Source organism: Aulostomus chinensis, chromosome 14 (assembly GCF_037954235.1).
Source record: "Aulostomus chinensis isolate RoL2024-O1b breed Wild chromosome 14, RoL_Achi_v1.0, whole genome shotgun sequence".
In the NCBI taxonomy this organism is placed as follows: domain Eukaryota; kingdom Metazoa; phylum Chordata; class Actinopteri; order Syngnathiformes; family Aulostomidae; genus Aulostomus; species Aulostomus chinensis.
Window position 1 is genome coordinate 3,083,515 of NC_141333.1, and position 288,358 is coordinate 3,371,872.

The following is a 288,358-nucleotide window of genomic DNA, read 5'->3' on the forward strand; positions in this document are numbered from 1 at the left end:
GAGGGGCCAAAAGTGAGAACCACTGACATCCCAGTTGAATCATTTCCTCGATGTGACTTTGCTGCTACTAAAGGTATAAAAATTCAACTTCCTCTCTCGGCCATTGTGAAGCAGTCACAGTTTTGGTGGCGGACACCTCCTGCTGCAGCTGACCTGCTGTATTACAGATGGTCGTTGTTATGCTTGGATGGAGATAAAAATGTCAGGGGTTACTATAGAGAAGGAAGCAGCATTAGGAGGTGTTCATATGCAGCAGGCCTGCGGGCCAGCTGTCCCCCACCTGACTCTGGTTCCACTCCGCCCCGATGACATCTGAATACACAAAGTAGATATTCAACCACATCTCGTACTTCATCGCACAGCCAGTGTTTTACATCTTAATGACAAGTGATGAGATAACCAGCGTTATCGCCGTTATCAATGTGATGAGGACATTACCAATAACTATATCTCGTTCTGTGAGATGGGCCGAGCTCCAGCCGGCCAGCAGCTTTGCTGCCATGTATTCCCTGAAGTTGATGGCTTGTGCAAACAGTTGCTGAGGTAATAATTAAGTTTTATAGCTCTCTGTTACGTTAATGCTGTCCTCGTCTCTTTGTGCTTCCTGTTTGCTAGAAAGCTCTCCCCATTCACACGGTGGAGGACAGACGGACAGCTTGAACAGACGCATGCTGTCATTGTGAGTCCTTTATGACAGCGAGCAGAGTTGAACACAGTTCCCAACAAGCATGAGTGCAGCAGGCCATAAAATGTGTCATTGTCATTTTAGATCAGATAAAGTAGGCTATAAAAATTAAATGTGCACCCTGACATTTCATGGGCTGAGCACACTGTATATTGTGTTTCCGTGTCAGTGGGCTAATTGAAGTACTGCTGGTGCAGGATTATTACGATATGAGTGTGTGGATCTGCTACATTCAATGAAAACAAACAAACAAAAAAAAACCCATCTTATTTTTCAAATAATTTAGTTTATTTACTTTTATATAAAAAGAAAGTTGTGATATAAATATTAAAACATTATATTGCACATTATTTTAGTTTATTTTGTAAAAAAAAATGCAACAAATACAGGCAAATAAATACAAATAAATACAAAATCATAAAGTATGCCTTTTCACAAACAGTGTACAACTTAGACAGAAGAACATTGCACATAACAACCACAAATGTTTGCCTAAAGACAAATAAAAGTGCTTTTCTCAGTTCTTGTGCCCTCCTGTGTGATTGTCTGCAGACTTGAGCATCCTGAACGCCACCCGTGTTCTCCCTACGTCCCACTTAAGGCATCAACCTCCAGTTTTCCCTGTTTTCCTCTGCCTGTGTCTTCCTTCCTCCGTGTAGGGAGAGAGCCTACAGAGTAGGACCTCCTACGTGCTGCTCTCACGACAGTCTCGGTGCTTGCTTGCTTCCAGCGGCGGACGGTGACTTTTTCACACGTTTTTCTCCTGCTGAGGCTGTTTGGCGGCCTTGGCGCTGGGTTTGGCTTGGCTGACGAGATCTCTGTAGGCCGGCGAGCGCAGGAATCGAGGGTAGCAGTCTTTGGCCATTAGCATGTAGATCTTGTGCTGGGCCTGGTCGAAGCAGGAGGGTGACGGGGAAAGCATGTTGGCTTTGGTGATGTCACGAGTTTCATGGTCAATGTTAATCTGGAAAATGGGACAAGTACATAGATTAGTCTGTGAAACGATCACTGACAAAAATGTGCATGATATTATCTAAACTGGTGCGTGGTTTTTTTCACAGTAAATCCATAGCAATCACCCTGATCAAAGATTCTAAGATGAGTTTTTCTATACCTCCCGCGGAGCTTCACTGCCGATGAATTCGTCATAGATCTTCTGGGCTTTTGCAGGTAATTTGGCAAGAGATTTAGTATTCCTGTAATCCTCGCAAGCAAAGTAGAACGCAATGTTCTCCTCGCTGAATTCAGATAACAGGAAGGCTGTGAAGGCACACAGTCCATCTGAAGGAAGAGAGGAAGAGAAACGTGATTAGAAATGGTAGAAAATGGTCCTGCAGGGGATGCACGTAGCAGCAGAATGCATCCATAGAACTGTTCCTGCTTTTTAAACAAATGCAATTGAGTGAATATTGGATTTACTCACATTTGCTGGACAGGAGTTTTTCAAAGGACTCTTTCCACTTCAGGCATTCCTCCATGGTTGGCCTAGAAATAGATGGGACAGGATTAGATTTAACCTACAATTCAAAATGCTGAAACACGGTTATTGAAGTTGCAATGATTGAGGGATGCTTACTTGTTTTTCCCTATTTTGTAGCAGGATGAACTCCAGTATGGCTTTTGCAAAATGCTTCCCAGCCTTGCTTTCAGTTCCTTGGCCCTGTAACAACAGAATATGCTGGTTAGATATATTTTTCACACAAGACCTTGAATGCATCTTCCCTGACCAGTGCACAGCAATCAAAAGCAGCTGGATGAATTCATTATGAATAGCATAAAATATCTCCTCAAAATCAATCAAAACAAGGCTGTGCTGGTGGAGATGTCCTGGAAATCCACGTCCCCCAACATCAGCCGGTTCTTTCGGAAGCTTCATGTACCTTTCCAAGCAGCAGGTGGGCAGCGATGCTAGTCCTTTACACATGGCAGCGGGTTGTCGCTGGCAGGGGACGCGTCTCAGCAGGCTGATGGTTAAGTATCCGTTCAAGAGAGCTCAGTAGGGAAAGAGATTGTCTGTATGTCTGAATCCAGCCGGAGCGCAGACTTTATAGTCCTGCCAGCCCCTGCCTCTAACGTGTCATCAGCCCTCACAGCCAACCAGAGACAGAGCAGGAGAGAGAGATGATGAAGTCAGGATATGCAAGGACAAGGCTGGGAAATTACTGTCAAATGATATCCTATGCTATATTTTTCTTCAATGTCCCTGAAAACAACACACAGTGTATCTCGTACAGTTTTGTTTTCTCTCGTCCCTTAAAAACCACTTGTTTGCACAGGTGAAACTGCAAAAACACCCACTCAGTGTGTAGTATGAGAGGCTGTTTATGGGTTGAGTCAATCTGCCAGGAAGACACAAAATCACACGTGCACTGGAAATGTGTCGAGTTTAAGCTTCTCACTGTTTGCTTTCCTCACTGATATTTCATGTGTTCAATAATCTTGTGTCATCTTTTATTTATCATCGGTGACGGAAAGGTAAAGTTTTACCTCCAGCAAGGAAGTAAGTGATACGATTTGTCGTTTGTTTGGATGTTCTGGGGTTGTGTGTCTGCACGTCCATCCAAGTCTTAGTAACGTGATTTCTCTGGAACGGTTTCATTAATTTAGGCTCCGCTGAGGCACAAAAATGACCTAAGAAGCTTCTTGCTCTGACAAACCCATCACGATGTGCACAAACAGGATGTTTTATTTCTAGTTTTTCGCTTGTCTGTTTCATAGCAAGATTGTATAAAACTCTTCTGAGAAACCTGAGGTTGTCCTCAGGATGATATAATTAGGTGACGAAACAACAAGTTCCAGTCATGTCAAATGGCTCATCCCCTCTTCCCCTGGTCGATGCACAAAGGCGGACATAACTGAAGAAATGTTCATAAATGTAATTTCTCTCAGCAACTTTATGGTCCTGATAAACGTGTTCATTCCAAGGAATGATGGGAATGTAAAGCCCTACTCCAATTAATTATATCACTGGAGGCAGACAGGATGTACAGCGGACTGCCTGACACAATAAAGGTGAGGGGCCGTTCCCCGTATGGCGAGCAGCAGGTTGCTTATCTAGGATTTGTTAGTCCTATAATTCAGATTAAAGGGTCATTAGATAATAAAAGAGTTTATGGGACACACGCAAAGCTTTGTCACTGGTCTGACACATTTCCACAGCAAAGATGGGATATCTGATTAAAACATAATGTAAAACAAAATTGTCATATGGAATTTTATTTCATTTTTCATACTATTTCTCTTTGATTGTCAATATGGGGATGAGAGCCAGCGCTGACGCAGGAACACGAGCATTAAAGGGCATCAAAGCTGGACTTCCACAATGACAGTGGAAACATTGTGCTGCCGCCACTTAGCTTATGTAAGTTAATAGCCAGCGGCGCTTTCAAGGAATTGAGGCCCAGCGTGATAGATGAAATCAGCCGCAAATTCATTCCTCCATTAAACAGAAGTCTGTTGCCTAACACTTTCCTAAACAATATTTCTTACATTCCACTACAATGAAGAAATGAATGTTATTTTGCAGCAACATACCAAACTCTAAAATGCATTCGCGTCTAAAATAGGTTAGATTGGCATATTTTGGATGGCCAGTTTGCTGTTTGTTGAGCAGGGATCTTCCACACACGCTGGCAGGTTTGAGGCCAGTCTGGTTGAGCTGGAAACCCTCTGCTTCCAGTCATCGAGTGCTCAACTGGGTCAACTAACCCTAACCCTAACTGTTTGCTCCCCATATTCCTCCTTTAATCTGGTTTCTATCAAAAACTGAACCCAACCTGAACTACTAAAGTAGCAGGGGAAGGGACATGTTCACACGAGTCTGTTTGGAAGGCGTGACTAAATGGACATGTATTAAATCAGGTATAAGAAAGTAAATGAAGCACTGTAAAACGCCTGCGTTACACCAGCCTGGCTGAGCTTTGTGTACTGAGACCTTGTAGCACCGATTAGGTTGAGTCACCTGTCATGGATCATTGTTCGAGGAGAGATTTAATTACTCCATTTGTTGCCAGGAACGCACAAAGGTTTGCCCACCTAGCCTGAGGAAACCCATCCACCTACTCATATGCATAATAGTGTGATGTCAGCACACACTTTCGAGCACTTGTACCACCACCATAATAAAGAACAACCGGAAGCTAGCAGTTAATACAAAGGAGTTGAAAGAAGCTGAAGAGCAGAGGGTTTTTCTGAAGGCCAGGGATTCACTGTCCTTGAGACCGGCTGATGCAACTCATACAGACACAAACAACTCAACTCGTTCCTCATTTCTGTGCCACTGATGTAACCAAACGGTGAAAGGGTGGGTCAGTCAACAGCGTCATCTGATCCAGCTAACCGTGTCTTGTTTGTCGGTCAACGTCTGCATACGAACGGCACTCAGAGAGCAAATGCCTCCTCTGAATGAAACTTCGAGCATGCGGCGAATCCATTCACAGGCACATGTGGTAAATGAACGCTTCCGTGAGGTGTTCAAGAGCAGTTTGTCTCTAAAGCTCTTAGACGGTGGCGATGGAGTGAGAAACAATCAACAAGCTCGACGTGATTCATCCTCTTCATTGTCGCTGAAACTTCCTGTCTTTGATGAATGGAATGAGGCTTGTAATGTTTGCAAGAATCGCTACAAACTCAGAACTCTGACTCTTTTATTCTATCCACATGCTTTTTTTTCTCGATTTTTTTTTTCATGCTCTTATTTAAGATTTCTATCGACGTGCAAAGCAGTGACTATCAAAAACAAGATCTCTCCCTCTGGCCGGAGGACAAATGAAGCAACCAACCTCTGCTGGAAGGCCTGTCGTCCCTCTTCCTGTTGTCAAGAAAGTACAAGTTTCTTATTAATGTAGCAGTCATGCTAACAAAGGAAAAACACTCTGCCTTGATCCTGAGTGCCATTCTGTGTTCAAAGTACTCTAAAATAAGATAGGCATTTACAGACTCGCTCACATTTGCCGTGACAGGAGGAAGAGGAAGAGCAAGAGGAGGAAGAGGTCAAAGGGCATGTAGGCTCCAGCTACAGACCCACTGACCCTGCACCCAGTGCCTGAGGATGTAGCGCAGGTGTTTAGTCTTTACTGTGAATAAAGGTTGTGTTTGAGACACCAGTATTTGTTTTCATTATGATCGTAGTCATGACAACCAAGCCACAACATTTCCCCTAACAAAGTGAGGCTTTAGCCTAAAGCTAACCAGACTGTAATGGATGTGTTTTCATACGAGGGAACGTGACTGTGGGGAACGTGTTGGATGTGACACAAACATCGAACATGTTAGCTCTTAGCTCTGGTTTTGCTCCCTGTTGCAACCTTTCTGGAGCCCATTTGAGCAGCTTCAGCTCAACAAAGAAGACTTTGCAGGGCGCTGAGGTGGTTCATGGTCATAATTTGATAATGGATCACGATAAGAAACAATGCTATGCACAGATGTGACTGCAGGTGAGAACATGTGATTTCTCAGAAAACCTTGTTTGGTGAATGGAAACCTTTAAGGAACAGAGACTCTCTTTGTATGAGGAGCAATAAAGTGATTGTTGCCTCTCATACGTTCCTCCACACAGACGTACTGTTGTTCTCCAGATTGTATAGTAGCTTTCCACCGGACTCACGTTTGCTGGGTTCTCTCACACAGGTGACCACTAAAGAGAAACGCACAGACATAGGACGTCTCACTCTCCCTTGATCCAAGAATGTAGGTCAGTCAGTTTCAGAGACTTAAAGACTTTAACAGTGTTTTTCATTTTAGAAAACACTGAGAGAGAATGCCAGTACCTCCAAGAGAGAAGTACCTCGGGTAAACAGGGTATTTAACATGGGAGGGCACGTTGTTGGATTTTTTTTTGCTGATTTTTTTTTTTTTTACAACTGATTTGGCTGCTATTGGATAATAACAGAATATAACATGATCTGAAAAAGAAGTTTGCATGGTGTTGACATTTTGTATTCGGAAAAAAAAACAACCTCATGTAAATATTGTGAATTTGACAATATGACGCTCCTCTTTCCCTCCAAAAAAGCCCATCATTCATGAACTGTTTCATCATCACATGATGAGCAAAGGAAGAGAAACTTGAGTGAAAGCGGGCCAATACACATGTCAGCTTTACTGACATATTAAAAAAAAATCAAGGGCGTCTCTCTGTATCATGATGATGTGCTGATGTCATTGCATGTCCTTATTTTGATTTTCTCCACTGATTTGCGACGGTTCTGAGACGCACAAACTTGAGTGAATGAGAAATTGTGAGATTTGATGGATTTATACAAGCGTGGTCGACTCAGGAACGAGACTAGAGGCTGTCAATCTGCCCCTGCAACTAACTAACTACCAAGAGTATGTTCAATACTGCAGTACTTTAGCGAAACTTTGAAAGTTCACATAGGCACATTTCATTTGACTTACAAACCGTTTTCATTGGTTTTTACAAATCTAAAACCGAGACTGTAAAGGACATGATGCATGTCTTCACTCTCAGCCATTTTGTTACATTCATCCCTGGTTTTGACTGGATTATCTTTGAAGGAGGGGCAGCACGGTCACGGTCTGTCACAGTTTAAAGAATGAATCGAGCTGCTCAGTAGCCGGGCAGCAACACCAGCATCTTGTGTTCTGAAAAGCCTCCTGGCCATCTTTTTCACATTACAACGCATTTTTATTTAAGAAATAGGGTGGCCTTATCTCTGACATAAGTTTTCAATGAGCATCTTGTTACTGAGGATGTAGTCATCTGTACGGGAAGAAATGACACCAAAAATGTATCGGTGGGTAGAATTGTTTCAGTCAAATCATGAGACAAATACAAACCATTTACTGCACTCCCGTCCTGCACTCGCTCTCAGGCCAAGCGCCGGAAACTTGGAGATCTGATATGAAAAGCACTTTTACATCGGCTCAACTCATCCTGCCTTAGCTTGCTAGTGAGTCTGCTTAACAAGAGCTTGGCGGTTAGCGTCTGCAGCAGTTCAATGTCCTGAACTGGGTCACATGCTGTAGATGATGGCACTGAAAAAGATGCAGAGAGCGCCTTCTATGTGAAAAGAGTCCAGATCTATCTGACCGCTTGCATTAACTGATGCAGAAGAAACCGTGTCAGCTGAGGAGCACTGAGATGTCGACAGGTGAACTGAATTGTGAGGACAGAGAAGATGTGCCGCTCCACTGGCTGGCTGATCTCCAGCCCGTGGCAATGCTGAATAGCAGCAAAAGCAAAGAACGCTTGATAAAGTGACATTTGTCTGGATGTATGAGTTCCAAATGAAAAGTCACATCTCACACTTCTGGACCTGCTTCACTACATTTGGAGCAGAACAGAGGCGGAGGCCAGTCAGGGACACCTGTGTGTCCGGGCCTTGTGTTACCTCAACCTACAATCCTTTCCATATTATCTTTATTCAAACTAAGCCCTTTTGCCCTATAATTCCTGAAATTGGACATTCTTGTCATCTCAGGCTCTATTTCAGGTTTTCAGTTTCATTTGGGCTCAGCTGTGGTGAATAGAAAGCTCATCTATAACTCAGCATGCTCCTTTCGCAATTCACGCTAAAATGAGGTGGAAGGATTGGGATTAGCCATTCTGTGGAGGATGCGCTGATGTCACCCTCCCTCCGGGAAGTATTGAGAGAGAAAATGACATATAAATCAAATGAGGGTTCTCGATACCTCACTTAAACCCCGGGCTTGGAAACAGAGCAGCCTAGGACAGAAACACCATCCACAGGCAGGTTATGTGTTTATGAGTTCCATCCTGATGAGGATTTGTGATTCGTATCTTTCCCTCTGAGGTGGACAGCCTTCCATTTACATAGAAAGTAGGAAGTGGTGGACACTCCTCTTATCTTTAACAAATGATTGATGAGGCCTTATGGACAAGAATGCTTTCAGCTTCATAAATAAAGTCTGTAGAAAACCTGGTCCAATTGGGAAGGACAGCATCCATCCCATGTTGATTTATTTTATTTGACCAATTAAAATATGGTAAGCAGCAGTGAATGCAGTCATAAAACCCATCAGGGTGTTGCTGAAGGGGTTACGTTCCTCAGAGCTTGGCAGGAGAGGAAGTCCTGTATGAGCTTGTCACATTCATACTCGAAATAAACCAAACAAAATCATCAGTTACACTGTCATAAAAGTAACAGATCATTAAAATTGATTGACCAGAAAAGCAGTAAAATTAATTTGTAGGACGCACATGTCACCAGAAACCTTCTCCTGCTTTCCTGGTTGTTTCTCTATTTGAATGTCTATTTTTGCTGATGCTCTGTAATAAACAGCCCCCCCTTCACTACTTAGGTAGCAGTAAAATGCCTCATGATTTCACATTGGTATGCATTCTTTGTACTGCCTCAGGGTTGTACAGCTCGGGACAGGGTCACCATGGCGATCAGTCTCCTTTCTACGCTCTCTGTTGCTAAGGGAAACAGCAGAATGCTGAATGCTACATGCTAACCGTCTCTTCTTAACACGGCCGTCTTCGGGTCTGCTTCCTGGCTGAGGAGACTGGCACCGCAGCCTGACGTTTCTCTTCAAATGGACTCCGCTCCAACCGTTGTGGGCTGCTGTAGCACCAACTCAACCTCATGTTGCCCTTGATGGAGATCCTCAGAACACTGAATCAGCACCACGTTGTCATTCAGGGGGAAGTTCTCTTCTAACTTCTTGTACTACGATGGAGGCTGACTAATCTATTGTGTTCTGGAAGACAATTTAACTCTCCGCTTGCTGCAACGAGGAGGACAAACCTCATTGTTTCCACATGAAGCATTCACCAGCTGTTAAATTAACTTTGCTTTGTGCTCCCGATCGCAAATCACTTCACAATACAGACGGTAGACATGAAGCTGCCGAACACACACACACACACACACACACACACACACACACACACACACACACACACACACACACACACACACACACACACACACACACAGACCAGCTGTCCTGATGACACACCAGTTAAACACACAAGTTTTCTTTATGTGAGAACTTCTGTCCATGTGCTGATGCGTATGTTCAGTCAATAACCCTAATGGAGACCAAAGGGGATCCCGTCAGCTCTGGTATGACTTTACACCGGCAGAAGCGACCACTCTCAGATCTGTCGGGCCTCTTATCTGCTTGTTGGGGAAGTTCAAATGTAAAAAGCCCAACATCCTCAGGTCATTGCCGCTGGAAGGCTCTGTAATGTTTCCCGCCACTACGTTTGCTTGTTTGTTTGTTTTTTTTCCTGAAGGTCCCTGTGACTCAGAAGACTGGAGGAGTGCAGCTGAAAGCCCGTTTGATGAATGAGTGTAAGGCAACGTTTAAAAGACAAGATGAATTGCCGGAAAATCCCTGCCATCGGAGCTGCAGAAATAGAAATGAATGTTTCAAACGGGAAACCAAACAAAGGGGCCAGATGATTGATTCAGCTTATTTTGGATGTTGTGAGCTGTGTGCAGGCCTTTTGATGCAGCCTGTGCCGTTTGATTTTCATGATGAGTGTTATAAGTTACATAGAATCACTCTCACGTTCTTATTCATCTTTCAGCATAGAAAAAAAGCACACTTAATGCCTCCTTGAACTGATTTGATTTTTATGGTTTGGGTGCAGAAACCTTTCTAGAGCTTAACCTCAGGGTTTTATCTTGAAATATTGTTTTTTCCACTGAGGAGAGCTCTCGTGTGGGAACTGCAAACAGCCTCTTATAGCCATGCAAAGCATCATGGGTAGATTTGCTAACAGTAGAGCTGAGGACAACAAGGACTGTTTTCAATGTGAAAAACGTTCGAGGACGGGGTCACAATCACAGCGGCTATTTGAAATGGCTTCCAGGAAGTCCTCAACACAGCACGGCGGCGATCTCACATTCAGTAATAGAAGGCTTTGATGTTGCACATGAGATCCCAATATTAATAACGTCAGCATGCTTAGACACGCTCATACATGACATTCCTTCAAGACCTCTGTTCCACCAACTCCAAGCAGAACGCAGGTGACAGGATGGGAGGAACGTTGTTACAGGACAAATGAGGATCATTGACCTACTTTGCGATAGACCTCACTTTTTTCTTTTTTCTTTTTACAATTTTGCACCACAGAAGCACTATATATTTTTAGGGATTTGTGTCCTCGAAAGTGGTTATAATAATGTGTTTATATAATCATTTTTAGTTATGCAACCTTCTCCAAATACTGGAAATATCTAGATTAAACCTAAGATCATAAATGTTGAGTGGGTTATCAGATTTTACAATATCTGTAATTGTGAGCTTGTAACTTCCAAATTTAGAACAGAGAGCCGGGCTATTTGTGAGTCCTGTGTCCTGTGTGGAACCTCCTGTTTCTCATCTGTTGGATGGCGCTCCGGGGAGCAGGGGAGCAGCCTGTCGCCGGCCTGGCCAGATGCTCGCTGTGCCTGTTAAACAATAACCACTGGAGTGTGTTCCCCCGTCGTCAACATGATGATCAGCAAGTGCTCCCAGGGGCCTGCTTGGACCGAGGTCAGCTGAGCCTTCAACATGCTAACTGTCCTGGGATTTAGGCTGATCATCATTTCGGTGGTCTTCATTGCATAATAATGCTCCGTTACTTTGGTGATTTCTGCTACTAAGAGCAGCTGCCAGGACTTTTCCACTTCTTTATGTAGCCGCTTCCATTTTAAAATGACCTTCATAGGCAGCAGGACCACGTCTACACGGTCAAAACGGATCAAATCCTACTTGTGATAAAAAAGCAACAGAAGCTCAGATGTGACGTGTTACCTGACACCGCACGTGACTCGGGAGAACGGTTATTAATGTTGCGCCTTTCACCATTGCTGAACTCTGTTGTCTCTGTATTTTCACTTTTGCTTCACGTTGGAGGTTGCAAGAGATTGTTTCTCTCTTTAGTGATGTAAGCTGGTTACAGCGCCAGCTTTTTTTATTCTGTGTTATTTCCTCAGTGCACCTCAGCTCTGAGGGTTGTGGAGGTTTGACTGAAGGTGGATCAAGACTCGCTCAGCATTTGCCTGATCCCACCTGTCTGGACCGGTTGGAGCTCAGAGAATCTTCTCCCAGAGTCACGGGCACTGTGACTGCCACCACGACTGAGTCACTGGTGATGAAGCAAAGGAAAATAAGCTTGCCTACTTGTTTTGTCTAGATTAGACATGTGATAGCAGCATGATACCAATTATCTGATCATCAGAAATACCACTGAATCCATTCATTGACTCCCTGACAAGAACTGGACCACAAATGACAGACATACCACAAAGCACACGGACAACACGAAGAACCAGGCAGAGACTTCACTTGATTAAAAGCGGTGGACTTTTAATCCGGTACCGTTTTTCTCGACCCATTGCCGGGTCTGCGGGGCGTCAAAAAGGTCAAAGTTCATAGTGATATGAATTCGAGGCCAATATTTCAGTGACAAAAAAAAGTCTATTGGAAACTGTAAAAATAAAAGACTTACATTTATATTTTTCAGTGTCAAGAATTTCATTTACAGGAAGGCACTGTCTCCCTTTCATCAATGCTATCTCACCCGCTGGCTCCCTTTGAGTTCTCGGCAATCGCTGCTCCTTCCCCTTCACATGATGACGAGTGTGTATTCAAGCTTTCCAGTTCATATTTACATTCAGTATTTCACGGCAATCGGCACCAACAATGTCAGCCAGTTGTGCTTTATGGGGAAGCAGTTGAGCACACTCAATGAAATCCTATGCAAGCTCATGTGCTGCAGCGTGTCACCTGTCGGTGAATGGGATCTGCTGCTCCAATAGGAGGCACAAATGTCACCGACACGTACATTTGGAGGGTGTTTGTGTCAGCACATGGGCTCCTTAGATGTCCTCGAACCTGAGGAGATGCACTGATTCAAACAGTGCAATGACAAACCTTTTAAAAGCTTCTATTAGAGGGAGAGAGAGAGAGAGAGTCATGAATAATTTACCACCACAAAAGCATCTCTCCCAGTTGTACTGGTCTGTGACCAGCGGAACCGGCTCCAGAGAAATCCCAGATAATCATTAACTCTGCCGCTGACCGGCCTTGTTCTTGCTGCTGTAGCCAAGCGGCGAGCTGCGAAACGTCACCTCTGCCACACAACAACAGCGCTGATATTTGACTCTTGTCAACATGACTTACACACCGTATGAATGTCCCTGCTGCCTAGGAGATCATAACAAACAGTCAGTAATGTCAATATCAGGAGGTGGCAGCTCCTGTTATTCAACAGACTGCTGTGTGTTACTAGAAATCAGACGTAACTCACAAATGGGCAATACAATGGTAACTGGCTTTGACTGATAGAGCAGCCAGAGATAAACAGAGATAGCTCCTCAAATGACATCATGCAATTGCTGCTCACTGGCAACATTAAAACAATAACGCCATGATTAATACTTACTTTTCATTTGGAGCTACGTATTTAAAAAGGTCTCATGAAATGAAAAATACATTTTCACAGTTTTAATCCTCTTGGTTAATTGTTTATTATCCCTGGAAAGAAGCCAGATAAAAAAAAACCCACCAAAATTCTTCTTGTCTCTTCTTGTGAATAGAATCATTTCACACATTTGTTGTCTCATCCTGCACTCATCTGCTTGTACTGATTTTGTACCCAATGAAAATGCTTGTAATGCCCCTCCCCCATCACACACTGCAGCCCCCCAAATTCTCCTGAATTCCACACAACGCCAGCAAAATAACTCCCACCCTAATTTTTTTGTCCATTTGGTCTGATTAAACTTGGAATGTCCAGACGTGCTGCAGCTTTTCATCATTCATTCACATTCACAGCATCAACTGCGATGTCAGAGTAACCCAACATTTAATACTTTGTTTTTTGTGATATGTTGTTTTTGCAGACAGTCAACCTGCACTGCTGCTGTTGTTTGTGTCTGAGCCAAACAACCCAGCAATCAACTGTCCTTCCCATTCCTGCCTGAGATCCATATTCATGGCAGCGCTGCACCATGGGTATTGTGTTTACTATTGATTAGGAGATGGGAGCGGTTCAGAGCGATGGAAACAGGGATACGGAGAGAGCAGTCAGGGATGATTGATTGATTTGATCTCCGTGTCATGCATATTCAGCCTCTTTTTCTTTGTTTAGGGTCAGTCAAGAAGGAAACTGCAGCCCGCTGCTGCACAATGAAGATGAAAATGTGTCTTTTCCTTCCTGGTAAGAATGTAAACATGATTGCAGCCATTGCTGATCACCACACCATGATAAACATCGATTCCCAGAAATAAATTCCTTCACCGGTTTAGCCTCCCTCTTCTTTCAAATTTCATTACTGTAATTTCGACTTTCATAACCGCGGATGCGAGTCATCATCACTGTGCGTGCTTGATGCTTGGCTTCTAATCACATCCGCGCTGAGATCTGTGCGTCCATCCGCTGTGTTTGCCATCTCCTGGCCCAGACAGGCTTATGTTGTGTCTACCGAGCAGGCTTCTGACCCACATGCACACTGTCCTTCATTCCCTTACACGACTGCAACAACAGGAGAAGTTAATGGATGTCATAGCGGTGGCTGCATCCCACCCGTGGCCCAGATACGACTCATGAATGCTGGTTTTCTTGGGAATGATGCTGCTGCAGTGTAGGAATGGGGTCATAAATGTTTGATTTTCATTCTGTTTATAGTCGTTCATGGAGAAGAGTAGTCCGCCCCTGCAGGCTAGAGTTATAGGTGTGCTCTGTGTGACTCACCAGGGATAAATCAGCTTCACCATCTGACCTACTTGATGAAATATACATTTATAGATGTTGAGAGAGGGTTTCTTTCCTTTTACAAGCAGTTGTCTTTCATCACAAGCCACAGCGTGATTGCGCACAAACTACCAGGCCAATTGTCATGAAACTTGGTAGAGCCGTCCATCATGGGCCAGGGAAGCCGAAACAGGAGTCATTCAAATCAGCTGGGAATTTGGAAAGTTTCAGTCTGGGAATGTGCTACTTTCTTCTCAAGCTCATTCGCATAACGATGACAGAGGCAGAAAATCTGCTCTAATTCAGCCTTCATAATAGAGAAAAGCATCAAATAACCGGGTCCTCACCTCAAAGGGCTCATCATTTCCACAGCTTTCTTTCACTTACAGTATTGACAGGAGCTGCTACCAATCTTAGCTTACCAATTAGCTGCACGACAAGAGGAAACAATAACTGCAGTCACCTGCATTAATGGGTAAATTAACAATGGAGTGATTCATTTGTGGGCCTTGTGACGCTGACACCTGTTGTTTGTGTTTTCCCAGCACGGGTGAGACTTTTCCACCCTGCTGACCATTATTTTCCTCTTTTGTTGAGTGACAGGGCATTTTATTGAAAAAATCTTTGCAGGTATTGACGAAGAGAGTGTCGATATTCAGCTGCAGATTTCATTCTTCCCACTTTTTTTGTTTTGAGAATTTCTCTCCTCTTCTGTCAAAAGTAGACAAATGAATCTTCTTGCACACAATCGACCTAAGTTAGATCTCCCTGGATAAGATCATTGCAATCAAGTTTTATCCACTGTTTAATTAGAAAAACAAAAAGGTGAGATGAAAAATGAACATGTGTGCTTTGCTTTGTCGTTAATGAGTCTGACATGCGGGCAGCAACAGTGGCAGTGACTCTGGGAGAATATTCTCTGAGCTCTTGCTGGTCCAGACAGGCCCAGATCAGGCAGGTAGACCTGACAGTTGCTTCTTTTTTGGGTGAACGTGACCTCCAGCGCCCTCAGGGCTTCTAACACACGTTTGCGTCATGACCCTCTTGACTTCCCCCTGGTTTCAGCTGTGTTATTAAAAATGCCTTTTCATGGTCTTACATCTTTGGTTGAATCACAAGAAGATAATCACACAAATAGATGCAGAGGTTTTTTTAATCGCAAAATATAGGGTTACATTCATGTGGAACAGTATTTTGTCGTAGTCCAGACAGTTTGGCTTCTAATACAGCACACATGCACTAACGGAAATATTCGTTTCCTCTGAAATCTTTTTAAACCACTTTTTTTTAAAAAGGAGTGCAAATTGGAAGGAGCACATTTCAAAACACTGTCATGTCAACGTCACAGCATAGACTTTGTTGTTTTGTTGTCATTTTCATTACACACTGTACATGTAAGAGAATATCTATATAGTTAATCTGATTATTGCATCATGCTGAGAAGAACTGTAACAATTTGCACAACATTCTATTTGAACAGACATTGTGGGGTTGGGCTGTTGCTTTCAGGAATGAGAGTGTTAGCTTCCACAGTTCACACTGAATCGCTCAGCGTGCGTCCTTATAAAACAATCAGCACATCAGAAGAATTGTTTGCAATGTCTTATAGGGTGAAAAGTTCCTGAACTCTCGTCTTATTATCTTCTTATATTTCAAGGTCGGGATTCATGTGCTCAAGCAACCGGAGCTTCCTCAAGAGGGTGAACAGTCGCTGTTAAGCTTCTGATGTTCAAGCCTTTACATCCCCAGTAACCTGAAAGCAAATATCAACCCAACCCCTTTGTGTACTTCACAATTACTGTCACATAAAATACCTGCAAGAGATTACAATACACAGGATCATGTAGCTATATCAATCTCTAGGTGCAATTCAGTTTGGCACAGTTTGATATTAAGTGTTACTTCATCGTTCATCGTAAACACACAAAAATACCACAACAGTTCTAGTTAGCTATTTCACAAAGAACTGGACACAAGCAAAGGTTGTGCTAGGTGATACAGTGCTAACTGTAATTATCACGGTAATTCTATTTTTTTGGGGGGGGGGGGTGAAACTATGATCAGGCGGCACGGTGGAGCAGTGGTCAGCACTGTGGCCTCACAGCATGAAGGTTCCGGGTTGGAGCCCTGGCTGGAGCACAGCGTCTTTGTGTGGAGTCTGCATGTTCTCCCTGTACCTGCGTGGGTTCTCTCTGGTACTCCAGCTTCCTCCACAGTCCAAAGACATCAAGAGGGACCAGGTTAATCCAGACTCTAAATTGACTGTAGGCGTGGCTGGGAGAGCCAATGGTTGTCTGTCTATATGTGTTGGCCCTGCCATGGACTGGTGACCTGTCCAGGGTGAACCCGCCTCTCGCCCGAAGGCTGCTGGGATAGGCTCCACCCCCACCACCCTTAACAGGATGAAGCGAAAGAAAATGGATGGATGGATGGATGGAAAATATGATCATTTATTCAAATTTCAAACTACAACAATGACTGGGATAAATATCGTTAGCACGTGATATGGTCCTTTTTATTGGGATGGTATCTTCAGTTTTATCACCCAGCACGAAGAAGAGGTAAATCAGTCTCCCCCCCTGTACAGTGTAGTCCTTCAAGACTCATCTTATCTAGAGGGTTGCATGCATGGAGCTGGTGCAGACGAAGGGAACAGTCAGACATGTCACCCCATCCTTGCAGATTCACAGTATTCATAGATGATGTCATAGGGTTGATGATGTAGGTCCGCGTTTGTGTCCCTGGAGGTCACACAGATCTCCGCTGGCCTTGTGCGTGCGTCCTGTTGACAATGTCCTGGTACATCTTGGACCTGAGGAATCGTGGGTAGGAGTCTTTCTCCATGAGCGAGTAGATCTTAGCTTGGACCTCATTAAGGCTGGTGGGGGAGGGATCCTCCAGGCTCTGCTTGGTCTTCTCCCTGGTGCGATAGTCAATGTTTATCTGCAGGCGGAGACAGAGAAAACATGCACGCGTTCAAACACGGGTCAGTGAGCGTTGGTGTTATGATGGACATGTTTTGAGTTTTTTGGATCGGCACCCATTAGAAAGACTCAGGCACGCTGCTTCTCTGTTCTGGGATCTGGGTAACAATCCAATGAAATCTCGACAGAAAGAGTAAAAATTAAAGCTACAAGCAGCGTTGTTAGGGCCTGCAGCCGCGTCGTTGACACCGGCCCCAATCCAGCGGTGTATTGGTCGAGTGTGTAGGCCTTGTAGTTTAGGAGTTAGAAGCCTGAGTCTGATCAGAGAGTGAGAGCAGAGCTGAGAGCTGGCCCTTTAAGAACCCCTCCCCCGCTGCTCTGTCTTTGATCTGTGCTAGAGTGAGAGCAGAGCTGAGAACTGGCCCTTTAAGAACCCCTCCCCCGCTGCTCTGTCTTTGATCTGTGCTAGAGTGGAGAGCAGAGCTGAGAGCTGGCCCTTTAAGAACCCCTCCCCCACTGCTCTGTCTTTGATCTGTGCTAGAGTGGAGAGCAGAGCTGAGAGCTGGCCCTTTAAGAACCCCTCCCCCGCTGCTCTGTCTTTGATCTGTGCTAGAGTGGAGAGAGAGGAGGAGCAACAGAATTGGAGTGTGGAAAAGCTGAATAAGTCGGGATACGTTGGTCAAGAGTGACTCATAAGACCATATTTTTGTAGGGATTTTTGTCAGGAATGCAGTGGTGTGTTTTGTAAAGCTGTGGGATGTATGGTGTAGACGTGAGAAGCGTTTGTTTGACAGTAGGTACCCTGAGAGGACACGGTCTCCCCATAAACTTCCATTGTAAGCGTGAAACATGTCTCCCCCACTTTGACGGCTTATAAAATCCAAACCGAGAAATTCATATAAAAACCTTTAACAACTTTTAATCAGCACAGTTGGGAGAGTAATGTGTGAAAGTTTGGAAGCCATAGCATTAATGGCCTAGGAGGAGATAGATTTTGTTCGGGGAGTAAAAAAAGTCCTGATTTTGACCGTTTTGTCCAATTTGTAGACATTCTGTTGTAGACAGGTGAGGGGTCAGAGTGTGGGAATGTAGCGTCTTGATGAGACGAGTCCAACGGTGTTGGTCCCATGTTTGTGGGACATTCGTGGGAGGAGTTATAGTGCTCTAAATTATAAAAAAACTATCTTTTTGGTGTGTGGCTCCCTAGGTGGCGCTATAGACTTTTGTGGGGTTTTTCTTTTTGATTAGTGAATGTTGAGACAGACCGGACAATTGTGCCAAATTTCAGCGAATTTCATGCATGTTCAGGGGGTGAAATTAGATTATGCGCATATTTCGCGTGCTCATTGACAGCAAGAACAGTATAATACCAGGTTTTGAATGGTGTGTATGAGAAAAGTGGCTCCGGGCCGTCTGGCTGAGCTGCCTCATGGGTTGGGGGGGCTGGGACACTGTTGAGTGTGTGTTTGTGTTTTTTTTAGTGTTTTTAGTGCTGCTAATGTGTTGCTCTGCCGTGTGAACATAATAGGGTCTTCGCCTGAAGTACCTTCAGGCTCAGGCCCTGATAAGACCTCAGGAACAAATGGTGGGACAAAACTTGAGATGATGCAACAAAGCATGTCACTAAGATGTTGGACATTAGTTGTGTACTACAGCCATCAATGCAGTTTGCTCTTACCCAGGACTGAGGGTTCCCCAAATTATTATTAAATTATGCTGAGGATGTAACAAAGGCATAAAAATGCCATGCAGTTTTTTTCAGTTTGGGGTCAAAAGTTTGGTAAAATGAATAACTGGAAGTTGAGTCCTGTCGAGAGGTTCCGGTGGTGCCAGAACCTCGGTTGTCTCAACATAAAGTCAAGGAATTTTGGTTTAAATGCCTCTGATAAAGTCTAGAGGTTAAACAAGCATAACTTTATCATAAAGTACATCAGGATTCCTGCTCTCGTTAATATTTCAGCCTTTATGTGTCTTAATAAAAGTGACCGCTAACAAGTGACAGGGCGAAACGACAGATGTTGAAAAATCCCACGGGCTTCTGGTCAAGGGAACCTATGGACGGAGATGTTCACCTTCAAAGTGCATCAAATTCATATTCCATATACCAGAAAGGGGAATTACTGGTCAGCTTAAATTATTTTTGGGACCTCATGCATTACTAGTCAGGATTTTGGAATGTATCAAATTATTAGAAGTGTTAACTGAAGTTGGGCGCTGGTGGGATCAGAATACGTCCCCGGAGATTTCATGTTTATTCTGTCCATTTGCCCAGGCAAGGCAGAAAGACGAGGAAGACGACACAGAGGAGCCAGGGAGTTAATTGGCGTTTTTCTCAACATGAAAGGCAACAGCGAGGTTTATGATCTTGGTCTGCGGCGAAACTATACCCAGAGAGACTTCCCCCCACAGACACAACCAACCCGGGTTGCCCACACAAACCTCTCGTGGTGCCTGAACATCAATGAACTCCCTGAAGATCTTGTTTGCTTTTGACACGAGCTTGGTTGAGCTCTTGATTTTTTTGTAGTCCTCGCAGGCCATCCAAAACTCAATATTCTCATCACTGAACTCAGTCTTCAGAAATGTCCGGAAGGCAGCCAGTCCATCTGAAAGGGAGGAGGTAGAAACAACAACAAAAACAGTAACTGATATTGCAGCGTGGCACCTGCTTCCGGAGAGCGGCTGAGAACTCCCTCTTTTATTCCTCCAAACCTCTCCGTTTCATCCTGTCATCATACCCTTCATCCTATGCTGATATATTTTTCACTCTTGTTCCCAGAATTGGGAAACGGCTCTCGTAATTAGAACACAAACAAATCCTCCCACAAAGGAGTTTTTTTTTTTTTTTCCTCGTCTCTCTTCATTAGTCAAGATAAGTGATCAATTAATGTGCAGCTCGGTGATGATAACACAGAGGAAGGAAAGAAGGGGCATGTTTTTCTTTGGGCTTGTGTCATGTTGACATGTCCGCTCCTCTCAGTGCTGCTGTTTACTTCATACAGCTGCTGCCGCAGAGGACGGTCCATCTGTGCATATGCAGTACTGGTACTCATGATACAGCAGATACACATCCTCCTGAGTACATGTAACGTGCAGTTTTACATGTACATGAGGGAACGCACAAGCTGCTGTTTGGAGCTGGTGAAGCTTTCACAGATCCCCTTCAGTCCAACTTTATAAAGAATACTTTGTTTTCTGAATGATGCTTAAACGTTGAGTGCTGAACCGAGGAAAAAAAAGACACCTGTTTAGTTCGTTTTTTAGAGTATAAATACAGTTCTTCATCTTATCTATAGACTTACGTCTGGATTCAAGCCGACATCATGGAATATGAGTCGTCTCAATTCAGATTCTGGAAGAAGTTGAAGTTTTTTAAAGACTGTCTAACCTTGACTGCAGTGTTTATTAACCCGACCCATAATCCGTCTCACACACTCACCTAATGCTGTTGCACAAAACCTAATCCAGCCCTCAGACACTTGCTAAGGGCCTCTGACACTTCACAAGCATGACGTCTTTACTGCACCCTGTTACAAATCAGCATCATTATTAGACTATTTTTGCTGGATGACTTAAAAAAACAAACTACTGATATAACAGGTAAACTGATGAAACATCGCAATATGTCTGCAACTGGCTTATTAAATGTGCAGTTGTACTACTGTTCTGGTTATTCTCTTGCTGGTTTGTGACACTATTTAAATAATCCCTGCATCATTGTGATACTCTCCTTGTTTCAATGTGATTTAACACGTTTAATCTGAGTTCTTAAACTGTAAATTCCAGATTAAAATTTCAATTTTCTGTTGAGTTACAGATGTTTCTTTTCAAATTAAAAAATAGGGCTGTTTATGTGCATACAGTCCCTTAAAAAAAAAAAAAAAACATAGAATTATCTGACCTGGTTTATGTAAGACTGGTCCGCCTTAACAGTGCTTTATTTGTAGAGGAGAGTGGGCTCGGGGTCTGGATGCTCAATAGGTGGTTGAGGAGGTTTGGATGAAAGCGTTTGGAGCCGCGAGCTGACAGCAGGGAAAGCAGAACAATAGAGGCCATAAAGACGGCAAACAGGCAGAAGCTCCAGTGAGATTATGTACGGAAATTAGCCGCACTGGAAGACATGTCCCCCTTAAATTACTGGCAGCCACAGTTGCCAGCATTATATGGTTGTTCTACAGTACACCTACCATAACCTCCAACAGCAGTATATTAATGTAAAAATATTATGGTAGTGTACTGTAGAGAATATGATGATAATTTTTGAATTCTGTATTTTTACAGTAATTTGTTCCAGTGCACTGTGTGTTCCCGTTAAATCTTACAGTAGCCTGCTGTTCATGTCTTTTATAGATTTGGGCTCCAAAAGCATAAATCCTCAAAGTGTTTTACCGTATTTAGAATTCTGCTGTATTTTTTGCGGCCATGATGTACAGTGCTCATACCGGAGGAGGAGTTCAGGTCGAGTTCAATAAACGTGGCTGAGAAACTCAAAGTGCAGCTGGTGAACCAGGATGACCTGATGGCGTCCGACCAGAGACCCCAGCTCGAATACATCACAACAATTAGAAGAAGCTCGTAGTAATCAGGACACCGCAGGCCAGCTAAATTTGTTTGCACGACGCTCTGGACAGCAACCTCAGATAAAAACTGTTGCCCTGATATAATTTACTTGAAAAGCACAGCACTGCGGCGCTTTAGCCTCACACAATGTTCTTGTGCCGGTACGACAACAGCAGCCGGTGTGTGTGTGCAGGTCGCTACTCGGTTACCTCAAGTTGCAAAATTTTGTTCATGCTGCAAGCAAGACGAGGGATTAAGTTAGGAGCGGTGCTTGTTCCCTTGCCTCAGTGTTTAGACTAAGACTGTCAGTCTCGTCATAATACAACAGCATATGTGCACTTCTGTTACCATGGTTACGCCTCACTCTCATCATCATTCAACAGCATTTTGGTCAGTGTTGATAAAATGGACAAGGAGAACTCAAAAGGAAAACCACAGATGAGAAAGCTGTTGAATGATGGAAGCGACGCAGACGAAGAGAGAATCATTGCTCTCTCTCGTATTCGGTGGGTTTTTATTTTTGGAAAAGAAAATGTATCTTGATTTCGTTTGTTCACAGTACATGTTTGTGTGTGTGTGTGTGTGTGGGGGGGGGGGGGCTGTTTACACCTCATGTTCTGCATGCCCTGCTGTGGTATTTGACCCTCCAGATGAACACTGAGGCAGGCGTCATCGTGCCGGTTGTTAGGGTGGGAACAACTCATTTATACACTGATGTGGCCATTTTTCCTTTGTCGTCTTCAAATTTACGTTTGCTGCTTGACAGGGATGGCGTTTGCTAACGTGTTTGTTATGTGAGGCTTAGAGGTGAAGCAGAAGGAAGTCTCAACCAGCTGTAAACGGGAATATGTGACACACTTGTGTCAACACCTGCGTTCTTTTTAGCTGCCCAGATGGTCCGGTGGTCAGTTGTGCCGCCTACCAACAGGGGGAGCTGGTTCTTCTCCCGCTTGTCCATACAGACACTGTTGGCTGTGAGTGAGAAGCTGGATCAGGATACACATCCTGGTCGCTGTACTAGCACCTCAGGTGGAGGTGGATGGGGGATAGCAACCAGCTACGCCCACCTGGTGAGACTCTTTACCCTCAGGTAAAGAGGCAACCAACGACTTCACACATGTGGTTGGTGTGACAGAATGGGCGGAGCCACGAGTAGAACAGTTTGGTAGTGATTTTGTGATGTACAAAAAAGGAGGAGAAGGCAAAAATAATGGATGAACAAATCAATTCTTCTCTGATTCTTGGACACAGTAGCAGTAGTCCAATCAAATGGCGACTGAGCTTCAGGCCAACAGCCTTTGGTTCATTTCAGTTTTAAGGAACGCCACGGTACGGTTCCCCAGAGACCTTTGAGCAACTTAGGGAGTAATTAGAAATCAAAGAGTTTATGAGGTCTGAAGGAAATTCTCCCAGTTCCTGCAGCCTTTTATATTCTAAAACCTCCTTCAATGAAAGTGAGAGTGCAACCTCAGTCTGAGTGGTTTGATGCAGCCGAGCGCTGCCCCCCCCCCGCCCCCCCCCCCCCCAGCACACCGAAGGTTGATGGCACAAATGACTCTATGGAGGCAGGTCTAAGTGTGATAAACAATTCCTTTCGCTAAATCAAATTACCAGTGTGAATGCAATATCCTATCAAGGGTACATCCAGTACTGTGTTCCTATTTAACTGTGTGTGCCTGTGTGTGTGTGTGTGTGTGTGTGTGTGTGTGTGTGTTGTACATGTTCACCTCTTTGATGCTCGGTCAACTGAAACAAGATACGCAGGTGTATCACTCTCCCTCCGCCTGAGGAACAATCTTTTCCTGGCTGTGTAACAATCCATGCTTTCAGTGGGCAACATCGGTTTTGCAACAGTTACGTGTCAAACCAATGTGTTTCATATTTCTTAAATCTATTAAATATTTCTTAATTCTCATGTGAGTGCAGGATATTCAAAGCTGCGATGCCTAACTACGGTTTTGTTGATGGCGCTGGGGTGACAGAGATAAAAGTGGTGCACCGAAGATTGAAGCTTTGAAAAACTCCCTGTTGCTGAAGATGTTTGTTCCTCAAAATCTCACAGCATTACTGAACTTAAAGGATATAAATGTGCACTGAAATAGAATAAGACTGTCCCTTACATTCAAAAGTAATTGATGCAGGATTTAGCTGCCAGCTTTCAGGTTGCTTGAGGTACTTTTAGATGTTTAGTGTGGAGGGATGTCCTGTATGTGACTGGTTCTGCTCCAGTGTGTGTTTGGTCTGAAGGGAAGGTCACAGGCAAGTACGTGACTCATGATGCAGTAAGCAGTCACCACAGTGCAGAAATGACATGAGCTGCTTTGGAGGAGGAAAGTGGCCTGTGCAGAAATTAATATAGAAACAGGAAGGGTATATTTTGCATGTTTGTACTTCTAACCCCCCGCAAGAATTACAACATGTCCACTTACATTTGTGAGAGAGGAGGTGATCAAATGACTCGGACCATCGAACAACCTCCTCGGTCGATAGTCTGACGATGAGAAAGCCAAAGAAAACAGCGCATCAGTGCGACGTGAACCAACCACCGACTGAGCTCTCATGCATTTTACTGTTAGATCGTACGAAGACACATTGGGCGACAATTCAAAAGCACTGTTACTAATCTAAAATCACCATTACCACAGAGAGAAAGAAATCTCAACGCGACATATTTATATTTTCAAGATTTTCATGTGATTATGTGTTTAAAGACCTTGTAAGGTTACTTTGAAGAGATTGCAACAAATTTGCATAATCATTTACATATGCATGTCTAAATGTGACTCGAGTGATGTAAATAGGGACTAATGGGCCTAATGGCTGACCTAATTTGTACAATCACTGGTGTGAATAAATAATTGAGAGGCATTTAAATTCAGTTCAGTCACACTGACACATTTCACTCCTTCTCCGTGGCATTTACTGTTTCCTTCTCCAGTACAACAATCTTCATGTTTGCTGATGAACAGAAGATATACGTTGACAAAACAATAAAAAAAATGAAATTGCATAAAAATGGCGTGAAATGTGATGTTTGTTGTGCCACATGTTCAAAATGTCCGGATGTCGAATCACACACCTTCTTCTGCAGGAGTTGCCGGCAATGAACAATAAAATCATGCAAATTACCGCAACAGTAAATCCTAATTCTCAAAACGTAGCCTAATCCTGTCACTCACAGGCGGCATTTTGATGACTGAAAATTTAAATGAATTTTATTTAAATACAGCATTTTTTTTAATTATATTCAAATCTTGATGATGATAAATCATGAATAGCCATTCATTTCCTATTTTCCTATTTCCAAACACAGCATGCGGTCCCTTCACAGATGAAAACATCAGAGTTTTCGGAGACTCACTTCAAACACCTGGCTGTGGTTTCATGGGCGGGAGGCAGGAACTCGGAGAAGTCGCTGTATGAGTCGGATTTGTTGGACAGACAGCCTAGTCTGGTCTTCATGGTGCAGAACCTGCAGAGGAACAAGCAATGTTTGCACCTCAGTATCTGGCCCTTTAAGCCGTATAGGAAACCCTCCATATTTGATCTGTGGTCAGGATAAAAATATGACATTCAAAAACAGTGATGAGCAGTGAAAAGTGCAAGTCACATTTTTTGGTACATGACTATTGATCTGCCAGCGAAGGAATAAACCCCAAGCCAGTGCAAAAGAAAAGTGTTCTCTTCCATCTGGAAAGATAGCAGGACTTCACACTTGCAAACTGCAATGCAAACACCTCGGTGGGTGTGCGCCAAAGAACATCTAGAGATATAAATAGCCAGGACGTTGGAGTAATGTGGGTGAGAGGGTCGAACAACAATGGATTCTGGCACCTGCAGCTGTTAAATCACCATTTCTGAACATAACTTTCATTCATGAAGTGAGAGGAGTCAGAACAGGGCAGTAGGTCGGCTGAAACGGAGCCGATCTCAGGAGGTTCTGTTCCAGGCAAACGTGTTCTGCAGCACGAGAATTGACTTTTCTGCATCAAGAAATAACTTTTCAAGAGAGGATAATGAAGAAAAAAAAATCTGATTTTCTTTTGTTTTTGTTTTCTGACGTTGTCCTGAGAATATTTCATGCAATGTTCTGGTAACTGTTTTTTTCTTTTTCATAGATATAGGATCATGTGCTCGAACATCGTCCCAAAAATCTTGGTTGAAGCAACAGATTATTGATCAAATCTTGTTCAGCATCCCTAAAATACATTCTCAACGTGTTACGCTTCAGTTGTTTGGTCTCACCAAACATTTCATCATACACAGGAACATTATTCGAGTGATGAATATCATCAAGACGTTCTAATATGCCAGATTGAAACATTTTCTCTGACCTGCTCGTTGGGTTTCCTGTTCTGCTACTGATCAATAATCAAACTAATCCCTACGCCAGGATTCTGCTCAGCTCCAGCTCTGAAGATCAAAGGGATTCAAATGCACTAGAAAGTTCGTTCTGTGTGATTTCTTTTTTTTTTTTTTATTCTCAACCGAGACTTGGACTGAAATGAACCACACGGCCATCTTTTAACAGGCTGTGTTCTGCCTCTGGGACACGAGGGTTAAACCAGATGGGCCGCGGCTCTCAACAGGCTTCATCAGAGGCCAAGCGCTTCTGTAAAGGTTCCTGCCGTTCCTCACGGGCAGGAGCAGAGACGTTGTACGGAGACAGGAACCGCATCGACACATTCGGCAAAACAAAACAAATCATGCTTCTTTGGATTGATTCCCTGCTCACATATTCATCACTCAGCTGAATATTTCAAGTGTTGGAGTTGCTTGGAAGGCAACTTTAAATTAGAACCGTCGTTTACATGAATCTCTTCTGGCTTTTGTCTCGCACTGAGGTGGAAGTCTTCAGAATGACGGCCATGAAGTTCAAGAATATGATTAATTTCAGCGTCAAATATTAGTTTGCTCTCTCCTGGATGGTGGGAGTGCTGAGGCAAAGCCGAATCAGTGGACTGCTTTGCTGTTTGGACCTTTGGGAACAATCGGGAACATTGTATGAAACGTTCTATTTATTATACAACTGAAAGCCATTTACTGGAATTAATGCGCTGCGTCGTCCTCCTTCCACCCCTGACAGCTTCTACTGACGAGTGCACATGAGAGAGAGCTTTTGCATTTGGTATAAAATCTGAATATTTTCTTCTCATGGATATTGGATGTGTGGTTTGATTTACCCTCAAAATAGATTTGTGTGTGTGTGTGTGTGTGGGTGTGTGTGTGTGTGTGTGGTTGGGGGGGGGGTACACAACAGTGGCTGGAGCAGCAGTCGTTTGGGCTGATCTGGTCTTCATCAAGGATGCTGTCTGGTAGACGAGACCTTGCTCTTTTGCTCCATAAACAACGGCGTTCTGTATTCGATGTTACGTATCAAATGGATGCGCTGGGCTGGAAGGACGGTTTGCGTGTCATCTATGTGAGTCATAATCTCAGCAGGCGCTTCATTTATTAATGAAGGGATATTTTCAGCGAGGAAGGCAAAAATAATAACGCCGAGATATTTTAAGTGCAGCGCACAATAAAAATATGACTTCACTCAATTTCACTAGAGGTCACCTTTCATGCCAGGTGTGTCTATGATGTTACGAAAGCAGCTGGAGAGGCTAAAAATGGAGAGGAGGCACCGAATTCTGGGACCAATCAGGTGATTGAAAAGGCCTTTTCATCGCATATCAGTCCAGATATATGAGGATTTAGCGTTAATCCTACTAGTGTCAGGTACTCTCCTGAGGCTGCCGTAATTGGAACTGAATGAAAACAGGTGTATATATAAAGCCAGCGTGGGATGAGGTCGGGTGGGTGGAGCAACAAAGAGCACTTCTCTTTTTAATGGGTCTCTCCTGCTCAGCTTATGAGTCAAGATGGTTTCTGACTCACATTGTTTTGACACATTATCAGACTTTGTTCATTTCCTGTTTTTCAACTACTTCAAAAACCCCACTCTTATTCACACAGATATTGTTCTCATGAAAACTGAAAACAGAGTTCAGGATCTTGCCCCAGGGCGCCTGAGATGGTGGCGAGCGATGAGGGAGGGGCAAGCGCTTGGTCACTTCCATCCATCCGGGATTGAACCAGTGACAAGCTCCGCTAACTGCTAAGCTACCAAGTGTTCAGTGGCTTGGTAATCTTGGATGGAAGCGATTGAGGCACCAATGGGAGCGAAGCACACAGCTGGCTGGACCAGTAACATTTTTAGTCACAAGAAAATGAAAAGTGAATCTCGTTTTCGATATTTTCACGTTTTCATTTGAACTGCTCACATTTTAGTTGTGGACTTTGTTTCTTCAGTTTGACTTGTGGGTTCAGTATTTTCAGTGCATCTCTTGTCAAACGCCTGTTTTACTTCCTGCCTGGCTCCGCTTCTGGAGCGCTGAGCTGCACTGATGTGTTCCATCTGTGTCCCCTCAGCTTCCTGCCCTCCTGTGCGTAAATGCTTCGGTCCACTGAGAGCGGGAACTTTTCCCAACTCCCTCTTGATAAAGTAAAGTGGAAGACTGATGTCGTGTTTGAGTCAACCTGTAAACAATGAGCATAACCGGTTTGCAAGTCCTCACAAAACCAGGTTCAGTGGTTACGTATCAACACCAGCTCAATACCTGGTAAGGCACACAAACCAGATGTCTCGGGCCAAGGGACGACGAGGTTACGCTGTTGCCAAGGTCGCACTCGCACCACTCACACAGCAGCTGGAGCACTTAGGGTGTCTGATTAGTGACATGAGAGGCTTCCTATCAGAGTTAATTAACAGCCTGCTGTCTCTCTCCTGTAGACATCCGATGAGAAGGGCAATGTCAACAAATCTACTTGATGCCTGCCTTAACTGACGGACCGGTTTGATAAAAAGACCATCCTTTCTGTGGTCAGGACTACGGTACAATTAATCAGCTTTCAGAAGCACGACAGAGGAGTTCGGCCAAAAAAAAAAAAAAAAAAAAGATTCGAACAACACCTCGCCTTGGTTTCCTGCAAAATATAGCTGATAAAACCTGGTGTCAGACATGAGTCAGAGGGAAGGGATGGATGGATGTGCACACTGAACAACTACAGGAACATTGTGTTGTTTTCCTGTCATATTCCTGGTATTTCAACAGCAGTTAACTTATAATTCCATTTTCTTCTGAATCTCTCCATTGTTGTCAAGTCCTGGGTGACGCTTTTTAAACGTCCCCTCCTTTAAGATCCAATTAGGCTCTGTACTGTACAATCAGGTGGAGTCATAGCACATAGAACACAACAGACTTCATGGAAAATGTGTGTGTGCGTCATAATATCCCTGTCACATTGCAATCAGTTATTTTATCAGTTTAGAGAACAACAAGATTCATCTTTCATTCATCATTCCTCTAGTCCTGGTTTAGCTGGCACCAGAATGAAAACTGCATATGAGTTGTGCATAACTTGTATAGATACTGCGTCAGTTTACCCTGTAATACTTTTACAATGAAACACCTGCTCACTTCTCATCATCTACGCATCAGAATTTCTTTTTGCACGATCAATTAGGCACTGGTGTCCAGGCAGAGGCCACGTGTGAGGTTGAGGAGGAGAAACCCTGACTTCCATCCATCCATCAACAATGATTGCTCACTTTTGTCCTCGCTCCTTTTCTCTGCTCGGCTCTGACAAATCTGAATCTCTCTTGATGTTGTGTGCTACATTCTTCATCTGCAGTGTGGTGCAGACACGTGCTGCTGCTGCTGCTGAGCTATTTATAACAACTCCTGACAAATCCATGTAGTCAGGAGGAAGCAGTGCATGTACTATTCAGCCATGCAGCAAAGGCCGACTCCTGGAGGAGAGATGCTAAAAACAGCAACAGCAATCTAAAGTCGCAGATATACAGAAGCATGCCTCATGAATCTGAAAGTACAGGCAACATCCGCTAGACCTCCTCCTCCTCCTCCTCCTCCTCAGGGCCGGTGGATTAAGAAGTAAAAATCTAGATCATGAAGTTGTGAGTGTGAACATTTTCTTTGATGTTACTTAACTTGGTGCAATGCAGGTTTTGGGATGCCCCTCTGTGTCCTTATTTCTGGATGCTGACTATGTGTGCAGCACTGGATGACAAATCCTGCAAAGGAATTTTCTTGCAATAATGAATAGATTGTTTGATGTGGAGGATGAGAAAGCATCCAGAGGTTTTAAGGACATCTGGATTTTCATCATGGTTTACTTTGATGGAATTGGTGGGCAGCACAGTGATGCTATACGCTGTCACTATGTATGCGCCGATGAGCATCGGCACATATCTGCTGCTGTGATGCTGACGATGACGCTGAAGGTAAAAAGATCAGGCGTGACAGGCTAAAAATAACCCATTTAGATCTAAAAACTCCTGGAAGCTTTTCTAAATAACCTCCAATGGGATTTCCTGACAAACTTCAAGTCAACATCCAGTAAAACCTTGTTTTCTCTGCCTCGCTGGCGGATAGCAACACAAAGTAAAAAAAAAGAAAGAAAGAGGAAATGGTAGCCTCTTGGCTTCCAGGTAAACCGATGTGCCTTCGCTCTACTGTTTGTTACGTTTTTCAAAAAAAGAATATCAACAAACCACGACCCTGCATCAGGTCTCAAAGCAAGAAGCGTGTCAAGCAATAAATGGCGTGAGGAGCTAAAAATCCACTAAATTGAGGGTGAAATAGGGTGAAATTTCCATGCCACTCTCTCAGGCTACTCTGACTTGCTTTTCAGATGCATCCTGGCGAACAGAAACCGACTGATTTGTACTGAGGCCGGGTCATTGTGAGGGACAAAGCATTCTGGGGTTTAGGGTGCTTTTTTGTTTTTGTTCTTTGTTGTCGGAGCCCAGTGAACGCAGGGGGCACTCCAGATGGTTTGCTCCACAATGTTTAACAGATGGAGGGTTCTGCTTGCAACTGCAGGTGGGACATGAGATGTGGGGGGGGGGATGGTGGTCTAAAGCTGCATTGGTGTGTGTCTGATAATTTTCTTAAGTTCTCACTGCAGGGGTTTGTGCAGGTGCACTGATCGCTTGTGTCGCTGGACATTTGTAAGATTATGCTTGAAAAAATGTGAATCGCTTCTTGTCAGTCTCCTCGGGTGGGAGATTGTGCCCCCCCCCCCCCGACCTAATTACACTGATGTACTGTGAGTCAGACGACTAGTTAGCTGTGGTGACTGAGCAGAAAGTCAGTTAGGCAAGTTCATCCACTTCCTCTCCAACTCTAAATCCAAGCTGTCAGATTTGGGGCTTTGAGTCACAAGCGCACCACTGTGGTCTTGCGCTTGTGTGGTTGCGTTTGTGTACTTGTGTGCAGGCTGCCCTGAGAGCGGAAGCCTCACTTCACACAGAACTATCTGTCACTTCAGATGGTGTGTAGCCACGATTAGCCACAACAGAAGAAGAAGCAACTGTGGCTGTTTATTTCTGTCCTAACAGCCTGTGTTGTGCTTGCAATCCTAGGTGGGTTTCAAGGAAGGACCATAACACTCGCTGATGAGCCGCTAAGCTGCTGCTCTCACCAAGAGACGCCAGTAGCTACGCTGCATTCTGAGTGAGCAGAAAGAATGAGAGATGATAATAACACGAGTTGAATATCTTCATTTCCAAATTTAGCCTGCAAAAGGTTTAAAAAAGGAGTAGATTGATTGTGTTGCTGTGGGGACATTAGTTAGTTCTCTTTACACAGTAAACGCTGTCACGTTGTGTCAGAGAGCAGCTAGAAAACACTCCGGATATTCTGCATCACAGACAGTATATATGAGAGAAAGCTAAACGCCGGGAGGCCGGATGGATAAATGATGCATCTGCACAAAATATGCATGATTTCCCACACAAACTGAGATTTACACAAGAAGAATGTGAGGCAAAGATAAAGCAACTCATGCATAATTCAGACCAAGCACGTTTTCCTCCGGCGTGGGTGAAGCTGATATAAAAAAAAAATAAAAATGACAGACTTAGTTGAAATAACAAAAACACTCTTTTAGCCAATTTTCAGTGCGTGTGTGTGTGTGTGTGTGTGTGTGTATACAGTGTACATCTGTGTATTTTGCACAAGGATTATTAAAAAATGAACAACAAAAGTGATTTGTTTTGAAAGAAAAACATATTTCTTTACTTTTCTTTAAAAATTATATTTTATAACATTTAGTTATAATATAATAAAAGAAAATGTGATTGGAAATTCTGGCACTTTGGATTTTCCTGTTTGGATCCTAATTAAAGTCGCAAGCAGCCTTGAGTGGACCCTCACACTCTAGTGCACGTTGCAGTGTGTGTGTGTGTGTGTGTGTGTGTGTGTGTGTGTGTGTGTTCTGCAGAGTGAGACCTGATGGTATTTGGATTATTGTGGTGTAAATACCCCGTCCTGCATCCACTAGATGGCGCTCGAGAACACACACTTATACTGCTGTACATCACGTGAAGACAGCGCTGTCATTCTGACGTCCATATTCCCTCTAATGAGTGGCTAAAATACACTCACTAGATGGACATGAACATGTTAAAAAACAAACAAACAAACAAACAAAGGTGTGGTTTCCTGTTGTCACCAGGTGGCGCCGTGACTAATCTGCCCCATATTGTGAAGGGGTCTTCTCTGGTCCCTTCTACTTCCGCTAATTCGGTGAAAATCAGTCTAATTTGAACCCCTGTGCTCTGAACCCCTGGATAGCACTTAGTGTGAGCAATGGTCTTTGTATCAGTGAGTCGCGGTGCTTTGTGTGAGCCGTGTTCCGTAACTCCAGTCCCTCGGCCCTGTGTGGCCTCTTGTGATGCTCACTCCAAGAGTCTAATAGGTCAGCGAGGGACAGCGCTGCCTGGGGCTCCTCAGCACACAACGCTCTGCTACTGTTTTCAAAGGTACGCCCATGTACGCTTAGATTAATGTCATCCGCCAGCCGCGCAGACACTCCTCTATCCATTTATTTCAACTTAATCTGTATCCAGTTCGCACGCTTCAGCAGCTCATGAATGAATCTCCATGATAAAAGAAAAACACTTTCCTCCTTACAGGGATGTTGCACGTGACCCAGCTGTAAAGCTTGTTTAGTCACCTGAAAACATGTGACGGCAGCGAACACAACCGTGAGAGTGGATCGGTATGTTGGCTCGGATGAACGCTGCCAGTGTTGCGGGTCATATTTTTATTGATTTTTTTTTTACATTCATCTCATCCTGATTTTAGAAAATCCAACTCACTTTTAACACACGACAAAAAGGGTCATCATTACGTGGACAAATACCCGCACTATTGTGTAAACTCAGAGAGATGTACTAACTTTTCATTTGCAAAAAAGATACGTTTATTTATTTCAGAAATTCTTCATTGCTTATTCTTTTTAATAATGTCTAAGTAAGAATAAATAATGACACATTACACATAATTGCATTATAAAGAACGCTTCCTTTATATTAAAAAATAAATCTTTCATTTCCACAAATTGGTTCTTCAAGACGGGGAGCCTTTTTTTCAAACCCTCCGTTTAGTCTTACAGGCAGGAAGCGACTCCTTGCTCCTGACATCTAGTGGGTATTTATTTGCTGGCAGTCACCCGGGTTTGCAAAGACTTCAGAAGTTGGTATGCAAAACAAATTTGCGCATCATTTTCAGACTAATTAAGGTGCCCTGTGACAGATGAGGAGTTATTGAGGTTATCACAGTAATCAGTTTGGCGAGTTCAAGCTTTGCTTCTGCCTTTCTGTCATCAGATTTGGGTCTGGAGTCACAAGGGCATAACTGTGGTCTTGCACTTGTGCATGCACCCTGGCCTGAGAGAGGAAGCCTGACTCCCAGGGGACGGATCTGTCAGCTCGGCTGGTGTGTCGTCGCCATCATCGTCACCGCTCTGAGGTTTATTTCAGTCCTCCTTGCTTCTGTTTTGGCTGGTCGCCTCAGGTAGGCTTGAGGAGCAGCAGGCCCTCGCGGTCGCCTGCCTGAACATCTCGGTTCATCTCAACAAGGTTTCTACGATCATTGATCTGTTCTTTGGGTCCTCAGCTGCTCAGCTGTACTGCCGCTGTGGACACAGCAAGTTGCACAACAAATACATGTGGGTTTTTATTCCCCCACAAACTGGTGACTCCCTCAGATGATAGCTTTGCTGTAGCCTAACGTCAGTAAATGCAGGTGTTACAGTGGAATGTGGCTCTCTTGCATGATAACTCAACTGTATCCGCTACATCTGGCTGCTTCCACATTGTCTGTAAAACTGCTGGAGCCCTGTTCTGATTCCGTCTCCTGAGGCCAGTGGAACCAGGGTGCAGATTTCGATAATCCAAGGGGCTCAAAATTAACTTAAACAATCAGTGAGTCTTTGCTTTGACCCATCAGACAATAAATATAATTGTTGGGTCAAAACAAACAGATTAATATCAATATAGCAATGCAAAATTCAACTTCAGTTCTGTTCATAACAGCAGAAATAAACTCAAAGAGAGAACTCAATGTCTTGAGTCTGATTATTGACCCTGTGGCCGTAGCGTCCGTGGGCACTGAGTGGACTCCACCCAGCAGGCTGCTGTCCCAGTTATGCTGACTCAGCACAGAAGTACCAATGATAAATCTAAACTGGGTCAAAACTGTCAGAACAGAGTTTTTTTTTTTTTTGCTCCTTTGTTCCACACAGCTCAAATAACTAGCTAGCTCATCAGCACCCAAGGGCGCGTTCATCCACTCTGGTACTCCCTGTAAGTGGTGTCATTTGTAAAAGTCTGATGCCTGGCCAGAGGATTTGCACATTCCTGACTGGGCATGTCAGACATGGAAGTTATAATCCCCAACACTGAGAGAGGCATTCAGTGGATGTTTGCCCGCCTGGCTGCGCGTCTCAGAGTTTTGCTTTAACTATCTGGTTAGTTCCTGAAGTCGACCATGATTGATGCTTCAGCCCTGAATAGATTAGAAAGTCTTTATTGTGCAGAACACAGTGAGACAAAGAGGGCTCCCTGTGACGAGAGAATTGAGAAGGAAAACAGAAGAATTAGAAGTTGGGCACAAACCTAATCAGCTCTTCACTGTCACGACATTGCGTGAGTCCTTAAATCCCGTTTAGTCACCTGTGATGTAACTTGGCTTACAGACTCTCACTCACCTTAGGCGTAAACAAAAGGCAAAGGAAAGAAAAGGCTTCAGAGTAGTTTTTGAGTCACGGCTGTGTCAGATTCCACTCCAGTGAATCTGCCTGTCACTGGCAGGATGTGGCTATTTCAGGCACAGGGATGCCAGCGGTGCTCGGGATGACAAGGGCTGGTTTGTATGTAGCCTTTTGCTTTGGTGATAAAATTAGAGTTTGCCATCTCCTGTAGGCTAAACCGGAATATGATGGGATGGGACTGGACTGAATGAGCTTTTGTACAGTCCCCCTGAGCTTGTTTGGGCTCGAGTCAAAGTATTTTATGGTTTAGATGGTGCTCTTCATCATCGGCTATATTAAGCTGTCAAGCTAAGGTTGTCTTCCGGCGTCATCTGGTTTGTCAGTCCTGTGGTTGATTTAAATGATGTTTCAGCCAAAATCATGTCAACTGCTTCTTAAGTACGCAGCGGAGGAAGCGCTGAATTCAAGAAGAGGTTTTGGCTCTTCTGCGGGAATTCTTGGTGACTCCAGAATTCTGACGACTCCAGCTTCACGCCCGTTGTTGCACCAGCAGGCGCAGTCAGGTGAAGTCCACTTCACTGACCACAACTCTGCCACTTTCTCAAATTAAAAAGAGTTGTTGAATTGTTGAACACGACTGTAAAGAGAAGGCGGCTTCTTTCTGGACGACGTGTTTGAGAGCTTCTAAACAGGCGCTGTATGAGTATCAGATAACTTTTTTGTTTAATTCACCAAGGTGCCATGCAGGATTTGAAAAAAATCGCCATGATGCCACGTCAATTAACAGCAACAACTTGATGAACAGATCACACTACTTTCATGAAATGTTGCTTAAAAAAAGAGTGATGGCTGTGTCCTGCTTGTAGACATTCCTACTTTCCGCGCTGCATAAACACATCTAACCATTTAACTTGCCTGCTTTGTGTAACAAGCCCTGCGAGGCAGGTGCATTACCTCCCATTGTTCTTTAATCTAGGCCTGTAAACCAGGATGCCTTGGCACTTTGCTCCTTTCAGCTTTAGCTGCTCGTCTCTTATCGCTCATTCTGCCTTCAACCATTTATGTAATCAGTTTGTTCCAGGGATTTATTTTGCATTGCATAAAGCAGCTGCATGCCTAGAGACCTCGACTAAAAGCATTTCCCTTGAGAAGGATTTGAAAATGTGTTGGCATGCAGCGAGCACTGCCTTGTACTGTGGAGCAACAGAGGTGCCCTTGCTAACTTACTTGAAAGCTGCATACTGATGCACATCATGAGAGTCACTGATCTGCAAAACAATCCACAGAATAATCTGCAGGCCTTTAATTAAGATCGATTTGACTGGCATTTTTTTCTCGGCATCCATGTCTGCGAGCACTGAGACAGTGAGCTCATTATATTTTATTAGATTTAATTTCTCCCAAACGAAGCAAATGTCTGCACAGCCTGCTCTGTGCAATATCAAAGTCATAAATGTTGCAGGAATGTTTTTGTTTGTTTGTTTTTACTATATTTTTTTGTTTTCTTATTAATTCAAATGAGTTTTTTTTTTTCAACCTTGATTAAGTTTGTTTGATTTTACAAATACACACGTTTCAAAATGATCAATAACGTGTGCATTTTGCGTGGTTCTCATGATTACTTCATTTCTTCTATTTTCATATGCATGAGCAAAATACACTGCAGGAGTTCACTAAGATTGAACACTGACCTGTAAAAGTAAAAAGCATTCAACGCACAACTCGAGGTTCCATTTATAGCTGTGAAACTTTTGAGTTTCCTTCAGGGAACAAAAGTCAGCCCCCTCACACACGGGTGAGTCTCAGTGCTCGGCCGCTGAAGAAGCCCCAGAGCCGTGCGCTCATCTCAGACTCCGTCTACGCTGCTCTCAGTTACCGGGATGTCAGTTTCCTCCCCAATGCACAAAACAAACCCAATTGACATGGAAATCAAAACTGTGACCCAGCAACCAAAATGAAAATGGATTCAAGAGCTTGTTGAACCACTGCAGCCGTGTCCGTGGCGTGTGTGTACTGCACACTCCTGCACATGTATACACACAGTACCAACAAGCTGAAACACAAGTACTTTTGCCCGCCATCCTCTCAGTTCTATGGATGCTGTGAATGCTGCTGCCGCGTATTCCTCACACAGAGGAAGGGGAAGGTGAGATCAGCTCTTTAGACCAGGACTCACACACAGGTTCTGTCGGAATGAGCCTCCAGCATCATAGACAACTACACACTGATTGATCGACACACTGATTGACTGAAGACAAACTGCGGTTGAAATCTGATTCGTGGCGCATTGTTTGCGATTGTATTGCTGTTGAGGTGATAACACAACGCGGGGCGCATCAGTGTAGGAGCTGAGCCAGGACAAGTGCATGTTGGGACATTTTACTGTTTGACAGATATCAGTACCAGATTGAAACTGGGGCAGTTCCAGACACACCAGGATGTCTGGTCAATAACCAGACTGGCTTCTCTCAGGTTAGAAAAAAAAAAATCTGCTGTATCTGCACCTCCAAAGCTCATTAATGAACACTTCACTAGATGAAACGTGTTCATCAGTAAGCTTCCGAGGTGTTAGGCTAAGCTTGACTGCAGGCGGTAGCTTCATCTAAACTGTACTGACATGAGAGGTATTGACCTTCTCATCAATGTTACATAAACTATTCATAAGGGTGAGAGAGCCGATGGTCGTGGAACAGTTGCAAAATGACACGCAGTGGATGAGCCGATCAGAGTCTTTCAAATTAACAACTGGTCCTTTTTATTCTGGGACCCAGAACAGCGGTGAGTGTTGAAGTGCGGTTGTATTTAATGCAGCCGGGGAACTTGGCTTGGATGTAAGTATGTAAAACAATTTGAAATTGGGTGAAAAGACAGTTTAATTTCAGGGTCAACAGCAGACAAAATAGGACGCTGACAAGTAGAAGCTTGGAGCGTTTGCCTGTTACGGATCAACTTCAGCCTGAGTTGGCACTTTTTCCTCTTCAAAGCCCCTCTCCATCTTTGATAGCTGATGAGTGACATTTGCCGGGCTGAAAAGCTCTCACAGTTATCAGTGTCAGTGAGGGACAGGTGGGTGGGGGGACGGGGGACGGGATGGGACTGATTTTCAGTTCTGCTCGGAGGAAATTATACTGAAAGTATTCATGAATAAAGTCTAACAACAACAGTTTAGACATGCCGCCAGAGACGGTGTTTATGGACAAATTAGCGAGGCTGCAACAGTTTCATCAGTGTGTCCAGTATCAGCCACACAGACACTAAATCACTCCCTCATTCAGCAGAAAGCCTCCCTTCAAACCTGCAGGTAATAATCAGCCATTAAGAGGGACAGTATAATACCTGGAGCTCCACAGCAGAGTTACATAACACTGTCATCCGACACATGAATATGCATCCTTACCTTGAGTCTGTTGTGTGCGAGAGCGGCTGAAATGTTTCTCTCCTCCTTTAAAAAAAAAAAAAAAAAATCACTGCCTCTCCCAATCGTGTGTTTTGGCAGCCTCCACCTTGCCAGTGCTGGTGTGTATTTGTATGATTCTGTACAGCTGAGGACGGATGATATCTAGTATTTCAAATGCCAGCGAGTGGGAGCCACACACGGCATGCTCATTGGTGTGAAATCATGGCGGGGGGGGGGGGTGAAGCAAGGATGGATAGAGGGAGAGGCAGAGGGAGTGGAATAAGAGAAAGCTGTGGGGTTGTGGTGGTGGTGGTGTGTGTGTGTGTGTGTGTGTGTGTGGGTGGGGGGGGGTCTTTGTTTGCACATGAAAATCTCCAAGGTCGACTGGAGCGCATCTGTGGAAGTGCTGTTCACTCTGTTAAGGAAGGGACGGGAACGTTGGAGATGGCAGGGCGTCAGGAGGAGGACGCCGCCGGAAGCTCCTGTCACGTTCACACTTGGGGAAAATACACATGAACTTTCAATTCATGTCACTATTGAAACTATTTCTGTAGAAACTGTTACTTGACAATTTTGAAGTGTAATCTACATAAAATGCCAGATATTTGACATTCCAGCCTTTGAAATGCAGAAGTTTGCAGATGTGTAATCATGATCTCAATGGTTTATCTGGGGTTTTTGATTCCTTGTTGGATAAAAAAACCAAATTGTCAGAACATGGTGGACTGGGGCGTACTTGAGTGCTCATACTGGTTTCTGTTTCACATAGATCAGGATCTGTTTGTTGGTTTGTCCAGAGGGAATCCTCCCCATCTTCTCTGATGAAATCAGACATGAGTACCAGCAACATTCACGCTTCTCGTCTCAAGCATTTGTTGGCTCACTGCAGCCAATCAGGAAAGTAGTTTCTGTGTCGGATTTTTTGTAATTTTTAATTATTGTGGATGGAAAGAAGAAACAATTCTGTGAGTAAAAAGGAGTTTTTGTATCTGCTGACACATTCAGTGCACGCGACTCCCAGGAAATTAGCGTCCAGTCTTGCTGGAACCTCCTCCCAATGCTGCCACGTTGGTCCAGCATGCATTGCACAACTCGATCTGCAGTCTGTTCAGGTCGGCCGGTAGAGTTCTGTTCCATCGTTAACTTCTGGTTGCTCAGGCCTGATTTACAGAGAGAGTCACTGGGGTGAGTACAGATGAGTGTAGACCCACCTGTGGTACTACTGGGCAAAAAGAGGCTGACAGCAAATACCATCAGACGACCAGTCACTAATGTGACAAGCGTCACTCGTGTTGTGTAATGTTCTCTACAAAAAGCAACCGTCTTCACGGGGAACCTTCACAGCTCACAAACAAACGGCTCTTGCGTGATTTCTTGAAAAAGGTACAATGGCGTTTTCCTCTGTTAATGTCACGCATCTGTGGCAAACAGCACTGCAGCGGGAGAATCCCTGTCGTTCAAAGCCCATTTCGAAGGCAGCGGTGAAAGGCGGTCACCCACACAGTTGCAGGGATGCTCCACCTTCACGACAGAAGCGTCTGTGGATGAGTGATTGGAAATGTGGAAAACATGTTACATCATCAAGTGCTTTCTTTCACATTTTCGTCATGACGTGTCCGATGACCCAGTTCTGCAGGACATGTTTTTAATGTCACCGATTACATCTGGAAGACTGGGAGATGCAGCGGATCATTTTATAGTAATTTCTTGCGTCATTTTGACCCGCCTCTCCATCTTCACCTCACTCCTTCCATTTATAAGTCTAGAGCCGTGTTTGAAAATGGAGGGCAGGCAGGACTTAAAGTAAATGAGGTTTACAAAAAAACAATTTAAAACAGGACACTGGTACATGTAAGGTTCCAACCACAACCACCCAGACAACAAAACTTAAATAGACTCAGCTAAAGACCAAACAAGGAACAGGTGGCGCACATGAGGGCAGGGAAGGAGCTGATAGGGTGAGAGACACCAGGAGCAGGACTGGGACTGACGAGGACTGATTAACTGACAAGACACAGGTGAGGCAGAAAGAAGGTGGGAAACTAACACACAGGAAGAACTACCAAAATAAAAACCTGGTGCAAACTAAAAAAAAATCCCAAACTAGAAGTCCAGAACTGAAAATGAGACACAGTCGTGATGAAAGCCTGTCACAAACCATAACTCAGAGATATTAATCTAATATTGAATGACAAAGCATCCACACACAAAATCCAGCACCCCAGTCATGAGTGAGCGATGTGGAGTTCACCGCTGTCTGATCAAGATGGTGGTGTGAATGCTTGCAGTATTTGTCCTTTGAAGAAACAGCCGTACAAACAACGTTTCGGCACGCTGACTTCTGATAGGCTGAGTTCCCTCCACATCTGATCTTGTATTATATAAAGTCATTACGACACGTCACGAGGGACCGGTTTCGCCAAAGGTTCATCTCCTCTGAAACATCCTTCCTCTCTGGTGGAGCAGTCTTGTGTTGGAGACATTCAGCCCTCACAATAGTGCAGACGGCATTGTGTGATGGACTTGCTGCCGTGCACCCACACCCACCCACACCCACACAGACCGTCACGTACTTACCGCTGTTCAGCAGGAGTAGCGTCACACTCTGAGATGCTAGCAGGTCACCGAGGGCTTGACTCTCTCAAGAAGTCTCAGCAAAGCCATTGAACCTTACAGGGCAGTCCGAGGGAAGCTTCAGAAACACGAGTGCAACTACAGTACTAATTGCTGCGAAAAATCATGTCATGTGGACATAAAGATTGTATACAGTTCATAATCAAAAAGATGGAGCCATCTGTAACCACCTAGCGAGGTGATGAAGTCATTACAACGGTGATTCATGTGTGCTTAGCGTGGCTTGGGGACCTGCCCAGATGGATCATATGTTTGAGAGAATGCGTGTCTCATCCCTCTCCTGGTCACACGGTGACACTCGTGCCCCCCCCCCCCCCCCCCACGTGTCTGACGTGATATTGACACATGACCTTCCTATTCATTGTGTTGTGGAATATTTTGGAATTGCACTTTGATTCAGGGAACAATGTCATGTGTTCAGTTTACTGAAGCAGTGTTGAATGCATACATGCATTGTTTGATGGAGAGGGAACGGCGCTGAGGGAAGTCCCCGACGCCAAACGCCAGCAGCTCTCCGGTTCGCTAATCATCTCCTACCAGGATGTTTGCCCTCATGTGTCAGGCCTCAATGCCAGCGCAGAGATAACTTCGACTCCCTTCAGTCACCTGACTCACACAATGGATGCACTTTTATTTTGATCAAAGCCGCTATGAGACGAGCACAACCCGACCCAGAGGATGCAGTGTTGATGCTTTGGGGTTCAGATCAGCCGTGATGTAAACATGACTCATGGGTAGAGGTGCTAGTGTGCCTGCTCACAAACACAGGAAACACACCTGTGTAGGCCAGGCACGGTTACGCTAACCACGCAAAATCAGTGCCAAAGCACTGATGTGTGTCACATGGGGACTCAGAAACTGACAACACACACACACACAGACATGAGGCAAGACGACACAGCAAGGAAACAAACAGAACGTGGCAAAGGGAAAAGAGTCGCTGTCACGTGTTTAGCAGGTCAGTCCTCGCGTTACGATAGGAGGCCATGACACGGGAAGAAGGGACGCCAGAGCAAAGATGACATGAAACCCACCAGCATCACAAGTAAATAAATTCCCCCAAATAATCAAGAAATAAAAGAGCACACAAAGGTACAGGAGACTCTGGCAAAAGAGAACGGGCGGGGGGGGGGGGGGGGGCAACAGCAGACACACTACACTCAGAACTAGACAGAAAGCAACCTCAGAGACCAGGAACTAGTCTGCTGCTGGTCACCAGTGAGTGTCTCTCGTTGTCTCTGCCCTTGGTCACTCTTATCACCTCCCCTCCTAACTGGGGGGGAGGGGCAGAGAGAGAACAGGACTCAAGACAATGAAGGTACACGTAATATGCATGCTAATTTTGGTGTGAAATTGTATAAAAGTTCCTGTGTTTACGTGCAATATTCTGTTTTACACACACACACACACACACACAAACACACAGGAGTCCTGGTACACAGACAACCCAACAAACAACATCTCTGTATGTGTTAGTTTCCACTCCCACTTGGTTTACCAGGCATCTGCATCTTCCCCTCTGTGGCGCCTCGAGGAATCCGTCAGCAGTCGTTTCCTTGAATGTCCCAACTGTCAGACTTCAAGTCCTCTGGCCTCTACTGGCCATTTCCTCCAACACCTGAAGTTAATTTGTCTAATTTATAGCGGCGTCCACTCCACAACAATTCCTGGAATTGTGCCTCTCGTGGAGACTCATCAGGCCTTTTCAAAGACGACATTTTGACCTGCCGTAGTTGGAATAGGTGGATTTGTCAATCAATAAAATCAATTCTGACCAAACGCCATTTCAGCAGTTCAAACTCCTGACGTTGGGGTATTTGTCACTGTCATGGCTCAGTGGGTCGGAGGTACTCTTAATGTCGTTTGCAGCATCTGCGGTTTGATCATGAATGTCATGCAATCATATCATGCAATTTAATCTGTGGTGCACATGCCACTGATGTTTGACATGTGAAGCGCTCCAACTTCAGTGCGCCTACCTGGAAATATTACCCAGGAATGTCTTCTACATCCTCCTTATAGATCCCTTTATAACCTAACATTTAAGGAATCAAATCAAGTCAAGTACAGTCATTTCTTGTTAGCAGTCACGTTTCCTGGAATGAATGCATCAAATTGAGAGGGCGGGGCCGAGTGGTGGGGGCATCAGACGTGCCCGCATGTTGCGGCTGACATCATTAGAAAACACTGACCACTGAAGACCCACAGAGGGAAAAGGGGACTCTTCCATGTCTGGGCCGACGTGCCAGTGGTGGAGGTGGCAGACCTCCCCCAGAGGTCTGGGACTGTCCTGTGCGTTTGTGTCGATGAGAGCAGCGTCGAATGAGGCCCGTCTTGTTTTTACCAGGGTCAGTAGATCTGAAGGAGAGTCAGTGTTTCTATAAATCGCTGTTTAAAAAAAAAAGAAAAAAAAGAAGGAAATGTGATCTGCAATTTTTGTTTTCCATTGGGATTTTTGGTGAGTTGCGCAAAGAACACACGATGCCAAGTAAAATGTGTCCAAGATCCTTCTTCTGACGTCATACGGTCTTAAATGCTGTTGTAGAACATGTCAGCGCCTCTGCCTGCTGCTTAAAATTGTCTTTTTTTTTCTTTTTTTCAAATGACCAGGCAAACGCCACACCAGCAAACTGAAAAATAGAAGGATGTGTTGAAATGAGTGATAAACGCTGGTCTGAGGTGACTTCATTTTACATTTGAGTGAACCTGATAATATGAGAACAGTTGTGATTAGATGTTTTTTAATTATGTTGCTTTTTCACTTAAAACATCTAATGAGTCGCAATGACAGCACCAGAGAGAACCCAGGGACGTGTCATCAGCTCGATGGGAGTGATTAGCATGAGCCGCACACACAATATGCCAGCTCATTTGAGCTAACGGCTGCTCCAGTCATCCATCTTGGAAGCTTGATAAGCTTACTGTGCTAATCATGAATTATGGGTCAGAAGTGACGAGACGAGCATCATCTGACCACCTATTGATCCTTTCCCCTCTGACTGGCTGCATGGTGCTCATGAAGGACGGCACAAATGGCTAATGAGCTAATTCTTACAAACGTGCAGATTTAGAGCTTCAGGCTTAAAAAGAATCCAGCTATCAACTGATTTTAATGGAGTCATTTTTCCAAGTTTAGTGTTTATATTCAGGGAAATGTACACCTGTTTACTCATACAAAGCAGGCTCAGAGGCTGTGGGCCTCCAGGCCTCAGAAACACGTTGCTATGCTTCATCATTTTGCTGTGGAACCTCCAACATGGAGGTGGCACAGTGGCCAACACCGCTGCCTCACAAGTCCCAGCTGTCCCAAAAGAATCAGTCGTCCTGTTGGTGTTCCTGACTACGCTGCTGGCAGAAGATGAGGAGTTGGTATCGTGGCGATGCTGCTGTCTGCTCTGTAGAGGACGGGTCACGTGCAGGGGACAGGGGTTGATCCAGACTTCTGCTTCTAAATCTAGAGACGATCACTGGGCCGGCCGTCTGTCAACAGCCTCACCGGAAAAAACTGCCATCAAAACTTGGGGGAGAGTTTGGAGCACAGGCCCAGATGTGAATGTTATCTCCCCCCCCCCCCCCCCCCCCCCCAAATACAATAGAATAAACCAATTAAACAGTGATTTATTTGGCTGGGAAAAAGCAACGCCCCCACAGCTGAGTGACTTGCCTCACACACTGGACTTGAACGAGTCACAACTTCACTTTCATTGATGAAAAAACAAATGTAGGTCAAACTGAACAAAGGCACCAGAACTCAGAGGAGAGAAGTCTGCAGTCTTTGACAAGAGTTATTATTTGATCCTCTTATGACCCATTTTTGATGTTTTCTTTTTAGAATATTTGAAATGTAGTGGTTGGCAGATGGAGGATCGATTTGTCAGTCAGGGAGGCACGACGGTCTGATTTTTGATAAAAATCAAACATTTTCTATTTGTTGAGTCCTCAGGAAAAACTACGTGCCTGTAAAAGTCATGCTGTTGTTAATGAATGGGAAGTAAAAGCCTGTTTGTAATGGGAGGTTTTTAAAAAAAACCAAAACAAAACCTTTTGTATTTGGACCCAAGCACAAACACGGTTTATCTGAGAAAAAAAAATACACGCATTCAAAACTGCTTATTTGACCACTGATAAAATGCCACTGCACTGAAGTGTCAGTTGCTGTGAGAGATTATCAACAAGCGCCTGATTTCTATTTACTTTCAGAAGGAAACCTCCCGAAGGAGGGTTGTGTAACTGGGTTGAGTTCAACACACCACGGAAGTGTAACCAACTGCAGTAAACAGATATTGCCCTCCAGTGGCCACAGATGAGTATTGCATGACCAGTATTTTACCAGACCACTTTTTAAAGAACAATAATTATTATATTAACTCATGCACACACACACACACACACTGATCTCAGTGCGGACTGTTGTGAAGAACACTTGTATGTCTTCCGTGGGGCAGCGAGATCCTCACGCCTGCCGGGTCACCGGCAGGTTGGTTTCTCTCTCTGGTTTGCTGCCTGCCGGCTGGAACACTCGGAGGGCGATGTACACACCTCTGACGGTGAAAGGCAGGGAGATGACAACAAAGTACGAGGCGTAGACGAGGTACTGAAACAGAGGTGGTTATTTGGACTGTGGGTGTGTATTTTCCCTTTATTCGATGTTTTTATTCTCATGAGATCCTTATTTAATTTAAATATTCAAAGGCTGTTCTTTCATTTTTCTATTCATGTTCAGTAATTTCAGATTTCACAGTTTTCCCTCTCTGAATTTTTGTGTCTGTCCCACTGTTTACCTGGGAGGTGATGGTGAGCCTCAGGGACTTGGTATTAATGACGACAGCGGTGAGAACACTCTGGAGAACTGTCCCCACGAAGCTGTTCATACCAAACACCAAGCCGTAGCGCTCCCTGCTCAGCAACCTGGCGATCTGAAACCTGGGAGGCGAGAGATCTTATAATCAATAGGAGGTGTTAATTGAGCGGCCTACAACAAAGACAGGTTGCTATGGAAACAAGATAAACCACATGAGAAAACTTCTTTTCAACAACATGTATGACTCTGGGTCATGAGCCGGAGTCCTGCCTCTCGCGTTCATCTCAGCGGTGATAAATAAAGTTTTATTCAAGTCATTAGTCAATGTGACATCGGCGTGTCCTCCTCATTGTCTCCTCAGAAACAACGCATCATGCCTGTCGCGTGATGTGGGCGTTCATGCTTACGTGCAGATGGTAATGAGCTGCATGTAAAGTGTTTTGAAGAGGATGTAGCATGTGTAACTGATCCAGATGTTATGGGCCAGGTCCATGAGGAATAAGGCCCCAGCGATCAGGACTGTGAAGCCCCCCAGGACCAGTTCCCCCCATACAGACCACTCCAGAGACATGTGACCCACAGCAACAGCGGCTGCTGCCCCTGAAAGAGGAAAATAATCCCAGAGTGAATTCACACTGGATGGTGAAACTCAGGCATGAAGACAAGCACGCCATAACTGTGTAACGTGTTCCCGCTGAACCGGACAACGACCAGACACTCGCCTGAGCATTCATCAGCTACGCCTTCAGTTAAATCAGAGCGCCGCCATTTCCTAACATCCGCCGTTCACAGACAACAAAAGACGATTTGTGTGCAGCCACGAAACATAAAATACTACAACAGATACAAAATATGTCATTAAAGGAACGTGCCAACTTTTTGTTTTGTTTTGAAAAACACTCACTGTCCATCATGTTTACAGTCAGACAAGAAGATAGAGGCCTTCTCTCCTCTCTGGTACCCCCCCCCCCCCCCCGACTGCTAGTTAGCTTAGCTGCAATGAAAGCAAGCATGAAATTATACATGTGACTTCAAGCAGGTGCCATGTCTTACTCAGATTCTTCTGCTTTCCACCACATGGTGGCGCAGTTCATCCCTGATATGTCATTGCTCCTTCCACCACATGTGAAGGACTAATATCCTCATCCACTGTTAAACCCACATCGTCGTCGCTCTTACTGGTTTCATCTCATCGGTATTCACTGGTTCCTCTCCAGATAATTTCCCTTCACCGCTCACATGATTGGTCATTATTGTAATTACTGATATTAGAAAAAAAGCATTGATTGTGCATCGTGTCACTGTAAATAAGGAAACCACTGACTTCTGAGGCGCAGATGCATCAGCAGCGATTTGAATCCTTCGTCTACTGCAGTATCAGCAGCCTTTCTCAGTAAATGTGTACATTCACTTTGATTCTCATCCAGTCCGAGTCAATTAGCACGATTAGTCCAATATGAACACCATCTAAGCCGCTCAGTGTATTTAAGACGAACCTAATCAATCCCCCTGACTCTGATTAGCACAGGGGGGTCAAACGCTCACAGAATAATCAGACGAGTCTCCACGGGGGTTTATTTGCTCCTCCCATCATGGATGAGGATCAACGATGCAGCCGCTAACACGGCATGGGTTCATCTTGAATCACAAATAACTGATCACCTCTCACTCTAAGACTTAACCTGCTTTCTGTATGTGACTGCAGATGAAAGCTAAACTTGCACTTATCAAAGCTGAAGTCCACTGGCAGCAGGGGCCCAGCCGTCTGGCTGAAAGTGATTTGCTCCAGACTCAGCTGACACCTGTCAAGGTGCTCCCATATAGTTCAGAAGGCTACATACAATGATTTGTGCATATTCCTATGAATTGCCAACAATAGGTAATGTCAGTGGGGACCTTCTGCATAGCTGAGCGCTGCTTTCGTGTGGCTAACGTTTTTCTAACCCCGAAACAAACGAAAAGAAGAAAACAGAGGGCTTTTATGGTGAAAGTGATGTTTTCACTCTGTTTCCTGACGGTTTGAGTTCCAGCGCTCTGCGAAGTTCATCAACTCACTGAAAGAACAATAGTACACATGCAGGTGGCCAAAATGTCCGGCTTGTGTTGCTGCTCCTCAGCTCTGCGACAGTTAGTCATCACTGTGAAGGAGAGCTCTCCAAAGACTCCTGGGGCAGGCCTGTGGGTACCCCCACCATGGGCGCCTCACCACTGCCACCTAGAGGAAAATTGTGCTGTTACAGGACGAGACAAAGTGGCACTAGCCTGCTCGGGTGGTTGGCTAATTTCCAGAAAGGAGCGAAGGGGAGAAAATTAGCGTAACAATGACGATTTTCAGGATCTGCTCAGAAGACTGCAGATAAACTTGCTCCACATGAGGTTTCTCTCTCTGCTGACACTGAATACAGCCTCAGAGGAGACAGCAATTTGGTTTTTTTGGTGTTTATACAGGATAAAAAAATACTTGAAAATTGTAAAAGATGGAGTTTAGTCCGATTTTCTTATTGTCACCCCTACACGGAAAGTTCAAATGCTTTAATTTCCTCCAAAGTAAAATGTTTGCAGTGTGTTTCTCCTGCGCTGATGTGTGTGTCATAAGTAAAAATATCTGAACTTTTTTTTTTTTTTTTAGCTGTAGTGCATGGCCTAAATCTAAATGGAAATATGCAGTATGTAGTTTCATACTAAATTAAAGAGGAAACCTTGGAGAACCCTGACCTGAGGATGAGGTTGAGATGAGAGTTCTTCCTGAATTAAATACTGTCGATTTTTGATGTGCAAATGAGTTGTAATCACGCTTTAAAATCACAGTTTAATACTGTAGATGGGTCAAGGTGCCCAGCTCCGCCTCCTCCTCGGAACAAAGCTGAGCATTACTCACTTCGCTCTGTACACACATTTGGTTTTATCTCAATACAAATGAGCTCCCAAAAATGTTGCTTTCAAAGCTCCAGGACATACCGCTATTAATGTTAATGCTGTGTATGAAAATAGTAAATTATGTTGCACTCCAGCCCCATATTTTATCATCCCAGTAATCCATATTCATATTTTCCCTATCAGTTTCCACCAGGTTTTTCCTCTGGGATGTTCCAAGTGCAGAATAGAGAAAAATGCGACAGAAACCTTTGGGGGAATAGCAGACACGGCCCCTACAGCTTGACTGCATGTTGGGTGTCGCTGTTACAAGTGAAAGGCATACAGCTGGATGTGGTTTACACAAAGTAATTGCCTTTGGTTTCGGGGGAATACAGGAATGTATCAGTACTATAATCAATAAAAGAGCACTGGCTGGATGGCAGCAGCTGCTATGGCCATCTGGGGATGAGAGCAGGCAATTAAATAGTCTAATTAATGCTGCTCCCATTGTCTGCTGTGCTTTGGGAGTTGTGGAATGCTGATAGATATAGGGATAGGGATTGTTTATTCGTCATCTATGTTTTGTTTTTTTTGAGTAAGGAGATTAGAACATAGTGGTTATTGGCTAAAATAAACAGTTTTGGACTGAGCAACTCCAGCTCCTCCAACAACAGTAAGCCTGAGTCGTTGCTGCATTCACAGTTTATCTGCTAAGCAAATCAAACACAGAGGCAAACTATGAAGCCGCTTCTACCCTCAGGGGTACTTGGTTTTTTTTGTTGTTGTTGCTGTAAGAAATATTTTCATGGCATCGGCCAATCATTTTTGAATGTAATGCACTCAACCTTAAACATCGTTGCCTCCTTCAAATAATGGCCTTGGTCAATTTTTTTTTTTAAGTTGTTCAGAAAACACACACACAAAAAAAACCTGGAGACAAAACATCATGAGTTGATTTGAGCAACAACAAAAAAAAAAGTCAAAAAATGACAGGCATTTACTTTAAGAAGGCGACGCCATGTGGGTTTTACTTGAATTCAAATAATCCATATGATTACATTTGAGTAATATTTCCTCTCAGTGTTGCTGAACAGCTTTCCCTCATCTCAAGGTCTAAGGATTTTTTTTTTTACATTCTTGGTATGCGCCTTTGAAAAAGCTCAGCTCATGACCCCACAAATGCACCTTTCCCATTCTATCCTGCAGTTCTGTGTATTTGACTGTAACCACTCTGTCCTCCTGTATGAGAGTTTAAAGTTTGAAGTGATGTGAAAATCAGTTTTCTGGCCCGCGACTGTTCCATTGAATCTAAACATCAGCGGTTCTCCTCCAGTTCCACGTCAGTGCCAACCGGCCCAAAATCATTTTCTACAGGAACCAAAGGTGCATCTTTCCACATTCCTCATTTCTCCACATGGCAGTCGGAGGCACCGGACCGGAGGACGCGATGCAAACTCAAGCACCAAGTCGTCGCCATCCGGCGGGATAAATTTGTGCTTTGCGGTGCGACAGTGCGATGACGGTCTGGTTATCTTTGGAAGCAGGCCAGCTGCTGGGACAACCAGACTGACGGGGCTGTTAAAATTGACGAGGGGGCAAATCTTCCCACGTGTTTGAGCATCGTGTCCAACATGCTGGGGAGGAACGTTTGGGAAGGTCGCCAGGTTGGTGGTGGGATTTAGGAAATGATTTCGATTTTTTTTCCATATTTTCTGCTGATAAGTCCAAACTTTTCTTTGAACTAAGGAAGCAAGAAAAAAAAAATGTACAAGTTCTTGGCTAATTAAGAGAATTGTATTTCAAATCCAAACTGTCTGTTTATTCCCCAGCAGTGGTGAAGCCAGTATTAACGTGTCCTTGTACAACTTCAGGAATCAAAGACACGACTTCTAAAGAGATTCAAATGAATGGAAAAAAAGAGCCTAACAAAACAATAACCAAAAATATCAGGGTCATTAAATGAAAGAGAGGATTTTGTCTGTCTCTCCCTTTGACTAAATCTTCTTAACTGTCTTCACTCCTTGGACTGTCAACATGGAAGAAATAAATTTGAATTAAAAGTTCTGTTTCCAACTATGAAAAGCAAGCGGAGCTGAAGTGAAGTGTCTGTCTCCTCCTCTTCTAAAGGGGACAACATGACCCGCAGCTAATAGCCTAAACGTGTCTGTCTCACACATCTGGAGGAACCGCGCTACCTTTCAGAACCCCGTTTGAATGTTTGTGCGGTGAGAAACAGGGTCAGGTAACGGGCTTCAAATATTTGGTGAGGCAGAACTTCAGTGTGTCGTTATTGTCTGGATTATATTTTTGTTGTTTTTGCTTTTTTTCCCTCCGTAGTGTTCATGAATATATTGAAAGGTTGGGTTTGGGGATCATAATTGAGGGGATAAAAGCTCCTCTTCCCCTCTTGTGGTGCAAAACTTCATTTCTTAGGGCGATTAATAAAATTTATTTTCTTGCTGTTGTTTTTTTTTCACTTTTACTCAAGATGGGGATATTACTCTATGAAAAAGTGACATATTTCCTTTGAAACGGGTCATCTGATCACATTGTGACGTCCTGTAAACAACGCTAATGGCTGCCCCCTGCTCTGGGTCAGGGCGCTAGCATCTCCACAAGGGCCTTAAACTGACACACACACCCTAAAATACAGCATGAAGCTGCCATGGTGTCTCAGCTCCTGCGCCAGGCAGTGCAACTCCCCTTCTCCTCCTCTGCTTTGTCAGATGAGATGTCCCCAGAACCCCTTCCTTCCTATCACTGAACAAATGTTGCAGCGTATTCTCAGGCAACTCTTGGCACCTTTATTCATCACACCAGGTGTGGAAAGGCCTTCAAGCCAATGAATCGAGCGTGCTTGAGTTCCCCACTGTGGTTTACCTGACAGCGTGCTGATGGCCTCTACTCCTCCATTGTAGGCGGTGAAGTTGTGTGGCTGCTTATAGTCCCAGAGGAGCTGCACGTAGCCAGTCACCTGGTAGAAACCACACCTCCCAGTGGCGGACCATATACAGAAGAAGAGCACAGCCACGGACGAGTAGCACTTCTTACAGTCCAACAAGAACCTCCTCAGCACTGCTGGTCCCGGGTCGTTTCTCTCTTCCCTCTCCTGTTCTGAAGATATATCCTCAAGTAATAAACTCCTCTCAGGCATAGGCAGGAAAAATGAAGTTATCAGTGCAATGGAGAGGGAGATCAGCGTCACCACGCCTAAGCAGTACAAGGAGACCCCACCCAGAGAGACCAGCAGCTGAGCCACCAGGGCACCCACAGCGTAGCCCAAAAGTATGGCCCCTCTGACATAGCTGGTCACTCTCTGATAGTGGCTGGGCTGGACCACGCGGTAAATATAGGAGAAGTAGGCCACATCTGCTGCCATGGCAATGCTATAGCTGAAGAAAGCCAACTGAGAACAGCGGACCCCTGAGCCGACCAGTATCAGCAGAAACGCTGCCACATAGGTGAGTCCTTGGAGCACGATGACCGGCTTGTACCTGAGCACGTCCGTCACCAGGAGGACCGGGACAAGGAGGAACACGGTGGAGTACGCCCACACTGGATACACCTGTCGAGTCACCTGAATACACAGGAAGGCAAACAGAGGATGCAATTTGTTCCACCAGTCAGTAACGTTGGACGCTTGTGAGAGTTTGGACAATGAGAGAAGCTTTCAGGGCTGTTTCTGCTGAGACCAAAGTGAGGAGGCATGAAAGCGCTCTTTGTCTGCAAACTTGGACAATGATTCTAACTTGCTCGTCTAAAAAGCCACTCGTCATGCTTGCTGTCAGCAGCTGGAGTGTACCTGTCCTGTGTAAACAGACACTTGAGCATCGCATCGCAGAGGTGTAAGGATGCTGGGTAGCGAGGTTTTCGACTGGAGAGGCTCTTCACCACGGCTCCCTCCAGCCTCTATTCTTGTCGTGGCGTGTAAACATGACACGTCTGCTGATGTTAGTCTGGTGTCTGCTTACATCAGTTTGCTCCAGTTAAACATTATTCTTTCATGTATTGATAGAAGATTCTAACATGTTACTGAATAATGAAAGAAAGATGCAATAAATATTGCAATATCCTTCCTCTAAGATAAAATGTTAAATGACTAATTTAAAAAGGTTGCTTTACTTCAAAGGGCCAATCCATAGACCTATTTTCTTTTTTCCCTCCGTGCGTCTCATCGGGGACAGAAGGATGTCAGTTAATGAGTCAAACCTTCCTTTTCTGTTCAATATTTCACTTCAAATTAAGATGCAGCTATTTGACCCTCAAATTACGGTTAAATTTCATTTGGATATTCATTCTTCCATGGCAGGGATTCTCATGTCCTCACGGTAACCTGTGAAAACTGGGTTGCCATGGCGACCATGTTTCCACAGCTTACGTTTACATGTTTGTCAAAGGTCATTTTGAGACTTCAACTTCTTTGCACAGTTTCAGCTCCTCTCTCGAAGACGCTACAAGGACAAGAGTGCTCATGAGGAGTTTTTGTATCGCAACGAGTTCTTGAGGAAGCGGAGCTCAGTCTGTCAGCAAACCGGGACTACAACTGTTGACAACATTTTTCAGATTTTGGCGACAAAAACGAGTAAATCAAGCGGACTGGCGGAGAGCACGTAGCCTCACCGTCTTTGTGGCTGATGCCATCTCGAGGCCTGAGTAAATGTGGACAGATGGACAGATGAAGTCCCCGCCACCATGGTCTAATTTGTAAAAATAGAAACGTTTCCAAGTCCAGTGTCACAGAAAGCCATTTCTTGCGATGCTAAATGGAATGTAACAGGTTGCTCCTCGGCTCACACGACACTCCTCCACTAAGTTTGCTGAAATTAAGTTTCATTCTTGTGGAATCCTGCACAAACAACACCAAAATGGAGGTGAATTGACTAAAGCTAATATGCACGTTCATTAAAAACTAAATCAAACGGACCCACTAAAAAGAAAAACAAAACAAACCCCTGAGGAGACACGATGAGGATCACCATCAACAAACAAGGTCAACTTTCATGAGATTAAAGAGTCTGGTTTTTCTCTGATTAAAGCTAAAATGATTGTGGTCGATTAAATAAGAACAAGATTATGACAAAACTGACGAGGACGACTGACTCGGGACAAAGCCTAAACACCAATATTAGCAACAGAGAGAAATGGAGGCGGTCCAGCTGTGGCTTTGGTGTAAACACAAACTTATTTATTCTATTATTCATGTTATGGATATGAAAACAAAACCACAGAGCAAATCTAATAGCCTACGCCTCGCATCACCATTTCATAATACCTGACCTGCTCGGTGGTGAGATTCTTGTAAGTTCCTGTGAGAAACTCTGTCAGGAAAGGCTCTATGGGCCTCATCATGGAGCAGAAACCATAGATGCATAGCAGCACAGTTGGGCCCACCCAACCGGCATGACAGGGCCCATAATGGCCTCCCCAGCACGGCCCAATGCCACACTCCCCGCTGCAGCGAAAAGCCATCGTTCCTCTTCAGCTCCCCGGGGACGTCTCTCCGTCCGGTAGGAGTGCAGTCTAATTTGAGCAGTTTAATCTGGTGAGATATGGACGCTTCAGATAAGGCCAAGGTGAGACTGAAAGTGAAGACCGAGTCACATGTTCGGCTATTGTTGTTTCTCACCTCTGAAGTTTTCCTGGCGAGACGGGAAAAAATGGGAGGGTGCGAGTGAAGACACATTAAGATGAAATATGAGGTAGGGAGGCCCTGGGGCTCCAGCAGGTTATAATAAATACTGTCTCCACTGCTGTCTTTGTACAAAACACCCTCATTCCTGTGGATATTGAGGAAGGGGAGAAGTCAAGCAGAGGAATATGTATGAAGGTGAGCGTGCTCCTGCACCGAGTGTCAACACTGGGGGCTTTCTTGCTTTTTGCCACCATTAAAGGAGTCAGATGTGACTGATGCGTACTGAGTAATCATGAAGTTCTGATGCGGGACAGAAGAAGTGCTGGAATCGGATGCTGACACAGACGTTCACACGTCGCCTGACTCCACTCATCGATCAGATGTCAGGACGCTGGCGCCGATCCAAACAGTGATCCAGATTCTGTTCCACGGCTTCAACGGGACCACGAACCTGCTGTAACATAACATTAGACACATGCCCATCCACAAAACATCGATTACATTTATATTCATTGCTCTTGTGGATACTCTTTTCTTTCAAAAATAAGTGCTGCATTGTTGTGCTGAAGCCTCATGATGGAACCAAACAAAAGAGCTCTGCTATCAGAAGCAGCATCGGCAGATATGCATCCGATCGTAACGGGAAAAAATGTGCTGCGTCTGTATTGATCATCAGAATTACCAGGATGCATGAAGCATTTGATCAAAATAAAGACAACCACACACATCCACCAATTTCACTCAGCTCCAAATCCGATTTCTCCCGTTTCCAATTACGCCATCCTTGCTCTTCTCATCAAGATAACATTTTGTCTCCGTGACGGTCGTAATTTCCTAACTTTAGAGTCAGCTCTGGACTTTGCTGGCTCCACACTGAAATCTTAATACTTACAGGAAGAGAAATCAGCGAGGCAATCCCTTCCTGCTCTGGGAATTACTGTAGTCTGAAATTCAAAATATACAGCAGCAAATCATGACTCACCAGCGGGGCGTCAACACAAAGCTCTGCCTCAGCTCAAACTGTCAGACTGTCTCCATGACTTAATTCTCAACAAGGTCACAAGCAAAAAATATTATTCAAGTGAATATATTTAGCTCTCCCACTGTAAGGTTGCCAGCTTTACAGTGTGAGATGCTCAGTCGCCGGAGGGAGCAGTCACAGAAACCTTTACACTGTCCAAACACTACTTGACCACTATTCTGCTGATGAATGCTCCCAGTAGGACTGCTGCTACTGGTGAAACTGGGCACCAGGTCAGATCATAGAAGGCGCCTATGTTTTCATTTACATAATGAGCGTCCAGGGAACCCGAGTGTGTTCTTACTCAAACATCTGTTCTTAGATTTGATGTTTTCTACACACTTTTCCATAAGGTGTAGGTGTGCTACAGTCAGCAGGAAGCAGAGTGGAAGCGCTCCAAACTCAGGTGATTATGACTGAAGTTGTGTGGATCATCTCGCTCAGATCTGGACAGCGTGTGGAGGAAGGTCAAGTCAGTGGATCACATCCAACAGCAGGACGCCAAAATGAATGATCAGCTGGTCGAGAGCCAAACGCTGGGGGAATACCGGACCAACCAGATGACCTAAGTGCCACACACTGCAACTTAGATTGTGTTTTTCCATCTTTGTTTTCATCATTTATCCTCTTTTCAGTCTCATGAGATTCCTTTGTTTCTCATCCGTCGTGGTGTCCGTTCAGATTCACTTCCTGGCTTGTGTGCGAGGACTTGGCCCCACCCCGATGTGCTGCACCTGCGTCTCATTGTCTCCCCTCCTGGTTGTCTGGGAGTCTTCCTCCTGGTTGGGTGCTTTGTCCTGTGCTCAGTGTCGTTTTGCACCTTCGCCCTCGCTGACCAAAAGTCAGACCTGATTAAAGCTTTCGTTTTCACGTATCAGGCTGAAGACACACGTGTGTGTGTGTGTGTGTGTGGTTGCACGCCTGATGATTCCTCTCAAGATGGCAAAGTAGAAGACTGCTCCAAAATTTCAGCTGCAAAAGCATTTTTTCATTTGATTTCTGAGAGCTGACATTAGCAAACTAATAATTATGATTTCATGGATTCCTAAAAAAAACAATACCTAATAAAATAAAACCTTATTTTGAGAAACATCAATGACATAATTACTTGGTGGAGGTAAAAATCCAACATGAATTGTCAAACCTACATTTGCAGCAAACAAGAAAACATGCATAACCCAACTGAAACAAAACCATGTGACCTACGGTGACAGCAGTAACTAAATGTATGCAGTGTTATGTTTCCCACCACCTCACAAACCTCAGCACTGAAGGAGGCTGGAGAAGCAGTGCAGCCGCGATGGCATGCCGAAAGTGGAATGCAGTCAACATTTTATTGGTGACCCAATAAAAGCAGAGCCTTGATCTATTTTGGGTTGTGACCCCGAGGTTTGGAGAGGCAGCATTGGATGGATTTAGGTGCCTGGGTAGATCAGCTCTCAGCTCCTTAGCTTATGGAGTAAATGGATTGTATTTATATCGCACCTTTCCAGTCTGCTGACCACTCAAAACACTTAATAACACATTCACTCTCCCAGCGACGGCGGGGGCATCAGGAACCGTTAAGAGGTTCCGTGTCTTGCTTACACTTTGACACAACTTCTGGAGGGGCGGAGAATCGAATCGGGAACCTTTCGATAACCAGATGACCCTCCTCCTGGGCCACAGCCCTCCTAGTCGGATGGAGATGGCTGCGATTTGCAAGCCAAAAAACAAGCATAAACTGAGGAGGAGAAACCGTCCCTGTTGGACTCAGGAAAGAAGCTTTGTTCACAAACTGCGGTAACTTTGTCCCGTTGTGCCTCTATGTTCTGACCAGTCTCCTGGGGGAGGTGAGGCCTGCACTGGCTTCTGTTCAGGTGTGAGATGCCGGTGCTCTTGTACAAACCCCGTCAGCAGTGACAAGAACTCTATACCAACTTGTTTCTGTGCATAAAGCTACAATTACAAAGGCCCTTTCAGTGAGACAGACGAGAACAGAACAGCCCAACGACTGAGCCAGACTTAGACACATTTAACTATGAAAATTATGGACGCACACAAATGAATATGGTCACTTGGGTAAATCCAGCATATTCCTTCAAGACAAAAATGTCCTGAAAATCCTGATCCAATCAAACGTTAAAGGAAGTGTCCCTGCCAAGCTCGTGACATCATATCTCCCACCCATTCCCAGGACTCTTAATCATGTCTGACCTGCAGACGTATTCCTGTTACTTTGCCAGTGATGGACCTCGTTCTTAATTCGATGGAGCCCATCAGCTCACTCTAGTTTTAGCACCTCGATGATCAAAAGTCCTTTTGCCCTCTTTTCCATCCGTCTCTTCGTAGAGAGGGACAGTCTTCAGATAGCTTAGCGATACCTCGATGTGAGTAAACTGTCAACTGCATGCTGTGCACAGTTGGGCCTAGTAGAGCCCAGCTTCTTGCAGGAGATCAAAAGTTTCAGGCTCCTGTTCTGCTCCATATCTCCTGTACCAGCTCGAACTAAAAAGTCTTAGAAGAAACTGTAGTGAGTTTGATTTTGGTGCGAGCCTGCAGTGAGTTTGGCACTTTGTTGAGGAAGCTATGAAACGCCTCAGTTGACCCTGCAGGGAACAAAGACGTGCATGTCGAGCTCAACTCTGAACAAGAACTGTAACGGCAAAGCCAAAATGAGAAGCTCTTGCAAAAAATCTTTTGTCAAAAAAAAAAAAGAAAAGAAGAGTTTTATGCCTCAACATATTTTGTTCTCAACAGCATTGCACTTTCGTGATTTAATTTCCTGTATATGCCCTCACTTAGTATTTCAATTAACCTATTTATCCTTTCTTCCTCCTCGCGTCTGAGCTGCTGCATCTGACACGTTCAAAGGCAACTCGGATGCATTGATTCCTAACACTTCACACACCAAACACTTCTTCCCACAATCTCTGTTTTCCTCGGTGGTAAATCAGGAGTCTGCTGCAGTCAGGAGCCTGACTTTGAAACAAACAGAGAGGAGTGTGTATATGTTAGAGGCGAGTGTGTTTAGTGAAGTGTTTGCAAGGCTAAGATAAGCATATGTGTGCAGCGGTCCGGCTGCATAACAACTCCTACTGTGTGCAGCTGATAAGACATGGAAGTTTGATGTGGTTTTTCTTCTTCCTCCCTCCATTGTGATTCATTTTGATTCCATTGGACAATAAATTGGACTGAGACGAAAAGTTTCAGGTTGTCGGACAATGAACATAAACACAGTGTAATCCAGGAGGCAGGGGTTGGTCCCTCGTACAAACTCTGATGAGACGAAACCTAACAGTGGAAATAAACAATAAATGAAGTTGAAAAAGTAAATTCAGAAACTTCTATACTGTCTCTCCAAATAAAAAAAAAAAAAAATCTGTTTACTGTTCACATAATGTATCCCACATTTAACCAGGAGATCAGTTCTCTTTAGCACGTGAGACCTAGAGAATTAAAAAAAAAATCAATTAAAAACAAACATGGAAATGGTAATGACACGGCCAGAAAAATCAAAGTAAAATAACTGAAAATTTGCATGGCAACATTGCTATTAACATTATGATGGTCGTAAAAAAACCCATGGAAAAATCAGGTGATTGCATGGACATCACTGATCACTTGAGCATTTCACTCAGAATGCCCTTACGGAACAAAGACACTGGAAAAAGTTAAATAAAAGGCTTAGATATCAACAAATTTCAAGCGTATAATTCTGAGCATCTGTGCATGTGATGAAAAATCAAGGAGTTATAAATTCCACCAAAATCGGCATATTTTATTCCTTTTGTTTCTTGAAATTCACATATTTACAGGAATTTCCATAAAAAAAGTTTTCAACACTTTGCAGAACTTCAAAACAAGAAAATATTCCCACAAACGTATGAGCTGAACTTCCATGGGACGTTGATAAACTGAGTGAGCAACAGCTCGAAGACATTCCACTGGACTGAGCTGTGCTGACTCAGCTCAGAAGTATTCCAATGACTGCACCTACAGGAAGATTGTTCTCAGTGTTGTGGGATGAAGGAATTCAGATCTTTGGAAGTGAGGCTGACCACGTCGTCCGAGGGCCTTGAGGACGTGTCTGCTCTCCAAGCTCTGGGAACAGAAAGAATGTCTGCTCAACACTAGATGGAGCTCCCGCGTCATGGTGCCGCCGCACTGTCGCTCCTCATATCTGTGCTGCAGGGTGCCCATGACACATTACTGACAATTCTGACAATGGCCAACATGTGAGAGCTGCAGGAAGAGCAGCAAGTGATTGACATGCTGATGGACAGACACACAGCCAAAACCTCAAAACCAGCTGTCCTCGCCAAGCAGCCATCTGCCACTTTCTGTCTAATTGGATGATAAGATTGGAATGTGCAGGCTTGATTGCTAAATATTTTGTCCCCATATGTTTTGAATTGTCTTTTGGACTTTTTAGTGTTGTAGCAAAAGTCTTGGCAGCTCTGGCAGAACAAGCAGACACAGTCAATAGATCAAGGCTGCCGCTGACTGCAGCTCTGATCTATTGACAAGTGTGAGTTGAAGATATAAATCGGCCTACAGAATCACATAAAGAGCCGCATTGTTGGATTACAGCTAAGCCTCTCTGACATTTTGCTCACTCACCCATGAGGAAACATTCCCTGACATTAAAAAATATTGTGAGTATCCAGGATTTTTCGAGGAACAAGGCTGTAACCACCGAGATTTTTGACAGATGTGGTGGGTGCTCGGATAATGTGATTAATATCAAGTGAGAAAATTTTCTCACATTAGAAATAAATGAACGAAAGAGGAAATTTCCTTCTTTCAATCATTAAAACATGAAAAATATCCTGCCCCATCATATACACCATTCTGGTGCTGCACCATCTTTGGTCAATTAAAATATTTCTGTTCTGAGTACTCTCACTTTCCTATAAAGGAAACGCTGCTGCAGAAATGTCCAGCTAATTACTGACAAGGAACCGTCAGGCAATCGGTAATAGATGTGATATTACCTTTGGGGACACAGCACGTCTCTCAGGACGGAGGAAAAAAGAAAGAAAGAGCAACGAGACGGAAGAAAGTCCAAGAATACAAATGTCATTGAATATCAATACAGCAAAGACAGTGTAAAGCTCACGAGAGGCTGCTTCCAATCAACACTTCACATTTTAGCCAAGTGGACCTGCGCTTGTCAGCTTTCCTGTGACATTTAAATCAGGAAACAAGGAGGTTTCTCACTGGTTAATCACACAAATGACAGTCAAAGCTCTGCCTGTGACGGGTCGACGGGGAAACCGGGACCGTCCTGCATCACAGCCATTTTCTGATACAATGTTACGTGCCAGTAGTGTAGTTCATTAGCACGTTAGCTTGTGCTGACTTTCAAAATCATAAAACAGTAATCATGCAACTCTGGTTTACATTTTACTGACCCAAAAAGCAGTTTAAAAATGTAAAAAAAACAAACATCTGATTTTTCCACAGTGGAACCAAAGTCAACGCCAACTCTCGGGTTAGCCCGCAAGCTACGTCATCCCTGCGGCACTCTGTCACCAGCCACGTTAAATATTTGAAATCCTGAAAGAGAAGACAAGAGAAGAACGAGACCCCAGCTGAGAGTCATTCAGCCGGAGCGCCAAGCCTCTAATGAACAGATTTAAATGAGCCGGCGTCCTTGTACGAGCTTCCGTCTGCCTGAGTTCCAACACAGACAGAAAATCCTTACACATCAGCATCTTCGCCGTTTCCATTTTGTATTTCCTCCCACAGTTGCACTTGTTTCCCACTAACTTCAAACACAGAGGTAGAAAGTTAACCTCTTCAGTCTTTAGAGTGAGTCTGCGCCTAACTTCTGTATCCAGTTGATGCCAGAATGTCAGAGAAGTTCAACTGATTTTGGGGTCGAAGGTCACGGAATGTTTAGCTGATGGAAAACACAGTGAAAAGGTCACTGAATACTTCTCTGTAGACCGAGATGATTTGTTCCCCTCTATGGCCCCTCCAGGGCTCTGCAGATATGTAAGCAGGATTTCTTTCATCAAATGGAAACTCCATTAGTGAGCAGGCTCAAGAGGACTTCAAAAGGAAAGACAAAGTTTGCAATTTTTGCTTCAATTCCCACTGGTCCAACAAAAGGTCACAGATGAATTAATACCACTTTAACAAGTCCTAAACTCATAAATTAATTGAAAAAAACACACTCAGTATGACACACCCGCACCGGAATATTAGAAGCTATGCATTAGACCTCATTACGGCTAGTTAAGAGACGATGGAAGGTCTGTGGCACCAATCAATCAAGGTCACTGTGAAGATGATGCCATGCCATTGCTGGAGGGCTCTTAAACTGATGAGTATAAGCCGCCTCTGGTGCGTGCTGGAGGACTAATGCTCCCTTCATGGAGCTGCCCTCCTTCCCTCCCTCACAGACGAGTCCTGTTCTGACAGAGAGAGCCGCAGGATGAGGAAGGACATAAAAGCTGACATATTAGCACCCTCCCCACATTGTGTCAGAGTTGTCCTCTTTTGCCCTGATCCAATATCCAGAACCTCTTGTTCTCCTTTTCGCTCTCACTGTCTGGTTCCTAGTGGTGAGGAAACGGTCTTTCATCATCTCCCAGTGTGTATCTATGCATGTGGGCAAACGCATTTTTGGAATATCCTCTTTCTCTTTACTTCTATTCAGTTCCTTCCATTTTTTCCATCCTTCGCTGTAGTCATTTTCCTCTTCATTCACCTAGTGCCTCGGTGCAGGATCCAGATTGGTGGGTGTAATTGTTGCAGGGGAGGAAGAGGAGGAGGAGGAGGAGGAGGAAAAGAAGCATCGTGGAGGAGAAGGATTAGATTAACAGTTTTTCAGTGTGGTTCCTCTTTTTTTCCCCTGTTGTCTTCTGATTCCGAGCATCACTCAGCTTTCTCTCTGACAGCCTTCATCCAGATCCTTAAGGATGCAACCACAATTAACAAATCACTCTGCTTCAGAGATGGCTTTTATTTTTGGCTCCGATGTGAACAGGAAACGGTGCGTGGTGTGAGAGATTAGAGAGCCGTTGAAGCTCAGACAGACTTAAAATCCCAGTCGGGCCGATGATAAATGGTCAGCTGATCATTTCAGACAAGCAGTGAGATAAATGAAGAGATACATTTGTTGAGACGAAAACCGAGCAACGCATGAATCATTCTGTGACCTTTTCGTGCACGTTAAAACGGAACTGATCCTAACAAAACCGGATATCTTGAGACGCGCAAATTAATTAACAACTGTTAATTTTAACCTTTTGGCAGTGTGCCACTTTGTGTCTTTTCTATTAGTCTGCGTTGCGATTTGCAGCTGGTCTAATCCCCACCTGAAACCTCACGCGTTCATGGGGAAATTAAAGAAAAAGAGAGTAAAGCAGTATTTTAGGCAGCTGACACGATGTTGCACTCGGTGTTTGATAAAGACATTAATTATTCTAATGAAAGCACTTTAAGGTCAAACTGACCTACCGGCAGAGACATTTGGTACTGAAAGTCATACGGTATGTTAATTAATACATTCATATGAGGGAGGTGGTGCGCCAAATGTTACTTCCTAATGACCTTGCTGATCCAGTTAATCTCATGTTGGTGCTCTCTCTTAATGAGATTGCCTCATTATAAATTAGTACTGTGCTATCAGCCATGAAAAAATAGAAAACACTCAATTATATTTTACGAGTTGTAGTCCATAACTATGATTTCTCTATCAGCTGATGCCGTAACCATAGCAACCGTTCACCGCTGCGGGGGTTCTTCAAAGAAACTAAACATTGTGATTTATTAAATAAAAGAAAAGTGAGCTGGTAAAAGTAATAGCTTTTTTCCCCACAGTTGTTCTCTGACAGATAAGAAAAGCAGAAGAGTTTAATACGTGTATGTAAAACACACTTTTTTTAAATCTGTCTTTCCTGAGTTTTGATGTTTTATTTTCTTTGAAATTTAAATGTTTTTCCGTCCTCGTCCCCCCCCCCCCCATCATTGTGTTGGTTTTTATCTGTTTTCCTCTGCTGATTTTATGACTCGTTAAGATTTTCCTGCCTTGTGAAGCACATTTGGATTTTTAAAAGTGCTCTATGAATAAAATCATTATTATTGCCATCATGCGATTACACCTTCACGCCTCCATTAAAGAGACTCACAGATCACCTTAAACCTCACGCTCTGCCTCGTCTCGGACTCGTCTCCACTTGTGAACATCTGCTCTGCTGTCAACACAGAAGGTCTCTTGGCAAAGAGGGAGAAAGTACAACTGAACTTTGTGAACTTGTTAAATGTTAGTTTGAACTTTTGCACCACTTACAGCAGCGCGGACAGACCCAGACACTGCTCTCTTCCACCGCCACTTTTCTATCTTTTCTAATTAATTCTCTATGGATCTTCACACCTGCAGGGGCCAGACTCTGCTCTCTTGTCTCTAGTAACAGGAGACAGTTATGGATGTTCACTTATACAAAAAAGGACCGTCTTGAGTCACAGGGACGGTGGACCCGATCAGGAGCCTGATGCTCAGTGTAAAAGACCGTTTTCATGGAGGGTTCATTTGTTTTAGTCCAGAGTTCGACTGTCCCTGCTACTTTTAGCCCCACTGGTCTGCTTGCAGAATTCTTTCCTGTAACGCTGTTATTTTGACTTACACTCAGGTCCTTCTTTCAACAGAGAGCTATTTTCACCACTGTTTGTGCTTGAAAGTGGGCCTGTGTTGGTAGGCGGAGCCATGTGATGACCTTTTTACAACCAAAACGAATTAAAGCGCAACTCGCGTCATTGATACCTCATGTCTCGCCAGCATTTTGAGTGACATGAGATGTGATTCCTTTGGGAAGATAAATAGACAGTCAGTCTGACAGATGAAATACAACAACTGTAGCTGACACATTAGTTTCTCTGAATGTTAAGAGAAGCTTGCGTTGTTATTTAGGGCAACAGAGCAGAGAAAATCGTCTGAGCAGCTCTGACTTGTCTGAATGTCGGATTCTTTGATATCATTCCGATGGAATATACAAACATGTTGCTGCTTTAAAAAAAAGGCTAACCCCGAGCCCACCTCTGCGAACGTTCGTGCACGTGCTCCTTCTTTTTCATTTACCTGTTTCCTGCTAAGTCCATCCATTTCCGACTGCTTATCCTGTTAAGGGTCGTAGGGGGGTGGAGCCTATCCCAGCAGCCTCCGGGCGAGAGGCTCACCTTGGACGGGTCACCAGTCCATCGCAGGGCCAACACATATAGACGGACAACCATTCACACTCCCTGGTCCTGCTAAGTCAACCGCCACAAAGGAAGAAAGAAAACATGCTGGTTAGGTTGTCTGGAGACTCTAAATTGCCCATAGGTGAGAGTGTGAGTGGTTGTGCGTGGCCCTGAACCTGTCCAGGGTGGACCTCACCTCTCACCCAATGACAGCTGGGACAGGCTCCACCCCCCCCACAACCCTAAAACACGATAAGCAGTTGATGACGGATGGATGGACGGATGGATGGACAGAGAAGCTGCTTCTCCAACACCTTTCCCCTCAATGGGAGAGAATAGGTTTGGAAGAAAATCAAGAGTACAAAAATGAATAATTTATTCAGTGACACATGATGTGGCTAATGATTAAAAGCCACACTAATAATGAATAAATGACAGAGACATCACTCATTTGTGGAGGAAAAAAAATAACAAGCAGCACAATAAAACATGAGCGCTGCGCTGGAACATGCAAGTGTGCATCAGGACACTTTTTTGCATTCAGTTTCTTCGCTTTGTGCAGGAATTGGTTGAAAATGTAGATGCGTGCTTGGGGAGGCTGGTGTGTTGCCATCTCAGAACACGGCCTGTGCAACTTTTTTCTCTGCAATAGCCTTTTTTTAAGATAGTAGCTGCCCTGTTAGTTGGCCTGAAAGTAAAGAGAAATGATTTTTGGGTTTAAGAGGTGCACCTAAGGTGCCTTGTGAAGCAACTGGATTCGTGAGATCACAAGATCCTGAGGGAGTGAATCAGTGCAGTGGCTGTTTGGCTCTGAGTGCAAAGCTCCAAAAATAGAAAATCAATTTGTTGTTGGTTTTATTTGTGGTGGTTCGCCTCAAATAAATGACTGTATGGGAAACACTTAAACACCCACAACACTTGGTTACTCTTTGAGAACCGATTGGTTTTCCTTCTTGAAAAAAAGGTCAATGTTAATTCTCTTCTGTGGATACAAATCTCCAGTTGTCTCAGCCCTTCATGAATATTGAACCCACCTCATGCACCCACTACATCAGCTTCCCCACCCTGAAAATTGCTTACAGAGAGCACATGACTTCCTTGGAATGAAAAACTGCCACTTTTGCACTCTCCTATTAACAGAAACAAAAAGTTTGGCATCACAGCCAGTTCAAATGCTGTTATCACTCCCATTTTCCTGCTAAAAATGTCTGTGAAAAGACATGACTTCATCTCCTGTGGGGGTGTGGATGCTTTTCTGACTGCGCCAGGCCAGTGTTCGTATGACTAATTTTATAGGTAAGCCTCTCTCAGATTTAGACTGTGCCCTAAATTTCATACCCTTAAACTGTTGGATAAAGATGCCACCTTGGCTGCTCCCTTTTGGCGGCCAGTTGTTTCTGATAGAGAGCCTGAGAGCCGAGCCAGGAGAGCAGAGAGTGGCGTCTGATCCGCCAGCTCTCTGTTCCCTCATCCAGGGAGAACAGCCTGATACATAAAGGAAAAGCCAGAAAAACAAAAACTAACAAAAAGACATTTATAATTAGCGAGTCAATCAGTCTTCACCTTTCTCCAGCATCCTTCTTGCATCAGCTTGCCAAGACCAGACCCGCACAAATACACACACACACACACACACACACACACACACACACACACACACACACACACACACACACACACACACACACTATGCCCACCCCCCTACTTTAAGAATCATCTAGATTCATTGCTCTGGTTTGTAATTGCCTCACAAGCCTGGTTACTGAGAGTCAGTCTATTAGGAGAGCAGCAGAGTGGAACATAACATTTTCAGTTTCAATTAGGTCTATGAAGGTCTACGTACACTGCATACGGGGGGAGGTTTGGTCCCCTCGGACTTGTGACGCAGCAGTGGTCAAAGCTGAGCTGACTGATTGCGCTGCATATGGCGGTAAGATTTGTCAGCTTTAAGTAAATTAGTCTGTGCTCATTGGAATGTGAAGATAAGTTTGGAAGGAGCATTGTGTGTGTGTGTGTGTGTGTGTGTGAAAGAGAGAGGCAATAAGCTAAAAAGAGGAAATTCCATCAGACTGAACTAAATGAATTACATTCAAACTCATGAGACTACATTACCTTGGGTTTTAGCTCACTGAGGTGCGGAAATCCCCAAATACTAAGACCTTCCATCATGAGAAGTGCCTCTGATACTCAAATTAATACTTTCCTGTGTAAGCAGTCTCAAAGACGTGGACGTTGAGGGTGTGATTTACGTCTGCTGCTGAAGTGGCCATGTTTTGTGTCCACTTTTCACGATGGCAACTGCGTTCATGAATGAATAAATCATTGAAGACATTTAGTTCTCAGGATGAACCAATCACATCAGTGAAGCGATGAAGCAAACCAGCACTGGCTCAAACACACCACAATCAATAGCAGTGCCTCAAGGTCACATTATTCTCGTCATGCACGTTCCAATGGTGCGACTGTAGCTTTTAAAGCAGACAGTTAGTTTCTACGTCATGGGATTTGAAGTTTCCAATTAAAAATGTCTTTCTTTTATTGTAACCACAAGCAGGGCCGCGCTGGAAGCACAATTCCGCAGGCAGGCCTCGCTCCTGTGCTCTGGCAGGGCAGGTACACTAACTCGCAGTCAATAGCACACCATTAAAGAGGAACCACACACACACACACACACACACACACAGAATAATAACTAAGACGACACCTTCAGAACAAATAACTCACTTGCAGCTCACCGACAGAGGATTTATAGCGTATTTATAGGTATTCAAGGCAACAGCACATTGAAAAATAGAAAAATTAACTGATCGAAAACTTTTAACAACCCGTGATATTAAACGAGTAACCCTGAAAGCAACTGACGAGCTGAAACTAGGTTCAGGGTGAAGAGCCTTCATCTCACTGACTCTGCCCTGTTGGGCCACTTTCACAGCAGGTTTTTGCAGAACTCGTGTGACAGTAAGATCACCACAGAGGCGCAGTCCTGCACACGAGAGAGACTCAGTCTGGTGTTCGACCTCACAGGGTTCAGGGCGGCACCTCCATGCAACAAACATGAGGGTTCGCATTACAAAAATTCAAAGACTTCTTCTTAAGTGTCTATTAGCAGGTGGCACACCAGCATATATGAGAACTACTGCCACCAACTGGGCATAAAACACATTTTACATGTGACTTCATCATTATGTCATGGCCTCTATTTTGTAAAAGGACGCACTGGATGTTTATTCGTTCACAACGTTTCTGGATGATTGTCAGGTAGTTTCAGGGCCAATCGAATCATTGTGTTTGTTGTGTTATTGTTGTTATTTTTGTCATATCTGTCCCTCATGTTGTATCTAAACTTTTTCATAAACATACATCAATACTGTGGTTACATTGCACAGATATTATCCTGCAATGCAATGAATTACTATACTGGAATGCAATTAATTGAGGTTTAGAAAAAAGCTATTCAGTATCATGCAACCATTTTAATGAACACGCTTCCCTCTTCCCCCTGCAGAGACCGTATCCTCTTAGGTTCCTGTACTAATGAATCCTTCTCTGAAATTAGAGGTGCTTGCATAAACTTTTATAGACTTCCAAGACAGATGCTCTGATTAAATCTGAGGTTCTAACAGCCCTCAGTGCTCAGAAGGTTTCTGCTCCCCCCTTTTGACATAGTGCACCCTCAGGCCTACAACCTTCGTATCTGTGCCATCCTCTCTGCTGCCAGTTAACTAACTTTGCAGTCTCTAAGCTCCCTGGCTTTCCCTCACCTTTCAGACCCTCTTAGACAGTTGAGTGCTCCCCGAGACTTTTGGCTGTCGATCTAGTTCAGTCTCCCATCCTACAAACACGATGTATCAGCCCACAGCAGTGTTCTAAACCACCATAATCACTCCCAACCAAAGTGAAAGTTGAGACAGTAATCCTCAGTGGTTCACTGTTGCCACCTGTGACTTCTTCAAACTTTTCTGTGATTTCAACATATATCACATTTGCATGTGTTGGAGGGCGCAGCGCAAAGCTCGAACCATAAATTCTAGCACCCAGAAATGATTGGAATCAGTCAATTATGGAGCCACCAACCAACATTAAAAGAGAACAAATGTTTAGCATTCGGTCATTGACAAACATGCCACCAAGCCGCACTTCCATCAAAAGGAAAAAATGAATAGTATTTGCACGGCTGTAATAAAATCTGTAGTGCAGGCAGCTACGCTATAGAAGATCACCAACCCCGACCCTCATGGGACGTTGGATCCGTGCTGCAGGATTTGGTGAAGAAGTCCCAGTTTGGTGAATTTTGATGTGACAAACAAATCTCATCATCTGCTTACTTGTTTGTTAATCAGAGGAATTCACAAAAATGACTAATTTTAAAATGTGTCCTTCTCAACTAAAACCTGCACTCTTAAATTAGCTTAGCTTCAAATTGTTTTTTTAGTCGTACGATTGCACAAGCTTATGTTGGGATCGCAACTTGATTAAATGTGTAGAGATAATTTGGATACAAGTGTAAAAGTTCCGTTTTGGACAGGAGTCCAACAAAAAAGGTGTGTGTGTGAGATTTACACCAAGGAAGACAGGGTGTAAAAAAATGTCAAGACATACAAATGTCAAAACAAAAGTGACAGCCGATCTTAACATAAAGAAAACAAGCAAAACTGGTGCTTAAATATCGTTTCCACTAATGTGCAATCTGCTGTTAATTCCACTAGAAAACAGATGTGTGCTTTCTCCCTGCAGTTTTCATAATTACATGGAATACATGTGGTCTCTGTTGCGAATCTCCTCCCATGGTTTTGCAAAAACTCCCCGTTTTCCCTCGCCCATGAATGCATATGCATGAGAGGAGGAAGCCTGTTCTCCTGCTCCTGCAGCAGGCAGGATCAAGGCTGTTTGTACATACATGCCATATTTGTGGGTGCGCACGGCAACAAATACATATCTTTAAGGGTGGGTATGCGTTAGAGAATGTGTGTGTGTGTGTGTGTGTGAGAGTGAGAGAGAGAGAGAGAGAGAGAGAGAGAGAGAGAGAGAGAGAGAGAGAGAGAGAGAGAGAGAGAGAGAGAGAGAGAGAGATGAAAACATATTCCCATAGAAAAGACTGACATTAATGCAGGTGCCTGGTAAATAGAGAGTCTCAAAGGACTCCAAGGGTGCGAGCGAGGGATGCCCCTGAGCTGCCACCAGCTCGATAGCCGGCAAGGTTACTCGACGCAGAAGGTAAGAAACACCGCTCTTTCAGGGTTATAGTTTAAATGTTCCCAAAGAAGTCAGGCTGCGGCCCAACAGTGCTACTTTATGTGTTAGCATCATGGGATCATCAACAATCCCATTTGTGGATTGTATGACTGAGGTATAAATAAACACTGATAATCGTCTTGATTTGTAGAATCTTAATCAACTGAGGTCCATTTGTATGAATATTCACGTCAAGTTCAACAAATGCCGCTTGTCATTTGGTTCTACCACACGATGTACTCCATCTGAACGCTGTTACAGTAACTTGAATGAGCTAAACATTTCTTTGATAACAGACCCTTTCAAAAAATACCATTACAATACCACAATAGGGAACGTGAGCCGTACCTTTCATGTCACAGCACTCCAGTGTGAGTGTTTCTCAGTGAAATCGCCTTTTAACCCCATCAAAACACTGTTAACTTCATTTTTAGGAGGTCGCTGTGGCAGGGCATAACTGAAATGTGGAGTTTTTAAAAAGTATAGGATATTAGTCAAGGTCAGAAAGGGTGTTACACGCCATAGCAAAATCGGATTACTTAAAAATGACTTTGGCTTTGATTTAATGTTCACACCTGGGAGTAAAGGACGTGATCATTATGAAATATTCACTATTTTACAATTTAAGTGTCAGTTTCATGGAGCCTTAAATATTTTTTTTGTCCTGTCTTCTGTGAATAACTTTAATAATTCCAGTCCATCCCTTCTTTCCCTGTCCCCCTCCTGTCCCGCAATAATCCCAGTTTTCCAGCTGCTTTCCTCCCTGCTCACCTGTTTCCCATTCCCTGGTTATCACTGGTTATCCCTTCTCTATTGATACCGGCTTTCTCTTTGTCTTCTGTTTGATTGATCATAATCTCTTAATCTCCCTTTCCTGTTTGTGAGTCTTTATGTTCATTTATTAGATCTTCACTGCTTGAATCAAGGCTGCACTCCTCTTTTATGACAACATTGTGTTACTTTTCTATCCATCATCTCGTACTGTGTGACAGGTACTGACTTTACTGGAGTGACACCAGGCGCCAGCAACCACAACAAGCTCTTAGTTTGTGAATTTGTGTGATAAGCCAGGCCAGTGAGGACGCGTGGCCGTCTCAGCCCCAGCAAACCAGACAGGACAGAACAAGCCATTTTCTTCAACACTCTCTGGTTTAACTCCCTATTTTCACACTAGTCAGCCTGGAATTGCTCTGTCTCTCTCTATGAGCGGCATTCTGATGACACGGTGGACAGCGAAGCTCTAGTCAAGGAGGGGGAACTGTGGCTGGGGCAGGACTGGGGAGGCTCGGAAGGACAAATTAGAGATGTGGCTGGTGAAATCTCTAGCTCTCTGTATGGGTTTGTTCAGTGTTGGTCAGCCTGCAGACATATACTCTCTCCTCCTGAGGCCTGTGCTGTGACACTGGTACCTTCAGGGTATCCGTTCAGCAGCTAGCTGCGCAGCAGAGATCAGCTCATTAAGTCCTATCAGGTTTTCACAACCTAGCTACGTACACATGAAATGCACGGCCAGCCTGTCGCACCAGCTACAGACCTGTCGAAGTTCACGTGTAGCCTGGATCTGAGCTAAGAGGTAGAGCACAACCGACATCAGAAGAGCTGCACCAGGTTAAAAACAAGGTCTTCTCTACAGAGTGGGGAGTTTTCCACTGTTTGAAACTCCAGCCTGCGGCAAACACCTATACTCAATAAATTTCATGACAGGCTGAGCAATTGATTATAAGTCAATTAAAATCACAATATGACCTACTACAATTTGCAGCACAGTAATAAATCGCTAATAAATTGCTAATAAAGCTGACAAGGTTCACTGTTTGGCCACAGGAATTTAAGAATATCAGTTTCTGTGAGAACATTTAAATATTTTTGCTCTTATGATAGCGAAGACACAGATTTGGTATCAATTTACTTTCAACTTAGCATGTCATGTGGATCTTAAACGAAGAGGCTGGGGAACAGTCAGAGAACCGGTTCATCAGTCAGAGAACCGGTTCATCAGTCAGAGAACCGGTTCATCGGTCAAGAAAAGACAGGAAAAATGATCAGCTGACTGCAAGTAACATCTGTTCCATTATTAAGACCTAAGAAGAACAATCCTGCGTTCTATTCACTGAATGAGCGGCTTTGATATACGGTCCATATTAGCATCATGGTTTCATCTGCAACCCCAGCGATGGTAAAGAGTCAGGAGTGAAGAATAAATAGAACAACACTTCAGAGCGATAAGTGCCCTCTCGGTGAAATCTGATAAGGTCATCAAGTATGAGGCTTTAGTGCCTTAATCAGTCTTTGTATCGGGCTTAAATCACTACATGCAGGCCTGTGGCTGGAACAATGAAATGGCTTTAAAATTGATGGCAGCCGACGGGGGGAAAAAAAAAAAAGAGAGAAAAGAATCCAGGGAGACCGGAGGGGGCTCTCCTCCACTTCATCAGAGGTGCTGGCCCTGAAATAATCAGGGTCACCCCTTTGATGGAAGGGGTGGAAGGGGGAGTAACATCCGACCCTGGTGGACCTGACAGCTCCCAATAAGTCACTGTTAAAATACGAGGTTTCCATTAAAACATTATCTAGTATTGTGGGAGAAATTACATAAGGTGCTGTCTTCACAGACGATGGGAAGACTGATGATGCTGCCACCTGCCACTCTTCCACATCAGAGTCCCAGACCGCTGCAACTGTGAAAGCAAGTGGACATCCACGCTAGCGTGTCTGGTTGTTGATCATGATTAAATAAATGATTTGAACATCTTAATGTGAAGTGGAGGCCCAAGATAGCACTGTCCCGAATACTCAGAGGGCTTTACCAAAGAGGTCATGTGACCAGCCGCATCAGTTTGACTGTTTGCAGGATAACTCATAGATATTGACAGATTTTGATGAGCTCTGGCAAGATGATGGAATCTAGTTAAAAAGATATCTACGTCTCTAGAGACAACATATAACCAACAAAGAGCAGTGCAATTTCCCCCAAGCATTGGTAACCAAAGAGTTGGTTTCTCAGAGTGAAAACCTTGAAAAATGGCCAATTCTTTGTTTAATTCTTGACAAAATAATGTATTACTGCCTCTCTCCACTGAATCAGGAAGTTGCTGGCAGGCAGGAGGGCCTCTCTCCTTCTTTATTGAGGCTAGCCTGTGTAGCACAAAACAAATTGGCAAACCAGATCCAGGGTCACTCTGAACCCACCTTGGTACCTGAAGCAGGCTTTCAGGATTACAATTATAATTTCTATCCTTGCCCTTTTTTCATAAGGGCCACACTGAATGTAATGTGTGGTCCTGCATTTGGTCAGTATTACCAAGAGCTGGCATGTTCCTCCTGTCACCTAGCAGCCATCCACTGAGAAATGAATGCTGCCTGGAACTTCTAAATGCATTTCAAATAACCAGGAGCCATGAACTGACCCAGGCCACTTTGCATCCATCTACTATTGGTCACAAGTCGCATGCAAAAGCGTTTGGTCTAAGGGTTAAAAGGGAAAACAAACTCCACTAACATCAAAAGTCGCATCAATGTTGCATCATAACTACCGTGTGATTATATCCACAAGTGTCATCATCGAGAGACTCTCAGTGTTCATGCAGGCAAAGTGTCAGCATGACCAGGGTCTTTATTTCTCCTTCACCTGAGCATGATTGCCTTCTACATAATCATCTTTGTTCTGGGTGAATGGTCGTGGGTGCAATCAAAAGCATGATCACTCTGGGGAGTCTTATGAAAAGAGACAGTAGTAGCAGTTAAGATACAAAGAGTCTGATTCTGGGAACATCAACCCATCAAAGACCAGTGTCAGATAAAAAAAGCCACTTTGTGATGTTTAACATGTTCCTGTTCTTTTCCTCCTACAGACTTCAGTGTAAATTTGCCTGTTGGGCGCCGATGTATACACCCCGCAGGAGTGTATAGGGGTGCAAATTTGACCAGTTGCACAGGCAAATGCAGCTAAAGGAGCAGAAAAGATAAGCTATTTCCTGACTGACAATCAATATCTTTCCTACAGATGCTTTTCAGGGAAAGCAAAATGACTGAGTCCATCTCTGAAATGGTGCCAATCAAAGACCCTCCCTCTGCTGAGGGCATGTTTTCCAAGAGACTGATTGATCTGTAGAAAGTACTTTTAAAGCTCTTATCTGTCACAAATATAACCTGCAGCTCAAGTTACCAAGGTGATGGTGCAATATGAACCATTACCATGACACTGAAACCCAGGGTTAACATACCTTGCAAACCCCACGTCTCAGGGCAGGCCTCTGGGCAACCAGGAACCCGTTGACATGTGGCTCATTCATCTCCTGTTGTTTGTGTCAAGCAGGACCAGGCCTGGATCAAAAGCTGGTGTTCGGCTGGGTCTCAGAGGTAGACATGACCTTCCCTCAACCCTCCTGCCTAAAAGGTCACAGGCTGCACTTTAGCTCATCAAGTGTACCATCTCTCACATTCCCCCAGGTCTTGTTCACTACTGCGGGATCACAGGGTCAAAGAACCTGTCGTTCATTAAAGTTCAGACTCCTCAGATGTCCTGAGGGCTAAATTGTTGAGAGCACACTGGCAGGTATTAGCGAAGGCAGTGAACCTGATGCTATAAAATGATGCAGGTACTGAGCTACAAATACCTCCCAGTATTGAGATGCGACTGTAACTTTCCAGTGTTGTGTTATAGCCTGGAGTTGCGCTGTATAGTCAAACATATGTGGGGTGTCTGATACTTGACACTGCGGTTCGATATGTTGATTTGCGTTGAGGTCGTGGCACTCTGCAGGCCAGTCCTTGTCATTTAACCCAGGTATTTTAAGCAGCTTCAACAACTTCAAACAGACAACTTTTGCATGAGAGCATTCTTGTATTAAAACAGAAAATTACCCTTTTCAGGGCTTTGGTACAAGCTGGAAGAATGCAGTTGTCTAAAATCACTATTATCTTATGCATAATTTCTTTGTTTTTGTCTAAAGTCCCTCCAGGCAAAATCATTTTTTCTCTTCTGTACTTGAGAGTGTGAGCCTCACTGTGTAGAATCTGTGCCCAGGTTGACAGTGGAAGGATGTTTCATTGATCAAAGTTCATTCGTTGATCAAACAGTGAAAGAGGATTAATGACGAGGGAGACATCTAGTGTTCAGCACAAAAACAAGAAACGGTGGCAGATCAAATGTCTGCACGTTTGAACAGACAGGCGAGATGGCCCAAGTCGTTTGGTCCTTGGCCTTCACGCCTCGTTTCCACATACAGATGTCTGCTGCTCGCTGTGGTGCGAGGGTAAATGTGTGTGTTTTCCAACTGCTAGATGAGTGGAGTATCTGCCTCAAGTACCTGAGCGTTAGCCTCAGGTACCTCAGCATTAGCTGTAGCCTTTTTAATTTAGCTCACTTGTAGCATGTTAGCTTGTTTCAGCAAGCAAACTGTCCTCTGTCCATCTAAATTCTGCAGCACATGTTCTGGCCACCCTGGGGGCCGAGAATAAATGCAACCACAGCAGAGATCAGGGAGGTTACATCGGGACAGGAGTGGCCTTACAAGTGTATTAACAGATTTAGGAGCCCCAAATGTCTGAGTAAAAAACGAGGTGTGAGGGTGTGAAAACCATTAATGAACATTTCCAAATCTATAATTACATTGGTTTTGATCATGAATACAACCTATAATATCAAAAAGGTTCTTTCAGGATATTTTATGCTCACTAAATTTGAAACCCACTACACAATGTACTAGTAGCTGCACCTACTCCAAACAGGTATAAAAGATTCAGTAATCTACTGGACGACCCAGGCTAAGAGTCTGCATCGGTGAGTTGAATAATACGCAAGCTCTCATAAATAATAGCTGACCAATCGTCAATGGATCTTCATGCAGGCAGACTTGAGAGGGAGTTAATCTCTGCTTCTTTTCCCTTTTATCTCATCAGCAAAGCTGAGGCAGACAGACTTAAAGAAGAAACTTAAGAGCCTGTGGCTCTTCCATGTAAATGAATTACTCTTCAGGGGCGGAAAGACAGTCACAGTGCTGCAGGGAAGAAAACAGTTTGATCAAGAGATTACGTATTCCCGCTCTTCCAGGAATCGAATGGTTATTTGCTTGTGTTGTGTTAATTGATTGCTTGCTTCGGACGGATTGGCTCAGCGGTCTTCAGCTGTCGACTCTGGCTTGGTAAAGCTGGATTTCCATCAGTCATTTTCTCGTATTTGTACCAACACGTGGCAACATGTATCGCCAAAGTCAAGCTCGTGCTGTCACACAGCCCGTGGTAGGTAAAAAAACCACGAGACCCCGGTAAAACTTAGGTTGCTTTATTGTTATGTTGACTCAAGATTCAAACGTCCTCATGAACGGGTTTCTCAGGAGTAACGTCATGTCCACAGTGTGTTCGTACAGTTTGGGAAAGTGGGATCATTTTGCTCGGTTTGGTGTTTAAGATTAGAAGGTTTAGATTGAGTTTAGGATATAAGGGTTGGGGTTAGGCACTTATTTTTTTGTATTGTCAGAGTTTGGGTACGGTGCTAGTAAATGCACAAGGCCAAAGCTTGTCGTGCCAAAATGTGCGCGCGAGAATCGCTACAATACATACACAACTCACTGAGCAGCAGGCTGGTTCCATATTTCTGCTGGAATTTTCTAGTTGGAAATGTCGTCCACACTGAAAACTGACAGCTGAATCAACAAAATGGTGTCATTGTGAGGGACTACAGCGAACACACTGATGTCCACGTGAGCAGTCTTTGTGTGAGGTCACAACAGAAAAACTGCCTTCATCTTTTCACCACAACACTGAGCCCTTTCTCTACTTGCAGGCAAGTTCATTGAAAACCATGAATCCGGTTTATGGAATCGTGGGAAAAATAAAACACATTAATTTCATCACAAATGTAATCAAATGAGAGCGAGGAGTATTGTGTGAAAAACAAAAAACAAAAACAAAACCTTAAAATGCTCCAGTGTCCCATTCATGCTTAATATCATCATCTTTCATCAATGCACTCGCACAGAAGGCAACACAAACATAGAAAATACACATAAAAATCAAACACATGCTGAACAGCCAAAGCATTAAAACCACTTGCACGAGTGAAATACGGCCCCGTCACAAGGATTCTAATGTTCAGTTTACTGTGTTGAGTCGGTTGGATTTCGGAGTTTATATATTTACAGCCGTTTTAGAGGCTGTAGCTTTTTGATGCTGTTGAACCCTACTTGGTTAGACTGAGCGGTGTATCTATAATTGTGTCCATCCTATTAAAAATGAATTAAGGTGACAAAATATTCAGAACTGCGCCCAGTAAAAGCCAGTATAGTTCACCACATATTACAACCCCAAAAAGAAAGAAATGAAAAACTCAAGAGATGCAATAAAAAATTGAATGTTTCCATCTGTACGAAGGAGGGATTTATTGCAGGGCTGTTGCATTATACTCAATATGAAGCCTGTCCATGCTTTAATGCTTTGGCTGATCAATGTAAATCATCAGTATCATTTTTTTCCATACCGCATCAGTAAAGTTTCTTCTTGAGCATGACAACATATACATGCTCATTATTGTATTCTGGATCCATACAGAGTTTACATGAGGCTTTAACTCATTTAGACATGCTTGCATGTTGTATGCAGAGGACAGACAGCAGTCAGATTATATGCAATAACACAAAGTAATGAATAATTGATTTCTGGCTCTTGGGTGAGGAAAAGAAGAGGTTGCCAGGGCAACCAGAAAAGCACCACACACACACACACAATCAGTGATAAGACTAATTTACTCCTACACTGGTCTCTGGATGCTGCCTCTACATGGACAACTTTAATTGTTAAACTTACTGTAGCACGCACACGCACACGCACACACACACACACACACACACACACACACACACACACACACACACACACACACACACACACCTTCTTCGGTGACAGGGCGAACTGCCAGAATATGCCACAGATATGAGTATACGCTCTTTGTCTGCTGCCGTTTCACTGGCGGTGTACATGGTCTGGACTCACACTGCCATCAAAATATGATACGTCAGTAAGCATTTTAATTAGAGTGCCCATATTTCCATAATCACAGGGTGATTGGCTGGCATGAGAATACAGTGAGTGAAATTATGGGCTGTTAAACTGCAAAGTGGATGAAGGCTGGGCTCTCGGCTGCCTGTCATTTTTGATTGTCTATTTATATCAGGATCCAACAAAATCCTCAGTTTCAGCAGTAGACATTCACTCTGGTCCAGGAATGTCGACCTTATTACAGCTGCGTGACATGTAACCAGGGCTTTGGTGTGAACTTGGAACGCTTACGGCAGCTGTTGATGTTCTAAAACCAGGGATAAGTCAGCCATATGAGGGACGAGGAGAGAGCTAATCACTAATAAATTTCAAAATGTAAACAATTGATCAATGTTCATTAGCCTGCTAACAATGTCGTGAACATGATTAAAGTTAATTTGGTGTGATTGAGCTCATCAAGTTCCACCCTGGATAATGATAGTGTTGGGTCCCTGTGCTAATTTTGCAAGCTGATTTACAACTTACCCTCTGCTACTCTACTTTTTTTGGCAGAGGAGGTGTGAAAACCTGCCTGATGTCGGTCCTCTCTTGCTGTAAGCGGTCGGCTGGCACCCCTAACAATGTATCACAACAAGACCATTTCATTTATTAGGCTTGCAGGGGTGATGCTGGGAGTTGCTCTTAACGGTCATGAGAGCTACTGCTCTGCAAACAACTTTGCTTTTTTTGGGGGGGGGGGGGGGGGGGGGGGGTATTTTGTAGCCCGTACAGTGTTTAGCCTCAGCTAATGCTGGGTATGGACCTCATGATAGAGTGTGTCATACAAAAGAAGTGGAACTGTAAAACAAACCGTCCAACACACTGTGAGGCAAGTTCAGCAGATCCATTTTAGTTGCATTTCTTCACACCAACAGTGTTTGAAACCAAATCAAACGATTACTCAATCTGATTGGGGAATTCAGAGCCAACGCACACGCAGAAGCTGTGAGCCGAAAAGTCACAGTTGCAGTTATTCTCGTCGTTCTCACACCCTCTTCAGAGCTCACTGATGAGTTGGGCTCTTAATTAGTGCTGTTTAAAAAAAACAAAACAACATAAAAACATTTTCGATCGTCAGCTACAACAGGCTTTTGTTTTGCAGTGACTGCTCCACTTGGATCTGATGGGTTTAGAAGCGACTGGATGGATACAGATGACTGGTCGGCCTCCATTCACATTTTTTTCTGATTAAAAAAGCCTCCCTCAATGCTCCTGGTTCCTTTGATGCTTTTCAGGTATAAAAAAAAAAGTGTCTGAATGATGCAATCCTGAGTTGCTCCTTCCCCTGTCATAAAAAACAGGCTTATATTTAGATTAAAGTGGGACCTTGCAGATATCTGTGTATGAAGAGGGTTGAGATGGCAGAGTCGCTGGAGTGTTTTTCTTTTCTCTGTCTCTATCTTCTTATCTCCCTCCATTGCTGTGTTCATTAATCAGTCCTCTATTAAACAAAAGCAGCTCCCAGCACTGCCTAAAAGGTGCATAGATAATCTTGACATGAAGACAGAGTGTTTACCCTCTACCTCTGCATCGCTTTCTGCATGGTAATGGGGGTGGGAAAGCTCTTTGCGGTATATAAAGACTGATTGAAAAAACACAAAACTGTTCAATGGTCTTTGAGCTATTGTGCAACAGAAAGGCAAACATCTGCTGCCAAGTGCAGATAGAAGTGACATGCATAGACAAAATGACTGGTGAGGTGAATTATCCGCAGCAGAGAGCCTGGAATTTAATTATCGGAGGTTGACACTGACGTTTTTAAGGACACGGGTAATTTCGAGGGCCATTGTCTAACTACTCGAAGGAAAAGCGACGCAGCAGAGCTGGGCAATCATATATCCCACAGCAGAGAAATTGGGCCAGGATGTACTTTCTTTGAACAACAGACAATTTAGAAGTTATGGTTTACTAGTCTATAGCTGAGGCACTCAGAGGGAAAAAAGTAATAGCGTGTAAAGGTTCGATGTGTATAACAATGACAATGGGGCGTTGAACTGGAAAGGAGCCCTTAATAGGTTCTCGGCTGCCCCGGGGACCGCACTCTCGTCTTATTGGTTATCCATTCACAAGACAGCGACGCATTCTCCTCACCGCCAATCAGCCAATTACAGGCTCCATAACAGGAGACCTGCTGGCAGCAAGGAGGACTTTACAAGCCCTGCATCTGAGGCAGGGGAGACGACCCTGTCACGAATCATAACTATGATGAATACAGCCATAGGTTTATGGCAATGCCACTGTTGCTGGTAATTCGAGGTGGGTGTGAAATGGTCATTCATGGGGACCAGGCAGTATGAACCCGTTTGAGGCCTGTGAAAACTATGTAAAATAGTGAAAGATGATGAGAAGGGCAGGGTGAGAAGTGTTAATCCAGACGTGGTGAACATTTATGGGCGTTAGAGAGAAGGGGGCAGAGCTAATGTTGCTTCTGACCGGCAGCTAATGAAGCCAGTTATGAGGGGGACACTGGTTTGGAATTGTGCAGAAGGGCAGAGAATATTTTGCTACCTCTGCTTTGATAGAGTGGCACACCTCCATTTTATTCTGCAATTATTAATCTGTCCATTTCAACAAGGTCTAAGCAGATTCAGATGAGATTCCGCCGGCCTGGCGAGAGTCCAAATGTCTCTAAGTGCTACTAAGCGCCGATGACTCTCCAGCACATTATCTCCCCCACCAATGATGCTGATCATTTAGCTCTCGATGCATTTTAATGTCTGAGCTGCAGCCGGTCCTGACATTAAAGCATTTAGAGATGAGAGCAACAGCGACAATCACACAACATAAAGCATGTGTTGTTGGATGTTTGCTGCACACTTTAGATGACATCTGATGGAACTAAGTCGGAACATTTATAGCTCCTATAACGACCCAACTCCTTTGAACACATTAAGAAATTTGTCGGTGCTTGATATTAAAAGTCCAAGTCACTCATCTTCTACGTTCCTTTGACTGTGCTAACATTCTGAGATGTTTGGGTACCAGCATGTCGTGAAACCAGAATTCTTCAGCAAAAGAACAGGTAGAAAAAGTTGGTTTTACCTTCATAACAAGGTTTCTGATTGGCTATGTTCAGGCACACAAGTAAAAATGTACAACTAAAAAAAACTGTGTGACAAACGTCATCATCCTCAGAGGGGGATCATGTTGGCTTTATGTGGACATCTGCAAGTGCATGAGTGGTGATGTGTCCACGTGTGCAGACACCCTGGCCGGAAAACCAAAATGGAGATTTTTGGGATGATAATAGGTTAGACTCCTTCCCGCAGATGCAAAAAAAAAAAAAAAAGCTGTTGGATTCCTTTTCCATCTGCAAGTCAAGACCGTGAGAGAACTGCTGACTTTGAAATGCAAGAGCAATGTTGGTTTCTCTACCTCAGCCGTTCGTTGCACATTTTACAGTTACATGCATAAAAGCCACCGTGACTGTAAATGCTTCAGCTTTGAGTGGCGACAGGACTGAGGCCGTCCACGGCTGTCTTACCACACAACCGCAGGTCAAACCCCCATGTGACCCACATCTGACCCAAGTCAGGCCCGGCTCATCCCATTCGGGTCACGCCCGGCCCTCACAGCATGAGCCACTGCTGGAACTGAGTCACAGGAGCCAAACTCATCACAGATTAGCCAGGAGCAGTTTAACAGCTCTGCACACTCTCTGTCCTCATTCACACTCATTAACATATTGACGCCTTGTATTCATCGTTGAGGGGAAGCTTTAGTTTTCCTCTCGTGTGTGATTGCACTTAGTGTTTTACATATAAAATGTATTATTATTGTCATCTTAAGATGCTGGGGAGGAATTGTTTAAAATTATAATGTTTTGTACCAAGTACCACAAAATATACTTTTATCAAAGACACAAGAGTGACCGACAGGGCCACAGTAGTTGTCTCGTGGATGGGTTTACATCCACTTAATGGGAGTCTCAGGTGGACGCTAAAGTGCCTTGCACACCAGTGGCAGAAACAGAGGGACGAGGCAAACCATCAGTATTTGACATCCTGGAAAGAGAATTGGCTGATCTGGAATGTGTAATTTTAATTTCTGTTAAAAGAATTACCTGCCTCATTTAGGTGAGTTTCTCACCTGTTGAGTATGCCTGAGGAACAGAACAAATCAACCCCCCATGGATGTATGTTTGTGAGAAGTGAATCACAGTTTTTACAAAAACTTGTAACACTACTGTATTTCTGCATGACCTGCTTTCTTGTGATGCGTTCAATTGAGGATTTAACAGACAACTACAAGCAGATTAAACAGTAGCTGAACACGCAAATGCTTCCCTGTACAATTCTTTGATTGGAAACTCAGAAAACCATTCTTGTCCTTAGCCGTATGTTCTCATTAGCGGTTAGAAGAAACCACCCACAGGGATTTCATTACATTTAAGTGCTGGTTAGCTAACCGTGCTCCTTTGAAGGTATTAGCAGGATGACGGTATCTGTGCGTATGAGATCAATGATGGTATACAGTAGCCTGCCTCCCTTCATACATAATTCAGATCAACGTGCGAGATATAAGGCATTAGCGTCTTCGTTCTGAGACACAAAAAACCTCCACTACAAGCTGCATACGCTGACATACACATGCAGGCTCTGTTTGTCTCTTGCTGACTTAATTACTTGAGTCATCCACAAATTTGGATGAACAACATTATTTTGGCAAATGTCCTAATTGTTACAGTATGCTGGCGATTATATTGCTCTCGACCGTAGTAACGGTGGGCTAGTTCCTTCTAAATGTTGTTGAGGTATATTGGAAAAACTCTTTCAGGGCCTCAGCAAGTCTGACAAATTTAGATGTGTATCACCCAGCAACAGCACTGTGACCGTAGGAAAATATTCAAGGTAGTGAAAGACAGAGGGAGGGGAGTACACAGGACAGCCAAATCTTCCCGGTGACTCCATCGTCTACAGATATCATTCATTCCAGTCAAGTGTGCAGCCTTTACCAAAACACCATCTGTCAACAGATGACACTTTGACATCTGTAATTGTACATGCTGCACGTAGCGACGACATGTCGTCTGCTTCAGGCTGGGGACAATGCCTTCCTATGGTCACATTTGCTTTTAACAGTTTTCAATACAGTCGGGAAACAGAGTTGCAGAGAGATGGAGGCTGCAGATTGTTCCTCTATCAGCAGAGCAGCTGGGCTGTAGCTACTGGCCACTGTGAATAGAGCCGATCAGAGATACACAGGACGTCTGTTGACACATTTAGACTTGTAGCTCTTATCAGTCTCAGCGCAATGCTGCAAGATAACAGGTATCACGCTTACGGAATGAGCCACATTATTCTATACATTGCAAAAGGATCTGGGATAAGAGTATTTCAGATAGAATTCAATGAAACAAAAGCCTGCCACACAATGAACAAACACAACCAAAACAGCTGTTGTCCTTTTGATCAGCTAAAGTGTGGAATCACTGAGAGCAGGTATGTAGTACTAAACGTTTCCTGTCACTGAATATTTACCACCAGCACGGAGATAATGACTTCACCTGGGTTCATTTACCTGCCTCTTAGCAAGCTTATACGAAAGACCGATTCGCACTGAACTTGGTGGAGTGACGAAAACAAGTCTGTTAGGTGATGATATTGTTTGTTTAAAAAAAAAAAGAAGAAGAAGGGGGAATTCAAGGCCAACTAGGTTGGTAAACAGTAGCAATAAGTACTTTTTCACAGCCAGGAAATACTATCACATAAATATGAGATATAGAGAAATTGCTCTCTGCCACAGAAACTATTTTACTGGATTAAAATACTCAATAGAGGAATCCAAAAGTTCAACATGTCTCCTCCGGTCTGTCCACTTTTAAACACTTTGCTGATTATTGATCATGTGTCACAATAAAATGGCTGAATATTTACCTGGGATAGCCACCACGTGTTTCCTTGACGGCTTTGTCATTTTAATGTATGATGGTGCTCACAATTCTAAGAATATAATACCTCTGCACTAATTGAATGAGTCCTCCTTTAAAGGGGACAGGAGCTGTTTCTGAGCCACTTCAAGCCTCTTTCTGTCCTTGTGTGTCCTCACATTTTTACATTCAATTTCCTGCATTCTAGGGTCATAATTAGAGTGGCCACAAGAGGGCATCTGTCACTCATTGGTGAGTGTTTTTGCCATGTGCATTTAGGACCTTGTCATTTTTCTAGATAGGATAAGTGATTCTTATGGTAACGAAACCAAGTCCATTGAAAACAGGCGTGTAAAGAGTAGTGCCAGAATCATGACACGCCACTGAAGATGTCGTCATACTGGTTTAGTTCATCGGTTTTCAGATCCTCTTAGTCAGAAATGGAAATTCACATTTCATCTTTTGTCTTTTTAAAATTCTATTGATGGATGTGCTGATATGATATTGGTCCGATACGGACATGTATACAAATATAATCACATCTGATCCATAAACACAATTTCCTGTATAAAAGCTCAAGTAACCTTTGAGTGAGATGCTGCAAAGAGGGAGATGTCAGGAAGAGGGAGATGGGAGACGGGTGTCCTGTCAAGTGCTGCATAACCAGGTTGCATGTGTTTCTTTCTTTACTGAAGTAGGGAACAAAAGTGGAATATGTTTATATATGTTTCACGTGAACAAATGTCACTTCTTTCTTCTTTTTTTTTTTTAGATGAAGCTACAAATGCTTTATAAGTGCTTAGTTGCAGGGAGAAAAGACTTTCTGGGATTGGCATCAAATCAGCAGATACCCGAGGCTGTGGGATCACAGCATCACTAATTTAAGTTAGGAGAGAAGGCGTGTTGTTCACAAAGTTAGACCCAGTTTACACACAAACTTTTAAGTTGTATTAATACTATTGATTGGAGCAGAAAAAAAATCTCCTGAGCTGTTTGATTGCAGATGTCTCCTGCCGACATGGCACATCGAAGTGATTGGACTGCCTGTCATTTTTTTTTATGCTCTCCATTTGGCTGGAGTCGTCATTTTGAAAGTTTTTGCATTCATTTGTTTCCCTCTTCTATCCACCTTTGTTTGTCATGCAGGTAAAACACAGGGCATCATGTCTGTCTCCTGGAAGCGTGACACTTGCCTTCATGAATTGTCATAACAACATGGGCGCTGCCGTCATCGTCAGACTGCTAACAGGAGATGGGACGCCTCATGCAGCAGGATTCCTCCATTATCTTCATGCTGAGCAGAACCTGGGACTGCCTCAGGTCTGGACGAAGATAAAAAGTGACTTTTGGGGTTTTGCTCTTCAAGGGGCACATGAAAGACTTCAACGTTAATTAGGTAAAAAGCAAACAAGAGAATAAAAGAGACAGAATTAAAGCCAGATTGCAGTTCTACATGTGAAACAGGATATGAGCACATAATCAGGCTCATTTATCATTTAGAACTACATTGGTAGCAGATAAAATCTCTCACTTGTGCTCCATCTGCTAACACCAATGTATTTAAATTTATGCTCTTGAATTAATCTTTTCTCTCGACAACTCTTCACATTTTTCCTATCACCGCTCGTCACCAGCTGACGGTGAGCGATGCTCCCCCCCCTCTGTATTCATCCAGCTCTCCTTTTTTCGGAGCGAGACATGCCTCCTCTTTCGCCATCAGGCCAGAAACCCTTTGATGTGTCACTTCACATCTCAACCTCAACGCTGTGAAATCTCAATTTTCCGATAAGAGCAACCTCAATTTGGCAGGAGATACTATTAATAGATCTGACAGAGATAGAGCTGCACAAGTTGCAATAATTCATAGCAAGTGCTTGGAGACCAATGCAGCTTTTTGTGAAGTAAAAGAAGTTCTTCCCCATGTTGATGTGCATGATAAAGACACGGTGAGTGTAGATTTGAAATGATGCTGGGCAGCACATTTATTTTGGCAGCGTATTAGACACGGGTTCAGCATGGACCAGCTTCCTGTTCCTCATACCTCCTGAGGGTTGGAGCTCTTTTAATATCTCAAGTCAACCTACTTTGTGATTCTTAGATATTATTCCCTCCACACAGCAGTCAAGAGGAAAAACGTAGTAATAGCAGCAGCCGTTGCCTGGGGGTGTGCAAATGCACAGTTAGACACAGCAGTGTTGACTCTGAAAACACAGTTAACTAAATCACCCATTAGCTTTCCAAAATCGGGATGAAGTAACACAACAAAACACTCCAAGGAACGAACAACTAGAAGATACAAGGGCATGTTTTGATCAACACATTCAAAAAGCATAATCTTCCGGGGAATTTATTATTTAAGATGACTTGCACTCTAGCACCCCATGGTCCTTAACAGTTTGATACAACGTGTGGAGCGTGATCAAGGTCAGCAACAGCTTCCTCCACAGGAAACTGTTCTGTAAAATTTGGGTCCACAACATGGGGCCAGGACTGCGTCTCTGATGTGCAGTTTCTTATCGCTGTGCGTGCAAGAGTGCAGCTCTACCTTACACTTTTTAGATCTAGAATGAAAGTGGAAGACAATCGGGTTTGAAGCTGAGAGGGGCGTCAGTCACGCTGGCTGCTCCCTCCCACCGCGCCTCATCACCTGTCTGTGGAGTCAAAATAACTTCTTTAAATTTGGAACCAATTTATTCTGATGACAATAAATAGGAATGACAAAGTAATAGACCTGTCACCCTTGCAGTTGATATAACAGTTAACACTAACAGTGTGTGTGCGTTTATGTGTGTGTGTGTGTGAGTGTGTGTGTAGCTCAGATAATACAACAAGCTAGCAGAATTGCTTGCCTGAAAAACAATACTAGTTATCTTTAACTTATTAGTTATAAATAATTAAATAAAGTTATTTCACTTAGTTACTAAGTTCTTTTTGTCGGGAACTGATCCAGGATCTGACAAGCAGACAAAAAAAGGAAAATACATTTCCAATTTCCTCGTTTAATGTGGACATGAGAACGAGTCGACACTCATTCAGCTGATGAATTGTCACGTCCTGAATATTAGCACGCCTCCACAATAAAATTAATTGAGTTAATTTAGTGGCATCTTGCATAAGACAGGCGGCTGTTTAGGAGCCATGTTATCACTGTAATATGTCCAACATGGAACACGAACAACCGCTTATGAAATAAATCTCACACAGAAAGCGTCGCCATGGCAGAGGGGTTAAATATTCATTTTGTGATGGGTTTCTAGAAACATGCAGTTGTTCCAGCATTCTTATGAACTTGTAGCTTGTAAAAATACACTCTGTCCCCATCAGGTAGGAGGGTGGTGTGATTCAGGACTACTTCATACGGTTTTCAGCCCAGCAAAAGGAGTTTTATATCATTTCATGAACAAGAACTGCAACCTAGACTTTGATCCCTTGTTGACCTAAAACACCCACAAAGGCATGTATAATACATGTGAGAGCACTACTTTCATCCCACTTTTGGTAATCTTCACATCACTGCTGACCATTTTCCAGGAAAGTAGATCATACTTGGGAATTTCTGAAGCGATTTACCTTCAGTATTTTGCAGAGACCCTGCAGTGAAGGAAGCAAAGTTGTCTGCACAACTATAGTGTACTTCTACTCCTACTCTCACCAAACCTAGTTCCTTTGTCCAGTCCAGTTGATTAAATAAAACACGAGGGGTTTCTTTCATATGAGGCACATTGGGTATAGAGCGTCATTTGTTACCAAAAGCAGAATTTGAGTTAAGTTTGTTTTTGATATTAGAGAACATGAAGTAAATTTACTTATTAGTGTGTTGATGAAAGGCAAAACTTGCTTGAGAGGAGTTAAAAGAAGAAAATATGTTTGAATAATTGCAGAGTACAGAGAGATGTAAATGTGTGTACGTGATTCTGCCTGATTCATAATCCCTAAATCAAGTTCCTTCCATGCAGTTAATTTTCAGATCATTTTAAATTCGAGGCAATTCAATTGATATGCTTAGCACTCACACTGCTAACACACACATGAAATTTCACTTTGGGTGAGATGTACCCATGCAAATTGAAGTGATTTACACATATTAATGGTTTAATCCAGAATTGTGTTGATAACTTCGTCATGTTGTTCAAATTAGTAGATGCCAGATGGTGCAAAATAAATGAATAAAATCAAGCATGGAGTGCTGGTGATGTTCATGGCTTGTTACGTCTGGGTTAAGTGATGGAGAAGTCTGTACATTTTGATTTGCATCAAATGCATTTGTCATAGCTAAACAGCACTACGCTGCAGATGGTAGCATTTTAGTACCAAAACATTAATTGTAAAATGAATGTGACGCTAATATTTTTTAATTAGAAAAGTGCTAAAATGTCTCCTGTCTTTGCAAAACAATTTCTGCAAGCGTTCTCATGGGAGGAAAGTTAGGGCACTTTTTGAAAAATACCCAGTTGGTCTCAAATTTAGTGCTTTAACAAGTGTGGGACAACAACAATGATTAAGCCTTGAAAATATGTCTTGAAACTTTCAACCCAAAGACATGCTTGTACTTCGTGAAATGGCAGGACGCAGCAGCGTGGGAAGAGCTGCCAAACAGACGGATCTTCCACCGCATCCTTGAAGAACAACCCAGTCTCTAAAGATTAGGTCAAATACCACCACGGCATTTTTATCTTCAAATTAAAATACCTGAGTTTAAAGATATGGATATTGGTAAGATTACATCCTAACTTACAGGGCAATTTCAGAGGGGTAATGTCCATGGGACGTTATAGATTCCCAAACTATCTTTCACTGTGCCCCTGAGGACTGTTGATGACTGAGGGTCATCGTTTCCATACAAATGAATTATTTTGATTTTAGGCAGTTCTTGAAATGTGTTTTATTTGCTAATGATGCTGCAGTTCTCTTGTGCCTCCATATGGCTTTGGGAGGTCTTATCAAATCAAGAATAAAACATAATCAGGAAAAGTCCCATTGTTGGATGGACCGTCCTTAAAGACATCTTCTGGCAGTGTACAGTCACCTGAAACCAGAAGTTGCTGTGTTCGCTGTGCTCTGCTCGTTGCAGCACCGCGTTCCTCAACTTAATGAACCAACCAAGCACTCTTCTTTCTCACCTGTCACATTTGAAGGTTTCTAGAATTTTCTGGGAAAAATACTGCTGCAAGAGGAATGAAAGTTTTTCTGGTGCTAATAATTCATTTCGCAGGGGAGTGTGAATCCTTGGCATGTACAGCAATTATTAAAAACATAATAAAAAACTCTGCCGAGCAAACATAAGAGGGTCTTCGCCTGAAGTGCCTTCAGGCTCAGGCCCTAACAAAATGACATGGACAGGCAACAGCAGAAAGACATGAGTGTGATGCTGTTTTGCAATTGGAAATTGTCAATGAGGGACAATTTTTAGGAGAGAAGTTGCCCGTTTTCTTTTGGAAAGACGATTTAAGTTCCCGGGCAAAGTTCTCCTACTTGCTTATGTGGTTGGTGCTAGAAAGAGCAATGAACCAAAAACACCACCAGCAGTCACGCACGCCCCAGAAAAACCATAGGATCATTTCAAGAACTGATACTGAGCCAGAGTTTTGTATTTGCCATGGAAGGGACGTGAAGATTAGCGTTCCCTATCACGAGCGCCTCTGGTGTGGGAAGGTTCGTGGCTGTTGAACAACTGCCGGGACAGACTGAACGAAACCGTAATTTTCTTCTTTGAAGTTTTCTCAACTGACAGACCTGCCAACCCTGATTTTACATTAAAATCACTCACTCTCCAAATAAAGGCATCTCTTAGGTTGAGGCTTGTCCTACATTTGCTTTTTCCCCCCGTCCATTGAAAACTTTTAATGACCTTCCACAGCGAGAGAGAAAGAGCAACGTGCTGACAGACTGACCTTTCATCTCTTCCTGTACACCACTTGCTCTCCACCTTTCCCATCAACATTTCATCCCTTCACTCTGAAACAATGTTCACAGCCAACATGGTCACGGCCAACATCCGCGATACTGTGAGAATACGACTGTAAACCTCTGCAGTCCCAACATCACATAAGGGGGGTGATCTCATTTATGCATGATGCTCTTGTATGAGATTTACAGTAGTGACAGGTATTCGCTTTGAGACGAGGGTGTTTTTGCATTTTTAATAGAGCAAGGAAAATATAGGCTTGAGTGTTGCATTGTTGGTGCATTCTGGGAAAAAATACAGGGGGAAAAAAAAAGACAAAAACAAGGAGAAAGAGAGGAGAGGTGACTCTGCCCCGGGGCAGCGTCATATTACCTCCTCAGTGTGATGCTGAATTCAAAACACTGCTCTCTCATTCCAGCCAGGGAACCGTGGCGCTATTATGTTGCGAACAGAAACATGCCGTCTTCATGTTTCAATTTACCACTGAACCCTAAAAATTGCCTCGGCAGCAGGAACTGACCCAGAAATGTCAAATGACTCCAGTGCAGTGTCCTAAGATGGGAGGAAATTATGCAAGGAACAAACCTGCTTGCAGAGGTGATCAACCACAAATGATTCTATTCCGATTCACAAAGCAGCGACTAATTTGAGGGAGTGACACCAATTTCCCACAGGCTAACCCGCGTGCCTTTTTTTTCCTCTATTTACTATTAAACACCAAAGACAAGGCAGGTTTATATAGCACTATCCAGATACGAGGCAAATCAAATTGCTTTCCAGAGGCATAGAAAAACATTTAAAAGAAGGCATTAAGAAGACATTAAAATTGCATTTAAAGACAATAAAAATGAAAAACAAAAAACAGGGACATAGAAATACGAAAATAGGACATTAAAAAGACATTAAAATTCCATTTAAAAGACAGTTAAAAACAAAAAAAGCAAAATAAAGCAAAATAAATTGTGAAAGATTAAAAAGAATTGATGTATTTCATTAATTAGAAAGCTGCAGTGAACAGGCTTTGATTTAAATGAGGTGACAGTTCTAGCAGATCTACTCAGTGTTCCACTGAGGAGCCTCGCAACTAAAAACTAAATCACAAGGTAAGCGCACCCTTTCATCCATGTTTGGTTCTGGCGAGGAGGTAAGACGGCAACCTTGCCATGACATCATCGTGGCCATCCACTGCATTTATATAATCTCAGACATGCAGCCACTTATCTACTTATGCAAACACAAGCTTTTAGTGGTTCAGTTAAACATCGGCAAAGTTGTTCATTTCCTCTAATCGGGAACAATTTACTTGCCAAAAGAATCAATAATTGGTTTCCAATTGAGCGTTCCTATAATGTCCCTTTGTTTTGTAGCGCCTGCTTTGCGTCTCTTGCACACAGCAAACAGCTGTAAAGCTGCCACAGCCTGATGTGAAGTTTGGGAGTAAGACAGGCGCTTGCTGTTAATACTGTTCTGACATCTGCCTCAATCCGCCCTGCATATTGCCTCTTGTGGCTTTATTATTCGTGTCTGCATGCAGCACATCCTTGATATTTTCTCTCTGTGTTTGCTTTCAGAGGCTCCCTTTTGTTGTCTTGAGTACATTTCTGATGGTTTCAAACCACTCCAAGGCTCATTTGATAACAAAACACCTGTAACTGATGCATACACAAGTACATCTAGCATTGCATAAAACACATGATTACAATTAAAGGCAGATGTTAACAAAATGGATCAGTGGATCACAAATCAAATTTAATGAAGACTCCTGTGACTGGTGGCTCTAACATTTTTCCTTATTATCTAAAAACAGGATTTCCCAAAACCACTCCAAAATTGTAAGGACTTGGGTTTAATTTGCATTATCCGGATATTTCTTATGAGGGAATTACGATACATTTTTATAATTTTAAACCCCTATAATTGTTTTAGAGCTAAATGAGGATCAGATTTATGGCTATTTCCATACTACCCACTTGGCATACATAGTAGTGAACTATGGGTACGTCATCTTTAAAAATAGACAAGCGTGACAAAACAAGACATTGGGGATCATTTAAAAGCAGCCGTGGATGAAAGGAGTGGGCTTTGCTTTTACTGGCATGAATTTATGTGATTACAGGATCACAACTTGGTGTGGACTGTATTATGCAATGAGTCCTTGTTGCATAGAAGGTGAAGGACGAGTGTAAAATAATGTAGTCCAGGCCTGGTCAAACACGGTTCAAGCATTTTCATAATAAATGAGTTGGTGTGACAGGATTAAATGTATAATTAGAACTGGAGGAAGCAGGCGCGGTTATTGCCTTGTGACCTCAACTGTGAGCGCCAAAAAAAAAAAAAAAAAAAGAAAAGACAAGAAAAAAAGAAAAGAAAAGAAAGAAGCAAAAATAGGACAATGAGGAAGTTAAGATTCACGGCCTGTCCACCCTAGCAGGATGCAGAGGATGAGCTGCGGTTTAAAGGCCTGCCTAATGAATCCAGGCTCCACGATGCCAACTGTGGTCTCCTGCCGTGTTGTCATTTGATTGTGTTGAGCTATTAAGGCTCTCTTTGCTCGTAATGGGACTTCTTTATCCATTGTAATATTATTTAAATGAGAGTCCAATGACACACTCCTTCAGGGTAGAAAAATCCACCAAGGCTCCAGATTAGTTCAAGGGCCCATGGGAAATGGGCTGGCTAAATAGAGAGCTGTTAAGGTTTTAATTTCTATACTTTCTGTAAAGAAGAGAGCAGACCTGTTACAGCAGAGGAGAATCTTAATATAGAAATATAATGAGATTTGTGAGAGTTGTAACGATGTATTGTCTGCGTTGCTTGCAAAAAGAAAAAGAAAATCAATTTGGAAAGAAAGTATTTGTCATCCTTATTTGTGTTTTGTAGGTTTCTATATCAGAAAGAAAAATAACAAGAGCAAGTATGCAAAAGACATTTGCTGTTAAATCCTATGCACTCTAACAGAGACGCCTTCAAGTGATGCCAAATTTGCTGACACCTCCCTGGCGGGGGCGATCCGTCTCTGTTGTACTTTAGATGAAGAAGTTTACTGTTTGCCAAAACAACTCCATCAATGCAGCATTGACAGATCGCATTGAAATGGAGTCAATTCCTGAATAGAGATTACTTGCATTTTTGTCTCTCATTTGTAATAAAATACATTTGATCACTAGGAATGTACTTGGCTGTGATGGACTGGTGACCCGTCCAGGGTGGCCCCCCGCCTCTCGCTCAAGGTCAGCTGGGATAGGCTCCTTCCCCCCCCCCCCAACCCTTCACAGATAAGTGGTATCGACGATGGATGGATGGATGGGATGTAATCTGAAAGCTTTTGTTTGGATCAAACATTTAAAATAATGCACACTGACATGCGCCTGCACTGTTCTGCACACATCTTAGCAGAAACTGGTCCTGAAGTCATATCGGTGTCAGAAGTTGAAAATGGAGAGTTTAACGAGCAAACATATTAGGGCCTGAGCCTGAAGTACCTTCAGGCTCAGGCCCTAATAAAACCCCTCGAACGCACACCTCACTGTATCAGAGGCGACAGAAGAGCAATGCTGTGCTGCTTCTTCCACACACAAATATCAAAATCCCCCCAAATCAGTGAGTGCTAATGATCCTGTGTCCATGTGAGGGACAGGATGAAGATCAGGGAGCGCACAGACGAGGAAGCTCAGCTGGGGAGAGACAAGTCAAGAGGACTGAGAGGAGGACAACAGGAGTGCTGACTGCTCAGAGGATTTCATTCTCCACCTGCTACACCTTCTGTCCGTGTGAGACTGGAACTTCCAGTGTTTTAACACTCCTCATGAGGGAAAACCTCCTCATCAAGGAGTGCTTTATGTCAAGAGTTCACCTATTCTACATAAAGGTTAGAGGCAAGGACGCAACGGGTGTGAGTCGTTTGCCTTATTCCTCATTATAAGACTGCCATCAAGAGAGGGCTCTGGGGGGCAGAAATATGGCTGATGATTGCATATATTAACTGACGCTGCGCTTGTGGCTGCACAGCTGGCTGGCATAACTCACAAGGGTCTCAGTCAATGCCAACGCAAAACAGACAACGCCAATCAACCTGCTGCCTCCGGATGCTTCTCTGTGTGCAGTATCTCAAGCCCAGGATAGAGCTGCTGGCAGGAAATAGTTTTTTTGAAGAGAACTGTTTGTACTTGAAAAGTAATAATTTGCTTTCTCTTTTAAGCAAGGAACAGTATCTTCCATGAAAACCCAGTATGTAATATTTTTCTATGGGATAATCAAACATATTAGTCATACAGGGATATATTAATAACTCACTAGAAGGCATTGAAATGGAACAAACAATATCGGTGAGATATGTTGCCCAGTATAGATGCAATGCATTTGGGAGAATTAGATTTCAAGCACAGAAACTCCATGGAATAAAGTGTGTGAGAAGCCCTGCACAAATAATGTCTTTCCAGCGAGGAAAAAACATCAACGTTTTCATCGTGTCTTTGAAAGGAATCAGCAAATGAGCGCATAAAAGGAAGGAACCAGAAAGAGGACACAAACACTGGACAAAAGCGGCGCTCTCGAAGGCCCTGACGGAGGAACACGCTCGCTCTGTCCTTCTCTGCTGAGGTCTATAATCCTGAACAGATGAGGGTTTACGCAAGAGAAAGACAGGCTGTGGGTTCTAACCTGAATAAATATGCAAGACAATATACGGCTGAATGTTTAAGTTAATATTAGATGAGACATGATTGTTAGGGGCGCTGCGGTTGGAGAACAGTGCACGGTTCTCTGCTAAACTGAAATCAATTCAGTCCCGACAGGTTCGGGGGGAGGGGGTTCCTCTGAGCTCCTATTCTTGGCTAGAACCAACGACAACTCTGAAAGTAGAAATGAGTGTGTGACATGTTGAGATCGTGTCACATCACCATGAAACACAAACACACATTATGCACTTATCAGCAAATAAATTACGACACAGGTCAAGCACTGCGGGGACGACCAGTACTTATCAGTGACCCACGACAGATGCGTGGTGAGATCCTGTGGCCATCAGGCCGTCTGCGGGCTTCGACTGAGCCCACTGCAGGCACTACTTAACATGTTGAACACCAGTTAATCGGTTTAAGATTTGGAGAGATTAGAGGGTTTTTTTTTATCATACCTGGGACTGATAAAGTTGATCTGTTCATAGCAAAGGAGAGTGTGACATAGTGTCAGCGCCACACAGAGATCAGCGTCAGCCTCAAAGGTTTCAGTCATGCAGTCAGAATCAATATTTTTTTGGGGGGGGGGGGTCATTTTCATTCACACGACTGTACAAAGATCACTCAGATTTGGCTGGAAGGTTGTCTCAAAACAATCAGAAATACTAACAATCACAAATGACACACACATGGAACACTAGCAAATCTCTACAGCGTCACTCTTGGATGCCACCACGATGAGTGCCTGTTGACCTTTGACCCCCATGTTATTGTCACATCATCCTTGTGTCTACTACTCTTCCATTCTTCTTTTTTTTTTGTATTTCAGAGGCATTTCTCATGTGTTGAAGAAATCCTTTTTTTTTTTTTTAAAACGACCTGAAATGAGAATAGAATCTTTTAGTGGAGAACGCAGGCTCAATGTGAAGAAGGGCAATAAAAAGCATTGAACTATGACCATTTATTTGCTGTCAGTCTTGGCATGGTTATGAATCATAACTCAGCTGAGACTACTTGTGGAACTTTTCTCTATCTGGACCTCTTTGAAACTTAATTGAAGACCCCCGGTATGGAGGCACTGAAGTACTTTTGAAACACGTTAGATACTGTTTCTGGCCCGTTCATCAGCTGTCTGGATATTACCAGACTAATGAAATCCAGTCATGTGACCATACATTGTGGTTATATAACCAGACAGTTCGCCCCAGCGTTGATTCAACCAAGATTTGTTAAACAAAAACGATGACCGATGTTAAGGGGAGATTATGTTTCCCAGCACAGTGATTGATTTTCAAATTTCTCTGAGAGAGCAGAAACTTTTTCCGTCACATTTAACCACATGATAACTTTTGATGAAGTGTAACTTCCTTGTTCAAATGGGTTGAGATCGGCTGACTACAGAGGCCACGGAATATAATTGACATAATTTCCAGGATCAGATAATTGATTGACCTCTTTGCTCGGTCTTGAAACACGTGCATTTCTTCCTCCACACATTTAGTCAGGTTTTTCCTTTGTGTTAATGTGTTCAGTAAGAACGTTAAAGTCTTACTACATTTCACCAACATGAACACACCATGAAAATGTTCTGAATGCTCTCCTAAATAACTCCTTCAAACCTAACACATTTTTATGGTTGATGAGCTCATCTTTACCGCTGAGGTTATGCGTTTGGTGGTGTTTTCCGGTTTGACCGTCATCAGAACTCTACAAAAATGACATATCTGATTACCAGGCAAGAACGAATTCAACTTCAGGGCAGATTAATCATAGCGCCTCCTGGTGGCAACAGGACATGCATGTTTTCTTTACAACCTGATGTCCTCTTCCTGGTGTGTCGGGCAAATTTATTGCAAATCTGGTCAGAAGCATTTAAAGCTTGGTGAGGAGTTCATGAGAAGATTTTTTTTTTTTTTTGCCAAACAACGGTGAGTCGGCCGGTTTTGATATGTCACTAGAACACCACACTGTAGTAACTGGACTCCACGTGGTCAGATTTTTTCCAAACACTTGATGAGCTTCCTTACGTGTAAAAAAAACCAAACAAAAAAAACAACATTTGATTTAAATAAAAAATTATAGATTCGTCTTCATTTGAAGTACAGCAAAATAATATATAATAGAACTATATATTTAAAGGAACTTCCATACCTATTGTACTGTTTCCCACCGTTATCTTTTTTAAAGCAGCAGAAACGTGCAAAAACTAACCTCAAAGTCTCAAGTACTTTTCTCCACTCACTTGAAGTGGATTTTTAATGTCTACAATGGGAAATGTACCATCTAATTTTAATGAAATGCTGAAGTAGACAAACTGCAACTCCTGCGACTCACCAGCTGTTCGCGCGGTCGTTGTCTTGACAGTTATGTCCAAAATTTGTGTTTGCGTCCAAAGACTCAGCAGCTAACTGTGTGTCGAGTTTTCTCCTTCTATGCTGCCTGTTACAGCCATGTTCTGGTTGCCTGTATTGCCAGCTTTGAAATGCGAAAATACGCACTGTGTAACCAGAATCATTTGCTTCAACAACTTGATGGAAAACGCTGTAATTCACATTTCTTCTTCTGTGTCATTTCTAAATTTTGCTTTAAATTCACTTGTCACTTCATGAAAAATGGATTGTAAGAGCTTCCTAGTTCGTGATGTTTCATTTTCTCAGGGGTCGGTTATTCTTGTATTTATCTGCAGCAGTGCTACACTTGACAATGTTCCTTGTTTACTGTGATTACTGGCCTATCTGTCAGTGACTCTGCTCAGCTTTACCTCCCGCATCACTGACCTGCCCATCATCTTGTGAACTTCCTCTTGGGTGCTGTTTCTATTTTGTATTATTTTCTAAAGCTACATATCATTCAAAAATGTCAGTTCAGGTGTGAGATCGGGGCCCCGCAGCATGCTGCAATTCTCCCTGTCTTTCAGACATTGTTGTCAAACTTCAAGTGGCCATGTCTGTCGAGGCCATGTCTGTCGATCTGCCTTTCTATGCTTTTCTTGATCGAGCAATTAAGAGAAGAAATGCCTGTCGCTTCCGAGCTGTCTGGTCAATGGGGTCTGGACAGATTTGAGCAGACAGTATGTTGACACTGATGACTGCAGCAGAGTATGGCTCGCAGAGGAGAAATGCCACCTAATTCACAGTCATGACCTGAGCTCACAGAGACCACGGGGGCTGGAGGACTGTCATAGCCACCCAAGCACACAGTATCTTCACATAATGAGCAATGGTGGGTTGCTTGTCGCCAAACTGGCGAATATTTCTGGCCTGGTCCCCAAACTGAGTTAGAGTGGTGACGGGGCCTCGGGGTACTGGATGAATGCCTGAGCAGCTGTCATCGCCGCACATATTGGAATTTTTTTTCCGGTAGAGGCAGAGGAAGACATGTGAAGCTGGACGTACGAGATCTCCTCGTAACTCAGGACTGACTTTCCGACCTAACAGAAGTATCTTAATTTGAAAGCATTTCTCATTAAAATATTAAATACATCTTATTTGATTTGTGAAAAAACAGTTAATTTTTCTGTGAAATTAAGCGTTTTGCTTATTCTTAGTGGGACCCAGTGTTGAAGACAAAGACGGACAAAGGACAAAAGGCAATATATCGAAACATTCCATCACATTTGAGGTGTTTCTAATCCATTCAAATTAGTTAAACAATGCATAATCGGAAAAAAGTGTCTCAAAAGGGGTTGTAATTAGTCACTAAATTAATCATAGGTGTGTTTTGGGTAAAGCTTTAATAAAACCAATCATAGTTTCTTCGACTAATCCCTTCAAGTGTTGGGTGCTATTTAGACAGCAGATTCAGGAAGGTAAAGAAATTAAATGTTTCTACTCATTTTTCATTTGGATTATTTCAGAAGTTAAATGTTTTATTTTGTTTCAAATTTCTGTAGTCTCTTTTCCTAAAAGGGATATTTTGCATTTATTCAAGAGTTTGTATGAGGTGGCCATGTATGAGGTTCAGTGTGGGTCAGCGTGGCATCCCTGCGGCGCCGTCGCTGAGAATGGAGTCCTCAGCAATTTGCATTTTATCCACCAAACAAACGACCATCTAACAAAAATCAATACCCATTTACATGGCCACTATACTTGTAATATGTGGTACTTTTCGCCATCAGATATCTCTCTCCTTTGTTAGATTCAGCTGTTTGAACTGAAGGTGTTGTTGCAGCGTAAGCGTGTGCTGCGTGCAAATACAATGGCGTGGCTGCAAGTTGAAAACTCTTCTCTGAAAATTAGCCAGGGTGGATGAACTGGCATGTTTACTCAATTATGTATAATTTAGAACTGTCCCTGTAATTTTAAAACCTATAAATTATCAAGCTAATTTTAAAAAGTAGCACCCAACTCCAACTGCAGCATCATTTCAAGATTGTGTAACTGCTGCATTGTAACATTTGGTGTCAACCCTATCTCGATCACAAACATCTCAATACATTCTTTGCAGGAACATTACTCCAAAGGAACATCTACAATTACTGACAGCAAGCACTCTAATCCTCAAGTAAATTGTGAAACAACTATACATCAGTGTCAAACACAATAAAGGCATCACCTGGAAAATGGCATTGCCATTTCCACAGAATCTGTGACCTTTGGGGAATGTAGCTGAAAAACACAGATCATTGATGACCGTTACACTCCGACTGATCCTGTCACTGTGTCTAGAGATTAAATAATCAATGACATTATGCTGCTGTGCCTGATGCGTAAATGTGCCCAACGTCTCTCCTAATGGTAGACCCACTCACTGTTTATCCAGAAGGGAGGTCGCAGCAGAGACAAAAGCATGCGCTTCAGTCAGTCCAGGCAGATCAAGGACTGAGAAACGCAGTTTTCACTACGATAAACACTGCTGCTTTTGGCCAGAGAGGCCGCCAAAGTCAGCACTAACTAAACGGTGTGACTCGTCCGCTTTATAATTATTTATCCTCACGTATTTCTCCACCTTCTCTTCCTCTGGTCTGAGCTTGTAAATGTAACATTTATTTATTTGAAGTACACATACGATAGAGCATCACCACCGGCGCACACGTAGAAATCCTCACAGCTGTGTAAACTGTGTTCATTAGACACTTGCTAAAAAAACCAAAATGCTAATGCTGAGGTTAGCAAACAAGTGGACCATGAGCTCACCAGCATCCCTCCGTGTTAGCTTGCTACTGTCTTTGAAGGATGTTTTTTTTAAAGATGAGTATTTTGCGCCACTGGTTGCCACCACGCACACATTTGCTAAACCAGGAAAACAACATAATAAGGGGGATTTGCGTGATGACGCTTTGAGAAATGGGAGAAACTGCGAGAGACTTGGACATGTGACCAAAGATATGAGACTTGCAACTGGCGAGCGTCTCTGACATCAACGCTATTGAAAGTGTAGCGTTCTTCACACGTCTGTTCATGCAGAAAGCTCTCTAATTACTGTGATCCCTACCAACAAACATATTATACTCCTCATTGTATGAATATGCAGTTTTAAACCGTATCAATAGTGAGGGCCTCTCCCTTGCTGTCATGGAAAATAAGGAGATCAGCTGTGGGATCAGCTGTGGCCGTAGGATGTTGTCTGTTAATAGGAGCATTAACTTCAGGGGGCATCAATCCACAACAGAAAGAAAATAATCCAAATGGAAGTGTAGGAAAAATTATGATTAGTCCACATATGGTAATTATAATAAAAAATGCTAATTTAAAAAGTAAATACATATCTTATCATGACAATAAAAACACAACTTTAACAACACAATCCCCTCAGTGCCGACTGTAATCCCCAAAGGAAACAAATCCATGCGATAAATGTCATTTGACATTATGCTCTGATTAAAATTGATGCTTCCTGTAGGTTAATCTGTCGTTATGTAATATTTCTGGAATGTTGTCTTTCCAGACTGTGGACTGTAGACCCATTAAATCTTTTTTTGGGGGGGGAGAGAGATACCCCTTTAATTTTTTTTTTACATATCAAGCAGAGCCCTTTTTCCACATAAATTAGCTCCACATTCTCAGTCAGCCCTTTAGCACCTGTCGTCCAAAATCCTGGGTGGGATGAATGTGAGAAAGCCAAGAAGTGAAACGGGTTTCAAAGAGGGAAGAATGGAGGGGTTTCAGGTGTGGAAAATATCAATTCAATTGTCTACTTACTCGTTGCTTAAATTGTCAGACATGAGCTTCCACCTGCTGGAGAATAGTGTGCTAATTAGAATAGCAGGAAGATCATTTGAGGTATTGAATATTTATTAAAGTCTATTTATGCACATTCACTCACCAGTTGATTAGGTATATGCAATAGATACAATCCAAGAGACCTGTCAATAAATCTGCCTTCATGAGAATCATGAGCCAAGTCTTTGCTGAATCCGGTAGCTGATTTATTTCATGGAGGCTGCTATCTGTGCTGCCATTGAACAACACTAGGCTGCATTAGAGAAGGAGGACAAAACGTGTTATTAAGTGATGCTCTTATGAAAAAGAAGGAGGAAGTTGGAGTAAAAGGGGGTGGGGGGCTGTAGGAAAATGCACAATATTTATGAAGCACTGTCAGGTTAATGCCATGCAACATTTATTGATGCAGTAATGTTTAATTTAGCATACGCTCCCGTAATAAGCCATTAGGTGCTGTACTATGATTCAGAGGTTGATGGTGCCATTATGACACTCAGATGCCCTTGAGTATCTCACTGACACTGTGGCATTTACCTACAAGCAGAAGATAAAAATAAATCAAATTTCAGATTTATTTACGCTAAAATCAGTTGTGTGGGCTATCAAAGGACATGAGATGAAGAAAAATCTTTTGAGGGCACGTTGTCAAGTTTTCCAAATTTCAGTGGGGAATGGGACTGGATTAGCTTTGATAATGGATGTCATAAAGGCGTTGCCATTTTCATAAATCTGTCACATTTCCAAAGGGTAGAAATGATAAAGGCAGCAAGTGAATGACAACAGAATCTTCTCAGTCTACCTCCTCTGAGAAGCACAAGGACATTTTTTCTTGCGAGACTTTCGATTTGAGGAGAACAACAAATAGAAGAATCCCCAAACCTCTGAGGTCATCACCTCAGTGTCGACTCATGGAAGTTTGACCTTGGAGATAAAACCAGTGGACTCTTCCAGTTATTGGGTGACATTGTGTACGAACAGGTGTTCTTTTGTCCTCTATAAGGGTCAAAATGCGGATGTATCCTGCTCCAGTGTTTCTCAAACTCTGGGCTGGGGCCCACGGTTGGCCTCATCGCTCTCTAATGGTCTGCAAAATGCTTTTGAGTTGAAGGAAGGGAAATACATTTCATCGTTAAGTAGAAGAATGCAGAATGAACGCAATGTGAATGCGAAGCTGCAAACTGCTGAAATAATGTGAGAGATTTAAAAAGCAGAATGAAATTATTAAAATGTCAAGTTTATCAGGGGAATCAAAGGGGCTTTAAGTACACGCACTTGACCAATTTCACCCAAAACATTTTTCCCATCATGATGAAAACAACACTGACAGACAGAAAATGAATACATGAATAAAATTTGTCTGAAGGTTGCAAACTGTGAGAGGAAATTAAGTGAGTTTAAGTTAAATTTCCGGGGCTGTCTCCTAGAGGGGGTGATGTCACACACTGAAACACAAGATGAATGAGCCGGAAATTTTAGAATTCTTCTCCATTGACATCCATGTTTCTTTTATATACATATATATACATACACATATATATATACATACATACATACATACATACATACATACATACACACATACATACACACACACATACATACATACATATATATATAGATAGTTGGATTAGAATGAAACAGATTAGCCAAACTAATTTGGGATCTTTCTTCTTTTTTTAAATGGGCCCTGGCTCATTTTCAGGTAGGTGGGCCTCGATGTAGAAAAGGTTGTCGACGCTTGTCCTGCTGAGCGGTTATTATTGAAGATGTTCCAGGAAAACGTACCCCAGAGAATTTATTTTGCTTCTGCTGGGTGTCAGTGATTTACATAGGGATTATACAATAGATCATCACATCAAACAGCGATAAATCACTGAAATAACGTATGGAAAACAGAGCAATTAGCTGGATATCATGGATGAACATACTGAAATGTGTCACTCTCTCTCATCTGCAGTGCAGAGCACGCAGTAATGCCTTCTTTGGAGTGAGTTGACCCGCAGCTATTTCGAGAAGGACTTTTAAAGTTTGTTTCATCATTATTTCCAATGGCTGTCATCGCAACAGCTCAATCACCGTGTGAGAAGAGGACTTCTCAGGGTCACATTGTTATCATCGATTTTCTCACCGATGACATGGCAATAAACAGAGAGAGCACATTTCTGTGCCGACAAGCCACCATCGTTTGTTATTTTGTTTCCTGGGCTTCCTCCATAAACAACCACATTGCTGGGCTGATCGCGTCTCCCTGTTATTAAAATGTAGAATCCATCTTCATAATGATTCATTATACATCTGCCACAGTGGCAGCAAGAAAAGAAATAATGTTGCTTGATTTACCCCACTAGCATACTCCATTACATTGTAGCCTGGTAAATTAGCACAGAGCTGGACTAAAGAGTGCAAAACAGGTGAGCTGTGAGAATGCTCAAACTGTAAAATTGCCCCATTATAGAAGTTGCATCAGAGGGACATTATAAACAACCCCTGCCAGGGGATTTATTAGTACTGAGCAAATCCGTTGAGTGTAGTAGCAGGGCGATGTCCTTTCTCGCTCTTCTAAAAAGCCATTAGTACTCTGAGTAGCTGAGAAAAGGGATGGAACGAAGAAAAGCGGAGAGGGTGACACATAAATGATTGCAATGGGAATTAAATAAAAGAAAATTATGTTCTGAACTTTGAATATGAACTTTAAAAACGTCTCATATGTAACACAAGGGTTCACTTTCAATTTTGTTTAATAAATTACACACCCTTGGATTGGTTGGTCTGGCTCAGGGCTGCATTCATAAAGGTTTGTCTAATGGAATACAAATTCTACTGGGTCTGTACTCCTGAGCAATAAATCAGGGGGGGTTCATTTGCAGGTACATTATTATTTTAAAAATCATATACATAACACTAATGTCAAGTTCTAAGTGGATAACATCGTCAGATGACAATATATTCAGAATGTTTTCCCAGAGATACTGTGAGATATCCTGTGATTGGTGTAGCCCAAGTTCGCTTTCAAATGCAGTTAATTCTTCATTCCATTTATCAGGCCTGTCACTGCTTGATTTTGACAAATGATGCACTACGCTCTCTGTATCTGCAGTTAAGATGCTGGGACAGCCATTTGACTCGTTTTCACTTATAAAGGTTATATTTTCTCCGTGGCAAAAAAAAAAGATGTTAAACAAGCTCATAGACCCTTCGCAATTTTGAGGATAATGACCTCAGACATTTTCACAATAGAAATATGAACAAATGTACACGTCAGGCAAAATTAAGGCAATAAATACAAACAGTGCAACACTCAGATTTCGTTGCATTCTGAAACACAGCCTCTTCTCCCAGAAGAAGCTGATTAGGACGGATTTATGTGAATCTTTCTCCAGCTATACATCTACACCGACCTACCTACCTACCAACATGGAGCCAGGGAGCTAAAATGCTAGTACAGGTAGTACTACTACATTTATTACAACAGCATTTGGCGCTTCTGTGTCTCCTTAAGGAATCAGTCGTCAATGCCCCCCCAGCAATGAAATGAAATATGCGTTCACCCCTTTCTCTATTGCAAAATAAACGCTCCCAAAACTTGGACCACAATTAATTAAGAAAAAGACACTCAACATGCAAATGCAAGGCCTACATATGTAAACACCCATTATGCTAATATTTTGCTCAGGAAGACAAGCAACTCTTAATGGGATAAGTAACATGGTTGCCTGGCTCACTGCATCATAATGTATGATTCATAATGACCTAAAGTGACTTGGAACCTCTATCTTCTCTGACAGCTAAGACGGCCGCTGTGGCGTATCCCAGGGAAAGACAATGACCCCGGTAACTTCAACACAGATTGTCAACGCACACTTCCAAGGTCGACTGAAGCAACAGCAAAGGTTATTCCACTGCATTTAGCCACTGACTACTTTGCGTCTCACACAAGCCTGCGGCTTCTTGCAGCACAAGCCCGCCCTGCTAAATTCCTTTGAACTCTTTCCCATGCACTGCCTGACATTTGTTATTCTATCTGAGAATTTAATGCTATTTCCCTTTTTTTTATTTTTTTTGTAGCGCAAGTGTCTCATGTAGATTAGAAAGAACACAGACTAACAAAAACCTAAAAGCTACTCAAGTCTAAAATAAGGACAAATTCCTCATCACTTCAAACCATTGCGCTGTCACTTTGACAGGCCATAATACTTATTAAGCTGACAATGTCATGATGACTTGAGCCTCAAAGAGAAAAACATTTCACAAGGATACGGGCCAGAGTTCTGGCATTGGTCAAAGCAGTCATAGAGATAGTGAGCAAGCCTCTCCTGACCTTGTGAAGGGTTACAAGAGAGGAGGAGGTGATAATGTTGTTGTGCTTGCTGCTGTAACAGGATGATACCCTAACTCCACACTGTCTGCAATATGCACCCATCTCTGGTAAATTTCATCTCTTTATCCCTCGGAGTGGGAGCGGCCCAGAATGCTTCCCCTGTGAGGGAAAAAGGAGCAGGAGTAGGCCCCCCGTGTGCGTAGATGAGTGCTTGGAAGTTTTTGTCTTATGTTGATCGAGTGAGACAATTTGGCATGTGCCTCCCATCAGAACTGATGGATTCCAGAATAGGCTTTGTGAGGATGCCATCAGCTGACACCGAGCAGAAAAACAAGAACATTGCATCATCTCCTCCATCACTCAAAAGCATTTGAACCTCTTAAATCATATGGCATTGCACCAAATTGGACTGACAACCACAAGAAAATTGCAAGCTGAGTTTTAAATGGATTAACAAGGATGAAAACTGCCCTTTCCTGCTACAACCCTCAATCAGGCAAGTTTGGGATGGTGTTGAATCTAAAATTCAAACCAAGAGACGTGATTTGCTGAATACTGTAGCCCACCACATTTGAATTTGAACACTATTTTTTAATAGATTTTTCAAAGTTAGCACGTTCAACACTCCCAGAGAAATAAAAATTCAATTCTGATTTTTGGAGCGTAATTCAAAAGGACGGGCGAGAAATCTATTTTCCAATTTACTGTATAACAAGTCCATATGCAAAACCCTTCACACAGTGTATGCTTTGGGCTGAAGACACCGAGTTATTAAGGGTTTTGGAATAATTTGGTTCCAGATTTCTTGCAAACTAGATTTCCAACAGTTTGGGTTTTCATTGTTGAAACCTGGATTTTCAAAATTTTACAACTGTCGCTACTTCAGACAGGCTTTGTAATGTGGCGCATGCAGAGCACCACAAGTGTGGTGACATGACCTGACCTCATCCCCTGACAGGCGTATGGGGTCTGCCATCAAGACCATTCATCATCTCTATCTGGATCTGGGCCTCCCCTACCAGGCCTGTAGACCTGGAAGGTCACTGTGACGCTGTAACTCCTGGACGAGCCTAAAAAGCCCGTCTTTCCCCGAGGGTTTCATGAACTCAACCTGTTCCCTTGTTTCTGCTCTTCTCTGAAGAGAGAGTAATGCCTGGGCTTTCCTCGGATTAACGGAGATATTATCCATCCAAGATACATCCTGTCAGTGGAAAGAAGCTAGGAAAACTACTTGCTTCCATTTCTGTGCGCAAAACACCCTGAATGGATTATGGCAGATACGTCAGCACCCACAGACGTCGACAGCACTTCTTTTTTTTCTTCCCAGGTAAAAAGCACTGGCAGAACACTGGGAGCTCATTGGATAGCATCACCCATTTGTTTCATAGCCCTCATAAATTTGTTTGAATGAGCTTAACATGGGCGATGTCTGGCCCGCCACCACTCTGATGTAGAGCAAAGGGGATACAGGTGCATGACTCCATCCTTTAGAGACAATATGGTGAGAATTATATCTAAAGGGGAAAAAGAAACATCTAAAGTGAGGATTCAAAAAAAAAAAAAAAAACTTGTTCGCGAATTTGAGATGGTCTTTGTGCATCATGCTGTTTCTACAAAGAGTAAAATCTACAAAATAATACAACAAAATCCCTTTCTGGAAACACAGCCAATCAGAACCACTGCGCATCCGTCTACAGCGAGCTGTGGCCTCTCATAGGATTGGCTGCCTGAAAACAAGCGATAGTGACTAGATTCAAAGGGGCTGTAACAAAAGGGCAGCAAGACGATAAAATGTTACCTGTGAAATGCAACATCATCAATCCACAGGCCTTTATAGGAGGCAGTGCTCTGGAGGTAGAGCAGCTGTCCTGTAATCAGTCAGTTACTGGTTTGAACCCGCAGAGATAGGATGAAATGTCCTCAGACAGGACATAAGTCATGTTTCCATCTAATCGTCAATGAATTCTAAGCGAACTTCAAAAATGTTGCTGATTGAAATGTATTTTTTTGGGGGGGGAATGAGCCACACAATGCGTATGAGGGAATGTAACACAAGGCTGAAATGGAGAAAAAGGAGTATCAGCGTTGTGTTTTTTTCTTCTTTTTCTCATGGCTCCATAATTGAACAGTGCATCTAACAGATGAATTATGCTGCATGGGCCCAACACAAGACGTTTCACTGGATCTACTAACACTTAATTGTTTCGTACCTTACAGGGCTGCATGGTGTATCTGAACATGTTCTAAAATTCATACAACAGGCCTGTGGTCAAAGTACTGACAGATTTAATTCAACGCTTTCATAAAAACCTCTCCCATCCTTGTGAGGGATCTGTCGGTGTCTGAAATGGCTGTGTGCATTTGCCATTGTCTCCCTCGTGTGTGTGGGTGTTGGGAGATAATGTGTCAGCATTGCTGCCTCCACTCTGACCCCCTCTGGACAGGTTTAAAGGTCACATACTCCAGGTCACATTCACCTACACCGCTCAAGTCCATTGCTTCATTAGACTGAACTTGTCATGTCAGCTGCCATCGCCCAAAGCACCGCACGAGCTCCAAACCTACAGTATATCCCTTCAACTGCCTCCCTCACCGCACGACACTAAACACACCTGCCACTACTGTCATCCTGGGTGGAATAAAATGAGCATATTTATCTTATCAGCTGAGTTGATCTCATGTGTGTGCTATACTCAATTTCAACGTGTCTCTTTTCCTTCAGAGTGACAAATGACTTGGAAAATTCTCACATCAGAATTGCTGAAAGCTCTCACGTTGCTATCCTCCTCGGTGTGTCAGAACTGAACAAAACAGCATGAAGAGATGCTACATCAAAAAAAAAAAAAAAAAAAAAAGCCAGGGGTTTAGGTTGTCACAGAATTGTGACATTTTCTGTAGAGCATCATTATGATAATGAATGTTAGCTCCCCATCAGCAGAATCTCACTGGCATCATTCCCTTTAATGTATTTCTCTGAAGGTAACGATCTCTGACAGTCTTATTTATTGCATTGCATAGCAGGGTTATTTCTGGATGTAACTTAAAAAAGAACTCTTCAGAGGATATTTGTGCAAATCTATATCAAAGCAACTTCCCGCAATGTATTATTGGGTGTTGTGTTCAAAGTAATGTCTACCTATGTTGCCTTGCGTTGGTCCTTGAATATTCATGATTGTTTTCTGATTGTTTTTAGGATTTATCATTGCTCAGTCAAACAAAAAAACAGATGCAATTGTGCACAATACATTTAGAATGAGCTGAACAGCCTACTTAAATCTGCCATGAAATAAAGTATTCATTCACTGATTGCATATCTCCTCATACATTGAATTATTATGCACCACTGCACCTTAACAACCCTGTAATGATCCAAATCCACTGCAATCTTATGGCAGTGATGCATGACAATATTATCATTTAAAAAGCCTGTTGAGCCTCCGTGCACTCGTCTCGGCCAAGAACAAATGATAGTGACTCATCTCTGGAGGTAAAGGAATTCATCCAATTCACACTTGGAGGTTTTTAACAAAAGCTGCTTGCAGCAATTACAAATTCGTTCAAGGGAAATTATTAAATGACTTTCATTTAGTGGGGTTTTAAAAAGTGCAAAGCTGCCTTCCACTGAGACCAGCTTGTTAAAGACTCTGGCTTGCTTGTGGATCCTAAAATGCATTCACATCTGCATGAGCGCGAGCGCGCACACACGCACACACACACAAACACACACACCTAACCCCCTGTCGATCTCCTTGGCTCCAGTTGGCTATAGTTCCCATAGTAACACATATATAAGACAACAGGCATTATTGTGTCTATTTTCCCTTGATCAAGATATTGACAGAGCAGGGGCTAACAGGAATTTTTGTATCTTAGCAACACTTTACTCCACCTCAAAAGAAGTTACAAGTTGTCGAAACTAAAAATCGAAACTAATCGGTTATCGTGCTCACCTACTTGGATGCTCCATTCTGGCTGCTATTTTTCTCTAACCATCTTGTAAAATTTTCCGCCGTGTTGGCAGAGTTGAGACCAAGAATGTATGCGGAAGAAAATAAAAGAAGGGCATTGCAGAGCTGTGCACTGATTGCCCAGGTTTGGGTTTCTTCACGTTAAGAGCATCCGGGTTGTTAAAGTGCAGCTGGGGCTGAAAAATGAGAGTCCTGAGAGATGGTGTCAGGGGCTGCACCTGCACACCCAGCCTGAATAATGCACTCAGACCACAAGGACACCTGCCTTGGCCTGTACATCTGTGGCACTGAAGGCACGTGTGCACACACACACACACACACACACACACACACACACACTAGTTGGCTTGCACAAACATAACATAAACATGCACCTCATGTGCAAGCAACTACACACAAGCACTGTCAAGATTCCTTGGGTACTTCAAAGACCACAATGCAAATTCTTCACCTTGAAGCTTTTACTCCATATGACTGCTCACTGGTTGCTGACTGTTAAAAATGCACTACAGTGTGGTGGCTTGATACGATGCCCCGAGTTAGCTTTGATTTGCGCAAATAAGTTGCACACAACTCATGCATAAAATACCCCAGGAAGCTAAACATCAAGTACTGTACATAGAAACTACTATTGCATTTATTAGACTGCAAGGAGTTGGGTCAAGGGGTTTAGTTTTGACTTCCTCCCTTACTCAAACCGATAAATGTTGATCTTTCTGGAAAAAAAGGACGTTTTTCAAATGTCAGAAACCTGGCTTATTTGGTCTTTTGAAAATTATGTATTGCAGCTGAATGAGGCAGAAATTATTGTCTATTTCTGGATTGAATAATATATCAGAATAAAACCTGACAACTAGAATACTCAACAGCTGAAGTGCAAATATGCACTTCCATGCTGAGACAAATTGAATGCCTTTGAGTGAAATTGAAGGACAAAATTACAAAACATCTGTTAGGAACACAGCAAAACATCCTCATCCCTTGGCTGCACGTTGCCGAGTTGGATTCATCAGTCAGTATCCATATCAAACTCATCCTACTGCGTGAGGGAGCTGGTTCAGGGAATGAACAGAGTTTATTTGATCAGAAAAGACCCTGGGTATTTGGCAGGTGTCCACACTGATGTTCCTGGCAATGAACAGTCTTTATTGTAATGCTGTTGAGATGTAGAACCAAAAAAAACAAAACAAGCTTATTTTACTCATTTTGTCTTGTGCTGGTAAAGAAGAAACAAACTGCACAGACAATATCCCCAAAGCAATCACAGCTTCAATAATTGATAGTTTTTGCTGTTGAGCAGTCATCAGATGGTTGTCAGGCTTTAAGCAAAGGCTGAGTGAGTGGCAAGAGTATCTTTCATGCCTTCTGTGCTGAAAATTTGAAAGCAGTTGCATGTGAGATGTGAAAATGTGAAAAGGCGATAGTGTGGTTCTTGTTAGGAAACTTGTGAGTGATATTTCAAGGTGAAACAAGCAGAGAAAGAAAGAACAGGCAGAATAGAAGTGTGTGCCACTTTTGCATATCTCTTTACTTAGGGGTTCTGACGTCTTTGGCTGGAGCTTTGCACAGCCCGACTCATCAATACTGGATGAGAGTGAGATCTCTCCACGGCGCAGGAGCTGTCAGTCTGAGCTGGAACATGCTTCTACTGCCAACAGACAAGGGACACTTACCTTTCTGAATCACCTGTGTTTCACTGTTCTACCACTAATTCAATATCCTTCACTCAAAGCAAATGTGATGCGTCGTGTGTTACTGTGGAGGGGAGAACAAATGAACAGAGGCACTTCATTCTCTTGTAGAAGGAGGGATTAGTGAGGGTTTCTCTTTCGGATTCACTTTTATGACAACATGATCACTTACATGCTGGAGACTGACCAACAACCAAAAAACAAAAACAAAAGTATGACTTAATAATTCAATTTGAATCAAATTAATTACCAACACCTTAAAGCTAAAAATTCATCTAAATATTTTAAAAATAAATATTTGAAATTCTGAGAAATACAGCAGTTGGTTTCTTAGCGAGGTAAGTGAACATAACGTCCTTATCGTCACACAAGTTTTTATCAATTTGTAGTTAATGAACGTGTTTAACCATGAGCTTAATCTAGTTATTACAATGTAACATTTAAGAAGCATTAATTTTAAACCAAAACCATAATTAGGGGTTTTATGCAGCTTTAAAACATTATTTCTAAACTGGATTACTTCTTTAAATCTGACATATTTCAGAGACTTGTCAACCCTGAAGTTGTTTTATCAGGGATGAAAATAAGTGACATGCACCTTCTGTCTGGTCTCCAGGCAGGTGGTCTGAAGCATCCAAACAGTGGTCACAACAGTTGGGAACATCCGCATCCAGCGGGCCTAGAACGTCCACATAAAATGGTTTCCCACCCTTTTACCCCTCCATGTTATGCTAACACAGAAGAGATTTTCTCATTTAATTCTCAGCAGGAAAGATTCCAAAAGTGTTGAAAACAAAAACAGAACACCATAAGGTCCAGGAGGACCTCTTATGGTCAGGTCACTAATACTTGAGTTCTCCACATTCAATTCCATCCCGTGCTGAGGCAACAAGGTAACCGATTGAATAAATGAATAACACCAATCCGCCAGGGGAGAAGCGGTCCCACCACGCACTGCTGCCCTAAGAGCATGTGGTTTCTGGTTGGCTGAGCTGATGAGTTTCAGTTCAACACCCTGTTCTACCGGAGGCCAACTACCCTGCTGTGACAGAGAAAGCATGCGTATGCGCATGCTTCCACCCTCAGGTGGGTGTCAAGAAAGTCAACCTGGAATTTCGTGTGACAATTGGAACCGGCGTATAGGTATGAGAGACATCATGGCGACAACATCTGCCGTGTACCATGGAGCACCTAATTTGAAATGCACCAGAAAAATGTAAAACACAGGCAGAATCAGCCACACATGATGTTTGCACAGCCCAAATCTCGCGGCAATGCTTTGATAAATGATGAGAACTAGTCAATTCTTTGCTGTTGCAGTAAAACCGAGAACCCATACAAACATCTTTTAATCCATTTTTCCATGTAAATATAGATTACATATGAGTACATTGTGGATTTTAATAATTTTCTGAGAAATTACTGCAGGCATCCCAAGAGGTTGACATCTACAACTGTCTATATCATAGTGGTTTTTTTGTTGTTGTTTTTTTTTTTAAGATATTCACCTCCCACAAGAATTTGTTCCAGTGTGTTGTATGTGGCTACTTTAACTCAAGTGGATCGATCAAAACATGTCTCTCAATTTCATGTCATGATGTGCAAGGTTGACTTGTTTAAAATAGATTGGGCTTGTGGAGACATGCTAGCTTGTGGGCTTCTACAAAAGTTAATCTTTTGTGAATTCTGTATGTAAGTAATGGGACAAGACAACTCTGGACAAAGTTTGAGACAAAAGGGACAGGTGTACATTTGGAGAAGTAGAGGGATGTCTCCGCAGAGAAAAAGGGTGGAACTAATAAGGAGAGACAAAGGAATCCTTCAGGTTGCGTCTTTCTATTTCAGCACACAGGGCGAGATGACGTTTGAGTGAGCAAGGGCCAAAGCCAACATAGCAAGACACAATTAAAGTCTTATAAATTAGGGCATAGTTAGCAGCACAGGTATGTCAACTTGACCCAGGATGTGGGCTGCGAGGGACATATCGAGGATACTGCGGCTACGTGTTGGAAGCAGACTAATGGGAAGCGATTTGGGGTTGGCCCAAGATATAATTACAGTCCCCACCTCTCCTGTTCAATGAGGCCTGGGGCCTCCTGGGAGAGGCCTATTTCAGTCAGGTAATGGAGAGCCCATGCCAAGGAGCGGATGATCAAATTGTCTGCAGCAATCTGCTTTTTTGCTCTCCTGATTGTCCCCGAAGACATAAAGAGCTGACCCAAGGATTTTTTTTTTTAACTTTCTATCAGAGCCAAGCCAGCAGTAGAAGAAAAGCCCTCCCTGAGTATCACCGTTACTGTATGTTGCAGGCGGTGTGTGTTTTTGTGTATGCTAGAGATGGTAGCCAAAGCTCACTGTGATTTATGTGTTGTCACACTAACACGACCATAATGAAGCTGTTCTTGCAAACACAGGTTTGGGTTCTGAGGTCCCTGCTCAGCTGCTGGGGGGAGAGAAGAATACATGCATAACCAATACGGAGCATGACAGATTGGTGAGAGCAAGAGTGAACTGGAATGCATCTAATAATCATGAAATAACCATGTGCAATTTATGTGGATCCTCTTAAGGTTTGTACTCTGTACTAAGAAGTCACTTTCCTAAAATTGGTTTCCACCTTCATCAGCTGTTTGCAGAGCCACCTACAGTGCACCACTGACGCATTCAATATGCATTATCTATTAGCCTCTGCTCTCCTAAGTCTCCATGCAGTATGAAACTACAAACTACATTCCATTTGCTTTACAGCAATGCTTTGATGGTTTCAGGGTTTAAAACCAAACACACTTCAACAACTGTACCAACCTGAGAAAAAGTTCAGCGCTGTTGCCAGTTCCCTCATCTCAAACATTTTTTATTTTTCTGGTGAAAGCTTGAAATAAGATTCTAGGGTTCACACTGGCTTAAAATATTGTTTGTATGTCATGAAATAAGTTGGTTAACATCCTACTTGTGAATTTTGAAGCATTTCATGTGTTGTTAAAAGAGCTGTCGTAAACGTCACTGCCAAGTTGGTCGCAGACATGAAATATTACCTAAGCTTTGTTCCTTTGATGATAGTATTTATTTTACAAACATAAAAGCAGCATGCATGGAATATTATTGTGTGAAATAAAGCATGTAAGGTTAAAAGTTATGTTAGCCACTGAGCTTATTTTCAAAAACGCAGCGTAAAAAAACCCACTGGCTTTTCGTCTGGCTTGGTCGCTTATTTGTAACCAACGAACCAAGTGCTTCTGTAACCAAACCAAAACCCACAGCAAATTACTTATTCAGCTGTAACGGTTACAAATCCTGACAAATAACTAAACCAGAAAGCGAGGTGAACGTTACAGTCGTGCTACCGTCTCATTAAGAGGAGACACGGTAAACAAGAATGAGTAAAGCAAAGTTAAAAAGTCATTATAATGCTTTTTGTGGGTAGGACGAGGCACTTGTCTGTTTGATATGGAGGGTGCTGGGGTTCTGCTGATAGACTTTGACTGTGCAGAGGAAGTTTGAGTGCAGCTTGCAGCTGCAGGTGTTGTTCACTCTCCAGCAGTGGCACCATGGCGTCTCTGGATGTGGGGTTGGGAGATTAGTGACTTTCTGCCGTTCGCCACATTTTGCACAACTGTTTTGCAAGCAACATGAACCACATTTCTTTGTAAAACTTGATCTTATTCCACACTCGCACTTGAGGAACATATGGTGGTGCCGCGTCAATTTCTTTACTGTCTGTCAACTTTTGAGGAATTGAAGAGCAGAGAAATCAGTCGGCGGGAGGGAGCATTTGTTTTGTTTATGCGAGGGAGCAGACGTCATGTCATTCACAGAGAGACAGGCAGGGGAGAGGAAATGGAACAAAGTAACAGCAAGGGCAGTTTGTTCCTGCCACTGTGCGGCATCCAGATGTATCCATACGCTAAGTGCCTGTCTTCAGAACAGTCTGAGCATGCTGAGAAATAATCCGCCATTACTCCGAGGCCGTCTCTGCTCCTCAGCCACTTTTGCGTTCTTCACACATTAACTGGTGTTAATGTGTCAAAAAATTTGCTTCGATGTTAGGAAACTTGCATCACCAATAAGTGATGCAGACATTAGCCTGAGGAGTCACACCAATCACACACAACTCTACCAACTGAGCCCATGTGTGATTAGACCAGATAATTTTCCATGAAACCAGAGCGTGAGTGTGTTGTTCAAGATTTAATAATGCTACTGGCAAAAAAGCAAACAGAAGTTGCAGAGGAAGGGTCATTCTCATGTTTATGACCAAATTATGAACCGACTTTTGTAGCTGCAGCATATTTTTTACAGAGTTGTCAACCCTCATCTAAACCAGAGTATTTCTAGTGGATGAGAACACGTCTGACACAGATAATCTGCTTTTGTTGCGCTATTGTGTGAAAGGTCAACTCTGAACAATGTCTGGACCCGATTCTCCAGACATTAGCCTGAGCCAAAATCAAAGCAAACTGTGAGATGAATCCTTTTGGATTAAAGATGTAAGTTTAGAGAAGATGTGATGTCTATTTTGAGAAACACACTCTGGCTCTCTCTTTATTTTATCCATCAGGGTTTAAAATGAGCAAGTGACAATGCTGTATATCTTTTAGGCCCTGATTAGGAGGAGGAAATGACAACAAGGATGACTTCTCTGCCCTCCCACAGTGCTGCATGTTTCAAAGCCTTTTACCAGGAAAATACGATAGAGCTATGTAGATAAATCCATGCCAAGCAACAATCACATTGTTCAGTATAATTAAACTTTGCCATCCCTGGTGGATCATGAAGGGGACTTCAGTTAGCGAGAACATGTCACCAGCTCCCTGCGGGTTGTTTGTATTGTCAGCGATGGTTTATCAATACCCTACATTTTAATCTTTCTTCCTGCAGCCCTCTGGGGTCCCAGGGCCTTTCTACATCGTCCTTTACCAAGTGGCATTACAACATGAGGGAATGACTTCTGGTGTGGGGAGTGATTGTCTTTAAGTCCCCATGGAAATTAACCTCAATGCCAATGTTTGCTTCCTATATTCGCTTTACAGACTTTTTAATGAAATCATAAAGAGGAACCCTTTAAATTTAGCAATTATCCATAAAACTTTAATGTTCTCAATGACTCATGCCTGCCATTTTTGGTATTGTGGTCGAGTAATTGGCCCATCAGAGGTATGAGGTCATCACTGATGTAAGGCTATAAGTGACAACATAGGTAAAATAATGTAGCGTGTTATTTTATTTTGATCACAAACTCAACTAGGTCATTTGTGCTTCCGTATTAGAATGAAGCAGCCATTCTGAGGCATTTCATCATCATCATGAAGTCTTTTCCTCAGGATGATGCTCAACACTCGAGGTCAGCGAGAGGTGAATGTCTCTTTATCTTCAACGTATAAAAGAATGGACCATGTGTCCCTGTTGGCCCTGAGCTCTATAGGGTTCAGTCCTCTATACCTTGGAAATGCTCCATGGCCATGGGTCCCCTTTCATTCATCATCGCCCCTATAATGTCTGGAAGAAATATGCTGCAGTGAGTATCATCATTCATGGATGTCATATGACAACACTCCCACTTGTTCTTAAGCCATAAAGTTCCTGTAATTTTCTGCAAGACCCCCATCAGCAGAGGATTCTGGCTGTTAGGTCTGTTTGAATAAAAAGCCAATAAGGAGATAGTTTGGGAAAATACTGGGATGAATTTAGAATTCTGCTTTCAGCTTTCATATTCTGGGAGGGAAAAAAAAAAAAGAAAAACTTGTAACGGAAAAGAAATTATATTTATTTCTGTAACCTCATGTAACAAAAGTGCGAAAACCAGATTAAACTGTCAGGAAGCAAACTTCCAGGCCACAGATATGAGGAAAGGTCAAGAAGCCACAGATTTCAAAAAATCAAGACGAAATAAATAAGGTGTAGTCACAATTTCCTTTTCAAATGATCAAACTAAGGCACAGAATGTTGATGCTGACGGCATAATAGCATTCATCACTGCAGTATCCTGCCATTGGACTCGAACAGTCTCCAGGATTTACGATTTAAAATACGTCGCTGACAAAAGTTAAACACTTGATCCTTCTCATTTAACCCATCTTACCAGCAAAGTTCATCAGAAATCTCTCTGATAGTTTTGCAGATATCCTCCTAACAAATAACGGCACCCAGCAGAGGTCACGTTACCTCCATGCATGCTGCATTCACATGATGCGCAACTATCAGAAAAATGAGTTCCCAGCTTTGAAAATTCAGAACAACTCTGCAAGTCAGGGATAATTTTTAAAAGATATTTTGACATTAATGAACCATGGTGGATAAAAATGAGTTGGTTTGGTTCCTGGCAAGTAATTTCTACGACTAAATGTATTGAATTTCATTTACCATGTATGATATGGCATTATTAGTCCATGGTTAATTAAATCTGAAACGAAATTAATACTTTTACATTTATCCAAATGGTTAAATGCTGTCTTTGTAGAATGCCTGTGAGCTAAATTAGCTACATTATTTTACCATCATCTATTTTTTTTTTTTTTTAGTAACAACATTCTATCACTTCACAACATCACATGAATAAATTATGTCCATTTTAAATAGCATGGAACCATCTTTATAACTGATTCTGAACATCCATTCTCCGCCTCTGCATTTATATAAACACTGTCCAGAATGTAACACTGATGCATCCTTGACCTGGGCAATCATCTGAAACCTTGCACCTGTGAAGGTTGGTGATGATATATTCATCATATGAAGACATTTGCTGTTAGCTCTATCACCTCCTGATGCTGTGTATCTCAGGTAATGAGCACTATGTAGGTGGAAATTGACGGATGTGATAATTAGCTTGGCATACTCAAATTGCGGCCTGCGTTGATGAATTTAAGTGTCACCCAGTTGACTGGCCAAAGTTCTCCAAGAACGGGATCAAATATCATCTCAGATGTGTCAGATAATAAATTAACATTAAACCACTTTTCAGTGAGGCGTTCCTCCGAATCCACTAATTTTGCTTAGTGCATCAGTGCTCACGTCTCCGTTTTAATGATGTGTCTTTGCACATCTGTCACACACTGACACATCGTAACATTTCCAGGTGCTGCTGTCATCAAATCTACCCGAACCAATGTCTATTTTTATCTTCTGTTTGAAAAGAGATATTTTTCATGGTACAGTGTCAGCTCTTTTCCGTCCTTTATCAAGGGTCCTCCATCAACCCACCTGAGGTTATCCGTTCCAGTTTTGGTCACGGAATTTTGAGAGTGAGGGTCAGTCAGGATTAGCTTACTGCAGCTTTAAATCTAAAACTGAATGCTGGTCCACTCTCAGAACTGCTGCAGAGGCTCTTAATGCTTTTGGCATGATTTATTAGCCATGGTTGTGCCAAACAAGGTGATCATGTTGGCCGACTAGTCTGTATGCCTCTTTCGCTGCTTGAAAGAATGCATTATTTGTCTTTTTAATAGATTCAATCAGCCCATTTCCATGTTAATGCTGCTATATTCCTACAGCCTACTTCATACTGTATGAGCATAAATTTGCAGGACAGCCTGCAAGTGAAATGTTGCATCATCCATTTTCAAAACGGGTCTACAGGGGACGCTTAAATTACAGGTCAAAACACCAAGATGTTTAGTCACTAATGGTGTGAATGATTTGTCAGGGACAATGTGTTTACTTCCTGCCTCATTTATATTTACAAAAGAGAAGAAATGATTCAGTGCTGACATAATTTGATGAACAACCACTTAAAGGACGTCAGCTGCGAGTGAGATATCTTTGGCACACAAAACCCACGCTAACTTTCCTCACTTGGAAAACTATTAATCACACTGTCAGGGAAATGGACGTCCTTTCTGCTGCTGCAGTTCAAGCTGAACTTCAGTGATTGCTTAGGAGTTTCAGTCTCATTAGTGAGTCTTATTCATCGGTCATGTTGTAAGCATGATTTTATTTTTTATCTACATTAACTTTTATCATTATAGCTGGTGCTCAAGTGCAAGAGCTGTTTTATTTCTCACCTGCGACTGGGGTTGTTTTCACCTGATGTAGGCCATTTGAGAGTGAGTGAAGCAACTCTAATTATAACCCTAACAGCAAGCAGAGCTCAAGCAATGTTCAGTGTTCATTGTTCTCAACTCACTCGATGTGCCTGAATAAACCTGAGTCTACTGTCTGTCAAATTAAAGATCCCTGATGTGAAAAATTATGCTAATTTGTTAAGTCTGGTGCCTTTCATGCAAACTTGCAAGTGTAGGGTGCACGCCATACAATGATAATGTATGTATGCAATAAAAGAATATGACTTCACACAGCACATCTATGAATGACGTGCATGTTCTGAGAAAATTGTCTTGGCAGTCTGACTGCATCATGTCAATAGTCCAAGGCAAGCGTCACTGCCTGAGGCAAGAATAACTGATGACTTTCTTCATTATCTTGCATGTAAGAATTGTGTGACCGCCCAACAGATCAATGATGGCAACAGTCTTTAAATATCACTACATAATGCATTCAAATCAAATAAACATGTCCCGTTCAAGCATGGTATTTATTTGAACTGCCATTACCATTATAGACTTTTCTTCAGGGTGTATTTATCCGATATTATGTGTAGATGTCCTCTAGGCAACATCCAAGTTATTATAGTCCTATCTGATCTGTTTGATGTTTGGTGCAAAAGTCATTTTGCTGTTTAAGTCCCAAACATACTGGTATCCTTAAATGAGGTTCCCTGTAAAAATGCAAGTGTATTCATTATTGACCAAAAAAATCCACTCTGCAATCAAATTTGCTCGTGCTTTTTCCATGTTTCCTGTAGGAAGGAGGAACTAGAGAAGGACTTGTTGTAGCAGCGAGCACAGATAGCTTCCACCCTGAACGTGCGTTACACCCTGACTCTGCTCGTCTCAACTTGTGACCTCATCTAAATGAGACGGAAGAGGAATTACAGCACAGTTTGTACCACAGTGGCTTTCTTTCTGGATTTAGCTGACCAAGTTGAAGACAGTACTCCACAGGAGCTTATCTTTGTACTCAAAGCTAGATTTGCTGCCAGAGGCTTTGAAGAAATAAGCACTGAGAAACTCCCAAAAGACCCACCTGCATATGCCCCAGAGTCCCTTCAAAAGATCATGGCTGTTTTAGGTCAAGAAAAACGGCAGTTGAACTCCATGGATATAAAAGCAGCCTTTTTGCAAGGTAAAGGGTAAAAACAAAATGTTTCCATTCGGGCTCCCCAAGAAGCTCGGAGCACAGGAACACTGTTAAAATTGAAGAGGTGTGTTCATGGACTGGCAGATGCTCCTCTGGTTTGGCACAATGCAGTGAAAGACACCACCCAGAAGGTGTGAGCTACTGTGTCAAAAGTTGCTCCAGCAGTGTTCTACTGACATCCAGTACAAAGAAAGCCCCTGAAAAGCACTGTGCGAACCTGTTCGTAAGAAAAATGAAGCAGAAGAATGGCCAGAAGACTTAAGAACTTGGGGCAGGACAGCTCCCTAAAACATGTGCAGTTCAGCAATTTCTCAGAGGGAATTTTCCAGCTGGAAGCACTCACTGTAGACACTTCATCCTACTGATGGGAAAAATGATTGAAGATTTTAAACTGTATGCTGGCAATCAAAGAAAATTAAAAGAAAAGTGAACAGCACTCCAGCAGGAGAGTTTGGCATTTGCAGATAGCACTGACACTTGTTCATAGCAACACTGTACTCAGATGATTGTACATGTAAAATTTCTCCATTGTGCATGTAACAGGCGATCACTCTCTCCTTGATGCTGTCAAGTCCATCTAGTCAGCCACAGAAAAGAGACTGCAAATCCACAGTTTCAAAGCGCTCACCTGTTCTGGGAACATCCAGCAGAACATGTGGTCAGCTCCCAAGGAGCAGCTTGCCAACATCTAGACAAAGACAGGAACATCTGCACTGGTTTTGCTGAGCGCTCTCAGTGAAGGTGTACGGCACCATCTATCCATCCATTTTCTATACCGCATATCCATGAAGGATAATTAAGTCCATTAAGGAGCCTATCCCAGCTGACATTGGGAGAGAGGCAGGGCCACAGGTGCAATTAGGGGCTCAGCATCTCACTCAAGCATACTTGGACATGGTCACCGGGGGAAGGATCGAACCAAAGAACCTTTGGTTGCTAAGCAGCCTCTCTACCTCTGAGCCATGCCGCCAGTGGTGTACGGCACCTCAAAGGCAAAATGAACTGGACAACAAAGACTTTTCTACCAGTAAACTTTGGCCAGGAGAACTGTAATATTTAACGTGCATCTGTTAAAAGGCAAAAATAGTTATCTGCATTTTTCACCACAGGAAAAGGGGAGTTTAAGTATTGTTGTTGCTTATTACGCACACGTAAAAAAGTACCATTGTCATTGTGCTTACGTTTAAAAGTTAATGACAACAAAGTGAACCTTGTAGTTACTGAACCAACACGATCAGCCAGAAAACTAAACAGATGACCTGACCAAGACTCCCAAGAGCAATTAAAACCCTACTAATGAAGGTGCCGATGGCGTAAATCAAAAACTGAGAGCAGGGCTGGGACCAATCAACTGACTGGACACAGGCGAAAAACAGACAGGAAATAAAAGCGACACACAAACTCGTAACTACAGCATAAAATATGAGGTGACAAGTGGGTCCAACATGAGAAGTTCTCGAAAGGAGCTGTGGTGGTGGAGAATCTTACTATAACTGTATGGAAGCGTAATTGGCGGGGACCAGATACTTACTGGCGCTGGATTATTTCTGACGTTAATTCTTCCAAATACTTCCTTCATCTTACTTATTGTCACTGGAAAACACCTACATGTGCATTTGTGCTTTTTGTACAGAAATCTGTATCAACCAATGTGTTTCCCCTTTTATAGTATCTGACACAGATCTTGGTTTTAATTCAAGATGATCCCAGTAAACAATAAAATGGGAAATTACTCACCATCGGGGAATCCAACTGCAGTCTTCCACATGACAGGTGGAGATGCTGTCCACGATATTAATGAGGAAGGTGCTGTTGAGGGTTGAGATAAAGAGAGTCCTGCCAACAAAAAAAGACAAAAAAATGTTTGTGCAGTTAAATAATTCATATTGTACTTTACCGCAAAGAAGGACACAGCATCTGAAAATCCACACAAGTCGGGCAGTACACAAAAGTCTGGAGCGAACAATTATAGATTGACAATGGGCTTCACAATTGGAACATAAGGGACTTAAATCAATGTAGCAACTTGAGATGGCCATTTTAACTATTAATGTTCAGTAGAATTAATTTGCAGTTATTAACCAGTGAACAAGTACCATAAAAAATAAGACAATAAACCACACTTACAACATTTGTTCAATTAGAATGCTGTCCATTCAGGTGTGACATCACACCCGCGTCCAATGAGTGTCTGAACCACTGAAAATATAAACATATGAATTTGTTTTTCAAATGCAAGGTTGTATTTGATGTTTTGAAGGATTGACACCCACCGTCACATCATCACCAACCTGCAGCAAACAGAGGAACTTTAAAGGCTTTGAGCCTTGATAACCACCGCCGTGGAAGCCAAGACCTCCCATTTAGGAACATTTTAATGAGGTCTTATCATGCGAGGTGGTAAATAACCTGCTCTGAAGTCCTAATACATACACAGATCAAGAAAACAAAGCCACAGACTGAACCCTCCTATAGTGGACAAATTATGTTGAGATGAACTTTTGACAGATGGTCTCATTATTTTTTTACTCATAAATTGTTAAATTATCATTATGTATGTGTAGCTGACTTTCTAGCTAGGTGATCGTCCAGCACCATCAGCTGAGGCTAAGCTAGCTTTAGCAACAGGTGTAAATAAAACAGCCCATAGCTAAGAGCCTGTTAGCACGATTCTGGAGCACCCAGACAAACAACACAGTCCCCAAAGAAATCTTTTACAGCTGCAGTCAATTACAACACTAAAAAGAAGAAGAAGGGAAAAAAAAAAGCTCCTTTACCTAGTTGTCTTACCAGCCAGGTGCTCACCGCACAGCCACGCCATAAAATTCTCCCACGGTTTGGTTTTCTAATCAATCAGCTGCGCGCTTCCATGTTCACACCGGAAACACTTCAAAATAAAAGATTCAACAACGCGTACTCGATGAAATAAATCCTGCAGGACGTAATTTGCCTTCAAGAAATATTTTACAACAGCAAGTTTCATGAAGTGACTGAATGGCTCACTCTAAATTACCATACAGCTGTGAGCCCTAAGTGCTCTACACTGACATTAAACATAAGACACAGTACAAGAAAAACAGAGTAACAGTTGGACAGCAGCATTGTAATGATCTGATTTTAACATGATAAGATAATTTCTTGTACATTATGTTTTTAGTACATTGGAATTGACATACGGATACAAATATCTGTACCTAAACGCAGTCATTTTTACTTGTACATAAACTGACCAGTTTTGTCCACCACTTTAGACATCGTTTATATAAAAGATAATCAGATTATTATTATTATTGTTATTGTTATTGTTATTGTTATTATTATTACTTGTATTATTATTGTTATTATTATTATTATAATTATTATTATACCTTGGAATTTATTTCAGCATCTAACTGTCTCATAATACTACTACTACTGCTACTAATAATAATAATAATATTAATAATAATACATTACATATATTTTCTCTGTAAAATATGATCCAGTTTAACAGTACTGATGTGTTTGTGCAGTAGTCAGTGAGGAAACTGAAGATGATTGACAGGTGGATGTCATTTATCACATTTTGCTTTGTAGGGATGAATTTTTACAGGAGGAATATTTTTCTGCAATCATCAATAAGTAGGTGCATATGACTGAAATGTTGCACTGGGCACCGAAGGCATTTTCCAGGCATTAGCTTGACTTTTAAAGGGCACATTAGTAAGACCTCGGATGATGTGGCATCATGTGCACAGGTGTGTACAGGTGCACATTCCAATGTGAAATTGATGCCTCACCTCAGGGGCTCCCGCTGCTCCTGTAGACGGTCAAGGCTTTCAGTTCGTTATAGCTTCCATCCAAATCTTGTATTCTAAATAATATACAAAAGCCCATATGTTTACTGAATGTCTGAAACATTCCCACAGCAGACGATGTGTTCTTTTCGTCCTGAGCTAGATCAATGCAGCTTCGTTGATTATTTAACTGTCTGAGAAGATCTGGAGTTTTCTAGCAAATTTTTCACTATATTTCTACTTTTAAGTTTAAAGGGGCAGCCTTCAGTGATTGTCAACTTCTCTGTGCATGAACTAACATCCCTGCAGCATATATCATCAGACGTGTAAACAATAAAGCTATTTTACAAGCATTTAGGAAGTTATTGGGTCAGAGGAAACACTCCAGAAAAAAGCGATTCCACTTTTACATTCAGAAGTATTTTTGAGACAAGAGACACATGCGTTGTTTCCTCCTCTGAAAGTTGTTTCTCCAACTCCCCCCTCTTTTAAGGGGAATGAGGAATGACACTGATTGTTTTCATTCTCTTTACGTGCGAAGCACACCAAATATTAATTTTTAAAAATTGGAACCCTTCTGTGCTGTGTGCCTGGCTTTATGTGCTTCCTGTCGTTCATTTGAACAGACTGGACAGAGAACCCGAAAAGAAATAGAATGCAAAAAATAGATGTCTAAAGTAAACAATCACTTCAGTAAAGAAATGTTTGAACTGAAGTCATTTTCCATGGGTCAAGTGCATTCGTGTTCCTGCTGCTCCTTTATATCTAAATCTAACAGATGTGGTGTTACTGCCACCATTTTCTGCACCATTCTAATGATACTCTGACCTTAATGGCTCACAAATGGTGGGTAATTACTGGGGCAGACTTGTTGAACAAAATGTACACAATTCCATTAGAGTGCGAGTCCTGCCACCAGCTCATTTCTGGAATACACAATCCATCACTCTGAGATGATTGGACATGTGCTGGTTACATGTGGCTGACAGTTCAGTGACTGAAAGGTTGCTGGCTGGAAAACCAATTAGATGCTGAAATAAATTGCAAGGTATGATGATTATGGTGATTTTTGTCAGTGAAACATCTTCAGAAGAATACCAGTGGTCGATGCATGTTATGTTATCTGTATAAGTTATGCATGATGTGTGTGTGTGTGTGTGTGTGTGTGTTTTGTTTTTTTTTTGACCATTTGCTTGACTACTCAGAGGCAGCACACTGCTAGCATCACCTCCAAGAATCTGGAATATGGACTTACTGTCACCTCTTATATCAAATCATGTGAGCTACAAATAAGACAAGTGAACCACAACAGCAAGAGCAAGAAAACTGACAAGTGTTTCAGAGAAACAGGGTCATGAATTATTACCTCGCAGGAATAAAAGCTATGGAAATGCGTTGATAAATATGTAAGTGAACCCTGAAACTGTGACAGCCAAAGTAAACATTTTACAAAACTGGATTTAATTGTGTTTTTTCATGCATTGCACTTAGTAAGTTGTGCTTATGCCTCTCACAGTGGACATAAAAAAGTGTGTATTACTATTTGACGAAGTGCAATAATCTGATTAAATTATAGAAGACCTTCTTACTCATAAGAACAGATATGTGTAAGTGTATTGATTATATATAATGATGGATTTCTTCAATTTAGGCATCTCAGTAAGCAAGTGAGGACGCATAGAAAATAAAAACCCTGGAAATGGACCATCCAAATGAAATACTGCTCTCATTTGTGTTATTGGCTGTGCTGTTCCGGCTGCGTCAAAGGAGATATTTGAAACATGACATATAAAAATAAACTCAAGACTGCAATGATCAAATGTGTTCTGAAATCCTCCAGTAATTTGAGTAATTTTTTAGGAGACTCTCGATCCTGATAAAGCGCTCAGATAACCCGTTGTGTATCATCTGAACTGATTTGCATCAAGAGTCCTCGAAGACAAGGGGAAGCATTCTGCATATGATTTCCATGCTTCAGTTTTCATCAAGAACACATCCAGTGGGCTCAAAGATGATGCGGCTCAAACACTCAGCTGAAGAGAAGAACACAGGATGAACATCCGCGCTGGCTCATAAATTGCCAGGCTTTTTAGCACAAGACAGAAGCAAACAGCACTTCACCTTTGTCAGCGTTTTCTTTTCTTCCTGATGCATTTAGCCATTCTCTTATGGAAAAAAGTTTGCGGGTACGGTCGACTTTGTCTTTCTTCCTGCTCACATGCTGACAGGGTCTTTGAATGTGTATCCTCGGAAGACAGATCTCTCTAGTTGAGGGGTGTTTTGTCGACTTTACAACAGAACAGCTCTACCCACCAGAGACCCTCAAACAGATACAAATCACTTCGACATGTCCTTCTTTCCCCCTTTTTCATACTTCATATCGACATTTTCAGAAATGGCCGACGCTGCATGTGACATTATGGATTCCAATAACCAGTGATGACTGTGAATAAAAGGTCACAGTCAAACTTTATCATTTCAATCAAAATAAGATGACATCTACAGTCCTTAGCTTCAGTTACTCAAATTTGTTTTTTTCCTTGAAAATTGAATGCTGCATTTGCACACTTTTCAGCATTCTGAATGTTTTTTTTTTTTGTGTTGCAGAACCCAATTTGAATCCACCAAATCTAGCAGAAAATATTTCTTGATCACATCAGTGCAGCCGCAGCAGTAATGTGGAAATCATTGTAATGGCTTGAACCAGCAAAAGGGTTTTTAATGGAAAAAATCCCAGCTGTGTGCAGAGCAGACCTCACCACTGAGTTTGCTTGAAGTGCTCCAGGCTTGCTTAGTCCAATTGTGTTTTTTATGTCACCTCCTCAGGTCCTCTGGACTGTTGAACAAACCTCTCAGTAAATGTTTCGTATGTAATCATTTAAGCCCACATGTAGGCTGAGAATCACGCTTTCCCGTGCATTTGCTATCTCTTTTCTGTTTCAAACACACTGATGTTTTTTTTTTTCATGTTTCAATTATTCACGCAAAACATTAAACGTGACTATACGGTAAAAGCAGGAAAAAAGGCAAACACGTTTCTGTCAGAGTCACTGTGCTGTCTTTCGAAAAAGACCAGATCAAAGGGTTCAGATTTCACTCATTACATCAAAAACAGATTTTCTGAATCATAGATGGATATGAGGAAGATGAAAACCACTTCACATGGACTTAAGCGATGTGATTAAAAACTGTCCGGAAAAAAATACTGTTAGAACCTGCAGGTTCAGGAGCGGTCTTTGGGATCCAGGATCTACAATTTGATCCAGTTTGCCTCCAAGCGAGTCCCTCGCAGAAGTCTTGACCTTCAGGTCTCCAGCGAGTGCCAAGTTACTGCGGTGAAGCAAGTAAAGTCAAAACGCTGCTGCAAGAGAAGTTAAGTCTTATGAGATTTGGATGATCTGCACCAGTACGAGACGGTTCACTGGAGCTGATCACAGGAGCAGCCAAAGCCAGCAGCTGCCAGTTCATACTGGTTCACCAACTAGTGGCCTGTTTCACATTTGTTTACTTTTTGATGGTTTAGCTTTGATAGATGAAACATCAGATAGAATTTTTGATAAATAAAATCTTCAAAGAATCTTAAAAATTGTCAATAATGTGACAGTCAGAAGTTGTTGTGATTTCAGTCTCTCATTATGTAAAATGCTGCTGTCACAAAAGAAGAATCTAATTTAGCTTGATTAAAATATCACTGTGAAAGAAGAATACAGGAACGCCAGACGTTCAACCAAAGAAAATAAGAAAAAACTACAAACCCTCTTTTTTTAAACTACCTTTTTGGTCATTTCAGTAAATTTCCTCTTTGGCAATATGAATAGATATAAATAAATATTGCATGAGAATGGAGCGTTGTGACTGTAAACCAGAAGGAACGTGAATCCAGTGAAGGTGGGAGGTACGAGACCCAGATAAATGGCTCATCTGAATAACTTCAGGCATGTTTGTCTGCACTGCAATATGAGAGTTGGCTTTGGTAATTAGCATTTGTAAAGAGGTAAAGAGGAAGACATAATTAGTACACTCCTTTTATGATATTAGAAAAACAGGTTGTCTTAACTCGGGTTCAAGAGGTTAGCGGATTTCATGATTACAGAGAGACAAAGGTGGGAAAAAAACTCCTCTAGTTTGGTTTATTTATTTATTTTTTTTCCTGTTCCTGTAAGGAAATTGACAGGTTATCGGTGAAGGTCTTCTGACCAATTTACTGTGAGGTGGACATCACACGCGTCACAGCTCTTTTTATTTTGCTTGATCTTTCATAACTTCTGCCTGAGTTACTAATTATGAAAAGCTGGCTCGTTCCATCAGGATGCTTGCGTGTAGCTGAGGTTCATTCAACACTGATGAAGAGAAAAATCCCAGCCAGGCAGATAAAATACTAACACATGGCTAATTTCTAAACCGAAGACATCATCTTTATTTTAATGCATCTGCTGGCATTCTCTCCTTCTGCTCCCAGTAGACTCGAATACAGATCTTGCATTTGCATTCTGCATCTGATTTTGAGCAACTTGTTTCTTGTCAGATGCAAAAATGTTATTGCCTATCAATTTCATTAGCAATAAAGTGGATGACCTTGATGAAGTATGAAGTATTCATCAACCAGAAAAGCAAAATGAATTACTTTTCTTCAATTTAGGACCCTTTCCAGGATTTTTTCATCATAAGCTGCACAACAACAAAGCAAATAAGCATAGACACGCTGTCAGAGCATTCATTTTCTTGTCATCTCCGATCCCCTGCAGGGAGCTCAGGAGGAGCCGCAGCAATTAATGACTTTTTTGGTCATTTAGACGAAGACGCCGCTGAATTTATGTTGCTCAGTGAGTTTGAGCGAGTGTGTCTCCACGTGCCGTAGCCTATTACTGGTTATATGAGAAAATAAAGTGTAATAGCACAGTGACAGCAAGGCTCAGCATTATATGTCACAGTCAATTAAAATTTTCCTGTAGAGTGGGAAACTGCTTATAGAGAGCACCGCATAACTGGCTTGATCCAGGTGGTGGTAACAATAAAGGAAATAGCTAAAAACATTTATTTAAGTGCTGTAGTTGAGATGTAATTTTGAGGTACTTGACCTTTGCATGACTGTCATTTCTGTTAAATTATACATTTAATTTATGCATACAGTTGAGAGGGCGAGATAATATAGTCGATATACAGGGCCTACATGGACCGGGCTGAGAGCAGAGGAGTTGCCATCGCTTGTGCGTTTGGTTCGTCCGTACGTCCCATTGTTGCCCGTGAAGCATCTCTGCAGTTTCTTTGAGTTTGGCTCAAACATCAAGCGGGCCTTAAAGATGATCTGCGAGGATGTTGGTGGTCAAAGCTCAAGGCCATGGCCTCCTCACATCTGGAACGCTTTGAGGGAATTTCTCCAAATTTGTCACAAACGTCCACTTGGACAAAAGGATGACCTGAAAAGATTTTGTTGGTCAAAGTAGTATTCTAGCAGTTAAATGAAGTGGTTTAGTGTGGTAGCTAATTATCTTCACCTTGTTTTACACAATTACACCAGCCTACTGACTCCATCTGCACCGTACTTTTAGTAAATCTTCTTTTTGAGGCACTTTTCATTGTTAGTTAAATGTCTTTTTCCTCGTTGGTGATTACAATTTGATTTTATGTATAAGTTGATTGTACATGATGTAAGGTGTACTCGACAGTCATGGAAGGTGCCATTAATGATAATAATAATAATAATAATCATCATCGTCAACACAATGTTTTAATGACTGATAACTGAGCTCGCGCTGATTACAAGTCATTAGAACGCTCTTACAATACATAGCAACAACAGCGGCATTTTGTTTTCTCAAGGACTATAATTATTCTCAGTCAATGTGGTGGGATTGGAGAGAAATTCAGTACATTAAATCTACATCTAAAATTCATTTCTATGTGAATAGTAATGAATTATATATATATTTCATCCATAACTTGCCGTGTCAAGATGTCTTACAAACCACACCACGAATTACAGAATTAATTACAATGTTTTAAAACAAAAGGTACAATTTAAGAGTAAAAGGTTAAAAAAGAAAAAAAAAACAAAAGCAGGTTTGTATTTAAAATACAGCAGCTACAGAGAGAACTGCAGTCAGGTTTTATATTCCTGAGGCAGAGGAATCAGAATAAGAGACTGAACTGTGGCTCTGCTGCACCGCGTTAAGAAGGGGTGGGGATATTTTATTTATACAGTGTACTGTTGGAAAGTATCAGCGTATATAGAGACAAAGATAAAACAAATTATTAACCCTCAAATTACTCACAAGATGCCATAAATACATGGATCAGACAGTGTATCGATATTCCAAAAGATAGTAGTCTCTGAACTTGGCCTTCGTCGTCCCTCGAGCTGGCACAGGCAGCACAGGCAGCTTGTTACAAGAAAGATGAATCAGCTCCTGGTCCCTTTACCTGGGAGGGGGAGTGATGATATGCTAACTTCATTGTAACTGAATTATGTGAAATACAGCAGCCAAGGTTCCAGGATTACCAGTCTGCATCGTCCAGTCGATAATTTACAATACTCTTAACCTCACTTGATTGCCTTCCAAATCCCCCTACGACAAAAATGTCCTTTGTGGTTCATTTCCAGTTATTTCCCATGTAAGTCGGTATGTATTAGTGATGACGGGGAAAATAAACTTACTATTAATTAATCATGTTTAGTTTGTTTGCTTGATTTTTTTCTTTGGTGGATTGTTGCTGCCGACGGATTCATTCAATGAGAGCTCGTATCATCTGGCTGGATTACTGTTTGTGTAAATAGATTACAGTGGGAAAGAGAGAGAGAGAGAGAGAGAGAGAGAGATGAGACGAATGATGCTCTACATTCAACATTAACGCTAAGACATTCATGTGATCGTGTTCGTGGCCCACAGTATGTGGTGTGTTTGCTGCATCCTATCTGTCAGCAGGATTATAAAACAGCTATGGAGCTGAATTTCAGCAGACCCGGCGGACGGGTGCAGCACATCTCAGGTAGAACCTGACATTTTGCAGCAAATCTCTTTAATAGTTTTTTGTTTGGTTTGTTTTCTTACATTTAGTTTGCTAAGGTTGTCTCGGCTGGTTTCCAAGGCAATGGATTAGTAACTTTTGTACAATTTAAAGAATTACAAGCACTTTGAAGCAAAATCACAATGTTCCAGCTTCAGAGGGAGGTTGATGATGAAGACGCCTGGATGGAGAGTCAAGCAGTGGCAACTCTGTTCAAACTCTGGTGAAGAAAATACACTGAATCTTTGCTAAATTAAGTGAGCTGAAGACACTATGTACATTTATACAAAATGTCTGTTTTGCCACTACCACCTACAGCTGGATAACAACTGTCTCCTGTCGAAGAATAAACAGGAAGTTCCTCGCAAAAATAATTTGTACAGTAACCTTGGTGGGTATGAATAACATTTGTAGGAGTTGGCCATCACGCATACAGCACATCCTGGTGTTTCTGAAACAAGTGCCGACAAAGTCAGCAACTTATTTCATCCTTGAACTGCCTCATGTCTCTTAGTTCCCCCCTGCTGCTGGCTGTGGACTGGAAATGAAAAATATAAAAATTTTGGAGGCCATTACTTCCAAGTCATTAGTTGAAGGTGGGTGGACTGTGCGGTCTCGTGAAATCATCTGTGCTGCTCTTCAGGTCCGTCCCCTTCCAGGGGAAGCAGACGACTCTGCTCTAATAGGAATTAGAGTGAATATGCACAAGAGGGAAAGGGGAAGCCATTAAAACGGTCAATTACAGGGAGCAATATTACAATACATTATGACTTTGTGCAAGTAAGAAAATATGTGCAGGTGCTTGCTTCGTTTTAGGTAGAACAAAGTGGATCCTTTTCCTCCAAAGAAAAGATCAAACTAATCAGAGGTTGTCCTGGCATACTACAAACCAGGATTCAAGTGAGTCTTATTGAGTGCATGAGTTCATTCACAAGTATTTCATGGGTAAAACCTCTATTTTTCTTTTATTTGTGTTGCTGCTGATCACACAATTAACACCACGCTTTTTCAAAACTGGCCGAGTAACACAGGAGGGTATTGCTTCTGTTTCAAGTCACGTTCACAAGACCTGTTGTTTGTTTTTTTGCACTTTAATTTACTTTAATTCAAGATACGGAAAATTATTTTACTGACAACTATAATCATTTTGAACAAGGAAAATGTGAGGTTCACACGTTTAAAACTTGAATGAGCGGCACGTAAACCCGTTGTATAAGTTAACCTTGGTGTGTGTCAGCGGCGTGTGGTGAGTCACGGTACTCGAACACTGGAGTGTTTATAAGCTCAGTGTGAAGCACTTCAGTTTGAATGCTCCTCGTCAGTTAATACCAATGCTGAAGAATGATTAGGTGACAAAGTTGTGACATTATGTGAAATCGTGAATCTTGATGGTCAATTAAACTGTTTATCTCTGCCAACAATAAAACCCACCAAGCCTGGTGGGGGCCGACACTGAGCCGATGTGTGTGTGTGTGTGTGCTGCGTTGTTCTCACTGGGCTATACTGGTACTCTGTTGTTTGGGGACATCATTTGTTCCATACACACCAGTCTACTTGAGCCCCAGAGTCCTGCTGATCCCAAAACTCACTGGACCAGGCAGAACTTCCGTGGTTCACCGCGTCACTCCGGGTGCTTGCTTCTCTTAGCGGCTGCAGTCTCCTGTGGTCATCCGAGCAGCTGCTTCTTTTAGTCACTCTTCCCTTCCTTCCCCATTCACTGTTACACCTACATTCACCTCATTCCTGCTCCAGCCTGCTGCCGTCTCTCACACTTGCCCCCCACCAGCCCCCCCCCCCCCCTTACTGAGCTGCCTCCATATTTCTTTATTTGTTTGGGAGGACTGTTCATCCTCACAGCCGCAGTCATCCATTCTGACACTGTCTCAAAACAAGCTTTACTCACAGCTGCAAGCAGGACTCCAGCTACGATCTCCTGCTGCAGTGTTGCATTTGTGTCATTCATCCCCTCTACCGTGTGCCCACTAACTCACTAAATATACAGGAGCTGCCATCTGATTATTTAACGTATTGTCGTTCCGTTGGATGACCTGACAGCCACTCAAACACCAATAGACTATTTTCTTGGGGCGTTTGGGTCACGTGCATTTACCGACAGCCATTGTTGTTATGGAAATAGTCTGTGAGTAGAAGAACATTCCACAAAAATCCCACCTCAGGCATGTTTTTATTTATTTACTTGATAAGGACTTGCATATTCATGACCATCCGTTTTTATCAGTTGCTGTTGGTGCGCCTGAGTTCACAAAGATGCCCATTTAGTCCCCATCAGAGAATTTAAAACAAGTAGTAAATACACTTCTGCACTCAATAAACACATGATATGAAAAGAAAATTCAAATGTTTAACCTCAAATTTTGGAATCGACTGTTTGCCAGAAAAGAAAGGAAGTCCCAATCACTATGGGTTTTTTTTGTTGTAGTTTTTTTTTTTTAATGTCACACTTGCCCATCATTTGACCACATCGCCACAGACCATGTTGGACAGGATACGTGTGCGTCACTGCAAGCTTATAGTAAACATTCATAATGTGTAATATATCCGTCGCTGGAGGGTTTTCAGACTGAGCAGAATTTGTAAATTTTACAGAAATTACTAATAAGAATGAAAACTAGCATCTACATGGAAAAAAAAAACCCTAAAATGAGCAAATACATAAGAGAGACTTTCACAATCTTATTTACCTTCAATTTACAGTTCCATGACGTTTGCATGGTCCTCTACAAATCATGAATATACTCTGCCGCCCAGTCTGTACAAATGCAACAATAAAGACTTCAAGTCACCACAGCAGGATGTAAATCCTCCGTCCCCAAAGTATTCATTTAAAGCCTCATCAATTCAGCATTTCCATGAAAGCAGCCAGCCAGCGTATCACGCTGTGCATTGTGGTAGAGGGGAGACAGTACAGTGGCAGGTCGCCATTGTTTTTTCTTTCCTAATTGTGGTTTGCTGACTCATACATAGAATCTAGTTGGGCCATGATTTTGTTTTTTAAGGAAATCAATGTTGTGGGTGTGGGTAAGAAGCTGTCAAAGGTCTTTCTAATGGGGAAAAAAGAAATAAGTGTATTTGAGGTACAATACAATGTTAAAGGGATGCACCAACTTTTTCAGAAACACTCCTCCTGTCCATTCTCTCCAGAGCCTGACATGATCCTCTTCCCTCCTCTGTCTCAGCATTAATGACTGAATGCTAGTTACCTGAGCACCATGAATGGTGGTGGGAGGAAATTGTTTGCATGCCTTCGAAAAGTTATTAAATGCATCAAAAACAGTGTTGGACAAAAGGCTGTGCATAATTCGATCAGGAAACCATTTCTGTGGGCCCTTTCATTTAATGATTTCAGCTAAATTGTAACTTTGACCTTAAACGAGGTGTTCATTGATGACAAGAATGCTACTGCTAGTCTTGGCCGACGTTGAAAGAAATAATGAAGAGGATTACTTCTTACTCAAGATACCAAACCTTGGTTTCGTTCTTTGTTTTTTTTTTGTGCTGACTTCAAAGTCAAGTCAGTTTTATTTCTATTGCGCCAAATCACAACAAAGGTTATCTCATGACACTTTACAAGTAGAGCAGGTCCAGCACCACGCTCCCTCGGTGACAGGGGGATGCTCATTGTGCTAAGCTAACGAGGTTGATCAGCTGGCTGATGTCTGTCTATAGCTCTCTCAGGTACATCGCTCTCTGTCTGTGGTTCTCTCAGGAGAAAAGGGTATTTATCGTCTTGACTGGCAAACAAGCAAATTTAACTAGAAGTCGGCGTCCTCCTTTGTTTTCACCTAAAACAAACATTCCAGTCACAACGCTGCAATCAAACATTCATGGGAGGCTGAGGAGATGACATGTGGTGTTTTTTTTATCATCAACCGTGAACACTTTAAAGGAAGCTGGGCTTGAGAGAGGACTTCTCAGATCTTCCGGGTACCCCTCCAGCTAAAAGGCTCCCTTAAGATGATTGCCTCTTTAAACTGTATCATCTTTCTGATGATTAGTCAGTGAGATTTCATGTTTAAATATGAGCAACACCGCCGTGACAAATACCTGGATTAGATTATTTAAAATGAGAAGTGTTTATGTACACTTGAGGTGCTCAGGCAGGTGTGAATGTACGCTTCAGTGAGGTTCATGGGAGTCCAGTGTCTGCATTGTGATAGAGGAAGACAGGAGAGATGGGTTTGGGCCCTGCAGGGCTTGATTTCCTTAAGGCATCTCCACATCTCTCATCTCTGTTGTTGCAAAATCCCAGAGGAAGAGCGCGAGCAGTCGGCTGCACAGATGCAAAAGCATAAGGATGAATACAATAATTGCATCCATTAACATGTTTGTAACAAAAATCCTATTGAACTCAATGGTAGGCTGATGGAAGTGATTCAATTCCAAAGGCATGCACTTGAAGGAGTGCTTCTCTTTTGTTTAAAGAATGTGAAGGTAGGGGGGGATATTCTTCAAACGCTGTTGCTGAATCTGTCAGTATTTGAGAGTCAGCACAGCAGCACTCTCTTGGAGAGGGAAATAATTGGCTGTACTATGCAAAGGCATACGTGTCAGTCTTCCTAGGTGCAGCCATGGATGTGATAAAGCTTATGAATAGTGTTTCTTCCAACACTTTGTATAGGTGTAGATTTAGATGTGAAAAATATCGTCTGTAATTGAAAAGCTACCCTCCTACTTTTTACATTTCATCTCAAAAACTGGCATTTTCAACCGCAGCTTGTTTGTGCTGTTGCTGCGATTAACAATTCTGTTACGTTAATTACCCGAGATCATTTGCCTCCGAGATGACTCCAGAGAACAATTCCCGGGGAACAGTTGAGATGTCGAGGACAGGTTATTCTGATGGCAGTTGGAGAATCGCTTCCTGTGAAGCTTTGACTTCAGAGGAGAAAAGAAGGAGAATGTTTGATTACATTCAGCAGCACAGAATGTGCGTGCATGCACATGCAGTATTTCTACCACCCATTTTGCTGTAAGATGCAAAAGACAAACAGTAAAGAAGACAGGTTCCAAAATGTAACTTTCCATTTTCTTACGACAGCAACTTAACATAGGAATTCAGCCGTCCTGCTCTGTCTTCCTGTGGATACCATCTTGAGCACACATCTACACATTAACAACAAAAATGCAAGAACCAAGTGTATTGAAGCACAAATGAAGAAGTGGCCCCAGAGGCATCACTAAGTGCAGAATTTACTATTTTTCAGCATAGTTCCCATCACTCCTCAGTGATGCATTCTCACATAAGAGCCCCCGGTGGCTTTCCACAGCTTGTCATATATGGACAATACCCACAGCAGTGGCAGGAGAGGAAAAGACTAATAAGGTGACAAAATACAGAGCCAATAATTTTCTTGAGGGAAAATTGCTGCCACCGTGTTTTCGTATGGAAAAGAAAATGTGCTGCTACTTCAGACCTGAACATCTCTCTCTCCCCCCTCTCCCTCTGGCCCCCTCCTCAGAGTATTTCAGTGATTATTGCTGCCAGAGCGGTTGGATTTCTCCAGTCTTTTTACGAAGAGTAATGTCACTGTGATATGCTTTCTATTTGCAGTTAATACATATTGATTGGGGGAAAATGCTGGTGCAGTAATATTCATCTTAACAAATGTCTTTTTAGAGTGGTTTGTTTCAGGTAGTAAATCAGGATTCCCACCTGTACAGAAACTGGTAAAGGGGGGGGGGGGGCTTTAAGGTTTTAACAAACCTACAGGTGTATCTATGTTTTTTTTTCCTTGTTTTATTTGAAAAAATGTTTATATATATATTGGCGGTTGATGCTGCAATTAAAATGACAATTTCCCATTAATTTAGTCTAATGTTAAAAATTCAAGTAAGAAAAGTTATTGGACGACCATAATTAATGGTAACTCACCTGACACATGGAGGTTAAAACTTGACTTATGACTCGCAAATGTGTGATTTACTCCCACTACTAATGGAAACTGAGGGGTGACGCTGACAGTTCGTCAACAAATGATTTTGACTGTCATTGGGAATAAAATTTTAATTGATATGTTTGACCTGAAAGGAATATATCATAACAAACATTAGAAGCCCTCTTTAAAGCCTGTTAAATTCTGCCACTCAAAGTTAAAGCTGTTGTTAAAAATAGAACATTTTAATTGCTTCATCTTGATCGACGATGTCAATTAAGAACCCTCGGGGGAGCGTATTGTTTTGAAATGTGTTCATTGGAGCAAAACTGATGCGTCGGCCAACAGATAGAAGTTACGGATCCTTTTTTGTCTCTTGTCATGAGTCACTCCATTGTGCTAATGAACCTGTTTTCGCTCTCAACTCCCCATCCACAGGAGAATCACTTCTAAAAACTGCACCCTCTTATCTGCACTTCATGGACTTCAACCTGCAGCTGTCAGTCAGATTCCAAACATTCCCCGACTTGGCATAGAAAACAAAATGCCTGTAAATGTATGATTAAGAGGAATCTGGTTCCAAAAGACATGCTATACTTAGGCAGACTTTGGGGAGCTCCTCTCTAAAGGCTGTCTGAAACACCTGCACAGCTTACGGCGCCATCCATTAGATATAAGCTAGTCTCAGATGGCCTATTCTCAATTGTACGAGATCATTAGTTTTGCTTGAGCCTCTATCACTACTGTTACCTCACCAGGGACCCCCGACTGCAATCCCGAGCATCACCTCCCCCTTTATGTGCTCACTCTATGTATCACTTTTCTTCTCCCTCTAATGCCCTGCCATCCATTTCTTCACTGCCACCAACATTGTCTCCATTCTGTAGCTTCACTTTTTAAAAAATCATTTTAGTTTTGACATCGTCAGCTTTGTTTTGTTATATTTCCATACTCAATCCTCTACTCAATTTCCCCCTCTCCTCACTCTCCATTCACTCTGTCCATTTGTTCTCCACTCTGTCTCCCCCTCCTCCTTTTTTTTCCTTCTCCAACCCATCCACTATTTTCTCCTGTCCTCTCCGCCTTGCTAAACAGAACTGCACACTATACCTCTTCTGCTTCTATACGGGGTAGCTAGGCTGTCAGCCCCGAGCCTTAGTTAATCACTCAGGCAGCCAGGCAGTCGGTAGCTCGCTGCTAGCTCCCTGGACACTAATAGCAAGACAAGCAGAGAGCAGAAGTGGGGAGGGGGAGCGGTGGGCTCATTAGGAATACAGGTATTTAAGGAAATGGTCCATTGCAAATCAAAAGATAATTTGTCTCCCGCTCGACTTTTTGTTACATCTACGGGCTATTTAGCGTGTGTACTGGTTGGTTTGTGCTGTTGGGCTGGGCTGTTGACATCATCCATTTGAAGCCTGATAAATACTCTCCGTGTTCCGATGGCATATTTTACCCTCAGATGAGAGGTTCGGTTTGCTACCCGGCGGCATTTTTAATGCTGACTCCATGTTCCCGCTGCTCCAATGGGAAGGGTAAAATATGACCCCCATTTGCACAATGACATTACTTCAGATGGAAAAAAAAAAGGTTGCTGTCAGGCCTCAGAAGTAATCAATGCATATCAAAAAACCCGTCATTACACATTTTGGGTTTGCGTGGACAAATTAATACAAAGGTGAATAAGAAATTAGTTTTTTGCAAGACATACAGAGTGCATGACAACCTTTTTATACCTGAACTGGGTTAGAGTCTGAGGTGGTAATGGGAGGCCTCTCGAACACGGGTGTTTCTTTCCCCGACCATAAGTTGATAACTGTTCATATCCATCAGCTCCACGAAGGGGTTTACTCCCTCATGTCCCTACCTCCTTTACAAGCAGTGATGAGATTGCTGGAGTGCATGTTGGAGGAATCAGAGACAGTGCAGACTGCTTAGTCACAGCAGAGGGCTGGCAGCAGACACAATCTAGGCTGCCTTTCTGCAGCTTGAAATGATACTGAAGCATGGAGACGTGAACGTACTCATAAAAATATCTACTTGAGCAAAAAATTTAAAAAATGTAATAAAAACACACACACAGACATATAGTACTTTCAAGCAAGCTCTCAGCAGGTAAAATGTGAAGAGAATTATTAGTGAGTTACACATTCGGTGTCTAAAATATCAACTTTTAAGTTATGGCGTCAGCCGTAGTGTCAGAGAGAGGCATTGTCATCCATCTGTCTGTTCCACAGATGCAACATCTCAAGATCACCTACAGGGAATGTCTTCAGGGTTGGTACAAATGTCAACTGGGACTCAACAATAAACTGAAACCATTTTGCTGACAAAAGGTCAAAGGTCACTATCACTTCACATGAACACAGTTTTTAAGGAATACATTTTTGCACTTTTTTTTTTTAACATCCACCAAAATTTTAATTTTGAACTGAGCAGATTTTGGTGGTTAAGGGCAAAGGTCAAAGCTCACTGCCCGCTGACATGTTGTTGAGATTTGGCAAAAATTTCCACTGGTATTCAAAGATGAACTGGAAACACGTTGGTGGTTGAAGGTCAGGGTCACTGGGCCAGCCGCACCTTGCAGTGGAACATGAACGATGCAGGATTCCCAGTAAATGTAACACTTGGTAGTTTGTACTGTGCAGACCAGCCGCTCCTACAAGTGTGGCTGACAGAGTTATTTTAAACACACGTTTAGTTCCTCCATACTGCTGCAATATTAAATGATTTAGAAGTTGCCCGTGTAGAGGGCAGCTACCTGACTTTTTTACAATCCCTTGATGTAGGGAACGCACTCCTCCAGCGCTGGCCAAAAAAACACTGGCTCCCTATTTGTTACAGAATTCAATTTAAGATTCTATTGATTAGTTTTTAATCTCTACATGGTCTGACTGCTCCGAGAATCAAATGTTACAAACAGCACAGACCAGGCTTAAAACAACGGGGATGTTTTTACTGTTTAGCTCCAAAGAAGTAGAACACACTTCCCTTCAGTATCAAGTCAGCTGAGCGACTGCCTGAGTTTATAAACCCTTCTGCAAAATCCAGCTGCACAGATGCACAATTGATTTTTACTTTATGACATGATTATGTTGCTTTGTCTATCTGGTTTTGATGTTCTTTAAAAATGTACTTACTATAAGTGTTATAGTTTTTGCAGGATCTTGTAAATGTATTTATCCTGTACTACCCCTGCTAATTATACTTCTTCCAATAATAATGATGTTATTCTTATAGTTATTATTATTATTAACAGTCTATCGATGACTGGAGCTCATGGATCATGTTCAAAAGTCTATTTTTCATGAAGGCAAAAAATGACCCTGCAACACTTATTCAAAGTGATTCTAAAACAATGATGATAATAATAATAATCACAAAAACTTGATCATAATATACATCGTAGTTGTGACAACATCCATTTCTCACACTGTCCCATCAAACCAACAGTATAACTGATGCAGTCACAGCAGGAACTGTAGAACATTTCCGTTATCAATTAACAGGACAAAAAAAGATTTGCTTGACTAAAAAAATACTGCAGTGCACAATGAGCCAGAGGAAGTGAACCTGTCACCATGTTGACATCCCTGCTATTAGAGGAACATTCTCAGGTGCAGTGGCTGGCAGTCTCCAGTGTTTACCAGGGAGCGTCATTAGCCTGACATCTTACAGCCTTAAAATGTCATATATCTACAGTAATGAACTGTGAGAGTGTGCACTATTCCCAAACTTCACCGCTGCAGCACCCACATTAATCCAAATGCTCAAACTCTGCAACTTGAGTCCCTCCACTCATTAACCGTGGCAGATATCAAGATAGGAATAATGAGGAAGTGCCCGCAAGTCAGGACATATATTTAAGAAATAGAAATAGCAGGGGAGAGAGAGAGAGAGAGAGAGAGAGAGAGAGAGAGAGAGAGAGAGAGAGAGAGAGAGAGAGAATAAATTCTGTCATAAATGGAAAAATACCCCTGAGAAATAGTCCGGGCTCAGATGACAAACAGCATGTATTCAGATTGTTTGGGGATGGAGACAGCCTCTTTTCCTACTGCTGGAGACATAATCACAAGAATGCACAACTCATCTATATTTGAATATATTGTACCATAAAGACTACTTTTACACACAGCCGGTGTTTTTAAAGACAGCTGTAGACGCTCACTGCAGTTGATTTATAGAGAAACAGAGATTTTGAATAAAACAGCATTGTGGAGCATGTTCTCATACAATGTAGATGTGCTGAGACGGAGACAATAGGGCTTCCATCGCACCGAAGACACTTTGATACGCATCTCCAAACATGTCCACGGTACATCCTGGTACATTTTAAAAGTCAACAGTCTTCCTACAATAAACATAACAGTGTGATTCCTTGAGACAATAGAATCAACACAACAAACTATAAAACAATATCTATGTTTCTAGTGGATATTAATTCTGGTAAAAGAAAGAAAATGGACATTTCCAGTCATGTTAATGGTGATTCTGATTTGTAGTTCCATTAGAATCTGTAAGCAAGAACCTGGTGATTAAAAGCTGTCAGTTGCATGTCTGTGTTGTGTGACGCACGTCGTGATTGAGGAGGATACCGATGCCGCATTTTACCCTCAAACTGCAGAGTTGTCACGGCCTCTCTGGATGTGGGTCAGGAGATCAGTGCTGTTGTGTGTCATTGCTTTTTCTTTTTTTTTTCGAGACATTTTGCAGCAACGTCTGCATTTTGTCCCATGAAACCTGAACTTAATCCACACTGTCAAATCTCCACTTCCTGCCAACTTTTGAGGAAAGGAAGAGAAACGGGAGGTGCAGAGGGAGAAAAGCACGAAAGAGGGACACCAAGCGCTTCCTGATGCTAATAATCGAACGTCGGCACTCATACTGAGATCTGTTCATACATTTACCACATTGATGCATCAGAGATGCAGGGCGTCTGAGTCGAGCTGTATCATACACATTGTTTCGCACCCCCGTGACACTGAGTATACTGCAAATAGTAGAACTTATCGTGTAAATGTGGCACTTGGGCAAAGCTTGCTAGTATATTCTCTCGAGGATTCACGCACAATCAAGTACCCCAACAGAGAGGGACTTTTCTCTGAAGTCGAACAAAAATTCACCGATTTGACTTTTGCTTCACTGTGACTTCATGTATCTTCCTACTGAAGAGTGATATTGCTCTTATTCAACACTTTAGGATTCCTTATCATAAATTGTAAAACTGAATCGGGACATTTTTTGCAGTTGTCTTGCCAGCAGAACTGGGTGCTTTTAAGAGAGTTAGCAGGATGTTTTTTTTGCCGTTTTTAACTGCTGACAAAAACATATCGTGAATGTTTCATGAGAATATGTTGCTTGAGTAACATTTACTCTACCAAAGCTTTTGCTTATCCTATAATACTGGAGTCACTGAACGTTTCAGGAGGGGAGTTTTGTGGCTGAGTTCAAATGTATGGCCTGCACCAAAATTATACTGTGTCTCTTCCCTCCCTGAATATAAATCTTTGCTAAAGAGAATACAATAGCATCAGTGGAGGGCCGGTTCAGCGGCAGCCCTATGTGAATGTGATTAACTGCTTTACATCATAAATAATCACCTCAAACTTTCCAAGTTGGCTGCTTCTTCTTATTACACATCCCTCCATCAACAAATGAGGTTATCTTGATACAAAATCGTGCCAAAGCATTACTGGGCAGATATTGACTGAATATTATTTTGAGAGCATCACAATATACTGCAACTCATTACACTTGTCTGCTATCAAGATAAATAGTCATGCTGCTCATTTCTTGATAAATAGAAAAGCCAAGTGGATCAATCCATGACTCAGTGATTTATCACCTTGTGTCCATCTTGGGCTACAAATTTAAATGGACTGTGTCACCTCTCAAGGAGCTTTAAATCTCGGTTCGTCCAAGCAGAATTTGGTGTCACTTATGGGCCTTTTACTTTCAAGTTTAGGGAGAATAAGGCTGTGCAAGCAAAGCATGGCCTCTTAGTGACATTTACAAGAGGAATATTTCTGCAACCCAGCTGAAATCGTTCTGATTGGATATCACAATTGAATCGTTTGCATGGCTGCTAAATGAAGACGTTTGTTTCATCAGAATATAATTTTTGATCTGCGCAAAGTGGTTCAGCCCACTGTGAACAACAAACCTGGGTAAGAATATTCCACAAGGAGAAATATGTAACATTTGTTAATTGTTAAGATTGAATTTAATGTTACCAGCAATGCTGCTATTCCCAGGACAGGAATTATCCTCCATACCAACATCCAGGCTGGAGCAAGCAATGTTTGTTCTCCTATAAAGTTCATTCACAGCACAGTAAAATTGAGAACAGGCTTGGTTTACATGGGTGTTTTTCTCCTGTAATCACTTTGTTGGACTGCACCACCTCTCTCAGCCCTGAGTGGACATTCATTCCAATCAGGCAGGATCAGACCAGACTATTCGGTCAGAGGTGGTCACATGACATGCTTTTGTTTGGATTTCAATTATTCCATTTCGAATAATTGCCCTTTCTGAAAATTATATCAGGGGCATGTAAAAGCCTATTGATCAGAAACTTAAAGGGACGACGCGGGTACACAGTCTCAGCTACGTGTCTCTATGCTCTCACATAAACATGTCAGACTTTTGTCAGATTCTCAGATATCAACCTTGTGTCAGCCCTTCATTAAGATGGCACACTGATGTGCAGTGTGTATAAAAGGTATAATTTGAATAATTGTAACTGTTAATGCGGGTGCACTAGAAAAATAAATAGATGACTGGTTGCCCGAAAATGATTTTATACAGGAGATGCTAGGATGTTATTATGCCGTGCATGACACACGATTAAATGGTCGAATGAAAAACTATCAATTAGACTAATGGAAGGTATCCTGAGTTTCCTTTGAGCAGTGGAGGAAACTTGAAAAGTAACCACACACAGTGACTCTTTGATAGTTGCACTGCGTATGTTTGTCATTATGATGACAAGATTCAATTGTATTTAAAGGCACATGCGATGAGAACAAGGACAAGTCCACACTGCTAGCATTTTCACCCCTAGAAGTCTGGAATAGGGGTCGTACTATTGTTTGGATTGTAAAGGTATGAATGATCTGCTTCCTACATGACAATTTTTATGGGTGTGCTCATGACACCCCTGCATGACATCCCTCCCCCGGTTGTCATCCACCAGTAGATGTTTGCACACTTCCAGTCACCACAGTGCTGATCAAGGTCATCTGTTCAGGTTGGAACAAACTGTCGGTCATGTGGTCCAAAATGTGGTCTGAGGCACCTTTCACTCCTGCTACTATGGCTCAGTCCAAACTGAACGTTACCTAATCAGCTGCGTGAAGAATTCATATTTAAGAAGCAATCTTGCCGATTCTTGTAAAACTGTGGATGAAGAAGAGTGTCTGACTTTAAAACTAACTTTCACTTTTGAGAGTGTCTGAGGAAGACGGTGTGTTCTTTTGAGGCTTGATTTTGTCATAATTAGTGAAATAAAGGTTTTCAAAAATGAAAGTTGTAGGAAATGGCTTGAATTTTGTATTCATTAGTGTGGTTTTACACGATAAATAAATACCTCTGGAATATGCACAGTATGACGCTGAGACAGCCACACTGGCGTTTAACCCCGTCAGATGCATTTACTGTATATTGGTATTTGAAGAAAAAACAATAAAGGAAGGCAACACTGTATACTGCTCTCATAAAAGTTCATTTATTACCTTCCTTTAACATTAAAATATAAATGACACGAGAGTTTGTTACAATTAAACAGGTGCAGGTGTTCTTCATTTGCAGAAGTTGATAGACCCCACGCCAGGACCTTGGGGGAAAGAGAAGAAGAAACGTTCACATTTCAAAAATAATCTTTTATCAGAAAGCAATGTCATAGGGGAAATAACCCCTAAATCCTGATTCTACACTGTGATTCTACACTGCTATTTTTACTTTGACCAGTATAACCTGACATGCCGTTACTGTCGATGATTCATGTTGTACCTCAGTCTACGCTGTGGCTCTGCATCTTCTTATTTGCTGCTCTGCTTCCTGTGAGTCACCTGGTTAGATGTCTGATCACTCACAAAGAAACATGCTGAGATGATTTAAATGCAATATCACAAAGACACGTCTTTAGCTCCTCTACAAAGTCTCCATTAGATGAGCAACACCAGCGGTCCGTCATGCCATTTTTAATACCTGTTATCCAGGGGACTTGGAAAAATAGTCAGCACCCACAAAGAACATGATAAAACTGGAGAGTGTATCTGCCAGGGACCGGAGTTCATTCAGTCCATTTTATTGTGAACGACAGGAACTACTTATGTAAACCATTTCTATATCCAATCTAGACTCCAATCAGTTTATCTCCCAGCTGCTTCTCACTCTGACAACTTGTTCCTTTCATCTCCTTGACACTCAATCTCCTGCGTCTCATGTGGCTGGAGGAAAAAGACTGAAATCCAGGCTGCGCTCATCAGTTAGCTTGTTTTGATCACTGCACTGATTATTGTGATTTGCAGAAGAAATGCCTCTCTGAAAGTGGCACTGAGTAAAATGCACTGCACAGAGAGAGTGAGAGAGTTCTTTAGTGTTAGAGACATTTCAAAATTGCTGTATAATAATGTAAACTTGTTTGCTGCCCATACATGGTGATGAACCACGATGATGAGCAGAATGCATCTGCTACGCTTGTTTTTTCCAACTAAAGGAACAAGAGTCTTTCTGGACAGTCATAGCATTTGTCCTCAGTCTCATTTCATCATCCCAAGAGCGTTCGGTTGCAGCCAGGCAGTATGTGTCACATTACGTAGTCCATTAGCTGCCGTCAGACAAAAAGAAAGCAAAAGTTTTTCGTAAAAGTCTTTAGCAACAATAAATAATAGAGACAGTGAATGTGAGATAGAGGAGGCAGAAAGATGTGCAGCAACAGGAAATACAGTGACTTGGGCAAGAGGTAATTACCGGTTGAGTGAGCAGAGAGCTGCAATTGCTTGTGCCTTGTTTTCATCCTTTGGTTTGGGCAGAGAATGAAGATTTTTCCAACACTGTCTCCAGTCAGTTTTTTTTCTTCTTTTGAAACATTTGTATGGTAAATTTGAAAAGTCATGGACATTTATTTCTGCATAATCCCATAAATGTCCATCAACTGGAGTAACCCGTGCTCACGCGTCCGTCCTCCGTGCCATGGCTGTGAGATTGAGGTCAGCGGGGGACAGAAAGGACAGGTTCAAGAATGAATAACTAATCAAATAACAGCTGTAAAATATCTTAACAAGTTCTCATTAAATACATCAAGCTTTGAACTGAAAATATACAGCAGTCTCACTAAAATCTCCAGATCTTGTCATAGACCCGGTTTCAGATCCAGGGTCCAGAGGTGTCCTAGCTTTTGTAATGTGGCTGTACAGTATGTGAGTTATTGCGCTTTACTTTTACCAAGTATAACAAAAGTCTGCAAAGATAAACCCGCACCTCCATGCTGAAGTCAACTGTTGTCATTGATTTAATGTAAATAAAAAGATTTTTAGAAAAGTTGAACATAAACATAGCAAGTTGGTATCACCTTGTGTTTACTTTTTTGCAGGAGAACAGAGAGTATTCCAACTTCTAACACATAGAACATTTCAGCCTTTTTTCCTTCGTCTATTCAAGAGTATGAGGAAAACTTGCTATTTTGTAATTTGTAATTCACTTTCAGTTCTTCTAAACCAGTGAATTGGCAGGATCCTCTGCATTCTGAGAAGTAAATCCATGGTACACAATGCATTCACCCAAAGCGCTCAAACCTTGCTCATTAAATGCCACCACAGCTTCGTTGGCCTCTCAGAGCTGAGCTGTAGTGGGGCATTCGCTTTGATTGCTGCCTGGCCTGCAGTGAAGATGCAGACCTACACACAGGGCTTCAGTGGGCAGGTGCAAAAAAGAAAAAAGAAAAAAGAAAAAAAAGAGCCTGATAATTGGCTGGCGAGTGTGGCGAGGCCTCCGGAGGGGCTGGGCTGTAGATCCTGAGGAAGACACACAAAATGAGCTACTGCATCAAAAATTGAGGCTGGTAACCTCCATGCACGTCTGGCCGATTTTTCAAATGAGCATTTCTCAGCCCCAGAGGAAACCATGGCGCTCCTGCTATCATAAGCAATTGGAATAGAAATGGCCACAAAATGCTTTTTTCTGGCATGCATAACTGGGTTGGACAAGAGGGAAAGCTGTGATGTTCAAAGACTGGCGGATGAGAGAGCAGGAAGAGACGTGTTTTATTTTATAACAAAATTAGGTTAGCATATTTTGGTTACTGTAGTTGCTCTCGTATGCCTCATATTTCCCTCTTCCTGTTCTTTAAAGAACAAGAGGAGACCAGAGGAATACTGAGTCTTAATAAGAGCTGTAAGGGCTGCATCATGTATCCTGCTGCTGCTGACGGAGCTTTGAAAACAAGGGAGTGAAATAGCTGCTTTTAGATCAGAGCTCTTTTAAAACTACTTGTATTACCACGTCTTGAATAAAATGGAGCTATAAAAACAAGCGGCATGTCATCTTGAACTTATGTAATTTAACAAGGAAAGCAGACCAATCAGGGGTGCGCTTCACTCAAAATTGAGAGGCACATACTTGTACCTGCTCAAGTTAGGAATCCACCTGGAGATGGAATGAGGCTACAGCATCGTGTCAGCAGAAGTAATCACAGTAATGAAGTTGACGTCTGTGTTTAGAAGGACAGATGCTGGCTCGTTTACACATCAGGGTTCTGTGGCGGGCAGCTGGAATGCCTGATAAACTCACTCACAGGGGTGAAAGCTGCACCCTCCAAAATAGCAACTATTCAGAGGAACACCCCAAAGCCAATGCTAATGCAAATCTCCCACACTAAAATGCAAATCACCGGCAAGAGGACAGCTCCCCTGCACCACAGGGAAAAAGCACTGCAAAAGGAAGTTTGTAAACCACGCGTATCAAAACTGTCACTGCTCCTGACTGGGAGTCGTCTCTTCCTGTTTTATTGCCTTTGTTTGGTTTCCCGCTCTCTTTAATGACCTCCCTGACCCTGATGTAGCTCACCTGTGTCACTCTTTGGTTCACGGTCGTATGTGTCCCATGTGATGAGATCTATTGTGTTTCCTCCACCAATCATATTTTGATCCTGGGTTCTCGGGATTTGGTTGCCAGGATTCTTTGATTTTTTTGTGGTTTTGACCCCAGAGTTGTACTTGGACTCGGCTCACTGCCTGCTCTTGCGGTTGCTGCTGCGTCAACTCTGATTCCTTAGGTTTCATATTAAAGTCACAGTGTCATTTCTTTTCCCAATACTTTATTACACAGAACTTTTAGAGATAAAAAAGTCTCGCTACAATGTTTGTTTCTTTTTTGTGAACCCTCTGAGTATTTGTGTTTGCATTTCACTGAAAGTTTTATTGATGAATCAAACTCATGCTATATTCTTATCCAGGGTAACTGCTATTGTCTAATATTTGATGGCTCGTTTTTCAGATCAATGCTCGTTTGCTCTCAAGGGTCTGCCTCCACTCTGGGGACTTAAATTTTGATGTCTGTACACGTATTTCCTCTTTCTTAACTGTGTTGGATCAATTATTGGTCAGTTTTTTATTTTGAAAAAAAACCCAAAAAACCAAAACTGACTTCTCTGTGGAATAAAGATTCTGAATTATTGGCGCTGGCAGTCGTGAATTATCCTGCAAGCTTCTGTAGGTTTTCCTGAGGCGGGCGTCTACAGTGTTACCAGATCCTACACATGGTATCTTTAAAGACACCTGACAGAATGAGGACTGTTGCCATAGCTACTGCAATTCTCCCAGATGTTCTCGAGATCCAAATTGTGATTGAGGAAGTCCGCGGTGCTGTAAGTACCATGAAAATCAGGTGATTTAGGGAGCTGAGCTTCCAGGTCCAGTTCACATGTCATGCCTGAGCAGAACTTGGCAGATTTGATTGAGGGACACATTTGCGTTTGGCTGTCCAGATCACTATTTTTATAGACCCTTTTTGCAATTACACATTCTCCATGTTAATGTAACTTTCAGATGAAATTAGTTCTTTATGTGCTCAGATGCTTGTAGTCCATTAATTTAGTTTTATTGCCACTAAATTAGATTCACTTACCCCCTCTGGCAAGGAAGCGTAATGTGCATAAAAATAACTTATACCCCTAAACATTTGTTCTGAAAATATTCAGCTCAAGTACACTGTAGGTAGGCCACATGAATGTCAATACCCTTCAAAACTCCTTCATTTCCAGACGTTTATTGTTACATGAACTGAATTACTCCCGTCTTTACATTAAAGTTCTTCTAGAAGTCAAAGCCTGCCTGTGCCAGGCTAGGACACTATGGCTCACTGCCCACTTCCAAGGAAGGGTTTTCTCTGAGGATCTGGCATGGAGATGATGAAAATCTTATCACCTTCACCCACCACGTTCTGCGCAGGCGGCGCCTTCTCACATTCATCCTTTAACATTATGTTTTAGCGCCCATATTATGGCAGAATAAGTTTGCATAGCCATCCTCTCTCTGCCGGAGAAAACGCTGAGACACTTTGGGTCACTTCGGGAATTGTGTCTGATTGCAGCTTGTGTGGTAAACTATGAAGTAAATTTTCAAAGCGCTATGCAGATTGCTTTGTGCCGAACCGCGGCAAGAATTAAACTGAGGAGAAACAACACAGTGCTGAACAATAACAGCAAGCAGCGCATGCTGATTGCAGACATACTTTGACTCTCAAATCACAGAACATCTGTCTGCTGAGGGAACAAACGCTGCCATTTGTGACTTAAAAGCAATCATGTGATGAAAATAAATCAACCCGCATTTTGTGTTGCCATAAGATTTGGACATCAACGCTTCATGTGACTAAGTCATAAAGTGCTCTTTGCCCTTCTCCCACTGAACAGTTGTGGGTTCTTAAACTGGTGCCACTTTTCTGAACCTTGGTTCCGTCTACTCATTTTGAAGTGGACCCCTGAAACCGTGACCCCCTTCATTTCCCCATTAACTCAGCTGCTTCTCATTTCTGGAATGTTCCACAGACAGTCGATATGATGTTTGTTTGTGTTTTTGTTTTTTTTATCTCTGCTGCCGGTTGAACCTTTTCAGGATTTTTGCCATAATGTGATTTTTTTTTTTATGATTCTTATTTGCTGTTTCTTTGTCTTGTATGTGCAGATTTTTACCATGTTGTGCTTTGAGATCTGTCCCTGATTAAAAGTGCGTCGCAAATGAAATATTCCTAATATTAATGCACAACAGGAGAGACACAGCTCTGATGTTTCTATGGCTTAAATTAATATGTTATTCGTACATGAAAAGAATGCTTGGGCGCAAAATAAGTTTCATGAAAGGGAACAGAGCCTTTTATCAGACAGTGCGAAGGGCCTATCTGAGATTAGGAACATTCAAGATTAAGATCTGCTGGTGTCACAAAGCTCTCATGTCAGCCTCTCTGCACGGCACCTAGGAGGGAACACCACAACTCTCTACCCTTTGTTTGGAGTGTGAATTTGACATTTGGCCAATGCTTTCATATCCTGTAGCACCTAAGGAGGTTAAAGCCTGGAACATTTATTAATTTAAGAGGGCTGCTGCTGCTATTTTAACAGAATGAAAATGCACGGATGAAAAAAAAAAACTCACTTACATCTCTTAGCTGATGGTTTTCCGGCAGCGACTCTGTTCTTGTCTCACCGCTCTCAACAGCATCAGAGCTCGGCACCAAACAGCCTGCCACTCGCTGGTGAACGCAGAGGAGCATTTATTGGCTCACCAGCCAGATATTTCACTCAAGAGGCGGCCAAGACAAAAGCCATGCCAACAGGCATTCACCAGGTTTTTGTTTTTCTCTGTCTTGAGCAGCCTATTGATTATGAGCACTCAGCCGCCATCCTACACATCACACGTTTATTTAAGGCCACCTTTTCAATTGCTTTGAGTGGGCAGGATGGAGGCTGCACCAATCCCTACTCTCTGAAGGAGCCCGGCAGCCTTCACAGTAAATTCTTTGTCGCTTATAGAAAGGGTTGTTTTGACCCACACTTTTGTTAATATCCTGCCAGCCACACAGGTAGGAGTTTCCATTTAACTTTCAAGTCAGTTTTTCACTAAACAGTAGAAATAATGGAAATAAGAGCATGCAAATTTGGCTCGTTTCCATCCACTGTTTAGGAGCAAATGAACAAGCAGTGTGTATTTGTTTCAGAGGATGATGCATAAACAACATTTGCTGTAACAAACAGTTGAAGAAGAAGGCCTTCTTGGCCAGCAGGCTGTCAGCATGAAAGGGAGAGAGGTCCTGGGGAATCACTTTGGGTTTGGCAAGTTGGAAGAGTTGTTTCATGCCAGCCAGCGTCAGCCATGTTGCAGGCTGGATGTAAACAAAAATGATGAAAAGACCAACAGAGTGCAGAAGAGTTTCACACAGTCCACTTTTAAACTTGGATGATTTTGGGTTCAACCTTGAGCTGAACAGGCTCGTCTTTTTGTTGTTCATCCTCTGCTGATATGGTGCTCGCGGGTCACACAGGTGAAATAGCAAATGAAGTGTTTCCTTTCTCAGTTCGAGCGCTGATGACGGAGCTCTGATCCGTCATCAGCGAGAGTGAAGCCGAAGCACCAGCTGGCTCTGCCTCCTTCTGCTGCTCAGATGGTTTTGTGTGTTTTTTGTGTCCATTCTAATATTAAAGCTGCTATTTTGCCTTTTCCTCAACACTCATGGAACTCTCCTCGCATTCTGTGCCGAGCTTGCCCAGCAAAACACTTGCACATGCATGTTTCAGCAATGGGGAATCAGTCAGTAAGCCCCTGACACATTTTGTGCCCAGCCTGGTTTGCAGCTTGGGCAAAACAACTGTCGTAAGTGGACTCTGGAACTTGGGGCAGAACATCACTAAAATGACCGACTGTAATACCTCCTGGCAGTCGTGGCTGAGCTGGATTTTGATGTATTTTATCTATTGGTGAGACATCGGGATTCTCCTGATGATGATAACGAGTTCCATCCGGCACAGCGCTCTTCAGATCTGATGAAAAAGATTGGTCTGTCTGAGTTTCATCCCCCCAAAGAATTTACCCCAATCTCACTCAAATTTAGGAGACTCACATCCCACAACATCATTTTAATGCAATTATTACTGAAGTAGCAAATGCACAAACACATATTTTTTGTTGAAATAGTGTACATATAAAACTGTGCCTTGTTCAGTTTTAGTTTCCACTTGTGTATTTTGGTTCCGCTTGGAATTGAGGATGTCAAATAGCCCATCCATGTCCCCTGGGAAAATTTGCTGTGTGAACAGCATCCTCTGGGAGTATCTGGTGCAGCACAATCGTCTGCATATCTTGTAGATTCCAAAATGAGGTGATGGGTGTGTGGGTTAATCTAAATATAGCATTATTTTTGGTTGTCGCTACATAATCTGCTGTAGTACAGCTGAAGTGGTCAGTTTTGTCAACAGTGGAGGAAAATGGAGGTAAATGAATGCTGCTCCGCGCGGGTGGCAACGGTCCTTCAGATGATACCATGATAGTTCATGTACTCCAACAATGGGGGATAATAAACATGATTCTGTTTTTATACTCCAACCTCTGGAGTACTCTCTGGGTACCTGTGTCCACTTTAGTTTTCATTTTCTGTTGATAGCCTGAGCCATGAATAGCGTGGCCAGCTTGGCAGCCATCTGGTGCAACTCCATTATTTCTTCTGGAATAATCAAAGTGGCCTTTGACTGCCGTCTCATTCATAGGGAACACATCTTTTCTCCCTCTGTCATGTCAGGTCCGTCTCAAATTTCCCCAAAGATCTGAACAGAAATTCAAGCTACGAAATGATGTATTTGGTTAAAAAGTCCCTGTTTTGTGTTACGTTCTATTCCAGGAGATTTGGCTTGGGATGGGATTCAGGTTTTTTTTACCATAATTGAAGTCACAAGCGACTTGCGTAATTGGATTTATTTCATGATGCTGGTGTTGTTGGTAGTGCTGCATATGAAGTAGAGGGTGTTGATTGCATTCTTTATGTTTAAACTCACATCAGAGGTCCCCAGGCTGCCCATTAGATGCCTCCTTCGGGTGGTCAGAGCTGGTAATGGAAATATTCTTTGTAGTTCAGAGTAGCACCTCTGGCTATGCTGGTACAGTTGCTCTGCCACGTCTTTTTGTTTCTCACAGTATCTCTGGCCATGGCAATTTGGGTGTCAGAAAATAAATGTGTTGCCTGCAGAAGACAGTAATTGGGCAGCTTGTCTTGGTCTTTGCTGTTCTTCTGTTGATGTTGCAATTTGAAAGTCAGATTTTTTTTTTTTTATTCCTGATTTCTTTTCATTTTTGCCTGTATGGAGGATCAACTCATACCTTTTGTCTTTCTTTCCCCACATGATAATATGCCTTTTTTTCAAAAAAAAAATTATGGTATGATAATATGGTACAGATTTTATAAACATTTCATAAAGCATCAGTACTAAAAGTAATCTTCTATGCTCCAGATGGTGATAACCTACGCACTGCATGGTTTTCATCAAAGTCTTCATATCGTAGATGCTGTGTGTGTGTCCTATATGAATAGAAGCTGTAAATACTGAGTTGCGTCGAAGGTTAGATCCTCAGCAGGTATGATCTTCACACACCACATACATAGCCTCGTCTTTCTGCCTCTGCTTTTGTCATGTGGGAGGACCAATCTATCCTCCTCACATGCCCGTGTGATTAAAACTGCAATAACGTGCATCACTGAAATTCTGTCTCAGACCTTTTCTTCATGTTATTATAAAGACATGAAATAAAAATCAAGAAATGTTTAAAACTGGTGCGTACATGAGCGTAAGCACCTTGGAGTAATAGGCTTTATATGTCCGCTCATATGTAAAATCACCATGACTACCATGATAAGTACAGATTGTGGATGTACATGATGAAGTCTATCCTCACCTCGCTGCTCAATGATGTGAGCGGGCTACCAGCAGTCTAATATCAATGAGCTTACCCTTTATCCGCTTCTGGGATGGTGAAAAAGAAACATTTGCCTCCCACTTTCATAGTAAAGCTGTAATAAGGCAGTCATTATCACCTAATGCAGCAGTAAATAAAAAGAATCAATATGTGTGGTATAGAACATAGTTACTTTAATCCTAAATGACTACAGACAGCGTAAATGAGACTTCCTCTGCAGAGTTCCAGCTCTTTAATAGCTGCAAAAATACCTTTATGTTCTTGATCCCACAGCACAGCTCTACACGGGTCTCCACGAAGGTAAATAAAACAAATAAAACAATCCTCAAAAATATGTTGGTCTAGTGGGGAAGTTACAGTACGAGTGGGTTTTTCACAGCGTAAAGGACTCAAAGGGTGGATTGATTCCTCAAGAAAAACCCGTGGTAGCAAGAAACGACAAAATCCGAAGCACTTTCTCAACCACAACATCTGATACAATGAACACATCCACAACTCACTGTGCTGGGGGGTCAGGGTCAGCCTGTGTGTTGAGCCCAGTGTCGGGGGGCCTGAGCAGGCCTCTGGTGCACGGGGGTTTTGGGTCCTTGGGTTCCAATTCCAAGCCAAATGATGAGAGATGACACAATGACACAAAACAGCGAACGCTTAGGTGCATCGTGAGCTCACGCTCCATTCCATCTGATGCAGGAAAAGAGAAAATCCCTGCTGGTGGGTTGAAAAATGATGTTTTCCATGTGAATGTGAGTGTTGCAGTGTCAGTCCTAGTTAATAACTTCATCTTTATGTTCCCAGGATGCATCTGCTGCCCCGATCTTCTAAATTCATATGTTTTATGTTTTTGAGCTCATCTTTAATTTATTACACATTTGATGTGCAAAACAAATCCATAACATTAAAAAGAAAGGCTGAGAGAAATGTGCATTTAATGCTGATGTGATGTGAGAAACAACATCTTGAATCTGCTTTGAAATCCACTTGATGCGTGACACTATTTGAAAAGGAGAAATGTCTGTTTTTCTGACATAGCAGGAAGCATCATTGGTGCCTGGAATTGTGATGGGAAATAGTCTGGATGATGTGAGTCTCTGAACCTGCATTGACTGCTTTCATCATGTAAAATGGTTAAACATCAGAAAAGAATGCGGCAATGGCTGCCCGTAGTGGCGCCTGGAAAGCACTTGGGGGACTCAGAGTGTGATGCTTTCATTTCACAGCTTGGAGGAAAGCTTAAACCCCTTCAAATTACAACTGACGAGAGACCGGTGGGAGAATCACCTGAGATGGGCTTTGATGCCGTGTCTTCCCTACTGCTTCCAGCAGCCATCCATCAGCTAAAATCCAGACGAGATCTAAAGCCCTGAGATTCTCTACCTGTTCCTGAAGAGCTACATTTGAATTTCAGTGTGTAAAAAACAAAAAACAAAAATCAGCCGAATGTGATTAGTTGCGGCTGTCATCACATACATGTAAAAGAAATGTTGGATGTTCATCAAATAAGCCTTAAATACCTTTAACACCACAAGAGAGCGTTTTAGTCGTTTAAAGAGCACATAACTTGGATTTTAGTCAAAGGATGGAATTCATATTTCATGGGTCAGATTAAGGTAATATGTAGGAAATTCCAGCTATTTCACACATATGACAAATAGCCACGTTTGTCTCTTTTTTTTGATCAGGCTGTAATCAACATCACACACCCATCAAAGACAACTGGTAGAAGACATCTTTCCACACAAGTATCAGGGGTATTGATGTAAAACGACTCCCCCACTACTGGACTTAGCTTGTTTCCATAACCAGCTCAATGCAGCGGACACAGCATGTCAATTTATGCAACATACATTCCACAACAGACGGACGATGTGTCAGCTCCGCAGCATCAGTGTTTCTGTTCTGGTTATCTCTTTCACACTGACACTGTGACTGCCTCCGCTGCTGGATCAGAGGTGCAAAGATCAGTCTCCTGTCTCCTGCATTTGCAGCACAGATTGAGTCACACCGACCAGCTCTGACTTTGGGATCCAGAGGCAGATGGGAGGTACAGTCCCTCCACCTGGTCCTTGGCCTCCTCCCAGCTGGAGATGCCTGGAACGATCCTTAGGGAGAAGCTCAGGTGGCAGCCCTGATCCCCAAACTACCTAAACTGGCTCCATTCTACTCAAAGGAGCAGTAGCTCTGCTCCGAGTCTCTCGCGGATGACTGAGCGTCTCACCTTATTGCTAAGGGAGACACTAGACACCCTCCTGAGGAAACCCACGTCAGCCACTTGTGATTGAGATCTCATTCTTTGAGTCATGACCCTTACGTCATGACCACAGGTGAAAGGCTGACTGCTAGAGCGAGAGCTTTGCCTTCTGGATCAGCTCACAATGGTGCAGCAAATGCAAACCCATCTCACGCTCCATAGTCCCCTCACTCGAGAGCAGGACACTAAGATACTGGAGCTCTAAATGTTCACTTGAGACGTCAAAACGCCAGCACCTCTGCACTGCACCTGACCCTACATTTGTTTGCCTTCTCAGTGCACACCGGACCAAATAGCCATAGAGCTTGTTTAGCCAGTTCAACCTGGAGAGACATTTGAAGCAGAATGATATTCACTGTAAGCAGAAATGACAGACAAAGGCTTTGACCCCAGAGGAGCTGTGACAGAGGTGCCCCCATGGAGTCCGGACGCTGGTGGTGCCAGTGGGGAAGATGACCATGGCTACGCTGGTACCCCATGAATGGACCCATAATCTCATGAAGTCCAGGCGAGGATGGGAAGGAGGAGGAGCCTGCCTGACAGCGGCCATATGATTGGTCAGCTATGAGACTGTGTCCCTGAGCAATACTATAGAAGTGACCAGCTGGAAAGCTGAGACCCAACCATACCGGGGGGGACAAGAGAGGATAGGGGAGAGACGTGAAACTGAAGCAGCTGAGATCAACATCTAATCTGACTGAATGAACTTAACTCGCTGAGCTTCATTCGCTCTGATACATACCCTGTCAGGTTTAGGAAAATATCACGGTTCGAGTTTAAATGAGCACCATTTTGATGGATACAGGCAAGCATTGCTCACCATACTGGGTCAAGCTGCTGCTGCAGGATGTCTCCTCACATCAGCACGTCCATCAGAACAGCATCAGCATCCGTCAAACAATGGCAGCACGTTTTATTCACAGATGCATCGTTTGTGGAACCGCAGTGGAATAGCTGCTAATAACACCCAGAGCAACTTATTATGTTACAGTTGCTTCATTTATGTGATTAATTTTTTGCATACATCAAAATATAGTATGTATTAAATTGGATATTCATCAGAAAAAATTAGCGCTGATATAAAAGGAGATTCATGAACCAGTCCATGAGAAATCCTCGAAGGAATATTACTCATGTGCATTTCTAGTACTTTTCAGGATACATTTACATATTACTTAAGTTAAAGCAGTTTAATTAATTATATATAACTTAATAACAAATGGATTGCAGCTGAGTTTTGCAACTAACACTAATGATGGCTGCTGTTGCTGCACGGCATGACAGCAAAGTCCGATCGAAATCAGTCATAATATATAATTTAGAACTTATTTTCCTGTTTGTATAAAACTTATTCCCATGACAGTAAGGGATAATCCAATTATCTGTGATTTATGTAATTGCATTCAAATACTTAGGGAGTTAATTTCTCAATGTGAAAATGAAATTATAATAATCAAATAACATCGTAATTTACATTTCATCCGATACCTAGAGAAGCTTTTATTTATATGTGAAAACAACTTCAAATTCTGAGTTTAATGAAATGATAATAAAATCTATTTATGCATCGTTTCTTCCCAGTGCTTTAAGATGATTTACAAACACATGGATGAAAATGATTTGATCAAGACCAACGGAAAGGATCAAATACTCCCACCACTACCATTACTACTATTACTACTATAACTACAACATCCAAAAAAACAAAAGTGAAAAGGTGGCCCTGCGACGGACAGGCGAGCCGTCCAGGGTGAACCCCGCCTCTTGCCCAATGTCAGGTGGGATAGGCTCCACCCCCAACGACCCTTAACAGATAAGCGGTATGGAAAATTGGATGGATGGATGGAGAGTGAAAAGGTGAGCATTCAGCCCAAAATAACTTGGTAATTTAACAGTGAATATGCCTGCAGTTTTGGAGGTTTAATCTGTAAGGGTTGGTGCCATGACAACAGCTCCGGATCATTTTTAAACCATCTTTGAAGTTCTGAAAAATCCAGCCTAGAGTCAAATCATCAACAAGCAAGCAAAGTCACTTATCCTCTTAGGAACAGTGCCCAGAACTTTGGCAGGGCAGAGTTTTGGCACACAGGAAGTCAGGTGCCACTGTAGGTGCTACCACAAATCTGCTGTGTGATTGGTATCACATGTAAGGAAATGTACACCATCTATAGACCACACATAAAAATGTTTTTATTTAGTGTATTAACAAATCGTATTATACATTTTATAGACAGTTTTTTTTGTTCTTTTTCTTTCCACAAACAACTGTATTATAAAAATAAAAGCACATGTAACATATATTGTGATCGTGGCGTACTTCTTTTCTCGGCAAATCTGGAATAATACATCGATTAATTCATTTATGTGTTCTTTTTATACAAAAAAATGAGTTTAAAAAAGAGAACAATGGAAACGATGGGGTGGCCATCAAGTTCTAGATTAAAGGTGATGATATTAAAACAATTGATTACCCTCCCAGAAAATAAATGTGATGAGGAAGACTACAGACCGAATCAACCGAACAAACAAAAACATGCTGGTGTTGAAATGTTTATATACTTGTAAGATGGTTACATTGCTTGAGTAATACTTCATCAGCAAAAGCTTTTGTATGTGAGGGATTCAGATTTGTGCACTCTACAAATGTTGGCAACATATCATATATTATATTGTTACGGAGATGGAAAACAAAAAGCTATGAGGCAAGTTTGGTGAAATCCTCCTTAATTCTGCCATGTTGTACAAATTCATATGAAAGCTGACATGAGAATCTCAAACGCCCTCTCGAGATTCATGATGACGGTGAAAATGTCCCCCAAATGTCCCTTGCACGGATCCAGAATTGCTCTTAACCATCATCAGGCCTGTGTGATAACTGCTCTGCCATCTGTGCACCTGGCTGCCTGCCCACTTATTAGCTACATAATTTGGTTGTTTCATATTCCATCGAGTTGGGCTGCTTGGCACTGAAAGTCTGCAGCGCTGCCTGGATCCTGGCAACATCTGTAGTTGATAGTTTGAGCCGGTGCCTCAACAGACAGGAGAAGAGATCCAGAGTCTGGGCTCCGGGCGGGGAAAGCCTGTTTACCCGATCTCTGATCTCCAGCAGCTGCAGCAGGGCGGAGTCCTGCGATCCCTGAGTGTAAGGGTAGTCCAGCTGTAAAATCAAGTCCTGGATGGCGTCCGGGTCAAAGTGCATACTATAACCATACACCTGGATGCTGTTTATTTTCATGTAGCCAAGATTTCGCCCTGGCTCCAGGTATTCCAAAGGTTCATAATATACTGTTCCATTCCCGTTACTTGGGCCTCTGATCCGGCTCCGAAGGTAAAAGTGAACCGTCTCAAAAAAGGTTTTCCACTTGTTGCCCAAAGTCAATGTCCAATTGTAACAGTCATAGGGAAGGTCTAATTTAGTCCTCTCCCAGTCTGGGTAGTTGTTCTGGTCAATGGGCATGATCCAACTCTCTGAGTGACTCCCCCCAAATGGATTGATATAGACGGACAGCAGGGGGTCCAGAGTGCTGTTCTTGGTAAGGCAGATTTGAAGAGACATCCCCAGGAGCATGTGCACATGGTTTGACTTGTATTTATTACTTTTCAGCGTCAGCAGCATCCTCTTTCTCCACGATGGGTCGAACCAGTTATTCAGCCTGACATCATTGCTGACAAAGATCCCGTGGATGCTGATGCGGTTGTCACGTTTCTGCAGAAGGTAGCGCAACTCCAGGTCCTGCAGGTCTGTCTCAAAGCCTATATAATGATCGGTGGAGTCGGGTACTTCATTACGGCACACACCCTGGCTCAGCATATGGCCCTGGTTGCAGGTGGCGCAGCGGGAGCGGTTCTCATAAGAACAGGAGGCGCAGGAGGTGCCCTCGCCCACTGAGCAGGGAATCACGCCCTGACAGGGGGGGTGCTCATAGGGGCAGGAGCAGCTCCGAGTCTCCTCCAGGTAGGAGCCAATGTGGTTGTTCTCACTGCAGTACATGATGGAGAGGATGTAGTTCAACCAGTAGCTGAACGGTCTGAAACAGAGACACAACAGCATGTAAGGTTCTCTGGAGATGCTCACTGATTGGTTAGTCCTCACGTATGTTTCTTGCTCACTGTCAACAAATCCCAGGAAAAAAGTGAAGCCCATCCAGTCTTTCTGATTGCATCAATCTTTAAAAACAAGTCACCAACATCTGTATTTTCCAGAAAGGCTAAATAACTGAGAACAACAATGGACCTTGTTTGGAAAGCACTGATCGAGCTTTATGGACAACGTTCTTCCATCAAAAATGTCTTGCAATATAGAGAAGTCATACTGCCTCTTGCCAGAATTGATATTACTCATACAATTCTGAATTCAGAACTATGAAGATTGTATGGAATTACACATAATTTTATGATCATATCTAATCCCAACCTCATTTTCTTCCATTCCCACGTGCCCTGCAGCTCTCCCAGCTGGAGTCTCTCTCTACACCTTCACCCAGGATGGCGAATGCACAGCTCAGTTTTCGAGCTCTACAGCAATTATGCTTCCTGCTTGCAGGTTCTGCCCCTGCCTGATCTTACTTTCTTTGTTTGCCCATGTGGACTTGTGACCCATTGTTCACCTTTGCTTCTGAACTTTTTACTTTTATCAACGGTATCTTTGTATTGACTTTAACTCCCCGTGTTCAGAGACGCCACCAGCGAGAAAATACACTTCAACAAATCATCCAATTTTATGTCAGTCAATGAAATGTGTTAAAAGTCTGAACATTTCCCAGCTTCTCAGAACCCCATCAGTTCAGAGTCAGTTGTGCATATCTCACCTCTCGAGCGGAGGCTGAGCACAGCAGGAGAGAGGAAGCTGTTCCGCCATCCTAATGCGCATTGTGTCAGCAGGACATGTAAACTGTCATGCAGACACAGTGTGCAGTATGGGCCAAAGAGAAGCTGGGTGTTCTCCGTGCAATCTGTTCATTGTCTGTCAGCTCATTCCCACAGATCACTACCACAAACCAGCTCTCTGCTACGGCCACGGATTCCATTTCCACAAGCCAAAAAACTTCTTCTTTCCCTCACAGCAGATGCACTGCATTTTGCCTCTATTAAAATGATGTTTTCCTTGAACAAGAATATATATATATATATATATATATATATATATATATACACACACACACACACACACACACACACACACACACACACACACATACATATATATCAGTTGTTTCGTGCTGCTCGATCACTGCTATTCTGACACCTTTTATATTCTGTGAGATAGTGCAGCTCATTATTCGAAAAAATAATACCGTCCTTATCTCAGAGGAGAAAGTTAGAATGCAAACTCCAAAATTGATTTTGGTGTGAGGTTACAAAGCATATGATATTTTTCTGTTTGCTTTTTTCTTCATCTGACAAACACCCTGACGCCTCAGTGCATGAATAATGGCTGCAAAGATGCATGAATATTCTCTTTTATAGAAAGAAAAAAAAAACAACAAATTTTTCATGAACTAGGTCATTACACAAAGGCAATATGGGAAGCCTGAGGATTAGATTAAATCTTTTTTTTTTGTGTGTAGGGCAAGAAAATCGGTGGTTGTCCCAGAGAAAATGACATAGGCAGTTATTTATGCAAATGCAGAAAATGCAGAACCATAGATATTAACTTTAACTTAACAGATTCTGTATTGCAGTCGTAATAATCTGATGCCATCAATATTCAGCAACAGTATCCATGGGGGGAGTCGGTGTTCATACTCCAGCCATGAGTCAATAATGTTTTTGTTTATAGCGACAGTCAGACCGTGGCCATTCCCATCCCCTAAGCTTAAATATAAGGTCCCAGAAACTAGCAGGTCTGCTGACAATTATCTGTGTGCTGTCCAAAAGATCTTAGTTACTGTACATTTGAAAGAGGCCTGATGCGTCTCCTCCTTTAATGATAGTCAGTGTCCACTCCACACAACCAGAACCTGTTCAGACAGAGAGCAGCTAACTTGACAAAGCACTACCAATCAACTAATATGAGCCACAATGTGCTGCTAAGGCCAGGAGCTAATCTCCTTCCTTGACCGTTACCAAGTGCAGATCATCTGCATCCTCTTCCCAGCTGCTGGACCGTCTGCAGCCACACATTATTCTTCCCCTGGGTGTTGCTGTGTTCGTCGCTCAGTATAAAGAGTTCTCTGACAGAACCGATAAGATATCCTTCTATTTTGGCAGAAAGCTAATTAGCTGTAAACCGGACGTCAGTGGTAAAGTGGTCGAGATATATCTAAGGACGCAGACAGCCAGTGAAAATTCCTGCCCCTGCAGTTGTCCCCGGAGCAAAGCTGTCCCTGGAACTCACAAAATCAGTTTTTATGGATCGTTTGCATCAAGGGTTTGAGTCTAGTTAAGTTCCTGTTCACAACACACCTGGTGCAACCCGTTAACATTGTGCTATACTAGAAACAAAAAGCTCCGGCCTCTTTGTTTTCTGTGAGCTTATCATAATCGCCAGCATCGTCAAGCCCCGGATGCCTGCTGTTCCAGGAACCTGTTATACTCTGAGTTCACAGACACAGTGAGCCCAGTGCCGAAGCCTTAGCTGGTCGTTAAATGGATATTAATATTTGAGAGTTACTTGCAACTCTGAGGTCAAACTATTAGAAGTTGTTCACCAAATATTAAAATATTTGAGTTGAAAATGGAAAATGGAGGCTGATGAGATGCTCCAGCCTCACACAGGAAAACAATGAATATTCAAATCACACCAAAAACAAAGATGGCTGCACCTTCTCAGGAACCTCAAGTCGAGGGAATACCTGAATGATTTTTGGTTAGAAACACAATAAAAATTCAGCAGCCTACAGAGGATACATGAAAATCTTTTTAGATGATTTCATCACATGCACCACAGCGTATTCCTTTAAAACACTGCAAACTTCAATTTCACAGGAGGATGGCTTTGATTTCCTGGATGTAAAGGAGACCTGGACTGGGACTGTAGCCAAGTCATCAGGTGTGAGACTATAGCTCACTTCAGTGGGACCTCAGCTGAATATCAAAGCACTAATATAGTGTGTGTATTATTAGCATAATGCCTAGTTCAGGGGATAACAAAGCACCATGCACAGAGCAGGCAGACGGAAATAAATCAGCCCTGGCATCCTCAGATTGCTTGGAAAGGACTTGTGATGTGGCTGCAGGCTTTTGAATTTTTGCTTATTTTCACACATGCACAGCTGCACAGGCTCACGCACGCACGCACGCACGCACGCACGCACGCATGCACACACACATCCATGTCAACGGCAAGGTCAGCAGGAATACTTCAGGAGCACTTCTCACCTCTCCCTCAGCATAATAATTTTGGGCTGAGTTCGACATCTCTTGCTGAGCGTGAAGAGCTTGTTGACGATGCGTCGTGCTTTGCTCAGGAGCTGCTGGGTGCTGAGCTCCAGCTGTTTGTAGCGCTGGTGAATCGCCGGCTCCATCTTCCAGAAGTACTGGATGGCAGATGTGTTCAAAGCATAGAACGTGGGAAGCCTTCGAACAAAGTTCTGGAACTCATCTGGAAGGGAGGGGAGATGCTAGATAACAAGTGTGCACGACTGTCTTTTCACAAACAAGCTACACTATCACTAATTCAGTCAGATAAGAGAATCCCTCTGCAGAAGTCACATCGGCAGCTCCTGGGCAAACAGCAGATGACATTGTTTGATGTATATGCTGAGAGTAAAAAGCAGAGCTAAACATACAGTTTGCATGGATGTTTTCCCTGTCGTTAGTGACTGAGCGTATTCGATACGTCTGTGTCTGAGAGCAGATCGGGGGGACACTGACGGAAACATCTGTCAGACATTCAGAGCTGCTATCAGCTGGATGCACAATTCACCAGCACAGCAGCTCCATTTGGTTTTCAATAACAACGTCGTCAGTCTCATGATTTGTTGTATAAAAAAATCAATGCGAGTGTGAGATGATAAAACAACCTCACAGTTTGTGTTGGTGCGAAAATTCAACATCTGATTGGGCAACCAATGAAGTGTCAATGACTTTCCTGGTGATAATGTGAGGTGTGTTAAATGTTCCTGTGAAATTAAAAACCAGATTTATTTACCCTTTTCTCTCCTCAGTGAAATATCATTTGCAGCACTTTCTGCAGGAAGCTTACAGAAGCATAAATAAGGCTGAACAGCTTTGAAGCAAAACATCAAGTTACGGGACTGTTAAGCCATATTTCAGTTGAGATATGTTGCACGACATTCGGAGGAATCATCATTCTTGTGTCATTATTCACAATAATGAGGAAAAACATAATGAAACGATAACTGGTGTGATTTTGTAGCTATCTGTATCAATCAAAGGTGTTCTCCTAAGTCTGCAGGGCATGCTGGGATATCGCTGCAGCGCCGCATTACTTCATTTCAAGTGGTATTGTGTTGTACATTTTGCTTCGTCTGGATCACTAGATTCAGGATTTCAGATCTTCATACATTTTGACACACACTGGTCTCTTCAAATACAGACAAGTACTGACATTGTAAAGACCTCAGAGATTTGTAGTGTTTTCATAGGATTTCAGATATGAATAAAAAGTCCTAACAACCCATTACCATGGCCATAACCACCAATAACTATTGTACAGGTCCAAAGAAATGGAAACTCTGAAGATGGCATTTCTTGTAGAAGTATTTTCATGTTGGGAGAGCTTTTCTTTGCAAAATATAAATAAAATACCACTTTTCACTCTGCAAAAGGCTTTTTCACAGGAGCCATTTTGACATGAAAACACACTGATGTTACTAAGGGCATGATGATGACAATTCTGCTCCATTCAGAGCCTCTTTTCCCCACTAACACCTGAGCTCACCTGCTGTTTTATTGGAAAAACATGTTCTATTAAATATAGCATTATTCATCCATATACCAACAATTTTTCCATCACATTCTTTCCATTTCATCCAGACAGTTAAATCACAAAATCTTTACAGAACACCTTGGAATGTAAAAGTGTTGTTGAGTGTGTGTGTCTGCTTTAAAAGTTCCTCAATTGGACAGCATGTGTGTGTGTTTGAGTGTCAGACTGACGTCCCTTCATTAGCGCTCTCATTGGAAAACTGCTTGTATTTTTTTCATCATCGCTACCACACATAAACTCGTGAGCAGGGTAGAAGTTTCGAACTGCAGCCATGCTGGTGGCTCAGACAGGTTCTCTGGTGTGTGTCACTGGTGGCGACGGCGCTACGTCGGGATTCCAAATTAGGCCAATTTCATTTTGCCATCCTGAAATCACACTGCTGCAGCTGCCTGGAATGTGCCTGTTGGGGTTGGAGGGCTTTCTGATGGGGCGAAGGTTCGTGCACTTTTTTTTGTTTGTTTTTTTTTTGCCTTGCAGTTTTAGTGTTTGCAAAAACAATCAGGTCATGTGGAAATTCTGTCACAGAGCCACAGTTTCAAGAGTGGATTAGAAATCGTGCAGCTTTCATCATAATTTCATTTCCTTTGTGTATCGTGTTGTCACCTGCGTCTCACACAGAAAACACCACTGGGTGACCCCTGAGTGGCTTCAGCACTGTCAGCCGAGGAGACGATCACACTGGACACTCACGTTTGGTGTCATTTCACTAATTTTGCTGTGTTGTGCACCAGAGCCGCGTGTTCCCCTGATCTGTTGCCATGTCTCTCTGTTGATATTTTCTTTAGGAGGTATATTTCCATTGATTTATATTTAAAAGAATTCTATCACATCAGAAAGGACTGATGGAAACAGCTGGGAAAATTCAAAAGAAACCCCCTCAGTTTCACTAAACTCCCTTTACACCGTGATGAAGTGGACCTTGAACTTATGTGAAACTGGATGCTCTCCTCTAAAATATTCCCAAATCCGTGCCCGTCTTAGGAGAGATTGACATTAACACGGCCGATATTAGCTGGCACAAAATAAAATTACAACCTGCACAAATGAAAGCTATTCCTTGGGATCCCGCTCCATTTTCTGCTGGTTTGCTATGAATTTGATTTATATGTTACAGTCGGCTATAATAGAACCGCCATTCCCTGACAGTGAAATTTTAATAGCTGCTTCAATAGTTTTAATTGTACTTTCCTGCCAGCTATCAGCCACGTTGCATGTTATCCAGAGCTTATGGACCGTTGCCTTTACTGCCATCATCTGCAAATTGTGTCGTCCTGTGTTTTTGCGCCGAGGCAGATGATGGAAACTCACCTACGCAGATTTCCTTTATTTAAAAAGTTCTGTTAATCAGTCAGTTAAAGACTTTTGTTAAATATTCATTTTTTGCCCAAACTGTCATGTTTTTATCCTGTTTTTATGCAGATCAGAAAGAAGCAGTGATTAATGTGTGCGTCTAAACTGGTGATTGGGATCCTTGACGTTTAGGGGTCAGAACTACAATGAATCATTTCCAGTAGATGAATCAGTCAGAGAACATCAAAGTGATTTCACAAGAAGAGGGGAAGCTGCAAGTTGCTGCTGAACTATGCCATTATTTTATCACCAAGACAACGATACTTCATCCCTGGAAGCCTGTGCTCTTCCCACCATTATTATCTTGTCAGCCACTGAAGCCAGGGAGGCAGCAGCGCTTCACTTCGGTATGATTTTAAAAATAGAAGACACTGTCAGATTTGGAGGAGCGCAAGTGCAGAAAATGTGTGATCTTAAAAATAACAAGAGGGTTTAGGGCAATGATGTGTATCAAGAGGCTTATTTGGCAGATTATTCTTCCACTGCTAAATGATGAGGTGACATTGAGTTAATGACATGGCTGGGGTCAGTTTTGGGGAAATATTCTAAATGAACTGGGGGTGATTTTAAAATAAATGCACAACACGACATGAATATTTAGAAACTTATAGAAATAACTCAGCAGATCCATTTACACTGGATCAACATTCAGTTAATATATGTATGTATAACTTGAAGAATATCGGACTTACAGATAGGGAAGCCAATTATACATCTGCCATGACTATAGAATCTTTGTTTAACAGTCATAATATCCTGATGGAGCTTCGGTCCTGCCTGGACTTTTAATGTCTCTGTGTTGGACCCATCATTATTTCTAGGGATGTGGTTTTGCTGGTTGACATGTTGGAGGCATTTACCGTTGAGCCGTTCAGCTTTAATCATATACAGTCCAGGGGCCTCATGTATCAACGCGGTTTACGCAAGAAAAACTTGCGTACGCCAGGATTGACGCTCACGTTCAGATGTATCAACGCGAAAAGTTCGTCGATTCTTGCGCTGTTTCACAACAAATCTGGAGGTGCCGTAGACGTTGGCGGAAAGCCGATTCTTGCGTTGACTGCACTTTGGTCCGTTGGCGGTGTTTGGTAACTGACATTATTTGACAACCGCACATCCATCGGGCACAAAAAAAGCCTTCCAGCGGGAGATGGCGGACCGTTCGTTCTCCTCCACCTCTCCTACCAGCACCTCCAGCTCGCACGCCGTGAACCTCTTTTTCTTTGACATTGTTTTGCGAACGCCGACAGCGGAGACCCTATTTACATGAATTTGCGTATTTATAGTGGGCGTAACGGGGGCGGGCCCGGTCACTCCGACACCTGCGCTCAATTCCACGCTGATTGGGATGTGTCAAGGACATGTGCGTGGATTCTGGCGTTCGCACGTATTGATACATCCGTATTTTTTGTGCGTTCGCGATTCTTGCGACCACAAGTTCTTAGTGTGAGATCCACCAAGTATTCATACATGAGGCCCCAGGTCTTTATATGAGGCATGATGTCAAAGGGCGTTGCTTCATTCCCAGCTTCCTGCGAACACCGTGTTTATGTGTCCTTGAGCCACTTGCCGCTGCACAGCCGCCTCCATTGTGTGTGTGATTGTAAGAGAGGCAACACTGTAAAGTAATTTAAGGGCCATAAGGTAAAAAAAAAAAAGAAGTTCAACATGAATATAGTTTTTATGTTGCATGTAGGCGATAGTGAGTCGAAGCCTGAAAACCAATAAAGCCACACAGTGCTAATCCTGCTATCAAGGTGAGCAAGTCCTGGAATGTAGCAGTGCACAAGCAGAGATGACGGGAGAGGAAGAGGTCAGGTTGCCTTAACTTCCTGTACAAATTTTTCAGAATAAGGCCAGTGCTGACAAAAAAAAACAAAACAAAAAAAAAACCTCCAAAAGAAACAACATAATTACAGATTTTACTGTGAAGGTAAGATGACTGCTGGAAGGGACTTTGTCAGCAGCTGATCCAGGATCATGTCTGACATGCTCATGTTTCTTGAACATTTGAAACAGCTCAAAGATTTCCGATTCCTACTTTTCCTCTCTGGAGTCTCTTTACGTGGAGAACGTGAGGACAGCTGGTTGAGACACTGGCACGTCCCCATTCATCTGCAGAATCTCTGGTGCTACATGCTCTGCTTCCCATCTTATTACCTGATAAGCAAATGTGTCTTCACCTTTTGCTAGGTAGTTTTAGTTCTTTGTGTATGCAATCTATATATATGCAGTCCATCTTCTTCTCCTTTTACTTGCCTGCCCGCTTGTTTCCAGGTTTTTCCTGGTGTGTGTAAACTCTGCCGTCCTTGTGTTTTCTCCTGGTGCGGCTTTTTGGCTGTTATGAAGTATTGCCTTCTCTTTCTCTGCATTGTTTACCTTTGCGACTTATGAACTTACTGCAGCTTATTTTTGGACTTTTGCCTCATTGTCTGCGCCTCATTTGAACTGTTCACTGAGCTTGCTGCGGCAACATACAAGTATTGTAAGCAATAGAAAGGATTCTTATTGTGAACTTTTTTCCCAGGCTCTCTGTGAGATCACGGCATTGGAGTCATATTGTCTTGGTTCGTGGTTGTGGCTCAAAGTCATGATGATTAGTCTCTCTCTGCTACTGATGCTGTTTTTCTGTCTCCGGGGTTTTCAGACCAACTTTCTTTTTTAATTTAATACAATATTGTGACTTTGGTTTCTCACAGCACTGTGCTGCATATATTATTACCAGCTGTGTAGCAATTACGTTGCCCTGAGGAGAGAGGCATGTTTACAGCCAGCAAGGTTTATCAAGGCAGAGTTGTAAATACTGTAAGCATACCTTCCACGCCCGCGGGTGCAGATCACATCAATAATGGCAACCTGATATAGAAGGAGCTTTGTTGAGACACACAATAAATAGGGGAATCTACCACACTATGGGGGAGCATAATTTATCGCCTGAATCACTGATTTGATTGGCAGTTTCACATAAAAAAGCGTATTTTTACTTGAAAGCCAATGTTTGCTGCAAGGGAACAAACGATCCACCAATCAGTCTCATGGATGGGATTAACAACACAGAGAAACTGTGCATTGTGGCTGACGCTGTAGCTTATTTTACTTTGCATCGCTCCACAAAACCCTCAGCAAAGCCAGTATACAGTGAGGACTTTTGAAATGGCTTAAGATGCAGACGGATATTTTGGTCTCCGGGGAATAGTTAGGGAATACTGAAATCCCCTCTCCGACAGGAAATAAAACAGAGTGGTGGCAACGTCCGGATCGAAGATGGAAACAGATAGTAATGCGTTGATAATTATGCCTGATATCAGGCCACATAATCTGTGGAAAGGGCGACATATGTGCGACACAGCTTGCTTATTCACTTAGAAAAACACTTTACAAAGAAGCTGGATTGAGAGATTTTGAAAGAACGCAGCATTGTGAGCACACGCCGTACTCGATGGCAGATGTGTCATTCTTTTTCCTGATGTTAAAATGGAATAAAGAGCTCAGCTGGAGAGGCTTTATTACATCACCAGTTACATCATGGCATGCTTTTCAGATTACAGCAACTGAAATTAGTTTTAGCTGTACGACAGCTCCTGATGGTGAAGCAGAGCCCTCATTTGACTAAATCACTGCTAATCCAGCCACATTACTGTAAATACAACCATTTCATTTGGTGGACAACAAGCCAGCTGCTCAATGTAATTTCTATTCATAGACAGAGGACCGGGGACGGCTGAATTGAGGGTGTAGTGGATGTACGTGGAGGGAGGACACATTTGTGACTGTTGGAGATTTTGCTGAAGTCTTCCGACTATCTTTTTTTTTTTTTTTTTAATCTGCATCAGGTCATTCAAGGTTCCATCAAATCAAAAGTACATTTTTTTTCAGCTTTACATCTTGTGTCCCTTTTCGTAAACATAAAAAAACAGAAACACCAAACACGTGAAAATTGCTGTCTTTTCCTGCAGAAAGGGGTGTGTACTATTTTAAAGCCGCTCCCCCATCCATCATGTGTTGGACTGTAGCCCCAAAAACACTTGGTCTCATTGTCAAAGAACCAACTGTAAAGAGGCAGATTGATCTGATAAAACTGGAAAAGTAAAAAGATGAACAATTGAATCGTATTTTCTCGCATTCAAGTAAGCAGAAGGCTAACTGAAGGTAGCTCGCTCTGCCATGACTCCGTGATTCCGCATTTTATCTCGAGCCTCCTCTAAACCCTGCAAAATGACTCGTTTCACTATCAGAATTTGATTAATTTGGTCTGATAATACATGGAAAGTTTACAAGAGAAGTATGATTAAATTATTTAGCCTCATTCGTTAACATTTATAGCCGACTGTGCCGTAGCTCCATAATGATGTATTTTGTGGCTGCAGAGCGCTGCTTAGATATTTCTGAGCCTCACTCAACCCCAGCAAAATGACTCACTTTAAGATCATTTGGTCAGGTACATTTGGAAAATCGAAATGGAAAAGTTCCCCCCCCCCCACACACACACACACACACCCCGCTATCGCCTAATGCAACCAGCAATCAGTATCCATCAAGAGTCCCCCTGTCGCTTCATGATTTTATGACATTATGAATACGCATCTTTTTTCACAAGGGCAGTGTTCTTCCTAATAAAGGAGATTTACATTTGTAATTTCTGAGTGCTTTCATAAGGCTTAAGCACTTGATAGTAAAGAGTGAAGTTTATTGTTTTCAGATACTTCTGCGAGATGCTGTTTAAAACAGCTCCTGTGGGCACTGATGAATTCTCATTACCATGATTGGACCTAACAGTCTTCTCCACATTGCCTCTTTTCCAGCGGCTCATTTTACAAAAGGATGTAATTTCCTGTCAGCGGGGGAGGGTCACGGTCGGTGAGCGAGTAGAAAAATGGAAACACTGACCTGACTCCTCAAAGTCTTGGTTGGCCATATTCCAGGAATCTTGAATTTGCAGCAAACTGGCTTCCATAGACCTCAGATCAACCTCGGGGCAATTACACTGTGGGTAGTCCACAGCGCACTGGCACCAGCAGTCATTGTCCCGGCACACAAATTGGCCCTCCTCATTACATCCGATGTAGCTGAGAGCTGCCTGCACAAACCTGGCCTTCAGATAGTCTGGCAGTATGGCCTGGAGGCCTGAGGCAAGGACACAAACAGGACAAAAACATGGCAATGTCAAATGAATGACGGACCAAGAAAGTACATTCGTTAAAGCAGAATATTTGTTTCCATCACTGTTGCCGGATCTGTAAGCCACTAAAGGCCTGGCACTCATTTCCTTTCGATTTCTGCCACGGTTGACATATGGTCTGCGTCACATGCAATATGCTGAGATTCACTTAAAGTTTTATTTTTACTGCACAGTTCCGCTACTTTTGTTGTGAATCATTACCGCCTGGGATACACTTCAGATCTCTGCAAGTGTGCATGGCGGAGATTGATTGAAGCTAAATTCATTCTGACACTCTCGTGCTGCAGTTATAAGCTCGCCAGAGAAGAGACACTGTGACAATTCCATCAGAAATTGGGGGAGTTCAATTATGGATGGCCAACCTTGCAAATGAATCTTGTTTTCAGGGCTCTGAACCAAAACGGAGCTGACAGAGTCGAGGTTGTCATAGTTACTGCATCCGAGAGGGCCCGTCCTTGTTTCAGTCACCTAAAGGAAAACAGAGGCACATAACAATATTGAGAAGGAAGACCACTAATGACATTACACAGAGGAAGAGGCAGAAAAAATGGAAAATGAAAGGAAAAGTTGTGAGCATGACTAAATATTATTACTTTTTATTCCTTTTTTTTTGAGAAATCCAAATGTAATTTAAATCAGACATCTTCATTGTTTAAAGGGTGTCATGCTATGTCATTATTTGTTCCTTTTCAACATGAAATGGTGTTCTCTGTATCGGTTTCCGGTGTTTTGATCGACGGTCTGGACCCCACCTCTTTGCCTGGGGGAAAGTGAACAGTAAGAATCTCGTTATTACATTCAAATTCATTTTTTTTCTATTTTATCTTTTATTTATCTTTCCTCCCCCTCTCGTTCCGTTTCATTTTTCCCCTCTGCAGGGGGGAATGATATTCAGACGCTCAAATAGTTCCTTAATACTGACAAATGAAAAAAATAAACATAAAATAAAGACTGTTCATGATATTCATCCCATTCCAGAAAATAATGATGTTATCCGGATGGTAAAAATATCTGTATCCATATCATTATTCATGTTTATTTGGATTCATACTCAGATCTGGGTGCATCTTTAGCAAATCAAATTGAAGATGATGATTCTGTGAGCTGGTGGGCTGTAAATGGAGTTATGATAAGGATCCCTGCAGTTGTGCATAATTACTAAGTTGTCCAGCTCGGTATTGTTTATCCATCACTGTTCCCGCTGCGATTTGACATGATAATCAACTGTAAGCATGTCCAATTCAATTATATAAACACGTAGGTTTTCTATAATAGGTTTTACACAATGTATGAAATATTGTTTGAGGACTACACAAGCTGAAACGTCATAAGAGGATTGGCAACAACATGATCACAGTGTGGATCTGTGCTTGAAATGTGATTTGACTAATTCAGACTGACGTAGCTGCCAGATGTGACGCTGAACTCAACACAAACTTCCATGTTTACTGTATGTGCCCTGCAAATAGGCACAACACGGACATCACGGCACAGACGGTTCCTGTGTCACATGGTGTTCACCACCACGGCAGAAGTGCATGTGAGTGCACTCTTATGCCTCATAGTCACCAAACTAAATACTGGACTCATTTTGTTTGACTTACATTTGCAAAATATTCTGACACTGAAAGTGTGTGTCTGTGCCTGGATGTGGAAGCGGCGGTATTTCTCTCTCGTGCCCTGGGACGAGTTGATCTCAAACTGCTGATGACTCACGGAAATACAGCAGCAAACAGAGACATGCTTGACAGACCAAACCACTTTAGCGTTACGGGGGGAGACGCCAAATTGTTTTCAATCCGAAGGTCGAAATGAGTTTTTTACCTCGCACAGAAATGCTAATAAATAAATTAGGAAACCTATGATAATTCAAACTAATTAAACAATCTGCTAGGATAGATTGTTTTAATTTTCACAGGCCAACAATTTTCCGGCTGACCCACAACACCTCCAAGTCAGTGTCCCATCACTTCTCCTGCATTCTAGTTCTGATTTCATCATGTAAAATTGAAATGAGGATGACGATGATGACGACGTCTAAAATTCATCCCCAAAAAGCCTAGGTTCAAAAACATCCAGAGAATTATTCCGGAACCTTCTGCCATTTTTTATGGCCATGTTTTCAAATCTAAACATGAATCTCTGTGAGCTCCAATGGTGTTGTGAGTAGCTTTTGACAATTTTGGTCCCCTAGGGTGGAGAGGAAAAACAAAGATTATATTCTCAGTAGGTGTGATTACTTCAATCATGACCAATCAAGTCACCGATTTTTATCATTTCCTAAAGGAGTGCCGTTTGCACAACAGCAGTCTGGCAATTTGATGATGCGAGAGAAGGTTCCACCACAATCGTTTCTCCCTGTGGACACCGATGGTGCCTGTGTGGGAGGTGTAAAATCTTCACGAGAGAATAAATGACACTCCAAGTGAACTATACAAGGAGGAGGATATTGAAATACTTTATCTTGGGAAGCGATAACACATTTGGGAAGCTGGTCCCCTGATAACTCTTGAACAAATGAAGGAAACGGTTCAGTGACATGAGGTGAGACGCCAAACATGTTGGCAGAGGATGCTGGTTCCAGACAGCGAGACGTGAGTCATCCATCTATCGAGGATTCAGCAACCTTCTGTATGCAAGTAAACTGTGTTATTGTGACAATCTGTCATTGAGCAACCATGCTGACACAATAACACAGCAATTTTCATTTACGATGGTCAAACACTGCAGTGGAAATGCACAAAAATATTTCTGTCTGCACCCGTGTTCTGTCTGTATAAGCACAGCTGTGGTTGTTACTCCAAAAAACAAATATGTTATTCATTACTCATTAATAACTAACCAATTGCCAACAAGCGCTATGACATTAAACCTTGGATATATGCTCAAATACCAGTGGCACAAATCCTAAAAGTACATGCACAAGGTCTTGTTGCTCATTATTATCATCATCATTAGTTATTTAATAACAAAACAAACATCCTTACAGAATTGCAGAAAATGCTGGGGCTCCAGTTGGGCAAGCCCCGTTTCACACAGGAAGTCAGAGAGCGGCGGACGCTCACTCGTTACAGTCAGCTGTGATGGCTGCAGTTCACGCTACTCTGCTGATAAGTGGCCCCGTTTGAGGCACTGAGGGCCAGAGCTCCAACCCTGCATTTGACTGGACTGTGACACAGACACCACATGATGGCATCACAGCAAAGGTGCTGGCAGATTCGGGCTTCCATCACTTTGGCAGGATAAATGTGGTGCCACAACTTTGCAGCTTCAACTTCTGTTTCAGCTCAGCTGATTTGTGATGGACTGATACTTCCTCATGAGCTCCTCTCAGCCCCGTTAAGGCGTAAGCAGCCGCCATCACCCCGTAAAACGTGAGAAAAACAACACCAGTTTGCTGCTGCTGCTTTGCTTTCCCCAGCAGATGCACTGGAACACTTTCTGATCCCAGACCAGAACTACAAGTCAGAATTACTGACATCTTATTTACGCTAGAATGCAGGCTGATTTACTCGGTTGAAGCATGTAAGATTTGGTGGAAGCTGATGTACACGTCTTGCCAGCCTCCTCCAGCCCATATTTGGAGGATCCTTTCTTTGTTAAATCAACAGACTGATTTGTTTGGTAAACTCATGAAGAGAACACGTCATTTGTACTCGATAATATTTTTTTTTCTCTTGTGGAGAGTCCAACTCGAATACAGAACAAAGAACTCAATGACAGCAGACCTTGCATGTATGGCTATGAGGACCATTTATTGTATTTCAAGTGTTGCCTGCTTTCCCTTATGCACAAACAGAGTGAATAGAAGCAACACTGAGCCGAAGGAAAGATGCTTTTGAAAATGTTAAAGCACGAACAACTCACCCAAGGATCCACTTAAATGTAATGTTTATTTCTATTACCAGTTGAGTGATTTATTAAAACTTACTGCTTCTTCTCTGCAGTCACAATGCCAAAACAAATTAGATAACTGCATTTAATCTAAATCTATTGAAAAACATGGCCATCTCTGACTCAGGAAGTCTTTTGAAACGTAACAAGGACAAACTCTGTACATTTTCACATGATAATCTTCTTTTGAAAAGCCTACGGCTAAGACGTGGTTTTATAACTTTGGGAGCATCTGTAAAGTCCTCATCGTTGTGCATTAAAAGATGAGTTTCTGGGTGGCGAGGAAGTGCGGTGAGCGAGAACAGCTCTCTCACGACCACATCATTGTTGCAGAGTAACACATTTCATGGGCTTATTTCTTGCTTGTAGTCCTCTTGCCAGAGTCGTTTGTCAGTTTTCATGCAGGCCACTCACAGTGGAACATGAGTGCAGGTAATATCATATAAGTGCAACAAGGACACGAACAACTATCCCTCAGTGAAAAGAGTGATTTCTGAAGGTGCTGCTGAACAATAGGTTCTTCTTGCTAAAAGATCTTTCGCTGATTGAAAGGAACTACAAGCCACGACCATTAATGGAAACAAGCTCCAAAGTAATACTAACAAGGGAATTAGTCACAACAACAACAACACAATGTCTAAAATAGTCAGATCCAGAATTACTAAATGCACAAAATACAGAAATCAGATTTGATACGGACCCGTGTCCACATGGAGTTTTAGATTTCATATTTCTGTGGCGTTCGTCCATTCCATCCAATCCAATATCTCAGGAATGCGTTCATGCCATTTCTTCAAATTTGGCTCAGATGTGCACTGGGAGTCAAAGATTCCCTGAAAAGACTTTGGTAGTCAGCAGTCACTGTCACCTCAGACATGCCTTCAGCCAATTTCTTAACATTTACCTCAAATGTCCACTATGGATTCGAGGATGAACTGGGAAAAAATGAGGTATGCAGCCACAATTAACAAAAGGTTATGTTTCTTTTTCAAAATTTTTATCTGACGAGCGGATGTTTACAACCGTATGCTGCTGCCTTGAGAAAAATCCTCTTTTTGGGTGACCGGCCTTTTAGTGCACCGCGTCAGTCGCCTCTATTTGACAATCTGTGACCTTTTCAGAGCGGCGCTGGGATTGTCAGTGTTGCTCTTTTTCAGGCAACAAATCACACGGAACACACACACGTGTGGTTGCCTGAAAATGGGTCGGGGACAAGCAACACAATGGAGGAGAGGTGTGTTATCCTGAACACCAGAAGTCACCAGAGGCAGAAGCCAGTTTGTGGACATTGAACTCTCATGGTGAATTTTGGGTGTCAGTTCACTGTTTTGGCGGATCGTACCACACTCATCCCTGTCCATCTGCAGCTGTCGGACTCAGCAGTGACATCGCAGTCTTTAAGGTCATTTGTAGAACGAGTGAGGCCAAAAGATGATACAGAGATGAGTGGCTATGGTGGTCTATCACGCAACTTGTTCGGACACGTCTGACAAAAATATGATCGCTATGCACGGTGCACAGTTCACACGCAAACATCCAGCTTTGATACAGTTTCTAAAATTTGCTTTCCAGTACATTCCACTTAATTCTGGCACAAATAAGCGACTCCTCCATCTGCAGCGTCTTGACAGAAGCAGCCACACCACCACACAGAATATGGACTCATACACAAAGAGGACCAAAGTGCAGGATCCCTCCTCCTTTGAGCTCATGGTTTCATTGTTCAGCATCTCAGCTCAATCACGCCTGGCACAACCCCGTTAAGAGCATGTGTGTGTTCGAGCTCCGCGGGCTGCAACGATACACTGCCAGCCTGAAGGGAGATCCATCTCCTTCACTGTCACTTGCAAATTATTGCCAAACACCATGACGGTGTCTTCTTTTAATATTTCCCCAAAGGTGCAATAAGAATAACCACATCTGCTCGCTAGATTAATGACAGTATCCTGCCAGGAAGAAAAAGGAGGTTTTTTTTGTGAGCGGAGGGGAGAAAAGTTGTCTCTCATCTGACTTCTGCCTACTTCTGACAACCACAAGGTCAAAGTAGAGATGGGAAATACGAGCTGGAGGACTGATGCAGTGATAGTGTGGGTTTCAGTCTCCGGTGATATGAAAAAAAATACACGGAGCGAATGGTTTGAATTCAAGAAATATAGCCTTTGTTTTTAATTACCTGACATTATTAAAATACAGCAAAATGGGGAGAATAACTGACTTCCATTGTATTTTTTTCATTGTTAATTAACACAATTAATTAAAACCTCAACAGCCTCAGAGGGGATCAGTCGATTAATTTCTAACATAGACAGATGTCCAACGTAAAAAGAAAAATTGACCAAATGCAAATGTAAAGATGGCTTTTCTATGCATAGAAATGAGACCATCTGCAGGAGGCGAGCATGTGTGCACAGTCAGCCTCCTCCATTAGAAATCGGCCCCGCCGAGGAAAAAAGAAAAGAAGCTTTTTGTGTATTTTACTGTTTTTGAGACCTAAAGGAGAATTTGTTCACTAAAAGGAAGAAAAAAAAACCAAGTAAAATGTGATGAGTAAATGAGACGAAGTGGTTAGTGGGGGAATATTAATGTGCCATAATTGAATACAAGATAATTGTGCTGACTGTGTTGGAATAACTAACCGCTGCATTTAATAGGACATTTAATTGCACTTAAAAGCTTCCCCAGAATAAGCAGTTGGTGATGCTCACATGTGCTGCGGACGTGACTTGTTTATCTATCACAGTTCATTTCACTTTGCCCTCCAGGCTGCCTTCTCACTGATATTCTCACAAGTACTCCATTACAACCAATTCATCTAGAAAATTCTACGTATAATTTAAGCACACCGACATGTACTTTTTCAACACCTCAACAGAAATAAACTCTGCAAAGGGTTTCCACTGGTGGTCAGTTCTGTTTACTCAGCTCTTCTCCACCTCTTCCTCAGAAAATCATCTCAGCCTCATGAGGTTCTAACACGGCTGCTTAAGGCCTTCTGGTACAGAACCACATTTCCTATATGAGACATTTTCATGTTTTGCTCCTGTCACAAATGTTAAAACAAGCCTTTTTTGTAAAAGTTGAGGTTCAGTTTTGGTTACAAAAACACTCTCTGGACAAATAGGAAATGAGCAGGCATCTCCTGCTGCAACATCATCAATCATCATCCATTAAAACAGCAGTCGCCACTCACCGCTGCAGGGATCGAACAGCGGCCCCACCCTCTGAAGCCTGGTACTTGTGTGACCCTTTCACTGGCTCAACCTGCCGCAGACTTTCACTCCAGCATTGTGCGATTTCCTACTTTCCTGTGGTGATCATTTTGACAGGCACTAATCTATTTATGGCCTCTGGATGATCTGCTCTTCACAGCTAACTGGACAACTGTCATTGTTCCAGTGTACAATACCCTTCACCTCTGTGGCCCTTTGTGTTAACTGAGGGGTAATCATATCAGTCTTTCAGTGACTAGTAGGCGGGAGACACGTCTCTTGTAATAACAGTACTTTTCATCGAGCACCGAGCATCATTACATCAAATTATACGTAGCAGACATTTTGGTCAAAGTCGCTCACTGTACTTTTCCGACAGTGAATCAACTGCACATCACAGTTTTCATCAGCGTTAAAAAAAAGTAAGACATAGCATTTTTTTTTATATTTTACTATTTTTATTAATCCCAAGAAGAGTCCTTTTGAAGAAGTCGTGACTACTGGATGATGATGATGGGAGGATGCCTGCAAGAGTGGGGGGGGGGGGGGCAGAGTGGCGAGGTTTGGAACCTGATCATAGATTGCCAATAGGGAGGATCAGTCTGAAGTACAGCCCTGTAGGTGAGTGCCAGTGTCTTGGTTTTGATGCATGCAGAGATGGGGAGCCAGTGAAGCGGCGGCGGGGGGGGGGGGGGGGGGGGGGTATGGGAGAGTTTGGGTTGGTTGAACACCAGATGGGCAGCAGTGTTGTGAATGTGCTGTGAGGGTCTGATAGCAGGTAGCCTGGCCAGAGGGATGTTGCAGCAGTTCAGGCGGAATATGACAAGAGCCTGAACCAGGAGCGGTGCAGCTTCCCTTGGAAGGAACACTCGATAGTTGTGGAGGTAGAGAGAGAAGCTCAGTGTCTTAGTCAGCCACTCCCAGCAACTTACAATGACTTACCAGATTTAGAGTCAAATACAAAGATAGCACAGTGACAAATAGCTAACCAAGCGCTGCTACATCCCAAACTAAACGCGCTGAATATCTGCTTTCTCTCAGCTCGATCAGTGGAGCAGACAAAACGTGTTCCATCATCATTTTAAAATTTAATACATACAAAATGTTAGTTTATGACCATACCTGTAAAATTAATGAAAGTGTCATCAGCCTATCCATACTAATACACTAAGCCAGCAGTGTGATCATTGTAGAATGATGATTTCAGCAACACCTACTGCAGGTAAAAAGAAGCGCTATAAAAATAAATTCTATTTCACTAAATTCAGGCCATGCCTTCATGTTAGTCATGGCATTTGTTTTGTTCTGCACTAATTTATTCAGATTTTTTCCTTTAACTTGTTACCAGCCTGTTTGCTCAAGCAGCAAGTGAACCCTAAAGGCATCCTTCTTAGCTTTGCATTACACTCTTTAGTGAAAATGTTGCCCTGCTTGCTGCCAAAGACATTGTTTTGTGAAAACATGGCTGCTTGGAAAGTTGTCATAGTCAGACAGAGTCTCTGACAACACAGTGGCTCAGTGCACAATTGTGACAGCTCGTGTGATGTTTCAATTTCTGGAGCAGGTGAGAGCCAGAGACCATATTTGGCAGGCGGGCTGCTTTTCACCAGTTTCTACTGTGAAGCAGCAGACTTTCTGTCATGCTCAGTGCTTCTGGTTACACACACACACACACACACACACACACACACACACACACACACACACACACACACGCTTAAAATGCAAGTGTATAACAGCATGGCAAAGACTAACAAGGACCAACAGCCTAAAAAAAGTTGATTTATTGATAATAAATTGAGACGAATTAAGGAGAAGATCCGACGATGTCAAATATTTCCTTTCTCACGCTGCTAAATGCCTCCATCTCGGCCCCTTGCTCTGCGCCTCCACCAACTTTAGTGAATATCTGATAGCTTTTTGAATTATCTTGCTAATTTTTTTTCATTTGAAAATGAAAATACAAACTCCGTGGTAGAGGTACTAATCTAATTTCATTTCTATCTTTCTCGGTGCGTGGTGTCAGCACAAACTATTATCTGATTTTATCGAGCGGCTGGAACTGAATATTTACAGCTAATAAATGTGATAAAAAGGGCACGATGAAAGGAAACATGTCTACAAATTAAAAGACTAGTACTATCGAAATGAGATTTATGTCTTGCACTGTGTATAGATGGATTATAGCCTCTGTGTCACCGGTGTGAACTCCAGCCGTGCAACCCAGTGGGCCTACTTATGGCCTGTTAACATGGTCTGCTGATACAGATGGTCCTGAAGCACATGCATTATTGAAAAGCCTACGATTTTAATATTATGACCTGAGAACATTTTCTTGATGAAGATTCAGTGCTGCTCATATGAATAATTCCACAAAACAGCATAAAATGTCACTTAGTGAGCTTGAGTTGTCATATGTGTCAGCAACAATGGACTTTAAATGGCTGCACTTTCTTCACACTGGAAAAAAAAAGTACAACACAGCATTAATGTTTGATGAAAAACCATCGCTCATTTCTAAATTGCCCTATTCGCTGCACCTTCAAGAATTGTCGTTAGCTTAATCACGAGGCGCAGTAGATGCACAAATCCACATTTGCATCTGAGATGCATTTCTGCCTGTTTATACAGTCTTTGAGGATTTTTTAGACGACTTTCTTGCTCTGGCTTACACTCTAATGTCAAGCAGTGAGGGATAAGCTTATAAGCAAGAATAAAGGGGAAGAGGGAGAAAATAGCAACAGGATGAGATTATTGTGCGCCCTCAAAAAAGAAGGAAAAAAGCAGCTCAAAGCCACAAGGGGAGCAGAGGGGAATCTTTGGTGGAAAATGTTGGAAATAAATTTGATATGTGGAGATATATCCACCACAAGTCTCTTTAAACTAAGCTATGCTATTTTATGTAATTGTACCAGGCGCTTGAAAAGAGGCCATGAGAGCAAATTTGATTCTGTGTATTTATTTTTGCCCTCTAAGCTTGATCTTTTTTTTTTTCAACATAGCTGAAGATTAGAGAGGCATCATTGCCGGGGGAAGCTGAATTCTTACATGTCTTGACAGCTTTTTAGTCTTTAATATATAAGAAGTCATTGAGAGAGGCCTATAGGCCTTGTGTCCAACAAGGGGCTTTTTCCTGCAACCAACATGTCATCTTAATTACTTTTAATGGGAGCGCCACATTTTTAAGCTACGCTGCAAGCGCCAGCAGCTGAACACGTGTCTTGTCTTCTTTTGCGCCCACTCGTCCAATCACGATGGCCGGTATTTCAGCTGGAGAAAAACACTTTGGTCAGCCAGAAGACGCTTTCATAGCATGCTTGCTCGAATCTGCTGATCTTATCTTACATCTGCTTCTTCCTAGATGATCTGACACATCCGAAAATGCAAAGTACGCAGGATTACAAGAGCGGATAAGGCTCCCTTGTTGGGTCGGAGCAAGAGTGGTGCACCTACCAAGACCAGGTCTTCAACAAGGACTGATGATTTGGTCCAATTTAGTGCACACCCGAGTCTGATTGCTCTGATTGATGAAGGACACCAAAGGGACCAATCGATCAGAGTATCGTTCAACCAAACTGAATGATGGAGGTGTGAAAGCACCTTTATGCACCTTTACTTCTTGATGAGGGTTAAAATGGTTGAAGAGATTGTGGAAACACAAAAGGGAGACATTAATGTCTGAAACCAGTCAGCATGTATGAATTATTTATCCATATTGATGACAACCCCCCTGAAATGTGTTTGTTTTTTGGGGTTGTTTTTAGTTTGTTTTTCAAAACATATCCAAACTCCGAGAACTGCATCTTTCCTCAGCAGCCAATATCTGATTTCTGAAGCCCAATCTTCTGCTGCAGCAAATGAAGCGTAACGCCGCATGACTGACTGAACACTCGAGGCACGCACAGCAAATTGGGTCAAACATTTCTTATAACTTCTCCTCCCCGTCAATGATACTCTCCTCCCAACCTCACTTTAATGAATCTTCGATACAGAGGAGCCCGGGCTGCAAATTAAAAGTAAGAGCATTGATTGATGCGGCATGTCCCGTGTACCTCCTGCAACTCCATCCTGCGCTAAAAGGCTTGCTAAATAGGGCCTGTCTCTTCTCCTTGTGTCTTCGGTTCAGTTTCATATGACACCTTAACTCCTTGGACAAACAATTTGACAAATGACAGAGGCTCTCGAAAGAAATTACTGAAATGGAAGGGCTCATTTACCACACAATGTAACGGCAGGGCCATTTTTGTCTGCACTCCTATCCGTCTCATTTTACCCTGACTTTGATTATTTTCTGTACTGCTGTGCTCAGTTGTACAGGCCTTCAGGCCAGGTATTTCTACCATTTCAAAAATGTTATCTCTTAAAACCAGAGGACCGGTGTTCTTCTTAGAGCCTGCTTTGTTTTGGCATCCATCTTCATTGGGGTGAGGTAAAAGCCCATGTTCAGAATTAAAGGCTGCTGACACTGTGAATATTTTACATCAGTCACCTGAAAGCGCCTCACAAACATATGTACCCCTGAGCTTTTTCTTTATTCAGCTCAATCAGAGGGGTTTTAGCAGCACTTTGGTTCAGTGGTGGCTGCCAAATCAGCTCCTCTTGCCAATACACTTTAGAGACTGTACAGTTTTATCTCTGATGGACTGTATGGCGGGGATCACTGAGGGTAAGTCCATGAAAAATGCCTTCGAAAATGGCGAGTTACTTCGGTTTTTTTTTAAGCTACACAGTCAGAATGAGGAAAACAGTCACTGATTCTGCTTTACCAGTGAAACTCTGCGTCGTGCTCCTCACTGAAAACTGCTTTATGTATATTTTGCACCTGGTTTTTACAGTCACACCATTTACACCTGGCATTAAAATGCATTTGCTGTGATGGGATTGTAATTTGGTAGTACTTGATCACATGAAAGTTGAAGTAAATGGACCAGACATGCACAGAGGATGGATGATGACCCGATGGACCAAACCGCCTCCAGAAGCTGCCAGGGAACCGCTGTGATCACATTCAGCAGACGTGTAAATGCATCAACAAATCCTCGTTACACATTAGAAATTGGGAAAAAAAAAACATTAAAATATTCTTTCTTCCCAAAAATACCATATAATCATTTTATCATTTTCAGTATTGTATGATTTTAACTCCATAGATGTTTAGTTGCCACGAGGTTGTTTAGTTGTAGTTGTATGACCCAGGTCAAGCTCACCAGGGTGCACGCGTTCCAGTTGTAGCTTCAAACTGCTGCTTGTGAAACGGTAGGTTAACTGGAGCCTGCATATGGGGTTTAATGGCGATTAAATGGCAAACCAGCTTCAGGGTGCATTACTGCCCCCCTGACTATGGAGGCATAATCTCACTGGAGCAGCTGCGGTGCAACAAAAATCTCACAAGAATGTGAGAGGTACACTTTCCATGTCATTCCATTTTCTGCACCTGTTGTGGTTTGCACACGCACGAGTCAAATGTCAACTCCTACAAGAGGCTGCAGCTCCGCCAATTAGCTCATTTCCATTTAAATCACTGTTGTTATTCATTCATTCATTCTTTAGATAGAAAGAAAAAAAATGCAATTTCACCGAGAGTGAAATTGAAATGATGGTTGGAGAGAGGAGGAGAGCTATTTTGTTTGGCCGTCTCAACAGTGGTATTACCAACAAAATGAGGAATGAAATATGAACCTGAACTACAAATATTCACTTAGTTCTGAGCTCTGGACATACAAAAAAAGAAGCGTTGTTGCTTCCAGCACCAGGTGAAGAGCATCAGTGTCCACATTTCAATTGAGAGAGTCGCTGGTGGGGGAGGCAGGACACAACCTTGCCCTCAAACAGATGAGCTCATGGCTTCATTTTCTGCCGTGGCGTCGTCCAACAGCAGAGTCAAACTGGCCGGTGCCAGCAGGAGCCTGCTTATTTGCAATGCTCCCGATGACGGATCACACACCTCCAATCCAGAGTCACACAATAATTAGTGTTGCACCAACTTCCCGAAATTCACGCCGTCAGATTATTTTCGGCCACTTGTCCCTCAGCCTGCAACCCAGAACTGTGATTGGATGGAGAAGCATAAACATCCAGATATTCACATCCTCACATGTTTTATTTCTATATTGGAGAATGACTATATTCATACTTTTGTACATCTGGCTTGAGGATTTTGACATAAACATTTTGTTCCATGCGAATCATTGGCAGTTTTTCTTTTCTTTTTAGTATTTTATCCTTGTAAACTGCATATCTTTGGTCCGTCTGTCAGAAAAGGTAAGAAACTAGGAGTCATCAGCCTGGATCTCGAGGACAAGTGTTGCTCCATTTTGACAAGTAAAAACTGGAGCAGTCATCAAGATAATGTCATCTTCATCCCCAAATAATGTAACTATGAACACAGACCAAATTTGCAAATTTTTACTATTGAGGACAAATATTTTGGAGCTGGCTTCAGCTTTAAATCAATAAAATATAAATGATCGTTCGAATGAATCAGCAACTTAGACTTATGAGTTGATAATCTATTGCAGGATGTAGCAACTCAAAACAAGTTGAAATGATGTCGTAAAATATTTGCAAGAGCACATCAATTATATGTTAACCACATTGTTTCCTCATCATAAACAACAGATGAAGAGCTAAAATGAAGAAACTGGTGCAAAACTGGTAAATATGGGCCATCAGATGATCAGATACTGATGAATACTGATATTATCATGCATCCCTCATTTACATGCTTCATAATCTTGCATCGTCCTCACATACCAAGCAGCAGTTCTACACAAAGACATGATATTAAAGAGAAAAAAGCCCCGGTGCAGACCAGAATATAGATGGTGCTCCAGGAACAAACACGGATCTATTAGTCCAGTCAGACGTTTCTGGTTCTGGTGGCCCCCGAGATTACGCCGGTGTTACAGGAACAGATGTAAACACGGCAAAGTGCTTGTGACAATCAGACTAAAGACGGCGACGGAGTGTCAGACGGGGTTTTACCTTTACTCTGTGTCCTTAATCTCTTATTTGCCACAAGTGGGTAAAAACACATTAAAGCTGCGTGAGGAAACACATGGAAGATTCAGTCTTCAGTGCAAAGGGCAAACGAAGCCGATTCCGTTTATTCTGCTTGATAAGAACTGACAGAGTGATGAATGAACACTCCCTGAAGGTATTAAGCAGTAAAAGATGCAGGCTGATATTTACATACACAAGCATATCTTGATATGCATCGTGTGCTGCTCCACATACATGAATGCACACATGGAGGAGCCCTTTGCGAGTCTCTGGAGCACATTTTGCGCATGTGTGTGTGTGTGTGTGTGTGTGTGTGTGTCCACTGACATCACCAGCATCACAACAAAGCCTCATAGCGTGTGTACACAATGCAATCTGAATAAGGACACCAACTATAGATGTGATCATATTAATAAATACTTGCACCAAGGAATCCAATTATATCAGAATCTAATATTTTATGACTGTTGTAGGTTTTTTTCCATCACTGCCAGAGAGGGCATTGATTGACACTTTCATTCAAATATTAATTGGATTGTTACGCAAAAAATAAATAAATATATATATATATTTATGATGGTTTATGGTCCTGATCTGCATACAAGAGAGAGGTGTGGCATTGGCCCGGGCGGATGTCTGCGCTGTCCAAGTACATTTGAATTTTTCTCGGTTTCTGTCTGTAAGCATGAGTATTAAAAAAAAATGGTTACGGACAGATTTCCATGCAAATTTGACCGAAGATGCTTCTTAGCCCAGGAGGGAGCCCAGCAAAGTCTGAAAATGTTCCAGATCCAGCAATTTTCTTTGAGGGAAGGCAACATTTGGCATATTGAGTTATATTTTTAATTTGTCAGGAAATATTACCAGGACCTTTGTGAGAGGAACTGTAATACTGTTTGAAATACTTCAGTCATCTCAGTGAAATGCCTCCACTGTTGTTCTATTCAAGATACTCTACTGAAGTGCTGTGACAACACAAGCTGACACATCAGAAGATAATCATTTTTGATTTGTGTTTTTTAGAAGGAGCCGTACTTCCAGAACTGAGGCAGTTGGAGCTCTTGGAGAGCGAATACCTCCACACTACAGCTAATGAGCTTAGGATCGTCAAGATCATCCTCAAACAAACACAAAAGGCCCCAAACAGAACCACCGGATCAGTGATGCGCAGTACCAGGAGAAATCTGACTGAAATGTGTCCATTGAATGTCCAGAGAAACAGCTCTAAAGCTGGTGAATAGGTTTTGAGGTAAGCTGCTGACAAACCAACAGACTCACACTGACGATCACATCACCGCCTTGGCGGAGGTAAACAAGTGACCACGCTGCTGTCGTTGAAAACAACCCCGATGACGTATGTGAACTATTTTGATATTTGATTCATCATTTTAGTCTTTTTCTAACGATACAGAGGGCCTTTGGGATGTACAATGTTGGAGGACTCTGGGAAATTGTGATGAGCAATTTTCAATGTGTCCCCCCCCCCCCCCCCCCCATTTTATAGACTAAAAGATTGATTAATCGAGACAATAATCATTGGTTGCATCTCCGACCATGACGCTGGGGGCTTTCAGTTAATTTTGTAAATCCACAGCAGGAGAAAATAAGAAGCCCAGTTGGGCAGAAATAGTTGAGCTAAGCGATTGATTGCACGTTACCATTGAAAAGTCCCAAACTAGCAATAATTACACTCATTTATTGAAGTGAATCCATCATGAATGAAGTCTTCACAAAACCACTGCAATTTTTGATTAAAAAGAATAATGAAGGTGATAAAGAGCAACTCAAAGCTTTGGATGTTCAGCATGTGATTTGGGTTCAAGAGGGCGGCGCGTTTCTACCTTGATGGCGGTGGAGGCGATCTGGATGTGGTGCAGCTTGTGCAGCGTGCTCTCCCTGTCGATGAAGTAGGAGGCAGCCAGCTGGTGCAGAGCCTCCAGAGTCACCGCGGTACCATTGGAGTCACTCACTTCAGACGTCCGACTCAACCTCCGCTTGTCCACAAAGATCATTAGTGACTCTTCCCCTATAAATGCGCACGTGTGCGCGCGCACACACACACACACACACAAACACACATATGCAAACATCATTAATCAATGTGCTTACATGCACTGTTAAGTCAATGTATGTTTAGAGTGGGATTAGATCATTTAACTGGACTTCCATCACCCCAGGGCACATGACCAGGGGAGAATCAATTCATTCATGATTAACATTCATTAAGTATGTTGCCTCCAAAACAGCAGGTGGCTGCACGCGTCCTTACAACTTGCAGCTGTCAGACTTTCTCCCAGTTCCCCTTTTTTTGGTCACAGAATGAGTTGACCACCAGCAAGCGGCGTGCAAACAGCAGATTCAAATTCAAAGGCTATTAAACAAAAACTCCTTCAACTAAAATAGCCTCAAGTTTGTCTCTGTATCCAGAAAAATGTTGTTTCTGCCATTGCTTTGCCTGCCATGGTGACAGCCCCCTTGACTTTTCACTGGTTGTTTTCCAGGTTGATCACCACAGTGAATCATATGGAACATGCACAGGAAAAGATTCTGACCCAGTTTGACTTCAGTCAGACGAGAAAACGTATCATAAAAGCCTGCTTTTGTCAGACTAACACAATAAATTTGACTTTTTCCGACATCACATACTGAATGAATCTTCCCTAATAGACACACACAAAAGATCTTCCTCCCAAGACACATCAAACAAACAGAGCAGTTAGAATAGCCTCTGACTGAGCTCATTTGACCAGTTTCACAAGTTACATTTGGTGATAAAATTCCTGCTGTACAGCGCAAAATGGTAGGATTTATGGAAGTAAGTCTTTCAGTACAAACAGTTAAGGCTCTCAAGGGGAAAGAAATTGACATGCAGTCAAAGGAGTGAGAGATTGATGGAACAATCCTTTCACAGAGCAATAGGTTTTGAGGGGAATGTAGTTTTAATTTGGAGAGACACCCAAGCTGCAATATAATGCATTACCAGTGGGAATAGATAACACCTACTCTGGAAGAGAAAACATGCAGTGTTTGGAGCTAAATAAATTACTGACATGTATCTTCAAGGGCAGGATTTTACGTGTTGAGAGTGATGATAGCAAGAAATTGCAACTTGCTTATTATCACATTTTAAAATGTTGCTTCCACCCACATTTCATCACTTTGCACGGTACAGAAAAGCATCTAGTGATGTGTTAATGACAAGTAAAGTCATGTTATTTCCTTAATTAGGTCTAAATTCTTGCTTGTGTTGTACGTCGCTTTGGACAAAAGCGTCTGCTAAATGAAATTGTAGAATTGTAGAATTGTATTACATCCACATGGACGGGATGCTTTAGATGCCATTTGTTTGTGTTTTTTTCATCAGGATAATGCAAAAATTATAAGTCTTATCCCTCAACTTTGGTAGAGGGGTGTCTTATAGGATCCACTACATCTGGAGGAAGGCACTTTCTTCATGGATTCTTTGTTTTCCACGTGTCATTTCAGGCTCCATAGACTTCCACTGGGAGGATATAGTGACGTCATTGGCAGACGACTGTTTTCAACATGCTGGCGACCTACAAACAATCTCGTTTCACAACCAATCGGTACGCCCAAATGTTTTCTGAAGATGTGTTATGGGAGAAATTGGCCATGCAGTCACAGTAACATATTTTAACAGTTTCAGTTTTTGATGAATGTCTCATGAACCAGTGACGTCACGCTAGCTTTGATTTGGGCAGAACTACAACAAACTTTTGGTGGTGGTTTTGGCTCCTGGCAACCCAACCTTCTCCCTCACCAGATTGGGGCCGAGCAGGGCAGAGCTTACCTGAACGTTGATGAGCTGCAAAACGCAGCAATGAAAAATAAATGCAGAATACTGCAGATTTCTTTGGGTATCAGCAGAAAATCCAGTGTCTCATCATGGGTTTGACAGTCCTATGTTTAAGGTCCAGTTAGGCTCAGGCACATAAAAACACTTAGTTGGGATTAGGAAAAGATCAGCTCAAAATAAAATAATTACCAACGTCAGGAATCCCAGATGGCTCACTCAATTAATGAATGAATTAATGAATTAATTAGCAGTACTAAACTGCTTTAATGGCACGTGGAAAGTGTAAATGCGTTGAGATGAAGGCACACAAAATGACTTCAGAAACAGGATGCCATTCACACGCCTTTTGGTGATAGAAGCCTGGTGAAACCAGCAAAGAACAGTTTGATTGACTGGTGAGGACAATCGAGTTTATTAACCAGTCTTTGTCCGGATGTCAGCAAAAAAAAAGAAAAAAGGACTGCAGTTGGTCTCAAAGATCTTTTTCTCCTTGAAGTGAAGCAAATGCTTGACGTCTGATTGCGAGTTATTCTTGTTTGACTCGCAGCTCAGAGTTAACAGTCTGACTGTGCAGCTTGACAGTGTGGTTTCACGCATGCTTTTATAATATGTTTCGCCAGTGTTTTCTTAGCAACCTTACATTCAGTGAAAGGTTAGAGTGAAGCAGTGCACTCTTTGAAAGCTCTTACGGACTCTTTTCATGGTGCAAACTTGGCATGAACCCTGATGTTTTTCAGCGCTCAGGGATCATTGAGAGAACCCAAATGTCCTTTGCAAAATGTTTGTCCTTTCACTCTTGTGGATAAAAAGGTGTTAAACCTGCTTGAACTGCTTTTTTGTCACTTTTAAGGGCAGCGGTCCAACAATCACTCTCCTGCCTCCCTTTGTTGCTCTCGAGCACCTCCTGAGGGAAATATCTGTCTCCTTAGCAGCTAAATACTCCATTATATTCATCAGCTAGTTGTTAACTGTGTCTGTTTGAGGTCTGGAGATAAAGTAGGTATTCTACATTGGGATTTAGAGCATTTCCTCTGAAAAACCTGCCCTCTGCAAACAAGTGAGAATGAATCAAAACAGTAATGTTGCTGCACTATGAAGCTTCACAAAGCGGAGGGGGAGCTCTGCCAGATTATTGTCAGGTTCATCCAAGAGTGACACCTCAGTCTTTGACCCTTGCCTCCACTGCGAAATCCTCCCTGTTTATCAAGTAGACAGAACAAGAACGGAGTCACTGGTGTGTGAGCTTTACGTACAATAAAACAACATGGCGACGGCCCAGACGCCACAATACACGAGGTTTCAGTACAGGAGTTAATGACATTTGGACAAGATGTCTGAGCTGTAGAGAAATGAGGGGTGGCTCTGAATAACACCCAGAAGCCCACCATCCAATCCCAGGGTGACCAGCTTCTAAACATAACCTGCTTTAAGGTTATAGAATTGTTAAGCTGTTATCAATATTGATGCAATGATCGTTTCTGCTTCTTGACGAGACTCTCCATCGATTCCTTCCTATGGATTATGATGATGGTTTTCAAACAGAATAAGACATAATTTACAAAGCATAAATTTGTATTAACTATCATTTCAGAGCGCAAAATAAGCCAAATACTTCAATCTAAAATGTGTCTGGTCTATGTCACCAGTTACGGAGCGAACAGAGCCCAGGTGACATCATCAAATACCGCTGACTGGAACATCTCATTTCACAGTTTGGAGTCTGTAAGTCTATCAGTACAGATCTTTGATGCCTTTTTGAAGCTTTGTGTTATTTTTTTCTCTGCTCTGCTACTTGCCTAGAGGACAAGCAAATACAAGCTAATGGTAGCATGCTACAAGTGGAAGTTACAGGCTGTTCCCATCTCTGCAGCTTGTCAGGGCAGTACTACCATCCTTCATCAGCTCCTGAGACATGTCTGCTGACTGGCTGGGAAGAACTCTGCTTCATCCAAAGAGTGGACAAGACACGGCTGCTTTGGGCTCATTGTCTCTCCATGTCCTGCTTTGTTTTCACAAACTCCAGTCAGGATGCCGCCTCTCGGCGGCATCTGGGCTCACCTTGATGTCACAGGCGCTGAGCGAAGTCATTTTGTGTGAAATGAAACCAGACGTTGCAGCGACTATGTCCTGCTCGCTGACTGGCTTCTGCAAACGCACATGACATCATTGTTTGCGCTGTTTTGTAAGGTGCTCGGAACTAAGTGGAAGGCATGAAAGGGGGATCGTACATGAAGGCAAATGATATCAATGGACCAGATGGTACCAGGTCTTAAATGGATTCCCATGCCTATCAGTGTGATAGAACTGCGATGCTGTGTGCCTGGTTCTAATATCATTTAAACATCGTCATAGTGTCATGTCTTGTTTACAACCACAAGGAGGATGTGGGACAGGATATGTTTAGAGGCAGAAAGGAGAAAAATGGCACATTGAAAAACATACAATTGCATTTCTACATCAAGGGTAGTTTAATCTCTTTAGACAATTCAAAGACTTAAAAAGTCCTTGGGAGATGTCCTGCGTCAAGCTGCTGGATACACACAACATACGATTTGATTTTCTCCTCTCTCCCTCGTGCTGAAGAAATCAATAACAACAAAAGAACCGCATCTTATCTACTTTATTTACCTCCCAATGTAGCAGAGAGCAGGAAGTGGGTTCCGTATTTCCTAATAATGTTGTCAGTGATGGTGCTGAGGCTGGGCCTCCTGCCCAGCTGCCTAATGGTGTGGAGGAACTCAGGGTCCAGTGGCAAGGAAAAGCCATTGTTCTCCTGTCTCTCCAGGGCCAAGCTGTTCACCTTCCAGCGGCCAAACTCCCTGAAATGTCACATGGACACACACTTAGTACAGGAAAAGGACACACCAATGCTGCATGCAAGCACATTCAACAGAAGTCTGAAAGAGGAGACATGTTATATAAACTCACTCGATACACAGTCTCCCATTAGGACCCTTTACATGTTTGTCAGTGACATGTGTGCTGCTACAGGGGAGCAAATCCACCATGATGATGTGAGCAGGAAAAGTAACCCTAAATTGTAATTTTGGAGTGGATGAGCCAGAGCTTGTGCGCCCTGAGCAGTACGCTCATATTCAGATTTGTTCTTTGTCAGCCATAAAATACAACATCTGCATGACCTCTAAGTGAATCCTGTACATCACTCCTCCAAAGATGAATAGACTCACGCTGCTTCTACCTCCAGCTATGAGAATTGCTTTTCACCTTAGTGGGAAAAAACCTTGTGTTTTCATACCAATTTTGAATAATAGCACAATCTTTCCTCATCTTGAGTCACTTTTTGTTTTGCTGCTGTTGGACAGGTTGTAATCATGGATGGCGTCTTGCTGCTTTCAGCGCCTCTTTCGGATGGAACAGGCTTCATCTGAAGTTGTTTGATATTCAGCCTGGCCTTGGAGCGCGCCAGCTGCCTTTATCTACTAAGAGCAGACTCAGAGCTGCTGCTTGATGCATAGATTAGCACTATTCAAATACAGCAGATAGTAGGCATGGTTGTACCCTAACCTAGCAGGGGAGGAATGGAAGACCTTTTAATCACTGTTGGGTAGGAGCCTTACATATCTTTTGGGAGACTAGTAACATTTAGATTTTAATTCATTTTTGCTTGGTAAAGCTGCACCGAAAATTTTCCATATTCAATGCAGTAAAATTCAGATATATATTATCACTCTGGAGCCTATTTTGTGTGGATTAGGCCTTAGAATTCTTAACAATACTGTAGAAGTGAATATGAAAAATGTGTCCTTCACTCAACCCCCTACCTGTCACATGAATAGATTTGTGAATGACGAAGGGCTGCATAGTCAAATATACTTGCAAACAGTAACAAGTCACAACTGTTAAAATGTGCAATCATTACTTTTAGAAAGCACAACAGTTTCCTCATTCAAACTAATGACATGAACCCCTAGACAGCATGGACATCGACCAACCAAACAATTACAATAAAATAAAAGACGAATCGTGAAATCCGACGCTTTGGGCTTGTGAAGGGCTTCCTCTGCTGTCAAAGGTTCTTCAGGATTTCAGCCGGTGGTTGAATCAAACACGACACAGATGCACTACTTCTTTTCCTTGGGGATGTCATGGTATTATTAGTATGCAGGTTGGTACATGTGTCCTTTTTTAACATATTTTGTTGACTCTGTAAATACCGTGCTAAAGAATCTGGATTAAAATGATTCAATGAGACGGTTTTCATCGCTCATTTCAGCTCAACGTTTAAGGGTATAAACAACATGTTTACAGATCGAATAAATGAAACAGTGCTGTGTCCTGCTGCCTTCACAACAACTCTCAAATCTTAACTGTTTTTATTCTCTATTATCCCCCTCTAAAATTGTGACTCCTGACTTTGCTGACCATTGTCTGCGACAATCCTCTTTTGAATCTGGCCAGGGACGTTGGGTTTGCATCTCTCTCCACTTGTACTTCTTTCATCTGCGTTTGGCTCCATCATTAAGGCATTAAAAGCATCATAAAAGCAATCAGACGCACGTCTCTGACAGATGAGCCAAATGTAATTCCAGTTTTACTCTAATGTAGCATTAATGTACTACAACAATAATACTTTTGGTGTGAACCGGGTTGTGTACAGTACATTATGAAAGCTCGCTCGCTGAGACCAGCTCGTCAGATGCTAAACTGAACCATACATGCGACGCACAACCGAAAAGGATGTTGGCTGCCTCATATTTTTGTTTTTAAAAAATGTACAAAATGACAAACACTGTATTCCTATACAATCACATATTCTCTCTGATAAACACTGTAGCCATCTTGCAAATAATTGACTTGTCACACTGACAACCACAAGCCTGAGATGTCAGCTCATGGTTTGTGGAGACTAACTTTCAAACACCCGAGTTTTCTCCTTGAAAAATTATCTTTGCGAAGGAGCAAATGGGAAGTTTTCCAGTGAGTCTTTCTATTTCTACTATACACACAACCCCCAACACCCTGAAGAGATGCACCAAATCCCCCACGTACAGACATGCATTCACACACTGCTGCAAACATCGAAACAAAGCTGCCCTTGCTGGAACAACTTTTCCATCGCCCAGAATATCACAGAGCCCCCATGGGTGCAGGCCTGCTGCCAATCAATTTCCCACCAATAACAATGACCCCCTGAGAAAGATACAAAACAGAAAGCAGCTCATTAAGGCCTGTTTCATGTCGGTCCTTCTCTATAACGAGCGACCATTAGCACTTCTCCCCATCCACTGGGGCCGGCTAAAGGAAAGAGCAGTGCAGAGGGAGAGAGAGGGAAGCTTAACGGTGATCGACACACTGCCTCGATATGCTGCTCACTGATGGACATTTATGAGTGGGGCCATGGCTAAGCTGGAGAACACACACACACAACACAAATATATTGTGGAAACTGTTTGCTCACCAAGCACGCACACACACTCACACACACACACACACACACACACACACACACACACACACACAAAAAGCTGGTGTTTCATGGAAGACTGAAGGTTTATTTCACCCTTAACTTTGCTCAGTGAGATGCTGAGTGACTGGAATAGCCAAACACATACACTCAGACACACAGAATAAAAACGGCAGGTTTATTTCAGCTGCAGGTTCGTGCAGCAGGGGTGTTACTGCACATCTACCTGTCAACCCCCCCTTTGAGCCAGCTGGAACGCTCTGTAGTTGGAGGTGAGGAGCTGCCGGAGCTACGGGGCTGTGATCAGAGTAGGTGCGTTGTACCCTGCTACCTGTCCATCACAGCACATGAGTCTGAGATCCATCACAACACACCGGCAGCCCGAGGCTGCAACGCCCTAGAAAACATAACAAATCAGGGAATCAACCCCGCAAAGAAGCAGCTGATGCAGTCCAAACATGCCACAGAGCATATACAGATTGGGTTCAGGTATGCGTGTTCAGAAGAAAGTTCAAGGGGAAATCAGCCGTGCAGCTGGGAGAAGGGGGGGGGGGGGCACACTTTTACAGAAAATATCAACAGAAACTGGAATTTAAAAACACTGTTTGTTATTCAAGAATTTGCTCCTATCAATGGCTTTAACCTTAACGGTCATTTTTACTTCTTTTAATAACTTTCATCAGATTGTACACTGTATGTTTATCACATGGACAAAGCCAGTGGTTCTGACCTACATACAGTGTATTACTGTTTGGATGAGCTGGAAGTCATTTTTCTTTGTGAAAAGTGCCTATGGGAGCAAACAGTCCGGCCTTCTGCAGGCTGAAATCCTGACCCTGGGTATTAGAAAGCCCCTGCACTGTGTTAGGATTGCAACGTAATTCTATAATGGACCAGGGACTGTCCCACGTCTTCAGAAATATACAGAAATTTAATTTGTCGTTGGATTTGTCCATGAGTGTAATCATATAGTTCGCACAGCCTCTGTTATATCGCATAAATTGCACAGAATTGGCTGAAACGTGATTATAATTTGTCCTCAGTGGATTTATTTCATCCATCCATGCATCGATTGTCTGTACTGCTTGGCCTGCTGAGGGTCACAAGGGGATTTTACACTTTTTATATTGCTGTTTATTCCTCAGTATGAAGCAGCCAAGAAGCTTTATGTCTCTAGGTTGCACGTCCCACTCTTATCCCTGGAAAGTCTTGAAGAAATTTCTCGAAATTTGGTCCAAATATCTGCTTGGACTCAAGAATGATCTGGGGGTCAAAGGTCAAGGTCACTCCTCACGAACAAGATGTCTCAGGAAGGCCTGGAGAAAATTGTTTTACATCGAATAGAAATAATTATGTGTTTAATGGCCGACGCAGTATATTAACGGGCATTGCGCTCTGCACTGGCTGTCATCAGTTAAAGCCATGTCATGGACTGGATCAGTCACAAGCGTGTCACCATGTGATAGTTTTACCGTACTGCTATTCTGTTGTGTGTTGTGTTTGAACAAATAAATACAGAAAACATTTTCAAAGCAAGGAAAAAAACAAAACAAAACAAATGAAAAAAAAACTAAAACAATTTCAAGAAAGGGTTATCGGACTCTGCTGATAAAAATCAGAATCTAGGTGGCATTCCAAAATGTATTTACGGTTGAAAAACGTGATACAGCGCATAAATCTAATTTCCAGGAGTGTTGATGTTACAACTCAGGAACTGGCCAGTGTGTCTTGACCTTCACAAAAACCCATTAGTATTGATTTACATGGAGGGGTGTTCAGTATTAATTCAGTGTAATGTAGAAAACAGGTAGACAAAAGAAGAAATATGGCATAATCTGAAAATATTTACCCCAGAAAAAAACATCTATTCTTTCTTTGGATTAATGGTTGGCCTTTTCAAGATCCAAAAATTACAAAGAGTATTAAAGAAAACAAATTCCTGCATTTATCTGACCTATCAAACATTTGCATATCATCAATAACCGGCCGCACGGTGTTGTGTTTTGTGGCCGTTACCCCAGATACTAAAATAACCCGCTCCGCTAAACAATTGGTCGATGTGGACTGAAAGTTATTTCAAGGACCTCCCCAAAGAGAATTGTGTAAAATGGGATAAAAGTCCTTCATGCTTCATTCAGTAAGATACACCAAATTACATTTATTTGGAAGACCTTGCAAGCGAACCTCAATGTTACTTTCTTTTTCTTCCCTGCTATTTATTCTTTTTTTCTTGTTTTAGATTGAACTGATGTGGCATTGATCCTTTTCAGAACAAATGTGCCATTAATAACAGAGAAAGGCTTTCTGAGAAAATTACAGATAAAACATCATTTCACTTGAAATTTTACAAATGCAAGATGTGCGGTGACCATTTTCATGGAGGGCACCTTCACAGTGGCCCTCATCACCTTTGTTCATTGAGTCACTGACGGTGTTGCTTTAGAAGGGGAGAGCTGGAACAAGAGCTGCAGGGAGACAGCGCCGACACTTTCACCAACACAGAGGGACATGCAGGGAGAGAAGGCTGGATTTAGACATCAGAAAGACTGGAATGATGCAGTTAAAAGCTGCTGGTGGGGAAACTTCATAAAACTGCAGCCTAAACCAAACGTCAGCCTGAGCTGATCTCTCATCAGACTTCTGATATCCCTGTTCATGTTTGGGCAGCGGACGTCACTTTCTGAGCTCTTCAAAAATGATACAAACAGGCACATGCGGATGGAAGTGTTTGTGACCGAACCACTTGAATCAAATTTGCATCAAAACTCTTTCTTTCTTTTTTTTACACATGAACTCATTTTGGAAAACGTTCTGGTGTGTCTCTTTCGCTCTCCAGTGATATCTACCTATTTCATGATGCTGTATTTCTATTGGGGAGGTCTAAACACAAGCCAATTCAGGAAAACAGTAAAATTCTAGAAGCCTGAAATGTTAGGAGGGTGAGTTTGGTAAAAAGCCCATTTGCAGTGTTGATTTGTTGCTCCTTCGAAGAGCACAACACCTCTGACAATAAAAGGCAACGCCAGTCTGAGGAAGCCAGTGTGATTTGCTCACATGAAGAGTGCTGAGCCCTTTTGTACTGCAATTTGTCATCACACAATTGACAAGGGGCTTGTGTTCACCCCCAAAACAAGGAATGCTTGGAATCGTATTGTCTACGTAATGAGCCGCGCACATACTATTAATGCGTGCTGTGCATAGACACTCAAACACACACAATAAAGCCGCTCACGACACTAAAACTTGCTCTTCATGACAAAGCTGCTTCCTGTCAATGAGAGCCTTCGATTAGCTTTTTTATAACAACACATACCGCTCACCACACACCCTCCTAATTATACGTAGTTATTTTGACGCTTCCTTTAACCTCCATCATTCCTATCACTTACACTATGATTACATTTTTAACACACTGATAGCTGGTGTGAGTGAGTCGTATTGGAATGACTTGGTGGTTCCAGGGTTAGCACTGTCGCCTCGCAGGTAGGAAGTCCCAGCTGTCCCCGGCTCCCTCTGTGGAAAGTTAGCATGTTCTGGTGACATCACCGGATGTTTGTCATGAGATTTCAAGATGTTTTCAGCTGTTCATAATCGTTTTTTACATCAACATTTTAACCGAATTAAACAAAGTGTTAATTTGTGAGTAACTTTATCCTCACCTTAACCTCGCAACCCTTTCATACCGACTGTAAATTATCTCATTTTCCACTTAAATGAAAAGCTGATGAAATATCCTGAGCTGTTTCTTCACCTTTGAGGAGATTTTCCTGTCACTGTCAACCGTACAGTAGATGGCGCTTTACACACCCTGTGACAGAATACTGCTCATCTAGGTCCACAAGCAGGTGGACAAGAAGCTCCTGAAACCAGAGGACGGCGCAATGTTGTGGAGCATTGGGAGCATTTTAGTTGGGCAGTGGAGGCGGACGGCGCGGTGGTTGTGTAAGGGAGCTATCCCAGAGGAATACACAGGCCCACCCACACTCACCTTTGGCCCAACTTTGGCCCCTTACAGGTTGGGCTCCTCATGTCATATGGTCACTTGGGTCCACTCTGTTACAGCAGACACCTGGTCAACATTCTATCCAAGAAGAACTGAGATTTTACTGCTGTTCGGAGTGAGTGACCCAGCTCAGGAAAGGTCAGCGAGCAGAGGGCAGAACCCTCCCGGTCAGCGCTGCTTACAACATATTAGCATGGCTAATATTAGAGCCATGACAACAAAATATGTTACCTTGTGATTGTCATTATGGCAGAAAGTGGACTTCATTAACGAGTGAGCAGTTATGTCATTTTCAACCAGCAAGAGAGGGAAACGGGAAACCAGGAGGTGTTTGTTTTGTCACTTTGTAAATGACCGTCAATTAATTGCACTCGTTGCTGAACCGGTGGCGACTGGGACTGAGGCTCCTGGCCGCGTCAGGGGCGGACATCCCTTGGTTCTGTAGGGATCTCAACTTCCTGGCAGTTCATGGAGCTCTGGCACAAGACCTCTAAAGTTCAAGCATTGGCTGCTTGTGACACCACTTCAGAATTTGTGGATTCAGTGAATCCAGAATTCAAAGGTTTTTCGGTCAAGGTTTGATCGATTGTTTGTTTCTTTTATTCTTTATTTCAGACCAAATCAATGATACAAGAGGAAGATTAGATGTGTTTAGGTATAAACATAAAAAAATACTGCCAGCACAGACCTGACCACTGGCCCAAGCCTGTAATGAATATTAGGACTCATACTGACCCTCCATCAATCTCTCTGAAGCTTTGAATAGCTCAGTATTCACTCCCATCCACAGACTTACTCTGCTTCCATTAACTTCTGGCTCTGATCACTCCCCCATCACACACTTGTCAGAAGACATAAGCTCGGCGCTGGATGATGTCCCCGTCACTGCCCTGCTGCTGGTGATCAGGATCAGGACTCTGCTGCTGTCCTGGAGACACATTCGACCTCTGACTGGGAGACGATAGACCGACTCATTGAACAAGCCAACCAGGCGTTCACGCATGAGAAACAACACTGTGGTTCTATGGAAACTCCAACTGACCACTGCATCTCTTGTGCCACGTGTTTATAAAAATCTGTTTACCGCTGTAATTTCTAGAAACGATTGCAAACACCGTGAGTCCGCAACTGCATTTCACACTCAGCACAAGGTCAGTTTTATTTATAATTTGTACGATAAAGGTACCAAAAATAGGAAGTCAGGTGTTTTTTTTTGTTTTTTCTTTAAATTCTAATAACCTTTTCTACTCTTTAACATAGAAAGACTGACCTAAACACATGAGAACAGTGTGCTCATCTGATTAGGCAAAGTCAGAATACTGACACCTCAAATCTATAGTCATCTTTCTATCACGGTATTTGATTTATCACACTGGGATAGGTTGAGGGGCTGTTTTCAAAAGTGGCCATTTCCATCAATTTCACAAAAATGAAGCCTTATCCTGCCACGATGAATATAAGCATAGAATAGCCCAGTTTACTTGCTTCAAACGCCTAATTAGCATTTCCATCCAAAAAACTACTAGTGAGACTCAGACATTTTGCAGTTTAAATAGAATGCAAGCCATGGCTTTTGTCCCACATCTGTCAAAGTGAGGGACATCAGTATCCACAGGATGGATATTATGAAGTCAATGTTTAAACACTGATTAAATGATAAATTGTATGAGTCTGTTGTCTATAAATTCATAGATTCCCTTTTTTAACAGCACTGGTGGGTCCATCTTTGAAAAACCTTCAGATAATCTTGAAATACTTCCTTGTGGATATCAGTATTTGGCTCCACATGCCAAGTCCATCCAAAGGCGACTTGATTACTGACATGGATGCACTGTCATGCCATCCATTCCAACATCAGGCGCTAGGCTATACTTCCCCAGATATGTGGGCAAAATACCAGAAAAACCTCAATACAACATCTGGCCCGGTGCAACAACACTGCAAACTTCGCCTCAAAAATAATCAAACATTTTCATCATTACACTCTGTTTGTAAAGGGATGACATTAAATTATACGTGTGCACCGAATGAAGTATGCGGTGATTATATGTTAATTGAAAAATTGGAAAGCTTTACACCATCGGTCCTGCAAATGCCTTTAAATGGCAAGCCATTCAGAAGGTTAATATTCTCTCGATTGTTTCAAATGGCTTAATGTGCAAAGGTTATTATATTTCCTTCTCCTTTGCTCTCTTTCATTTATTTATCCCATGCTGTTTCATACCTGCTTACAGCATTCCATCACACGTTTTGTCATCCCCGTCGAATGCTTTTTTCCACTGTAAACATTCACAACCCAATAACCATCATGAGCACGCGCCAGATAAAGCACAATGAGCCCGACTTCTCCCAAATCTGCATTACGTGATTACACAGGTATTGTCACGTCATGGTTCTGCACCCTATCGCCTCCACAAACATGTTTGTATTTAATTGAAACACTAATCACTGCATAATTACAAGACAGGACTCCTTACACGTCAGATGAAGCTAATGTAACAGCCAGAGTGGGATGACAGGAGAGAAGAGAGGAGAAAACATGGGAGATGAGGCGTGATATAAAAGTTATGGCCCATGAAGAAGAAGAAAGGAGGAGCTGACATTTTGACTAATATGCTACGGTGTGGATACGGCTCGACTCCACACACAGGAGCTCATACGGCAAGTGCTTCTCACATTTGCAGAAATGATTTCACAACATCACAAGCTTCTAAAGCATCAAATGAAACATGCTTTTGTTCATTTTACACCCATTTTCACCTCAGGGTGCACAAGTGACAGAGGGCCTTCCAGAAAATGTCTTTAATTTGAACTCAAGCCATCACGAAGAGCGAGTGATGAAGAGATAATGTTAATTGCTTGTGGGTTGTTTTTTTTTTTAATCTAATGGTAACCAGAGAAAGCAGCTGACAGATTTCAACGTAACATAAAAGCCTCAATAAGAAACAACCCTCGGCAGGAGAAAGAAAGGAAGGATGAATGGCTGAATGAATGAATAGGCGTTTTGAAGCTGTTGTTTGCTGGACATAACAGGTGCATTTTTCTGCAATCACCGCGCAAGTAATATTGTTAAGTGCCTTGGCTTTTCACTGCTGTTGAAGTCACTGAATCCATTTATTCACCATGCATTTTATCAGACCTTGAAAAGCGAAACCCTATTTCACTTAAAAACATGCAAATGGAAAAATCACATTCTCCTGAGCATCTTTATGTCACATATCCAACTGCTGGGACAAGGAGCTGTCATGCTCACTGCTTTTTTAAGGCTTTTTGCAGCTCCAACTGAAGAAGGGTTGTTTGTGTGACATCACATACGTATATTCTGTATGTTTCTTCACAAAGAATTTCAGAGGTATTACAATTAGAGGTAGCTACATGCAATTCTGATACACTAACCATCCAGCAGGGGGGGATAACGCTTTGGATCCTCCCTGGCCCCCCTCCTGTGTACTCCTCCATTCCCGCCCCCCTCCCCTACTACCCCCACCCTCATGATGGGAAAGGCCAACTGAGCTCTGGAGAATATTTATGAGCGAGAGAGCAATTGGTTTGAGATCATTTGACAAGGGAGGGCGGGAAAGAGGGAGGGAGTGTGAGGGTGAGAGGGTGAGAGATGTGGGATAGATGCACAGATAAAGGGAGAGAAAAGGCTGGATTTGAATTGTTTTTTAATCTAACCCTCTTTTAACCTGGTGGTTAATTAAACGTACGTCTTACTGCTCTCCCACTGTCCTTCCATCCTGGCGCCTGTTTGCTTGTGCATTCGAGACGCAGCAGAACCATTGAGGAAAACTGTAGTGCCTGAGGACATTCTGGTCTCTGCTCGCTTCCACGAGAGGCTGGCTTGAGCTTTCTGTTCTGATTTACAACACACAGCGGCAACAATTCAAGAGGCAATAACAAGAATTTTACTGACACACAATGGACCATGTGTCTGCAAAAAAGAAAAAAGAAAAAGCAGAACAGTTTTGCTGACACAAAGATTACTCTGCCTGAGGTTTCTGCCTTTCAAAATCCATGAGTTGGTTATGAAAAAAAGAGCAGGAAACTGTGCAACCACAGCAATTTTAAGGCACTTTTGATCTCAGCTAACTGGCATCCTTGGCGGCTCGGCAATTGGTGACAGCACCACGATTATCTTAAGGGTATGATATTTAAAGCAAAAAAAAAAAAAAAAAAAAGCATCATTTTCAAGCTGAGGAAAGCAAATGGAAAGTCAGTACATGATAATACTTCTTACTTTTGCTTTAATTAGCCAGCTTAATTTTATTCTTTGGAGACAACTGAAAAGGCCACAGTAGCTCCAGGGGAAAGGAGGCTTATGTACATGTCAAGTTTGCATTTATGATAGAGGTCAATCGAAGTCTGCTCTGTAAATGATCTTGTGTGTGTGTGTGTGTGTGTGCGCGCGCGTGCGTGTTTGAATGTTTGAAGTTGCAGTCTGGGATTGCTTACACATCATTTGCATAATATGTGGATCTGTTGCTGTAGCATGCAAGGTGAGAGAAAGAGTCTGCAGACAGGAGGCCAACAGCGAGGCAGCGAGAGAGGAAGTGATGGATGTGAGGAAGCCAACAGCAGTACATTTTCTATCTTTGCCTGGCACTGTCACCCCCGTCAGCTGCTGAATGCCAGTGTCAGTCAAACCTCTGTTCAGGTGGCATCAGCCCCTCCACTGCAGAGCTGTGGGTGCTCTGACAGCACAGTTCTCATCACCAAGTATCAAAACACTTACCTGACACACAGCCACAGACACAGGCACATTAGCATGCACACCTTCAGCAGGCATACAGTACTAGGCTCACCATTCATTTCAAAAAAGGCTTTCATTCCATTATAGAATTTCCTCACCTCTACAAAATTAAATAACGTTTATGTCCGAATAGAAAAGCATGGAAAAATGCTAAAGAACAATGACCGAACACATGCATCACAAAAACACACACAATTCTCCTCCATCCACAGTTTGAATGAGAAGCTTCAAACATACAGCCTCAAATCAGTCAATTTAAAGTTTAAAGGCTTTAGGTGTTTTTTCTTTGCCCTGCAGAGAATAAAGTGTTCAAGTTTCAGTTGTACAACTTGATGTGTACAAAATCACACGGTGCAGGTTTCAAAAACTAAAATCAAAAACGTCACTTTGAAAATGTAGACAACATGCATGGCACGAATCATGTTCACGCCACCAGAAGAGGATGTTCCATTCATTTTGAAATCTTTAATTCTTGTCTCTCAAACAAAACCCTGCTTCTTCCATGCACACACACACACACACACACACACACACACACACACACACACACACACACACTGTACTTCCCACCACACACTTCTGATGCCAATCTGTGTACCCACTGTCACACATCAGCTGGCTCAGTTGGGTACCGGTTACAAACCCATCTGCGGTATCTCCACTTTGAGTTTTTCCCTACATGCATATGTTTCGACTGCCCACAAAAAAAAGAAAGAGGAAGAAAGCGGAAGCAGGCTGTCGCACCCAAAAGAAGCTTACGTCTAAACGGAACACATGCAGAGCCTCCATTTGTATGCAAAACTCAGCGGGGTAATCTTCTCAACATTCATCCCAGTTGCCACCTACTTAATCTGCACCTTTTACAGTCTAAAAAAAAGTATTATGTGGTTTCTAAAAATCCAGCAAATGCTTCAATTGTGACTGCACAGCTTTTCTACATTTGGCTCATTTCAGACTCGTACCATCTTCCCCTCAGTCGTGACCCTCTCACCTGTATATCTTGTATTTGGTGGTGAATCCTTGCTGGTAGCGCTCTGTGAAATCAATAAACTCCTGCGAGTGGTGAAAAGGACCCTTGCCTGACAGGAGCCAGCCCAGGGGCCCAGAGGAGCCGCTGAAGCCGGCCCCGACAGGCTCTGCAGCCCCGGCCCCTACAAACACCCAGCTCAGCAGCAGGCTTAGTAGTAACCACTTCCATAGAAACATGAGGGCCGTCAGTCTAATGGAGATGCACGGGCCACTCATGCTGCTCCCCCCGGCCCCGGTGACTCCTCATTCTCCCTGCACTCTGGATGAGTCCTGAAGGAGGGACGAAGATGAGGAAGAGTTGAGAAGCAGAGTGGACACACAGAGAATAAATATGAACGTGTGTGTGTGTGTGTGTGTGGGGGGGGGTGAACTGATATTTGCATTTGTTCAGTACTGCTGAGGTCGGAAATCATCGCAAAGGGGCATCATCTCTGAATATTAAAACATGCATCTTATAGTAAAAATATTAAATTAGATAACGATATAAAGCCTTTAAAATGTACATCCACGGATTCCATGTAACACTTTTACCTTATTCTGTAAGTATTGTGGTCCGTGAAAGGTCGGAATTAGTCTCCGTAAAATCCCCTGATGAGAGCGTGAAGAGGGCTTTGGCTCGGCGCGTAGACGGGGCGGCATCGGATAACCACTTTCTAAGGGCAGTGCGATCGCCACAAACAGACGCACAATTAAGGGCAGCGGAACTTTATCGTCACAGAAGCTCCTCCAAACCCCCCCCGACTGGACGCTCCTCTTCCCTCCGTCACTGTGGCATATTTCCACCCTCCAATGTTACGCGCTGCAGGTCCAATCCAACGGAATGAGTGGACGCGGAGCTTCGAGAGCGCGCAGGGTCAAGCCCTCCAGCTCCACTAACAGTATAAACGCATTACTGGGTTTAATATAAAGCGAATTCACAGCGAGAAAGTGGCCACTTGCTGTCCGCTAACTCATTTCTGTTCTTGATTGGAGAGATGCGCTCGGGGCGCATGCAGGACGCACGGAGAGCTGCTGCTGCAGACGGTGCCTGGACTCCCCTCTCGCTGAATGTGTGAATGGCATTCGCAGGTTCTCTTCCTCCCTCCTCAACCACACCGTCGCAATTTAATTTATTCCAGCAGCGAGCACACTCCCGGTTGGCTGGGACGTAACAGGAGGAAGTGAGAGTGGGAGGTGTTCAGAGGGAGGAGGGCGATGGTCTGAGGATGCTGATGTGCTGGAGTCAAGATGCCTCATTTCAGCAGCCCGGTTTAGAAGTTTAACAAGACGACTCTTTCCACTTGTGTTTGTCTTTACGTGGCGATATGAACAGGATTTTTTTTTTAAAATAGTTCACCAATGCTCTGAAGTAATAAAGTGAATCCACATTAGCAAGCAAAATGAAACATGCAGTTGTGGTTATGTAAAGAATATGTCAGGACAAGATCAGTGGAGTCGTTGACTGGGTGTCGTCAGGTCATCATGGACAGGTCACATGACACATCTGCTTTCTTATTATTCCAGTTGTTCGCTCATGATTCTTTGTTATTCCTCGATTGTGGCTGGTTGTAGATGTTTTTCGCCCTCATCAGTGTTGTCGGTGGGTGCAAAACATGTTACGGCATGAAGGCTAATTCTTTTCGGAGTGGTTGGAAATCTTGTGGTGATGGTCCCAGAGTTGACGGACTTCCAAATGGTGAGCCGTCTGTGTGTCCTAGGGGAGCAGCTCCTCATCTCATCCGTGATAACTGACACCTTCCCTGTGGTGTGGATGCTCCTGATGTTCCAGGTTGCAATGTTGGTCCATTACCTCAGAAACAGAAGATTCCGCTGCAGCCTCTCAGTGTGGTATTCAGTGTCACTCAGTATCTCTTTAGCTGAAAGGGTCTTCATCTCTTAGCTTTTTTTAGATAGCTTGTCCTTCCTTTCATCAGAGCACTGTTATCTAAACCACATCTCAGTGTTTCCAGAGCAGGTCACGCTGTGTTCTTCAGAGAGGGTTAATGGGCTCACAATGACAAACAAAAGAACTGCCTATCGACACGACTATCTTTGACTATCAAATTCAAATGAAAGAGGAAGCCAACAGGCCAAACACTGGTTTAGTGTACCCGTCACATCCAGCTGCACGCAACAGTGTTGCAATTGAGATGGCAAATGCAATCATGGCAAACATCTGCATCCGCCCCCTTTGACACGTCATCCATGACGCTTAAGGTACGGGGAAAATGGAAATGCTTCATCAATGTGTTGCGTCTTGACTTTCAGAAGAAGCCTTGTCATGCAGTATTTCATAAAGCAGTTGTGGTTTATTTCTTGAACTTGTTTGAATGGAAAAATGCCAATACAACAGATAATTTAAGTAAAAAAAAAAGCGTTTTGGTAGATTGGTTTACAGTTACCACGCTGCTTTGATCGCTGGTAATATGTCACAGAGCTAAAAACTAGTACTGAAAATACTGAGCATCCAAGTCAAAGTACCAGGATTGAATTTATTTGGGAGGATAATTGCTGGTGTACATGACTCCTGATGGTTTATTTTAATGATTTTAATAACAGCTAATGATGGTTGTGGTGATCATAATGATGATCGAGATCAGGGGGAGGAGGGTGCATTCAGCTCCCTGCTGTTCTGCCCCTTATCTTCTTTGCCCTCTTCTTCCCTCGTCTTTCTTCCCGCAGAATAATCATCACTTTAAGCATCAGCAAACTTAATTAGATCTGCTCTATCCTCGCTCTGTGCGAGTGCTTGTGCGTCGGACACTGAACGTGGATCAGAGAGGCAGAGAGGAGGCGAACGGAGGGAGGGATATGTGCTGCCTTTCAGCTTTTCCGTAGACGTTCAAAGGGAGGTTTTATACAGGGATTGGATTATAGAAATGAACACCACTGAGCCACAAGATTCACTGACTCCCAAACTCAAAGAGAAGCTGAAATCCCGTGGCACAGCGACTTGCAGAGTCTGGAGTGAGAGAATGAGTTGATTTGTCACAGTTTCATCATCATGTCTTGGGATTGGGTGTCTTTTCGTTTGACCCTGCCTCGCAGCGACGATGACGAGTGAAGGACAACGACCTAATAGAACAGATGTCCTTTGGTCTTGGTTGGGGCTTTTCTACTTTTTAAGCCGCTTTGTTGCTGACCGTTTTATGTTTGTCAGCAACCACAGGTTAAGTTTTGAATAAAAGATGATTTTCAGTGGAGAAAGTGTCACGGCTCATTACATCCACAGATTCACTTTGCAATTTAGGCAGTTTTTAGAACTCCCAAACCTCACAAGCAGAGTGGAAGCAAGTCTCTGCAGTCCCTCATATTTACCATTCCAAATGAATCATTCATCAAGCCGTCTTAATGTGTGCAAGAATAAATATGTTTTGTGTGTGTTCTCTAATGTGCAGGAAAACAAAGGAGCTTGTTTATTGCTCATTAATTAGACGGGCAAGGCAACAGAATTGATTACCAATTGGCGGAATATGGAGTTGTCAATGCGAGACCAGATATAAACCAAGCTTTAAGAGGAGTAAAAATCAAAGAGAATGTCACAGCAAAGGGCTCATTACAGAGACTGAAAGGTGCAGAAAATGTGTAGGTCACAGCGTCGGTGAACTATAACAAGCAGTCGTTCTTATGCTCATTGACTGCAAGTGGGAAACTCTTGAAAATTACAACAGAAAGCATTTGACACCACTCTAACATGAAAACTATTTTCTGTTAAATAAACAAACAAAAAATGTGACCAAAAAAAAAATGTATATAACAAGAAGTGCCGGAGCTTGCAGACTTCAGGTCAATGCACGATTTCCTGAGAAATTCTTGAAAATGTCTTTGTAAGAGCCAAGAGACAATTAACTATTGTTGTTGAAATGTGCATATCAGGACCTGCTGTTGGGATCATTATCATACTGGAGATAAATATGAGAGGCATGACTTCAATTGTTAATAATTGATATAATTAAGTTATTCCAACACAATGCACTTAAATAGATGATAGAGTGAGAAATGGACTGAGAGACAGTCCAATCAGCTGATCTGAATTGCTTGTTCTGAGGTCACCATGGTGATGCACACTGCTTGTTAGGTGAGATGAGGATTCTGTTATTCTCTCGAGTTCAATATTGTGAGACAGGAGACTTGAGATGCAGCCATAGATCCTTTTTCTGGTGCGGAAAATAAATGAGTTCAATTTTATTTTTTTTTTTACTTTTCCTTGACCCTAACCCTAACCCACATAATTGGCAGCCAGGAGTCTGATGTCATCCTCGCACCAAAAGCAAGTGTTTGTAGTGAGGTGTCAGGGTTGCGGCACAGAGACGTGATGCAGAGCTGCGTGGGCAACACGCGCTCTGTCAGGCTGCAGGGGACGGGGCCCAAGAACCAGGCTAGATGAACAAGCAGGCACTGCTGTCTGGTGAAATGGAAGTGGAGAGCTGAGTATTTGAGGGAGTCTTGATTGCAGAATGGATGCAGCTGTACAGGCTGGGCCCTGGCTCCCCTGCACCTGCCCCCACTCAGGTAATCACACCACCATGAATGGAGGACATGACAGTCACGACCTTTGCGCCAATGTTCTGGCAACTAAGCCAGATGTTTTTAATTATACATCCAGGCATTTGCGGCTATTTTTTATTGTCATTATTGTATTTTATCTAACAAGTTCACAACTCTCTTGAAATATTGTGTTTTTCACTTAGTAACCCTAATAGAAATATCCAGCATTGCACGGGATGTTCTTGTCGCAGGGACTCAAGCAGCCCTAGTGACTGACAATACATGAAAAAAATGCACAAATTCTTTGTAAGATCATGTGAATGTTACATTGCAGACATGTTGAGCAAGAAGATGAGATAAGATCTTGGTACATGGAGCCATCACCACGTAACCTCGCCTTCAAAAGACACAGATGTTATTTTGGGGGATGCAGCCCAACTCAGCATGCAGCAGGGCAGCAGGCAAGAAAAAAGCCTGAGCAGGTCATCACTCCAGCAGCACACAACTAAAGCAGATTCTTATTCAAATATGCAGACAGTTCCGAGTCCTCCATCCACATGACTTCAACTGAAGCAGATGGAATATGAAAGTAGCAGCAAGCAGACAGGGACAAGGTGTGCACCCGCACTTGCATTCATCTCGCTGCTGAGACTCGCCGTGCACCGCTGTGGCTCCTTGCTGCCCAGTCATCATTACACACAGCAAAAATAATAACGACCTGCAAATGGTGTTGTGTCGACAAACAGCTGGTACACAGACCTCGGGCTGAGGTCTCCTCTCTGCGTGAGTGTGTACCCTCAACGAGTGTCGGCAAGGACCCAGGCAGTCGCATTTACTCAGCACTGAGACAGATAGTCATTAGGGGAGGTAAACATTCACTTAAGCCTGTGCGTGCTCATTGATGCCACTCAAGGGTCTCTGTGAGGAGTGATCAGGGAACAGAGTGAAGCTGAGGTTTTAATTAGCCCGAAAACCTGACAGCCTTTGTCAGTGCTTTGTCACAGTTGTGTTGGCTTTACTTGTTGTTTTCTTGTGGGCTGCACGCTTCGCCTTCCGCTGTGCAGATGTGTTTATCTCCATGTGTGAGCTTTCAAGGATAAGCCATTGCACCTTTTTTGTTTGGAAGAGTAGCCTAAGTGCCACAGGATCCCAGTTAACTGCCTCTGTGTCTCTATAAATTATGAATTACTACCACTCTATTGTGAAAAAAAGAAAAGAAAAAAGAGAAGTGGGATCATAATGTTTCATAATGTGGTGATTAAAAGAGCCAATAGCCTGACAAAGTTTTAATAGTGAATTTGATGACCCAGATGAGCAAGAAGTACAATGCAGATTCTGATTAATCACCTTGGGAACACGTTGATGCCGTCATCTGTCCCTCTGCCATGCCCCCCAGCCCCCAGCCCCCAGCATCAGTTATACAGACAGGACGGTCTGACATGTCAAGGAATTTAGAGAACAATAAATATTCTAGTAGATCCTGCTCCTGTCGGCTCTTTTGTTGTCCTCTGATTGCGTCTGATTGCGATCTCCTTACGTATGAGCAGATTCAGGAGATAGCTGCAAGGCTGTTAGCATCCTTAATGTACTCATTGCGTTTGCACTGTTGACATCTAAATTATCTGCTAAAATTAGCTTGTATATGCATGTTTTTGAAGCCACAGCTAAAACTAGGCAATTGGCTCCTTTCCCAGCAGGATTTCTGTATTATTCCCAGCGTGCTGTCAACATCATAAATGTGGCAGAACAATGAGATTGAATGCTAGCTGCCATGCAGACTGGAGGGATTATTTTATTTGTATCTACATGTTGATGATCCTATCATTGTTGGAGCCTCAGTCATCAAAAGTTGACTGAAAAGAAAAAAGTGACGTGACGACAGGCTAAATAGCATGATTATTAGCATAACTGCACCCTGCTGTGCGTGGCTTGTCGCCTGTATAAAATGTTTCATGGCAGTGAGACTTGTCCCCACATGTTGATGATCCTGTGACCCTCAGCCACTGGAATATGTGTTGTTGTTGTTTTGCTTTTTTTTAGCAAAGAAATAGACCAACAAGCCCCAGCATAATGAAGGTAGTAAGTAGGCTGCTGTGTGTCGTTTAGCTGCAGTGTTTTGATGTGGTTTACCACTGTTCCTGCCTGAGTCGTACGCTGAAAGAACAGTAAATACTCACATGTCTACTCATGCGTCACGTTTGTTGTCGTTAAGGAGCTGAAGAAGCATTTGACCTGACAATGAATGCAAATTTGACCCTTTTACACTGAGGACACAAGCCAGATGTCAGCCAGAGATAAGGTCTGTGTCCCAAACACTTCTTAAACTGCACCCCTGGAAGAACTGGGGGGGAGGGACCTTTGAAGGGGGAGCATCATTTTGTCAGCTTTCCAAGGAAATACTTCACTGTTGTCACCTCCTTGATATGTGACCTTGACCTTTGACCACTCAAATGTTGTTCACTCCAAGTGGATGTTTGTACTTTGAAGACATTTGCTCATGGTGATGTGAGGGGACAGTGACCTTTGACTCGAAAAGTATTTCTAGATCATTCCTGATTACTGGTAGAAATTTTAGCCAAATTAAAAAATATAAATATCTGGCAAGACATCACGTCGGGAAGAACGGGACAGATGTATTGATTGATATAGTTGGACAACCTGAAATCATAATGCCTCCGCACCCGCAAAAACCATAAAAGTGTCAGCAAAAGGTAGCATATTTCCTCAGGTCATCGCTCTGAATGAAATAAAGACTGCGCTACGGGGGAGAGAAGATAGCTTTCTGGTCTGTGTGGATTGATGGGATTTTGCGGGCAAGGAAAAGTTTCAGCGAGTACAGTTGTCTGGTTTGAGAGCACCTCCATTAATAGTTGGTCTTGGCTGTATTTGGACAGTCCTTCCTCCAGCGTGATTTCACAGCTGGGTAAAACAAAAACACAGAGATGAGCAACGGGTTTTTGTTGTGTTTGTTTTTTTTTTACCTAGAATAGATGATCAGTGGCTCATTCTAGTGACGGTGTTTGGAGTAAAGGGTAAAAAAATGAAGGAATCATATTGCAAACAATCAAAAGAATACGTTGGAATCATGAAAAATGATACATATTTAGTTATGATATACTTATTAGGTGAGGCAGGCCCTCAGTACTTTAGTTTACACTTTTCTGAAGGAAGTACATTAATGCATGTGTGAAATTTTGAAATATTCAGTTGTGAAGAACAAATAGGTATCCTGCAGTGTGAAAACACGGGTTTGATCCTCACGTGTCGTCAGCGTCAAGAGGAAGCAGCAGACCCAGCTAACATCCTGTGTATGAAAATACAAGCAGGTGTCGGGCTGCTCACCAGCATGCTCCGAACCCTTGCAATTATTTTTTTACTCCTAAAAATGTTAGATAAGTCAATAAGTAGTGATTATTAAAAATACATAGTTAAATTTTAAGTCAGACTCCTTCAAGTATTCTCTTCCTATTCATGCAAGCCTGTCTGAACTAAAATGAGTGTCTGCCTCTGTGTGTGTGTGTGTGTGTGTGTGTGTGTGTGTGTTTGAGAGAGTAAAATGTGTCAGTCTCCTCATCGAGGGAGAGGCTCTTACCTCTCCTCACAGCCTCCCCAGATGCTCACCCTCTCCATGTTGTTGCCTTTCTTATTGAATGATCCTGACATTCACATATGCAGTCAAGAGTGCAGTGAGAGCAGGTGAATGTGTGTGTGTGTGTGTGTGTGTGTGCGTGTGTGTGCGCGCGAATGCAGGAGTGTGTACATGATATGTTAAGGAGACTGTGCAAAAATCGTTCCCTGCTGGTAGACTTTTCACCTCATCGGGGAGTTGAGTTCATTTGCAGGAGCAAAATTGTTATTTGCAAATGTGGCCACTCCAGCTGAAAAGCCATTAACTTCAGAGATTGAAATATATACGCCGTGTTGCATAGCAAAGTGTAGCCTCATCATTACAGCTCTTTTATTGAATGGTAAAACATGGGGTTAACAAGCATGTGCCAAAATCTAGTACGTCGGGCTTCAGAGAAGTGATGATTATAGTGATGATACTTGTCATTGATTCCAGGTGCAACTCAGGCAGGTATCGACACAATCACTGCAAGTGTTTACATGATGTTGCCTCATCCTCTAACAATGTGCACAGGAAGACTACGGAGCCGAAAACACAACGGGTTCCTGATACAGATTTGTGCAAGTATACCCATTGTTTTAGCAATATACCAAAAATCATAACGTTAAATACCACAATCATCGAACACAATGAGTCATCGAACACGCGCATAGTTATGTGTGATGTGAGATGGAAATCCGTGACTATCGCTGCTTTGCAGGAATGTTGGAACATCTGAAATGGTTCTTCCACATAATTGATATTCTGCCACCAACTGCAGCGATGGCGAACTCGGGGTCATTTAGCTGACTCATAATTTCTTACGTAATGTCTTGGATGTTAATTTCCTCGGATCAAATTTTTATGATTGGTTTTTAATGTGTGAGATGCGAGTCTACATTCGACAAAGGTTTGTCCTGTTTTGTTAAAAAAAAGTGTTCAACTTTCCTTTTTTTTTTCTTTTTAAACGTAAAGACTGTCAAAAGAATGTCATTCAAAAGAATGTCTTTCAGGGAGGAAGACATACAGATAATGCCTGTAAAAATGTGAAGGCTCACATGTTTTCATTTCAGCATGTCCCTGCGCCCCAAAGGTTGTCTATGGAAGAATTCTACAAATGCGATGTATCTCTCTGTTGCTACAATTCAGTGAAAAACAATATTCATTTTTTTTATTTGCTAATTTTTGACCCCTTTAGATGAAGGCTCTTATTGTCTGCTTCCACGCTGTGGTGAGCTATTTATGCTGCTCCTCTGTCGCGATTGTCAGGCTGCAATTACACTGCCAACCGCTAGATGGCAGCAGAGCTTGAATGCCCTTTGTTGAGCTTGGAATAGTTCAAGCGGCTCAAACAGATCGAAAGTGGTGCAAGAATGAGCCCCAGAGAAATAAGTTAGCATTGTGGTTTATCCTGTTCCTTGATCAACATCAATTGGTCTTTTGAATGAGTTCTTAGTTTTATTTCTGAAATACAGCTTTTTACGCACCTTTCAACCAGCGATTGCTAGCAAGTGGCTAAATGTAACAGCAAGGGTTGTCAAGGACATTTAAATACTGCACCAAAATCCTAAGACGCCCAAAGGTGCTGACACTTAAAAAAATGAGTCATTGAAATGTCAAACAATCAAATTTTAGCTTCATTAATCATAAAAGTGAGGTTCATTTGAAGATTATCTTGCTGAAAACATAAGGTCAAGTCTCAGACTGTCTTTCGGCACACTTTTAACAATAATAGAAAATCAAGTGTCGAGGTAACCCATCATGATGCTAACTCTTGTGCTGCCCTCATCCCTACAGGATCTTCCTGGCTTTGAGTTGGAGCTAAGAAATGCTGAATAATCGTTCCCTTTACTGAAAAAAAGGAAATAAAAGGTCACACTCAGGCCAGAGGGTGTCTGTTTCCAGCAGACCAGTCACAGCTGCTGCTCTGCACTGATGCAACAAGTAGTTACGCTTCTGTTGAGCAGCTACGCTGTCAACTATGCAGCTAAGTGTCAAATGTGCTACTTGAGCGACACATCCCTCATGTGCTCGGTCGGTCTCCCCTCCATCATGTTGCTGTTTCACAGTCAGAGCGCTCTAAGTATTTGGTTGATTCCCAGGCTGTCCCTATTAATCAGTCACACTAAAAAACTTTAACCCTTTCTATTCATATGAATTTACTGCATTTCCCCAAATTGGCTGGGCTGGCAGGTATAAATGATGCCGTCTTCAGGGTGAAGTCATTCTCCATTCCTCTCCAGTTGCTCAATCTCTGTTCAGAAGTTCAGCCAGAGGGAGCTTGTGTTATTTTGCCCATTAACTGTGAAATGTGGTCATGTTCATGCTTAAGTGGCTTTTTGAAATGTGAGTAAATAAAATCCAACATTCTTTATGTGCTATGTGACCTCATAAACCACAACCGGCCCTGAAATATTTTCGTATAAATCATCACATGACCATAATCACTTTATAGAAAATCATCTGATTATAGATTTACAGTTATTTAATTTATGCTTGGTGACTGACTGGAGGCCTATAGAACTATATATATTTACATAAACAAAGATATAAAAATAGATGAAAAGATAAAGCTGGTCACTTATTTCCCAGACAAGCACAATCCCAATGTCTTAGCCAAGCAAACAGTTTCATTTTTGTCCAGCTGGGCTGAATGTGGTTTAAGGTCACATAAAACATTGTAGGAATGCTTATCAAGCTGGGCAGATTGTTTGGCTGCAGCTAAATATTGTATAAACCTTGTTAGCAGTTTTCCTCCCTCTTCTGTTTTACCTCCTTATTCCCTGTTGATGCTGGTCTGCAATCGGTCTGCAAGGACGATTCGTTCCTCCAGGGAATGAAAAGCTACTAATTCACCAATGATAGAAAGACTTTTCCAAAAATAAAATCCGGTGTTAGTAGGACATTGTCTGGGTTTATAGAGAAGATAGGTCAGGGATAGAAAGTGCCCAGTTACTGCTCGTGGTGGCTGGCATGCTGATAAATGACCTCAGCCAACAGCCTCCGCTCTTGTGTGGTGTCCAGCGGAAATACCCAGAGAGCTTTGCTCCAATCCTCTCCATGCGGTGCACATACTGTATACAAGCCTGATTGGATTGCTTTTCTCACCCATTGTGAGTATACCCGTCATCAGAGTATGCAAATGGACCAAATGGCTCAGTCTCTTTGACTTGTGACAATTGACACTTCATGTAAGACATAAGTCTTTCCACATATTCCGTTAAGAGGGAACAACACATCCATGATTGTTTTCTTTCTTTTTTTTTTGTGCTTTTGTTTTGCTATCAGCCTCCTGTCAGAGTGAGCAGGGATTCTGGTTGCATCTTTATGTAACAGTATTTATCTGTTTGGATTTAGAGTTCTGAAAAAGGCACACGATGATTACAAAATTACTTCCACAGCTACAGCAGCGTGATTCATGAATTCAGAGAACCACGGCAGCGGATTCCAATTATCTGTTCATCAGATGATTCTTTTTTGATTCATTTATCATTTTGTCCTAAATTGCCTGAACACCATGAAAGTATGGCACCATTTTCCAGGGCCAAGGGTGCTGTCTGCACTCTGCAGCCAGTGGTCCAAAACCGATATTATTCTCATGAGACATTTGAATGTTATCTAATGAAAGGTTTAGCACAATTCTGCATGCATAGCCATATGAATATCCAACACAGTGTTTGTGTGTGTGTGTGTGTGTGTGTGTGTGTGTGCACGTGTGTGTGTTTGTGCAAACACCTGCAGTGAGAATCTTAAGTAAAATGTAATTCATTTTCTTCTCAGGGGGAAATCAAGTATTTTTCTCAATGGTTAAGGTCTGGTTGAGTTTAGGCACATAAACTACACTATGTCATATAAAATCAGAACAAATGGCTGCAAATGTGCAATGATATCACCAAAACAACCAGTTTTCATACCGGAACTTAGTTCTTGGCTTTTAGCTTCGGGCTCTTGAAGTTTGAATATGAATGGGTGCTTTTATCATGTCCTGAACGAAGTCTCAGTCTGTGTTTCACTCAGAAATGTACCTGTCCTACCTCCTGTCTCTGTCCATGTTCTCACCTGTGTCCTGTCTGGTTATCAGTCCTCATCAGTCACAGTCCAGCTCCCAGTGTCTCATCCTGTTGGCTCCTTCTAAGCCCTCATGCGCTCCCCCCTACCCTATGTTTCTAGTTGAGGGATTAGTTCTCTTAATAGTCCATCCATCCATCCATCCATCCATCCATCTACCCATTTTCTATACCATTTATCCGTTAAGGATCATGGGGCTGGAACCTATCCCAGCTGACATTGGGTGAGAGGTGGGGTTCACCCTAGACAGGTCGCCAGTCCATCGCAGGGCCAATTAGGAGCAATTCGGGGTTCAGTATCTTGCTCAAGGGTACTTGGACATGGTCACCGGGGCAAGTGAGGATTGAACCAGTGACCCTTTGGTTGCTGGACGGCCACTCTACCTCTGAGCTACGCCGCCCACACTTGGTAGTCTAGTTCTGTTTCAGTTTTCAGCCTTCATCATGTCCTTCGTTCACCTTTGCCAGCTTCTGCTTGTATCTGTAGCTGCTGCTTTAAAAAAAAAATCACAATGAATCTGTTCACATCTCCCTCTTGTGCCTATGACTGCTGGGTTTTTGCATTTGGCTCCTCCTGCTTCCTACACACCAAACAGTGTGGGTTATAAATGAATTACAGTGGTATGAAAAGTGAATGAGAATAGACAGAGAGATTCCATGGACAACAGAAGACTGAAATAGCAAAAACTCTGCTTGTGTATCTGGTGTTTCTGCTGGACAAATAAATCATAATCAACGTGCCTGTCAAATACCTTCCTGGCTAAGCGTTCAAGCATTTTCTCACTACCACAATACGTATTTTTGAAATATTAAATGAAGTCTCCCTCATCTCCAAAAGCATTCTTATTTTTTGTTTTCATCCTCAGCTGTAATAGCTTCCCTGTGCAGAGTGAGTTCATAAAACGTGAGTTCATATTCTTTTCTTTTATTGTGCCCTTGCACTTCCATCTTTTCAAGTGTGGGCTCAGCACTGCCTGATGTATGTGCGCTCATGTTCCACACTTTAGCGTGTCATGAACCCTCTAAAGCCTTCCGAGACAAAAACGTCAGGGCATACAGTAGTAGTATTATATTTTTGCCAATTATACACTTACTGTTTGAATAATTATCAAGGGTTACATATCAGCTGATTCAAAACAAAGTCAAACTCGTGTGCTGCCTTTAAGTTAACATGCATAACCTTTGTGAATCAAATAATAATGATTTTTCAATACACAAGTTGTATTTTGATGTTTTTGACCTCCACAGCAGCATCTAGTCAATATCACCTTCCCCTTTCTTTAAAGAGTTACATTTATTGACATTTTTTCTTGACATTCATCCTTATTTTTCCTTTTTTTTTCTCATTTCACCACGTATGAACTCTGACTCACTTGGCAGTCATTTTAATAATGACTACAGGAGCTCTGCTTTTTTTTCCTCAGGATTTTATTAACGCTGTCTCTTAAATATGTAATATTTATAGCTTTAACACTTGAAAGTACAAGCTCACAAAGAAGGCAGGAAGACAGCAGCAGGGCCATGAGAGTATTCAAACTGGGAAAACTCCAGGAGATAATGAGGTAAATATTAAACTTTTGAAGTTGGATTGTAATGCACAAGACATCTGCAGATGTTTGCTCACATGGCCTTTGCTGCTCGTCGAGTCCCATTTTCATCATGACTTTAACTCAAACTTCGTTGTTTTCATAACCTTAAAGCATCATGAAATAGCATTATTTCAGGAAGGAATTTTTATGTCACTGAGCCGTGCTGCACTGTGTTCCCCTGCTAAGAGGACGACCCACCACTGCTGTCAACCAATATGCAAAGTTCAAATAGGCATATTAATTATGACTAAAATCATACAACAAATGTGAAAGATGAATATTCAGTTCAGGGAAAATCCCACATTCTTTGTCTGGCACTGAAGCAACAAACTTCTGTGCTAAGCAACTCAGTATTTATGTGCTGCTTTTGTTGTTCATGTCTGTCACGTGGACTGTAAAGTATTTGTACCTCTGCGACCCATCAGAGGTTTATTGACAGGCGGCACTGATCACTCATGTTGATTGAATTTTATGCGAAATTGTGCAAAATGTTTCACATTCATATCATACAAAGATTTCGTGATTTCCGAAGCCCTCTGTTCTCTGGCTAATTCATGAAATATCCTGATGCACAAAGTTGTCCTGACAGACATCAGGACTGTTTGCCCCTCATTTTAATCTCACAGACAGGAAGCAAAGCCTGGTGGTTGTTTGTTACTCCCCCTCACATCAACCGTGTACCCCTTGTAACATTAAAGTGATGGACAGTTACAACAAGTTCACAATAGATGTCAAGAGCAAGGAGTTACACAACACCATCACAAGCTTTGTTCCCATTTTTGTAAGACTTAATTGAGGGTTAAAACAACTCCTAATGTGTGTGAGAAGGGACGAGAAGAGACTTGAAAAAAACAGAAGCTTATTTCACAGCAAAGGAGGAATAGTCACAGTTTACGCCATCATCGAACTCTTCACAGATGAAAATGACACGTCTTTTTCACGAGTTAGCTGGTGCAGCTTCTCCAGTAATACAGTGGTGACCCATAACAAGGTCATTTGAGATCTAATGTAGGCAAACAATGGCCATATAATCTGCAAACATCTTTTGCAGCACAATCCAACTATTCAGAAGTCCAATATTTACCTCATTATCTCCTAGACTTTCTCCAGCCTCAGTACGTTCATGGCCTGGCTGCTGTCTTCCTGCTGCCTTTGAAGCTTGTTTTCCCAAGTGTTAAAGCTGCAAATACGACATATTCAACCGTAAGATTTAATCTAAAAAAATATGAAATAATCTTATCATAACAGGACTGCAGGGAAATTCAATATTAACAAACTTGGAATGAACAACGACCAGCCGGTCTTTTGGTCCTCTCAGCAGACCCAACGCCAGCAGGGGGCGTTTACAACACCCAACACATCCATCACTGCTCTCTGCTCCTAGATATGAAAAAAAAAGCTCTTCGTCGCATGAATCAATGAGCTGACACAGGAGGCTAACTCAACGCAGTACCAAGAGTATGCTAACTTCACGTTAACTATTGCCAAAACATCTCCATCCATCTGCTTCTCGTTATTGCAGTACCTGAGGAACGCCTTAAGGGAATTGTGTCAAATTGGATGCTCTCTCTCTCTCTCTCTCTCTCTCTCTCTGTTTGTTTGTGTTATTGTGTGCACCATAACACTCTTTCAATTCAATTCAAAGGGTTTTATTGGCATGAAGGTTTCAAAAAGCAATAATGCCAAAGCATCAAGGTACAATTATACACCACTGTGTCAAGTGTGCTGCAAGCTACAAAACCAAAGACCTCAGCCCTCGCCAGACCTGCTCTGCACAGGCACTGCACTGGTAGAAGATAAGCGTCGTGACACATTACATTTTTCTTATTATCCTTAAACCTCATAAAACAAGCAAACATTAATTGGTCTGAGCAAATATTGCTCCCTATGTTCTTAAACATATGAAACATATCCTTTCTATGCGTCCATATTTTGCAGCATTGAATGCCAACATGTTCTTGTGACTGAGTGGCTTGAACAGACACCACTGCCTTGACAAACTCTAAGTAATGCTCAGTCCTGTGCTGCAGGCTACATGAGAGATAATACTTTCACTGAGGTTGGAAATTAATTACAGAATTAAAACACAGAATTATTGAGTTTGTTCACTTGGTCGAACATGTGGAAGGATACTGCAAGTGTGTGTATCTGAGCCCTGCTCCAACCAAGCTCCTGTCTTGATGTATTCGTGTCATGTACAGCAATTTATAAAAGACCAATTCCTCACAAGGTGATATTCATGGAAGGACTTTGATAGAATGATGACATTTGGATATTCCATATGAGAAGCAGAATCAGAGACCATATGTGTGCAATACTGAAACTACACAACAGTGAGAAACAGTCTGTGGTGAGATTTAACGGAATGACAGCAGATTGGACGGATTGTTCGAGCTAATGCAGAAATGAGTCCGTCTGAATATAAATATAAGCTAAATATAGTATATTCAGTGTTTGTATTTGGCAGTTTGTGCAACAGACTGTGTGTGTGTGTGTGTGTGTGTGTGTGTGTGTGTGTGTGTGTGTGTGTGTGTGTGTGTGTGTGTGTGTGTGTTTGGCTGTGAGGCACGGACAGATGCTGTTTTGGGACATGCTCTCAGGAGAATAAAAGGCTTGGCTCTCTAAGACCTCATCAGCTGCCATCAACACGGGGACAGTGGAGAGAAAACCAAATTACGTGTGATCACAAACACTTAGCGAATAAGTGGAATGTTATGATCCAATGGCGGCAAAATGACTGACATAAGGGGAGAGAGTGAAGGGACCACTGTTGTCTCAACTCAGGCCAGGGAGAGAAACTGGGATAGACAAGTGTTAGATGATGTTAAAAAATAGAGTTTGGTATTTGCCAGATGACATCATGGGACTCTACTCTGTAAGTCGTGGTCCTGGGGACATGTTGGGTGTGTCCAGTCAATTTGTTAAACAGTGTGGGGAAAATCAGGTGCACTGCACAGAAGGATTATCTGTTAAGATTAAAATATTAGACATGTTTCAGGGTCCTTCCGAAAATCATGTGTGCTTGACCTTGGACCGTTCAATTGATGCGTCTGGTATAATGGAGAAATTAGCAGTTTTCAGGTAAGAAAAAAAAATCCTCACTTTAAGCTAAAAGTTAGTCAGCTTGGACTGGATTCCCCTCAGTCCTGTCAAGTTTGTAACTAAAGTTTTAGCTTATTAAGTTCCCCAGGATATTTGCCGCAGGGACATTACAGCATGCATGGATACTTTTACAATTACTGTAAGCAGTGTCTCTAATCTTAAAGTAAATCGAAACTGCAATACTTCAATACAAAATCATCTGGAAGGCTGCCGGCGTGCTAATTCTGCTGAGCCTCGTACACTCATGCAGACACACAGACTGCCACCACTCGCTCCGCCTGCTGGTGGTGCACTTGGTTACACTCTGCTGGGGGCTTCACAGCTACCGTGAGCCTGGAGTTGGACAGACCTCGTTCACAAAAAGGTTGACAACTCAACTCACATCAACCATCCATCAGCAACATGGCTGCTCTTCACAGAAAATGGATGAGATTCCCTGGATTTGGTGTGTGCACGCTGTGAGGATTCATGTTTTTGCTATGAGCGGATCCTCCAGGTATTTGATTGATATTCAAAAGAATATTTGTTTATCCTGTTATCAAAAAGTTGAACAAAGCTCCGGACAACGTCTGCTGCAAGGTTTATTGCGTGTGGACCATCCACAGGAGGGGTAGGAATCCAGCGCTATGCCCGAGGTGAAGCGTGTGTGAGGTTTACAATGATTACCTTTCACACAAGTCTGGACAACAGCAAGTGTCAAGGTATTAGCGTGTACATGCTTCATTCCCAGGTCTAGACATCTTACTGTCTGAATAAAAGAGTGATTAGATCGCAAGAAAGACATGGAATGATTGGCTCCAGTTTTGTTGGTCAAGTGTACAAACACTCAGTGCTGCATCATGACAGCCACACCTCATTTTAAGGCCAACACACCCACGGGTGCACAGATGGAGATATTTGCATGAAATGACACCTCCACTGTGTTTTGTGCAGAGCTGAAGACTGGAATGTGATATCATGGAACATTAGTTCACCTGTAATCATTTTGAACAGTGGTTGAGGACAAATCCAAGTATTCAGCTTTAAATGTTGTACTTATACTGACGTTTATTAGAAGTACAAAGTGCATTTCGAGAAGAAAAGCCAGGGCTTTCTTACCACAGATTTCTCTTTCTTATTACTGGTTGATCACCTCGTGAGAATCACTGACTGAAGGTCATATTTTGTGTACTTTTTATTTGATGCTGCATCATTACTCTCAGAGCACATGCTGGCTGTACCCTGTGATTGGATGTCTTTGAAAAGCATAAACAATATGCTCTTTAATCTATTTACTTTTTAACCTCCCATGCATTCAGGTGCATATGCCAGTCCGGTGTTCGTGAAAAAAAAAAAAAAGATTTCCACTGAATTGGCTCATATAACTTTATCTCATATTATTTTTTTAGCTGACTCTCATGCAATGTGGTTAAACCTATGTTAGCGATCAATGACAATTACACCAGTACACAAGGTTTTGCCACCAGTAGAACCACTACAACAGCACTGAAACAACACAGTTGATGTGGCTCTGCATTGCAACCAGCAGATGTTTTGACAGCATTCGAGCTCCTTCGCCTGCCTCGATATCCTCACAGGGGTCCTCCCCTGCTTTTATTTTTAACTGGCATGGAGAGATTAATTAGTTTAGAAGGAGCCAAAAAATGAATCTCCGGTGTGAAAACAATGGCACCAGACATTCTTCTGCAACACTGTTGTTTTCCCATCATTTCAGAGGGCGTTGCCTCGAACATGAGATTTACCTTAATCCAACGCTAACCTGTTGACCCCCCAAAACAAAGGTCAACCACAGTTATTTAAACTGTCAGCATACATTATATGTTTCTTCAAATCAAAGATTAATATCAGTTTCTGATCAGAGGATTGTCCTCGTGTGAGAAAGTCCAGGCTGGGTGTTTTCAAATCTCATCTGGTCACACTTTCTTCTTGGTCCGGATGAGATTAGCTAGACATATCTGGGGTCTGCAAAAACATGCAGCGCTAACACTTACTGTTGGCCACCTGTGTAAAAAGATTAATTTTCTCACCGCATGAGGAATACTTGTATGCAGCAATTACACATTTATCCTATACACAACTAGTAGTAGTAGTTGCTTAATCCTGAGAGGTAATGAATTTCATTATGGGGACTTGGTTTTTGTCCCCCAAAAGGGAGGCAACTTCCCACAATGTGACTGTATAAACAGATTTATGACCTCACAACAAGCACACACAAACACACATTTGCACAAAGAACACAAAAAACCATGCACCTGCTCATAAATCTCACTCTCAGAGGGACTTACTGGAGTTAATTGCGGCCATGTAACTTGTGTATAGCGATGTTGTTCAGCCTGGAAATGATCAGCGTGTGTCTCTGGCAGCAATTCAAGATTTATATCCACGTGTAATGACAAGCAAAATGTGAACACTGGCTTAAGGGCAGAAAACAAATGTACGAAAGGATTGTGTGTCAATCACGTCTAAGGATCTCACCAAGTTTTGACATGCCAAAGTGAATTATGGGGCTTCCTTAAAGAATGCAGAGAGAAAGTCATTGCCCCATAGTTATTGCATACGCCTCTTGATAATATATGCCTCTCTCAGCACAAACCTTGCCATATTTTACACTGCATAAACACTTATAAAGCAGGCATGATTGAATGTGTGTCTCATTATTAAGGAGTGCATTATGAATTCATCCTCTACCACTCACAGGCATGCAGCCACCCTTAACTTCTTCAAAGATACAGTCCATTCGTTGAAAGATTGTTCAGTAAATTAACCAAATCCCCCTCTGCAAAAGTGTCAGGTAATGATTTCCCTAATTACACTTTAATTCAATTTTGTACCATATTGACACCCTTCAGTGCATCTCTGAATCTCGTCCCGTCTCCCGGCAGTACTCTCTCCTCCCTAAAGAGCCAGGATACAGCTCAGCACTGATGTCTTCCCTTCATGGTCAGTTGGTGGCCGCTGCTGACTGACACGGACTCCTTCAGCCGCTGTCAGGTCTGCCGTACAGGAAGTGGACTAAGATTATGGAGGATTGTTTTATTTCAAACGTATGAGCTCAGGTGTCACAATGTCCCGGGGGGATTGGTTCAGTGCTCCTTTCTGTGAAAGGAGGCATCAGATTTGTTGCTACCAACCCAAGTCACTGAATACTAAATATCTTTTTACACTGACATCTGCATTAAGGAAAGAACGTGTCCCAGGTTCCATTATTTGTTTCCCAAGGCAACACTCACATAACAAATTGTCAACATTGCCATTTGATAGCCTGTTTATTGTCTGGCTTCTATTCAAATGTTATGCAAATCTGAAACAGATTTTAAGAAAATGGCAAAATAAATTCTGTGCACTTAAATTCAGACATGGCTGGCCAATAGAGGGTGATTTTTTTTAAAACAGACCTGTATAAAGAACTACTTGTTTTAACTTTGAGTGCATAATGATGTGTTATATGAAATGATATGAAATGTAAAGCCTCTTGTATGAAAATGAGCTTCCCGTTCATCCTCTCTCTCTCCATTTTTGAACGCAGCAACAAACGCAAGGCCACTTTGTGTTCTTTAGGGTGTAGAATCCATCGCCCTGAGCAGGTAGTCAGCGGTGGAACTGGTGAATGCGAGAACTTTCAGCAGCCTGCAAATTCAGTAAGATCTCCAAATCAGTTTGAGGTAAGAACTTAGTTTGATGTGGGTTGAGCTCTTAAACATCTGGCTTCCAGCTAATACTGCAGGCTGGTTAAAAACCTCTAATGTACATGAGGCTTCTAACTGGTAGAACAGAGGAGGCTTAGCTAGTTGAATGACCTCATGTTAGTTCTGTATTAAAACACAAGTGTGCTGGGGCACATGTACTTCCCAGTGTTAATGAAATATTTACTGACATTTTGTCTGAGCACTGATATCCAGCAGTTTGGGTTGAGTTGTTCTGGGATGGTTATTGGAACTGACTGAATATGGCACAAAAAAAATGGCATATTTTTTTTCAGCAGCCACCACTGACACAACTGTATTGGAAATTCTAGGATTTGGTCTGACTCAGTTTGATTCCCTCCCTTCAGTCCATATCAAAGCGTGTATCAGAGCATTTTCATTTCTGGGGGGTAGAGGTCAGAATCTAAATCCTGATGAGGTATAGTGTTTGAACAGTGTGCTGTCGTCACATTCCAATATTGCACCGTGTTCATTGAGGCTCAGCTTAGAATACAATCTCTGCATCTCCGTCATGGACATCTTGCTTCATTTCATGATGCGAGTCACGCTGATTATTACCTGATTGTTGTTGTTTTTTTAAATTTTGTGATAATTCCATTCACAGTTTTTATGTGCGAAATGAAAATGTACATATGAACAGCTGAATGGACAAACACCATCAGATAAAATCAGACAATAGCTCAGCTTGTCTTTGAGCCTTCGTATCACATCCACCACACCTCTCTGAAGGATTTTCTCTGGTAATAGTGATCGTAAAAAACACCTGACCACACAGTGCCGGTCTGAAACTGCCGTCAAAGGTTGACATTCCCTGTGAGGTTCATATCTCCATTAAAGCTGCCGGTTGCAGGGCAGGCTTACGGTTCTCTACAGATACACATAAACATCTCAGAGGATCTAACCAAAGAAGGGCGATATGGATAAATCCCATCAACACGCCCTGTGGAGCACCAGGTAAGCTGGAGCATCAACAAATATGAAGGAAATAGTGAGAATGAAAGCGTCTTCAGAAAATAAAGAATAGGTTTTAATTCTTTCACTAAAGACATTGATATATTGGCAAATCATACAGCAGTTAGAGAAAAGCTTTAAAAGGGTGTCAGTTTGTGCAATACATGTGCTCCGTCAGTGACAAGATTCAATAGTGAGCCGTGTTTGAGAAATGCATCTTCGACTTTGAAAGCTTGTCAAATGCAAAAACAATTTTCCATCTGTAAGCTTATTAGTCCAGAAAACATCTTATGGTCTGGCTCCTTGATTGCAGGGTGTAGAGTATAATCACACAGCTCAGGTTGGAAAGGGATTAAAGCATGCATGCTATTGACTGATTCATAGAAATTACTTGCATCTCCAGGCAGACTCAGAGGTCAGTGTCTCTGACACAAGTGCAATCTCTGGAAACTATGTGATAGTTTTTAAAGTGGTACTTCAAGTGGCAGTGGTGACACACAGAAGTTGTGTACCTCTAAATGCTGTCCCACCAGCAACATGTGTGTTGGAGGACAGCCCAGCCACAGTTTGAGAAATTACCTGATTAATGGCATAAAGCCATCAGCGTTACTCGGGACATCAGTTTTTAATGTTTAGAAAGGTCTTTCATGTTATAAAGTAATTTATGTCTCCATGTTTGTTTCACGAGGTGGCAGGAAGGGAGGGTTCACACTTAGCGCAGAAGAGATGCTTGCAAAGCAAAGGTTAATGCCTCATACATAGGTTAAACACCCAGGCTTCATCCGTGAAGATCTGCGTGACCCTCCTCTCCCACCTCTTCACTCCCGCATCCACATTGGACAGCAGTGGTCCTGAGTGTAGCTAAAGTAAAAGCAGCTGCTTCACACTGCGTAGTCCTCTGCCTCTGTCGCTGCTCCCTTCGCTGAAGATTGCTTGCAAGCAGAACTCCATCAAACAGTGCAACTTCAAAAATGGCAACCACCCATTTGTGGTTTTGTTGCCATTTCACTGGCACCCAAACGAAGTGACGATATAAAGACTGGATCAGGCGGTAAGATCTCAGTTCAGACACTGTAAAAACACATCAATACCAGGCGTGAATGCCCTCTGACTCCAGTCTGACAAAAAAAGTGCATTTAAACACCAGGAGGGCCGATGCTAAGAACATCAGTGGTGAGCCGCTGATTCACTTGATAGAAGTGGGTTGCCAATAATGCTGGGTGATTTGATGACTCTGGCAGCAGGTTTTTTTTTTTGCGTGTGACTGTCCAAGCTGCGGTACCGGAATGTTATGGATGAGTCTGCCTTCAGTGATGACTTTGTAAAACTGAAGTAAGAGGCTTTGAACTTTCTGAGTTATCTGAGGGAAAACAGTCTCAGCTGGGTTTTTCTGGTAAAGTGGTCTGAGCTGATGTTCCGTTTCAATGTATTGGTGTTGTGAGTGCCAAGAAATTTTAATTAGTCGGTGATGGTTATGGGTTCTCCTGAGATATGTATGGCAGTTTTGGGGAGAGGGGAAACATAGCTTCAGAATATTTTTCTTCTCATCTCATAAAAACATTTTCTCCAGTCTCATAAAATGCTTTTTTTTGGTCTCATAAAAACCCGGTGTCATTCTTTAACCCGCCTCTCTCCCTTCCCGCCTGCCAGCACGTCAGCCACCGTGTCCTCCGAGGTAGATTTACCTCTTAATTCTACCATATTTCGGGAAAAAAAAGAAAAAAGAGCTGCATGTCTGGAATCATATGTGCTCCCTGTTATTCTGCATCATATACAACATGATAAAACCTTGCATACTGGAGGTACGTGCAACACAAATTTACATCCAAACAGGAAAGAAGAGGACACATTCATATATATATATATATATATATTTAGATTTCCACACTAATGTATGCAGGATGTCAAAGATACACACATCCTCTAAGAGGCAATATGTTACAACTGTGAGGGAAACAAGTATGTCTGCCACATTAAGTTTCCAGGGCATTTTCTCTGAGATACACCGAGAGAAAAGAACAAATCAAGGAGGAAAATAAGAGAAAGAAAGGCGGCGTGCTGGGCAGAGAGACGGATGGAACAGGTGCAAATATTGCTTGCGAAGAGGCCAAACAGAGAAGCCAGTGTCAAGCAAATGGAGGCATTTACGTTGGAGCAGAAATATTTAGAGGGCTAAAAACAGTGGTGGCACTTAGACTGCACATCCATCACAGAGGAGACTGCTGTGTTTGTCTAAAGGAGAGGGTTGTGTGGGTGTGAGCAGACTACTAAGTTAACTGTCTAAGTGATGGTCAGGAGACAGAACTCTTATGGGCCTCTCTCTCTTTCTCTCAAACAAACACACACACACACACACACATTTTTAAATAAAGTTGATGGAAATGTTAGAGATTACAGCAGCCAGAAGTGGGAGAACATGATATAACATATGGTTTCAAAGCCCTCCAATTTGTGAGACATTTTAATCAATTTAGAACAAAAGGAAAGCACTCTAAAGTAAAAAACCAGCACAGCAGTGGGCTGGCGGTTTATTTGCTGCCTTCTACAGCAGTCGTGTTTTTTATGTTATTGCCATTACAGTAATGCATTCAGATAATACATCTGTCAACTCTCTCCAGACATTAAGCTATTATTCTTTCAAGTCTCTCCTACACTTGGAGGAATAGAAGCATTAAGAGTTTTGGTGTTAATAATACCATGAAGTAGCAGAACAAGCTGTTGTCGGGCAGAACAGAGGTTGTCCAGCATATTAAAGTGTTGAGGTATGTCTAAGTCACGTGTGTCTCAAGTTACTAAACTTAGAATAAAATATGTAATGTATAAACATGTTATCAAATGGAATTTTATTTCTGTTCTACTAAGGCACTAAATTCAACACTCCTTCAGGAGTGTCCAGAAAAAAAGTGGATGCACACCTCAAAAAAAAAAAAAAAAAAAAAAAAGCAACTCAAGGAACCGCATTTAGCTCCACAGACTGTGGCTCCATTCAGAAATGTCATTTCATTTTCCCTCCCTCTATTAACGGTCCTCAGTGGATTTGTCAATCAGATCTTCAACATACTGCAAGTCCAAAACCTGCTGATCAGCATGATTGTCTATTTCAATATTTATGTTCATTCAGAATCACATAAAAACAAACTAAAAGAAAAGAGAAAAAAAACAACAATAGATCTGTGGTCCCATTTGACATTATGACTATTGTCTTAGAAACCTGGTTCTCCATGTCAAAAGTCTAAAGTCTCAATGATATGACTGGAATGTTAGTCACTCGGTGGAAGAACATATTTAGTTGAACATCCAGATTCAAACTGTTGCCTCACTCTCCAGAAGGTCTCTGAAATGTCACCGCCTTCAGTTCTGAATGTCTGAGCTCTAACTGGAGCCAATACAAGACCATTTGTTAGGCCACAGAGGCTTAGTAGCGCTAAAGGTTTCTGCCTCCCTGGCTCTGCTCCAAAATTGTCAGTGCTAACATACCAAGCCAAACCCCCCTTAACCCTGCAGGTTGGGATCCACAGGGGGGTCTGTAGATTGGGGGACTGGAGGATTGAGAAAGAGACACATTTTGCAGCACGTACACTTTGCCGTTTCCTCTATCTACATCTTCTGCTGCGGGCGTGTCCTCTGTGAGTCATACACATTTCATGCACATGATAACATGTTGTGCAAACTGATTAAAGCTGGTTGTGTTCTTACCCGGAAAAAAGAAAACTTTTTTAGAAATGCTTGAAAAAAAGGGGAACTCCTCCAATTTTTTACTTCAAAGTCTTGAGGAGTGTTACCGCATACTGAATGAGAAAATGAGAATGTTGTATAAAGCCTTTGTAGCTCTAAAGGGAGCTGCTCAAAGTCTGATAAACTGCCAGGAGACATTAGCCGAGGCTGAAGACTATAAGTCTGAACAATCTGGGGGTGTTAAATTGGTAAGAAGTGAGGTTACCAGACCTTTGTAGCCCACTCCTCATCTGATAGCACAGCACTGCTGAACCTGCTACCACGCTGCCATCAGGATGTTTTGTTGGTAATATAGGAGGTAGATGTATGTCGTGTGCTATGAAAGACCCAGGCTGTCTTCCAACTCGTGTAAAGTGGGACAACGCATCTGTAATTTCCAACTAACACATGTAATTTTCTCACTCAGATCCCACCAAATTTTTACTTTGTTCAGTTCAATTCAACAAGTACTCTACACTCAAAGATCCATTGCAATTAAAAACAATACAGAGACATAGATATAATTACCCTAAAAGACATAAGATGCATACAAATTACAGTGCATACAGCACAGAATCTTGCACCACAGCTTTGATCAGAACAAATTTGAGCACTTTAGAGCGTCAGTTAAAAGCAAGGTAACGCTATTTTCTGGCTGATATAGTCGATGTAAATTTATCGTAAAAGGTTAATTTAAGAGTGGTTGGCATTGGCAAACAGCTGGTTAGCATGCTAAAGGAAGGAGAGGGCAGTCTGGGCTTCCTTGCTGAGACTACTGCCCCCGCGACCCGGACCCACCGGATGAAGCGGAGGACGATGAAGATGACGAAGCATGCTAAAGGAAAACAAACAAACAAACAAAGACGGCAAACATCTGGGTTTAGTCAACAGGTTTGATCAACCTTCACTCCCCTGGTGTGGGTGTTTGTTAGCTCCAGTCAGCTCTGATAGCGCACAGCACCTGAGTGAGCGTGATCACTTCCAGCCAGGCCTTTTGGAGCAAAATCCATCAAACAGTTAATGGCCCAAACACCATCACTGTCCTCCATGCTGCTTTTACTACAGCTACCAAGCTCAAGATACCGATCTCTGGTGCTGCTTCCCAGTACCGGGCCCCAACTGTCACACACAGGTGTGTAGCTCTACTTGTCCTGTCCAGTGCATTCACGCTAGAGCTTAAAAAAATTAAACTAAAACATCTGGAGTCAGTGGTGCGCTAGTTCCCTGCTATATAAAGGCCACATTATTCACAGTGGACCCTATAGCTGGATTGATAGCACACACACATGTCTGGCTTGTTACACACACGTGAAAGATCACAACTGAAACATTACACCCTGAAACATCATTACTGTGTTCATCACGCCTGCTTCACCTCAGGGGGCGAGTGTGGATTCCCGCTGCTGCTGTAGATGGTCTGCTCTCACGCTTTCAGGACCATGACCTCTCTTCATCCGAAGCTGTGCTCAACTTGTTTGTTGACAGAATCAAAAAAAAAAAAAAAAAATCTCCAATGCATATCTATAAGATATAAGCCAACCACATACTTTTTATTTTTATTTTAGACAGACAAGAAACAAATGTTTCCCTGAAAGAACAACATTTTTTTCCTCCAGTTGGCTAAATCCATCATTTAGTGCCTTGAAAGTTAATGCACTTAACGGCAGTTAATCCAGGAGCACTAATGGGTATTCGGAGATGTGGCTGGTCCAGGACGTAGCCACACAAGCTGGGATAAAGATAAAACTCTCCAAATGACAAAGACGCTCAAGCACAACAAATGGCAACACCAAGCTATCCTGATGCTTGTTTCCTTAGCAAGTGAGGGGATTGGTTGTTAAAAATCACAGCAAAGGTTGAATGTGGAAGCTACTTATTAGGGGACTAATTACAAGACCTTTGCCCAGTTTGTCATGCGCTGGAGGCATCGCATCAGCAGTTCAAAAAGAGCCCACTGCTGCTGGATTGATTAGGATATGTTTAATGATCATTTTGGACCTGCTTGAGGTCATAGAATCCCTATCAGAGCTTTTACCTTTGGCTCTGGACTACTGGATTACTTATATTTTATTCAGCATCCTATTACTGCCAGCTACTGTTTTATGCATTGTTTCTACCTGAAAAGGCACATTTCCTTTAAAATCCTTCACATCACCTTCTACCTGGGCCCATAATTCACTTTTAATCCAGCTTTGCCTGCATGGGGACATTTGCATCCGACTGTAATGTCATTACCCTCAAGTGTTATTTTGCTAAAAACCATGGGGGAGAGAATGAACCGCTGTCGCTGAGCTTCCTGGATCCCATAAGGAAGGAGGGGAGACAATATCCCTCCTTGACATTCGCTGAATAATCTACTCTACCTGAACAGGACGTCCTTGCTCGATAACAAAATGCCACACATGTCAAATTGGTGGGAAAATGACTGTCCAGCAGAGCACAACAGATGAACAGCCAACACCACCACAAGCTTTCTATCACCCTTCTCATCAAATGACGGCTCCCTGCCTGGTCCAAGAGCCACGTGCCAACACTTATGTTGCCTCTGAAGGGTCTTGGAGGATGAAGGATGGAGCAGAGAATGCGCATGTTTCATAGTGATGGACCGAGTTTAAGCCTCAGCATAATGCTCAAGTTATTTTCACTGTAGATGTCACAGAAAATTGCAGCTTTAGTGTGAATATGGTGCACAGTGCTCTGTTATGTAATATGTTAAAATTTCCCTTCGGATCAAAGTTTCTATTTGCTTTACAGTATATGCATTCTCAGTCTTATTATTTATGAGAAGAAAAAAAAAATATACGCACATCGGTGAGAGGCTGACACCTTCAACTCCACTCAGCACCTCATCCTGGATAAATGTATAAGCCAGAGTACAGCACCTAAGAGACAGAGAAAGAGAAACAAGACCTTCACTGTGACAATAAATAAATCGTTTCTTGTTCTTGTCATCTTGATATGTGTTCTACTGAAGTATTTTCACCATTAGTTTCCAAACAGTGCATCGGTGCTGCAGAACAGCCAACAAAGCAACAGACTTAATAAACTCTTTTTCTCAGTCAATTTGCAACTCCTGTAGAATGCCTTTTCCCCCTAATTTGTTGCTTTTTTGGTTGTTGTATCTCCAAATTCTCAAATAACTTGTGCATAATCCCCCAAGGACAGTGAGCTGTGTTTGTTTTCTAAATAGGGATTACTCATTATTTATTCAGTTATGATTCTTTCTGGCTTGTTATTGCTTGATACCGGTGTGTCGTGATAAATAATTATGGGTAAATTATGATCGTCGCAGGACAGAAAAACAACACCAGTAAGAGCAAATGGTTCATTAGCTAAACAAATAAACGCATCCAGTGAGCAAACTTTGCCATTTGCCTGTCATGTCACTCGAATCATCAATGCACATCCAAATGATGACGATGTAATTTGGCGGTGTTCTCTGAAATGTCCCACTTGTCCTCTTAAAGTGATCTTTCATACAAAAAAGAATTTTTGCGTTTTAAGTATCTCACACATGAATGTTTTCATCTTACAAGCCTTTTTCCCTCCTGCTGTACTTCTCTGTGACTCCAGAATGCAGACAGAGGCGGCTACAGTACATATTTAGCTTGAGTTAAACAATGGCTTAGAACAGCAAAAATGTCGGTGAAGCAGATTGTGCTGGAGGATCCACGTTTCAGCAATCTACCATCACTTTGATTTGACCTAAAATACTATAAAATATGACACCTTCAGTTCTGTGCTCCTGTGAAACAGCAAGGTTGTTAAATAGAATGTGTGTACTGTTTGCATATTAGCATAACAGATTATCGTTCGTTTGGTTTCAGCTCAAATCAAATTATGGATTCCTGAGCACATAGAGCTGGGTGTAGAGGACATGGATGGTACCAGAAGATGAGCTGGAGAGTTTGTAAGCATATGTTTGGCAATCAGTTGTCATTAGCTTCAAGCTAAATATACAAGGCTGGCTCTTTCTTCATTCTGGAGACCTAAAATAGTCAACTGTTAATAGTTTTCACGGTTAGGAGAAGAATGTGTTCCCTAGAAAACCTAATCTGACTGATGGTTTCAAAAGCACATAGTTATTCCTGAAACGGTACTCTGCTTGGACTGAAAATATCAAATCATGACAATTGTGAATCAAAGTGTTTCTCTTACAGAGCCACACAAACTGCTGCATATCCTCATTGATACATCTCCTATCAAAGCTTGTATCATATCAAATTAATTACATTAGCAGGTTCATTGTCAGAATCCTAATTAAGTCGCTATGTCAAAGTCCAGAGATTGAAATGATTTAATTTCCGACTGAATTGGTGTGGTAAAGCAATGCTTTAGTCGCTGATGACTGTCATTCCAAACAATCTCTGCTGGATAGGAATGAAGCCCAGAAACTGCATAGGGACGGCCCACAAGAGGCCGATTATACCAAGGAAATCCTCCAGCCAGATTCATGGCACTACCGTTTTGTTGGCAACTTAATTCCCGCCGTCAACACAAATGCTTTTGACCTTGTATGCTTCCACCCCACCAGCAAGACCCTAATGCATACCGCCTCTGACACGCTATCCTCCGGTGGGTTGATATCCTCCACACTAGACCTATATAAAGCTGTAAAAATAGACAGGTCTGCAAACTTTGTCCTCCCTCTCAGTACGAACTTGCCTCAAGAGCTGCTTGCTTTTATGAAACAAACACAGGGTTCCTTTATGTACGTCTTGTGAAATGCAACTTTATATGAAACGGTAATTTTCTTGACTGAGCATTCAATGAAATCATGCACTATTGTAAATGCGGAAAGGGTTTTATTTTAATGTCTTTTTATTGCATTGCTCCCTGCCATGAAAGAAAACATTTGGCTTCCTCAATTGCTACTCTTGCTTTTTTTAAAATATGAAATGGAATCAAAATGCCATGTTTGTTGCCGCAGTCATTACTTTGTAAAGTTTTGACTTCCTAAGTAAATAAAAAGTATCTCTTGGCAGCATCCATCCTTCTTTTTACTTGTACACACACTTTGCTTGGATTCATACCCTCATGAAAAAATATTGCCTTTTCTCAGTGGCATGTACTCTATTTCCTATTTATTTGTAAGTGGTAGTTTCAACAATTGAAGGTGCCAGAATTCCATATGAATGACTCACAGCTGACATGAAGACAGAAAACCATTTTCAGTAGAAATTCAGATCATGCTTCGCAAGAATGCACAGACGGCAGTGAATATTGGAGATTTTCATGCTCAGGCACGTCTGCAGAAAATCTGTCAAAAGGGACAAAGAGGCTCAACACCGAGGTGAGACGGAGTTAGAAAACGCAGAACATCCTGGAGGTAGCAGTACAGCAGGTCAATAATGTGTTACATGGTAAATTTCCCTGCATGGAAAACAGTGTTGTAGTGCTAATTTTAAAATGCTGCATTTCTTTTTGTGATCGTTTTCATTGGGTTTTCAAAAACAGGGTATAGATTCACAGGGGAGAGCAATTAAGTATGCATTTTTATATTGCATTACACAATGGAGATAAAGCAAAACAAACAATTAAAGAGAGGATCAAGAAACCAAAAGACAAAAACAGCATGAACACAATAATAGAGTTGTCAGTATCTCCAGGGTCAGCACACAGAGCGAAAGGAAAGAGTAAGAAAAACAAACATGATGGGGTAGAACAGGAACGCAGCACTCACCACACCAAACTTGCCCCCCGAACCCAGGCAACACCGTGCAGAATACTGAGCAATATTTGGTTTTCTATAAAATCAAATTCCACCAGTCTGCTATGTATTCTGGCTCTGAAGCAGAAGCCAGAGCTGGTTGCGGCTGTAATCTTTCTCTTAATATGGAATGATTAAATTCTCAGCCTTTGGATTGATTTTAATAATGGTGATGTACTTGAAGTGTGATCTGGGCAACTTTATTTTCAAGGGGAACATGATTTGGGACTTGGTATCTGCAGATTTGGGCTGTGAGGCCAGCAAGATCACTGTCTGCGTTGGAGAGCTCATTAAGTACAAGAACAAAAGGGTGGTGCAGGACTGGTTTGAGTTTCCTCAAATTTCCTTTCAACTCCCCAACCTCTGGACATTCCCATGCAACATCAAGAAAAGTAGTCATGGTAAGTATAACACGTTAATAAAATTCAAATGAACAACATGGTTCGGATTTTTGGAGGCTAACACAGCACAACACTTGTGTAACTCTTCAGGCGATATGAGGTCATCTGCGTCAATTCCAAACCTGAATCCATTTTTCCTCACTTACATCATCTGACCAAAATTTCAGGAAAATCCATCCACAACTTTTTTTCAGTTACCCTGCCAACAAACAGATAAACAAACACTGGTGATCATATTACCTCCTTGGCGGAGGCACAGTAACAACGCGTCTCTGTACCACATCCAAACGCTGGGCTGTTGTGTATCCACGCCACCGTTTCGCTCTCGTTTGTGCTGGGCCTTTTATCTTCATGCCCTTCTACATGATTACTTTGGACACATGTTATGTCCCAAATGCTTCCTGCCTCAAGTCTACCAGAGACGTTTAACTGTTCACCAGCCCCGCCCCGCCTGTTTTCAGCCAAATCCATTTCATCCTCTCAGCGAGCTCAGTTACAGACAGATAGATCCTTTCATCCCCCAAAGAGGTGCCCTGCACTTCAGTGAAACAGCGTGACAGACAAAAGCTTCGGGGGATGCCTGTGGCCAACCCACAGTCTCATCTCCAATCCATAATCTAGCCTGACTCTGCCATTGCAGATTACCTCCATGGAAACCAGCGGTGCTTGGCTTGTGCTGGCGAGCTGCTGGCACTGATGGCAGCAGCATATGTAATGACACCGTCTGCCTTGTATTGTCAGAAAAAGATAAACACGCTGACATGCCTTCATTGCTGGGCAACCCTACGAGGGAGCGATTGAAAGGTTATCATGGTTTTTTTGTGCTGATGGAGACTTTTTCTTCAGCGTACGTGGATGTAATCCATGAGTTTTAGGAGACAAGGATAACTGGAGATGAAAGGATTCGGTACAAGGGTTTTTAAAAGGGCTTTTAATGCCACCATGTACAGCAGTGCACACACACACACACACACACACACACACACGCGCACACAGACACACACACACACACACATGCGCTCACACACCAAATCGTCATGTCGCCATTACAGGACATGGATGATACAGGATGAAATGAGTGTGAAATACATCAATACTTTCCACTTCTGATGGGATGTTAAGGGTCCAAATCAAAATCCCTCCCTTCTCTCCTTCATTCATCCTCGTGTCTGTTTTCTATCTTCTCCTCCTGATCCTTCACCTTCTCCTTGTTTCTTTTATCTTTTCTCTCCTTTTACCTCTTCACGTTTCTTTACTCTTGCATCTTCGCTTTGTCTCATCTTCCTCCCTTTTCCCTCTCACCTTGTCCTTTATTTTCTCATTCTTTGGGAATGTTCTCCCCCTCCTTCTCTCATTTTGTCTCTCATTTGTTTATTCTTGTCCTGACATTCCACCCTGCACTTGTTTCCTTCTTTTCCATACCTTTACTTTCATCTCTTGATCCCCCTCCATCTCCTCTTATTCCTTCCCCCGTTCTTTGTCTGCCTACAGCTTTGTCTCCTTTGTCTGGTCTCTTTGTGTTTGTTCCCTGCTCTTTTCTCCTTCTTTTGCTTTCTTTCTCCTTCTGCTTTTGCTGATCCTTTTTTCCTTTCCCTAACCTGCTTCTGCTTTATTTCCATTCATTTTTTTCATCTTCTCACACTCCTTTGTACCCTTCATCTTCACTTTTCATGGTTTTGCGAGTCCCACTATCTTGATTGGCTCTTTTGCTCTCGCAGCTATACTGTTGCTTATAAATACTCTGCAGCAGACTGAATATCTGCAGTAAAACATCACCCACTTCCACCCATACGCTAACAATTAGATGTGACAATAGCATGTAATAAATGCCGCTCCACAGTCTGTGGATTGACTTCAAACAACATGGCAGTTGCCAATCACAGGCATGCAGCGGCAAAGGAGACACTGACAATTACGAAGCACCAGCAGCACCATAATAAAAACATGCTGATTAAATACCCAATGACACTTCCTGCAGTTGGCCTGCTCATTTATTTTTGGAGGTCCCTGCAGTGTTGGACGCACAGAAGCAATAATTCTGGTCGAGCTTGTGCTTTATCCATTGGAAACACTGCTATGGATATTTTGAGGTTTTCATATGAAGGCTTGTGTGTGAGCTAAAAAATTAATAATTCGCAAAATTAATATATCTTGGTCTGTTTACTGTACATGCCTCTGGGAATATATGCTGCTGGTTTGTTTCTATGATTCATACACTTTGTTGTGCTTTAGTCTTGAGTTATGGGTCATGGACGAGGGCACACACTGAACTACTTGGAATGGTGGGACATGAAGAAAGAGCAGTGCAAAAGAGCTGACAAACTACTTCCCAAGCCCTCTTTGTTATTAATAGTGCTAACAAGATAAATGCACTGTAATGGTGAAAACTTACTCCTCAGCTTGGTCTCACTCTCCGTCTCACTTCCCTTATTCACCAGCCAGTTTATCGAAGCTGGGAAATATTTTGTCCTGGATGCTGTAAAGTTAGGGAGGCGATGGCATGCAATGCAGCATAGCTTATAGTGAAAAAAGATCCTTAGCAACACCAATCCCTCACTGAGATCGGGAAGGCCTCAGGAAGTATAGCACAGCGGTTAAGAAGAGGCTGTAAAATATGGACAATGCTGGAAGAATGTGTTCGCATGAGGTACATTTAGCAGCAATATGTGGCAATAATTATGGAAGCTTATTTCCAACAGTAAAAGGAAAAAGAACAATAAAAAATTACCATGGATAATAAAAATGCTCCCATTATAAGTTATGATTATGAGCTACAATGTAATATTATTAAATATAATATTTATTATATATTACAAAATTTATTTACGAGAGCTAAGGTCAGAATTCTGAGATAAAAAGTCTTCAAATATTACACAAAAGTTTGAAATAAAAATTGCCTCATAAATTGATTTTTTCATCATGTGATTTATGTGAATTTCATTTTATTCAAATTTTACACTTTTTTTCCTAAAAAAACCACAACTAACCACTGGAATATCTTTATTTTCAAGTCTTACGGTTATTTTTTTTAACGTTTTTAATTTCACAATTACTCATTTTTAAGGTCAAATTGTTTGATTTCAAATTTCATTTTTGAAATTTTTAAAATCCACGATTTTCTTTGTTTTTACTTACAGAAATGGCCATGCATTAATAACTCGACATGAGCGCAATTAATTGGTTCTTGCTGTTTTGTCCATCGTTAGTGATGACTCGTCCCTGGAGAACAGAACAAACTTGATATTCTTGTTCTTCCTGAAACAAACAGATTTTCGCAGCCACGACTTGGTGTAGTCGCAGCACCTGTTCAGACAGCTGTGACAGGTAGACTTCGATTAATTAGAGCCAGACAGATGCAGTTTGTGTCCATGTTCATATTCCTCCTCGGTTGAATTGCTCACAAACTGTGGATGGCGGTGAGGTGGAAGGCGTGACAAATCAAACCGTACAACTTGACCTTTTGAACGAGAACGCTTGAGAAGTTTGAATTCACATCCAATTTAATTTTACTTACAATCTGCCTCTCTTCTGTACCTCCATCCATTATTTTGAATCAGTAATAAACTCATCACTGCATCGCTACGGAACATCATAAATATGAGCTGTGGAATGATGTTTGCGCCGTATTGTGACATCTGTAATTTAGCTTTTATTTATTTCCTCATAGATTTCCTCAAAGGTTTGCCATTGAACACAACACATGACAAGTCAACTGTGCCTCAATATTAGTAGCCTTGTATAAGCAGCAGAAACAACCCTTCATGATGTAAAAATGTATAAAATATTGGATGAATATCTGCTTCAAATACATCTCATTTCATCTAACAATTCAGGGCAAGCTGATCTCCTGGGACTTTACAAGTCAGATTGACAAATTTCCATTTTTCAATTACAAGATTCAATTCCCCTGCCATGATCTTAAGTGTGAAATAAACTCTACAAAGTATTTTCACATCAAACGATGGATATCTCTGTTCAGGGGGGGACGACCAGGAAGGAGAAACTACCCAGCAGAATAACCTGTATATAAAACGTTGGGTTGTAAACACGTTGTGAACCCTGACACAGACAGAACACGGTGGCCCTATAAAGCTCAGCAGTTTTAAAAGTCTCCTGATCTTTAAAGCTTATGAAATGTAACAAACAGGCAGGTGAGTGAAGAAACGCTCCAGGTAAAGCAGTAAACTTGGCCAAGAAAGTTGATATACTGTGTGTTGGCGCTAATTACTGATTAGATGCAGCTGGACGGGCAGATAAGTGGATCAGCTGAAGAGAGGTAATTTACAGAGATGAGGAAACCCACTAGAGGGGTAGAAATGTCCGGAAAATGCTTCACCGATAGCTGCGGCGAGAACACACCTCCATCTGTGACTCAGCTCAGTCTCCCATAACTGAATTTTATTTGATTTTTAAAAACAAACAGTTTTTTTACAACATAGTTGCTGACTGAAACTAGCAAGAAGGAAAAATGGACTATATTTTCAAAGGAAACCAGTCACTAAGCACTTTTTTTCCCCCAATAAGAACACAAAGATGACCCAAGTGCTATGAAACTGTTTATTCCAGTGTGTGATTTTACATAACTGCATTCAGGCTCAGAGATTTGGCAGTTTATCATGTCAACGTCTAGACTGAGCTTGTCCCAGCTACACAAATATCAGCTTAGAACTCTCTGTCCCCCTCTTTCATCTGGTTCCTATACAGTCGGCGAGGTGTAACAGTGGTGCAATATTCTAGATTTCATCACAATCCGTGACTGATGGTTAAACTTTTACATTTTGGAACTTTCTTGACTTGTCAATAGCCTGAATACAAATAAAAAAAAAAAAACCCTGAATTGATTTTTAAATCACATTAATTTCATCCTCTCCGTTTACATGCACAACTCCTAATGTGAGGTAATGTAAACGTATGTGTTTTCTAATTGTGTCGTCTCCTTGGTACTGGTAACGTTGTAGTTGATGTTTGTTCCTCTCCTCTTTTCTTCTCGTGTTACCTGCCGAGGGACAACGGCTGGGAGTCAGCAGACTCGCAAACTCAAGCATGTTAACATCTTGTATTTTAAACTGATGTTTATTAATGAGCTCTGTCCCCATCACATAAATAAGTGATTGTATCTCAGAACTCACAATACCAAGACTATCATACATCAAACAGCAAATTAACCTGCTGAACCATTTCTAGGATGTACAGGAAATACGAACTCACTGGTGTTTTTCCTCCAGTCATAGTTGTTCTAGTGCTGATTGCTATGGAGTTAGAGTTTCAAACTGAAATGAAAACCCAAATATCTTCAATACTTGCCTGTATGACTGATCAGCTGGATAAAACAATAGGACGGTAGACAACAGTTGTCTGGCAGACGCGTTGATTGAACCTGCTGTTGTGATTGTGATCTTCAAAGGCATCAATCAAACCACCGGAATCAAGAATCTTATGTTGCCTGAGTACCCACACGGGGTGCTTCCACATCTAGAGTTAGTTGTCTGTGATCTTAATCAATTGATGAGTCTGCCAACTTGGAGCACTTCCCTTTTGCTTGTACAGAAAAAAAGAATCCAGGAGAACTAAAATGTGCCACTATGAACTACGTTAGGTGGCGTTAATCCACTCGTCAGCTGGTTTGTAATGTGTGAAAATTCACTGTTGATTGGAGGAAGAGAGTAAATGGAGGAGGAGGTTTCCGTGCTATTGACTCCAGAAGTTACATGACTTCTGTTCTTTTTGAGCAGGTGTGAAAATAGCTGAGCTTGATTCGAGGCGTGAAAACACCCTTAAACAAAGCACTCGTGTACATAAAGTTTCAGACTCGTCAGCCCTCTGAATTTGAACAGGTCCTGGACTGTAAAACTGGATCAGCAATGCTGCGGTAACCTGCATGAACTATCGCTTTCCCACAAAGTGATTGTACGGGTGGTCATGTATAGAGCTGTCCCAGGCTGTTTGTGTCCCTGCACAGGAGGGAGAGGCAGAAGTAGCAGGGTCACCCGGTCGTCGTCGCGCGGACAGGGATTATGCGGCAAGAGTAAATACTTATCTGGTAACAGTACTGGGAAAAAAAATGCTGAACAGGTGAAGAAAGACAACAGCGTTTTCGCCGATGTTTCTTGAACTGTCTATTATCCAGCGCTTTCGATAATCTCCAGTAATGATCATCTCTTTTTCTATTCAGCCGTGTGCACAGCCATATGAGCTGGATACCACGACGGTTCAGGACACTGGCACTATCCGTTTTTCAGGCTGTAATAGAATGCATTTGAATTTAAGAGAATTAAAAGCACATATCAACCATTTACTAAAGCCTGGACCATCAGGCGGGTTCTGAGAGAAGTAGTGACATTTGCATGGGTAAACGCTTCCATAGCTCTGGAGCTCTAAAGGAAAATGGCTGATTTTAAGGTTTAAGGTGACAGTGTCTCCACGTGATAGGAGTGCAGTGCATTCACACTAAAAACATTGTCTGCAGGATACAGTCGTGACACACCTATTATGCTACACAGGGCAGAAACAAGATTATACTTTATTAACATGACTTACTCCAACTCGAGGACATTACAATTGAACTGGGTTTGTTCAGCTAACACGTATACCGTCAAACACACCCCCCAGGCCAAGAAATCCACCGACAAATTTCATTCACACCTGGCCATTATCTCATGGCCCGGAGGGATAAAGAGCTAATTAGAAAGAGTAGGGGGTCTTTACAAAGCAAGCCACTACAACCTTTCTGGACTTTGTAATCACCCAGATCCTGAATGTACATGCTCTCAGGGATATGCCTTCATATTAAACCAATTTTGAAGTGATTTACCTGCAAGGGAAGTAAACAATTTAGCAGCATTTTTATCGATTGGGTGAAAATTGTTTATTGTGCAAGAAGAAATGTAACTTAGATAAGCTTTTTAAAAGAATGTACAAGAGGAGTTTCCCCTTGTTTGCTCTCAGCCTCCATTGCCATCATTACTCTTCATTCTTCCAAGTCCTCAGTGCCCGATGTTACCAGTAATTCAGCCAAGAGAATCTATAATGCTCGATATTCAAAGAAAAAAAGCTACACTAAGCTATACCATTCCATTGTAGTTTCTGTATTTCTTTGTTTTGTTTTGTTTTTTGTTTTTTAAACTAATCTTTGGTAACTATAACAACAAGAAAAATGGAAATCTCCTCCTTCCGACCCTCCTTGTCTGTAAAACACCCACAGACAAACTCCCAGGTCTCTTTTTCTCAGCGGCGAAATGCAGTGGGAGAGAACGACCTTTTAATCCACATGGCTGTGGGTGCAGTGTTACACTCGCTTGCAGCAACAAATCTTTTTCACAGAAGCTAAAAGAAAACTTAGTAGCCATCTGGATGAACACATTCAATTTGCACTGGGTCCTTGTATGAGTGCAATACCAGTTTTGGTTCAAACAAGGAAGGTGAGCTTCATATCTTGCTATTTCTCAGAATGAACTGCAGAGAAAAGATGCAATTGTACTTGATGGATAAGGAATTAAATATCACGGGACTGCTGAAATACTGACATTTGCAGTGATAATCGATTATTGCAAATGGTCTCTCCTGCACTATTGGTTTCTTTTAAGGATAAATGTAGGAAACTGCAGGCTGTGGGCTTTAAATGGATCAAAGTACCTTGAGGAGGGCAATTTTGTGAGATTAAACTCAAACAGTTGTCATTAGGGAGGCTGGCCCTTTGGTCTTAAGAAACCTGCAGTATCAAAAACATAGAACTCTAAATCTCAAGGACTTTACAAAAGTGTCTTGGCTTCACTTTTTGTTTGCAGAAACAGGTACACTGATGTTCTTCAAGTTTATAAATGCTACGAGATAAATATTAGTATTGACATTCTAAAAATAATTTTGCTTTTTTTTTCTCCCAAAAATAAAATACTTTGAATACTTGGATATGAAAAATCAAGCAGGTGTTGAAAGGGAAAGCTGTGGTTAGTTAAAATGGCTCCAGTGTCTCGTATGAGACTCAGACCACCTCGGCCACATCACTTTATGGCAAGGAATGATGAACAATTTACACTGATAGTTACTGATTATGTTTCCATTTTGATGCAAAGGAACTATGGAAGTGTTGCAAAAATGGCAATGGGAATTCAGTGAGTTACCAACATAAAGTTTAGAATGTCATAGAATACGTAATGCCGCTAAAAGGTGGCAGAAGAGGCAACGTTATGCACGACTATGGCTGTAATCAAGAGAGAAGATGCCTTGAGGGATGCCTTGAGGAATTCCCTTTGGAAAAACTGCAGGGCTGTTTTTCAGCGCACTCGTACTGGACGTGTTGCGTCTGAGAGAAAAGCAAAGTTTGGGAATATTGGTAAAGATGACGGTAGCAGACACAGCTGGTGAGTCCATAGAGATGAAGATTCATCAAGTCAAGTCAATTTTATTTGTGCCGCGCCAAATCACAACAAAAGTTCTCTCCTGGCTCTTTCCAAGTAGAGCAGGTCCAGCACCACACGCCTTCAATGAACCTACACCCAGCAGTTCTCCATCAGCAAGCACATCCTGCAACAGCAGCAACAAAAAATGTCCTTCACCAGGCAGGAATGAGGAGCAGATCTAGGATCAGTGGGGCCTCCTGCTTTGACCGGTTGGGGGGGAAAGAGAGCAGGAGAGCAAGGCAGAGACAAAGACAGATAATGGAGGAAGACAGATACACAGAAGGAAAGAGAGGGACAGCGATAAAGAGAGCGAGAAAGGGAAGAGACTGATGGACAGACGGGGACCTGAGCAGGTGGTGCTACAGGTGGTAGCTTGAGCCTCTTCAGGTCTGTAGCCTCCTTCAGCAGCACCAGGATCTGGGATGAGGGGAGAAGAAGAGGAGTTAGTGACATGTATGAGTATGATTTATGAATGACAAATATAGGAGGACAGTGAGGAAAGAGGAGAGAGAAGCCCACTGCATCATGGGATGTCCCCCAGCAGTCTAAGCCTATAGCAGCTTCTCTAAGGGCCAGCCTAAGCCAGACCTAACTATAAGCCTGATCAAAAAGGAAGGTCTTAAGGGTGTCTGTATCCAGGACCGAAACTGAGAGACGGTTCCACAGGCGTGGACCCTGATAGCTGAGGGCTCTGGTTCCCATTCTACTTTCAGAGACTCTAGGAACCACCAGTAACCCTGCATCCTGGGAGCGAAGGGTTCGAGCTGGGTATTAAGGGACTAGGAGCTCTGTCAGACATGAAATTTCCTGATTGTTGAAGACTTTGTATGTTAGAAGAAGAATTTTAGATTCTGTTCTGAATTTGACAGGGAGCCATGCAGAAATCATCAGAGCTTGTCTGAAAAAGGATTTTAAGTCAACTCTTTTGCTCATTTGCTCTTTGTCAAAGCTGTTGCTTAATTGCTCTCCTTTTTTTAATTACCATTAAAAACACGATAGAAACTCAACAAATGCTTCTTTGGAGGGAAATTGAAAGTCAAGGTCAGATGCCCATTCATTTATCAATTTATCACTCCAGGATTTGTGACACTTTTGCGATTACTATGAACTTAATTTACCAAAAGTTATGGCCGGTAGTGCTGTGTGTGTGTGTGTGTGTGTGTGTGTGTGTGTGTTGGGGGGGGGGGGTGCATTCCTGCCTCCCTGCATCTGGGAGACGGTCACCACCTGTTGTATATCTTTCATCAGCATGCTGGATCTCAGGTTCTATTCGTCTCTTGCTGAGGATGATTGTAAGTGGGTTCTCGCGACGTTTAGCATCGTTACTGAGTACTTTGTTGTGTTCCTCATCTCATCCACTATGAGGCACGTGAAAACCGATGGTCTAAATAAGTCAGATATCACTCTCCAAATACAGTGAGTCATCTCTGATGCCATTGGTAGCATCTTGCTGGTGTTCTTATGCCTCTGGTAAACAAATGCATTTGAGCTTTTATGCGTGTTTTATAATGTATTCACACAAGGCAGCAGCAGCTGCTGTGCAGGCCTGACCACTGGGAGCAGTTTGGGGCTCCGTATCCTGTTCAAGGACACTACGTGTGGATGGGGGATATAAAACAGTCAACCCTCCTCCCACTGCAGCCACCACCAGCGTTATGAAGCGTGTAGGTGTCCGGGGACTCAAACATGTAGCATTTGAGACTCCCTGAGGTGAGTCTATAAAGTCGCCCCAGTGTTTCATAGCGTGCAGTAGTGGTGCCACAATATTCCACAAACTGTGTATCTAGTTCAGCGTGTTTCAGTTTTTGTATCATTTAATTTACTTCATTCTAAAGACATCATACTTGTACTTGGAGAACCACTGTATTCGGTGAAACATTGAGAATCCTTTAAGTAACTCCATTATACTCACTTTTTCCATTGAATTGAACAGATTCAATCATTTCTAATTAAATCATGCGTGGTTTGTACAGAGAGGGTGTTTCATTTTCTTCTAACATGAATCGTCCACACAGTAAAAAACACGTTTTCATGTTCTCAGTCAATTGTTTTTTCCCCCATGTTTGAGCAAATGTGTCATTGCCATTGATTTGGAAGGAAGGAAATAAAAAAAAAAAAAAAAAAAAAAAAAAAGTCTGCTGTGTCCTCCAAAACAGCTGGGGATGGTCACAGCGGACGAGCTGGACGACACGAACCCCCCAAAAAAGTGGTCAGGTGAGAATGTGGGTGCAGCTCAGTGCAGAAAAAAAGGAAAAATAAAGAAATTGACCTCCTTCATTCAGGGCTGTTCCTCCGAAAAAGTTTCCTTTTGATGATGCAGACAATGGCTGAGCGTGAGTAAATAGTTTTCATGCAAGAAAAATATGGCAGCCACAGTCAACAATATGCAAATAATATTCCAATTCATGTCCGTTTTATGACTCATGGGGACATATATTTAACTGCCAGGTTTCCTGACATCCACAGGCTCGGTTATGACTGTCACTCCTAATAATGATTCCGTGAATCCTGTGACTGACTGGTGATGGCATCCAGACTTGTGGAAGTACTGAGCACGTGTGAATCAAATGGACTGAACAAAGGTCAGAACCATAATAATCACGTGTTGGAGACCTACTAGGATTCCTGCTAATTAGCTCATGACTACACAGATAAAGCCCTATGTGTCCAGCCAACGCGCAGGTCTTGTCAGCCAGGTTACGCTCTCTTTTTACTGTGTAATGATGTGTGAGGATCTCGGCTTCTCTGCCAGCTCTTTATACTGCAGAATGTAGATTCACACGACACAAAATAATAAATGACTCCAGCGAGATTTGAGTCGTGCATAAGTCAGTATAGGAGCCACCATGGGGGAAACAGTGTTTTGTATGCAGAGAGGGGCTGGGGGAGGCTGCTGTGGTGTTTAGATTAATGCATCTACCTGCTATATAAAATGCCTTCGAATACACAAATGCAATGTAAGCTATAACGTAAATGTAGGATACATTACATTCAACACTGTGTATATGACTTTGGGATGAAGCAGTGATTTGCCTGTTTTTGTGGAAATAGTGAAGGAAAGGGAGAAGAGCGCTTTGACACCCAGGCGGCTGTTTATGATTAATGTTGTTACCGTGTGCACTAATAGAAAGCAAAGCCTTGTGGCACCAGACACACCAACAACACAGAAATGACTGCCATTATGAGGGAGAGTCAGAAAACCTGTGACCTAAGTTTAAATACAACAACAACCCAAAAAATGAAACTGTAAAAAATCACATCTCTCACAGCAACGCACGAATATTAGTACTAGTATTAGTTTTACAGTGGTGGACAGATAACACACCTGGGTTCTTGAGACAAATTACAAACACTCCTGATAAGATATTACAGTACTAAAATGTTTATATTCAAATGTTTATGTAAGTACCAAAGTCCTGTCTTTTAAAAATACTTGAGTGTATTTGAAGTATAAATATATTTTTCACAATTACTTTCCAGTCTCTAGAAATGGCTTTAAAAATGTCAGCCTGACCAGTTAAAGATGGTTTAAATCAATTATTGCTAGTTTTAAGTGGACAAAATCTGAAAAAGTAGTCAACACCCAAAAGTCTAGTTCTCTTTGACAAATTCAACACCGTAACTTAAATCAGTTTGCTAAATAGTAAATATTATAAATGTTTATAAAGCTGCATCACAGGTGTGCAGAAAGTTAATCATAAATTATGAACCCACATGTGGATTATTAATTGGTGTTAATCAACTAATACCCTTTAGCTCCAAAAATCCTTCAAGTCATCTAAACTCTGATGATATTATATTGTTCAGAAAGTCTGATGGAAAAGTATATCAACTGGTCTCTGGAAGCTTGTTTCTGACAAATACTAAATTGACTGAGCTGTATTACTGCCTTAAATGCTTCGTTCTCTCCAAACTATTAGGCTGGTAGAAATTACACAACCTCCTCTGACACGCTGTACTGCACTGAATTGCAGTCCAGGTATTTTCATTTCTGTCAATCCTGATATGAACCCTGATGTTGGAAATGGCCACGTAAGACATTCTAAGAAGTTAACTGCTCCCTTAGCTGACCTTCTCATAATATTATCAGGATTTCATACGGCGTGTGCGGGCAAAACTCAACAGAGGAGCAAAGGGATTGTGTATGCAGATCTTACCTTCACAACATAATGATGGTCGTCCATTTTACAGCAGCCATTCAGGGTAGAAAAAAGTAATTGACTCTGGCTTCGCCTGTGAAGTCTCCGAGGGCTCCACACATTCAGACCAGCTGGTGCAGGTATGTATCTTGCAACCAGAGCTCCAGTAATTACTTCAATAGGCATCTTCAATTGATGCCTTTGCATGCATTTACTTTCAGTGTAATGTGATGGATCCAATATGAAAGGGTAGAGCAAATGACAAGAATTCCTGCTGCTTTATTAAGCATGTACAGTTATCAGATCATTAAATGACAGATCAAAGTCGCGAGTCCAAAAGTGTTGCAAAGTACATCATTTCCTTCCACTTCTGACATTATTGCTGTTTGAAGTCGATTATTTCAACACACCTCGTCTTGTAATGCCACCTTTCACCCAATTTTTGAGAAATTAAGCAAGGATATAAAGTCACAATTAGTAAAGAGCTTTCAAAAGTTAAAGCCAAAAAACTTACAACATACAACTAATATGCAACCTCATTCATCAGTCAATGAAAATGTGATCACCCGTTTGACTGAGGGCCACTCAGGGAGGGTGACCAGCACCGGGATCACCGGTGCCGCTCCTGCACCCTGCATGGCTTCACGATGCGTCAGTTGCACAGAATGCGGACATGACCTCATCCAGCTGGTCATCAGATGAGAAGGATACATTCTGCAAGTGCGATCTGTGGACAAAAGGTTCGGCCTCAAGCCAAGTAGCGAACAATTTTGTCGTCAACTTCGGGAGCATCATCTGCTGAGTCGCGTAATGCTACAGAGGGCTGGAGATCCTGTATAGCACAAAGAATGTTTGTCCCTGCTACCTGTCATTGGCTGAAGTGCTGCAGGGGAGAGCGGAGGAAGGACAGCCGGAGCAGTATGGGGCTGAAGAGTATGAGCGCCATCAGAGAAGCCTGAAGAGTTACACAGCAAAACTTAGCTCTTTGCTCACTTCTCTTTCAGTGCCATCCAGGCAGGAAAAGCTTCCAGGCATATTCAAGGGAGACAGACTAACTTACTTTCTTTTTCTCCCTAATACCTCTCCATTTTTAACTTTTATGTAGATTTCACTGAATCCCAACAAGACTTTGGACAGGTTGATCAGATTTCAAGATTGTCTATCTTCTTTTCATTCCCACTCATCTTTGCTCTCCTCCATGCTGCCTTTCTTAGTTTAACTTCCTCTGGTACACTCTGGCGCTACTTGTTTCTTTCAAGAGGGTACAATGGTTTGCTGTTTTAACCGTTTTTCTGGACACAACCCGATCAAGCGCCATCTACTGATGGAGACGACAGACGTGAAGCTCCAGAGGAAGTTCCTTGTTGTTCCTAAAACACTGTTTTCAGTCACTCGATATAAAACTGAGTGACAGAAGGTCAGTGATTGTCTCTGATTCTCTGTCTCCTGCTCTTGAGTGAATATACTATAATGCTAAAAGTAAACTTTAATATCCCTGAACCTTTTCATTTCTCACCACATACAAACTCCAGCAAGGAAAAAGAAAGATAAATTATACCTTTGCAGCCTACAGGCATGACTGATACATTGTTTGGCATCCAATATTACTTATCGTCAATGCGGCGGACTGAGTTCACCTCAGGTCTGTGTTTGCTCTGCAGAAGCTCTCAAATGAAATGAAGCTCTCTAATTACATTTTATCTGATGCCCTGAAGCAGGCCCTGCCCTCTGAGAAATTAATATCTGAGTGTCCACTGTACCCAGTCTCAATTACATTTCTTTTCAAATGCATCAGCTGCCATCCTTCTTGTTAATGTGCAATGTGGGATGAAAGTTCTGAGTTATTTGACAGGCCTCAAAGAAATGTGTTGTTACTGCTTTTTGAAAATGCAAAGCTCTCATGCCTACTTTTAATGACGGGCTTAATGTTTGACTTAATTCTACCAATGTCAATAAATCTGTTGTTTATGAACGATATTCAAGTGGTCACAGGGTTTGAAGTCAATTTCTGATATGAGAAGTGCCCCGCTTCATTATAGCGGTCTCCTGCTGTGATGGAGTTGCACGTAGTCCTCACTGGTTTCACCTCTTCAAGACAAGATGGAGTCTGCTAGTCTGCTCAGGAGCTTTGTGATCTTCCAGCAACTTGTAGCAACTGCAGGAGCAGCTGCTGGTAGTTGAGAGCCTTTTTCTCCCTTGATGACTCATCGATGCATCAGTAATGATCCCGGGTCACTCCTATGAGATGAGTGCGTGGATGATAATCTCCATGGTCACCTGCAAAGACGCAAATACTAAGAATAACTGCGTATGTTTGTTGGGTGGAGGAAAGCAATTTGACTAATACACAGCAGAGGGAATTAGAACTGGATGATATGCATTCAGTCCTTATAGGTACGTTGGTGTGTTTTCCTGTAATAGAATGAAAGAGGAAGAAGTGATTCAATCAGCAAACTCATGTTTAAAAGGATTCCCTCAGCATCAAGAGAAAACTGCAGTTCTGATAGTAGCAATAGCTCAGTAATATTTGGAATGTTTCAGATGACATCAGGATGACAGGGAAATACTCAGTGTGTCTACTAAATTATTTTACAGGTGTGGAACCTTTTTAAAAGCCTGTATTTTGTTATTCATAGTTTTTATTTATTTTACCTATTTAACTGAGCGACATTACTTGCTTCTGTGAAGCAATAAAGGACATCTGTAAAAGACAAAAACAAAATAAAACAAAAAACTTTATAAATAAAGTTTTACTCAATTAGCGGCCTTAACTTTGTGTCAATTCTCACACTTGACACAGGGGGATTCAAACACACAGATGAGATACGATACACACATGACGGAATATGAACTGACAAATCAGACCATCTGATATGGGTTGAGTCATTAATAGATCTATTAATAGTTGAAAGTTTATAGACTACAGATTATATTCATGAATTGTGGGGTAATGATTAGTTTCTCGGCAGTCGTTCCTCAGAGATGCTGAGCAGCTGCTGAGAGGCGAAAAAGAGAAAACCTTCATTCGTCACGAGATGAACACACAGTGATACATCATAATGAGGAGTTATTAAGTCGTCCATCAATACCTAAGTTCCTTATCAACAGATACAAGACAGCAGAGTTCTCCAAAACTACAATAAAGATCACATTCAGACTACAGATACACAAGATGAACATCCACATCCCGTCAATGATGCCACAACTTTCAGAGTTTGTAGCTGTTTAATTAAGCCTAAAGATATGACAGGAGTTGAACCTCAAAACTTCTTCCCAAAGTGTGTGTGTGTGTGTGTGTGTGTTTAAAAATGTATAAAACATCCCAACCTCTACCAAAAAGATAATTTAAAAATAAACTTGACAAACGGCATCGGCATACAGGCAAGATGGTGATGTTTGTCACATCCCTGTCACATGAATTCGATTTTTGGAACAAGGTTTAAGACCTGATTTAGGGGAAAAAGTCACAGGAGATGAATCATCTTGTCAGTCTCCTAACTTAAGGACACTTATCAGGACCATTAGAACACAACATGGCTTCACACATACTCATTCTCATCCGTATGGCAGCTTTTTTATTGCTTTTGTATAACAAATCAAAAAAAGAAAAACATGCTAATGTTGGCAAAACAGTCTGTTTCTTCTCCTGGGGTCAGTGAAGGGGCAAAGAAGAACCCCCGCCAGTTCTCTTCTGCTCTTTGGACACAAGAGCTGCTCCTCCTCAGGTTACTTATTTTCTTTTTGATAGCATCGATGCTCCATCAGATGCCAGATATGTCAGAGAATCTGTCTGCTACTTTCACACTCTCTTTCTCTCTTTCTTTTTCTTGCTCTCTCTTTTATCTTCCAAGTAATATTGTAGAATGGAAAAATACAGATAATTGGATTTCTCTGCACACTTTGTCAAGTGCTTGTTTATGTTTCAGATGCAAAACATCTAATGAGTAACAGATAGATTGCTGGGATGAAATATGTAGAATTGGTTGCTAAATAGGACAGAAATGTTGACAGTCAATGTTGGATTTTAAACTTGGGGTACTCGGGATGAAGCAAATTAAGGTAAGATTCCTAAAGTTAGTTAGAATTTGCTTTTACAACAGCAAACTTGATCTTATTACTCATTTTGACATAAGTGCTGTTGCCCTCGGAGAGCTGGGCAGAATAAGGCTCCAAATTCATTCGGATGTTGGCTAAATAAACTTACCTTTCCTGCGCAGGAAAGGTTGTAAGAGTCGTTGGGGCAAACAAGCTGGGGTAGAAGTTTTTTAGTGTCTTTGTTCAGTTTGAATATTGCACTCATGTGTTCTGCAGAAATGAAGCGCCAGTCTTACAAACCAGCACATAGTGGTGCTTTAGGCCCAAGCTTTTGAGTAGAAAATTACAGATGGCCTGCATTTAGCATTATGCTAGCTGCCAGTGTTTAAACAACACAGCAGTGGTTTGTTGCACTGATCACACGACATGAAACTCCATGCATTCATGTGTAATGTGGAGGAACTCCCAAGGTGGGAGGAGAGGCTGAGCACAACCCAGAATGCTCACGTCATTTTTGGTTCTGTTCTGAGTTCGCAGCTTCACATCAGTTTTCAGAACAGATTAATGCTCCACGGTGCTAAATGTTTGTATTTCTGCTCCTCTAAAAGTGTTGAGCTGCCATGGTGTTTGTGTGTCAACTCAGGGGCTGCATATTTTGAAGTCTGCTGTCCACTTATGCAGTCTTGAAAAAGCAAAAAATATCCAGAAATTGTGCGGTCCAAATAGGTTGTGGTCATGTTAACATGGCCGTGAAAGACAGTAACACTGTCACAGCATTGCAAGGATTAAAGAAATAACCCGTGCAATCTTTGGGCCACTGCTTAATCCGCTCAAGTAAATACCTGACACTCAATTTCTAGCAAGGCCATCCAGAGCTGCTATGGCTGTCAGCACGAGGGGTTAACTCCATCTGCTGAAGGACGTGCGGGTGAGGAGGTGGCGTGGCCTTTTCTGTGTCGCTCATCTCTGCACAGGCACCTAAACACTGCTGCAGATTAAAGATAAAAACAGTAAATATAACTGATTCTGTATATACAATGGAAAAAAGTCATTTACCTTCCAGAACATAGATTAAATGAATCTTTTCATTCCCACCCACAGAAGCTGCTGCACATACAATAATTCTGCATGTTTCTATATGTCTTCACTATTCAATTCCACGGCACAGTTGTCCTTAATTACTTGAGGAAGCATGAAGCACAGTCTTTTCATTCTCTCGATTATTACTCAGCAATCACAACACCGCACTGCCTCCACATTATTTGAAAGTACAATTCACATGCATTCAGAGCTGGAAAAAAGGAGGAATCTAAAAGAGTAGAAAAACATCTTGAGTGCAAGCTTCTAGCATGACATAAAAAACACTTCTTACTCACCCACTGTGCTTCTCCTGAGACTTTTAAATCCTGCATTCAAACAGAGAAGCATAGCCACAAGCTTGGAGGGAGAGAGAGCTTTATAAACTCTTGGTGCGAGAGCAACACAGGCTCGTATTACTCTTCACAGTTGCTGCATTTATCCCCTAATTCCTGATTATTCTGCAGTGAGCTGCAAGGTGCACTCAATTTACAACAGAATAGAAGACAGATTTCATCCCTGGGGACGCAGCAGCTGAATGCATTTCTTCTTCATCCTCTTCCTTTCATTTTTTTATATTTTTTTAATTAGAGCTTAGAAGTTTAACAGTAACCATTTGGGGCTAGGGTGGTGATTATCATGGGTAAAGTCTTTTAATAGCAGATCATTTAGCATTTTTTAGTTGCAGGAGCTCCGTAGAGGGAGTCGTTGGTCCTTTCAGCAGGTGAAATATTAACACCTTCAGAGGATTTTCCTCCTAATAGAAGTGTCTTTTCTAACTGTAAAATAATTATTCAGAGGCTTTTAATAGTCTCAAATGGCTAAAGAATGGTGCATGAGTTCTTGTCTCTACAAAGCAAATATAATAAAGAATTTAAAAAGGTATAAGAGCAGAGGACAGTTTAAATATTCAACATTTATGTAGGCTATCCAAAATTTCCAAGATGTGGGTAGCAGCAGATGAACTTTGGTCTTTTTCTCAAGTTTGAACTTGCAGTAAAGTTGCAGTCCACCACTGGCATCCCAAACATGGATATTTCATCATCTTTCAAGTACAATAATAGGTGCCTGAACTCACAAAGATGTGTTGTCACTGCTGATTCACTTCTTCGAGACTCCAGAATGTTACTGATGAACTCGAGCATTTTAAAACAGATGTGTGAGAAGAGTTTTCCTGCTTGTAGTTGGTGGCCATGGGGTGGCATTAGCTTCAATCCAGCGTACACAGCGTTTTTGCCGTTCTGTAGCAGAGAAATGTCTCGGTCGTGAAAAAAAACCATCTGCCAGCTCAAGGCGCTTCTTCGGGAGTACTTGAAAAACAACCAACCTTTTGGGTGAAGCATGACTTTAAAGTTTTGAAGTTTTCCTGGACTGAGCAAATAGCCTGCGTTTACTGCATATACACAGAGAGTCCGAAGCTGGTGACGGCTATAATCATTTTGCATGTATTTTTTGATCAGGCCCATTATCCTGCATGATTCTGAAATTATGTGAAGGTGAAAAAAAGAGGTCAGGTTTCAGCAAAATGACTGTCTTTTACTGACTAAATCATCTAAGGTTTCCTCTTAAAACCGTTTTACCTGAAATGGCCTTTCTGAGGACCAGCAGTTATACACAGAAGCAGACGCAGATGAAACTGTCACAAAAGTTCCATATTCAGAAACTTTCAGGATATCTAGTTTTTCTTTCATGTGTTTTATCTCCTTACACCACAAAGACTCTTGCTCTTAAACTCATGAGATCAATGTGTAGTTTTTGGGCAGATAAACAATGAAGAAGAGCAATTGATGCAGGGATGGACAGGGGGGAGGTTTAATAGAGAATAAAATACAATATGTTTTAATGGCAAGGACTAATTCCTCATTCACCTAATTGAAGAAATAAAGGTAGATCAATAAGCTTCGCTGGCCCGCCCTGCTCTGGTATGCACTGACATTACAGCAAAGACCAAGCACTGCAAATAGATCTTTTTATCAGTGACAAGGCTTAGTGTGTTTACAACACATCCCTTATCTTTCAAACTCCCATCTGTCCTGGTGTAGGAATCCAATTATGTTCCCAATATTAACCCCTCTGGAGAATTAACCCCACATACTACTACTCTTTGAGCAAATAAAAGTGGGCAAGGAACCTGCTGCCAGTGTTAAATGAGGAAATAAATAATGGATGCTGGCTTTGCTTCTCTCCCTCTGTGCGCCACTGATCCTACCCACCTGGAGGGCTTCTAAATAAGATCCTACGCTGGCTGAGCACAACACAGCAGTTCATTGATCCCCACCCTGTGGTAAGGCCTCCTCCCTCAGGTGGGCATATGAAGGTTGAGGAGAAAGGGCATAAATAACGCACGAGCCAGACAAGGAAGTACACATACATAGAGGCGAAGGAGGGATGAATGACTCACCTGCCCTCCAGGAGGAGCAGTACATATCAAACGAGTCAGCAGCTTGGATGTACACATACGTGTGTTACAGGCTGCTGGTCTGCTCCAAAGCAAATCAAATGCGGCATGTTCAAGAGCTGTCAGATCTATTCAATTAATATGGTCCGTTTGTCTATTGGGTCTCGAGCAGATGGAGCAGCATGTGAGTCAGAGGAGGAGCGTTGCAGTAGTAAAACCAGGAACACACAGAACACATGTACAGCATGCTGTCCATCACACGACTTCACTTCCAATTCAAAGGCTTTGAGCTAGGTGAGAAATTAAGATCCAAATGCTTCCACCACATTTGATGTGCATTATGCATCAAAACAGCAGATGGAATGAAACAGGAAAGACTTTGGAAAGGACACTTCATTAATCCCAGATAAAGCAAGCTGGTGTCACTCCTGTCAAGCTGCAGTGCCCTCAAGCTTTAGTTTTAGACATTCACGGCTGTTCGCCACAGAGGGAATGTGATGACATCCAAGAAAGTGATGTATGCTGGATGGGACCACACCTTGGACCTGCAGACCAAGTCACTCGCCATCTTCAAGGTTCCGTGTGTGAGACTGCTGTCTGCTTGATGTTTAAACTCACCTTAAAGATTTATAAAAAAGGGTGACGATAAAGGTACCTGTAAATACTCTCCAACACATTTGTTGCTAGTTGCAAGCGTACCAGAAGGCATCATGAAAATAAAGAGACACTAAATCTTTTATTTAAGAGACCCAACATTTCCCCCATGAACAAGCACTTGGTGAAAGTTGTGGGGAAAAAAACAAATGAGCAGAAATGTGCAGTGATGCATCGTCATTGTTTAAAAACAGGTACAAACTTTGGTGGGGATGTGATTCATCCATCTGGTCAGAACACTGTCTCTCTGTTTGCTGTAAATTGATTTACCATGTGTTTAGTTTGTTGCTCTGTTGGGGTGAGCATCATTTCTGGTGTGTCATTGATAAAATAAGGGGTGTGGGCTTGCTGCCGGCTTTCCTCTCAACTGTCAAGCAACTATCTGGCGTTCAGACATCAGTGGGCGGAGATATCCGTTGTAAGAGTAATCCACGACTGATGCTTGAGGGTATCTAGCCACTGACTAAGCATCTATTTTTGATGAGATGGGGATGACAGTGTTGAAAGTAGAAAAAAAAATTCAAAATCAGCTGTTTGTGACCTCCAGACTGAAAGCTGCTGCAGCATCAAATAGAAGATGGGTCAAAGTCATCAACCAGGAGGACAGCCAGAAAAAAAGAATCATCACAGCACATCCATTCTGAACAGAATCCATTTTTTTTAGTCTCCTAATACACAACCACCATTTTTGGTGTGATGGGAAGACTTAGTTTTCAGGAGTTGTTAAAAACTACAAAAACTGGCTCCAAAATACAGCAGAATGTGTCTTTCAGTCGTGTGACATTCCCGCCATCCATCCATCCATCCATTTCCTACACTACTTATCTGTTAAGGCTCGGAGGGTGAGGGTCTCACATTGGGTGAGAGGCGGGGTTGACCCTGGATGGGTCGCCAGTGTGTCGCAGGGCTTACGTCATAGTTATTGTCAGTAAAACAGAGTGTTCCATGTGCAGTTCATGGAGACGGATATTCTTACACCTCAGACATGATGGATTGACACCCACGTGTATGGAGGCAGCCAGTCTAAGGCCAGATAGAACATGGGAGTTTCATTCCCCCTTTTATCCTGGAGATTCTGCTCAAATCAGGTGGCCACTTTAGATCTGGGTGCTTTGCTCTAAAGTTGTTAAAAGTTGCTGGACATCCAAAGACCCTTTTACTCCCATGTAGAGCCTCTGGAATCTGTGTTGCCAGGAGCGAGTGTGTCCTTTTAATGGATGAGAAAATTATGTCTCCTGACAGACCTTTATACCTTAGGCACAAAGGTGATAGTGCTAGCCTTTGTTTAGCTGGGGGAGAGCCAGCGGTGGGGAGTTGGCAGTGTTCTGGCTCACACTCCAGCCTTGAGCCACAGCCTGAGAGAGGCATCCATTCATCAAACATCCCCCACACACATCCCCTTACTCACACAAACCATTACTTCTATACCCTCCAAGCAACGATTGGTTTGCATAGATGTGGAATCTAATTTAATGTAATTTCATTTATCACTCTAAATTAGATTTTATGTTGCTACTTAATAATTTACATCCCCCTGGAAAGCACTCTTGGCTTTCATCTCAGTTTCAAAGAACACTGCGAGAAGATGACCTGAGGAAACTCTAATGGCTCCAGCAGTGACCATGATTTACTTTCCTGTGTGCACAGACAGTGCATGGAAACAAGATCATTTGTGTACCTTGTAAATCCCACAGTCTGAGGATATATGCCTTTGCCAAGATGATAGGCACCCTTCCCTCCTTGGTATGTGCATTAGGGAGCTGAGACCCACAGAGACCAGGAGACTGTTAGCTAGTTAGCTTAGCACAATGAATGGTTGTGGAAGAGCAGGTTGGCATCCCTTCATCATTTCTTCTCAGCTTCCAAACCTGTTGTTCTCCCTCTGCTTCAGCGTCAGGATCTCATCTAGATGTCCTTATCCTCTTTTACAAATTTGGCCATCATCAGTGCAAGCAGTCGCGCTTGTTATTGTCAGTAAAGGTTTTGACGTGTTAGCCAACAATAAGGATTGAGCTTTTTTTTAACCTTTTTTTTCACTTCAGATCAGAAGGTTGCGTATTGAATGACATCATAGACAATGACCTTCCAGCATCTTTGAAAGTTCCAGATCTTAAAGATCATGCGTCCAGCCAGAGAACTCAAACGCCTAATCCTAGCAAGTACTGCAAAATCCCTTGACTTTGATGGAGGTACACTGATTGTCTATCCATTCATTGCGCTAGGCTAACTTGGAGTCATCTGGTCTCAGTGGTTCCCAGTTCCTTAATTAAGTAGAGAGGACAGAGTATTATCTATTGTCTTGTCTGGCTCCAAGACTGACAGTAAATAAGTATATTTCCTAAAAAGTTGGCATCTTCCATTATTTTTCTGCGGGGAGTCCAGGCCTACAGGAGAAGAGGAAATCCTGCAAAAGCTCACAACTCAAACATCAAACTGTGACAGATTATGATTATGTACATCACACCTGCTTCACCTCAGGAAGGTGGTCTCTTTAAGGTCCGTCTGTCCTTCATCCAAAGCTTTCCTCACTTTTTTGGATAAATTAACAACTACTGTATACAATGCATGCTTATTAAATACTCGCTATGATGTAATGATTGAGTAATTCATCCACAGTGTGTGATTAGTGCCTTTCCCATGAAGAGCAGCACTGTGTACAATTACTCATAACATCACTGATTATTTACAACTCCAGGATCAGCCTGTCAGGTGATTTCCTTATTATTTGTTGTAGTAAGTGTAGTCCAAATTGAAAGGACAGAAACACCAAAACTAGCATGCTGGAACTCTTCATTTCTCCACCTCTCCAGATTTCTCTTTCAAGCAGCACCAAGCTGCAAGCATACATCTTTTAAAGGAAATGGGAGACGACACTCCAATTTCTTTAATTTGTTCTGTCTAGAACAGACCTATCATTAATTTTGTGACCAATTACTTCCCTGTGCACCGTAAGTCTAACTTTGTGCCCAGATTATACATTTTTTTAACCAATCTGAATGGATCAAATATGCCCCGAAGGCACCGCGCACTTTGGGCCATGTGGTACGGATTGTTTAAGGGCCCTTAGGTTCAGTTAGTGTGTGTTGTCAAGCAACTTGATGCACCCTTACAGGATTCTACCTCGAAGAGGAAATGTGATATTGCTGAAGAAAGTCAGTCAATGATGCAGGGTTAATGCCTGCAGGGCTGTGAAAAATGTTGGATTCCATGTACATTTTCTGCATGTCTTGGTTTCTCAGTCACCTGTGGGTGATGTGTAAATAAGCCTGTGCAGTGAGGTTTGCTGCTTGTGCCCCACATGGAAATTCAGTAACTCTGTATCGTTTTATTCGGCATTATGTTTTTGGTTTGTCCATACATCCCATCCATGATAATTCGATATCTCTGGAACACCTTGAGGGATTCTTTTCCTTCAGTTTTTTTGTTTTGTTTTTTGCATTTTTTTTCCTCTCCCAACTTTGGCTTAAATACTCCCTGAGACTCAAAGGATGAACTGAAAAGATTTTGGAGGTCAGAGGTCAAGGTCAGTGTGGCGCAAAGCATACAACCCTGTTATATTCTTCTAAGATTGCTTTTTGACAATAATCCAGCTGGTAACAATAATACAGCAAACTATTTTTGTTAATCGTGCTGTAGATTATAAATAAGAGCAGAGGCAGATATATTTAGGAGTGTCTGTTGCTGTTGGGATTCACCTCTGATCTCTACCTGTGTCACAGGCTCAGTTGTACTGCATAAGTGTTGTTTGTAAAAAGAGAATAGTTAAGTGCGTAGAAAATATTGATATACAGAAATATAATACAAAGATATAAACATAGATGCATATGTAAACACATAAAAATAAAGTGGTAATATATAAGCATGGAATCTGGCCAGTCAGTCATGGTAAGATGAGTGCTTTGAAATAATAAATTACAAAATGCAAATAAGAAGAAGATTAGGTTGTGTTTATGGGTGGCATTTCATTTTAATTGCTTCATTATTTCTGGAAATTACATTTTTAAACTCTCCTGGCTGCCACAGCTGTGCTTTGTACTGCATTGAGGGAAGGAAGCCTTCAGGTCGAGAGCAAGCCAGTACAGTAAAGAGAAAATCACTTGAGTTTGTTCGTTCCTTTCTTTTTAGGATTGAGTGTATCCTGACCCTCTTAGGAAAAATATAAAATAAAATGTTGACACTACACAACTTTTCTTCAAGATGGTTCTTTTATTGCTGAGATGTTTTGTGGAAAATGGAATTTATTTATCTTTTTGTTCAAATTATTTATCTGTATTGATTTCCTTGTAAATGGTTGTCAATGTGCTTTCATTTCAGCCACTTGCGCGCTGATGGTGAGCTATCGTGCACGGCAGGGCGCAGTGTCATGCCCAAGGACACTTTGACATGAGAGCAAAATGAGTTCAAACAACCAAACTTGCAATTAGTGGACGGCCAGTTCTACCTGCGAGCCACAAGGCATCATTAATTTTGATGAGCGTTGAACAGCTTCACAGGAGTAGAACAACGACGCAAAGTCCCCATGGAAAATAAAACCACAATATTTAGTGTGAGTGTTGGTTGGTGGGTTGGGGGAGGAGGGAGCACCAATTGCTGAAAACAAGGATGAGCCATCCTGGGAATGTCACCACAGGAAATAAGTTTACCTCAGACCAGTATCCAATAAGCTAAAACGATATTCACTCTCATGAGAAGGAAGGAAATCAAATCATCTTCTAGGACAATAAATCAACATAACTGCAGTTGATGGATTAGGACCTCTCCTGTTATTCTTTCTGTTTGTTTTACATTGTTGTTTTTTTTAGCATGAGCACCAGGCAGATGAAGTTTGCCGCTGAAACTACGTACGACCGGCCTTATTAATGATAGTATATGTACGACGATACACACACACACACACACACACACACACACACACACACACACACGACTTCATGATGCTCCTTGCTCTCCAATATTCTCTTAACAAACCTCTGAGGCTGTCACAGAACAGCTGCATTTGAACTGAGATTAGATTACACACAGCTGGACACTATTTAGTCATCAACTCAGTGTTGGATTATTCATTCTTTATCATCAGGCAACTTCTGAAGGCAACTGGTTGCACTCAGAGAAAAGGGGGTCTGAATGCTTTTGTACAAAAAAATTTTCAGTTTTTTATTCGTGCAAAAAAATTTAAATCTTGTATAATTTTCTTTGTACTTCAAAACTGTGTACCAATTTGTGTTGGTCTTTCACATAAAATTCCAATAACATATTTATATTTATGGTCATAATGTGATAACAAAAGTGTACTTTTGTAAGCCACCATATATATATATATATATATATATATATATATATATATATATATATATATATATATATATATATATATATATATATAAAAATGTCCAGAGGCATTGTGCCATGAAATGAAGCCAAAGCTGAGCGAAGCCTTTACTTTCTTATTTGACATTTCTGCATTATTGGAGGGCATGGCACGCATAGTCCAGAACAACAAGGGTCAGGGTAAGGTGAGGTGACGCAAATGAGTTGGCTTCAAATTCCATGAGCTCTGGAATAAATGCTTAGTTGCAAGTAAAACACAACACAATACAGTAAATCAGTACACATCGATGTATTTAATACATATCAAATAATGCTCCTTGGATCATTTACTAACATGATTAAAAAGAGCAAAATTAACCTGCCCTCAAGAGTGGTCGTAGCTGACTGGTTTTCATCAGGATGAGAGCTGATCCGAGGATAAAGTGCCACTCCTTATCGACCATGACAGTTCTCACTTGTTCTGTTACTCACCAAGTGTTGGCTCACGCCGTGCTGTTCACAGGACTCCCTGCTGGCATCAATAGCAGCAGGATTTTCGAATGGGATTTTGTTGGTCTCAGGCTTGTGAGCAGAGATCCCTCATGCAAAGCTGTCTTATCTGACTAGAGTGGGAAGTGTTTTTACTGAGTGTATGTGGTTCTCTGCATGTATAGAGTGTGTGTTCATCACTCTTGTTATCTTAAATCACAAGCGCACCGGCTTTACAGTACCCTGCACCAGTGCACCCTCCCTCTTTCATCCCTCCCGCCTATCCATCTATCCTCAACCCCATCTATCCATCCATCCTCCATCAGCCTCGCACCCCTCCCATTCCCCTTATCCTTCATCCACGGCACAGAGCTCAGACTTATGGGGAGATTATGTCTGCCTGCCAGCCTCTCTGTTGTGATAGGTTAGAGCAGAGTTTTTATTTTTTTATCCCCCCTGCACACAGCAAAGCTGACATGATTGGCACTCATCTGGAGTTCTGATTGTTGAGCCGCGTGCAGATTTTTGTGGGGGAGTCACTTCTTAGATTTTGATACAGAGGCAAAGCTCCTCTGACAGGCAGAACGATGAAGGTGCGGCAAACAGTCAACGCCTCTTTATCGGTAAATGCAGGCTTTCTCTCCTCTCGAAAATTTCCTCTCCGGGGAGATGTCTGGTATTGCTGAGTCATTATGGAAGACAGTTCAATGCTGTTATATCTGAACTCAAAAGAAATCTGTTCTTCTAGGAATGGAAAGCAAACATCTGTTTTACTTGAATTGATTTAGTTGTTATAGACTTAATTTGCGCAGGCTGATTCATGTAATGAGCGACCAAAGTGAGAGCTGAACCCAGGCCAAAGGTGGGCATGAGTAATTGCACAAGTTAAAACCATTACTGCATACACTTTACAATCTGGAGACATCTCTTTCTTTATTGCTGCTGCAGTGCAAGACCTCAGAACAATCCCATTACAGCGCCTGATTGCCATTTTAATTTTTACCCAAACAGACTGACTTCATTGTAGCTTTCTAATGTACAAAATCAATACAACTCTAATTTCATGAAACCGCAGCAGAGCTCAAAGTCCAAGATGTGATATTCATTATTGAGTTGTAATTGGAATTGCCATCTTAAAACATCTGGCTAAGCGTTGCTGAAATTGCTGTATGTTTATCATGCATCACCCGGGACATTTTCAACTCAACAACAATAATTACCAACGCACAGCTTCCACCGACCAGTCCAGCTGTAATTAACATTCACGTTTGTTTCATAATATAAAGAATGAATTACAGACTTTCAGATCATTCAATTAAAAAACAACCTGAAGACCTGAGGTGACAATGTATGTGGTCAGAAATGTGGCTTTAGCTGATCAATACAACCTCACACTGAAGCTGACCTTTTGGCTATGAAGAATTCATCACACAATTTGACAGTTTTGTGAAATTGCATCACCATTATTAGCAAGATAATTATAAAGAGGTGGCAACAATGGGACAGACAGATGAACAACCCGCAAACACAACGTCAGGAAAAAGGGTTTCTGAACCTTTCCTGACCTCTGCAGTGCATCATGCCTTCCTTTTTCTCTGCTACAAACAATACAAGATGCTGCAAAGAAGATTAGAAAATGTATTCCGCTAAATCATGGAGCTGTTTTTACACCTTTGTCACCTTTGTCCTAAAGTTCTGCTCTGAGTGGCACGAGAAAGTTCTGTAGTCGTCCAGAGCAGACAGATGTCAGAACAGTGGTGCAACAATCAAGGAGATTACGATGTTCCAAAATGGTGACACTCATACATTCTTTATAGCTAAAGCTGGGCTTATACGCGGCTGTCACAGCTGTCATTTTTCTGTCACACTCACATTAAACAACCTTTTCTCCTGAGGGTTTTTTTTTTCCAAGGCAACAAAGTGGTTGGCATGCTAAATGATGCTAAACAGAAGACAATTCACACATTTTAAAGATCTGATCTGCATTCACCCATGAGGGATCTTTGTTTCTCTTCCTTATTGTGCCAGTGTTGAACTTGAAAAGGAAGAACAGCTTGCAGCACTTATTGTGTGTGCACTCATTTGTGCAGCAGATGACATCACTTATTTTGTAAAATAATAAGTAGGAGAGATGCAAGCACGGGTAGAACCATGCAATGATTACAATCCAATCATTAGACAAATTTTTGTTTTTGACAGACGCTAAAAATGAGTGATATAAATTACTCTGCAACTACCAGCGTATTAACTTCTGTGCTGACAGTACGAGCTTTGTTTCAAATTACCCAGACATGTGCTTCTTTGACCCACTCTGAGTTAACAACATTCAATCACAAACAGTTTTCATAAAATTCTCAAACTTGTCTTGGACATCCAACTGTGTTCTAGAGGAAATCCGCTGTATGTATGTGCCAAGGAATTGCAAATTAAGAGAGCTTCAGCGTACAGACTCTTCTTTGAGTTCCTCAGGAAGAAATCATCAAAATCTTTCATCTTAAATGATCAAAAAGTCTGTTAATACACAGGTTTTCATCACTCAACTCCAGGAGCAGCTTAATTAACTCTATGCAGTTTTATCAGCAGTGTTCTGATGTGTAGATCTCTGCAACATCTGCAGCAATAAATATAAACTGAATTTTCTTCTGTGCTGCTCAAAATTTTGTAATGGAACACAACATTGATCCAGAAACAATGTTGAAAACAATGTTTTGTGTAACACGTTTATAGTTCAGCGTCCAAACTTTTTCGCAGGACCTCAAGAAATGTGCTGATGACAGATGTTATCGCTCAGGGGTGTTGGCCACCTTGCGAGTGTGTCTGCCTCCTACGCCGTGGTCATGAGTTCGAGTGCAGTGTGGTAACCTCAAGCTGAATGCCAGAAATTTCTTTCAGTAAGAAGTGTGATATTTTGAGAGAGCTATGACCATACTGTGGTTCATACTTGTTAGGACTGGCGTTATCATTTCATAACGCTTTAGGGAAAGGTTCTGATTAGAGTTTTGAATAAATATATAAGTAAGTCAATAAAGCACTCAGAGGGCACGCACCTTTTCCAAGGTGAACTTTTGGCCCCAGCGCTTCCTTGGGCCCTAATTAAAGCTACAAGCAGCGGTGAGCAGGTCTTGACACCCCCATGCGTCTCAGTGTGTGTGTGTTTAATTGCTCTGAGAGAGAGGGAGGTGACATTTGATCATATTTTTATTTTCATGGAGCTGGAGAACACAAACACATTGGACGCTTCATGATGTTGTCATACTGCCTGTAATCACCTGGTGGCGTTGTGACTTAAACTCAGCTCCTAAATGTCTTCAGGCTGGGGCTCTCATCAAATGTGTGGTCTGGAGAGATCTGACCAGGTGGAGTCCAGTTTACTCCAGTTTCCTTTCCTACGATGAAATGTCAAAGTTGGCCGCCTCGCCACGGTAACGCTATCTGACAAAAACTCACAGTAATCCCAGTAACCAATCACCAAGTTCTGAAGGGGTCCCTGATCAAATTTGAGATGGATCTGGTCAACTCATGAGGAAGAGTACATCAAAGTACAGGTGGTATGATGAAAACTCTGCCAGGGATGTAATGGGCTGTTTCACGGCCCATTCTACACCCCTCCAACACATTTGGTGAAAATTAGCCTGCATAATCCTGCATGATTATGCAGGCTAGTGGATTATTTTGGTGTAGGAATAATCACAAATGATGAATGAGAACAGCCTGGAGGATGACAGGGCGAGACTTTGACCCCTGAGGTCAGCTGTGATTATTCTACTATATCAGTGATGATGAGGGAACTTGAAAACCGATGATTTTTATCAGCAGCTTTCTTTCTGCTTTGCAGACTCATGCAAGACCTCTAATCCATATCTACTAATTGGTATTTATATGCTATGGGGCAATACCTCCCCACTGATCATCGTTAGATGACTTAAAAAAACAAACAGACGACATCATTCAAATCATTCCTGTGGTTCACCGAGTTCACTGGCTGATTCTATCATGGCCCTGCTGTTGAGAACAGCTCCATCTCTCCAGTCTAAATAAAATCAGTAGGGCTTAGACAACATGAAATTATAATCAGCTTTAGCTGCAAACAGCGCTGGTGGAAGACCAAGACCGACGCGTGCTACGCAGTGTATCTTTGACGTCAGGTGAGAGTAGAAAAGAAGACACAAAGCTGCATCTTTCTGTGTGGTGTCTCTCCCGTCTCTTTAGAGCTTCAGACCTTTCAACATGTCCACTGACCTCAGCTCGTCTAGCTGTTATTTCAACTCTGACGGTTGAAAATCACCAGTACAAATTACAGTTCCCAGCTTGAATTCCTAACTGTCGCAAACAAACGCAGTCTCAACGTGAACCTATGAGTCATCGGAGAGGAGAACGGAACAAAATAAATCAGACTCCCCATGAGTGTCTCAACCTGTCAGCTCAGTTGGAGGATGTTGAAACAAATTACGTAAATTGAGGTTAAAAAAAACAAAAAAAAACTACAGGACCAAAAAACCTACAGTGTGTGACAGACTTTGCACACTTTCTCAAGGCAAGTTCATAGGAAAAGTTCACGGGGGGAGATAGACAGGGGAACAAAACGGTGTGAGAGGCTTACTGGCAGGGATGGCAGTGCCAGATGGGAGAGGGAAGAGCGGCCCAGGAGAGGCGCCAGTATGCAGAGAAAAGTGTTGCCAGCCCAACTGTGTCTAACAGGAGGTCCAGCTATTTAATCAAACCCAAAACTAAAACTACCCAGTGCCAGATGCAATTCAAATCCTCATGTAACCTGAATGCCAGTTCTATAGATTCCTTACCATGCCCTCTGTAAGCGATGAATAGCTGCTGCTCTTTACCATTTGTGAAGTAACCTGAATCTTCATGGGATGGGAAACATGGCAGATGTGACAGATTTGAGAAAAATGAAAGGCAGTGTGATAGGATCCAGACAGAATGTGTAGTTGAAGATGCACACAAAGAAATGTAGATTTGCTCTTTTGGCTGTGCTATATTTATTCTGCGGGGGCCAGATTCACAAAATATTTCCTCAAGTAAAACTCAGCATAATTCTTGAGACGAAGGTTAAGAAGCGTCAGAGTCTGTTGATAAATCAGTCAACATGGAGCGTTCCCCCCCCTCCGTAGGGATTGTTGTCACACAGAGAGATCCATGTGATCACAACTTTGTCACAGTTGGTTCGCCAGCCACCATAAAACCTACAAGAAAAACTCGGTTCTGATTGGTCAAATGTAAGTGGGGCAGGAGCAGGAGACTAAACACCAGAAGAAGGTAGCATGTTCTTGGCTAAAGTATAATGTCATCTACTTTTTATGCAGGTATCTTCTGCTTTTTTTTTTTAATGTCCAGAAACCACTACAGATTGGATGCTGTCTCATCCACACCGAAAAATGCAGAGTGCAGCTTCTCGGGCTCTGACCTGTGGAGTACGTACTGTAGGTAGAACTGTACCAGAGTTAGTTTGGAAGTGTCCCAACACCACGTCTTCAACAGCGTGTAACTCAGCCAAGTATGACCGTTCAGTCAGAGCAGCAATGATGGCTCATCAGGTCTGTCAGATCTGGAGAGTATTTCTGCTATAAAAGAGGCATAAACAACCCACTGACGACATTTTCTTGAAAAGATGGTTTCGCTCTTCTACCAACAGCCTTTGGCTCCTGCATAAATTTGTTGATCTGATTGGTTGAATTTAGTATGTGATGGATGGTGATGGACAGATGGTTCATCCAACCACCCGCCAAGAAATTTTTGAAAACGTCTGCTTTTTCCCGAACAGTTTCTACGGGTGACTTATCAGATGCTTCTGTCGAACAAACCCTCATCAGGCTCGCCTGTCCACATTGTCCTCTGAAATTTCAACTCATAATATGCAGTACTTAAACATTCAAGAGGACATTTGCTCCGATAGTCTGGTGAATCCAGCCCTCAGTCCTTGATAAATTATGTGGGGAGTTGGAACATTTGTTCTTCACTTAATCCAAAAGTGTTTTTCAACTGGCTGCACCGATTGCCTCCAACATCCCGTCTTGGGGATGATTGATCCACCCATGCTGTTCCACTAGATACCCAGCAAAGAGAACTAACGCTAACTAATAACAAGGCTATCACTCACAATGTCAAACTATCCCTATGAGATGGCTGATGAAATCATCACAAGCTGCTCTGGGGGGATGAAGGGACAATCTTGAGGGGGAGACTGCTTGTTTGAGTGAGAAATAACTGGAAATACCTTGATTAAATTCAGAGGTGAGATTTTCATCAGGGTGATATGTCTCAGTGGGGGAGGGGGGGTTGGGCTAATAGTAGGGTCCGGGAGTCTCTCCTGTTGACAGAAAGGACACACTGCTTGTCAGCAAAGTCATCTTTTCCATGCCCAATATCGCTGCTGATTTGGAGCTGCACTGTAAGCAGGCCATTAATCTAAACCAGGACCACTCCTTATCGTGCAGGGTTACAGGCACCCTCACAGTGTGTACAGAGAATGAAAAATATATAATTTGATTTTTTCCCTTCACTGCATTTGTCTCCTTGTCTCTTTGTGCACTATAGTCTTATCACCCACCTCACCCATCTCTCTGCCTCTACGAGGTCTTTTGAATTTGACATGCCTTTGCATCCAGCATTCTTAAGCAGTGAAACAGAAATACCTCTTCTGGAAATAACTGCGTGCCTGTTGACCCCCCTTTTTTTTTGGAGTGCTACATTCTCAGCGTTGGATCGATGCGCGGTGGTGGTGACGCTGTGGCATTTCCACAAGGAGATGGATGTTGTAGGGTCTTGAAGGCAACATTGTGACATTTACATAAGATAAAATAAATGCTTTTGAGCCAGAGAGAGGTGTGAGAGGAGCAGCAGCACAGCAGTTATCACCCCATCCTCGCTGATGTTCCTTGACAGTCATTTTGCCCCTCCTGCTGTGGTACAGTGATGGAACAGGAAATATTTTCTTTATACCATCTGCAATTTCAGCTGGCAAAGGAACTGAGGTGATGACATATGTCAGTGCTCTGCATCCAGTATTGGAGGGAGGTTAATGAATAGATGTAAATAAAGATTTACATTTTTTTCTGTCACTGCAAGCGGCAACATGATTCAGACCTAAGCCAGCCTGCCTGCCGTCTCCAGCATGGAGGGTATTTATAATGGAGGACAGGATGTGCAAAGGGACTGCGAGCATAGCAGATGCTGAGACAGCCAATCTTGAAGTTATTTAATCAAAAATGAGAACATTTTACATTTTGAGTACTGATATGACTGAGGGCCAAGGCATGCTACTTACAAAAATGTTTCAAAGCAGAAGAAATGATTACTAAAATGTTACCCTTTTGTCAGAACAACATGAAAGCCGATGCAGCAAATAGCAACTAAATAGCTCCAAATAGCAACTTCTGCCTGTGATGCTGTCACAAGAAGATGCCATTCCACAAAACTAGAAATACCACGTGGCTTTTTTATGGCTCCATGGCAAAGTGGCGTCGACCTTTGACCTCCAATTATTTTATGGTCTTCCTCGAAGTTGGAAGACATTCTTTTAAAGCGTTCTGGAGATTCTGTGTTCATGTGACGTTGAGATTTGTTTTGTTCCATGAGTGTGATCCGTTCCCTCAAAGCCTTCCTGACATACAGCATGTATGAGAGGTGAACCTGATTTTGGTCGTAAACGGCAAAAGGTCAAGGTCATTTCAGGTCATCTGTGAGTAACAGCAGACTTTCAAACCTAACTTGGAGGAATTTTCTAAAGGTTTTCCAGAGATATGACATCATCAACAACAGCCTGTTTATGTGATGTTGAAGTGACCTTTAACCCCTGCAGTCTTATCGTGTCCCTCATAGATCTCAGAAGGAACTTAAGCCATTTTTTTTTTCCAAAAATTCCCTCAAACTGTTTCTGGCATGTCACATTAACAAGAACAAGACAAATATCAGTGAGGTGACAGTGACCTTGACCTTTGACCATCAATATCTGATCAGGTCATCCTTGAATCCCAGTGAAAATTGAAGCCAAAAAAAAACCTTCAAAGCATTCCTGGATTATTGCATTAACAAAGGATGTAATAAATATTTTGCACATGTAAGGTGACAATGACCTTTGACCACCACAATCTTCTCAGGTCACCCCCGCAGATTGGGCCTGACTGGAGGCAGTATCTTCAAGGCTATGATGCCACCTAAACGAGAATGAGACAGATGAACAAACGGACAACCCAGATACACCCTGCTGGCGGTCCACAGCCAGCTGGGGAGCGGAAAAAGCACATGATTGCAATTTGCCCTGAAGGAGTCGTCATCATCCTAATCTCAGTTTTTAAATTTCCTCCAAATTAAATTTAAATGCATGAGTTACATATTTGGATTGTGCAGCTAAGTGTTTCATGGTTAATTACAGATCTGAGTCAGAAAGTTCTCTCTTGAAAGTACTGGGATGTAATAACAATAGGAATTTGTTGATTTTAAATGGTTTTGGCACTTTGCACACACAAGGGTTTTCCACGTTGCACCATGGAAGCCAATAGGTTGTACAGTATGTGTGCTACTGAAACATCAGTGCAATATATTGGAGCATTTGTCTTATTTACTGATCCCAGATATCCTATTCAATCATGAGGGAGTTTATTGGAAGAAGTGACTACCGTGAAATCACTCATACTCCTTCTCATTGAAGATTATATTGGATATAAATGGATCGAAATGGAGCTGCCTGTGAGTTATTGAGTGCAGGAGTTATTATCAAATATTGGTATTGAATTAATCCGTGTGTTGATACTTCTAGTAGAATGAAAGAGGGGTTCATTGAGTTCACACCACTGAAAAGATCGGTGAGATATATGACGCATGTCATCCTTGAACAGAAGTTTGACTTGTACTGTCAGAGAAATGCTGATTAAAACTTGATTTATTAGCTCACAAGTGAGAGACAGAAAACACAGGATTTATGGAGACAATTTGCATCATTTTGTTGTAATAACGGTTATGTTAAATCCTCGTGAAGCTGTAGCTCAATGTAGAGCTGCCTGCACAATCTACCACACAATTTTAATTAATTCGTCAGCTTGTACTATACTTGTCTTTCTGGAGGTTTTAACACATCACTAAGTCCAGTCTTTTAAGTTTGTTGTCCTATATTTATCTTTGAACGGTCTCATCAACACTAAGCTTCTGAAGCAGCACGGCTGGAAGAATTCTTGTCAAATTGAAAAAACTCTAATCTATTCCACAGAGGATTTTGATATCTGTGACTCTGTCGATTCAGAGACTGCTCGCCCCGTCTGTAAACTGGCCAGTGAGAGTAGGATTTGAACAGAGCGCTTCATTCAGGCAGGCGCCTGGCTTTGACGGCGCACTTTTGGCTGGACACGGACTGCAGCAGTGGGGTGTTGTTGGTGTCAGTGTTGGCTGTCTTCAGCTGGGTTAAGCTGGGTGCAGACCACAGGATAATCAGGCCGATGTGGGGTCCCAAATGCCCTCCAAACAAATGCAGGGGCGTCCACGAGTCAAGGCTGATCTGAACAGATAATCTGCTCAAATGATCCTGTAGCAAGAGACGTTTACAGACATAATCTAAATGTTCCTCATTGGATCGGACTTCATTGATTATAAATCCTGTAGTGTGGAAGGAACAGCAATTGAATATTGAGCAGGAACTCACCAGAGAGCCGGCTGACCCACAGGGGTCACCAACTAGAGGTTGGTCTTCTAGCAGTAGCTGGGACCAGCCCCATTTGAGACCAACATTAAAAACCTTTGTGCTCCCATGTAGCACAGTGAACCATCGCAGTTCCAGTGTGTTGCTGGTAAGTAGAAAGCAAGTGAAAAGGCTGATGACCCCACATGTAACAGAGAAAGCATGTCGTGATCCATGGTGCCTAGGGGAGGGGGCAACGACCACAACAGTTTTCTAGAGTGGACTGGTGATGTACAACTGGGTAGAGAAAAAAAAACTATCTCACTGCCAGCTTGTGCTGTGTAGTATATTAATTGTGCTCATTCCATCTCCTCTACCATAACATCATCAATAATTTTTCCTCTTTTTTCTATGAAAATATTGCACATGCATGCACTTCACAGTCCGCCTTCACACTTTGAGGTAAATTTTGTTCATGAGTTCCTGGAATCTATGCTCTGAAATAATTTTGTTAAACAACATCAAGTTAGGGGTCCTGCATTTCCAATGAATCATCTGGTTTGTGCCTCGTTTTAATCAAAAGTTAAAAGTCTGTTTAAATCTCCCAGTTTTAAAAGATTATCTAGGGTTGGAAAATTCTCCTCTTATTATGGGATGCCTGGAAAAAATGTGTGTGTTTTCAAACAGTAAATAATACAAATGAGCAAATTCAAAGATTTTGTGACATGTCTGGGCATTTCACTGATTCCAGCTACATCCTCTGCTCCGTCTGAAGGAAAGAAAAAGATGAATGATGTTCCGTTTAACCTCTGTGCCTGCAATTCACACGTCACAGAAGTTGACGTGTGAAATGAACATGTCTTTCGCTTGCCTTCATGCTTCATAAATCAAAGACCTGGCTTGACGATGTGCAGGTTTTCCAGTATCTAAGAACAAATCACCTTATTGTTTCTCCCAACATCTGGAAGTGGATGCAAGAAATCTCAGCTGCTGCTTGAAAAGACACATATCACCCCTTCACAGCGGTGCTGAGACTGCAGCCAGGGGTCCATTGAAAAGCTGTTTCTCTGCACCATGTGACACATAACATCTGTAAGTCATCCGACACATTGCAGAATTATATCTTTCTCTCTCCAGAGATGAGTTGTGCCTGGAAGACAAACTGCAGTGATGAATCTACATAATTGTCTGCCTCCTCACAGTTGCTGTGTAAGTGGGGAGTGCTTCTCTCAGGGCAGGCTAAAGTAGCTGCCTCTGTTTGGACAAATCAATAAAGGTAGTTTCATACTCAGAGCAGGGGAATGATGGCCCCAGAAAGCTCACATACCTGGTAACGCGATGTCGTAGGTTTATGAGACTTGCTGAGTAAACTTGATATAACTTTCAGCCAACGATAAACATATCACTATTCCTAGGATGAATAAAATTCAGACGTTTTCATCCACAGTGTGATACCTTATGCAAGATCTTCTGCTATGTGGATGAATTTCCAGCGACAGGGCTCCAAGAACCATCCTTGCAGAAGCAATGAACTGCGTGGTGGACTTAGACAGTTTCCCCTTTAAATACAAGCTTCAAAATTTGCTTTTAATTAAGTTTGAGGTTGTGTGTGGGTTTTTTTTTGTTGGGTTTTTTTTGCTGTGTAAACCAAGACAGCGTCACCAAATTACAGCAAATTTGCAAAAGCCATTTATGTCCATTGACACTATTTTTGTGTGAGAATGCGTGGGTACTCATGATGATGCTAACTTTCTGGTTGGCTTTCAAAAACATGTCATCCCTGTGGTGTTCTACGGTGCCATATTTGAGGCAACATAAACTGAATCTGTAGCTCAAAAATAATGTTATCTGCAGCCTATATTCAATCAGAACCGCCTCTTCTGTGCAGAAGTAGGTACAGTACACACCGACAGTCAGGCAGTAGCACGTACCAAAGTGTCAGCATGGCAGTACTAATATACACAAGACACAATGATATCTTATAGGAAGTTTGATGTTAGCTGTGTGAGAGGAGTGTATCGCTCCATCAGGCCAGTGTGATGAGCTCCTGGCACGTGAGGGTGATCTGACTCACGGAGCCAATTTCCCTTCATTCCTCATTTCAGCGTTCTGCATGTTGGCTCGTTGCGCTGAAGTTTGGATTCCTCTCTGTGCCCCACTCCAATCTGTCTCAGGAAGGGAGAACCACATGTCCTGGCAGCTAGTTTTTTAATAAAACATCTCAACTGCATTACAATTGCTCAAATCTGGTTCATTAAAACTATTTGAACTTTACTTGTTGGTTATCTCTGTACAGAACATTATGTTGGAGTAACTTAGGTCAAAACAATTAGAATGGCAATGAAAATGTCATTCATTCCCTCATATTAAAACATAAGATGATTTTGGTTCAACCTCAACCACACAAACACATACGGCCTGTGAAAAGGTCTCACGGCTGCAATTTTCTGCCTGAGCCACATCCTGGTGGTTTTAGGTAAATTGTTCATGCCTTAACTTGATAAATAAATCAACTCTGTGTTATTGATCACCAACCATTAAAGATTACGTTCTAATATGTTTTGAGGGCCCCAGGCTGGGAGGGGTGCTTAGACTCTTCCAGCTCCCTGTACTCTTTCAAAGCACTGAGGTCACCACGCAATTCTAAGTGAACTATTTTAAAGGAGAGGAGCTGGCGCGACCTTGACACAAGCCCGAGACTGACGAAAGGAACAATATTTTCAGGGCTCCTGTTATGAATCTGAAGCTTTTATTTAAAGGTGAAATAGTTCCATAGCATCGCTTGAAGGATGTACTCTTGAGAGTGACATTTTTATCTTTCACAACTGTTGAAACTGCCTGAAACCCTCTGCAACCCAAAGCTTGTCCTTCAAATATACACATAAACACACACTCGCCATCCATGCATAGCCACATTGTTTTTGGACTGACACTTACAGCTCAGCACCACTTTGAAAATGCGTACATCTATTTCTACATTTCATTCTTGTACTTATTCTTCATATTTTGCCCATCTCACATAGGAATGAAGGAATAGATGCTTCTATTTTAATTAACATCGTGCACATTGTGTTTAGTTGTTTTTATTTTTTGGATGATTTGTTTTAACTGTAACCAACAATCAGCGCTGCATACATCCTGTCACGTAAAGTACTGAACCAATCAAGTCATTAAGCTGAATTTAGTATCCTCTATTTGATAGAAATTTCAAATAACAGATGCCGCAAACAAGATGCCAAGTCTCTTTCCTGCATAAAGAATGTCACATGATAATCCCCAAGAGAGACGTATCGTCACATTTTTTACTGGGGGAGGACCACCACCTTCTCAGAGCCTTGCTGTGCAAATGTGCGCTTAAAATCATTACTTTGAATTTCTTCTTATTTTATATCAAGAGAAAACACGCATTTCTCATCTCTCATCATAAATAATTTAAAAATGGTCATGTTGGGATAAAACACTGCTGTCGTTCTTATCAAGTTCTACCCCAGCAAACCTGAGGAGGGCGTCAGACACAACAGACGAGAAGCCAGATGAGGGCGTGTGCCTGGCTGCTGCAGCAGTGCCTCCTCTGGTCAGTTGGGGCTCCTGAGCAATGCTCCCATGCTCTACAACCTCCTGGTAAAACTCTTCATTGTCAGGTGAAAGATGTGGCTGAAGTGCTGGATGAATACCACGAACACCAACCCTCACATCCCTCACGCACCCGTACTGAAAAACAACAATGGTGGAACTCTTCAATCAGACAAATGTACTCGTCAAGACATTTTTTAACCAACAACATCTCTTTTCTCCCCCTGTGGGTCAGTCTTGATTTTACCCAGAGCAACAACAGGGAGAATAAAACATAGGAGCAACATTTTTGATTGTGCCAGCGTTCTGTATCATAGCAACCAAAACCTACACCTCAAAAGCAAAGCACTCCTAGGTTGGCACTTTCAGGAGTGTGCCTGGCGTTGCTGCTGAAAAACAACAACAACAACAAAAATATCCACTTTGGTAAAAACAAGGCCTAATGCTTTCAGTGGATCTGCTAATATTGGAACCTATATATTTCCATATATACCTGTATGTGCACCTAACCCTACTCTACGTGTGTCCCCTGGGTTTGCTAGGAATGTTAATGATGCAAGTTTTGGGCTAAATGACACATGTATCTGGCTTGTTTAGTTCAGTTTTGCTATGAGGACAAACACACACATACATCTTCCTACATAGACTTAGTTTCATCTGGTAAATGTGATTGGCGGTGACAACTGCTGTGACGTAGCTGCCTGCTAGCAGGTGCTTCGGGCTCCTTGCCCACTCTCTGGACCGGCCACAAAGGAATACCTGTCAGGCCTGGTTACTGCTGTTGCTATTTAGTCCCGGCACTCAGTGTATTTGGGAGCTCTACGTGTGTGCGAGAGAGTGTGTCGGGGAGTGAAGGCTACAGACAATGAAACATGAAGTCACTGGGGGAGGACCACTACATTCTCAGAGTCATGCTGAGCAAATGTGTGTTTCCAATCATTGCTTTGAATTGCCTCTTATTGTATATCAAGAGAAAACATGCATCTCACATGCTCCTCAATACCCTGATGACTCAAGTTTTTGCAGGAGAGCCACAGTGCTGCTGATTTGTCACAGAAAAATGAGTCTCTGTTTGGCGCGCAGCTTTTAATGCTTAAGTGTTGTACTGAGTATTCACACAGGAAAACCTTGGCACTGCAAATATGTGCACGGAGTAGAACTGCTTGAATCCAGCTCAGCCTGGATCAACAAACAAAAGATTTGCAGCAAAATGTTCAAAAATGTGACGATACGAGTCTTTCTTGGGAATTATCATGTTGTTTTTGTAGTGATTTTATTTTTTTCCAGCTTTTTTTTTCAGATTGTTCTTGCTTCTGCTTTCTTACAGTGGAGAGTGTGTAAGATGTGTGCTCTCATTTCACCGACAGTAACTCTTATTTTTAATGTCTCTGTGGCAGTGAGTGCTGAAGACCAGAGGAGCCTTTTTTTTCCAGTTACCCATTTGTACATCTGTCAATCCAATGTTGCTCCCACAAAATCCCCAGAACACCTTGGGGACATTTATCCAAATTTGCCACAAACGTCCAGAGGGATTCAAGGATGACCTTTATAAATGTACACTGAGGCAGTGGTTTCTGGTGGCCCTTGGTACCAATGAATTGCTCTAACAGCTGAGCTTTTTTCGCCACTTAAATCAAACCCTGGTGAGTCTTGCCGGATAGTCTGGTTCTTTGGGCTGGTGTGAAAACACATCAGAACTGGACCAAACAAGTGGCCATTTGAGGTGTGAAAGAAAACAAACCAAACGAGATGCCTCATGGGTGTTGGGGGCTTGGACACTGTTGAGTGTGTGTTTTTAGTGTTTTTAGTGCTGCTAATGTGTTGCTCTGCCGAGCAAATATAATAGGGTCTTCGCCTGAAGTACCTTTAGGCTCAGGCCCTGATAAAGGAAGCAAACCAAAACAGAAGATTCATTTCATTCGCTCACACGGACAAATCGCTGTGACTGAGTGATGCACAAACCTTAGTGATGCAACCTTCTGTGAGGCGCAGCTGAGACCTTTTCTCTAAACTTGCACTGTAACAAATGCATAATTGTCAGGAAAAGGAAAGTTAGATGAAGTTTATGCAACCACCCAAAGAAAAGGGACGATATAGTAAAATATTGCGGGAGTTTAGGGAACTGAAGGTTAGTCAATACCATAAATGTAACTAACGTATAAATATGACCACAAAGGCGGGACACTCTGAAGCATGTGAGGGTGAAACAAGACTGGACACATAATGTCACAAGGTCTCAAAGGAGCTCAAAAAAAGACACAGAAGAAAAAAACATTTGCGTCTAAAATAAAAAAAATAAAAACTTCACTCAATGTTTACTCATTCATAGATTTAAATATGTGGTGAATGTCAGTGTTGCCTGCCAACAACACAAACCTGGTGACTGAATAACGGGGACTGGTAACTTTAGTTAACACTTCCCCTCCCATAAACAGACCTGAACCAGAAGACCGATGCATTATGAATCACCGGCCTTGTTGGGGAAAACGTGTATGAACTACGAAGGGCAGCTGTCACTCAACTGTTGTAGTAGATTTGCCAAACAGATTTTGTAAATGATGTTGTTTCATTCTTCATTTCTCAGATTGCACAATAAGCAGGAGACTTTTGTGCCCCAATTTGCATCGAGCATTGATTGGATTAATGGTGGTTGTAGAGTCTCATTCTTATCAAGCAGTAATGTTCTCTTGCCTGTGGAAATCCAGCAGTGGGGCTTTCCAAATCGGAGTGATGAGTGAGGAATCGTGTGTAAATTGTCCCACATAGGATCAGACATATTGATTTCTGAATGCTGGCACTCGAATCTTTTGAGCTCTGAGCTTTGGCGACAGAATGATTACATTTTCATCATCATTGATATTTCATCATTATTGTATTCCTTCCCTCGTTCCAAACTACCACTGCCAACTGTCCTTCTGAAAAGCAATTAGGCTATGGATGCCTATCATTTTCCACTTATGAAACTGTCCATGTGCCAGGGCTTTCATAACAGATGTGATATTCATGCTACAAGCTGCAGGTTCACCGTTTCTCTCTGCGCTCTTCCTCTGTATTTGCTGGGTGTTTCGAAGGTTCTGTACTCCACCCATTAGCCATGCAGTGACATTTCTCGCTCGCTGTAACCTCCATGCCAGCCGATGTTCTCACTGCCATAGGATCCTACTTCCACAGAATAATGATAATGTTTGTCACACCTTCCTGGCGGCTGAGGCATATATCAAGAGGCAGTACCAGCAAATGGAAATGATGGATTGGAAAACCTACATCATAAAAAGTATGCCTCAAATTAATATTTTCTTTAATTATTACAGCTTTTCTGCAACAATTACCAAAACATACATTTAGAAAAAAGAAGATTCAAGAGAATACATAAAAGAAAGCAGGGGAGAGGGGGGAATCTTGTAATCTGCTTTCAGAGCGAGGCTGTAATAGATGTTCCCATCTGGAGGTGTGGTGGGAGGTGTGTTGCTTTGTCAACTGTATGTGATATGTTAGCGGGGGAGAGGGAGGCCGTTGAACTTCACTGCAGCATCATGTCACATCATGACATCTTAAAATGAGCAGGAGTGGATTTACCGGGGTGGCAGCTGCCATCCCAAGAAATATGCCTTCACACCCCAGCTGCCATCACAACGCTCGACAACTTATTTAAAAAAAAAAAAGAAAAATCAGTGTGTGGTTGAATATTTTGATGTTTGTGTGTGAATGAATGTAGCAGGGGATGACGCTATTTTTCCCCCAGGTTGATAAAATGTTCAGCCGTCTGTGCAGCATGTCCTTGTCTCAGCCACACACAGTGACTCCTGATGACCCTTTTTCCTGCTAGGAGTTTAGGGACGCAATTGTCCCCTTGTAGAAATGTAGAACAACAGATGGGTACTGGCGGGGTTACGCTCATGAAGTGTGTTCTGTTTGGTAATAATAGCTCAGGTTTGATTGTGTGAAAGGACGGATTACACCTGACTAAACCCAAGTATTCACGGGTGTCTCTGGTTTGCCTGCAGCTAAATGTGTCTGAGGAACCGCCATTCTAATGCAACTTAATGTATAAAAAGTAGACAATTGAAAAGACACAAAAGGAGATGTTTGGATTCTAGTGCTCGGAGATTCTGAATAAAAACTGATTTAATGCCACCAGTGCTTTACAAGAAAAACAATCATATGACATTTTTAGCTCATCTGGATGCTTTTCCATATATTGATTTATGTGATTGTTTACAACTAAATTAGCATGCACCAACTAAAATAGTGGGGAACAAATTCATATACTTCCACTTCCAATGTAAGCAGAATAGTTGGTTGAATCTGAGGTCAGTAAATAACAACCAAACCAGTCTGGCTGCACTTTACTCTCAGAGCAACTTGTCATTGTGTCTACAGTCCTGATGCCAGTGACAAGGCAGGACCTGCCCCGGCGGATGGTCCAGGTGCTGGCATCGAGGGAGGAGCTGCTTCAGAGGGCGGCCCTGGTGCCAGCGAGCGTGCATGACAGATGGCTGGCTTGAGGTCAGGGCAAGAGGCCTCTCATGAAGCTGGACTAAAGGCATCCTCTGGGGCTACTGGCTGGAAAACAAAGCAGGTGACTGAGCAGAGGCTTCTGTTGCGGAGGCACTGACGTGACAATGTGGTAAATTAGGGGTGTCTGGGCTGCTGAACTTCTGTACATGTAGGCCACAAATTCACTTAGCCATTTTCAAACATATACAAAAGCTAAAATGTACTATGCCATGCATTAGAACAAGCACACGCTAGTATGAGATATCCAAATCTGAGGCAGTTCTTTGTGTAAGTATACCTGCTCTTCACATAAAACACCCCCCAGCCCACATCTCCTTTGTCTGTCTACCTGAATCACCGCAGGACTCCCAAGCTGTCCTAACAGCATCCGGTCTAAATGAGGTGAGCAGAGTGGCCACTATGCCAAATGGACACATAAAAAGGAGACATTAATGGACTGAAGGGCGGCATAAATCTGCCAGCTGAGCTTTCTACTCTATCGCGAGCAGGCCGATGTAGAAGGAGAGGATGAAGCCGCCCCGGGTGAGGCATATATCTGCAGCATCTAATTTTGCTGACAATAAGTGCCAATGACATCACACATCCCATACAGAAAAAAAGGAAATATAATTATTCCTCCATTTATACGATGAGTGTTCAAGGAAGCCTTGCCCTGATATCCTTAGGATTTCAGTGTAATGGTGAGTAGAGATCTTTGCCTTTATCATTTACAACTTTTACCAGATATGTTTTGCTCCAACTGGTGCTACATGTGTCAGTGGCATCCTGTGTTCTCTCCTCTTTCCAAATTCATGAAAAGGATAAAAGGATTCAAAAAAACTGCATCCCAAGAGGTTGAAGTTTGTGCTTCCAACGTGAATGATTGATCATGGTAAAAGCTGTGGGGTGGGATAAAATTCCAGGCACCGTTATAAAAAAAACAAAACAACACAAAACTTTGTGAAATTCCCAACAGGTGTCAAACCTTACCCTTTTTTCTGTTTTTGCCAGACCCAATTAGAATCAGCAGCCATTCTACAATTGTGTTGGGGGCTTGTGATTGACTGACTGACCCCCCATGGTTGTAACACGCATACATAAACAGCAAACAGGACTCAGTGAGTTGTCTAGATAGCAAAATGTCAGGAGGGTGCCGCAAGAGTTGAATTAAAACTTGGATAACAGGAAGGACACTGTGTGAGGAGAAAAACATCATTGAAAGCAGAGCAAGGCGACCCTGCCAGCTGGCACGCTTAAGTTTCACTCTCACTTGAATATACGGCTCCATCGAGAAAAGCCACTTCATTCATTAAAGTTTTAAGCCCTACGGACCCACCCATGGGTCCAGTAAAATGGTATAAAATTAAAAGCCCAAAATATTTGGGGTACCCAAATGCACTGTCCCAAATGGAGTATCTGCCTGGAAACTGTGTGCTTTGTGGTACTTCTATCAGAGGCGGTCCAGTTCTAATCAAGGAGTTAGAGAATGGATTCAGTGTTTTTTCTGTGGAAAGGGATGTTGCATTCATGCTGTTATCACATGTTTAATTTAGAGAAAAATAACAGACAAGTTTGTTTTTTTCTGTTTCTTTTCCTTCGGTGGATGTTTAATAGATATTTGCGTACATTATTCAACAACGCACACCCTCACGTGCAGGCTGCCAGGTCCGACCTAGCTAGGCTTGTCTAGTCTTGTGTGCTCATTGTAGCAAAGTTATGTGATGTAAATCTTAATTCACATCATTTGAAATTCAGTCACTTCGAAAGAGAGTCAAACTGGGACATGACAGATGACGCACATCAAGACAAAATTACAAAATTAAATTAATGCCAAAATGGGGACGAGTTATTTGTTGACATAGTGAGTACACGCTGGATCTACGTGGATGTATTTTTTTCATGACACAACTATCTGCAGCATGATTCAGTCATTTCCAAACTGCGCTGTGGACGAAAAGGTTTTACTTCCAAACAATTTGACCTTCTCTGTTGCCCCTCAGTTCAACCTTAATCTGAAACAAGCCGGATTAGCTGCCGTCTGTTTGAGGCCCACATTGATTGATTTTTGAACCAACTCATAAACACTTTCCCTGTTTATAATAGACAGCATCTGACTGTGTTAATTGATGTACTTTTCCAATTAACAAAATTTTGACCTAATCCCTACAACTGTTTCTTTATCCAATCAAAGCCGGTACAGGAAGTTCACAGGTAGAGATAATCCAAGGGTCACACTGAAGTGCTGCTCACAGAGAATCGCAGCCTCAGTGGCTCACAGCTGGCTGAGTATGAACGCCTGCTTTCCAAGTTGAGTCAGTTGGATTGGACGACTATACTGGGTGCCACTCCAATAAGGACTTTAGAGAGGCAGCCAAAAAATGATGTGGGTGGCATTCGGCAGCATGTCCAATGCTGCAGAGGGGATCCCACGTCCTAATTTGGATAAAAAAGAAAACACTGGCAAAAAAAAAGAAAGGTTACCAGCCAGCTGAGGCAGTAACACCATCCATCAGAATAGCAAACTCCCTCTCAACATCCTTCATTTATGCTATAAAAAGTCACATTTCATGCTGAGTTGATAAAATTCAGCGGAAGGGTCTCCTCCCACAGACTCACAGACACACTTTTATACAGTGAGAGGAGCTTTTTTCTGGATGGGATTTATGAGAAAACCAAGTCTGATAAAAAAAAAAAAAAAAAAACCTGCAAGTAATTTCATCTAATTACTGCTGAGGTAGCGGTGAAAGCAGGCAAATGCACTCTGGACTGGAAGTAAACCAGAGCAGGTGATTCAGAGGGAAAAGGCCTTCAAGTCACGATGACACAGAAGTTCCTGCACCTTATTTTTCTGCACTTTGATCAGCTTCCCAGTGAAATGATTAAATACATTCAGAAGACAATTACAAGATAGATCAAGTCTTTTCACGTTTTATTGATTTGTCATGAAGGGGATTCAGTGGACACAGCCGGCTTCATCAGCGCTGTTAGATCAGGAAGAGAATGACAGCGACATTAATTCTGTGTCATGACTTCATCTTACTCGTAGGAAACTGACACCACCGTCCAAACTCTTCCACTTTTGATATTTCTTCCCTCCAGCAATTTTGCAGATTTCTTAAACTTAATTTTACATCAGTTTTGACTCAAAGCCTCCAGTTCTTGGAGGTTTTCAGGTGAACAACTGGTACGATTAAAAAAAGAAAAAAAAAACTTGTCAATTTTCTATTAAAGATACTTAAGCAATTTTCTTGATCGAGCCCTTTCCAGGATGCGCTGGATGAGTGAAAGATCGAGACGACACTGACAGGTCACTGTGTCAAGGGCTCTCCCACCTCAGTCTTTATTTCGTAAACTGAATGCATGACCCCTGGGTGACCTTGGACTGTAAGTCACTATTGTTATCTAAAGCCCTATCAGCTCTGGGGAAAACAACAACAACAAAAAATACAACCTTTAATTCAGACACCATTCAGCTGCCAGTCAATGCATCCTTTTCTTTTCAGAAGAAAGAGGACTGTAATCAAGTCGTCTTTCACTCGGTGCATGAAAGTTGTCTCCTGTGAACCCGATGCACCATGAGCTGAGTGTTCCGATCCTCTGACATGCTTCCTCTTGGGCATAAGCATGTTGACTTTTGCAACATTTTTCATATCAGCATTGAAAAATGATCCTGTAAAGGTGATGTTTATTAATATTGTAAGCAGATATTGATCATTTTGAGACATGTCAGGAAATTCCGGTTGCATGGCATGCCTGCTTTGCTCCGGCATTCTAGATAGAAATAAAAAATATTTCTGGCCAAAGGCAGCTCTCATTTGAATTGCAAATCAGTTTCAGTTTGCCTCCCTGCTGGATTCCAGCAATGTTGACACCACAGATGGCTTTAACTTTTTGGCATTTTAATGGGCATGATATGAAAAATTGGAATGGCACTTTTCCCATTTGTAAAAGTCCTTAGCAAACTCCCTCCTCCTAGTTCAAAGACGATCACTGATGTGAACCCCTGTTTTCAAACGCCAGCATAATTGGCTTGCCAAGCGCCGCCAAATCATACCGGGTCTACAGTAGAGGAGTGTGTGGCTGGATACTCAGAGGCTTCATCCTCCCTGTGAAAAACAAGCACTGGTCACCTGCACTGTTGGATCAGGGGCTTGTGGTTTTGATGGGGGAGGGGGGTCCCCATCTGAGGATCTTCATCTGAGGATCTTTCTGGAGGCTACCGTACGGGGGATTTCGAGTTTTAGTGACTGTGCAGGGTCTGCAGCTGTTGATGCACTCCTATACGGTCCACCACGAAAAAGCCCTCCAGCCAGCCACTTTAGAGTGTCACAAACACTGTGCAATACTAAATAAGATGCGTGACTCGACTTTGTCGTCAAAATCAGGCAGAAGTGAACATGAATAAAGAATGTTTAGAGGATGAAGCCAGAGGCAGATGAGCTCACAACTGATATGATCTAAAACGCACTTCTGAGATAGAAATATTTCCGAATTACGTCAACAGAGATATTTCTTTTGATCTTTGTAAAATGCTGTGATAATCTTAGAGGATATTGAAGAGTAACGCTGAATAAAATGCACATCTTTACTCACAACCTTTTTTAATGGGTTTGTCTTTTACCAGACAGAATAAATATGCACATGCAGCTGAGGGATGGCCGGCAGCAGGAGAATGGCAACATTTACATTTTAAGATATAATTAATATAATCAACACAAATGCTTCCAATGTATCAGGTTGTTGTTTTTTTAATTCTATACTAATATTTTCAATTTTTGAAGGAAAAACAAACTGGTGATTTTTTTCTTCCCAGGACCGTTTTTTCCAGCCGTTCTGTGAATGCAGGGACGGTCAAATTCATCACCAGACCCTTCGTCCCTTATACAGTCGCTTCAATTTCACCTTTTCCTTTTCCACTGCTTCCACATAAAAGGACTAAAATAATAGGTGTACCAGATGTGAACTCAAGGTGTTTTCAAACCTCTCCTTTTCATCAGGCTCTTGGGTGCTGTGGACCAAAACCTCTGCACCCCGTCGCTGTAGAGGAGGTGGTCTCGGTCCAGGTACACGTGCACACTGGTGTGGCGTGTTTGTAGATTAAATGTTATCCAAACTCAAACTGACCCAACTGGTGAAGAGTCAAACAGCTCAGGAGAGCATGAAAACTCTCGTAGCTTCTGCAGTGAAAACACAGAAAAAAGACCGTTTCTGAAGCAGGATGAAACTTCTTACGCGCTTTGTAGTTACGTTTTGTTTTGTTTTTTCTTCATGTGACAACAAACCGAACCATGAATGAATGCTCAAAGATCATGAACTCATCAACTGAATTGGACCAGAAAAAAACAAAACCCAAAACAAAACATAGAACACTTCCAGTCCGCGAGCAGGACTTGCCAGCCTGGGCCTGACAGATCAAACACAGGAACAAAAACATAACATAGTGTGTGTCAAGGGGCACACATTCAGAGCCATCAGTCCTGACGTGATTATTCCATGTTTCACTGTTGGATGAAATGAATTCCTCAGGGTTGCTGCAGTGGGCCTAATAGGGGTGGAGATATTGAGTGTGTGTGTGTGTGTGTGCACATGCACTTATATGCATGTCAGCAAATCACTGTGTGTGTTGTACGGCCTCAAGGATGCATAGGGGCAAAGCTGCACTTCATATTTCAAATCCTGCTCAGCGCTCAAGTGTCACTTCACCTTCTGACTGCTTGAAAGAAGCAAATAATAGCTAGTCAAGCAGATCAGCCTCCTGTTTTGCAAAGGACTCACCCTTTTAATTTACCATAAGATGTCTCTCAGCACTTAGGGAGATTTTTTTTTTCTGACTTTTTTTTTTTCTGCTTCATTTGCACCGTATCGTCTTTTTGCCAAGCTCATCAGTTTTTGCCTGTCAAAAGCTCTTCCTTTCTAATGGATTTTCTGGAAACAGATTTTCTATTTACGATAAGAGGATGACCTTAGTCTCCAACAGCTCAATTGAATGTTGATGGTGCAGTGTATTCTACACATGTACGCAACTGACTATTTTTTGAATCACATTGCCATGATTTGCCTTGATAAATATTTTAATGTGTTATTTGAGTATTTCTTATCTGTTGAGTTTGTCAGGAAATGTATACAAATTTTAATTTTTTTTTAATGAATGCCACCAAACACGGCATCTGGTGACATGCTGGAAATCTCCACTGTAAATTGGCATCCATGCATGTGCAATATTCTTAAAAGGTATAGCTGAGCACCTGTATGTGCTGTCACCTTATGATGATGGTTTTATACGTTACTTAATGTTGTGTATCCTTCATCTTCAGGAGTAGTGAGAGGGTAAATCTATTATCCTGCTACACCTGGAGAATGGGAGTGAACTAGTAATTCTCTTTTTCTCTGTTGAACAACTACTACTTATGTACATAGTGACCAAGACTCTTCATTTCTCATCTGGAAAATCTAAGTTTGCAAAACTCGTCCTGCGAATGCCAAATATCGATGGTGCATTTTTCACAGGAACAAACACAATTTTGCATCTTTGTGTTGATTGTATATGTGATCTCAAAAATTAGCTTTGTGTTAGGTCTGAAGACTTTAGTGTTAAGGTTAAGGTTTCTTTTTTGTCAATGAACACTCCTGTGAAATGACATGATGGGCCTTAATTGAACCGGTGTCTCTACAACTGGAGTGTGGTAGTTCGTCAGCACATGGGCTGTGAGGCCTGTGAGAACCACCCTAAAACCTCCAATGCATGTTCATGCAGTATCCTCCCAAAGTGAACTTTAATTCATGATGCTTCATGTGATTCACTCCATATTTAGCCTACACACACACGCACACACACACACACACACACACACACACACACACACACACACACACACACACACGCACACACACTACAGCACTAAAAATGCCATGTCATCATTTCAGATCTTGAGGGAAGAAGTGAGGGTCAGAGAAGGACATGGAAGGTGAAGACTGAGGAAGATTAAGAGGCGTATAGGGGGAGTCAATGAGCCAGGAATAAGTGCACCACATCCGAGTGAGCCAGGAGCCGGGGAGAAAGACCTGAGGGAGGACTTAGAAAAACAAATATCTCAGACAAGAAGGTTAGAGGCAGCCCTAAAACGACAGAAAAGAATGAATGTCGTCTGAGGAAACAGCATGGAAAAGAAGCGGTGCATCACATATCGATGGAACCAGGAGAGTGAGGAGAGGTGCTGGACATGCAGCTGAAGGTAGAACCGCTATGTGCTAATTTGTCTGGAGCAACGCTCATCTTTCCATACCCACTTTGCGACAACGATAAGGTGGCTCCTGCTTTGCATTCCTCAGTGAGTCAACATGCGCTGACCTTTAATACATGGAGGAGGAACAATGACCCTCCTCTCACCAGAAGTATGACTAGCCATTAAAATAAATGGAAGCACGATTCACAGCCTCATTTATGGACATTTTATTCCTTAATACATAGAGAGGATGGATTTTTTTTATGACTGTTCAACAAGTATTTTCAGATTTATGAAGTCATAAAGAGAAACATGAAATTCCCTCTGAAACACAATTGACTCTTTTATATCAACAGACTAAAAGCAGTTCCAACAACTATTTTGCTTAAAAATCTTCAATTTCTGTCTTTTTTCTATGTGTATATACATTTACCTTTGTTGTATTTGTATGAATAAGTATATGTAGATGTTGTGTTAACATTTAAGGGATCAGGAAAGGTTTTATTTTTGCTTGCAAGAACATATAATAATCAAACTACATTCCTGTGACAGCTCTGTTGAAAGCATCACATGTTACAGTACAGCAGCGTTAACAAAGAGAGCAGTGTGGATAAGAATGGATTAAACCTTAAAGACACAAACATTCCACAATGCATTTATTGGGGAAAGAATCTAAAAGTTGCTGGAGTTACAGGCTTCTTTATGAAGCTTTTAAGAGGAATATTTTCACTTCAGAAAAAAACTGAAACCAGAGCAGCAGTCAGCTTCCGGGAGCTTTTTATGGTAAGTAAATTGGTTATCTACTGCAAAAGTAGTAAAAAATGAGATGGCGTCCATTAACCTCATTTATATTCCTCTGTTACTGTCTAAAAGTAACTTGTTAATTTTTCCAATTCTCTCCAAGAAGATATGCTGGCCCACGTAAATGCTCAAAAAAAGTTCAGCTGCAGTCACAGAGAAATCCAGCTCTAAGTCCAGTGGTGTTTCACCAGACAATGAGATCAATATTTGCAGAGCACTTTCTTGCTACAGAAAACTCAGGAAACTATCAGGAGAATGGCAGTCATTTGGCTGAGTTCCTGGATGCAAAGGAGATGTTCCCCAACTTTGGCCTCAGAGTGGAAGAGCTGATGGAGCACATTCCTGGACCTAATCTCACTGAAACCAAACTCTCTGCCCCCCCACAGGCCACTCGGTGAATCAGATATCCCAATGATGTGATGGATGTCAAAATTTCAAGATTCCTGAAAGAAAAGAATGTAAACGAAGCCGAGGGAATTAAAGCCAAGTGTGCTTTTTGTGCTATCGCTAGAGGTATTTGGTCTAGTCTGGCATGTCTTTGAAATGGAACCGGGAGCAGCTCCTCCGATGCTCCGTAGAGCCCCAGATTGCCTGGTATTTGCTACTGAAACAGCCTGAAAGAAATGTCAGACGATGAGCATCTTGGAGGCAAGAGTCTGATGAAAATGGCAAAAAAAAAAAAAGAACAGGGATTCCAGAGTATACAGGCAGCAAACTCCTGGATCAAAGTTCATCATCTGCTCTTTGCTCCTACAAATGTCCCACTACCTACAAAGGATAAAGCTTCTCTGGGCATGGAGAATCTGTTTTTTATGAGCTTGCAATAGTTTAATTTCTGTTCTATACATGCAGATGAATTTTAATAACCACCTGTTTGAGGAAATTTGTAAAACTGTGTGGTTTATGGTAACGTTGGCA

At 42.3% G+C, this 288,358-nt stretch overlaps 4 protein-coding genes and 1 long non-coding RNA gene across 5 annotated transcripts; 1 reads left to right on the plus strand and 4 right to left on the minus strand.

The window, feature by feature from the left end:
* Window positions 1–966: 966 nt before the first annotated feature.
* On the minus strand, window positions 967–2,712 carry rgs16 (regulator of G protein signaling 16). Its single transcript, XM_086223463.1, has 5 exons — window positions 2,566–2,712; window positions 2,262–2,345; window positions 2,109–2,170; window positions 1,800–1,966; window positions 967–1,649 (listed from the first exon to the last, which is right to left on the minus strand). Exons 1-5 carry the CDS (start codon window positions 2,607–2,609, stop codon window positions 1,434–1,436), a joined length of 573 nt encoding a protein of 190 aa, XP_086079589.1. The 5' UTR covers window positions 2,610–2,712; the 3' UTR covers window positions 967–1,433.
* A 12,800-nt stretch (window positions 2,713–15,512) lies between these two features.
* Window positions 15,513–38,536, minus strand: LOC147249454 (regulator of G protein signaling 8-like). The gene is made up of 5 exons (XM_086224273.1): window positions 38,319–38,536; window positions 25,215–25,325; window positions 24,283–24,344; window positions 19,733–19,899; window positions 15,513–17,312 (listed from the first exon to the last, which is right to left on the minus strand). Exons 2-5 carry the CDS (start codon window positions 25,313–25,315, stop codon window positions 17,118–17,120), a joined length of 525 nt encoding a protein of 174 aa, XP_086080399.1. The 5' UTR covers window positions 25,316–25,325; window positions 38,319–38,536; the 3' UTR covers window positions 15,513–17,117.
* A 6,043-nt stretch (window positions 38,537–44,579) lies between these two features.
* Window positions 44,580–122,355, minus strand: LOC147249455 (thiamine transporter 2-like). Its single transcript, XM_086225116.1, has 9 exons — window positions 122,260–122,355; window positions 121,610–121,681; window positions 121,220–121,318; window positions 54,525–54,695; window positions 53,887–54,386; window positions 51,490–52,186; window positions 46,161–46,353; window positions 45,734–45,875; window positions 44,580–45,546 (listed from the first exon to the last, which is right to left on the minus strand). Exons 5-9 carry the CDS (start codon window positions 54,076–54,078, stop codon window positions 45,406–45,408), a joined length of 1,365 nt encoding a protein of 454 aa, XP_086081242.1. The 5' UTR covers window positions 54,079–54,386; window positions 54,525–54,695; window positions 121,220–121,318; window positions 121,610–121,681; window positions 122,260–122,355; the 3' UTR covers window positions 44,580–45,405.
* A 35,185-nt stretch (window positions 122,356–157,540) lies between these two features.
* LOC147249456 (BMP/retinoic acid-inducible neural-specific protein 3-like) lies at window positions 157,541–205,058 on the minus strand. The gene is made up of 8 exons (XM_086224305.1): window positions 204,449–205,058; window positions 203,880–204,187; window positions 191,336–191,526; window positions 186,732–186,916; window positions 171,148–171,253; window positions 170,494–170,730; window positions 162,684–162,906; window positions 157,541–159,391 (listed from the first exon to the last, which is right to left on the minus strand). Exons 2-8 carry the CDS (start codon window positions 204,131–204,133, stop codon window positions 158,278–158,280), a joined length of 2,310 nt encoding a protein of 769 aa, XP_086080431.1. The 5' UTR covers window positions 204,134–204,187; window positions 204,449–205,058; the 3' UTR covers window positions 157,541–158,277.
* Window positions 185,885–190,400, plus strand: LOC147249457 (uncharacterized). Its single transcript, XR_015119241.1, has 3 exons — window positions 185,885–186,139; window positions 188,377–188,477; window positions 190,354–190,400. It is a non-coding gene; the product is annotated as an uncharacterized LOC147249457 (long non-coding RNA).
* Window positions 205,059–288,358: the final 83,300 nt, after the last annotated feature.

Bases quoted from the DNA above. Each gene is read 5' to 3' on its own strand.
- rgs16 (XM_086223463.1), bottom strand. From the start codon at position 2,609: ATGTGTAAAGGACTAGCATCGCTGCCCACCTGCTGCTTGGAAAG. The intron at 2,346-2,565 runs GTACATGAAGCT...CTGTTGTTACAG, and splicing joins CCCACCTGCTGCTTGGAAAG to GGCCAAGGAACTGAAAGCAA. The intron at 1,650-1,799 runs GTATAGAAAAAC...CCCATTTTCCAG, and splicing joins GCAGTGAAGCTCCGCGGGAG to ATTAACATTGACCATGAAAC.
- LOC147249454 (XM_086224273.1), bottom strand. From the start codon at position 25,315: ATGAAGACCAGACTAGGCTGTCTGTCCAACAAATCCGACTCATACAGC. The intron at 19,900-24,282 runs GTAAGTGGACAT...CCTCCCTTTCAG, and splicing joins TCACCTCCTCTCTCACAAAT to ATGGACTGGCTGCCTTCCGG. The intron at 17,313-19,732 runs GTTTGTGTGGGC...CTCCGCCTGCAG, and splicing joins ATGTTCAGGCACCACGAGAG to ATAAACATTGACTATCGCAC.
- LOC147249455 (XM_086225116.1), bottom strand. From the start codon at position 54,078: ATGGCTTTTCGCTGCAGCGGGGAGTGTGGCATTGGGCCGTGCTGGGGA. The intron at 45,876-46,160 runs GTAAGCATGAAC...CTCGCCTCCCAG, and splicing joins CAGCTCATTACCATCTGCAC to GTTTCAGATCGCCAGGTTGC. The intron at 45,547-45,733 runs GTAAACAGTGGG...CCTCTGTTTCAG, and splicing joins GGCTCACCATCACCTCCCAG to TACCTCGTCTACGCCTCGTA.
- LOC147249456 (XM_086224305.1), bottom strand. From the start codon at position 204,133: ATGAGTGGCCCGTGCATCTCCATTAGACTGACGGCCCTCATGTTTCTA. The intron at 171,254-186,731 runs GTAGAAACGCGC...GTTTTCCTTTAG, and splicing joins TCGCCTCCACCGCCATCAAG to GTGACTGAAACAAGGACGGG. The intron at 159,392-162,683 runs GTGAGAAGTGCT...TCTCTGTTTCAG, and splicing joins ATTATTATGCTGAGGGAGAG to ACCGTTCAGCTACTGGTTGA.